The sequence below is a fragment of the Piliocolobus tephrosceles genome, chromosome 1 (genome assembly GCF_002776525.5).
Source record: "Piliocolobus tephrosceles isolate RC106 chromosome 1, ASM277652v3, whole genome shotgun sequence".
NCBI lineage: Eukaryota > Metazoa > Chordata > Mammalia > Primates > Cercopithecidae > Piliocolobus > Piliocolobus tephrosceles.
The window spans coordinates 199,484,545-199,749,199 of record NC_045434.1 but is presented as its reverse complement, the minus strand read 5'-3'; the positions used below and the strand labels follow the sequence as shown (position 1 = coordinate 199,749,199).

The 264,655-nt window shown below is 43.6% G+C and overlaps 4 protein-coding genes, 1 non-coding gene and 2 pseudogenes across 9 annotated transcripts; 4 read left to right on the top strand and 3 right to left on the bottom strand.

Annotated features, from left to right (window-relative positions):
* Positions 1 to 26,806: 26,806 nt before the first annotated feature.
* TEX46 (testis expressed 46) lies at positions 26,807 to 30,576 on the bottom strand. The gene is made up of 2 exons (XM_023219511.3): positions 29,859 to 30,576; positions 26,807 to 27,174 (listed from the first exon to the last, which is right to left on the bottom strand). Exons 1-2 carry the CDS (start codon positions 30,048 to 30,050, stop codon positions 26,872 to 26,874), a joined length of 495 nt encoding a protein of 164 aa, XP_023075279.1. The 5' UTR covers positions 30,051 to 30,576; the 3' UTR covers positions 26,807 to 26,871.
* Positions 30,577 to 35,991: 5,415 nt separating this feature from the next.
* KDM1A (lysine demethylase 1A) lies at positions 35,992 to 101,005 on the top strand. Of its 2 annotated transcripts, XM_023219706.1 has the most exons (20): positions 35,992 to 36,500; positions 47,361 to 47,526; positions 61,050 to 61,109; positions 66,989 to 67,122; positions 70,659 to 70,737; positions 72,249 to 72,341; positions 73,105 to 73,211; positions 74,670 to 74,751; positions 76,038 to 76,132; positions 85,588 to 85,730; positions 86,110 to 86,200; positions 88,276 to 88,410; positions 89,175 to 89,248; positions 90,345 to 90,456; positions 94,277 to 94,409; positions 96,028 to 96,215; positions 96,591 to 96,705; positions 98,790 to 98,917; positions 99,565 to 99,711; positions 100,493 to 101,005. In XM_023219706.1, exons 1-20 carry the CDS (start codon positions 36,150 to 36,152, stop codon positions 100,676 to 100,678), a joined length of 2,619 nt encoding a protein of 872 aa, XP_023075474.1. In that variant the 5' UTR covers positions 35,992 to 36,149; the 3' UTR covers positions 100,679 to 101,005. The 2 variants fall into 2 exon arrangements, with proteins under 2 accessions (XP_023075474.1, XP_023075476.1); XM_023219708.1 differs by lacking the exon at positions 61,050 to 61,109.
* Positions 101,006 to 102,521: 1,516 nt separating this feature from the next.
* Positions 102,522 to 200,521, bottom strand: LUZP1 (leucine zipper protein 1). 3 transcript variants are annotated; one of them, XM_023219703.1, is made up of 5 exons: positions 200,204 to 200,521; positions 191,552 to 191,811; positions 127,377 to 127,482; positions 108,736 to 111,926; positions 102,522 to 106,590 (listed from the first exon to the last, which is right to left on the bottom strand). In XM_023219703.1, the coding sequence occupies exons 4-5, from the start codon at positions 111,805 to 111,807 to the stop codon at positions 106,432 to 106,434; spliced, it is 3,231 nt and encodes a 1,076-aa protein (XP_023075471.1). In that variant the 5' UTR covers positions 111,808 to 111,926; positions 127,377 to 127,482; positions 191,552 to 191,811; positions 200,204 to 200,521; the 3' UTR covers positions 102,522 to 106,431. The 3 variants fall into 3 exon arrangements, with proteins under 3 accessions (XP_023075471.1, XP_023075472.1, XP_031790452.1); XM_023219704.1 differs by lacking the exon at positions 200,204 to 200,521 and adding an exon at positions 127,938 to 128,003 and having other exon boundaries at positions 191,552 to 191,634; XM_031934592.1 differs by lacking the exons at positions 191,552 to 191,811; positions 200,204 to 200,521 and adding an exon at positions 154,285 to 154,393.
* On the top strand, positions 122,583 to 123,079 carry LOC111547708 (annotated as a pseudogene). The gene has a single exon (XR_002733203.3). The product of XR_002733203.3 is annotated as a 40S ribosomal protein S12 pseudogene (transcript).
* On the top strand, positions 185,205 to 185,311 carry LOC111547799. Its single transcript, XR_002733226.1, has one exon. It is a non-coding gene; the product is annotated as a U6 spliceosomal RNA (small nuclear RNA).
* LOC111547805 lies at positions 186,779 to 186,875 on the top strand (annotated as a pseudogene).
* A 15,295-nt stretch (positions 200,522 to 215,816) lies between the features above and the next one.
* On the bottom strand, positions 215,817 to 217,529 carry HTR1D (5-hydroxytryptamine receptor 1D). The gene has a single exon (XM_023219284.1). It carries the CDS (start codon positions 217,030 to 217,032, stop codon positions 215,899 to 215,901), a length of 1,134 nt encoding a protein of 377 aa, XP_023075052.1. The 5' UTR covers positions 217,033 to 217,529; the 3' UTR covers positions 215,817 to 215,898.
* Positions 217,530 to 264,655: the final 47,126 nt, after the last annotated feature.

Genomic DNA, 264,655 nt, shown 5'->3' with positions numbered 1-264,655 from the left:
GAAGGAAGGAAGGAAGGAAGGAAGGAAGGAAGGAAGGAAGGAAGGAAGGAGCAAGCTGAAAAACTATCAAATTAAAGGGCAAATTAAACTTTAAAAAGGGTCAGGCATGGTGGCTCACGCCTGTAATCCCAGCACTTTGGGAGGCCAAGGTGGGTGGATCACGAGGTCAGGAGATGGAGACCATCCTGGCTAACACGGTGAAACCCCGTCTCTACTAAAAATATAAAAAATTAGCTGCGTGTGGTGGCACACGCCTGTAGTCCCAGCTACTCAGGAGGCTGAGGCAGGAGAATCTCTTGAACCCAGGAGGTGGAGGTTGCAGTGAGCCAAGATCACGCCACTGCACTCCAGCCTGGGTGACAGAGTGAGATTCCATCTCAAAAAAAACAAAAAGTCGGCCGGGCGCGGTGGCTCAAGCCTGTAATCCCAGCACTTTGGGAGGCCGAGATGGGTGGATCACGAGGTCAGGAGATCGAGACCATCCTGGCTAAAACGGTGAAGCCCCGTCTCTACTAAAATACAAAAAATTAGCCGGGCGAGGTGGCGGGCGCCTGTAGTCCCAGCTACTCGGGAGGCTGAGTCAGGAGAATGGCATAAACCCAGGAGGCGGAGCTTGCAGTGAGCTGAGATCCAGCCACTGCACTCCAGCCTGGGCGACAGAGCGAGACTCCGTCTCAAAAAAAAAAAAAAAAAAAAAAAAAAAAAAAAAAAAAAAAAAAAAAACTTTACAAAGGAGAATGTTCCTCCTAAAGGATATATGAAGATACTTAGCATTTTCAGCAATCAGGCTTTGATTGATTCATTGACTGACCCATTCATTCACTCGCTTACTCACTGAGTCACGAGTCATGCAACAAATGTTTACTGAAGATTTGCCATTGACTGGATCTTACTCTTGGGTGTGGGGCAAAGCAGATATAGTAACAGATATTCATTGTCAATGCATTTTTATTGAGCACCTACTCAGTGCTAGGCACTGTTCTAGGTGCTTCAGATATATCAGTGAGCAACACAAAGGTCCCTGACCTGGTAGAGCCCACCTTCTAGCAGAGGCAACAGGACAAATAAGTTAAATGCTGCATTACAAAGTGATACATGGCCAGGTACAGTGGCTCACGCCTGTAATCTCAGCACTTTGGGAGGCTGAAGCAGGTGGATCGCTTGAGGCCAGGAGCTCCAGACCAGCCTAGGCAACATAGGGGAGACTCTGTCTCTATACAACATTTTTTTTAAAAAACAAAATTAACCAGGCATGGTGGCGCATGCCTGTAGTCCCAGCTACTCAAGGAAGCTAATGAGCGAGTATCACTTCAGCCTGGGAGGTCGAGGCTGCAGTGAACCACGAGCGAGCCACTGCAATCCAGCCAGGGTGGCAGAAGAAACCCTGTTTCCAAAAATAAAAATAAATTAAAGGCCAGGCACGGTGGCTCAAGCCTGTAATCCCAGCACTTTGGGAGGCTGAGACGGGCGGATCACGAGGTCAGGAGATCGAGACCATCCTGGCTAACGCGGTGAAACCCCATCTCTACTAAAAAATACAAAAAACTAGCTGGGCGACGTCGCGGGCGCCTGTAGTCCCAGCTACTCGGGAGGCTGAGGCAGGAGAATGGCGTAAATCTGGGAGGCGGAGCCTGCAGTGAGCTGAGATCCCGCCACTACACTCCAGCCTGGGCGACAGAGCCAGACTCCGTCTCAAAAAAATTAATTAATTAATTGATTAATTAATTAAAAAATAAAAGAAAACAATACATGCCATGGTAAAATAAATAGAACTGGATAAGAGGGGTAGATTAGAGTATTACATTGGGTGGTCAGAATGGGCCTCATTGAGAAAGAAGCATTTAGCAAATCACCCAAGGGAAGTAGAAGAGTTAGCTATATGGACAACAGAGGAATAGTGTTCATGGTAGAGGGAACAGCCAGTGCTCAGGTCTTAGGGTGGAATGTGCCTGGTGTGTTAAAAGAATAGCAAGGAAGTCAGTGGCTGGAGCAGACTAAGCGACGGGCAAAGTAGTAGGTGAGGTAGGGAAGTCAGAAGTCAGGATGGTCATGTAGAACCTTCTAGGCCACAGGAAGAAATTTGGCTCCCCTCTGAGGGAGGTGGGAGCCTTTGCAGAGTTTGAAAGCAGAGGAGTAGCGTGATCTGATTCACATTTTTTTTAAGGCAGGGTCTCACTCTGTTGCCCAGGCTGGAGTGTAGTGGTATGATCATAGCTCACTGCAGCCTCAAACACCTGGGTTCAAGGGATCCTCCCACCTCAGCCTCCCAAAACGCTGAGATTACAGGCCATGACTCATATTTTTATTTATTTTGTTTCCTTTTTTTTTTTTTGAGACAGGATCTTGCATTGTCATCCAGGCTGGAATGCAGTGGCGCAATCACAGCTCACTGCAGCTTCAACCTCCTGGGCTCAAGTGATCCTCCCACCTCAGCCTTCTGGGTAGCTGAGACTACTGGTGTGCACCACTTTGCCTGGCTAATTTTTTGATTATTTGTAGAGATGGAGTCTTGCTATGTTGCCCAGTCTGGTCTCAAACTCCTGGACTCAAGCCATTGTCCCACCTTGGCCTCCCAAAGTGCTGGGATTACAGGCATGAGCCACCACGCCCAGTTGACTCTTTTTATTTTATCATTATTAGTATTCTTTTTTTTCTTTTTCTTTTCTTTTTTTTTTTTTTTTTTTTTTTTTGAGATGGAGTCTTGCTGTGTCACCCAGGCTGGAGTGCAGTGGCCCAATCTTGGCTCACTGCAACCTTCCCCTCCAGGTTCAAGCGATTCTCCTGCCTCAGCCTCCCAAGTAGATGGGATTACAGGCACACACCACCACAACTGGCTAATTTTTGTATTTTTAGTAGAGATGGAATTTCACCATGTTGGCCAGGCTGGTCTCGAGCTCCTGACCTCAGGTAATCCACCCGCTTCAACCTCCCAAAGTGCTGGGATTATAGGCATGAGCCACCATGCCTAGCCGACTTATTTTTAAAGGAGCACTCTGGTTCAAGGCCACCCTGGGCAGCATAGTGAGACCTCGTTCTCTGCAAAAAATACAAAAATTATCCAGGTGTGTTGGCACACACCTGTCTCAAAAAATTTTTTTAATTATTAAAATAAAATAAAGATGCACTCTGGCTTCAGTGCTGATAACTGACTAGAGGGCAGAAGTGGGAGTGGGGAGGCCAGTTGAGACTGCCAGTCTTGTTCAGGCAAGGTATGATGGTGGCGTGGACCTCAGCAGAGACAGTGGGAAAGTGTCAGATTCTGGATATACAGTTGTCCCTCTGTCTCCATGGGGACTGGTTTCAGGACCCCTCCACAGATGCTTAAGCCCTGATGTAAAATGACATAATATTTGCATATCACTGACACACATCCTCCTGTATACTTTAAATTATCTCTAGATTACTTATAACACCTAACACAATGTAAATGCTATATACTTAATGGTTGTACTGTATTATTCAGGGAATAACGATGAGAAAAAAAGTCTGGGCCAGGCGCACAGTGGTTCATACCTATAATCCCAGGACTTTGGGAGGCTGAGGCAAGTGGAGGTCAGGAGTTCAAGACCAGCCTGGCCAACATGGTGAAATCCCATCTCTACTGAAAATACAAAAATTAGCCAGGTGTGGTGGCAGGTGCTTGTAATCTCAGCTACTTGGGAGGCTGAGGCAGGAGAATCACTTGAACTCGGGAGGCAGAGGTTGCAGTGAGCCAAGATCAGGCCATGGCACTCTGGCCTGGGTGACAGAGCAAGACTCCGTCTCAAAAAAAAAAAAGGAAAGAAAGAAAATCATTGGCACTTAGATGATATGTAAAACCATCACCAAGGTAGTGAGATGGAGAAAAGAAGGGACCTGAGGACAGAGCTCTAAGGTGCAAGAGATCTGGGCATTGAGTGAAGGCAGATACCACAAGGTCATTGAGTGTGGGCTCAGAAAAGCCTTTACTGGAGAAACGCACATTCAGTGGAAGCCGAATGAGGCATTGAGTTGTTCAACCGCTCATCATCGTTCGGAGAGAGGGGCAGGGAACCAGGGCACAGCGGGAAACACCATGGAGTGTGCTCCAGAAGGGGAACCCCACCTTGCTACTCTAGTTTTTGTATAGGTAAATGTGAGGTTAGTCTTGTAAGTAAAGAAAAACAGGTCCGAACTTAGACTCCGGGGAAATTGCTTGCCGTGCTGAGGACACCTGGAGCCCCTGCGGGATGTAGAAGCCAGGTAGAGTCAATTCTGCTTTTGGGAAAGACGCCCTCTCTGGAATCCATTTGCTATCTGTTTACTAGGAGCCTGGAGTGAGCCCCCAGGGGCTTCCAATACAGAGCAACTTGGTTTTCCAAGGTTTATCCCCTTACCTACAGGCTCATCAAACATAAGCATGCCCAACAGGAGTAGAAATCAACTGGGCTTACAATGGGATTTACAATGGTTGTTGGCAATGCTGGAGGAGACACTGCAGAAGGAGGGAGACCTGGAGTCATAGTACAAAGCCCACCATGGAGGCCTGAGCCACCTGACATGGAGACCGTGTAAAGTCTGAGGAAAGAGCCCAAGGCTCAGACAGAGGAGGAGTCTGGAGCCATGAGGCATGTTCCCATGGTAGCTTTGGGCTTCTGGACTTGGCCAAAGGTATTCATCGAGAAACAGCAGAGGATATTGTCCAATGCAGCTAGCTACTCTCCTGGCTGGCCAAAAAGAGTGCAAAGCTGTGTGGTTATCCAGCATGACCTGAGTTTATGATAACTTCGCCAGTGAGAACCCTGGCTGTCCCTGTGGCAATTCCCTTCAGGATATCTGAGCCCATGTGGATTGTAGATTCTACCTATTATGGGAGGGAAATCTGCATAAAATGGTGAAATCTATGTACTGAATACCCAGGCATGTCTTGTCAAAAGCACCAGAGGCTGGGACTGGGAACATTGCTGTGCCCACGGGTCTTGGGTTATCATGAGGGCTCATATGCAGGTGGTATTCTTTCCAAAGAGAAAGCAAGGAAGGACATATATCCAGAGTACAAATCAAGTCCTGGGGGATACATAGGACTGCTCAATATTCTGCCAGTTCACCTCCACACCTTCCATGCAGGGGATGGGAATATGGTTGTGCCATTTACAGCTGTGGCCTGATTTCTCCCAACTGAATTCCCCCTGTGAACCAAAAATATCTGAGACAAGTCTCAATCACTTTAGAAAGTTTATTTTGCCATAGTTAAGGACGCACCCATGACACAGCCTCAGGAGGTCCTGAAAACATGTGCCCAAGGTGGTCGGGGCACAGCTTGGTTTTATACATTTTAGGGAGACACGAGATATTAATTGATTATGTAAGATGCATTAGTTCAGTCCAGAAAAACAGGACAACTCGAAGCAGGGAGGGGGCTTCCAGGTCATAGGTAGATAAGAGACAAACAATTTCATTCTTTTGAGTTTCTGATTAGACTTTCACTGAATATACAATTTACTCTGAGAGGAGCATAGAGATACAGTCACTTATGCCTTAGTCTGGCTTAGTTAAACAATAAGGCAAAGGAAGCAATCAGATATGCATTTGTCTAATGTGAGCAGAGGGATGACTTTGAGTTCTCTCTGTACTTTATTCACAAGGAATTTCCTTGTGGGCAAATTGTGAAGGGGGTATGCAGTTTTCTTTTTTTGCTGTTTGTTTGTTTGTTTTTTGAGATGGAGTCTCCCTCTGTTGCCCAGGCTGGAGTGCACTGGCACGACCTTGACTCACTGCAACCTTCACATACCAGGTTCAAGCAATTCTCCCTGCCTCAGCCTCCCAAGTAGCTGGGATTACAGGCGCCCGCCACCACGTCCAGCTAATTTTTGTATTTTTAATAGAGATGGGGTTTCACCATGTTGGCCAGGCTGATCGCTCACTCCTGACCTCAGGTGATCCGCCTGCCTCAGCCTCCCAAAGTGCTGGGATTACAGGTGTGAGCTACCATGCCTGGCCATGTGTAGCTTTTTAATCTTTGTAGGAATAGAATGGGAGGTGGGTTTGCCTAACAGTTCCCAGCTTGACTTTTTCCTTTGGCTTAGTGGTTTTCGGATCCCAAGATTTATTTTCCTTTCACACTCTAAAGCACAGCAGTTTGTAGCAATGGCCAGCTAGGAGCAATTCCCCTGCCATGGTCAGAGAGTGAGACACCAACAAGGTCTCCCATAGCTGGGTATGGAGGACGGGGTAGTGGTGGTATATTCAGTACTGTAGGTTTGTGGAATGGAGCCTGGCCTAGGCAGCTGCTAGAGGCTGTTGAAGCTTTTCCTGTCCGAACCTGAAAGAGCAGGTGAGAGGTTATTTACTCTTCAACGCTGATCTGTTTCCTGATATTGCTTGCGTATGTTCTTGCTACATCAGCTGAGGCCTGTCATGTCCCCAGAATCAGCCAAATGATCTGTACTTTTTCTTAGAGCACTGACCTCACGGGAACCCAGCAGTCGCTATTCTGCTCTCAAAGGCAATCCCTTGAGACTGAGGATGGTGGTTGCAGAGCAGAAGGAACCTGTTGCACAGGCATAGTGACCACAGCAATGTTCTCCATTTGCAGAGGAGATGGATGGTAGGAACACTGCCCTCCTCTAGGTAAAGACAGTGTCAGAGTTGCCTGCCCGCTGTGTATGTCCATCAAGTTCCCTTCAAAAAAGGAAAAAAAAAAAACAGACCCAAAGTCATGTCCACCAAGTTAGCCTCAGCTAGAGCAATGTGAACTTACCAACCAATGGGCAAAGCTAATGCTCAAAAAAGAAGGGGCAATTAGGGACAGAGGTTCTGGGGTCCTGGCACACTGAGTAGACTCTTCCCCCTCTCACGTGCCTGCAAGGAATGATGAAGCAGTGGCTGATATAGCTGCTCCATTAACCAGCCATACTAAAGCTTGATTTTACCCACCACCTGCAAGTGGAAAGGAGAATTCCATGTTGAAATGTAATTCAGGGCCACAGCTGTAAACAGCATTCTATTGTCAGATTGTGTCATACCAGGAAACTCTAACACATGACAAAGATAATCATCACAGTCTTAAGAGTTTGGATGCTATCTGCCGGGCGTGGTGGCTCATGCCTGTAATCCCAGCACTTTGGGAGGCCAAGGAAGCTGGATCACAGGGTCAGGAGTTCGAGACCAGCCTGGCCAACATGGTGAAACCTCGTCTGCACTAAAAATACAAAAATTAGCTGGGTGTGGTGGCACATGCCTGTAATCCCAGCTACTCAGGAGGCTGAGGCAGGAGAATCACTTGAAACCAGAAGATGGAGGTTGTGGTGAGCCAAGATTGTGCCATGGCACTCCAGCCTGGGCAACAAGAGTGACACTCTATCTCAAAAAAAAAAAAAGAGTTTGGATGCTATCTGCTTGTTGGAAAAGAACAGCCACCTATATATCTATAGCGACACCATGGTAATCAGAATCCGTTGTAACCAACTATCAATTTAGAATTGGTCAGATAACAAGTTATTATGCCTAGTTTACTTTGAGCCACAGACCAATGTTGCTGGCAAGTAATGCATTCTCCATGAGCACCAGCGTCTTCTTCGTAGGTCAAATGAACCCTCATTGGGCCACCTCAGACCTCCATGGGGATTTGGCTATTATAGCAGATCCAAGCATGGATCTAGTGCACCAAAGGGGATGTGATGCCCCATCATCTTGATGAGCGTTTTCATTCCAGATGCTGTCTTCGAGATGCAGTGCCTTATTGTGGTTTGTGTGTATGTCACCTGCAGATTGAGTTTGTGACTGAATTGCTGTATTTGTTTCCATGGCAGGGATTACCATATAAATAACTGGGGTCTGTCCTGTCCCCGGGGATCAGTCAATGATCTGTAAAGGAAACCTGAAAGAAGACAGTCATGTAGAGGGAGGCTCCCTGGGACCCAGCCAGCCCAAAACTTGCCTAAGGTGAACCCATAGGAGGAAGCTGGGAGAGTAACCACTTCAACCTCCTCCTTCCCTCCAGTCGTTTTCTAGAGATACCCTGTTGGCCAAACCCAACTGGAAGCCACAGTGCAAGGGAGCACAATGACGTAATTTATACAGATTGGCCCACTGGCAGGAGAAGCAGGGGAGGGATGGAGAGTGGACCTGGAACAGGAAGAAGGAGAAAAAAGACACACGAGAGAGGGGTATGACTCAAAATAGGAAGGTGAAGGGAGTCCTCACTAAGAAGAAGTTATTCGAGCAAAGATCTGAAGGAGTGCAGTAACCCGTCTGCTATGGCCCGAATGTGTCACCCAAAATTAGTGTGTGGGAAACTTAATCCTCAGTGCAAAAGTTATACAACACAGAAATACATAGCCTTCTGGGAGGTGGTTAGGTCATGAGGGCTCTGCCCTCAAGAATGGATTAATACCATCATGAAAGGGCTTGACAGAGGGAGTTGGTTCCCTTTTGCCCTTCCACCTTCTGCAATGTGAAGACATAGCATTCCTTCCTTCCAGAGGACACAGAGTTCAAGGCGCCATCTTGAAAGCAGACACTGGACCCTCACTAGACATGGAATCTGTGGTGCCTTGTTCTTGGACTTCCCAGCCTTCAGAACTGTGAGATATACATTTCTGTTCTTATAAATTACCCAGTCTGTCAAGGATTGCTTAAGTCCAGGAGTTTGAGGTCAGCCTGGGCAACATAGCAAGACCCCATCTCAAGAAAAAATATTACCCAATCTGTGGTATTTTGCTATAGCAGCATTAAATGGACTACAACAGAAACTGGTAGCAGAGGAGTGCAGTGTTGCTGTAATAAATACCTAAAAATATAGAAGTGGCTTTGGAACTGGGTCATGGGTAGAGGTTGAAACAGTTTTTTTGTTGCTGGTTTTTTTGTTTTTGTTTTTGTTTTTGTTTTAGTTTTGAGATGGAGTCTCACTTTGTCACCCAGGCTGGAGTGCAATGGCACAATCTCGGTTCACTGCAACCTCAGCCTCCTGGGTTCAAGGGATTCTCTCACCTCAGCCTCCCAAGTAGCTGGGATTACAGGCATACGCCCGGCTATTTTTTTTTTTTTTTTTTTTTTAGAGACAGAGTTTTGCCATGTTGCCCAAGCTGGTCTTGAACTCCTTGACTCAAGTGATACCCCTGCCTCAGCCTGACAAAGTGCTGGGATTACAGGCATGAGCCACCACACTTGGCCTTTATTTACAGTTGACTCCAGATCTTTTCTTTTTTTCTTTTTTTTTTTTAGATGGAGCCTTGCTCTGTTGCCTAGACTGGAGTGCAGTGGCATGATCTTGGCTCACTGCAACCTTCATCTCCTGGGTTCAAGCTATTCTCCTGCCTCAGCCTTCCAAGTAGCTGGGATTACAGGCGCCCATTACCACTCCTGGCTAATTTTTGTATTTTTGGTAGAGACGGAGTTTCGCCATGTTGGCCAGGCTGGTCTCAAACTCCTGACCTCAAGTGATCCTCCCGCCTTGGCCTCCCAAAGTGCTGGGATTACAGGCGTGAGCCACTGCACCCAGCCTGAAACAGTTTTGAAGTGAATGCTGGGAAAAGCTGTATTGCCATGGATGAAATATTGAGGGGATTCTGATGAGGAATCCGAAGAGCAGAGCCCCAGGGAAAGCCCCAGTCTTCTTAGAGATTGCCTAACTGGTACTGATCAGAATGCTGGTATACAGATGGACAGCAAAGGCCATTCTGATAAGATACCAGATGAAAATGGGAGCAAGGTATTTGAAACAGAAGGAAAGTCCATCCTTGTTATAAAGTGACCAGGAGTGTGGCTGAATTGTATTAATGTCCTAGAACTTTATGGAAGGCAGAAGTTAAGAGTGTGAAAGGAAAATAAGTCTCCGAACTCCAAAATCACTAAGCCAAAGGGAAAAGTCAAGCTGGAAACTGTGATGACAAACCTGCCTCCCATTCTATTCCTAAATAAGATAGCTACAAAGATTAAAAAGCTGCATACCTCGCTCACAATTTGCCCACAAGGAAATTCCTTGTGAATAAAGGACAGACAGAACTCAAAGTCATCCCTCTGCTCACATGAGACAGATGCATATCTAATTGCTTCCTTTGCCCTATTGTTTCATTAAGCCAGACTAAGGCATAAGTGACTATTCCTTTACCCTGCTCTCACAAGTAAATTGCAGAAACTCAAAACAATACAATCATTTGTCTCTTATCTACCTATAACCTGGAAACCCCCTACCCACTTGGAGTTGTCCTGCCTTTCCAGACTGAACCAACATACATGTTACCTATATTGATTGATGTCTCATGTCTCCCTAAACTGTACAAACCCAAGCTGTGCCCTGACCACCTTGGGCACATGTCATCAGGACCTCCTGAGGCTGTGTTACAGGCAAGTCCTTAACCTTGGTGAAATAAACTTTCTACATTGATTGAGACTTGTCTCAGATACTTTTTGGTTTACAAATTGGCAATCACGAAGGTATTCTGAATGGAGGTGGCCCTGACTTTTGACAAATCTCCTATTGGTGCTTCGTACCAGCTTAAGCTATCTTTATGGCTCAACACAATAGGACAATTTGCTGAGGCCTGGGAGCTCCCCTCCTTCCAGGAAATTCCTGATCTCCCAAAATTTGGTTGAGATCTAAAGTTTATTTTGCTGTACAACTCCTATTCTGAAGTTTTACTTGCTTGCAACAAGGACGGCAAGTTTTCTTGCTTCCATGACAATAGAAGGCAGGTAACTCTGGAGGTTAAGCTAGCTTCTAATAGGGAAGCTGAGTTTGAGTTTCTTCCTGCTTCTAGGATGGTAGAGAGCAGTCTTCAGCCTGAGACTCATTTCTAGGAAACTAGCTGAATTGGGTTTTTGTTTTTTGGGTTTTTTGGTTTTTGTTTTTTTTTCTTTTGGCTTGGAAATTCTCCTTAATGACTAAAGGTTGAAATTGACAGCTAGGTATGGTGGCTCACGTCTGCAGTGCCAGCACTGTGGGAGGCCAAGGCAGGTAGATAGCTCGAGCCTAGGAGTTCAAGACCAGCCTGGTTAACATGGCAAAACCCTACCTCTACAAAAAAAAAAAATACAAAAAATTAGTTAGGCATGGTGGCACACACCTGTAGTTCTAGCTACTTGGGAGGCTGAGGTGGGAGGATCACCTGAGCCTGGGAAGTCAAGGCTGCAATGAGCCATGATCACACCACTGTACTCCATCCTGGGTGATGGGAGAGAGACCCTGTCTCAAAAAGAAATAAAATAAAATTGACAACGGCTGGTCTTAATTTTTCCTTACCATTAGAACACTCAGTGATCATATTATTGAGTTTTTTTGTTGTTGTTCCAATCTTTGTCCCATCAGATTTTACCAATTCTCCTTAACTTGGCCAAATCCAAATGAGAATTCCAAATTATTGGGAGCAAAGCCTCTGAGTTGGCTAAAATTTCCTCACAGCCACAGAAAGAAAAAAACACCATATGTTTGGTTTCTATGTTTGTTTTTTGTCTTACTTTTCTTCCACTGTATTCCCCCTTTCCCTTCACCATTGTTGGTACCAAGAAAAAATCTAGAGAGAGAGGGCTTCTAAAGACTTGAATGCCTCAAATAATTCAAAACAAAAGCATCACTAATCGCTTTTTGGAGTGTTCTGTTTTCTTTGTGGAGTTTCAAGAGTCGTGGGCAGATTCTTCTTAGGTCTAAAGCTCTGCTTTCCTGCATTGCATTACCTGACCTCTTTGGCTTTGGGGGGAGTACCAGAGATTACCTTGCACTGTGAGAGGATTTGATCTTGGCATGTGTAATGATGGACCAGAGCTACCAAGTTAGGGGCGACTGAGGACAATTTACAGGAAGTGGTCTTAGCTGTTTCCCTCCCCCGCCCCCCACTCCTAGGGAGTTGTTGTTTAGGATTGTTTGTTTGTTTGTTTTTGAGGCGGAGTCTCGCTCTGTCGCCCGGACTGGAGTGCAGTGGCCGCATCTCAGCTCACTGCAAGCTCCGCCTCCCGGGTTTACGCCATTCTCCTGCCTCAGCCTCCCGAGTAGCTGGGACTACAGGCGCCCGCCACCTCGCCCGGCTAGTTTTTGTATTTTTTTTTTAGTAGAGACGGGGTTTCACCATGTTCGCCAGGATGGTCTCGATCTCCTGACCTCATGATCCGCCCGTCTCGGCCTCCCAAAGTGCTGGGATTACAGGCTTGAGCCACCGCGCCCAGCCCAGGATTCTAATTCTAGTTCAGCGGTGCATTCTAAAGAGTCTTCTCCATTGTCTTTCCTCTGGAAATTAATCTCAATTGGCTCGTGTGAGCATTTGCATGAAGAACTGAACTGTGGTGTTTATAAAAAAAAATGAGAGACTGAGTTTCTTCAGCTCCAAAGAGAAAGGGCATTTTGCTCTTCCCAGCCAAAATGCACCCTGGGTCACTGGGGGCTGAGTGGGAGTGTCTGGGAGATTGACTCCCAGCAATGTGCCATGGCCCTACCGGAAACTCCTAACAAAATTAGTTTTAAAAGGTTAATCCAGGCTGATCTCAGGGGCTCATGCCTGTAATCCCAACACTTTGGAAGGCCGAGGCAGGCAGATCACTTGAGGTCAGGAGTTCGAGACCAGCATGGCCAATATGGTGAAGCCCTATCTCTACTAAAAATACAAAAATTAGCAGGACATGGTGGCACATGCCTGTAGTCCCAGGTACTCAGGAGGCTGAGGCAAGAGAATCATTTGAACCCAGGAGGTGGAGGTTGCAGTGAGCCAAGATCACGCCACTGTACTACAGCCTGGGTGACAGAGCAAGACTCCATCTCAAAAAACAGAAAAACAAACAAAAAGGTTCATCCAGGAAGTAATGAGGAGCTGGTCACTCCACGTTTTGAGCCCTCCTGGAGGTGCTAGACCTCTGGACAGAGAAACAGACACATAAAAGGGCAGAAACGTCTCAGTGGTGACACACTGTGGAATCCCGCCCACAACCAGCACACTTTAGTGGAGGGACCCACTCCACTAAACCCTAGGCCACAGTTCAGTTCCTCCTTTTAAGAAAAAGATATGCAACCAGGCACAGTAGCTCATGCCTGTAATCTCAGCACTTTGGAAGGCCGAGGCAGGCAGATTACCTGAGCTCAGGAGTTTGAGACCAGCCTGGGCAACATGGTGAAACCCTATCTCTAATAAAATACAAAAAATTAGCCAGGTGTAGTGGTGTGCACCTGTAGTCCCAGCTACTCAGGAGGCTGAGGCAGGAGAATAGCTTGAACCCCGGGAGGTGGAGGTTGCAGTGAGCCGAGATTGCATCACTGCACTCCAGCCTGGTCGACACAGCGAGACTCCGCCTAAAAAAAAGAAAAAGAAAAAAAAGAAAGGAAAAAAAAAATGTGGGAGACAAATCATTTAAGAATGAGGATAGACAAGGACAGGCACTCCATTTGGTTTTATGATGCTTCTACTTGCAAGTGGTTGTGTAAATGGAAGGGCATGCCCCGTTTTCTCATACTCCAGCTGGTTACACATTAAGTCTGTTCCCGTGCACATTTTAAACTGAGAGGCAAATTACATCAAAGAAAATTTGGAGCCCGAAGGTCAGCCTACAACTATAAAGTTCCCAAGTTCGCTATCTCTCTTCTTTCTTTTCTGCTTGCCTTAAGTCTGCTGTAACTTTTCTACTGAGATAAAATCCACTGTTTGCATCCAACCAATTCTTTTTGTTACTGTTTGCAAACTGGTGAGTTTGTATTAATATCTCACGGCTAGAGCTCTGAAGTAAAAGCTATAGGATCTTTGTATGAGTGTGTATGTGTGTGTTTACATATATGTACCCATATTTTCTTATGTGGTTTTGGCCACAAGGTACCAAACTGCCTTAAAGTTAAAGGGTACTCAAGTTCAAGTCATATGAACTTGAAGAGCATTTGGGCTTACTATTTACTTATTTTACTTAAGTCTTATGACTTAAGTAAAATCTTTAATAAGCTAGCTTTAAAATTATTGATAAAGCAGGCTGCATATGGTGGCTCATGCCTGTAATCCCAGCACTTTGGGAGGCCAACTCTGGCAGATCATTTGAGGTCAGGAGTTCAAGACCAGCCTGGCCAACATGGTGAAACCCCGTCTCTACTAAAAATACAAAAATTAGCCAGGAGTGGTGGCGCGTGCCTGTAATCCCAGCTACTCAGGAGGCTGAGGCAGGAGAATAGCTTGAACCCGGGAAGCAGAGCTGGCAGTGAGCTGAGATCACGCCACTGCACTCCAGCCTGGGTGACAGAGCAAGACTCCATCTAAAATAAAATAAAATAAAATAAAATAAAATAAAATAAAATAAAATAAAATAAAACAAAATAAAATAAAATAAAATATTGGTGGTAAAGCAATATTAGAAATGCCTTAAGAATGTCAGCATACATTTTTGTTTTCATTAACTGATGAAGAGATTTCATATTTATTCCTGTCAATTACTATATGGTGTCAAAATTTGGCCTAAAGGTTATTAAACTATAAACCCAGCCCAAAAGAGAATGATCATTGCTTGAGTAATTTTTGATAAATCAGCCATTAATACTGATTCAGTGAAATCAACTAAAACTTGAATTGTTTAGTGAAATGACCATATATTTAATTTTATGTTTCTTACTTAGATAAACACTTGAAATTCACAAGATATAAAATGGTTGACAGGGAAATAAATTTAAATGCTGACCATCGCAGTTTTCATAAATAATCTAGGTAAACTATTAAAATAAAATACTGGGCCGGGCACGGTGGCTCAAGCCTGTAATCCCAGCACTTTGGGAGGCTGAGACGGGTGGATCATGAGGTCAGGAGATCGAGACCATCCTGGCTAACACAGTGAAACCCTGTCTCTACTAAAAAATACAAAAAACTAGCCAGGTGAGGTGGCGGGCGCCTGTAGTCCCAGCTACTCGGGAGGCTGAGGCAGGAGAATGGCGTAAACCCGGGAGGCGGAGCTTGCAGTGAGCTGAGATCCGGCCACTGCACTCCAGCCTGGGCGACAGAGCGAGACTCCGTCTCAAAAAATAAATAAATAAAATAAAATAAAATAAAATACTTAGTAAGGCTGAGCATGTTGGCTCACGCCTGTAATCCCAGCATTTTGGAAGCCTGAGGTGGGTAGATCACCTGAGGTCAGGAATTCAAGACCAGCCTGGCCAACATAGTGAAACTCCAGCTCTTCTAAAAATACAAAAATTAGCCAGACATGGTGGTGGGCACCTGTAATCCCAGTTACTCAGGAGGCTGAGGCAGGAGAATCACTTGAACCTGGGAGGCGGAGGTTGCAGTGAGTTGAGACTGTACCATTGCATTCTAGGTTGGATGACAAGTGTGAAACTCTGTCTCAAAATATAAAATAAAATAAAATAAAATAAAATAAAATAAAATAAAATAAAATAAAATAATTTGGTAAATGTAATGGGATAAATACTTCTAGACAAATATAATTTACAATCTAAAGTTATATTAAATTAAATCATAGATATTTCATTAAATGGGTATTTTCCAATTAAAAAATACATGTAGTAGGATAACATTCTTTCTGAAAAATGTGTGTACTTGTTAAAAGGTGAATACTTTTTGTCTAATTTGAAGCTTATTTAAAGATTATGCATAAAACAAGGTAAAAGGAACTAGAAAATAAGAGAGATGTAAAGAAAGTTATAGAAATAAAGAGGTATTTTTTGGTAAGAAAGCTTAAAGAAAAATAATTTTATATGAGAAAAAAATCTTGTATGCTAAATTTCTGTCTTAGAATAAAATGACTGGTTGTTTAAGAAAGAGGGATGTTCAGGTCAAACCAGAAAGTCTAAGCATGTCATGAATAGTCTGTGTAAGTCATAATAAGATTTATGGAAAAAACTTTTATATGATCAAATTGTCTATCATTGAAGGGAAATTATTTATAATAGTCTTTCTAGAGATTGGGTTTTGATTTTTTTTTTTTTTTTGAGATTGTGTCTCACTCTGTTGCCCAGGCTGGGGTGCAGTGGTGCAGTCTTGGCTCACTGCAACCTTTGCATTCTGGGTTCAAGTGACTCTCCTACCTCAGTCACCCAAGTAGCTGGGATTACAGGCACCCACCATCATGTCCGGCTAATTTTTGTGTGTTTAGTAGAGACAAGGTTTTGCCATGTTGTCCAGTCTGGTCTCTAACTCCTGGCCCACCTCGGCCTCCCAAAGTGCAGATTTTAATTTTTTTTTTTTTTTTTTTTTGAGACGGAGTCTCGCTCTGTCGCCCAGGCTGGAGTGCAGTGGCCGGATCTCAGCTCACTGCAAGCTCCGCCCCCCGGGTTCATGCCATTCTCCTGCCTCAGCCTCCCGAGTAGCTGGGACTACAGGCGCCCGCCACCTCGCCCGGCTAGTTTTTTGTATTTTCAGTAGAGACAGGGTTTCACCGTGTTTGCCAGGATGGTCTTGATCTCCTGACCTCATGATCCACCCGTCTCAGCCTCCCAAAGTGCTGGGATTACAGGCTTGAGCCACCGCGCCCGGCCAGATTTTAATATTTTTTAAAAAACACTGATACAGTAAAGAATTAGTTAGAGCAATAAAATGTTCTTAAGGTATTGCTTTATTATTAATAAAATTACAAGACATTATAATTTTATTACGCAAAGTTCAACTTTTATTTCTGTTTTCAGCTTTGTCCTCCTCTTTTAAAAGGCCTAAAATAATAGCTCTATCCTTCAACTCATTTTCAGCTCCTGTAAGTTTTTTTTTCCTTGGGTTCTAACGATGTGGCCCGATGCTAAAAATGTTTGTTTTTTGTTTTTTTTTTTTGAGACGGAATCTCGCTCTGTTGCCCAGGCTGGAGTGCAGTGGCCGGATCTCAGCTCACTGCAAGCTCCGCCTCCCGGGTTTACACCATTCTCCTGCCTCAGCCTCCCGAGTAGCTGGGACTACAGGTGCCTGCCACCTCGCCGGGCTAGTTTTTTGTATTTTTTAGTAGAGACGGGGTTTCACCGTATTAGCCAGGATGGTCTCGATCTCCTGACCTAGTGATCCGCCCATCTCGGCCTCCCAAAGTGCTGGGATTACAGGCTTGAGCCACCGCGCCTGGCCAAAATGTTTTATATTAAAGGTCTAAAGGAAATGTTTCCTTCCAACGTAATATTCTGTGCTCTCAGCTTTAAATTGTTCTATGGATCCAAAAATTTTCACTTATGATGCAGGAAACACTCTTCCTGTGTCTAACTAATTCAAGTACCCTTTACATAAGTTTTGACTTGCAGTTACCTAAATGGACTCTTAATCGGGAACAGCAGTCACACCACAGAAGGTCTGTTCCCTATGGGGAGTCTATTTAGATAACTACAAGTTTTGACTCCTTAATGGTGCTTACAAAAACTTGCAGTTATCTAAATGGACTCCCCAGAGGGAACAGCAGTCACACTGCAGTTGCCTTTGGGTAACTGGCCTAACAAACAGATTTTACGCTTTATTGAAATAATTCCTGTGTAATTATTATGAAGTTTTTGTTTGCTTAGAATACATGGAGATCTTTAAAAATTAATTAAGGTTATTACATCCATGTAACTTTCTGTATGTATTTTTTTTTTTTTTTTTTTTTGAGATGGAGTCTCCTTTTGTCACCAGACTGGAGTGCAGTGGTGTGATCTCGGCTCACTGCAACCTACGCCTCCCAGGTTCAAGTGACTACCCTGCCTCAGCCTCCAAGTAGCTGGGACTACAGGCAGGCGCCACCACACCCAGTTCATTTTTTGTATTTTAGTAGGGACGGGGTTTCACCGTGTTGGTCAGGATGGTCTCAAACTGCTGACCTCGTGATCTGCCTGCCTCAGCCTCCCAAAGTGCTGGGATTACAGGTGTAAGCCACCACTCCCAGCCTGTATTTTCAAAGTCCCTGTGTCATTAAGTTGCAGGGTTTTGACTCCTGCATCTAAAAAGGACACCAAGTCCTGCTAAATCTTAACTACTGGCAGCAATTAAAGCCTCATCTTCAGACCCTGTAGAAGATGCCAGTTAAAATAAACTGCATTCATGAGACACAGGGCCAGCAATTAAAACTATTCAACCCCTTAAGGCCCAGGGACTATTGTGGAAGAGGTAGGCATGTGAGATTGTAAGGGTCGATTTTGAGAGATAAAATAAGTTCAGTTTCTCTGTAAATTGACCATCAATATCAAACGCACACTGATGCAAGATGAGCATATGGACCCCTGCGTCAAATTAACAAGGTTTTCTTGGAGCATTAACTTACTCCTTAATAAAAGATTGTAAACATTATAAAAAGGCTAGTGGAAATTATATCTTAAGGTCAAGATGATTAAAATTGTATAGATTGTTTATAAAATTTTGAAAAACAAATTTAATTGGCCTCATTCTGTCATTATTAGGGTTTATTGTTTGGGAAATTAAGTCTCTCTCAAAGAATGAAGGTTTTTGCCCTTTTTTGAAATATTTATTACTTTCTCAAAATGAATAACTTATTTTATAATGACTTGTGACCCTATTTTGTGATATGAAGTGTTTTCATCTTTTTTATATTTGGCAAACTTTCCAAAATCAAATTCTAACTATGGTCCTCATTAATTTTTTTATATTAGTGCCCTGAAGTCCAACGAGACATATTCAGCTTATTCAACATAACAATATTATACAGGAAGTATTGTCAAATATGAAACAGTGTTTAACTTTCTTTGGATTATATTTATATAAATGTGTTGCTAGTATGTGTTCTAGAATTGTCTGAAATTCTTGTGATTGTTATGTCTTAACATACCTTACCAGTAATAATTAAGATTATTGTGTAAAAGTGTTGTATTCCTCAGAAATAGCCAAATTTACTTGTCAATTGTGTCTTTAACTATGACTGTTCTAAGACTTGTGTTTTATTTTTATCCTTTTCAAAAGGTGGTTTTATAATCAGCAGAGGACTCTGACAGGTGCTTCTGAATGCAGGTTTCTGATAACTTTGGAGATTGTGACTCTAGAATAGAGGAAACACTTCTAAGACTTCCATGAAGAGCTAAGTTATTCATGAATATCAAGCAGAACAGGAGTTAATTGCATAGACTGAACTAATAGGAGACTGAAATAACCCTTTTATGACTTATTGCTTAAAACATTTGATCCTTTGTTTTTCAGAGCCAAGAAAACTTCTCTTTGGAGCTATTAGAGCTGTTAATAATTCAGTAAAGTATACTTCTATAAACAACATTTGGAGCATATTTCTCTCTACCTGATTTCTCCATAATGTGGAAACTAGTTGTGAGTATTCTTATGACAATATAGTTATTTGCATAAGTGCAATAAGAATCTGTTTTCTTTTGTAACAGGATACAGTTGGAGACACTGGTTATTGCATCAAGGTTTTGACTGGAATAGCATGTTTTCAGATATAGGCCGCTTTAAAAAATCAAAGTTGGCTGGGCATGGTGGCTCATGCCTGTAATCCCAATACTTTGGGAAGCCGAGGCAGGCAGATTATGAGGTCAGGAATTTGAGACCAGCCTGATCAACATGGTGAAACCCCGTTTCTACTACAAATACAAAAATTAGCCAGGTGTAGTGGCATGCACATGTAATCCCAGCTACTCAGGAGGCTGAGGCAGGAGAATTGCTTGAACCCAGGAGGCGAAGGTAGCGGTGAGCCAAGATCACACCACTGAACTCCAGCCTGGGCGACAGAGCGAGACTTCATCTCAAAACAAACAAACAAATCCAAGTTGACTTACAGAGTAAATAAAAGCCCCTTGGGAAAGCTGGCCTTATACCTTGTTTACATAGTCCCTGTACAGGTTCCTGACCTGTGGTAAGTAAAGAATGTCACTTTTTGACATGCTCAGGAGTCCCAAGTTTTCATAGGACCTTGAGGTGAGGAAATCACCCAATTAATACAGGTATTTGCAGGGACAGGCTGAGTTTAAGGCATTAAAGTTGAACCTGAGATTCCTAATGGGATAAAGTCCAGCAAAGTCAATTTAAAAAAGGGGAGAAGCCTATATGGCAAATAATTATTATTGCTGACTTTATGCAAATACTCTGGCCAAATATAACAAGACTAAAACTTATTTTGAAAATGAATTTGTCCTATGAATTGTCTTTAGTGAAAATGGAACTGGAGAGAGAAAAATTATATTTCAAAATAAACTATAGTACACCTGTTGTTAGAGTCTAATCTTGCCTAATGTTTTTCCATTTTTATTATTTTCTACAGTTTGGACTGAACTCTAAAATTTTCCAGGCTAAGTCTCCAAAGTAATGTTTTCCTTTTTTTTTTCCTTCTTTACTTTCCTTTTCCCTCATATTTTTCCTGATTTGAAATCACTAAAAATTAAGCTGTGCTTTCTTAAAGCCCTGTAAACTAAAGCCAGACAATTTAAACTTCAGAAGAAAATAATAGCAATCTATTTGCATACATAAACCACTTTTATACCTGCCTACTGATGTATGGACTTAAGAGTTAATACGGCCTATACTGATTTTCCAGAATTGTTCTTCTTTTTTTGTTTGTTGTTGTTTTTCTCCCTTCTTTCCCCTATTTTCTCTTCATATGATGTGAGACTTCACAATCTGCTAAAAATGAGCTTTCCTAATTGTCACTCATGTCCATGTGAAGAGACCTCCAAACAGGCTTTGTGTGAGCAATAAAGGACTCAGAGCTTGGTTGAGACTGAAGGAACAGACAGGAGAGAAAGAAGAAAGATTTAGGATGAGTCACATTGGGAGCAGAGATTAGGGAGGGACTGATGTATAAAAGAATGCCTGGACGTCAGGCACCTCAGACCATTTGCCCATTTTTCTACAAAAATTATCTAGATCTGGTAGGATGGAGAAAACGAAAGTGCCATTTTCTGGCCATTTAGAGCCATTATCAAGTTTGTATTGTGGCCTAGCAGTATTGCAGAAGAAAATAAGGCATTTAGGTTTTAGGTCAGGTGTGAGTTGAAGGGGTGTTAAGTTTTTTACGGTTAAAGGTGGTTATCTCTTGCGGGCAGGGGTGGGGGGTCACAAGGTGCAGGGTGGGGAGATCATGAGATTCAGGTTTTGAACTCCTGACCTCAAGTGATTTCCCCACCTTGGCCTTTCAAAGCCAATGTACAACTTATACATATTGATTGATGTCTTCCTAATATGTATAAAACCAGGCTGTGCCCTGGCCATCTTGGGCATACATGTTGTCAGAACTTCCTGAGGCTGTGTCATGGGTGCATTCTTAAACTTGGCAAAATAAACTTTCTAAATTCTAAATTCATTGAGACTTGTCTCAGATACTTTTGGGTTTACAAGAGTTGATGAACTAGGATATTTAGTAGAAGAAATCCTTAAGCAGCAAAGTGTTCAGGATGCCGCATGGCTTCTATTAACTGCTTTCAGTAAAGCCCAAGAAGAGAGAAATGATTTAAAGGCAGAACTTATAATTAAACGGGAAGCAGGCCAGGCACCGTGGCTCACACCTGTAATCTCAGCATTTTGGGAGGCCCAGGCAGGCGGCCACCATGAGGCCAGGAGTTCAAGACCAGCCTGGCCAACATGGTGAAACTCCATCTCTACTAAAAATACAAAAATTAGCCAGGCATGGTGACGGGCACCTGTAGTTCCAGCTACTCAGGAGGCTGAGGCAGGAGAATCGCTTGAAACCGGGAGGCAGAGGTTGCAGTGAGCCGAGATTATGTCACTGCACTCCAGCCTGGACGGCAAAGCAAGACTCCAACTCTGTTTCAGAAAAAGGGAGGGGGTAGGGGGGAAGCAGAATATAAATATTTGGAAATTTCTCAGGCCTGGCCATGTAAAGAATTAAAAAGTGTTTTTAGGAGAGAACACTAAACCAAGCAAAGGGCCATTTGATAAGATCAGTATGGATAGAAGGAAGCCAGATGCTATTCATCAAGACAATGGGAGAATGACCCCAAAGGCATCTCGAAGATCTTTGGGCCCTGCCAAGCCCATCACAGGCTCCCAGTGCTAAGACTTTGGAGGCAGAACAGTTTTGGAGGAGTTGCCCAGGGGACCCTGCGGGACCTCAGGGCTTGCTGTCCAGGGCCAACTCCCTGTGTTCTGGTGCAGCACTGCTCAGCCTCTGCTGGTGTGGCTAAAGCAAGTCTAGGTGCAGCTGGGGCCACTGCTCCAGAAGGCATAATCAGTGAGTCTTGGCAGCATCCATGTGGTGCTGATTCTGCAGGTGTGCAGAGTGCAGGATCTGTGCCATAGCTTCCTCCACCCAGATTTTAACAGATGCCTCAGAGAGCCTGGGGACTTAGGCAGAGACCTAGACCACTGCAGAGAGCTGCCCCTCAAACCCAGAGCAATGCCCAGCAGAACTGTGGGGTTGGGACCTCTGCAGAGAGTCCCGCTTAGGGCAGTGCCTAGTGGAGCCATAGGAATGGGAAGACCTCAGAACTGTAGAGCATTAGTGTGCTACTCTAAGCACCCACCTTCAATGTGCGTGACAACTGCAGTTAGCAAAGCCATGGGGGTAGAGTTGCCCAAACCCTTGGAGGCCCAACCCACATACCAGTGTGTCTGGGAGGCAGAACACACAGTCAAAGATTATGCAAGCCTTAAGATTTAATGTTGTTTGCACAGTTAAGTTTTGTACTTAGAGGCCAGGTATAGAGGCTCATGCCTGTAATCTCAGCACTTTGGGAGGCCAAGGCAGGCGGATCGTGAGCTCATGAGTTTGAGACCACCCTGGGCAACATGGTGAAATCCTGTCTCTATGAAAGATACAAAAAATTAGCCAGATGTGGTGGTATGCACCTATAGTCCCAGCTACTCGGGAGGCTGATGTGGGAAGATGACTTGAGCCAGGGAGGACGAGGTTGCAGTGAGCTGAGATCATACCACTGTACTCCAGCCTGGATGATAAAGTCAGATCTTGTCTCAAAAAAAAAAAAAGTTTTGGACTTACTTGGGGCCTGATACTCCTGTCTTCTTTTCTATTTCTCCCTTATGGAATGGAAATACCTATCCTATGCCTGCTCCACTACCGTATTTTGGAAGCACATAATTTGTTCAGTTTCACAGGTTTACAGCTGGAGGGAAATTTGCCTCAGGGAAATTGTACCTTGAGTCTCACCCATATCTGATTTAGATGAGATTCCAGACTTTTGAGTTGATGTTAGAATGAGTGAAGACTTTGGGGGCTATCTGGATGGACTAAATATATTTTGCATGTGAGGACATAAATTTGGGGGACCAGGGAAAGAATGTTATGGTCTGAGTGTGTCTCCCAAAACACGTGTTGAAAATAATCTCCAATGGAATGGTATTCAGAAGTGTGGCCTTTGGGGAGGTATTTAAGTCATGAGGGCTCCGCCCTTATGAATGGGTCAATGCCACTATAAAATGCTTGATAGGGTTGGGCGTGGTGGCTCACGCCTGTAATCTCAGCACTTTGGGAGGCCAAGGCGGGTGGATCATGAGGTCAGGAGATTGAGACCATCCTGGCTAACACGGTGAAACACCGTCTCTACTAAAAATACAAAAAAAAAAAAAAAAAAGTTAGCTGGGCATGGTGGCAGGCACCTGTAGTCCCAGCTACTTGGGAGACTGAGACAGGAGAATGGCATGAACCCAGGAGGCGGAGCTTGCAGTGAGCCCAGATTGCATCAGTGCACTTCAGCCTGGGCAACAGAGCGAGACTCTGTCTCAAAAAAAAAAAAAAAAACCTTGATAGAAGGAGTTTGTTCCCTTTTGCCCTTCCACTTATGCCTTATGAGGGCACAGCATTCCTCCTCTCCAGAGATCTAGCTTTCAAGGTGCCATCTTGGAAGCAGAGAGCCAACCTCACCAGATGCCAGAGCCTTGATCTTGGACCTCCCAGCCTCCAGAACTGTGAGAAATAAATATCTGTGTTTTTTTAAAAAAATAAATTATCCTGTGTCAGGTATTTGTGTGTATGTGTGGAGACAGGGTGTCACCCTATCACCTAGGCTGGTGTGCAGTGGTGTGATCTTGGCTCATTGTGAATTCGGCCTCCCAGGCTCAAGTGATCCTTCCACCTCAGCCTCCCGAGTAGCTAGGACTACAGGTGCACACCACCAGTCCTGGCTAATTTTTTTGTTTTTGTTTTTTGAGATGGGATCTCACTGTGTCACCCAGGCTGGAGTGCAGTGGTACGATCATGGCTCATTGCATTCTTGACCTCCCAGGCTCAGGTGATTCTCCCACCTCAGCCTCTTGAGTAGCTGGGACCACAGGCGTGCACCACCATATCCAGCTAGTTCTTCTGTATTCTTTGTAGAGACAGGGTTTTACCACATTGTACATGCTGGTCTCAAACTCCTGGGCTCAGGTGATTCTCCTGCCTCTGCCTCCCAAAGTGCTGAGATCATAGGCGTGAGCCACCATGCCCAGCCAGGAATTTTTTTATAGAAGCACAAACAGACTAAGACACCATCTATAAATTCTATAAGATTCATAGTGTTAATCTGCCCATTTTACAGTTAAGGACACTGAGGTACAGAAGAATAAACGATCAAGAGTTATCCAAGATCACACAACAGAGAGTTGGTGAGTTAGGATTTAAGCCCAGGCAGTTTAGCCTCAGAGATTCTGCTTTCAAAACAAAATAGGATATAGGAGAATCATCATAAAATGAAAGGGCCGAGAAAATGTCTGGACACCTAAGACATTGATAAGCAATCACAGAATTCCTTTTTTTTTTTTTTTTTTTTGAGATGAAGTCTCACTCTGTTGCCCAGGCTGGCTGGAATGCAGTGGCACGATCTCGGCTCACTGCAACCTTCACCTCCCAGGTTCAAGCAATTCTCCTGCTTCAGCCTCCTGAGTAGCTGGGATTACAGGCATGTGCCATCACACCTGGCTAATTTTTATATTTTTAGTAGAGATGGAGTTTCACCATGTTGGCCAGGCTGTTCTCGAACTCCTGACCTCAGGTGATCTGCCCACCTCTGCCTCCCGAAGTGCTAGGATTACAGGCATGAGCCATCACGCCTGGCCTAGGTATTCTTTATAGAGCACTGTTTGTATACCAGCCACTGTGTTAGGTGCTACAGGTGGGGGAGGGATATACAGATGAACAATATTCTGTGCTTGTCTTCAAAGAGCTCATAATCTAGTTGAAGCATGGGGAGGGACTGTAGTAATGTGTACAAATCAAATCCCAGCAGATTGTGAAACATTCTTTTGTAGAACTGCAGATAAAATGTGGAAAGAATGCTAAGGAAAAGATTCATTATAGCTGGGTTGAGGGGAGCTTCCTAGAATTGATGGCTTTGGAAGAAGTGAAGAATTGTGAGAGCAGAAAGGAGGAAATTAGGGATCACAGGGGAAGAAACAATGTAAGCAAAGATGTGGATGCATTTGGGGGATGGCAAGTCCTCTGGTTTGGTTAGAATGCATGTGACTTGTGTGAGAGAGACGATTTTAGGTAGAACACCAACCTAACATTAAGTCACACTGAATCAAACAGTGAGATAATGATTTCCTTTCCAGTTTTCATTATGAAGAAAAGCCTTGGCTAGGTGCTGGCTTGTCTTTCAAATGCTAACACTTGCTGATCTCACTTTTTAACACAAAACCCACTGGCTCAGATCTGTCAGTGGGCAACCGAGCTCTGGTTGAAATGTAGTAACATGAGCCGGGCATGGTGGCTCACACCTGTAATCCCAGCACTTTGGGAGGCCGAGTTGGGCAGATCACCTGAGGTCAGGAGTTTGAGTCCAGCCTGACCAACATGGTGAAACCCTGTCTCCACTAAAAATACAAAAATTAGCCGGACGTGGTGGTGGGTGCCAGAAATCCCAGCTACTCCAGAGGCTGAGGTGTGAGAGTCGCTTGAACCTGGAGGTGGAGGTTGCAGTGAGCTGAGATTGCACCATTGCACTGTAGCTTGGATGACAAGAGCTAAACTCTGTCTCAAAAAAAAAAAAAAAAAAAAGAAACTCAGTAACATGGTTTTTGTCTTCATGTCTTTAATTTTACAGTTGTGTTCTACTTAAACCAAGAATTTTTTTAATATATGCAGAAATTCTTTTTTTTATTTACTTATTTTCCTTTACAGATACATTTAAATAAAAATAGTAAACTTAAAGGGATAACATTGAGTTAACATTCAGGTGGTTCCTGGTTATGGCAAATATCACAAAGGTAGCATACAAATATCTGATGTTTCTGATATTCTGATGCAGAGTTTAAGGCATATGAAGAGGAGTAATGGATGGGGAAAAGGCTGAGAAGGGGTCAGGTCATGGAGAGCCTGAACACCATGGGAAGGAAGGCAGGCTTTTATCTGTCAACATGAAGGCAAGACATTGGCTCAAGAATGGGCAATTAAGCCGGGCAAGGTGGCTCATGCCTGTAATCCCAGCACTTTGGGAGGCCAAAGCAGGTGGATCACCTGAGGTCAGGAGTTCGAGACCAGCCTGGCCAACATGGTGAAACCTTGTCTCTACTAAAAATACAAAAATTAGCCGGGCATGGTGGCGGGCGCCTGTAGTCCCAGCTACTTGGAAGGATAAGGCTGGAGAATCACTTGAACCCGGGAGGTGGAGGTTGCAGTGACCCGAGATCGTGCCACTGCACTCCAGCCTGGGTGACAAGAGCGAAACTCTGTCTCAAAAAAAAAAAACAAAAAAATGAACAATGAACAATGGACATAGTCAGAGCCAGGCTTGGCAGGGCTGGCTCCGGCCTCCAGGTTCAGGATGAGAGGGGAGACTAGGGGCTGGGGCAGGAGTGGGGAGACTCAGAGTGAACAAGCACAGGGCCAGGGAGGAACCTGGATAGACCCAACTGAAATAGAAGGCTCTAGAAAGGTACAATCGTAGAGCCCTGTCAGGCCATGTCACTACATGCTACCTGGTGCACCTGGTGTGTACAGATTTCTTTTCCAGAGGTGATCTTTCAGCCTCTGATCCTCTTCCTGGCTCATAGGCACCTTCCATTATGACTTACTACGAACATTCAATGGCTTTGACTGGGTTTTACTGAGGTAAAAGGTAACATCAGCAGAGGCCAGCCCGCCTCAGCCTCATTAGCTGGGGGAGCTGGAAGTACAGTCAGACAGGGTGGGGCAAATGGACTCATGCCTCCTCATTCTGTGTTTCTTCATGGGAAAATTCCCATGTCTGCTTGACCGCCTGTGGTGATTCATTTTATTCCATATGATGAACATCTGATTTTCTAGGACCTTCAGCTTCATTTCACTGAACAAAAGCCGTTGGAAGATCTTGTCCTGGAGGGCTAAGCAGGAATGCATTCTATTGACTTCTTTTGTGTTCGTGGCCTTGTCGTTCTTGGAGTCATTTTCGGAAGTCTTTGGTTTCTCTTCCTCCTTCTAAGCTCCCCACCACCAGGAAAAGGGGAAAGTTGGTTAAAAATGATAATCCCTTCCTTGCTTGAACACCTGCTCTGTGCCAGGTGATTTACAAACATTATCTTAACAGATTCTCACAACTGCCTGCAAGGGGAGCGTCATTGCCTCATTTTGTGGAGACATGGGACCCAGTAACAGGAAGTCACTTTCTTTTTTTTTTTTTTTTTTTTTTTTTTGAGACAGAATTTCACTCTTGTTGCCCAGGCTTGAGTGCATTGGTGTGATCTTAGCTCACTGCAACCTCCACCTCCCAGGTTCAAATGATTCTCCTGCCTTGGTCTCCGGAGTAACTGGGATTACAGGCACGTGCCACCACACCCAGCTAACTTTTTGTATTAGTATAAATTTTTGGTATTTGTGTTTGTAATTATTAGTAGAGACAGTCTTTCACCCTGTTGACCAGGCTGGTCTCGAACTCCCGACCTCAGGTGATCTGCCTGCCTCAGCCTCCCAAAGTGCTGGGATTAGAGGTGTGAGCCACCAGGCCCTGGCTGGGAGGTCACTTTCTCAGCATCATACAGCCTCAAACTCCTGAGTCCTCCACTTGCGTTTGGTTCATAGGAATGTATGAGATGGCTCGCTAATCTGCCAGTTGCAGTGGACATAAAGCCCTTAGCCTAAATAATATATCTCCAAAGCCTTTGTTTTTCCAGCATTTTGTCAGGCTCAGTACGATCTCAAACTGCGAAGTCTCAGTGGTCTCATGACATGCTTTTATCTCCATGATCCTCATCTCTCCCTCCCCTGGTTCATAACACATTTTTTTTTTCTTTTTGGATTCAGCTACAAACTAATGGTCTTTAAAAATATTTAAAAATTAAGCCAGGTGTGGTGGTTCATGGCTGCAATCGCAGCACCTTCGAAGGCCGAGGCAGGATGATTGCTTAAGCCCAGGAGTTTGAAACTAGCCTGGGAAACATGGTAAAATCCCATCTCCACAAAAACTAGAAAATATTAGCCCTGTGCACACATGTAGTCCCAGCTACTTGGGAGACTGAGGTGGAAGGATCACCTGAGCCCAGGGAGGTCAAGGCTGCAGTGAGCCATGGTTGCGCCACTGCATCCAGCCTGGGCCACAGAGCGAGACTCTGTCCCAAAAAACTAAATACATAAATAAAATAAAATGGTTAACTGAAAAAAATTCAACATATCAGACATGCAAAAAGGTAAATAATACAAAAAATACTCATATTCCCATATCAACTTAAGAAATAAAATATCATAAATATAAATAAAGTTCCCTGTGGACTCTCCCACTCACAGCGTCCTCCTCCCTCCCTGAATAGCATCACCTTAACTGTAATCCTGCATTTAAAATTTATTTTTCCATGCATTTCTTTATTAAGTAGTTCTCAATGGGAGGCATTCTGCCCTCCCCAGGGGACATTTGGCAATATCTGGAAATACTTTTGATTGTCATGAAATGGTGGGTGTGCTACTTGGCATCTCATGGGTAGGGGCCAGGGTTGCTGCTAAGCTAACAATGCACAGGTGACAGATGAGCCTCCCACAATGGAGAATTATCAGGCCCAAAATGTCAATAGTGCCAAGGTTGAGGCAGCCTGCCTGAAAATATTTTCACTGCCCATATGCCTCCATAAATAAGATAGGCTATTGTTTTGTTTTGTTTTGTTTGAGACAGAGTCTCACTACTCTGTCACCCAGGCTGTAGTACAGTGGCGTGCTCACTGCAGCCTCAACTTCTCAGGCTCGGGTGATTCTCCCACCTCAGTCTCCTGAGTAGCTGAGACTACAAGCGTGCACCACCATGCCTGGTTCATTTTTGTATTTTTTGTAGAGATGGGGTTTCTTCATGTTGCCCAGGCTATTCTTGAACTCCTGGCCTCAAGTGGTTGTTGACCTGCCTCGGCATCCTAAAGTGCAGGGATTATAGGTGTGAGCCACTGCACCAGGCTATTTTGCATGGTTTTTTGCTTTTGTTTTTGTTTTTGTATGGACTCTTGCTCTGTTGCCCATGCTAGAGTGCAGTAGAATGCTCTCAGCTCACTGCAACCTCCATCCCCTCGGTTCAAGTGATTCTCCTGCCTCAGCCTCCTGAGTAGCTTGTATTATAGGTGTGTGTCACCACACCCAGCTAATTTTTGTATTTTTAGTAGAGATGGGGTTTTACCATGTTAGCCAGGCTGGTCTTGAACTCCTGACTTCAAGTGATCCACCTGCCCCGGTCTCCCAAAGTGCTGGGATTACAAGCGTCAGCCACTGCGCCCAGCCTAGCATGTTTTTTTTTTAGCATTCAATGAAAGATGTCATAATCTATGTACATTTCTGCTGTCTTCATTACTCTATTTTAGAGATGTATCTATGTTCATCCATTTTAATTTTTTTGATTTTTTTCACATTAAAGTAGTTGTTACTCTTGCCAAAGCATGTTGACATCAAACATGAAATAGGAGAGTCTGGGGTGGTCCTGATTTAACAGCTTAGGTGAGGCAACTGACGCCTCGTGGAGGGAAGTGATTTACCCAGCACCACCTAAGAGGAAGCTGTAGAGTGGTGATTTAGACCAGAGTCTTGGATTCCTCAGTCTTGCCCCATTATTTTGACACCTACCCTGTTCCCTACCACCTAATCTAGCTGCAAATACCCCCTATTCCTGAGCTGAAGCCAAGCCCCCTCTTGCTCACCTGCTGAGGCTCTGGGAGGGTGAGCTTGTGTTCACACTTGACCAGCCAGTTGCTAAGCAACAGCAGAAGGAACAGGAACCCAAACAAGGCTGGCTTATAGCTCATCAGCCAAGCTGCCACTGCTCCTACGGTGCTCGCGGAGGCAAGTATCCCATAGAGACTCCTAAAGAGAAATATCAGTTCTGCCAGCATTATGGCATGGAGGCACACAGGCCCCAGGACCCTGCCTGAGGCCCCTCCATGACAAGAGTCATGGCCAGCCACTCCTCTGAGTCATAGCCAGCTCCCTCCCCCCACCCAGCTGCCGCATAACAATAATAATAACTCCTCCTATGTCTGAAGCAACCACTATGTGCCAGACTCTTTGACAGGCAGTTTGCAAGCATTATCTCATGATGTCCTCACAACAGCCAGGTGATGTAGGCCTCCTCATTCATTCACCAGTACTTCTGGGCCTCGCAACTAGCAAAAAAAATGGCCAATACAGAGCCCCTACCATCACAGGGGCAAAGAAAAGCTATCCAAACTTGGACGTAAAGGCTTTTACAGTTATACTAGCCCATCTATTGGTCACCTGATACTTTAGCGGAAGGTAACTTTGTTTAATATAATATGTAATATTGATAAGGTTTTGGACTCTGTACAGTTAGACATTAACTTTTTATTTATTATTATTTTATTTTATTTTTGAGACAAGGTCTCACTGTGTTGCCCAGGTTGGAGTGCAGTGGTGTGATCATGGCTCACTGAAGCCTCCAACTCCTGGGCTCAAGTGATCCTTCTGCCTCAGCCTCCCGAGCAGCTAAGACTTCAGGCATGTGCCACTATGCCCAGCTAATTAAAAAAAAAATTTTTTTTTTTTTTAGAGACAAGGTCTTGCTATATTGCCCAGGCTGGTCTCAAACTCCTAGCCTCAAGCAATTCTCCCACCTGGAGACATTAACTTTTATTATTTTATTTTATTTATTTATTTTCTTTTTTGAGACGGACTCTCACTTGGTTGCCCAGGCTGGAGTGCAATGGCGCCATCTTGGCTCCCTGCAACCTCCGCCTCCTGGGTTCAAGCGATTCTCCTGCCTCAGCCTCCCAAGTAGTTGGGATTACAGGCACGTACCACCATACCCACCTAATTTTTGTATTTTTAGTAGAGACAGGGTTTCGTCATGTTGGTCAGGCTGGTCTCGAACTCCTGACCTCAAATGATCCGCCCACCTCAGCCTCCCAAAGTGCTGGGGTTACAGGTGTGAGTCCCCGTGCCCAGTGGAGACATTAGCTTTTTAAAAATGCTAGCCGGGTGTGGTGCTCACACCTGTAGTCCCAGCACTTTGGGAGGCCGAGGCGGGTAGATCACCTGAGACCAGCCTGGCCAACATGGTGAAACCCCGTCTCTACCAAAAATACAAAAATTAGCCAGGTGTGGTTGTGGGCACCTGTCATCTCAGCTACTTGGGAGGCTGAGGCAGGAGAAATGCTGGAACCCGGGAGGTGGAGGTTGCAGTAAGCTGAGATCGCGCCATTGCACTCCAGCCTGGGCAACCACAGTAAGACTCCTTCTCAAAAAAAAAAAAAAAGAAAGAAAGAAAGCATACATTGCTACAGTAATTCCACTTTGGATATTCCCAAAGAATTGAAAGCAGAGTCTTGAAGAGATATTTGTATACCAACCTTCACAGCAGAATTATTCACAATAGCCAAAATGTGGAAGCAACAAAAGTATCCATCCATAGATGAATGGATAATAAAATGTTATATATGCACAATATTACCAGCCTTTAAAAGGAAGGAAATTCTAACATGTTACAACATAGATGAACCTTGAGGACATTAAGCTAAGTGAAATAGTCACAAAAAAAACCAAATACCATATGATTCTACTTATATGAGCTATCTACAGGAGTCAAATTCATAAAGGCAAAGAGTAGAATGGTGGCTGTCAGGGGCTGGAAGGAGGAGCAAATGTAGTCATTGTTTAATGTGCACAGAGTTTTGCAAGATGAAAAGAGTTTTGGAGATTGTTTATGCAACAATGTGAATGCATCTAACACTACTAAACAGTATACTCAAAATGGTTAGGATTGTAAATTTTATGTTATGTGTATTTTATCACAATAAAAACATCTGAAATGAATTAGTTATTTCTGGGAAAAAAACGGGTAAGTGCCACCACATCTGGCTAATTTTTGTATTTTTAGTAGAGACGGGGTTTTACCATGTTGGCCAGGCTGGTCTCAAATTCCTGAACTCAGGTGATCCACCCACCTCGGCCTCCCAAAGTGCTGGGATTACAGGCATGAGCCACTGCACTCGGCCAGGAATTCTTTTTTTTTTTTTGAGAAGGAGTCTTGCTCCGTCCGTCGCCCAGGCTGGAGTGCAGTGGTGCGATCTCCACTCACTGCAAGCTCCACCTCCCGGGTTCACACCATTCTCCTGCCTCAGCCTCCCAAGTAGTGGAGACTACAGGCGCCCGCCACCGCACCCGGCTAATTTTTGTATTTTTTTTTTTTTTTTTTGAGACGGAGTCTTGCTCTGTGGCCCGAGCTGGAGTGCAGTGGCCAGATCTCAGCTCACTGCAAGCTCCGCCCCCCGGGTTCACGCCATTCTCCTACCTCAGCCTCCCGAGTAGCTGGGACTACAGGCGCCCGCCACCTCACCCGGCTAGTTTTTTGTATTTTTTAATAGAGACGGGGTTTCACCCTATTAGCCAGGATGGTCTCGATCTCCTGACCTCGTGATCCGCCCGTCTCGGCCTCCCAAAGTGCTGGGATTACAGGCTTGAGCCACCGCGCCCGGCCTAATTTTTGTATTTTTAATAGAGCGGGGTTTCACCGTGTTAGCCAGGGTGGTCTCGATCTCCTGACCTCGTGATCCGCCCGTCTCAGCCTCCCAAAGTGCTGGGATTACAGGCATGAGCCACCGCACCCGGCTGGCCAGGAATTCTTTATGTAAAAATATCAGTTTTAGTGACTGTGATATTCCAATATAGAATCATGCCTTGTTAGAACCATGCCTTGCTGAACGATGGGATACATTCTGAGAAAAGCGCCATTAGGCAATTTCACTGTTGTGTGAACATCATAGAGCATACTTAACATAAACCTAAATGGTATAGTCTACTACATACCATATGGTACAGTCTATTGTTAACAGGCTACAAACCTGTATGGCATGTTACTGTACTGAAAACTGTAGGTAATTCTATCTGAACACAGAAAAGGTAGAAAAGGTATGGTAAAAATGTGTTATATAATTTTATGGGACCACTACTGTATATGCAGCCTGTTGTTGATGGAAACGTTATGTGGTGTTTGATTGTATTAAATTGGTTACCACTTGTTGGGGCCTTTGTTTTTTTTTTAGTTTTTATTGTTTTAGAGACAGGGTCTTGCTCTGTCCCAGCCCAGGCTGGAGTGCAGTGGCGTGACCATAGCTCACTGTAGCCTTAAACTCCCTGACTCAAGCAATGCTTTCACCTCTGCTTCCCAAAGTGCTGGGATTACAGATGCAAGCCACTGTGCCCAGCCTTTGTTGGGATTTTAGGTTAGTTCTCCTTTATTGTTATTACATATAAACTGAGATAAACAGTGTTGAAGTTAAATCTGTACACATACTGAAATGGTTCCCTAGAATGCTTTCCTGAAAGTGGAGTTACTTGGTCAAAGGGTATGCATGTTTTTAAAATCTAATTTTAAGTTTTATTAAACTATTAAATGTGCAAACAAGTCAGCTAGAATTACAGGATTTAAAACAAGCTCCAATCCACTGCCTCGCCCCTTGCCCACCATCAAGTTCCAAGCCTTAGAGACAACCAACTCCAACTTCTTTAGCTATTTCTTCGGTATTTACCTTGATATTTCTAAATAGTATGCTTATATTGTTATTTTTTGATTTCTCAATTTAACATTATGTATTATATATATATATATATCTATATATATATTTTTTTTTAGACGGAGTCTCGCTCTGTCACCCAGGCTGGAGTGCAGTGGCGCGATCTCGGCTCACTGCAAGCTCCGCCTCCCGGGTTCACGCCATTCTCCTGCCTCGGCCTCTGAGTAGCTGGGACTATAGGCGCCCGCCACCTCGCTCGGCTAATTTTTTTGTACTTTTAGTAGAGACGGGGTTTCACCGTGTTAGCCAAGATGGTCTCGATCTTCTGACCTCGTGATCTGCCCGCTTCGGTCTCCCAAAGTGCTGGGATTACAGGCATGAGCCACCGCGCCCGGCCAACATTATGTATTGTATTCTTACTGTGAAAGATAATTTAGCTCCCAAGCAGCACCACCCCCAACAACCTCCCTACTTCCCTAAATCCTTAAAACCTTCTCATCTTTCTCTCCACAAACTTTCTTTTTTCTCCATTCTCTTAATGTAATTCTATCACTTAGGTTAAAACAATATTCACTGCTCGGCCGGGGGCGGTGCCTCACACCTATAATCCCTGCACTTTGGGAGGCCCAGATGGGAGGATCACTTGAGGTCAGGAGTTGGAGACCTACCTAGCCAACATGGCGGAACCCCGTTTGTACTAAAAATACAAAAATTAGCCAGGCATGGTGGCACGCGCCTGTAATCCCAGCTACTGGGGAGGCTGAGGCAGGAAAATCGCTTGAACTGGGGAGGCAGAGGTTGCATTGAGCTAAGATTGCACCCCTGCACTCCAGCTTGGGCAACAGAGCAAGACTGTCGCAAAAAAAAAAAAAAAAGAAAGAAAAGAAAAGAAAGAAAGAAAGAAAAGAAAAGAAAGAAAAGAAAAAATAAATAAATGAAACAATATTCACTGCTTATGTTTTTATGGTCATATTAATACAGTTCACAGCTGAGCCATATGTTGTACTATGATTATATTTTCTTTCTTTTTCTTTTCTTTTTTTTTAGAGACGCAGTCTCACTATGTTGCTCAGGCTGGACTTGAACTCCTAGGCTCAAGTGATTCTCCCACCTCAGTCTCCCAAGCAGCTGGTACTACAAGTGCATGCCACCCCACTCGGATACATTTTCTTTCTTACATAGCTTTTACTTTTTTCCTTTCTACATTTGATTACCTTTTTGTCTGTTTGCCTAGTTTTTTAGAAAAACTACTTAAGTACAGTTACATAAAATATACCTATTTTACATGGATAGTTCATAGAGTTTTGACAAATAACATACACCTCTGTAACCATCATCCCATTCAGGATATAAAACATTTCCATCACCCCCAGCAAGCTCTTTCTTGTTCTTTTGCAGTCAAACCCCGACCCCCATCTCAGGCAAGGGCTGATTGGAATCTATTACTAGAGATTAATTTTACCAGTTCTTGAACTTCATGTAAACGGAATAACTTTTTGACAATTTCACTTTGAAGAGACAGACTACTAAAAAGACAATTGTTTGTGTAATAAGTACAAACATGATAAAAGTAGACAAAACCTGTTCCAGTTTTGGGTCAGCACGGGATTCCTCGAAAAATTCAAAGAATAAACCACTACTATCATTATTAGAAAGAATTAACCTGGAATAGAAAGAGGTGTTATGCCTATGGGGATGGGGGACATGGGGGATGAGGGACATGGGGGATGGGAGAAGCGCAAGACACGGGGTGCGAATGGGGTTGGGGTCCAGACAGAAGGAAAAGCATGAACAAAGGCTTGGAGACAAGAACAATTCTGTCTGGACTCAAACCTGGATTTCCTAACTTGTCTCCATTTTACTACCATCGAAACTGCTGTGCTCTCCAAGTTTTTTGCCCAGTCCAAGCAGAGCAATTATGAATAAGACGCTCTACCAACATATTTCAGTGTTTTTCCCCATTAGACTGTAAGTTCTTTGAAAGCTAGAACTTCATAATGTAACCCTTGTTACGTAGTAGGCAACATTAATAAATACTGGTAGAACTGACGAATAATTGGGTGAGTGAATGAACGAACGAACGCATGCAAACCGGCAAGTCCCTGGAGGAAATGGTCACCTTCGGAGGTTTAGTCTGGCCCAGAAGCCCTAAGACCACGGACAGTGCCAGGTCCCACTCCAAACGCCGGGGAGACGCTCTAGGCAAGCTACACGTTCTTTGCTGCGGTGCCGCTCTAGCCGCGAGAACGCCACTCTATGGCTGCGGGGGAGGGGCGGGGCTCGTGGGCGTCTCCGGCCCTTTTTGTCCCGGCGCTGCGGGAGCGCGCTTAGCGCGTGCGTACGCGACGGCGGTTGGCGGCGCGCGGGCAGCGTGAAGCGAGGCGAGGCTCGGCGAGGCGGTTCGGACCCACGGAGCGACAGACCGAGCGGCCCCTACGGCCGTCGGCGGCCCGGCGGCCCGAGATGTTGTCTGGGAAGAAGGCGGCAGCCGCGGCGGCGGCGGCTGCAGCGGCGGCAGCCGGGACGGAGGCTGGCCCCGGGACAGCGGGCGGCTCTGAGAATGGGTCTGAGGTGGCCGCGCAACCCGCGGGCCTGTCGGGCCCAGCCGAGGTCGGGCCGGGTGCGGCCGGGGAGCGCACACCCCGCAAGAAAGAGCCTCCGCGGGCCTCGCCCCCCGGGGGCCTGGCCGAACCGCCGGGGTCCGCAGGGCCTCAGGCCGGGCCTACTGTCGTGCCTGGGTCTGCGACCCCCATGGAAACTGGAATAGCAGAGACACCGGAGGGGCGTCGGACCAGCCGGCGCAAGCGGGCGAAGGTAAGGGTGGACCCCTCCCTTAAACGACACCGCCGGGTGCCGAGCTTCCCCGAGGCTGCTCTGCCCTCCCCCACCGCCGCCCGGTCTTGGGCCCTGCGACCACTCAGACCTCCCCTTGTATCGCTGCCCACGCCACGTTCCCTCTAGCTGGACGGGTGGGTTGAGAAAGGAAAAGTCTTTGCCGGTGTTGACTGCGGTCTTTGTGCTGGGTCCCGAGCGACGTGGGAAGGGTCATCGATGATTGCTGGGAGGGGTATTTTATTCCTTAGGTCTTTCTTGCACACCTTTTCATTTTCTTGACTGGAAGATGACTCCCTGATGTGGGGTTACGGTTGGCGTTCTTGGAGACATCACGAGTTCACTGTTTGTCCACAGATAGGTCTGGAAGCTGTTCGGCTATATTGATGGCGTTTCAGCTGGGTGCACTAGGAGGCTGTAGGTTGATGCTAAAGAAATCGCCTTAGCTGGGGAGATGGAAAAGAAAGGGTCGTTTTTGTTTCTGTTTTTGAGCAAAACCCTGCTGTGTGGTAGGAGTTCTAGTCTTTTTTGTTTGTTTTTCTTCTTTTTTTAAATCCTCTCAGCGATCTTTTGGCGTAGAATTTTGCAGACGAGGAAGCTGCTGGTTGAGAGAACAAATTAACAGTCAAAATGCAAATATATGGGAAGGAGAAGATTTGACTCCAAACAGTATATACAGAGACTGCCTCTAATCTCTGTGTCCTAGATGCCGTATTCAGCGTGTCACCAACATTACTTTTTTTTTTTTTTTTTTTTGCTGAATATCAACGGGCAGGTATTGCTAGCCCTATTTTAGAAATGAGTGAACTGAGGCACATAATTTAAGCAACTTGCCTAAAGTCACAAAGCTAAGTAAGTGATGGAACTGGAATATAATTCCCACATTCATGTTGTTACAGGGTATCATCAGCCCTTGAAACAAAGGACCACATGGGACACTGTGTGCAGGGCACTGGGGCAATATTAGGGCGCAGACCTTAAACTTGGGCCTTTTCTGGAGATTTAATGGTCTAGTTGGAAAAAACAACCTGGATATGTATGTGCGTATAATCAACATTTAAATAAAAGTTTGCAAATTATATAATTTATGCTTGAAAAAATTGTCGACATAATTTTTTTTTTTTTTTGAGACGGAGTCTGGCTCTGTCCCCCAGGCTGGAGTGCAGTGGCCGGATCTCAGCTCACTGCAAGCTCCGCCTCCCGGGTTCACGCCATTCTCCTGCCTCAGCCTCCCAAGTAGCTGGGACTACAGGCGCCCGCCACCTCGCCCGGCTAGTTTTTTGTATTTTTTAGTAGAGACGGGGTTTCACCGGGTTAGCCAGGATGGTCTCGATCTCCTGACCTCGTGATCCGCCCGTCTTGGCCTCCCAAAGTGCTGGGATTACAGGCTTGAGCCACCGCGCCCGGCCTGTCTACATAATTTTTAAGTGTGAATACCAAGTCAGTGTGTATGAGGAGCTTCCTGAGATGAATATTACCCAGTCTGAGAGCCCTCATATTTATGTCCCTACTTGAGCCAACTCTGAAGTATAACCAGTGCTGGGTAAAAGACCGTTCTGGAGGCAAGACTTTCTGGAGCTTTTAACCAAAGCATGGTTAAAAAAGCACAGAGGTTGGTGACACCAGCCTTCAGAAATGAAATAAAGGCCAGAAGTCAAGAGTGTTATTTTATGATTTCAATAGACAGGAGGTGGCCAGAAGCCATGTATAAGATGTTTTTAAAAACAGATTTAATGGCCGAGCACAGTGGCTCACTTCTGTAATCCCTGCACTTTGGGAGGCTGAGGTCGGTGGATCACCTGAGGTCAGGAGTTCAAGACCATCCTGTCCAACGTGATGAAATCCCCGACTCTACTAAAAATACAAAAAATTAGCCAGACGTGGTGGTGGGCGCCTGTAATCCCAGCTACTCAGGAGGCTGAGTTAGGAGAATTGCTTGAATCCAGGAGGTGGAGGTTGCAGTGAGCCTAGATCGTGCCACTGCACTTCAGCCTGGGCAACAAGAGCGAAACTGTCTGAAAACAAACAAAAAGCAGGCTTATTGGGATATTGCATGTATAATAATATTCACCATTTTAAAACGTATGATTCAGTGGTTTTTAGCATATTTACAAGATTGTACAGCCAACACCACAAGTGATTTTAGAACCTTTTCATCATCCCCAAAGACCCCTGTATCGTTAGCAGTCACTTCCCATTCCTCCCTACCCCCAGTCCCTGGCAACCACTAATCTACTCTTTGTCTATGGATTTGTCTATTCTGGACATTTTATATAAAATATTACAATGTGTGGCCTTTTGTATGTGGCTTTAGCATGTTTTCAGGGTTCATTCACGTTGTAGTGCTTCCATTCAGTACTTGATAACTCTTTATGGCTGAGTAATATTCCACTATATGCATATACCAAATTTTATCCATTCATCATTGGATGAACACTTGGGTTTGTTTCCATGTCTTGGCTATTTTGCCTAATGCTGCTATGAACATTAATATACAGTTTGTTGTATGAAGATGTTTTCAGTTCTCTTGCGTGTGGGACCAGGAGTAGAATTGCTGGGTTTTATGTTAATTCTAGGTTTAACTTTTGAGGTACAACCAAACAGTTTCCCATAGCAGCTGCACCATTTTACATTCCCGTTATTAAATATATGAGGGTTCCAGTTTCTCCAATGTTCTTTTTTTTTTTTTTTTTTTTTTTTTTTTAGTATTTTGAGATGGAGTTTCACTCTTGTTGCCCAGTCTGGAGTGCAGTGGCGCGACCTGGGCTCACTGCAACCTCCACCTCTGAGGTTCAAGCGATTCTCCTGCCTCAGCCTCCCAAGTAGCTGGGATTACAGGCATGTGCCACCATGCCCGGCTAACTTTGTATTGTATTTTTAGTAGAGACGGGGTTTCTCCATGTTGGTCAGGCTGGTCTCAAACTCCTGACCTCAGGTGATCTGCCCACCTCAGCCTCCCAAAGTGCTGGGATTACAGGCGTGAGCCACTGCGCACGGCCTTTTTTTTTTTTTTTTTTTTCTGAGACAGTCTCTCTCTGTCACCCACGCTGGAGTGCAGTGGTATGATCTCGGCTTACTACAGCCTCCTCCTGGGTTCAAGTGATTCTCCTGCCTTAGCCAGCCAAGTAACTGGGATTACAGGCGCCTGCCACCACCCCGGCCAATGTTTGTATTTTTAGTAGAGAAGGGATTTCACCATGTTGGCCAGGATGGTCTTGAACTCCTGACCTCAAGCAATCCACCCACCTCGGCCTCCCAAAGTGCTGGGATTACAGGCGGAGCCACCTCGCCCAGCCTCCATATTGTTCTTGACATTTAATATTGTTTGTCTTTTACTATAACCATCCTAGTGGGGGTAAAGTGGTATCTCATTGTGGTTTTGATATGCATTTCCCTAATGACTAATGATGTTGGGCATCTTTTCATGTGTTTATTGGCCATTTTAATATTTGTGTTGAAATGACTATTCAAATCCTTGGCTCATTTTAAAAATTGAGTTGTCTTCATCATTTTCTACTAAGAGTTCTTTACATATTCTGGTTAGAGAAATTTTTGATTTTGATGAGACCCAATTTATTTTTTCTTTTGTTCCCTTTACTTCTGGTGTTACATCTAATAAACCATTGCCTTATCCAATGTCGTGAGGATTTACTCCTGTGTTTTCTTCTAAGAGTTTTATAGTTTTAGCTCTTGCATTTATGTTGATGAAAATCTTATCTCAGTTAATTTTTGTATATGGTGTGAGGTAGAGGTTCAGCTTCATTATTTTGCAGCTTGTCTCAGCACAGTTTTTTGAAGACTGTTCTTTCCCTCAACATATAGTTAGCGCCCTCGCTGATTGATTATAAATGTAAGAGTTTATCTCTGGACTCTCAACTCTATTCCAATGATCTGTGACATATTTCCATCCATTCCAGTACCACACTATCCTGATTACTTTAGTTTCATAATAAATTTTGAAATTAGGAAGTGTTCCTCAACTTTGTTCTTCTTTTGCAAGATTATTTTGGCTGTTCTGGATCCTTTGCATTTCCATATGAATTTTAGGATGAGCTTGTCAGTTTCCGCAAAAAGGGCTGCTGGGATTCTGGTTGTGACTGTGTTGAATCTGCAGATTGATAAGTTTGGGGCACACTGTAAGATTTTACTGTTTTAAGCTATCTCCTTAAGAAAGATTTAGTTTCTTAGCTAACTGATTAATTTTTTGGAGACAGGGTCTCCCTCTATCACCCATGCTGGAGTACAGTCGGGCAATCCTAGCTCACTGCAGCCTCAACCTCCCAGGCTCAAGTGATCCTCTTACCTCAGCCTCCTGAGTAGCTGGGACTACAGTTGTGCACAACCACGCCTGGCTAATGTTTTACTTTTTGTAGAAATGGCTTCTCTCTATGTTGCCCCAGCTGGTCTCGAACTTCTGGGCTCAGTCATTCCTCCTGCCTCAGGCTCCCAAAGGGCTGAGATTACAGGCATGAGCCACCTCACCCAACCAAGATTTTTTTCTTTGTAATTCTCCTGTGTTTATTTTAACTCATCTTACTTATCCTATTTTGTATCCCCCATTGTAATTAGCTCTTAAACTTTCAGAAAAAAAAATTAGTTATGTGTTTGTTTGGGACAGCAACTAGGAAGCTTAGCAACTAGCTGGTCTTGGGATCCAGAGGAAACAGACTTTAGAGGATAGTATATCCATTTAAGGAATGAAAAGCAAGCTGAGGCTAGTATAGACAGGCCGTGCTTCAGTAGTTCTTCAGTGTATGCAAGGAAAAAAGTGTATCTATTTCATGACTTGGGAGCTTATCCAGTTTTGGGGACTGTGCTTTAACAGAATTATATCATTACATAATTAAAATTATGTTTAGGGTATTGGAAGGAGTTCATGTAATTGAGTGTCCCTGAAGCTCCAGTTTCATTAGTTTCAGAATAAATTCACTTTTGAGTATGTGTATGCTAAAATTATGGCAGAATATTTAAGGTTTGAAATTGATAAATTGGGCTGGAACTTCAGGAACGCCATACTCATTTAGGAATGGTGGCCTTGAGCTAGGCCATGAAATGGCAGAATTTAGAAAAGTGTTCTGGAAAAGGGTAGACTTTTTGGAGTTTAAGTATTTCATCTTCCTTTGATTCTTTTTCCTCATGTAAATAAGCCCTACCTTGTAAAGTTTAGATATAATATAAACAAAATGCTTATTGCGGTGTTTGGCATATAATTAGTAGGTGACCAGTAATTAAGGTACTACCAGTGGAGAAAAGGAAGTGGTTTGAGAAGCATCACGGAATCCAGAGTGGACAACTGAATGTTGAGAACAGTGGTCAAATGAATTTAATTAGAAACAGGAATTGTCTAGGAACAAGATAGATTGAAGGGACCAGTAGTGTTGGGGTTGTAGAGTTGTGTCCAGGTTGTAGTGAGCATTAGATTCATGCTATCCAGTATGGTAGCCCTTAGCCACATGTGGCTATTAAATTTAAATTGAAATTAAAAATAGTTTCTTCAGTCACACTAGCTACATTATAAGTGCTCAGTATAGCACATGTTGAAGCCACAGAATTGGAAGCACAGATAGAGAAGTTTCCATTATGACAAAAAAGTTCATCAGACAGCCCTGAACTAGATTACGAAGTGCAGACCATAAGTACTGTGAGACTTCAAAGAAGATAAAAGATTTTTTTTTTTTTTTTTTTTTTGAGATGAAGTCTCACTCTTTTCCCCCCCAGGCTGGAGTGCAATGGTGTGATCTCAGCTCACTGCAACCTCCGCCTCCTGGGTTCAAGCGATTCTCCTGCCTCGGCCCCCAGAGTAGCTGGGATTACAGGTGCCTGCCACCATAATTTTTGTATTTTCAGCAGAAACGGGGGTTTCACTTTGTTGGCCAGGCTGGTCTAGAACTCCTGACTTCAGGTGATACACCTGCCTTGGCTTCCCAAAGTGGTGGGATTACAGGCATGAGCCACTGCGCCTGGCAGATATAGTTTTAAAATTTAGAATAATTAAGAAATAATCTTCAGAGGAGGTGGACCTTGAGTATATGGGGTTGGATTAACAGAAAAAGATGGAAGTAGCTTTAGGAAGCTTAGAGGTTGGTAGAACAGCATTGAGGACTTTTTTACTAGTGTGTTAGTGATTAGAATTAAATTTGAATTCAGGCCAGTCATGGTGGTTCATGCCTGTAATCCCAGCACTTTAGGAGGGCAAGGTGGGCAGATTGATTGAGCCCAGGAGTTTGCTACCAGCCTTGGCAACATGGTGAAACTCTGTTTATACAAAATTACAAAAATTAGCCAGGTGTGGTGGCATGCGCCTGTAGTCCTAGCTACTCAGGAGGCTGAGGCAGGGGAATCACTTGAGCCTGGGAGGCAGAGATTGCAGTGAGCTGAGATCATGCCACTGCTTTCCAGCCTTGGTGACAGTGAGACCCTGTCTTAAAAAAATAAAAATAAAAATAAAAATAAAAATAAAAAAGGCAGTGTGAATAGTCAAGGCCAGAGAGTTTATATGCTGGTTTGAAAAATTTGATGTTCATCTGTTAAGCTATTAGAAAATATCACATAATGGGAAAATTAACCTGGCAGTTGTGCCCTAGATAAAAGGGAGAAAAGTTTTTTTTAAAGAATTTTTAATTATTGTGGTACGTAGTAGCTATATATATTTATGGGGTACATGAGATGTTTTGATATAGGAATGCAGTGTGAAAGGAGAAAATTTTGTGGTCTTTGTGGGTTTTTTTTTTTTTTTTTTTTTAAGACAGTGTCTCACTTTGTCACCCAGGCTGGAGTGCAGTGGCCCAATCATGGCTCACTGCAGCCTTGACCTTCCAGGTTCAAGTGGTCCTCCTGCCTCAGCCCCCACAAGTGGCTGGAACTACAGATGTACACCACCACCCACAGCTAATTTTTGTAGAGATGGAGTCTCGCTATGTTGCCCAGGCTGGTCTCGAATTCCTGAGATCAAGTGATGTGCTCACCTCGACCTCCCAAAGTGCTAGCATTACAGGTGTGAGCCACCATGCCCAGCCCAAGAAAGATTTCTTTATAAAGACTGATGCTTTAAGGAGATTGAGGAGTAAATGAATCATTGTAATAAGGGTGGGGAGGAGAAGGAAGAGACTGAAGATTTAAATTCGAGAGTCATCAGTGTGAAAGTAAGAATAATTACCCTACTCACTCATAGTCTTCCTGTTGGGACATCTTTATGTCTGTGGTTGTAAGTAGTTGTAGAGTCTCTGAAGTCTTTGGGGTTTTTACTTAGGGGTGAGAGATTCCCAATCCTTTAGGTTCAAAGTACCCATTCCTTTTCTCAGGGGAATAGTTTTTATTAAAGTTTGTATGATTCTTTCAGATGGTTTTAAAACTTTGCTTAAATGGTCACTTCTTGGCTCTGGGCAATTTAAAAATTATCTAAAAAAAAAATAAAAAGCTTTATTAAATGAGGAAAGCCTTTTTGACAAAATAAAATTTTAAGCAAAAATCCCAAAATAAAACACACTACTATTAAGTAGTATTAAGAAGTTAAAATTTATAACATTTATTTTAGTTGTCAGTCTATGAGAAAATGAGGCTACTGGTGAAGCCAAATTTGAGATTGGAAATTAAGCATGATAGTCTTGTTTTAGCCTTAGAATCCATTCTTTTCACCCAGCAACTAGACAACCAGGGAAGAATCCAATTTCGTTTCTGTATTTTGCTTTGTTTATGAAGTATTGTGGCAGTCTGGTACTGATTTGACAAGTTGTGCGAAAGGTAGGAGGTTGGTTTTGTTTGCTTTCTTTTTTTTTCTTTTTTTTTGAGACAGGGTCTCGACTCTGTCACACAGACTGGAGTGCCGTGTTTAGATCATAGCTCACTGTAGTAGCCTTGACCCCCTGGGTTCAAGTGATCCACCTCAGCCTCCTTAGTAGCTGGAACTGCAGGTGCATGCCACCACACCAGGCTAAGTTTTTTTAGTTTTTTGTAAACACAGGGTTTCCCTGTGTTGTCTAGGCTGGTCTAGAAGTGGGCTCAAATGATCCTCCTCCTTCTTCCTTCCAAAGTACTGGGGTTACAGGCTTGAGCCACTGCTCCCAGGTTTTTTTTTTTTTTAAGCTTGCTTTGTCATCTCAGGATGCTCTCAGTTGAACAGAGATGGCAGAAGAAACTTCATTCTTAAGTCTACCCCAAATTGAGTTACCTGAGCAGCACAAGTTAATGTGTTGGTGGTCTCTAAAGGATTAAGATTTGTTTTAACACATGAGTGTGTATTTATTTAATACATTTAAAAATTAAAATTCTAAATCTTGAAGAATCCTAGGGTTCTGTGAAACAGTTTTGGTTTTAATAATACCATCGGATATTATTGCTTCTACCTGTACGTATTTTTCTAATCTCTTTTGTTCTTAAAGACTAAGAACCCTTTCTAGACCAGCCTTTTCCAAGTGTTTTACTTGTTAATTATTTCTTTGTCAAGACATTGGATTAAACAATATTGAAAAGATTGTTTTTGATGCAAAACTTAGCAGTACCTTTATTTTCTATTTTTTTGAGACAGGGTCTGTGTCTGTCACTCAGGCTGGAGCACAGTGGTGCGATCATAGATTGCACCCCTTGGCCTCCTGGGCTTAAGCAGTCCTCCTGCCTTGGCATCTGCCCGCCCCCATCTCCCAAAGTGCTGGGATTACAGGCGTGAGCCACCACGCCCAGCCTTCTCAGTACCTTTAATGTGAATTGTGACTCTCCTAGAGGGGACCTGTAAAGATTGCAGTTTCCCAGACTTGATATTGGATCCTTTACTCCTTCAAAGGATATAGTATCTAGTGTAACATCCTTTGGGAAAAACTGAACTACAATAGAAAGGATTTTGTATTAGTCTTTGTTTTTGTCTCAAAATTTGCACATTGTCCAGTTCCATATTAGGTACTTGGTAAGTCATTATTGAGTAAATAGGATTGATGGGCAGAGGATCAAAGGACTGAATCTTTGGGGAAGGGAAGAGTCAAGCACTATTGAGGGGTAAAAGGAAAAGAAAACTGCATACTGTAAAAGTTTATGGCCTATTCTGACTTCTCTCCCTCTTTGAAACTTTTTTTTCTCCTTGCTGCTTTTTCATCCATTGTCCTGAGACCTATTTCCACAGTTTATCTCAGTCAGTTAGGATAAAGTTTAGTATAATATCATCTACATTTCTGGAGTCTTATTGCAGCGATCCTGTATGAGATGGTCATCTGATCAGGATCATTTACTTGGAACCAGATTTTCAGCTTTTTAGGGGCAGGGACACACTCAGTCATAATTGTTTTCCCCATTGTACCATGTGCTCAGTGTTCAGTATTTGAGTAGGTGAATACAATTATTCATATATTAAATAAGATTCTTAGAGCATGGGTCAGAACTAGTCAGTTCATTCTTCTTAATTTTTGTTTCCATTTTCTAACCCAATCCCTATTTTCGGTAAAACTCTTGTACTTCCAGCAACCATTCCCCCTCCCCCAAATCTTATGGTCCTATCATTTAAAAAACAGAGGAAAAAGATAGTATAAAAACAGCTGGCCATCCAAAGCTATATCAAAGATGTTTAGCAAGTTAAAATATATTACATTCACTGTAATCCACAGGACTATTCATCTTGGAAATGTAAAACATTAGATACGTGTGGAAACCACATTGTCTTTGCTTTTTTCCCACGTCTAATAAATTATCTTTTCATGGAATTAATAATAATTAGAATCTTTTAATTGATTCCATAATAATTATCTTTTAATTGATTCCATAATAATTAGCTGTAGTTTCTTTTATTAGGAAGTCACAGTGATGATTTGAGAATGTTGCAATGTTGAAAACTATTTGTAATACCATATTACACATTTTGGCTAACCAATCCATAATAATCTTGCCTGTCTTACACTCTATTACCCTCAGTGACACATTCACTAAGACTGCTTCCTCTTTTTGCTAATGACATACCTCCCTTTCCTTTATAGCCGGTGTGAATTAGTAGTAAGACCTGTATCCTCCATTTCCATGTCACTTGCTCCTTAATTTATTTTATTTTATTTTATTTTTTTGAGATAGAGTCTCACGCCCAGGCTGCAGTGCAGTGGTTTGATCTCGGCTCACTGTAACCTCCACCTCCTGGGTTCAAGCGATTCTCCTGCCTCAGCCTCCCGAGTAGCTGGGATTACAGGTGCCCGCCACCATACCCAGCTAATTTTTGTATTTTTAGTAGAGAAGGGTTTCACCATGTTGGCTAGGTTGGTCTCGAACTCCTGACCTTAGGTGATCCGCCTGCCGCAGCCCCCCAGAGTGCTGGGATTACAGGGGTGAGCCACTGCGCCTGGCCTCTCCTAAGTGAATTTTTTAAGCAAATGCACCTTTTCATAGTTTCAGTTTGACTGTTGTTATTTTCTACTCCATGCCCTCCATTTGGTTTTTGGAATTGTTTTGCTATTTTCCGTTGGAATAGGAGTTAGAAACACAGGCTTGGCATTAGACAGACTTGGTATTCTAGTTAACTATATTTTTGTTTGAGGGTTATTTTAATCTTTTGTTGGAAATTCCGTTATGTGAGCATGATACACACAATTAAAAAATTTTTTTGAGAAGTTGTTGAGTGCCTTAGAGTCAGTGATTTGAATGTCAGTGCTATGATGTAAAAGTTGCAGATTAGTGTGAACCTGAACTGACGCAAGATTGTTTCATGAAGGTTTTGTTTTTAATAACTACTTATTGTAAGTTGGCTTGTTCCTTGTTGTGTGCTTACTTCCCTTAAAATGTGAAGTTAACAATTCACATTGATTGATGGTTCCAAATAGAGTCCCTAATTTTAAATGTTCACTGCATTTAGCTTTCCCTGGTATGATCTCCATATAGGTAGAGTACAGAGAGATGGATGAAAGCTTGGCCAACCTCTCAGAAGATGAGTATTATTCAGAAGAAGAGAGAAATGCCAAAGCAGAGAAGGAAAAGAAACTTCCCCCACCACCCCCTCAAGCCCCACCTGAGGAAGAAAATGAAAGTGAGCCTGAAGAACCATCGGGTGAGTTGTAGTGTCCAACGACAGTTCTGTTTTATCTTAGAAATAAGAATTAATGGATTTATTTCCATTCTGCAATATTATTTATGTCTTTATCTTTGGTTTATAATAAACTCTGATATTGGGGCTCCTGCCATGTGTGTCTTTGTGTGTGTGTATACATATACAGGTATATGTGTGTATGTATACACATAGATACATACGTAGTGGTACTGATATTCTTTTTGTGTGCCTGTACATATACAGGAGGAAGGTAAAGGGTGGGAATGGAAGGACAGTGGCAATATAAGGTGGTTGGAAAATAGGAGAAAATAAATGATTAGAGAAGACATACAGAAAGCTACATCCAAAGCACCAGACCTGTCAATGACAGCTCTGATTCAGAAATTGTTCTGGCTAAATGATGGGTTTACCACGTAGTTAGATACATTATGATAAAACTTTCATGGTGTGGATTGGTTTTGAGAAGTGCCTTTTCCTGGTGAACAAATATAAAAATATATTCTAGGCCAGAAAATCTAGAAAGATTATGGGAGTCTATAGTTTTGGTTTCAGAGCTTCAAACAGCTTTAAAGAATTCTCACTAACACACCCTCAATGCTGAGTACTAGCTTTCTGAGGATGGCTAGACCAATCAGGGATACATGCCTTTCTGTTTTGGAGAGCCCAAGCAAAAGCAGTATTTCAATGAATTTTTGTAGCTCGTGCCCTTAATGACATTTTATTTACTCTGTTTGACTTTGAATTTTTACTAAGTTCCTCTTCTTGAAATAAGTTTTATATTTCGAATAGCTTCAGACCCACACATCTCTCTGGTTCTTTTAGTCCTGTACCTTTTAAAAACAAAATGGTGGTTTCAGACCCCATCTGCTGTATCTTGCATGACTTTCATAGGTACCCAGATTAAGACATACTTCATTTAAGATGTTTTATCTTTTGTTTTAGACTTTTTTTTTTTAAGGGTTTTCTCCCCTATGGTGTTACTGTGAATTACCAGAAGTACTGATGCTTCACTTGAGGGCATTACCAGTCAAGTGTTATTTAGGTTTGGAGCTTATCAAAGTCTGGCTAAAACTTAAAAATCAAATTTATAATTTGTAGGACTGTAATAAAGTATACTAAAGGAATACAGTTTGAGAACATTCAGAAAAAAGATAGATTAGATTTTGGTTTCAGTTCCTTCAAAAGTCAGGGGTTTTCTAAGAAGAGTAGTTTTCCTAAAACTTTCTTAAAATGATTTCTTGGGCAACTCCTTGTTTGAAGGTTTCTAGTTTCAGTAGTATATTACCTTTGGGGCTAATGTCCCCCGGGCAAGTGTAGCTGCCTTTTTACTTTACACTTTCTCTTGTTATTCGTTTTTCTTCTTCCTCTTTCTAGTCTTACACATTTATCTCTCTTCTTTCTGTTCTTACCTCCAACCTTTCCCTTCACCCTTTGCTCTTTTCTTCTGTGTTCTTTTTGGTTCTTACCTTTCTTCTACCTTTGCTGTAGACCTGCTAATGAGATACTTGGGGATAACCCTTTTAATGTCTGTGGTAGCTCAAGAGTGGACTGACTTTTTAGTTCAAGGGCTCTAAGTATTACGCATTGATGATCTGATATCTCAGATGCTGCCTTACCTTTTTTGTGTGGTTGTGTCTCCAGTAAATAATTGATTTACCATAGGTTCCAAGTTGATAAACGTTTCTTTGAAAATTTTAAACCATATCTTGGTGTTGCTGTTTGCTTTTTTCTGAAAGCATTTTTTTTGTTTGTTTGTTTGTTTTTAATTTCATAAATGTCAGGTATTGTTCCCACAAAAAGTAAATGTCTTAACAAAAGGATTTAGGATTTGGGAGCTGTCTTTATTGTGTTGTAGTTAATTATAATGCAGTGGTTTAGTTTAAGTTATCTTTGTTTTTGGGGGGAAGTTGAAATTTTAAGTTGAGGATGTCTTCAGTGCTTAGAGATGTGATAACAGCCAAAACTTGCTAATATATTGTTTGTGGTTATGAAAATAGTGATTGTTCCTTTAAAACAACTTAATTATTTTGAAAATTTCTGGGTTGAATTAGGGATGTACTTTCCCTAGAAAAAGTGTCAACTTATTAGCCTAAAGTACTTGTGCAGTTTAGCAATAGATTGGGTCCTGATGGTGAATCATAAAATATTATCAGGTAAGTTAAATATTTGGACACTGTCCAGGGTTTCTAAGTCTTTTGTCTTATCATCTTTCGCAAAAGTTTTTAGTCAAAAATTGAATGGAAGCATTGCTATCTGACTATATTAAAAGCTTGAGAGAAGATGTAGATTTGTTTCATTTTTATTTTTTTGGAGACAGAGTCTCGCTCTGTCACCTAGACTGGAGTGCAGTGGCATGATCTCGGCTCACTGCAACCTGCGCCTCCTGGGTTTAAGCGATTCTCCTGCCTCAGCCCCGAGTAGCTGGAATTACGGACGTGCGCCACCACGCCTGGCTAAGTTTTGTATTTTTAGTAGAGACAGGGTTTCACCATGTTGGCCTGCCTCAGTCTCCCAAAGTGCTGGGATTACCGACATGAGCCACCATGCCGGGCCTGTGGGTTTGTTTCTTTACCAAACCGTTTCTTGTTCTCAGTTTTTTTATAAGGCAATCACAAGGAATTAACTTATTCTGTCAAAAATTATAGGTAAGGGCCAGGCGCAGTGGCTCCCAGCACTTGGAGAGGCCGAGGCAAGTGGATCACCTGAGGTCAGGGGTTTGAGACCAGCCTGGCCAACATAGTGAAACTCTGTCTCCACTAAAAATATAAAAATTAGCCAAGCATGGTGGTGCGTGCCTGTAATCCCAGCTACTTGGAAGGCTAAGGCAGGAGAATTGCTTGAACCCACGAAGCAGAGGTTGCAGTGATCTGAGATCGTGCCACTGCACTCCAGTCTTTGTGAGAGCAAGACTCCGCCTCAAAAAAAAAAATCCAAAAAACAAAACAAAAAAGTAATATTTGCATACATTTCATTCTTACCATCTTTTAAATTTGTTTAGAAATTTTTGCTTTGCTTTCTGCAGTGTGTTAATCTTAACAGGAAGAAAATATTTTGTTAATTATGAAAGCACAAGATATCCTGAAGTCAGTGGGTCAAATTGACTGCATAAGGTTCCTCTGGGAGAGTACTGAGAGGAAGCCAGAAAGGTGGGAGCCATATTGTGAATAGCCTTGGTTGACTAAGCCAGGCTAAGGAATTTGAGCATTAGGAGTGTCAGCGGTAGCCCTGAGGTTTTTTGAGCAAGGGAGGTTACACTGAAATATGTTTTTGGAAAGACCAATCTCATGCTAAGGGTGAACTAAGGGAGTAAAGAAGCTGAGATTGGAGAGATAATTTAGACTGTTGGTCAGTGGAAAAATGTTCTTAATATCAAAGTTGAATTTTTATGGAAAGAAAAAGTTTGGGTGTTTTTGTTGGTCTGATTGAACTTACTTAATTGGAAGGAAGTTGTCTCTGTTGACCTAAATATTGTTTTTAGATTTGTCAATTTTTGACCGTAACTTAATGTGGCATTGTAGTCCTATGGTAGTCAAAATGGGTAAATAATGGATTTTTCATACCAAATATTACTGTTTATATTTAAAAACTACCTCATTTTGTTTTCCTAAACATTTCCATGCATGTTTATATTTACTATACTTTTGCATATATTTGTTTTAACACATGGTGGTTTTACTTGGTTTCCTAGTACCTTTTCTGTGAAGGTGGAAGTTTTTCTAGGTCATGCCAACTAAACTTGAACAGGTTGTCTTTGGAATTGAGTGTGTTTGGTTACTAGCAGTGTCACATAATAGTGGAGAGTTTATAAAATAGAATCAAATCTCCTTCAGTTGGACTTCATTGATTTAGGATAATAGTCCCCTGGTAAAGTGCCTTTCTATTTTTTGGAGAAATGCCTTTTTCCTCTCTTTGCTCAGATTGTTACCCTGTGTACATTACATTATTTTCCTCAATGAGTTTTGTATTCCTGTATTAACTGATTCTCCAACACTTGGCTTTTTTATTTTCATGTGGAAACATGATTCAATTCTTTTTTCCCTCCACTGCCTTTCAGCGGTTAAAATTTACCAGAAAAATCTTACTAGTTAGTTCCTGGATTTAAATTTTGTATTGGGTAACTTTTCACTAGAGAACTCAAGATACATTCTGAGTTAGAAGTAACTTAGTTGTACATAGCCTGAGACTTTCATGGAAACTTATTCTAAAATAAGTAAAAGGAAATTTGAAATGGGTTATTAAGATAAGCCTTTCTCAAGCCTTCTTCAAGTTAATGGATTTCTCAGTAGAGACATCAGAAGTGTGCTTGTGTCTGTGTGTATATGCATGTGAGTGTGTATATCATTTTTCTAGGCTCCGTGATGTCCTAATACTTAAGACTCTAATGAAGCTCAGAGGCTTCCATTAAGTTATTGGTTAACTCTTCAAATAGATTTTGTTAGATATGATTGGTTAACAAGTCTGTATTATAATTTATTTTATGGAATGACCGTGGGAAGAATCACTTTATCATCTTGTTTATATTCTTATTTGTACCAGAGGAAGCCCTCTTCTCTCTTATATGTGGTAATTTTTAAAGTTTGTAGGTATGTGTTTTTAAAGACATGTAGGCTGTTTTTGTTTGTTTGTTTGTTTGTTTTGAGACAGAATTTCCCTCTTGTTGCCTAGGCTGGAGAGCAGTGGCGCGATCTCAGCTCACCACAACCTCCACCTCCCTGGTTCAAGCAATTCTCCTGGCTTAGCCTTCCGAGTAGCTGGGGTTACAGGCATGCACCACCATGCCCAGCTAATTTTGTATTTTTAGTGGAGATGAGGTTTCTCCATGTTGGCCAGGCTGGTCTCGAACTCCTGACCTCAGGTCATCCACCTGCCTCAGCCTCCAAAGTGCTGGGGTTACAGGTGTGAGCCACCACGCCCAGTTTGGCTGTTAAATAAATTAACAAAAATCATTGATGTGAGATAAAGGTATGGTAAGCAATTTTGTGTGGTTTTAATAAATTTGGGGGCTTGTTCACATAATAATCATACTGTAGGTTGAAAGTATTTTTAAAATTTACCTAAAAGGTGATGTTAACCTGAATTAGTAAAAATACTAAATTACAGAAAATACACAATGTATGGGTAGAAGAATTTAAAGATTCAATGAAATTTGATCACAAATGGCTGTTATGAAAATTTCGTATAACAAAAGATTGAGGACCAAAAATTTGATGAATTATTTAGTAGAGCAAGTATTAAAAGGCGGTATCTTTTAGACTATTCTATAGAATTTGGCGTAATAGAATTTGACCAGAGAAGAGTTGAAGATTAATTTTCTTACTTTAAAAGAAAAAAAAAAAACGATACTAATATTTTCACCTTATATTAGTATAATTCTTTGTTTGTAAGGTACCCTGATCTCTTCCCTGTGAGACAGTCATACTGAGTGCAGTCAGTCCAGCCGTGGGTGGTGGTTGCCAAGCACTGGGTTTGGCAGCATGGATAGTAATGGCCAGAGTTCAGGTGAACCACTTTGTTTTTTTTTTTAAATCATGCTGTAACTATTCTCAAGTGGCTAATCCCAGGCTTTTCTCTCTGATTTCTCTCTCCATGCCTACAAATGGAACCAGAGAAAAGGACTAGCTTTCAGGTTTAGTGAGAATTAACTCAGATTACCACCACAGGGAAGATGATAGGATTCTATTACATCCCCAAGCCCAGCAGGAGACCCTGTTTTGTAGGTTTATCAGAAGTGACTAGGAAGTTCATTCCTGACAGAGTTGTCTGTGTTGTCATTTTGACATGCTAGTATAAAATAAATGCCTGAAATCATTTGAGTTCTCATTATATGAAGTATGATGCATACATTCAGAAAATAGGCATAGGGTTAGTTTTCTTGGCACCCTCCCCCTGCCTCCCTGCCTTTTTTGAATAACAACATCATTTCGGTGTTCCGATTTGGATCTATGCTCCAAAATTTACTGGAGGGCTAAGGAAAAAAAGTGACAGACTGAAAAAGTAATTCAACAGAATTCTTACGTTCTTATATTTTGAGGCACTATGAATAGATCAAGATAAATATGCTGTACAACACATGGTCCTCACTCTCAGATGATTTATAGCCTAGTATGAGACACAAATATAGACATAAATGCATAATGGAAAGCAAAATACTCAAGTGTGATATCAATATAAAAATTCTAGAGGCATATAGAGGTAGGAAGGGTGAAGAGCAGAGAATTGGTAGTATGAAGGGCAAATTTTTAAAAAAATAAATGAGGCATTTTCTACAAAAGTTAAGATTTTCCCCAAATGTGGTAGTTCCTCATTGACTTTATTCTACATATATTATTGTACAATGATAATTATTTTGTCGCAGTCACAGTGCTGGATTATAAGGGTTCAAAGAGAAAGATTACATCCTCCTGCAAATAATTTGTAGTCCAATGGCTGGGTGTTGTGGTGCATTCCTGTAATCCCAGCACTTAGGGAGGCCAAGACATGTGGATCACCTGAGGCCAGGAGTTAGAGACCAGCCCAGCCAACATGGTGAAACCCCGTCTCTACTTTAAAAAAAAATTAAAAAATACAAAAATTAGCTGGGAGTGGTGACACATGTCTGTAATCTCAGCTACTCGGGAGGCTGAGGCACTAGAATCGCTTAATCCTGAGAGGCAGAGGTTGCAGTGAGCCGGGATTGTACCACTGCACTCCAGCCTAGGTGATAGAGTGAGACCCTGTCTCAAAAAAAAAAAAAAGATTTTGCAGTTCAGTTTAGGGTTACAGATGTTAATAAGTAGCTACAATGAAGAAACTACAATAGAAATATATAGAAAGTATGGTGAGAACTCAGAAGTTATTTTTTAATTGATAAATAAGATTGTATTTATCATGTACAGCATGATGTTTTGAAGTATAAATACATTGCAGAATGACCAAATTTAGCTGATAAACATGCGTTACCTCACATGGTTATCATTTTTGTGATAAGAACACTTACCCACTTTCTTGACGTTTTTCAAGAATACAATGTATTGTGATTAATTATAGTCACCATGATCTCTCAGAAGCTGTTTTTAAATAATGTTTCTCCCTAAAATTGGGTTTTAAAATTTTGTGTTAAACATGAAAGGATGAAGCAGTTTTAGATCCTTGATTTTTAACTGTTTACTATTTTTGGCTGATAAAGAACCCTTGAATCAGATGCTACAAGTTTATGTTTGGTCTTTGAGAGATTGACCTGCTTTTCTTAATGATGTCATTTCATTGATTATTTTGTTGTACTTTTTATTAAGGCAAAATAGTAATTTGTTTAGCTGATCACCTTTATTTGTATAATTTATTTGAATTCTTTTTGTTGCCATCATTTATTGGGTCTGATCATGTTGTAATAGAAGAACAAGATACTTTTTGAGGATTTTCTCATCTACGAAATGAGACTTGTTATGAGAATCAAATGAGAAAATGTGAAATCCACCTTTATGTATAAACATCTTGTGTGTATTAAACAGAGTTGATTGAACTAAGAATAGGGTGGATTGGTGTTTAATTTAGAAAAAAATTCAGGGCAGCTTTAGACCAGACAGACACACATACTGTGTTACTTTGGGAAAGTGTTGGTGGTAGGCCATTTTCAGTAATGAGTCGCTTATGAAATAGATAACTTTTTAATCATCTGGAACTGTTCGCGCGTGTGTGTGTGTGTGTGTGTGTGTGTAAAACTTAAATCTTGATATTAATCTTTTATGTTAAATCATGAGAATGACAGATGACTTTGGGACTTTCTAACAGTTTTTTTTCTTTCCGCAAGAGAATAATATAATTGAAATTCTTGCATCGGCTGTCGAGTTACAAGAAATGTTTTGTAAGCTTTATTATTAACCAGACACACCTTAAGCTTGGTAGTTGGACAACGTAACATCTGAAGTGTAAGCTTTCTCTGGAACATTTTGAAAAGTGAACACAAACCAAGACTGCAGCAAAATAAGGATCAGGAAAATTTCTACTATGGAATGTGGAGGGAAATAATACGTGAAAAAGTAAATTCTTTTCATTGGCTTCTAAAGCTTTGCATTTCTCCCTAGCTTGTAGGGCCTTTTACTTTCTTTTGATGGGATCCTTGCTACTACTACCCAGTGGAAGTCTTCAAGCACAAATCTGTGGTGGTATTGTTCTTTCAGCAGTTCAGTGGAAGTTCCAGGCAAGCTCCTACTTCAAGCAAAACCATTTTTCTTTTTTTCTAAACCTTAAGAAGGCTGTTTTAGTTCAATATTTTAAATGATACTGTAACCCAGGGATTGCTATTCTAGTTGAAACTCATAATTTCATTTTGAATGCTGCTCAGGCTGATCTTGAACTCCTTGTCTCAAGTGATCCTCCTGACTTGGTCTCTCCCGAAGCACTGGGATTACAGGTGTGAGCCACTGTTAATTCCTCTTTGAAACTGTGGCTTTCCTTATCTTCATGAGATTAATCATGCATTTATGACTGCTTCAAATTCTCTGAGCCTGTTATTACCTCCATGCTATCTTAAAGTCTTTTAGCTGCATTCTTCTGAGTTCTATTCTTTAATTTCCAGCCATCTTTAGAACATTTCCATTTAATTGTATTAGCCGGTTTCCCAAATTTCCCATTTTGTTAGTAGCATTACTAGTCTTCTGAACTTAAAACCCTAGAGTCATCCTGAAAGTTCTTTATCCCTTTTACCAAGTCTGTTGTAAAGTCATACATCTTACTGTGCAGTCTTTTTCATTTGTTAGGCCTTACACATTTTTACTGTCCCCTTTTTCTAGTGAATTTCAACTTGTATGTAAATTATTTCAATAGCCTTTCAATTGGATCTCCTTTATCTAGGTTTTCCCTCTAATCCATCTCGTACAAGGTAACCAGATTAGTTTAACTAAAATAGCATTTGTTGTGCTGTCTTTGTGCCAAAGATCACACAGTTTTCCTCCATTACTACTAAAATCACATTCAGGTCTGGGTACTGGAAAGGGCTCATTTTACCAATCCACTTGATCTCCCACTGCTTTTTCAGACCATCTCCTTCTGTAAGGAGGTACTGTGCAGTCCTCTGCACATACCATGTCTGTGCTTTTCTCTTTATCTTTGTAAATGATCTGTACCATAGTGGTGGTTTCACTGCCTCGTAGTCTATCCATATCTGTTGGGAATTGTTCTGAAAGCTTCCCTGATTTTCCAAGACTGTGTCAGCTTCTTGTTTCTTAACAACAACAAAAGTTTCCTTGTAGGTATTTTTCATCTTTTCTCAACTAGGTTGTAAACTCTTTGAAAACAGAGTCTACCTATTTTACTTTTGTATTTGTGCTTTGCAGTTTTGGGGTAGATATAGTAAACATTGTTTATTAAATAAGAAACTCAATTAGTGTCTTAATACGGTAGAGACGTATATTCCAAGTTGGCTTTAACTTTTGAAATGTTTCTTTCAGCTGCTAATTTATTAAATTCAATTGAAATCAGTAGGTTGGCGTTCACTTTTATTCCATAAATTTGGTCATTTTGATAAATTTATCGTATATCGGAAAATCGTTGCTTCCTAGATTTAAAAGTTTCTTAAAATGTTTATACTTTGAATGTGATTCCAAGAAACTAGTCAAAATGTGAATCTGTGTTTCTGGAAACAACCAACCAGTAATTTTCACCTCTTTGTTTGCCAGATAAAAGCATTTGCAAGTCAACGTAGACTTCCTTTTAAGATGTTGGAAGAGTGATCTCTTATTTTAATTCAGATGAGAAAACATTCAGTAATGTGATTATAACTACAATACTTCACGGTTCAAGAAGGACTCTTAGATCTGAAGGTCTGAAGTCAACTGAAAGGCTGTTATGTAAGATAAACCAGAAAGATCTTCATTTTCAATTTGGAGTAGCTGTGTACAAATAAGCTGTATGAAGAGTCTCTACTTTAGGCCGATTGTGGCGGCTCACACTCATAGTCTGAGTGCTTTGAGAGGCTGAAGTGAGAGGCTAGGAGTTCAAAAACAGCCTGGGCAACATATCGAGAACCTGTCTCTACCAAAAAAAAAAAAAAAAAATTAGCCAGATATGGTGGCACATGCCTGTAGTCTTAGCTACTCAGGAGGCTGAGGCAAGAGGATCCCTTAAGCCCAGGAGTTGAAGGTTACAGCGAACTATGATGAACCACTGTACTCCACCCTGGGCGACAGAGCAAGACCTTGTCTCTAAAAAATAATTTAAAAATTAAAAGAGTCTCTACGTCAAGCTTGAGGACTATTTTGTAGGTTTGGTGGTTTGGGATAAAAACAAAAGGGAGTTTCTTGTGTAGAGGTGCCAAAATCGAGGTGATATTACAAAGTTGCTTTTGAGTATTTTCATTTTCTGTTTTGAATTTGCACTCATGGAAAGCTAACAGCGCTACTTGCCTACTGTTAATGTGTCCTGAGCCACTATCAGAAACAGAGTCCTAGGCTGGAAAGACTCAAAGAGCAGATGAATAAGGGATTTTATATATATCATAATCAGAGACTACCTGGATGAAAAGTTAGCTGCAAGCAGTATTGTATATGTGCTGTTTTTAAGAAAATGTTCAAGAATTGGTCCATAATAGACTGCTAGTAAAGATGATCTTTCAGTTGTCTTTGGAGAAGTAGGCACCTTCAAAGTACTCTTGAATATGACTGGAGTGAAAATAATAACTTCATTCTTTATTTCCAAACAAGTTAAACCATCATCAAGAGATAAATACCATGTATCTTAATTTAATTTTAAGCATTTTTTAATTTTGTTTTCCGTCATTTCTTACGTTATATGGAACCTTCTGCTTGGTTTTCTTCTACTCTTCTGCTTAAATACTACTTTGGAGTTTCCTTTTTTTTTTTTTTTTTTTTTTTTTGAGACGGAGTCTTGCTGTGTTGCCTAGCCTGGAGTACAGTGGTACAATCTCGGCTCACTGCAGCCTCCACCTCCCGGGCTCAAGCGATTCTCCTGCCTCAGCTTCCTGAGTAGCTGGGATTACAGGCACATGCCATAACGCCTGGCTAATTTTTGTATTTTTAGTAGAGACAAGGTTTCACCATGTTGGTCAGGCTGGTCTCAAACTCCTGACCTCATGATCCACCCACCTCGGCCTCCCAAAGTGCCGGGATTACAGGCGTGAGCCACCGTGCCCAGCCTGGAGTTTCATTTCTTTTTTTGACATTTTGTTGTTATGGGATCCCCTTTAAAAATCTTTGCAGGGTATTGAATATTTTCTATATTTCCCCTGTATTTTTTTAAATTAAAAAAAAAAGTATCTTTTTAAGAAGTTTTTTAATTCCTTTCTTCAGAACCAGAAGACAAAAAAGACTACTTCGTTGCCCTTTTGTTCTCGTTGACCTATTGAGTACGCAAGTCAGGGGTAAGAAATCTGTCTTTTTTTGTGAATCAGAGCACCATTGATTCACACACAAAAATCAGTCAAGAGCTACCTGTAGGTTAAATTAATGAGTTTATTGTATGACATGTGTTATAGTTGGAAAAGAAGGAAAACGATAGGATTAGGAAAGATAAAGTAATTCAGGCTTAGGCTCACTTCAAAGTGTGTGTTTTTTGTTTTTTTGGTTTTTTGCTGTTTTTATCTAAGTTTTTAGTGGTGAGATACCTTCATGACAAGAGACTGTTACTTTCATTTTTGCCAAGTCAGAAACATAATTTGAAAGATAACAGCTATGTTATTCCTAATCTTAAGTGTGATTCTTGGAAACTATTTGTTTCATTGTTCTGAATCCCTCGCTGCTCCCTTTCTTCCCCAAATACAATTCAGTTTTCTGATCCAGCTTGGTTTTATTTGCAACCAAACAAAACAATGGCAACATTTTTTTAAACCCTATGAAATTTATTATTATTATTATTATTATTATTATTTTGAGATGGAGTCTTGCTCTGTCACCCAGGCTGGAGTGCAATGGCGCGATCTTGACTTACTGCAGCCTCTGCCTCCCAGGTTCAAGTGATTCTCCTGCCTCAGCCTCCCGAGTAGCTGGGATTACAGGTGAGCGCCACCACACCTGGCTAACTTTTGTGTTTTTAGTAGAAACGAGGTTTCACCATGTTGACTAGGCTGGTCTTGAACTCCTGACCTCAAGTGATCCGCCCACCTCAGCCTCCCAAAGTGCTTGGATTACAGGCCTGAGCCACTGTACCCAGCTCTACAAAATATTTTTTATGAATAAAGTTCAGAATTTACTAAGAATGAATATATCTGATTTTAAGTTTATAGTAGAGTTTAAAATATAGGACCTGTATTTTCAAGATAAGTTTTCAGATTGGATTTAGTAACCTGATCATCTCTTCATGATTGTATGCCTTTTTCCAAGGGCTATAAACAAGTATGCCTTGGGCCTTGTTTGAGAAGCATAACGTTCTTGAACCTAAAGGACGCTTCAGACGAGAGCATAGTAAAATGAGTTTAGAATGAGATTCTATTCTATCTTCATAACAGGGCATATATCTTCTAGCAACACATTCTAATATCATTATCAGAAATAATGTCTTATATCTAAGTATCTTTTTCTTCTCTTTGTTGTTCCCTTCTAACTCAAATGGTGGAATAATCAATCCGCTTTCTTATTGGGGCATATATTTTAAAATAAACTGTTTAATGAAGCTTGTCTGAGTTATTTAGATCATTGGGAGGTGGTGTTTTATATCTTCCAAAGATCACACTCATTTTCCTGTATTGTACCAGGTGACTAGAAGCTTAAGAGCATCATGGCATCTGTCTTGACGATAGATTTTGGAAGAGTTCAGAAGACAGTCTATTCTTTTTCAGATTGAATTTTCAAGCTTTGTTTTTTTTCTTGAAGTTACTTCTACATATTAATCAGTGAGGAAAATTTCCTAACAAAGCTTATTATGTAGCATGAAGTAGAAGATTCAACATCTTGTCTGCCTTTCTCTGTGTTCCCACAAGTGTGTGTTTATCTACAGTACTTGGCACAAGCACACAGAGTGTCTTATTATGTATTCTTTAGTTTTATTTAGGAAGTACTGGCATATTTAACTGTAGTAGTGTCTACTGTATATAGTAAATGAAACTTCTTTGGAGACTGAGTCTTTTAATTATACTCCCTACTTTGAAGAGAAGGAGAGAATTTTTCATTAAAATTAGAAAGTTAAATGGGTATTAAGTTGATGCTGAATTGCAACGCCAGATTCTAGAGTCTATGTCGGCTCCATTTCCAGTCTAGCAGCTGTTAGTAAAAGACACTTGGAATCCATTTTCCCCCATCCAGATTATTAATATTAAATAAGACCAACAGCAAGGATTTAGTGATTAAAAATACTATGTACTTTGTTCCACTGCCTTTCAACGAGAATCAACATGTAAAGTTGAAACTTCCTGACCAGAATTTGGAAGACTATGATGTAATTCCCTGGGCCTTGATTCCAGAAGAAGGAGCTCTCTCTGAATATGGGTTTACTAGTTGGTGGCAAATTCATGAGTCACCAGCTATTAGGCCTTTATGTCCAGATATTATCCTAATTTATGGAGTAAGGTCCCTGAGTTCTCCTCTTTCCTTCCACAGGGCAAGCAGGAGGACTTCAAGACGACAGTTCTGGAGGGTATGGAGACGGCCAAGCATCAGGTGAGGGTGGCATTAGATGCTTGCCACTTAGTAGCAAGAGCCGCCAAGTAGGAATTGATGCTTGCAAGTGTTTTTGGCTGTGGTATCCACATTTTAGCCAGAAGCGCAGGTGAAATTTAACCCACAGGACATAGTAGTCTAGTAGTAGAGAGTGTAGCCAGAACAAAGGCAAGCAAAACCTTTTGAAGTCCTCAGGCCGATCTCAGCCCTCCACTCTTTGTGTTTTCGAGGAGATGGCGGGTACTTTTCTCCCCAGCAGGCTTTATGTTAATAGTAAACATGATATAAAACATAGACTTAGGAATCATGGGGCCCTTAAGAGAAATACAGCAGTACACACAGAGAGGAAAAGCTGCAGGCTCAAAAGTCTAAAAACACAAAGGACTGAGAGGCATTCTAGGACTAGTCAGAGGAACTACGTGGGCAAGTGACATCTTTTTAAAATGGTTTTTACATGGTATTGGGTACCTTTTTTCAGTTAACATTACATAGTTAATCATTCTTCAGTTTAAACATTTTGTTTCTCCTGTGAAAAATGTCTTTTGAAAAGTCTGTTTGAAATACTTTTTCTGTTCAGACCAAACAGTATGAGATTTTTACTTCTAGGAAAAAGTAAAGAATTTATAGGGGCCACCATCTGGAACAGTTAAAATTTATCCCAGCAATCCAAAATAACATATCTGGATTTCATCCTTTGTCTCTTGAAGGATGTTTTTGTTCCAGTTGCTCAAAACTGGTTCATAGATACATTTTGATAGAATTGGAATAGGCACTACTTCACTTCTGGAGGTTGTTACTTTTCAACTGTCTTAAGTCTACTTTAAAATTATTTGTCTTGCAGTTTGCATATAACAGGTCCTGGAATTATTTGTATTTTACTCTCTCGAATTAAAGGTAGTTCATTGTTAATACAGCAATTAGTAGTTAGGGGATCCAGAATGTTAGGCGAAGACTTTTAAAAATGTTGTCCCAAGGATTTCTGGTTGATAATCAGTACATGGTTATCTCAGCAGAATTAAACCCCGTTCAGAGTCTATATCTGTGGCATATAAACCTTCAAGAATGCTTTTCATCAAATGACGCACAATTAGATCTTCCATGGAACTGTTGAAGATCAGGGATGGCCTTTAGAGTCTTAATCTTGAAGAAAGAGATTGAGTTTTCTTCTTTTTTGTTTCTGTTTGTGTGTGTGTGTGTGTGTGTGTGTGTGACTGTTTGCTCTTTTGCATAAGTAAACAATATCATATATTGCTGAAAGTGAAAGCAGACTTTCATATAAAACAGTGGTGCTGCTGATTACTGTTAGTAGAACATGAATTTTGAGTGTTTCCAGGAATGATGATGACTGCTCTAAACCCTTCAATATCTCTCTTTGGGTATGTCATGTTCGGAAGTATGCATTTGTGAAATGATCAATCAGGGTTAGAAATGTACTTGTAAGAGATCAACATTCTTCTCTTAATGAAGCCAGATGACCCTCATGGGTATCTTGGTGCCAGGATCATATCTTGACTTCTTAAAATCCACCTCAAGTTGGTATACACATCCTAAATCTTAGAGCTAGAAGAGAACTTGAGGTCATCTTGTCTAACTTCCTGCCTTCAAACAGTATTGTATCTCCCTTATTTTATGGATTAGGATCTGAAACCCAAAGAAGTTAAATAGATTGACCAGCAATACACCAGCAGTTCTGGAGAAGGAGAACCCAGGGATCTTGCTTCTTAGTGCAAAGACTATTCCTTACACCCTTAAAATCCTTTAAAATAGTGTTTGCCCTAGAAATTAAAAAATCTGAAGTATAGGAGGTTGTATAATTCTCTTTTCATTTTCTCTCACCTCCCGCTATTCCTTATTCTTTTTATTTTAAAACTATTCTGGGACTTGATATGATACATCTCTAGTTTTCTCATTTTACGTAAAGTCTTTAATATGTAGATCCCATCAGGCTTTTGTTTTCACGCTAGAAATCTGATTATAGTTATCTACTTGATATAAAAAATCAAAGGCAAGTAACTCTCATGGAGGCCTTCTTTTCTTTGTTAATTTTTAATATCTCTATTACCTTATTGCAGTCAAGATGTTACCTATATCTTACCAGAATCAGGAGGAAATGATTTAATGGAATAGAGGACCTGTCGTCTCACCTGCCTCTCCCGCTTTTTCTCCTTCTAATTAACCTACTTCAAAAGGTCTAAATTATTCCTTCAAATATTTAACTACATTTACTATGTATTCAGAGAAAGTATAAACCAGTCAGACCGTTAGAAAGGGCAGTTCTTCTTTAGAGTGACTGCATTCTGGATGGTGATGCTGGAATTTCCTGTATAAACGTGGTGAGCAGGAAGGAACTGAACAGAAGGTAAGACTGGTATTTAGGCAACCTTGGCGCTTTATAATAATTTTTGAATGTTTCAAAGACAACGTTTTGGAAACATTCTAAATTTTCAGAATACCAGATTCCATTACTTAATGGAAAACACAAACACCGAAGTATAAAACTATCAGAGCCAAGTGTAAATTACTTGTGAATTATGTGTACTGTTTGTACTTTTAGGATGTTATTAAAATCATTTGTGTTCTAAAAGATTTTCCCTCTAAAAGAGATAGGTACTCATGAGTTAGATTATCCAAAGTGGTGTCTATTACTTCATTTCGGTACTGTCCTATAAGAAGGATGTTTTAGCTTCTCAACAGTTTAGGTTACAAATTAACATACTTTTTTTTTTTCTTTAAGAAAAAGTTAGCTTTTCATCTTGTAGGCTTTTCACCCTGGTTTTGATAATGGTCTTCATTCCTTAAAATAAGTATCCCTGAACACTAAAGGGAAGGAAATAATTATTGAGAGTTTTTAGAGATCGTTTTTCATTTTTAAAAATGATATCAGAGTATTGAGAATAGCTAGTTTTCTTAGATGCTGTTTAGAAGATAGAGATGGAGAAGAATATTATTCCAAGCATACATTAATGTCACCATGTTTAGTTTCTTTAAATTCCTTTGTTTAAACTTCTGATGTTTGATTTAAAAATACTTTGAAACTGCTGGATGACATATAAATAACATTTCTTAATCATTACATGTTCTCAAAAATTCCCCAAAGTAGCCAACTACATTAGAGTGATTTTTGATGAGAACATCTGAGGCCAGGCGCATTGGCTCATTCCTGTAATCCCAGCACTTTGGGAGGCCGAGATGGTGTATTGCTTGAGCTCAAGAGTTTGAGACCAGCCTGGGCAACATGGTGAAACACCATCTCCACAAAATATTAAAAAAATTAGACATAATGGCTTGCACCTGTAGTCCCAGCTACTTGGGAGGCCGAGGCAGCCCAGCTACTTGAGCTCAGGAGGCGGAGGTTGCAGTGTGAGATTGCGCCTCTGCACTCCAGGAGCCTGGACAACAGAGGGAGACCCTGTCCTTCCCCTTGCCAGAAAAAAAGAACATCTGTAGTGAGGAGGCCAATGTATTATAAAATTTGGTATTGTATCCTACATGATTTTTCTGTCATTGAAAAATAATATTTTGCAGTACGATGTTCAATGACTACTTATTAAATGTGTAGAAGATAATATATCTAAGAAAGAAAACTACCATTTTTGGCAGGGAGACATGGAATTTAATAGAGATCATTTTCATGTTAATAGTATATACTTATGAATTATACCAAGAAGTAGCCTGTTTAGAGATACTTGGTTTAGATACTCAGAATTAATGTAGATAAGTTCCTTATAATGTGAGATATTTTTAGTCTTGGTTTTTTGTTTTGTTTTCAATTTTTATTTATTTTGATTTGGGAATTGGGGCTGGGGACATCAAAGCCATGTAGTATAGAAAATTTCACATTACTGAAATAAACTGTATCCACAATAGTAAGCATTTCTTCTTTTCTTGCCTTAGTTTCATGCTCCACCTACAATATGGCTTTTACTGTTTTTTCTTTTTTTTGGCCCAAGGAATAAATTGTCCTGACAGTCTTTAATTTTAGCTATGGATTAATTAGATGTAAGGATTGTTGATTTGATTTAGTAATGTGAGACACAGTGTTTATGCCCTCATTATCTACAGTAAATGGATAGCTTTTCCTCCTTGTCTCTAAGAACAGTATTTCTTAATGTGTGGCCCATAATTAGCATTAGACATTTTTGCTTGACCACTTGTTAAACATGATTTTTTTCTAGGTAGTGTTTGCCACATGAATGTCTTGTGGAAACAGACTCCTTAATAGCGTAGCTATAATTTTCTAAGTTACATCTTTACCTGCCTTGTTTTTTTAATTCTCCTAATCTTACTAATACCTTAGCATTAGTTTTGCTTCCATTGTCAGTGCTTCCAACTTCTTGTTTTATGTGCTTTAAAATAATTATATATAGCTGAGCAGGGTGGCTCACTCCTGTAATCCCAGCACTTTGGGAGGCTGAGGTGGGTGGATCACTTGAGGCCAAGAGTTCCAGACTAGCCTAGCCAACATGGGGAAACCCTATCTCTACAAAGAATACAAAAAAAATTAGCCAGGGATGGTTGTGCATTCCTGTAGTCCCAGCTACTTGGGAGGCTGAGGCAAGAGAATTGCTTGACCCCAGAAGGCAGAGGTTACAGTGAGCTGAGATCACGCCATTGCGCGCCAGCCTGGGTGACAGAGTGAGACCCCCCCTAAAAAAAAAAAAAAAAAAAAAAAAAGATTATATATGGATATCTGGTGCCTATTTTGTTACTTATATATAATTACTTAAATGGTATGGAATTTTGAAACTCTTTAAATTTAGTCGATAGTTTTATAAACTGGTGTGATAAGTGCATCTATAAGGTGATCTTATAAATACATTTGCATTTGTTGTGCTTGTGTTTTTAAGATCACCTTATAAAGGTGTACTTATCCACCAATTTATAAAACTATCAAGACAATACCCAGTTAATTAAGAGTTTGAAAATAACATATTTTTTGGGAGGTTGAGGCGGGTGGATCACCTGAGGTCAGGAGTTCAAGTCAAGCCTGACCAACGATAGTGAAACCCTGTCTGTACTAAAAATACAAAAAATTAGCTGGGCATGGTGGCATGTGCCTGTAATCCCAGCTACTTGGGAGGCTGAGGCAGGAGAATCGCTTGAACCCAGGAGGCGGAGGTTGTAGTGAGCCAAGATCTCACCACTACACTCCAGCCTGGGCAATAAGAGCAAAACTTCGTTTCAAAAAGAATGAAAATAACATATTTTACTTGCAGTGTATAGTGTATGTATACACTATATGTATATGTGTTATAGAGTATACATAGTAATATTTGTAGTATATAGTAAAGCATTTCTAATGTTTCTGCCAGAAAAGGTAAATTGCTTGCTTTCTTCTGTCTTATTGTTGTCTGCTTAATTTCTCTCACTGCTTGCCAGCGTTGAATTATGATTACTAATGGATGATACTGTTGATGAGATTGTGATTTTCTGCTGTTGATTATTAAAGTCATCTTTCTGTTTCATACTGTAATCCTAAAAGAAGGCATGTGATTGTGTTTTTCACTCCATAGCTTCTTTTGCTTTCCTGTTAGTGCATTTTCCTTTATTCTGGTTCTTTAGTTTTAAAATTTACTGTACACCTGTCAGTAGTGCTAATTTTAATTAGATCATCTAATATAATGAAGTTATTTTATGGATGAAGAAACTATTTTAAATGCTTTGTCTCTTAAGGTAGTTGTTTCAGTCAGTAAAGTATAAACTTTGGAATGTTAAGCTCAAACAAGTGGCTAATATCTAAGGAAGTTTCAGCTTTTGAGACGGTTGAAAATTTTTTAAAAAGGTCAGTCTTTGAGTGAGGCAAAGGAATTTGAGCATCATCACTACCCATTTTGTATTCACTTGAACTTTTCCTAGATGTTCTTTGCTTTCTTCGTTAGGTGTGGAGGGTGCAGCTTTCCAGAGCCGACTTCCTCATGACCGGATGACTTCTCAAGAAGCAGCCTGTTTTCCAGATATTATCAGTGGACCACAACAGACCCAGAAGGTTTTTCTGTTCATTAGAAACCGCACAGTAAGTTTCCATGTCAGCTTTTTCACCTGGATTATAAAAAGTACGTATGGCTTTGATAGAGAGTATGGGAAAAATAAAAAGGGAAGGAAGAATTCTATGTTTTTTTGAGACGGAGTCTCACTCTGTCGCCCAGGCTGGAGTGCAGTGGTGCGATCTCGGCTCACTGCAAGCTCCGCCTCCTGGGTTCACGCCATTCTCCTGCCTCAGCCTCCCGAGTAGCCCACCACCTCGCCCGGCTAGTTTTTTTGTCTTTTTTAGTAGAGACGGGGTTTCACCGTGTCAGCCAGGATGGTCTCGATCTCCTGACCTCGTGATCTGCCCGTCTCGGCCTCCCAAAAGTGCTGGGATTACAGGCTTGAGTCACCGTGCCCGGCCGGGAAGGAAGAATTCTAAAATTATCTATAATACTATTACCCAGAGATAACCTTTGTTAATAGTTATTTTTCATTTGGGTATTTTAAAAATGTATATGTAATTTTTGTTTTCATCAAATTGAGATCCTTCTTGGATACATTCTTGTGGATCCCTTTTATACTTCACAACCTCATAAATACACATTAAGAATATTTATTTAGGCCAGGCGTGGAGGCTCACGCCTGTAATCCCAGCACTTAGGGAGGCCGAGGCATGCAGATCACCTGAGGTCAAGGGTTGGAGACCACCCTGACCAACATGGCGAAACCCTGTCTCTACTAAATACAAAAATCATCTGGGCATGGTGGCGGGCACATGTAGTCCCAGCTACTCGGGAGGCTGAGGCAGGAGAATCACTTGAATCCAGGAGGTGGAGGTTGCAGTGAGTCGAGATCATGCCACTGCACTCCAGCCTGGGCGACAGAGTGAGACTCTGTCTCAAAACAAATAAACAAACCCTTTAAAAAGGCATTAAAAAACATTTAAAAAATAATAATAATAATCACTTTGTCCTTCCCTCTCAAGATAAGAGAAATCTTTACTCTTTTCTGCTCATCTTGTTCAACCTCTTCCTCTGGTTGAATGATTTAACTTCAGTGTCTGCATAATATTTTGTCTGACAGTTGGGTTATAATATAACTACTGGACATTTGTTGCCAATTTTGCTTTATTATAATTAACTCTAGACAGTCTTATGCATTCTTGACTCTACCTATTATTTCCTTATTATAGAATTCTAGAAGGAAAACTACCTTGTCAGAGAGTTATGAACACTTTTTAAAAATTTTGTACATATTGCCAAATTTTTTCCCAGAAAGGCTGAACCAGTCAACCCCCCCATTGCCCTGCCCATTTTTATTAAAACAGTCTTAATCTGTGCTCCTATAACTGCCCAAAACCATCTCTTTTCTTTTTCATTTCTTGAATTACTGAGACTGACTGCTTTTCACATTAGTCATTTGTATTTCTTCTGTAAATTTTTCTTTCGTATCTTTTATTCATCAGGAATTCTTATTTAGCCATAGAGTAAGTAGATGAGGGAAAGGTGCTATTCAGAACATATTCATGTTACTCTAGGGTGATACAACGCAGAAGAAATTTACCTTGTGATTCAGCTACCTTGAATATGAATATAGCTTAGAGATGTCATTGATATGTCTGCTTTTTAGCCACCACCAGTTTCTTTATTTTAGCTATTAGATTGCAAAACCACTGCTTAATTTCGATTGTTAAATGTCATTTAGCTAGAGCAATTGATAGGTTATCCTGGGTTTTTGTAAAACAGAAAAGAACAGTGAAGATGGTGAGTTTTTAAAACAGTGAACAGAAAATTCTAAGGCTGATTTGTCTTATAATTGAATCAGTTTCTGTGTATAGCATATCAATATTTGCTCTAAGTGGATTTTTTTTTAGACAAAATTGTCGTTTGTTTGTTTGTTTTATCTGAAGAGAGTTTTCACTTTTTACTTAGATTTGAGCGATAGATTTACAGGGATCTCTGTCTTCTCTGATTCACCAAAAGTCCAGATTTGGGGAAGGGTTTCCAAACCATGTTAGATTTGTGGTCTCTGGCTGTGAAACAGAATGTAAATCAACCTCTACTGCAAGAATTTTGTCAGTTCTCTAGTCTTAAACTATAATACTTTAAAACTGAAACTTTAGGGTTATTGAACTAGACTGTGACCTAAGCGTTATTTTGTGGGAGGAGGAGGAAGAAGACCTGTGTTGGGCGTGAGGAGCTTGGGCCCAGTGTGCACCTGAGGAAGTCCATTTACCTTACAGTGGCCACAGAGTGGAGTATCTGTGTAGATTTGATCGTAATCCCTTAGTATCTGGTTTATTTACATACAGCCAAATTAATTTCTTCGTGGTTGAAAGTTGTCTTATGGAGCAGTCTTTTTAATTTTTAGCTAAGACTTAAATATAGTAGTATTTAGTTTGTCTTGCATTTTGCAAGTATATACTCACTTTGAAGAGAATTCATTTTAGAGCCCATTGATTGTACCATAATGTTGTGTCTCATCTGTTTTTTCAGCAGTATTTGAAATAATTGACTGCTCCTTTCTTCTTAAACTCAATACTTCCTTGGATTCGATAACTTAGTATCTGATTTTTCTCCAGCCTCCCTGGGTGTCTTCTCTGATTGCTTTGTAGGATGATCCTTAACAATTAGCCATTATGTGGACTATTTGGGAGTTCTTTCTCCTCCCACCCTATTTTTTCCTCTGGGAATCCCTTTTCAATGCATTTGACTTCAGTTATTACCCATAAGCAGATGACTCCAGACCTCCTCTCTCTTCTGAGCTCCAGACTCTATATCCATCTATTTTATATCTCTTCTTGTTGGCTTGGAGCTGAACTCATTATCTTATTTCTTCTTTTCAGTAATTCCATTCAGTGTCTGGCATACCAGCTAGCTTAGTTGTACCAAAATGGAGATGTCCTTGACACCTTTCTCCCCAGCCTCAGCATAACTAGTTGATCATTAGATTTTGTGGATTTTATCCACTTAGTATCTCTGGAGTCATATAACCCAGGTTTAATTGCCAGTTGCTCCCTGCTAGCTGTATGGACTTGGCAAGTTACTCGGTGGTTTTCTCTTTTAGGCTAAATAACCCCAGCTTCTTCAGTAATTTACTTATTTGATATGGTTTTGAGTTCATCAGTTTCTTTGTCACGAGTATAACCTCACTGTTTTAATTAAAGGAAAACCCATGTTTGGGGCCTTAAAGTTAAAAGGATGATTTTATTTATTTTTATTTTTTGAGACAAGCTCTTGCTCTGTTGCCCAGGCTGTAGTATAGTGGTATGATCACGGCTCACTGCAGCCTCGACGTCCCAGGCTCAAGTGATCCTTCTGCCTTAGCCACCTAAGTAGCTGGGACTACAGGCATGTGCTACCATACCCAGCCAGTTTTTATATTTTTGGCTGAGATGGGGTCTCACTGTATTGCCCAAGCTGGTCTCAAACTCCTGGGCTCAAGTGATCCTTCCGCCTCTGCCTCCCAAACTGGTGGGATTATAGGTGTGAGCTACTGCAGCCAGCTAAAAGATTATTTTAAAGATGGTTAAGTGACATATGTCTGTTTGTATGTAATACAATTTATGTCATTTAAATGCAGCTGCAGTTGTGGTTGGATAATCCAAAGATTCAGCTGACATTTGAGGCTACTCTCCAACAATTAGAAGCACCTTATAACAGTAAGTAGTGTGTTCAATAGGACTGATTTTGTACTGGATTGTGAAAATTGCTGTATTCTTCTAGGAGCCTCATGATTCCTTGATAATTAATTTTTTCATTCATATTTCCATGTTATTTCACCTTGTGCTGTGCAAAAATAAGTCTTTTAGAAAACCTGTTTTCTGTGTTTTTATTCATCTTCTGGTCTTTAAATTGTGTTAACACATGAGTTCAAGAGATTGCTAAATACTCTTCCTAGACCTGTTGTCCAGCTTTGATCCATGGAATACTTTGGCGCTTCATGGCTCACTATCTGGTTTTTTTATTTTTATTTTTTTGAGACGGAGTCTGGCTCTGTGGCCCAGACCAGAGTGCAGTGGTGCGATCTCGGCTCACTGCAAACTCCGCCTCCTGGGTTCACGCCAGTCTCATGCCTTAGCCTCCCGAGTAGCTGGGACTATAGGCACCCGCCACCACGCCCGGCTAATTTTTTGTATTTTTTAGTAGAGGTGAGGTTTCACCGTGTTAGCCAGAATGGTCTCAGTCGGCCTCCCAAAGTGCTGGGATTACAGGCGTGAGCCACCGCGCCTGGCCTATCTGGTTTTCTTATTTCCCGCTTGCCACCAACAATGTCATGTGATGTTTTTGCCAAAGTAAATTAGTGTTATAACTAGTTTGTGGAGGTTTGGTTTTATTCTCATTCTATTTGTGGTGGAATGAAATTCTTAAAAATTCTAAATTAGACAGACACAGTGATGTGCACCTATAATCTCAGCTACTCAGGAGACTGAGGTGGGAGGATTCCTTGAGCCCAGGAGTTTGAATTCAGCCTGGGCAACATAGTGAGATCCCTGTCTCTCAAAAAAATTAAAAATTAAATCAATACAATTCCAAAGTATGTGTTACACATTTTGGCCTGCTTCCCAGACTAATAGTTCTAAGAATCACATTGATTGATTGATTGATTGATTGATTGACAGGGTCTCCCTCTGTTGCCCAGGCTGGAGTGCAGTGGCACATTCACAGCTCATCGCAGCCTTGATCTGCCAGGCACCATCATGCATGGCTAATTTTTTGTTTTTTATAGAGACGGAGTCTCTACAGTGGTTTCTGAGATCTGATCTAGCCCGGGCTAGAGTGTATTGGTACAATCGTAGCTCCCTGTAGCCGGGAACTCCTGGGCTCAGGTGATCCTCCTTCCTCAGCCCCCCCGAGTAAGTAGGAGTATGGGCATGAACCATCATGCATGGCTTATTTTTTATAGGGATGGGGTCTTGCTGTGTTGCCCAGGCTGGTCTTGAACTCCTGGCCTCAAGTGATCCTATCACTTCAGTCTCCCAAAGCCACTAGGATTATATGCATGAGCCACCGCACCCAGCCTTAGAATTACTTTTTTAAAGGCGTCACATGACCTGAAGCTTAATGGAAAAGATGTTTGTAAGGACTTCGTGATGGAGAAATAGAAGAGTTAGAAGAATATTGTTTAAACTGCTGAAAATAAAACCATGTTTTTAATCCGCTTATTCTGTAGGTGATACTGTGCTTGTCCACCGAGTTCACAGTTATTTAGAGCGTCATGGTCTTATCAACTTCGGCATCTATAAGAGGATAAAACCCCTACCAAGTAAGGACCTCCTACCTGGCTGATAAATCTTACATTTTTAAGTTATGGTTTCAGGACTGTATATTATATATAGTCTATGATGTTAGGATTTTATTTTGATTCATAAGACTATATTTAAAAATATTTCCAAGTTTATCTTATAAGTCAAGTTTAATAAATAATAAAAAATAAAGTCTGAATAAATGTGCATTTCCCTTAATTTCTAGTTTGATAGCTACTTAGTAAAATATACTGGATTTCCAATTTTTAAAAAAGAATAAAACAGTAAATTTGTTAAAAATGAGAGGAATTCATTTTGAGGTTTTTCTCTCATTGACCCATTCTTTATGTTGTCAATAGTTGCTTTTTTTAATGCTTTAATCATTTTTTCAAAAAGAAATACTAACTTAAGACTACAAGGGTAGAGGTTAAGGGAAATAGCTTATATGCAGAATGTGTCCTAATATAATAGTGAAGCAGATTATTAACAAATTAACTAAGAATCACAGATACTGAAACACATGCCTGAGGTAATGAGAAAATAAATCTTAAGATAGTGGATTTGATTTATAAATGTTCGACACTGAATTTGAATTCATAAGTTTCAGCTGTTTGTTCATTTGTTTTCAGGTAGTTTCCATATTTTGAAAATAACTCTCTGAATTTTTTACTTTGTAAGCTATTATCATATGTTAAGAACCTAGAGGTTTTCATGAAATAAGACTGTAAGTACAAACTTTTATACCTACAACAAAATATTCTTTTTTTCATTTTTTGCTTTTAGCTAAAAAGACAGGAAAGGTAATTATTATAGGCTCTGGGGTCTCAGGCTTGGCAGCAGCTCGACAGTTACAAAGTTTTGGAATGGATGTCACACTGTTGGAAGCCAGGGTAAGAATTTCCTTTTGAGTTTAGAGGCTTGACCTATTGGAAACATGGTAAGCAAATTATCTGTTGCAAATTAAGGAATTACACAACTTGAACTAAGTCAAATTGATTTGTATAATAGAATATTTTGGATAGTGTTATTTATATTTTAAAAACACATTTTTTCATATGAAAGCTTTAAAAAGTACTCTGTACTTTTCAAAAAAAAGTACTCTGTGAGGAGGGTTTTAGAGTATTTCTTTTCCTGACATTTTCAGATCATTGTTTCTTGTAGTTAGCTCTTAAATTTGGGGCCTTCGTGGACATATCTTTTGTTAGGAGGCAGTTATTTTTGGTGGTGGAACAGAGTGAATTCCCTATTTTTGGTAAAGAAAAAAAGCTGCCTCTCAGGCAGGAACCATCTTTTGGAAGCCAAGATACTGGTTTTTTTCCTGTTAGTCCTAGAGAGAGAAATGGAAACAGGAGGAGCAATAAGGGATAATGACACACAGTAGGAAAAAGAGCATCATATTAGGATGCTACAGTTCAAGCTATTTTCATGAATAATTTTTGAAATCTAATTATCTTCTAATGGCTTTAAACTGCTAATTTTTTAAAAGAGTATGGGGAAATTGAAATTAAATATTTTCCTGATATACTGTTATTAAAAATTTTATATATTCAGAAAACATTTTTGTGCACTTTGTACATTTTGTATTGAAAAATACAATAAGGAATAATAGGACCATTATGATTCCTACCCATGAGGAGTTTATAATCTAGTGCATAGGTTTTTGTTTTGTTTTCCATTTTTGTTTGTTTGGAGTTCCAGAGTACTCTTACATTATTTATAATCATTAAATTATCACTAGAACTCAGCCATACTTGAAAATCCCTGGTCAGCAGTGATAAACCTGGGTCTATTTAGGGATGAAAGGTAATGTGAACAGGCTATGTTCAGTATGGACTCTCTGCCCCTGGGCATAGGGCTGCACTGGAGAACCATTTGTCAGAAAAATTATCCTTCAGATTTTTTCCCAGCTAACTTTGGGGATCAGGGTGTAAGAGTCAGATTACAGTGGTAGAAAGTTGGTATTTAAATAGTGTTGGGATTTCTGAACAAATATTTTCTATGTGGGTAGCCTCGTTCATCCTGTACATTAAAAGGTACTATAGACAGCTGGGTAGAGAGGTACCTGTGACTAAATATATCTTCCAACTGTCAAGTTGTTTTACATTTAATTCTGTGTCATTTAGTTATATGACATTTAATTGTATGTCATTTGTTGCCTGCTTCTCCTTCAAATAGTCTTCAAGTTAAACTTCATTTATTCTTTGTGCCCATAGCACTGTTGATTGCATCGCATGTAAACTCTACATCTTTATTTTTAAATTGTAGAAGACAGAGCCATGGTATATTACTATGCCAGGTTTGTGGTTAAAACACAATTGATGATTTTGGCTATTTAATTTCTGAAACAGGATCGTGTGGGTGGACGAGTTGCCACATTTCGCAAAGGAAACTATGTAGCTGATCTTGGAGCCATGGTGGTAACGGGTCTTGGTAAGTAGCTATTGGTTTGTCCTATAGTACATGGTCTGAGACTCATAAAATAAAAAAAAAATTTAAAGCCAGAGATGCAGTTTTAAAGTGTATTGGTTTAGAATAGTTATCTTCTGTTAGTGAGAGGTATAGCAGTATGTGGAAAATGTAAATTGTATGTATCTTTTGACCTAGAGTACCTTTTTCTAGTTCTAGGAAATTATCCTATGAAGATAAGTAGATAATGTGTTTGAAGCTTTGTGTGTGTGTGTGTGTGTGACAAAGTCTCGCTCTGTCACCCAGTCTGGAGTGCAGTGGCGTGATCTCCACTCACTGCAGTCCCCTCCTGGGTTCAAGCAGTTCCCCTGCCTCAGCCTCCCGAGTAGCTAAGACTACAGGCACATACCACCATGTCCACCATGCCCAGCTAATGTTTTGTATTTTAGTAGAGGCGAGGTTTCACGATGTTGGCCAGGATGGTCTTGATCTCCTGATCTCATGATTAATAACATGGCATTGTTTTTGTTTGTTTTGAGACATGATCTCGCTCTTTTGCCGAGGCTGGATTGCAGTGGCATGATCTCAGCTCACTGCAACCTTTGCCTTCCGTGCTCAAGGGATCCTCTCACCTCAGCCTCCCTAATAGCTTGGAGTACAGGCATATGCCACCATGCTTGGTTAATTTTTAATTCTTTGTAGAGGTGAGGTCTCACTATATTGCCAGGCTGATCTGAATTCCTGGGCTCAAGCGATCCTCCCAAAGTGCTGGGATTACAGCACTGGTCTCGAACTCCTGACCTCAGGTGATCCACCCACCTCACGGCCTCCCAAAGTGCTGGGATTACCACCATAATCCTATATGGGCATTAGCCAGCTTGCCCATCCTTGGCATTGTTTTTCATAGCAGAATATTAGAAACCACAGATTAGAATATTATACCATGAGCAATATACAGCCACTGAAAATCATGTAGCTCCGTATTAGCGTAAAACGATGTCCACAATATATTGCTAAGTTGAAAAGAGATTATAAAACAGTACTTACTATGATCCTTTTGTGTGTGTCTGTAATTTTATACACTTAAAATCTAGAAGGATCTGTAATAGAATGTTAATTAGTGGGATTATGGGTAATTTTTTTGCACTCTTCATGTTTATCGTACATATGTTTACTTGGAGTGCTTTTTTGAGAAATAATTTACATACTGTAAGCTTTTGAGCATTTTTTGAGTAAAAATATTTTTTACTGTGAGGTTTTTGTTCTCTCTTCGTAGGTCTATTGAGTTTAATTGCTTGAGTTTTTTCTAGGAGGGAATCCTATGGCTGTGGTCAGCAAACAAGTAAATATGGAACTGGCCAAGATCAAGCAAAAATGCCCACTTTATGAAGCCAACGGACAAGCTGTAAGTCAAGGACAAACAGAACTTTCAACATTTCTTTGGTTCAGTTGAAAACAATTTTAGGAGAATGGTATGGATGAGCATATACATATATACACATACAGAGGTGTATATATATAAACTGAGGGTAGAGATGATGTGACGTTATTCTGGTTGTTTCTTAACTCTGAGCTATGTAAGAAGGGATTATTGTATGTATACACACTTACCTGTCTGTTTAACATTTATCTTTAGATATTTAATGAAGGCTAGCTAGACAGTTAATCTTTTTATTTGGCTGTGGCCCCTTACTCCAAGGGACTTGTGGAATTGAAACCTGATTCTTCGTTTTTTTTGTATTGTGCCTTCCATCATGTGCTTTAGCTCCATGTGTTCTTTATGACTTCAGTTTTGTGTTTATAGGCTAATATTTTTGATGGGCTAATAGCCAAATGGTGGTACTTACCCACATGCTTAGATAGGCTAAAGTATATTTGTTGACCAGAGGCATAGGAGCTTCCTATACTTAGTATGACTGTAGCATGGAACTGATGAATTGTATGGGGAATTGCACAGTTTAACGACTTGAAGATAGGCTTAAATTACGTCAGTCAGTCCTAATTTTTAAAAGTGAGTGAAATTCAAGTTTGTATTTAGCAGAAATTTTAGTGATTCCCTTTATCAAGATGAGAGCCCACACTTCTCAGGATATAAGCACATACTATCTTTATATTTGGGGAAAAGGGCGATTTCCTGTGTATACAATGGGTTTAGCTACTGTTACTAAAAGTGGTAGGATCCCAACTCTTGAATTTTGTGTGATATGTCTCAAGGAACATCCTCACTTATTCCTATCTACCTTAAGGCTTTATGGGGTTCCTATCAAGAGAAGGGCAGACTCTCAGGGAATGCTTTGGTTTCCATCCCCACCATCATGGTCCAAATTTCCCACCAGTACTTGGGTGGGGTGGGTAACAGGAAGCTTCTTGCAGAATAAACTGAGCAGAATGAGAGAGAAAGGATGAAGTAGAGATTAACTCAACAATTGAGTAAACTTCTCTTATTCTACCAAGATCTGTAAAGGACATAGAGATGAATAAGGTAGTCCCTGCTGTAGTGGTACTTGTACAGAAATAATTCTTTTTTCCCAACTTTTTATTATGAAAATTTAAAAACATGGACAGAAGTAGAAAGAGTACTGTAGTGAACCTGTTTTCCCAATCTTGTTTTATCTGTCCCATTCCTGCACTTTTGAGTCCAGGGGAAGTCTGGAGTATTTTAAAGCAAATCACAAACATAACATCCGTAAATATATTAATACCAGTAACATAAAGTGAAAGCCAAGGATTAGATAGAAGAGCAAATTGCTGTGGAAGAACCAAGGTGGCAAGAGAATGTATGAAGGTGTGAGGGAAAGGGCACTAAGAGATCTGGAGGGAAGGAGAACATTTGTGAATGGCAAATCAGGATTTCAACATGGGTTTATGGAAGGGAAAAGCTTTGCAGGCAGAGGAGGCTTAAGTCTAAGCAAATAAGTCTGTAAAGGAGGATGGGATTATACCAGTGAGGATAGGAAGATAGAAAATTTAGGGTGGGGCCATGTTGTAGTGGATGTTACTTGCTAGGCTTGATTGTAGGTTGGAACTTGAGAGGTTTGAGAACAGGGGAAATGACATGATTAAGTCAGCATTGAAAGTATAATATTAATAGTAGGTAATAAGTACAGAATTGAGGTGAGGAGAAGCAAGGCTCCAGAGTGGCTATTACAGTCATCAAGAAGTGATAAGAGTCCACAGTAAAGATTAATCACTAATCATTGAGACACCATCTTTTTCTTTAGACTTTTCTGAATGTAGAGCAGGTTCATTAATTCTTTCTAACAGTAAAGAGAGAAGTTTTTTCTAGTAGAGATATCCAGAGAAATGGACTGCTTTCTTGGTATTAGATGAGCTTTAGCACATTTTTTAAAACACTTGTTTCTGTACCACTGCTGTCCTCAGGTGGGGCCTGCACTGGCTGCCAGTCTGTGAACTAACTGTTGTTGATTACCAGTGTGGGATGAAATAAAGAAATTACACTGTTAACCACACTGTTAATTCATTTGGTGATTTTTTTTTTTCCTGGTAGCAAAACTCTCAGTGAAGAAAGTGGTACATTGATTTATCCACATCTTACTAGGACCAGCCCTTTGAGTAGCACTGTAAACAGTTGTTAACCTTGTGTGTGGTTTTCAGCATTTTGAATGCAAGGATATTTTTCCCAATGAAATTGGTAGTTGTCATTCAACTCTGATATGTATAGGATTTTTCTAAGTTGATACATTTATATTTGGTGCAGTAGCCAAGTGATAAGGAATATTTTAAACCATTCTCAAATTTGGGAATGGATTCTTTGCAGCTTTGAGTTATGCTTGCCTTAGTTAATCAAACATAAGGCATGCTAATGTTTCTGTACTGCTGTCTCCAGTTGTCTGTCTCAGAGTAAGAATGGAAAACTGTTGACTAGTAAACTAGCTTTTTTAATTTTTATTTATTTATTTATTTTGAGATAGAGTCTTGCTCTATCACCCAGGCTGGAGTACAGTGGCCCAGTCTTGGCTCACCACAACCTCCGCCTTCCGGGCTCAAGTAATTCTCCTGCCTCAGCATCCTGGGTAGCTGGGATTACAGACGTGCCCCACCACGCCTGGCTAATTTTTTTGTATTTTTAGTAGAGATGGGGTTTCTCCATGTTGGCCAGACTGGTCTTGAACTCCTGACCTCAGGTGATCCACCCACCTTAGCCTTCCAAAGTGCTAGGATTACCAGCGTGAGCCACTGTGCCTGGCCTAAACTAGCTTTTGAACAAGCTTATAGGACAAGTACAAAGAGTTTATGCTTATAATTACAAATTACGCTTATAATTTATGCTTATAATTACAAATACGTTTCATGGCTTTAGAGATCTAAAGAGAGGTCAGTAGCTTTATTCTGTTATTGCGGGAGAAGAAACTAAAGCTTATAGGTCAGTAGCTTTATTCTCTTATTGCAGGAGAAGAAACTAAAGCTCATAGGTCAGTAGCTTTATTCTCTTATTGCAGGAGAAGAAACTAAAGCTCACACGTGTGTTTGCCTAAGGTTATCATAATCAGTAAGTTGAAGAACCAGAATCCATTGCCTGGTGTTCTGGTTCAGATTCCCATACTTGTTTGACTACAGCCTGCTGACATTTCAGGGAAGATGGGGTGAGGTGAGTGTATGCACCTCTTTCTGACTGCCGGTGTGACGACATCAGCTGAGTCTCCTTCTCTGAGAGCTTTGTTTCAGTAGTTACTCCAGGAGCCAGCAAGGCCTACCTAAAGTAGAAATTCATTCAGTCATTGATTTTTCTTTAGTAAACTGTTGGATGAAATGGGGTTGGTTCTGTTTCTCCATGCTTTGTGGACAGCTTCAGTCAAAAAAAGAGTGACTTGTTGGTTCTGTTGTTAGTATATAGAAATTAATGATGTCATCCTGTAGAAGGCCAGAAAGTTACTCAGAGTTATATCACTAGTAATAATGTCTTAAGGACATATCTCCATACCCAGACATTTTGCTGCTGTAGGAAAAGAAATCATATAGCAAGTGATTTTTATTTTATGTCATTGTTTTAATCACAATCACAAGAATCCCTAAAAAAGTTGACCTCTCTGTTCTCTCTCCTACGTTTGTAGCTAGTATATTGAGTTTCTGTGTTTGTTTTTGACAAGGGACATTTATTTTATGGCTTTGGATGACTAGAACAAGGACTTCCCTAGTAAATATATTAATATGAGGGATATAATATAGAGATATAAAATAATGTAGGGATACTGAGCATATCCCTCTAAATAGAAGGGATCTCCACTACCTTAAGCCTATAAAACAATCAGAGCTAGTATAGCAGCTGCCTTCAGTTGATTGGTGATGGAGTTATACTGTGACCTATGCTGTCATCAGTAACAGCTTTAACTGGACATGGAGAAGGTTGGGAAATAGGGTAATTCATATTTCAGGGAACATTTTGCTGGTCTCTGCTGAGGGGACTGAAAACATGATTGGTCGGGGAGACAGTGGAAATGGCTCTGAATGTTTTCTGCATCTCCTGTACACCAGCTAGTAACTCATGGGCTTTACTTTTTTTTTTTTTTTTTAGGGTATCTTAATCAAATTCCCACAGTACTGTAGCATTCTGTATCATAAGGTCTCTGGTCATTGTGTGTGTGTGTGTGTGGTTACCAGGTGAGATCCAGAGGGTCCAGTAACTACTTTGAAAAACTGAGCTTTGATTTTCTTCATGGGAATGGCTCAGCTGTTAAGAGAATGACAGACAACATGTGAAAAGTAATGGGTGTCAGGTCTCTTACAAAGACCATTAACTATAGGTATATTAGGTATCTATCATAACTTAGCCAGTTTTCATTTGTGTTCTTATACAGTGGTGCTTAGGTTAGTACACTTTTGACACAGACCTGTTGGCCTTTTTGGTTTTCTTCCTTTGAAGAAACATTTTCAATATCTTTATGACAGTCTTTCTCTGCCCTTTAAAATCATTACTGCCAATCCATGCTTGTTTATAAATGTGAAAATCTCATGCCTTCCTTTAATGGTCCTGAAGTTGCAAATAGTTTTTGCCCTCTTAATTATAGTTATAATACTGACTTTGCTTTTCCAAACTGTATTTATTCATTTAACAAGAATTTACTGGACTAAAAACTGCTAGAGAGAACTACTTAGACATGTTGTGTGTGCCTTTTCCATACACTCTAATCACTGCTTTAAGGAAGTCAAAAAGATTCCTTATGGGGTGGGAGTTGGGGGAGACAACAGTTTCTATAGAATCACATTGATTATTTTGTTTTGGAGACAGGAAGATCTTGCAGTGTCACCCAAGCTGGAGTGCAGTGGCACAAACATGGCTCACTGTGGCCTTGCCCTCCTGGGCTAAAGTGATCTCCCACCTCAGCCCCCTGAGTAGCTGGGACCACAGGCACACACCCTTACACCTGGCTACTTTAAAAGAATTTTTTGTAGAAACGGAGTCTCACTATATTGCCCAGGCTGGTCTCAAACTCCTGGACTCAAGTGATCCTCCTGCTTCAGCCTCCCAAGGTGCTGGGATTTATAGATAAGAGCCACTGCACCCAGCCTAGAGTCACATTGAATTTTATTTGCATTGAGGATATATTCCCCCTGTAGGGATAATAGCTATATCTCATTTCCCTTGGCTGTTGAGGAGAATGTGAATTAGAGACTCTTCAGAAGTAAATTTCTTCTTCCAGGTTTTACCAAATGAACTAATCTTAATCTTCTGCTTCACCATCATTCTGGAAGTGCTCGATGGCATGGGATGGGGAGGTGGAGATTGGCTGTGGCCTCCACTAGTCAGATTTGGCAATTACTGCTTTTTTCTGATTCTTTCTGGGGATTTCTCTGGCTAAATCTCAGACCTTTCATTACCTAGTGTACGTTGCTGCATTTAACTCCATTCTGCTCTGCTGCTGGAGAGTTTATGAAGACTGGAAGTAAGATAGGTGTACAGTGTTTTTGAAGACCTAAAGAGCTTGTTAGAATGAAACCAGAGGTAGAACTAAAGAGAGCTGTCCTTCTTCCTTTGAGATTACTTCTTGCAGGATCAGGGACCTTGTCCAGAAAGGTGTTTGGCTTTCCCATATTCTGCATGGGGTAGACACACAGGCTTCCCTTCCCTTGGACACATTTAGAGATAGTCCATATAATCTACAGGACCAAGACAATCAGGATTGAACCTATTTGGAACAATGAGATTCTTCAAATTCTCTTAGTCTTGAAGGAACTATTTACCTGGAGCCTTTCATAGAGAAATAAATGGTTTCAAAAAGTCAGTCAAAATCTGTTTAAAGTGATGTCCATTTTGTTTGCTTCTTAGATAGAAGGCTCTTACATTATTGGTCCTTTCCCCAAAAATGCTTTTTAGTTTGCTGTTACAAGTTCTCACTGTGTTGCCGTGTAGAAATCCACCTGCCTTCTAATGTGGTACTTAAAACCCATTGTAATCATTTGTTGAGTTTCTTTATCGAGATACAAGTTAAGGATCTAGATTAGAATAGTCAGGTAAGATTTAAATTATTGTGACCTATGTTTAGCGATTGCCAATATTTCAATTCCATTTTGTTGTTGTTGTTCCATAATAATTTGTAGAACTAATAGAATCCAAGGATTCTCATCAAGGGGAAATAAATGACTCGTTGGGGTTGTCAGGGTAGTCATTTGTTAGTTCCTTTTATTGTCTGGGTATGTTAAATAGAATATTTCTAACTAGCTTGTTTTTAGAAATGATTCTGATTTAAAGGTATTAAAAACACATTTTGGTTTTCTCCCAGTCAGTATTGATTTCCTAAGGGACAAGTATTTTATGTATTATTTTCCAAATATTCCTTTAATTTCCAAGTGAAATTTTAATGTTAGTGGGGGGAAAAGGCCAGGTTTCAGAGCTATCCCTGGCTGCACTTGCAATATTTCTGTAATTGCTTAGGTGGAAAATGGATGGGGCCTAGTGGCTGACAATCTCACATAATCTCATACAACCGAGCCTCGGGTTAGAATGGTGTACCGGAGATGCAGTCCTGTCATCTGGTGTCAGTCAAATGTGGCAGCAATCTTTTGGTTTGGTTTTTGTTTGTTTGATTTTGTTGTTGTTGTTGTTACTGTTCTGTGTTTTTCCTTTCCTCTTTTGAGTTTTGCTTTATTCCTCACTGCTTTTTGACACTTCCCCCTCACTCCCCCGCCTTTTTTTAACTGCCTTTCTTTTGGCCATTTCTATGCCTCGACTTTCCCATTTAGTCTCTGTACTATCTGTTCCTTATTTCTCTGGTGGTTGCAGCTTCTGAGCTAACAGAATGCTTCTGTCATGCTATGTGTTTAAAGCCTTGATTTTATTGCTGTCATACAAAACTAAACTTGACGTGGCTGTTGGGCTGTTATTTACAGTTTATTTCTCTCTCTGCTGCACTGGTTAAAAGGACACTGTCAAGGTATTTTTTTCATAATTTTTCAAATCATTTTCCTCACTGTTTACAATAACCCATTAAAAGCTTGAAACCTAAATCTTTTCCTTTCAAAGATCCTCTCCATCATACATTCACACTGGTTTGTTGTTGTAGAGTTGCGCCTATATGTTGGGCTGGTGCCATTTGAGTTTTTGTCATTGAAAGCGCGTGTAAAACATTAGGTTTTTTGTGGGTGGTGTGGGTGGACTAAGGGGGAAAGTGTAATGAATCCAGTGGGCTGCTCAGCAAACAGAGGGAGGAAACAGAGGTCAAATTTGGTCCCTCTAACCTTGACAGTGTCCCTTTAAATATTTCTCTACCACACACCCTGGACCCCAGTTACTGAGCCTGAGTGCTGTGTACTTTTTCAGTATGAACTTCCCTATGTGATTGTCATCCTAGTAGCAAAGATTAAAGCTTGTCTGAAGCAAACCATCCAGTTGACACTGGAAGAGCTTTAATCTGTACCATTTGCACACTTGTGTATTGACACATTCTGCCCTATTGTAGAGGCATATGTGATCTAGTAGTCCCTCTTGCTGCTGTAGCATCCTCTTGCTAGGCATTTTAGAAGCAACACATAGAAATACCACTTTTATACTCCAAGAAAATCAGTCATACGCATTGCATCTGTGATGAATTAAGGTCTCATAACTACCTGGATTTCACATTGAAATGTAATTGTTTCCTTTTTGAAAGAAGAACCAAATTTAGATTTCCAGAACCATCTTTTGTAGCATCATTGCAGGATTTGCACTAGAAGTAGCACGTTTCTGAGCAAAATTTCGGCATTGTTTGAGTCACTCTGTGTATGACCATCACATATCACATCAGTGAGGAAAAGTAGCTGAGAAAGTAAATGAAATTCCTGACCAAAGGGTCTATCTCTTCCATCAGCTCTCATAGCTGTGTAATAAGAGCAAGCTCTTTTTTGACCATTGAGTTGAATGAGTAATAGGTCAGAGGTTTTTGATCCACCAGTCCTAGGTACCTTCCTGATATAAATGGCACCAAGCATCCAAAGCTTGATTCTCTGCCTCATTTAACACGAACCAGAATATTTTTAGAGATTTAGATTTTCTTTAGGCTAAGGGTAATTCTTTAATTATAAAGACTCCCTGATCCCTCCCATGTATAGTCTTTTGGAACTTACTGCTTTGAATGTGATTTTGATTAAATCAGTTATGGTGTCTGTCATATTTACAGTTCAAAGGAGAGTTGCAGTCCTCTTTCTTTTTGGGAGCAGATTGCCCTTCTTGCCAGATTCTTTCTGCCACACATTGGCTTATCTCATAGAGTTACTTGTGTGATCAATGAAGGAGCAGAGGCCAGGGTTCAAAATCATCTGTTGAGTTGGGAAGTAGAAAAACTGTGGAGTTTCAAATGAGAGGTAGAATATTATTGGGATGGTCTTGTCAACAGTCAGTTATCTCTGATTGTAAAAGGTTGATCCTCCTGAGTCTTACTGTTTATTAGAATTTACTTCCATGTTTTATTTTTGTGTTACCAATTTTAGGTTGACTGTGTAGTGAAATTCTGTGTTTTGAATCACATTTCCCAGCTGATACCAGCCCAGCTTATAACAAGCAATGCTTGCCTTAAACATATTTTTTCTTTCTCTCACTTCTGCCATTAATTCAACAATAGGATTGCATATACAGTTTACTTTGGGGCTGAATTAAGCAGTAGCAGAGGGATGCTTGTGAACTAACTGATGTTATCGGTAGGCAGGCACACATCATGGCTTAGGATCATGGTCTTCCAGCTTGATGATCTGCTTTGCATTCTGTTTCCTTCATCCACATCAATGAGGAGCCAGACCTTCTGGTCCTTCATTTACTCATAGACTCTCTTAAGAGCTTTGTACATTCAATTCTGAACTTATTGGTGCCATAAAATATTATTACTGTGCAAAAGAACAAAAGTGCTAGTATGTTCTTATTAGTAGCCATGAATTTCATTTCTCTTTTCCCTCCTCCCACCTGAGATTCATCTTTGAGGGGAAGCAGATACCTTGGGCTTCTTATTTTCCCATCCTGCCCTTATTCTTGGAAGTTCCTCAGATTTGTTGACATAGTTTTTGTTCTCTGGGGCTTTTCTAGTGTGTTGTTTGCATGTTAGCCAGCTCAACTTAATGCATGTCAGCTCAGTGCCACTTGTGCTCCATGTGACTTCAGTTAGCACCAGTGTGAATCTTGTGGCTGTTAATAGAGGTGGAGTCCCAGCTCTGAGGGCAGAAGTGGGAGAAGAGGAAATTGTCAGCGCCCAAACATTTCATATCTCATTTAAATGGATTTGACCACTTCATAGAAAAGAAAATTTGAATCATTGTGCTCAAAGGTTTCCCCTTTGAGATACATATTTTGACTTTTATAAACTATAGAGCATTTGTGTTTTCATGGATGGATATGTTTAGTTTTATAAGGACCAACTCTGCTATACTTCGGATTTTCAGGTTCCTAAAGAGAAAGATGAAATGGTAGAGCAAGAGTTTAACCGGTTGCTAGAAGCTACATCTTACCTTAGTCATCAACTAGACTTCAATGTCCTCAATAATAAGCCTGTGTCCCTTGGCCAGGCATTGGAAGTTGTCATTCAGTAAGTACTTTGATAGTGCTTATTGTCTAGTGAGTTCCATGTGTAAAGATTTGCCATTTATGTTTTAAGTTTTTCTGCAAGTCTTATTTGAGCTAGTTTTTACTTAATTTCGTGTGAAACCATTGAATCCAAAATTAAAAATTATTTGAAATAATTATATGATCCCTTAAGGTCCCTTTCACTTCTAAAATTCATTGCTTTTATAGTATTATACTGTATTTAACATAGCCTAGGAAATAATTTCCCACTAGCCAACTTTCTTGTTCCTAAGTATTAGAAGTTTCAGTGGGCCTTGATGCCCTTAAAGGTTTTTGATGGGCACCTGTCTTATTTTGCAAAGTTGGCTTTGAGACCAGATTATACATATTGTCTCTCTTAGGTTACAAGAGAAGCATGTCAAAGATGAGCAGATCGAACATTGGAAGAAGATAGTGAAAACTCAGGAAGAATTGAAAGAACTTCTTAACAAGGTGAAATTCTGTATTTTCTTTATAGCTGAAGAAGCTTTATTAGGAGAAAATGTCTTTAGAAATTTTAAAAGCATTTCTGAGACTTTTTTCTCTATGGAAGAGAAAGTCTGCACAGCTGGAACTCATTCTTAAGAAAATAATGACTAACAAAAGAGACTGTTTTATCTGTCAGTGTTTCGGTGTGGCATTATTGATAAATGTTACCAGAGGAAATAGATGTTTCCTCCTTTTCTGGTTCCCTTTAGCTCAGGGTTGTCCAATCTTTTGGCCTCCCTCAGTCACATTGGAAGAAGAAGAATTGTCTTGGGCCACACATAAAATGCACTAACACTAATGACAGCTGATGAGCTTTAAAAAAAAAAAAAGAAAGAAAAGAAAAGAAAATTCAGTGTTTTGAGAAAGTTTATGAGTTTGTGTTGGGCTGCATTCAAAGCTGTCCTGGGCCACGAGTTGGACAAGCTTGGTTTAGCCATTCTAAAGCTATCCAGTGCCCTCGGCTGAATTCTAGGACTAGCAGGAGATTAGCTGTACTGGAGCCAAGTTTCCATTGGTGAAGACCGACAAATCAGCAGCCAGTTCATTGGCATAATTACTTCTCTTGAGTTGCCACCACCCCCACCTCTGTTCCCCAGGGCTGAACTGTTAGGACTCTTCTCTGCCACCACTTTCCAGCGCCCCGGGCTCCAGAGCATTAAAGTCCAACCATTTGTTTCTCCTCACCCTGCCAGCTGCAAAGGTCACATGAGCTTAGGGAGAAAATAGCCCCTGGAGGGGGCCTTTATAGTGCATACTCTGGGTGTGCCTGTGACTGGACTCTTGCCTCACTCTCACTGTGCCTCATTTCTTCATCCGGTCTGATGAAGAGGTCTCCAGCTCACAGTCTTCATGGATTGTGGTAAGGATGAAATGAGAAGAGTGACTTAAGAACTGCCAAGTGGCAGGATACCTATAGGGTGCCCAGTCTCAGGCTTTGTCACTCTTGGCCTGTGTAGTATCATCAGAAACCTGAAAAAAGCTAACATTAAGAATGGTTCCTTAAGATTCTTTGGCCAGGCACAGTGGCTCACGCCTATAATCCCAACACTTTGAGAGGCTGAGGCAGGTGGATCACTTGAGGTCAGGAGCTCGAGACCAGCCTGGCCAAATGGTGAAACCCATTCTCTACTAAAATACAAAAAATTAGCTGGGCATGGTAGCATACACCTGTAATTCCAGTTACTCAGGAGGCTGAGGCATGAGAATCATTTGATCCTGGGAGGCAGAGGTTGCAGTGAGCTGAGATTGTGCCATTACACTCTAGCCTGGGTGATAGAACAAGACTCCGTCTCTTAGAAAAAAAAAAAAGTTATTTGACCTTTTACATATTTAAAAAACACTATAGGACCAGGCGCGATGGCTCACGCCTGTAATCCCAGCACTTTGGAAGGCCGAGGCGGGCAGATCACAAGGTCAGGAGATTGAGACCATTCTGGCTAACATGGTGAAACCCCATCTCCACTAAAAATACAAAAAATTAGACGGGCGTGGTGGCGGACGCCTGTAGTCCCAGCTACTTGGGAGGCTGAGGCAGGAGAATGGCATGAACCCGGGAGGCGGAGCTTGCAGTGAGCCGAGATCGCGCCACTGCACTCCAGCCTGGGCAATAGAGTGAGACTCTGTCTCAAAAAAAAAAAAAAAAAAAATTATGACAATTTGTTTCCGAAAATAAGTTCAAGTCACAATAGCGATATTTTCTTTTCTGTGGGTATTACATTTATTTCAATACTGGGTTTTTTGTTTGTTTATTTAAATTAATGGGACACTCCTCATCCTTCTCATTCATTTTAAAAGGCAGCACTGATCTTACTTAGCAGATAGAGTTGTGGTACCTTTATGTCAAGCCCTATAAGATTTCTTTCCTGTTTCCCAGATGGAATGATGTAGGTTAGAACAAGTATTTAAGAATTCTAAGGACCTTGCACTGTAGCCCTGTTTTGTTGTGATAGCAGTTTTGAGGAGCCAAAAAAGGGTACATGTGATACAGACATAAACTACATTACTATCTGGAGTGATAAATTTGTGCTTTTCCTTCTTAGATGGTAAATTTGAAAGAGAAAATTAAAGAACTCCATCAGCAATACAAAGAAGCATCTGAAGTAAAGCCACCCAGAGATATTACTGCTGAGTTCTTAGTGAAAAGCAAACACAGGGATCTGACCGCCCTATGCAAGGTGTGGTATACATACAGGCCTAACTGGTTTTACTTGGAATCCTAAGAAATAGCACAGATCTGGGGAATTTTGGAAAAGAGAGCTACTAGCCAATCACAAGTGCCTTCAGTGCAATGAAGACGATTTGGTACATAATGAGCCATGGGGATTTAATGGGTTAGTTTGGTTTAAGACCTGCTTGTCCTGCAGAATTCTTATCCTGTCTTAATAATCTCATCATTTTATCTTAAATCTCAGTTTAGCCATAACAGTTTAGAGTAAGAGTATTAAACATGGACTTCAGAGTCATTTGGGGTCAAACTGTCTGATTCAAATCCCTAACTTGGAGTCTCGAGCCATGTAACCTTGGACTCCTTAATTGCCTCATCTGTAACATGGTCTTAACACCTACCTTGTAGGGTAATTGTGAAGCTTAAATACAATTATGTATAAAATGCTTACCCAGTGCCAGGGACATGGCATGCTTATGAAATGGTACTTGCTATGATTTTTCATCCCCACTTTGTAGCACACTAATATGTTTCTTCTATTATTTTCTCCTGTGTGCGCCCTGCCTCCCCCTAATATTCCAGGCCCCCAATTGTAACTTGTCTCCAAAAACAAAAATCTCTGAGCTCTATCTAACCCCAGCCTAAAATTGAGCCACACTTCCTATACGTGATCTGAAGAGGAAATATGATCCAGACCTTATGTTTTGTGGTATAAAGAAACTAGGTGGATATCTGACCCTTGAAGATAACTCAGATTCACTTAATTTTTATCAGGAATATGATGAATTAGCTGAAACACAAGGAAAGCTAGAAGAAAAACTTCAAGAATTGGAAGCAAATCCCCCAAGGTAAGGAAAACAAACACAAAAGTTCAGAGGGATAGCTTTTACTGTTCTTTCAGTTTGATTTAGAAGGAAAATTGCAAATCATAGTGAGCTTTTATTTATGTTCAGTGAGTGGTTTAAATTGTCAAATAAATTAATGTGTGACTACTTGTGAAGTTTCTAAATCCCCTGCTCCTATATTTTAATGTGTCCTAGATACCTAAACAGATTGTTTCTAAAGAGAGAGCCTTTCTCCATAAGATCTGATATTTGGATAAAGATGCAATAGATGGAAATTATCTTTTTTGAGGGGGTAGAAGGTGCTGTTGCTTTATACTTCCATAATTTGGGGAACTAGGGGGGTATTATACTTTATTTCCACTGGGTTTTTGACAGTGAATGCTGGTGAAATGTTTTCACTTGCATCCAGCCTCCACGTAAATCTGTTTTGTTCTGTATTCAAGGATGCTGCCCATCCTTTCTTTTTTTGAGATGGAGTCTCGCTCTTGTCGCCAGGCTGGAGTGCAGTGATGTGATCTCAGCTCACTGCAACCTCCACCTCCTGGGTTCAAGCGATTCTCTTGCCTCAGCCTCCTGAGTAGCTGGGATTACAGGTGCTGCCATCGTGCCCAGCTAATTTTTGTATTTTTAGATGGCATTTCACCTGTTGGCCAGGCTGGTCTCAAACTCCTGACCTTAGGTGATCCACCTGCCTCGACCTCCCAAAGTGCTGGGATTACAGGCATGCGCCACCACGTCCAGCCTGCCCATCCTTTCTATAGAATCTATGCTGTGTGTAAAATATAAGACTTTTTTTTTTTTTACAACTAATAAGCTTTTATGATATAAGGTAATTTCATATGAAGAATTCTTTTTTTTTTTTCCCCAGACAAATGAGGCCTACAGGTAATTTGCTTTACATAGTGAGCTTGGCACTGCTCTAGACATCAGAGATAAAGAGGGCAATAAGACAGATAAGATGCTACCTTTTGATTTGTAATTTCTTCATACAAGGCACAGCCCTGGCTTAGATTCCGCAACAGTTACTGAGATCACCTACATCACACTGAGAGAACTAGTGATACTTTTAATAATCCTGTACTCCTTTGTTCTTTTGCAGTGATGTATATCTCTCATCAAGAGACAGACAAATACTTGATTGGCATTTTGCAAATCTCGAATTTGCTAATGCCACACCTCTCTCAACTCTCTCCCTTAAGCACTGGGATCAGGTAAGTTTCCCTTATTGTTTTTTTTTTTGTTGCACATGTCTTTGAGAGAGATTGTAAGAGAAACAGTTAATTTTGTATCTGTGTTTTTAAACAGCTTTAGTAAGAGACATCATTTAAATACAGTGAAATTCACCTATTTTAAGTGAATAGTTTATTGATTTGCCAGATTTCAGTCATAAGCCCCCATACAATCAGGATATAGAACATTCCCATCATCCTGAAACGTTTTCTCCTGCTCCTTTGTAGTTAATCCCCCGTGCTCTGGCTCCTGGCCCTGGACAACCACGGATTTGCTTTATCACTGTAATTTTGTTTATTCTACAGTTTCATATAAAGTGAATCATACAGTACATAGCTTTTTGTGTGTGATGTATTTCACTTAGTATAGTTTTTGAGATGTGCATGAAGTTTTTGAGATTCATCTTTTTTGCCTCTATCAGTTGTTTGTTCCTTTTTATTATTTGGTAGAATTCCATTGTGTGGATGCACCCCAGGTCACTTATCCTTTCACTGGCGCCTGAGTGGGCTTTTTGGGTTGTTTCCCTTTTTTGACTTCTAATGAACGAAGCTGCTTAAGAATGTTCATGTCTTTCTCTTGAGTAAATATGAATGGAATCGCTGGGTACTATGGAAAGTGGATTTTTAACTTTATAAATCAACTTCCAAAATATTTTCCAAATTGCCTTCCTGCCAACAGTGTATGAAAATTCCATTTTCTCCAAATTCTCACCAATCTTGGTAATGCCAATTTTTAAAATGTCAGCCATTCTAATAGGTATGGTAGTCTTTGCATTTCTCTGATGACTAGTGATGTAGAGCATCTCTTCCTGAGCTTATGAGCCAGTCACGTGTCATCTTTGAGTAAATGTCTGCTCAGATCTTTTGCCTATTAAAAAAGTCTGATTGTCTGCTTGTTGATGAGTTTGAAGTTTATTATGTTCTTTAAATTCTAGGCAGAAGTCCTTTTTCAGATTTATGTTTTGCAAGTATTTATTTCCTTCTCATCTGTGGCTTGTCTTTAATTTTGTAAAACTGTCTCAGAGTTAAAAGTTTTACTTCAATTTTTTTCTTTTGAGACAAGGTCTTGCTTTGTTGCCCAGGCTGGAGTGGTGTGATCGTGGCTCCCTTGCAGCCTTGACCTCCTGGGCTAAAGTAATCTTCCAGTCTTGGACTCCCATTCCTATTTATAAACTTTTTCTTTTAAACTATGTTCTTTTTGTATCCTGAAAAAAATCTTTGTCTTACGTGAGATACAAAGATTTTATCCTGTGTTCTCTTGCAGAAATTGTATGGGTTTAGCTCTTATGTTTAGGTCTATACCCCATTTTGAGTTAATTTTTGTGTATAAGGAAAGGTTAGTGAAGGGTTCATGTTTTTCCGTATAGTTACGTAATTATTATTCCAGCACCATCCTTTTCTTCGTTTGTCTTGGCGCCTTTGTTGAAAATTAATTGGCATGTAAGCATGAGTATTTAAGGTTGTCTTTTCTGTTAATTTATATGTCTATCCGTATGCCACTATCATACTGTCTTGCAAGTTCTCCAACTTTGTTCATTTTTTATTGTTTTGGCTATTTTAAGGTACACATTTTCATAACAGTTCAACTTGTCAATTTCTATGAAAATCACTTTCTGGGATTTTGATGAGTGCATTAAATTTCTAGATCAATTTAGGGTGAATTGCCATCTTAACAATACTGAGTATTCTTATCCTTAAATACAGTGTACTTCTGCAAAAATGGTTTTCTTTCATTTATGTCAGTGATGTTTTATAGTTCTCAGTGGGCAGGGCTATACCATCTTTTCTTGAATTTCAGTGTGATTTACTCTTCAAGTGAGAAATCACAGGGCTTCTTGAACCAATCTCTAAATCTGAGACTTTAACCAGACTTAAGGCAGTATAGGCTGGGTACGGTGGCTCACACCTTTTTAAACCCAACACTTTGGGAGGCCAAGGCGGGCGGATCAGTTGAGGTCAGGAGTTCAAGACCAGCCTGGCCCTGTCTCTACTAAAAATACAAAAATTAGCCAGGCATGGTGGCAGTCACCTGTAATCCCAGCTACTTGGGAGGCTGAGGCATGAGAATTGCTTGAACCCAGGAGGTAGGGGCTGCAGTTAGCAGAGATCACGCCATTGCACTCCAGCCTGGGCAACAGAGCAAGACTCCATCTCAAAAAAAGGAAAAAAACCAGTATGGAAGTAAATTATTAAATTTTTACTTATATATTTTAATTTACATTTTACATTTTCCTAATAAAAATTATTTTGACAGGCCGGGCGTGGTGGCTTATGCCTGTAATCCCAGCACTTTGGGAGGCCAAGGCGGGCGGATCACCTGAGGTTAGGAGTTCGAGACCAGCCTGGTCAACATGGTGAAACCCCATCTCTACTAAAAATACAAAATTAGCCCGGTGTGGTGTAGTCCCAGCTACTTGGGAGACTGAGGCAGGAGAATTGCTTGAACCCGGAAGGCGGAGGTTGTAGTGAGCCAAGATCGTGCCATTGCACTCCAGTCTGAGCAACAAGACAAAAACTCCGTCTCAGAAAAAAAAAAAAAAATATTTTGACTTCTTAATCTTTATAAATAATCTGATATTTTTAGTATTTGAAGAGTTGAACTTGTTAGAGGTAAAGTCTTGCGGAACTACCAGTTCCTTTATGATTTTTCATGTAAATACTAAATTAGGCCCTTCTATTCATTGATTTATCATTTGATGTTTCAATATTGTGTCTATTTGTAATAGTATAAAATTTTAAATGAGTGATTTCAACTAGAGTGTTGCTGTCAGCCCAGCATTTTGATCTAATTTCCCCAAGAATTTCATGAAATTAGAAATCCTTACTAGCTTACCAAAAAAAAAAAAAATGTTATACAGAAAAATTTTCAGTAAATTCAGAGAAATAAGATCATTTTGGGGATCTCTAAATCAGGTCAAATCCTGACTTTTTTTTACTGTGTGGACTGTCTTGGGCCACTCTTTATGATCCTAGATTACCTACATCTAGTTTGACTGACTTAGTTTTGGAAATCTTCCTCAACTTAAAACCTGTAAATTTAAAGAATAAAAACGGATTTTGCTCTCAGGTAAAAGAAAATGTAATCAGGACTGTGACCCTGATATCCTTCAAGTCTGTAATGTATTCAAGAGCCAGATAAATACACTTGATGTTTAATCATCTGAATTTCCTAGATTATCATTCCCCCTACCACCTCCCTACCCTAACCACCATAGGAGATCCGGACTTAGTGGTATTGCACTGGGATGATAAAAACTATCCAGGGAAGGCCAAGCGTGGTGGCTTATGCCTGTAATCCCAGTACTTTAGGAGGCTGAGGTGGGTGGGTCAGGAGTTTGAGACCAGCCTAGCCAACGTGGTGAAACCCTGTCTTTACTAAAAATACAAAAACTAGCTGGGTGTGGTGGCGCATGCCTGTAATCCCAGCAACTACTTAGGAAGCTGCGGCAAGAGAATCACTTGAACCCAGGAGTCTGAGGTTGCAGTGAGCCGAGATCATGCCACTGCACTCCAGCCTGGATGACAAAGCAAGACTCTGTATCAGGGGGAAAAAAAAAAAAATCCAGGGAAGAAAGAAACTTCCCTAATCTCACTGCCCAAAGATTTAGGGACATTTTGGTGTTTTCTCTTCTTTCTTCAGTTTCCTTTGATAACTAACTAAATACTGAGTGGTTTGTTACTTAGTTTGCCTTAAAATATTGACTGTTTCCACAAGCTTGTGTTTTCATTGTTGTACAGAACTAGGTGCAAATGACACAGATTAAGAAAAGGTTGGAAACATGTTCTTTTCTCTCCTCTTTAGGATGATGACTTTGAGTTCACTGGCAGCCACCTGACAGTAAGGAATGGCTACTCATGTGTGCCTGTGGCTTTAGCAGAAGGCCTAGACATTAAACTGAATACAGCAGTGCGACAGGTTCGCTACACGGCTTCAGGTATGTCACTGCTTTACAAAAGGTAAGAGAGAACTCTCCTGAAACAGGACTGATCTTTTGTTAGGTATCAGGTACATTTCCTGATAGAGTGTTTAAACTATGACACCATACATTTACAGACAGTCGAGCCTATAGAGTCTTTGGTTCTAACTTTATCATTTTATAAACTGGGAAACTGAAGCAAGTTTTAGAGTTTCCAATTTGAGCTAGTTGGATATTACTGGTTGAGCATCCCTAATCTGAAAATCTGAAATCTGCAATGCCCCAGTGAGCATTTCCTTTGAGCACTATGTCAGTGCTCAAGAAGTTTTCCATTTTGGTGAGCCAGTGAGTTTGGATCTAATTTTGTTAAGTATATTCATAAATACCAGGATTTTGGCGCCTGGGCTCCAGTAGGACCCACCCCTTTTATTTCACCATCCGCATTTTGGTTGTTGGATTCATTTTGGCCTTTTCTATTCAGCTGGGCTAATTCGCTTACGTTTGGTTCCTAGTTCTGGAGCAGTCCTGCTAATAAGTTGACTTCTTCAGAGATAGTTTCCCTGTGCTTGCTATGGGGATAGGCTCAATACTCATTATTATTGCTGGTTTCAGACTACATTTAATGTAAAGTGCAGGCAACTGTTGCGTTTTGAACTCCTCAAGATAGCTAGTCATCTCCCTCTCTGAGAACCCATGTGTGACTGTGTAGGCATGAGAAATGGAGACATAGCCATCAATCTTACCCCGTGCTGCCCGTGTCCTTAGAGTTACTGAGATCACCACAGATGTTTTGGTTTTTTCTAACAATCAGTGAAACAGTTTTCCATTTAACTTTCCCATCAGAGGCAGCTTCTAGTTGACAGTGCTGAGAAGATCTGCAGCCTTGAGCCTTTTGCAGGCAGACGGAGAACAGTGAGAATAGATGTTGTGCCGTTTTCTCTAGTTCTGCAGCCACAGAAAATGAGCATGTACTAAGCTTTCATATTTATTTTGAGAGACAGAGATATATATATCTCTGTCTCTCAAAATAAATATGGTATATAAACAGACATTCATTAAAAAAGAAATGAGGAAAATGATGTTAACATAATTTCAGTACCCTCTCTGAGGTCAGCTTTGAGCTCATTCATACTCTGACAAGCTGAGGATGACTGTACATTCTCAAGCATAGCACGCTCCGCAGTTTTAGGCTGCATCCCCCAGATCTGCATCACAGCCTTCTTGTAGCATTCTTCTGTTGGTTGATAGTGAGCAACTAACCACAGTCAGAAGACATTGGTTCTGTTGGGATGAGCATTTTACTCTTTATTTTTGGTCTAAATGTACTTAACTTGAGTAAATGGTAAGGTCCTCTCATTAGTCTAGATCACCAGTGTATCGGGAGGGTAGTGTGGGGATGACAATCAAGGATTCTGAAGTTGACTACGAGGGTTTGAATCCTGGCACTTATTACCTGTGTGGCCTTAGATGTGTTATTTCACCTCTACCTCAGTTTTCTTATGTGAAACATGAAGGTAATGAAAATAGAAAAATGAGAATTGAGAGATGGATGTCCATCTGTTGTACACTAAATGTTCAATGTCCTTATCAGTGCCATATTCATCACCACTAGTCTTTTCCCACCCAACCTCTGCAGGATGTGAAGTGATAGCTGTGAATACCCGCTCCACGAGTCAAACCTTTATTTATAAATGCGATGCAGTTCTCTGTACCCTTCCCCTGGGTGTGCTGAAGCAGCAGCCACCAGCTGTTCAGTTTGTGCCACCTCTCCCTGAGTGGAAAACATCTGCAGTCCAAAGGATGGGATTTGGCAACCTTAACAAGGTAGCTTGCCTTAGACACTTCCGTCTACAGATCTAATGTACAAATAGCAGTCTTAGTCATTTACTTGGTGAGGAGGGGGCCTTACGTTTTTGGGCATTTGGCTATGCTCTCAATTGTGACATCAGGGCTGAGGCATGTCAGTTGATTCTCTTCAGTGTCTAAGTCTGTCATCAAGTGTCTGTTCATACGGACTTATTCTTATGGGGTCATTTCACAAACTCAAGCCTGTAAAAAGAGGATTGTAAATGTCATCCTAAATAATAAGAATTTCTGGGCTTATTTTGAACGCAGATTAGAAGAGACTTCAAGGAAGTCTCTTGAAGCCAGTATTATTTGGCTCCTGTCACTAGCTCCTGTGCTTCTTTCTTACGGTAGGTGGTGTTATGTTTTGACCGGGTGTTCTGGGATCCAAGTGTCAATTTGTTCGGGCATGTTGGCAGCACGACTGCCAGCAGGGGTGAGCTCTTCCTCTTCTGGAACCTCTATAAAGGTAAATGCCTTCTAATTTTAATCTTTTCCATATCCTCACAGGAATATAGAATTTGAAATATTTTGGGTTTTCTCAATATATATGCCTTAATTTCTCTCTTTATTAACTCAACAAACAATTCCTGAAATATCTTCTAGGTACTGGGGTGTAAAAATACCTGCCTTCAAGGAGCTCCCAACTTAGTGGGGATACAGTAAGCGGGGAAGCAGCCTTAGGACAGGGCAGTAGGTGGCATGACGGGCTGAACGCCCAGGTTACTGGAGGTCCACTCAGACTGGAGGGACAGGCCCAGGGAGGCTTCCTACCAGGGGAAGCTTGTGTTCCTCATTCTCAGACTGACTTGCCCCAATTCTTTGCTTGCTTTCCTTACAATGTATTTAAGAAATTCCTACCTCCTGTTCAGTTATTTTCTTCTGTAATTGGACTTAACTCTATGTAGACTTAAAGTATATTTGTACACCACCTCGTTCCCAGAAAAGGCTGTAAAAAGAAGACATTGGCCTTGTCACTGCAGACACATCAGCTAACCGGCTTCCCCCCCATCCCCAGTTCTTTCCATTACTCCTCATTACCCAGTGGTGAATGGTCTTTCACACCCCAGCGCCTCTAACTTCACAGAGGGGGAACTTGGCTCCCTGAGCACATTGCTTTCTGACAGCAGCAGCATGTCTTTTCCCCATCCAGGCTGTCAAGTCCTGTCAGTGCCAGCCTTATAATGTCTTGCAAACCTATTTACTTTTTTCTATTGCCTACCTCCCAGTCCAAGCCATTCTTACCTATTGCCTGGATGGTTACCAATAGCTACTACTGCTATTCCTGCTTCTTTTAGCGATTTTCTTTTTTTTTTGAGACGGAGTCTCACTCTGTCGCCCAGGCTGGAGTGCAGTGGCCGGATCTCAGCTCACTGCAAGCTCCGCCTCCCGGGTTTACACCATTCTCCTTCCTCAGCCTCCCGAGTAGCTGGGACTACAGGCGCCCGCCACCTCACCCGGCTAGTTTTTTGTATTTTTTAGTAGAGACGGGGTTTCACCGTGTTCACCAGGATGATCTCGATCTCCTGACCTCGTGATCCGCCCGTCTCGGTCTCCCAAAGTGCTGGGATTACAGGCTTGAGCCACCGCGCCAGGCCCTTTAGCGACTTTCTGCTGCTGAAAGAAAATGTTCAAACTCCTTATCTTGGCCCATGCTAAGGTTCTTCATTATCTAACTCATCTCTACTTCCTTGTCCATCCCCAGGTTCCAGGCACATTTCGCTGTTCTCACATCCTGGAAGACACCATGCTGTTCTCTGCTTCAGAGCCTCTACATGTACTGTGGTCTAGGCCTGGGGGGGCTGCTTCTCCCCCCACCCTCTCGACCCCACTTCCTTCACATTCTTCACATTCAGCGTTCAGGTCTTGACATAAATGTCAGTATTTCAGAGACTTCCAGGACACACACATCTCCACTGCACCAAATGTGAATTAAATTTACCCTGTATGCTTTTCCCTATAGCCTACTTTTTCTTCATAGCTTTTATCACAGTTAATAATTATCTGTGTAATTTTGCATCTGTTGCTCTATTGGAGTATATAGTTTATATCTTTTTTATCCCCCTCTTCTAGTAGTGTGCTTACCACCTATGTCTGTTGCATAACTACTCACCAGATGGGTGACTGAAGACAGTCCTGGGCTTGGAGGGGCCTGGGATGGCTGAAAGGGAGGTAGCCATTGTCATGAAGCTATCTAAGGTAGTCAAGGTTAAGAATTCTGTGCCATAGTAAAGGGATGCTTAATAATTCCCTTTTATTAGCAAGATCTGAAATTATATCTTCGGGACTGCTGTATTTTGTCAAGTTAGAAGCAGTGAGGTGCCTGTGAATCTTACTTCACTCTGTAGTCTGCCAGCTCCTAGTGGTTGGTTTCTGGCGACTACAGTTCCATAGGCTGTTTCAGAAACATAATTTGTCTCTTTGCATTTCATTGGTGCTGCGTGTGTCTTGTCATCAGATTTCAGAGCACCAGGAATAAGGTGGGGCCTGATAAGGACGTTTTTGAAGAAAGTCTGTAGGAAAACCCTAGAATTATCCTTTCTGTTTCCCCAGCTCCAATACTGCTGGCACTAGTGGCAGGAGAAGCTGCTGGTATCATGGAAAACATAAGTGACGACGTGATTGTTGGCCGATGCCTGGCCATTCTCAAAGGGATTTTTGGTAGCAGTGCAGTACCCCAGGTAAGTAGATAGGTGAGGTAAGCAGGGATCTAGGGTTCAAACTCAACCAAGGTTTAATGTATTTGCAGCATGTTCTTGGTCAGGACAGTTTAAGCTAGAATTGAGGTGTGTGCCTTTACATGAATATTAATGTTTGGAGTTCATGGCCTAAGCATGGGGTTCAGAAAAGCCTCCCAGAACAAAGAGCTGGGGAATCTGAAGGCTGTTAGCTACATTTCTCCTCTGGCTTTAGAGTCACACCATACCCCTGACATTTTAGACAAAATGGCCAAACTCCAGTGAGTATCTCTGGGAAGTTTTCAGAGAACCTCTTGGTACTTTTTCCTGTTCTTTGAAATACTTTAACCCCTTAGGATTCCTTTGAAGGGAAGCATATTGTGAATTTATAAAAGAGTGTAAAGGCCAAACCCTGTGTAGATCTCTGGATTCATAGACAGGAAGGCAACATGGAGGCATCCTTCCTGTCCGAAGTCCTTTTGTCTACATCTGTTTTAAAGCAGAGCATTCATCACTTGATCACTGGCTCTCACATCTGTTGCCCCTCTTTCTCTCACTTATATCTCCACCCACCACTGCTTTTCCACCTTTCAAGGATTGATTTGTCCTTGGTATATCGTAATGACTTTTGCTCCTGGTTTTTCTTTTAGCCCAAGGAAACTGTGGTGTCTCGTTGGCGTGCTGATCCCTGGGCCCGGGGCTCTTATTCCTATGTTGCTGCAGGATCATCTGGAAATGACTATGATTTAATGGCTCAGCCCATCACTCCGGGCCCCTCGATTCCAGGTGCCCCACAGGTGAGAACTGGCAAACTGTCTGGGCTTATTTGGGAAGAGGCCAGGATCTCATGATGTCCCTGATTTTTTTTTCAGATTTTAGTCATTCTATCTTCGGACCTTTCAGATAACCAAGCACAGAGTTAAAAGGATGGCACCATTTCTGATTTCTCATCATTTGGTTTTGTAAATCTAGGCAGTCTGCATTCAGAATGGAGGAGTCCAGAGTATAAGTCAAATAACATTTTTCCTTATTCAGGTTTTCCCCCTAAAAAACAAAACCATTTTTAATTGCACTTCCATTTTGTAATGGCTCACAGGATTGCTGCAAGGTCTCAATTACTAGGGGCTTCCAGGGCATTCCTGAGAAATAACCCTGGGTCCTTATCTAGACCCTTATGCCAGACCCCACTCCAAGAGCAGTAAGAATTCCTCAGTGTCATAGCCCAGACCTGCTCTGAGCTGCAAGGCTGAAGTGTCCCTGATCACCAAATGTCCTGTGCTTCAGGGTAGTGAGGCTCCCTCCCAGAAGGTACTGAGGGAAGGACGCTCTAGAATTGGGTATCTAAACTGATGAGAACACGTTAAGCATCACTTTAGGACTGAGGCTAGGTGGAGTTTCATTGTTTCATTTCTACTTGTCAATTCTGGGAAAATGTCTACTGATAAGCGAGATTCAGATAGAATGATGGATAGTAATTGGGGGGGTCAGCCTTTACAAGGTCAACAGGAATTTAGTAATTTAAGTACAAGAATAAAAGTGTATGTGCAGCCTGCCAATTTTCTTTTTCCCCTAAAACAGCCGATTCCACGACTCTTCTTTGCGGGAGAACATACAATCCGTAACTACCCAGCCACAGTGCATGGTGCTCTGCTGAGTGGGCTGCGAGAAGCAGGAAGAATTGCAGACCAGTTTTTGGGGGCCATGTATACGCTGCCTCGCCAGGCCACACCAGGTGTTCCTGCACAGCAGTCCCCAAGCATGTGAGACAGATACATTCTAAGAGAAGAGGCCCATGTGCCTGTTTCTGCCGTATAAGCAAGGCTCTTCTAGCAATACTAGATCCCACTGAGAAAGTCCACCCTGGCACCTGGGCTCCTGATCGGCTGCTGGAGCTCCTGATTTGACAAGGGAGGTTGCCTCCTTTGAATGACCTAGAGCACAGGGAGGAACTTTGTCTATTAGTTTGGAATTGTGTTCTTCATAAAGACTGAGGCAAGTGCTGTGAAGTAACATCTTAGTCTCTTGTGTTTTTTTTGTTTTTGTTTTTGTTTTTTAATATATTTTGAGAATAAAACTTCATATAAAATTGGCCCGTCTGTTCCTTTGGGTTGGAGTTACATACAAGGTGGGGGCGTTACTCCTTTGGAAATGCCAAGTTTATCCTATGACAATAGTAATATATGTTTTCTCCATGTTTAAATAAGGAAGATATTTATATAAAAGAGAAAAATGGTTTGATCAGGTCAGAAGATAAGGTAGGGGGCGGTCCTGTAGAAGCAGTGGATGTCCTAGTCAGTGGGACTAGACTTCCCCGCTGGGGAGGGGTGTGGTGGTGTGCCAAGAACATGGGTATTAGGAAACTTTGGATGAACTTTCAAGATAAAACACAAGAGCTGAAACAAAGTTTGAGCCTTTGGGAGACCAGTCTGCCTTTATTCCTGATTCCCTCCATGGGTATGTGCTAAAACTTCCCAATTCTACTAAAGGTGTTGGTGTACATTTTGGGAAGCACACTACATAAGAGCAAGGACTTAGGTAACAGCTGGTTTAACAAATTGCCACAAACTTAGTGGCTCTTAAAAAAAAAAAATCTAAAGTTCTGGATGCTTAAAGTCGAAAATGGGTCTACAGGGCTGCATTCATTATGGAGGCTCTCAGAGCGGGGAGGATCAGTTCATTTCCTTGCTCTTTTCAGCTTCTGGGGTGGGAACGCTTGTGGCTCCTACTTCCATCCGCAGAGCACCTAACGCCAATCTCTGCTTCCATCATCACATTGCCTTCTCCTGTAGTCAAATCTTTGTCTCCCTCTTAAAAGGATATACCTGTGATTACATTTAAGGCCCACCTGGATCATCTAGGCTGATCTCCCTCATCCCAGCATCCTTACCGGCAAAGTCCCTTTTGCCCATGTAAGATAAAAACATGTTACATGCTGGTTCCTCACCAGGGGCTCCTGACAGATAAACTCAGTTACTACAAATCCAAGTAATGCCCCCTTAAATGTGGTTTTATTCTTCTTAGTATGAGTTAAGGGACATAATTTATATTGTTGGTCTGACTGGAAGATGAAAATGGAGAAGGCTTTTTCCCCCTAGTCTCAAGAATTCGTGACAACATGGAAAGAATCTCCACACCAGGATCAGGGCAAGTGGCGGAACTGATGAAAAGGTGAGGGCTGTGCGCAGTGCACAGTGCATGGACCTCGGCATACACCTGCGTTTGAATCTGAGTTCTGCCATCAACATTGTTACTTCATGGGGATTAGCTAAGGTATCTAATCGGGGTAGGTCCCTTAAGAGTTTTTGTTTTTTAAACAGATGGCATAGGCAGCTTGAGAGAGAGATGACTCTATCTGGCAACAATGGGCAAGCCTGAAAATTAAATGTTGCAAAGAAATAGCTGCTGATTATAACTCCAGTTATGTGGGTCCTACGCATGTCCTTTTCTAAGCCTCAGTTAATGTTCCAGTCCTTGCAGTATCAGTAATTGGTTAGGTAAAATACCCAGTTCTAAGCATACAATGAAATATACTAGAGCTGCGTCAATGCATAGAAGACAGATACACAGGGATGACATTAACACTCGCATCACAGACTCGCACAGAGTATATATGGAAACGAGGGAGCTTTATTGGTTACATATTTTACTGCAGAGCCAACAGAGAGCATTCGCGCCAGAGGATACATGCAGACAGGCAGCTCCAACGATACACATGCACCCAAGGAGCCCTGAGCCACTGCTTTGCCCTGGTTTCCAGCGACAGGTTCCGGCCTCCTTGGTCCCATGCTTGGAGCAGGAATGTAGAAGCTGCTGCACCTAGACTCCAAGGGGCAGGGGTGAGACCAGAGCACCTGCCTGAGCAAGTAGGTGTGGACCAACAGACTGCCCCCAACAAAGGGGCCTATAACGCAATAACAGTTTATTTGAGGGCTACCTTCTTAGCCCTCTCAATCTTTAAAATACAAAAAAATAGACTTTATTCTCTTAAAAATACATTCCATTCAGTATGTTCTGAGCTGGGAAGCAGCAGGAAAATAGGGCCCCTTTCTTCTATGATCTTGGTTGTGAGGTTTTGAGGAGAACCCTGTTCCCCACTCGGGGTATTCAAAACATAATCCCTAAAAGCAGCTCTTTCCAAAGCAATCTTGTCAGAGAAGTAACAAAACCTCCTAACAAAGTAGCGAGGGACCCAGCCTCTGGGTCCCCATTCCTTTATTGGGAAGTGGTAGCACTTGGCACTGACCCACTAAATATAAAGAACTAAAACTGCCCCAGGACGACAAGTCCAAGAACACTATAGCGCCCCCCACATCCTGAACACTCCCATGAGAGGGGGTTATTTATGTGCAAGCTTGCCTGCAGCTGAGGGTGAGGTGGCATCCTTGGCCCCACTGCAGATCCCTTTAACCCACACTGACTTTTTCATTGCCACCCAAAAACAAACAAAAAAAAACAGCCACAGCTTATTTATCCACCTTCAGCTTTCTCTGGTTTAGTATCCGAGTGGCAAAAAACAGCAGCAGGTGGAAGGGATCAGCTGCTGGTACTAAGCCAGCTCCACTCCCTCCAACCAAGCAGCTCTATTGCCAGGTCCCCCAACTCACTAGGAACCCTCCAACAACCATACACCTGCCAGTAAAATGTAAGAGCCAAGCTATGGAAGAAACTTGTCATAAAAGTGGGTTTGCTGACTGGGGGCAGTGAGACTATATGGCTTGATTAAACAACTATTCAACTACAGGTCTCCCCTCTACTTGGAGGCTTCCTCCAGGACCCCTGATGATGAGGCCTGGGTCCAAACAGTCACACCTCAGTTGCTTTCCAGAAACATGTCTCCCAACTTTGGGATTTGAGAGCCAGCCTTGCCAGCCATTTGAAGCCCAGAGAAACTGAGCCTCCAGCCTTTACTTGCTATTACAATGTTATTTTCTGCAATGCTGAGGACATTTAAAAATAAAATCTATCTAGAAAGTGTGCAGATTGAAGAAACAAAATATCCTGAAATAACTGTTACAATCAAATCCTATTGCACTCAGATTTCAAGATGACAGCCCCAGCAAAAGGGCTTCACAGCTGTCCCTCTTCCACAGGACATTTTGAGTAGCAGCAGATGTTGGTGCTGCTGAAATGTGGAAAGATCCAGACTTTGGCACCAGGAGCTATATAGCACCAGAATCCAGGGCTCCAACACCCAAACACAAGAATTATTGGCGAGATCTTTTTAAGCATGGCTTGGCGCCCTTCTGTTTCCATCAGCAGAGAAGAGCCACAGACTTAGTTTCCTATACCTTCAGTTGACCACCATGGAGGTTGATTCCTTTGAACTCTCAAGGTTGCCAACCAGTGAAGGAGAATGGCAGGGAGGCCGCAAGTGAGGGACCGCAGCCTTCCTTGAGTGAGCTAGTTTCTGGCCAGTGAGCCAGGAGAAGCAGCAGAAAGAGATCCTGGAAATAGCATCTTGAGCATTAGAGGTGGGGATGTGGAGAGGAAAGGCAGGCCACATGACAATGCCTTTGGAAACAGAAGTATGAGCAATAGATTCCTGTCCCTGAAAGTAAGGTAGGTGCTCCCCAAGCCTCCTCACTGCCAAATCTGATGCAGACAAGGGCAGGATGAACACTGATTCCCATGCTGAGTGAAGGCAGGGAAGACAAATTCCTCTGGAGGAAGTCTTGAGTCTTCCTCTTGCCAGGAGATTCATAGGAGATGCACAGGAACAGGAGATACACAAACTTGGGTACTTTCCATAACATCTAGACTCCTAGAAAGCCAGGAGATACTGTGTGGCACTGGACAAGGCTGATGCCACAAAGAGCCTCAGAGACCATCCGATCTAATCCCTTCACTTTGCAGACTGGGAAACAGGCCCAGGGAGCTTCTCTGAGCTCATCCCCATGAGATTAAAACATGAGGAAACTAAAAAACAAGGCCCCGAAAAACAATTGAGGGCAGGGGGGAAGAACCCACATGGATGATACCTTCCAAAAGCAAAAATCATCCCATACTGTTACAGATGGTGAGAACAGGAGAACCTCAGAATACCAGATTTGGTGCCCTTAGAGATCATCTATTTCAAAGAACTCATTTTACAGACAGGGAAACTGAGGCTCCAAGAAGGCAGTAACTCACCCAAGGTCACACAGCAAGGAAGTAAAGCCATGGGGAAAAAAACACAGCTTACGAGACTGCTAGTTTAATGTTCTCTCATTCTGAGGGCAATAGTGTCTGCTTCATAAAGGTAGCCTTTGAAAGAGGATCCCTTCTTTGAATTGAAAGAATGCTACAGAAAAAGCAGTGCCAAGAATATACAATTCTTTTCAACTTCCCCATATGACTGGTGTAAGGAAACTAACCAATTTATTTACGTGGCTTTCTGAAAGGTTTGCTGCATTTTGAACTACATAAACCTGAGGCCCTCAATGGGTATGTATGTATCACCTCTCCTCCAACGAAGTCATCATGATGGTCGACTTGCAGAAATCCGGGGCCCACTTCTGTAGGAATGCATCAGCTTGGTAAAGTGCGATGCCTCCTCCATGGGGGACGGAGGAGGAGGAACAGGAGGGAGTAGTCTCATAGTCCATGCCTCTCATGGAGCTATTGCTTGTGGAGTGACTAAAAGGGAGTCACTTCGGGTCTGCTTTCCCCCGTGCTGGGCACTTCCTAGAAGGCAGAGGATGCTGGGTCAGGCCCAGCTTACCCTAGGGATTTTCCCAAGGTGGAAACAATGAAGAGAGAGCAGGCGATGCCAGCAGCATTACTGGTGCTCGGGAAAGGAGATGCATGAGGCCTGCACCTCCAGGTGCCTTTGAAAGGTGAGCAGAGAGAGCTGGGGTTGGGGAAGGATGATGTCATTCCAATGGGTATCCGCATGGGTATCTGCATGCTCTGCTTCCAGGAGACTGGTCAGCCGGGGCCAGGTCAAACTTCAACCTAAAGGGTAGTCTCAATCCTTTAGAGGCAGCACAGACCCCTTTCTGCTTTAAAAGGCTGCGGAAAAGAACTCCAAGGAGAAAGAAATGAAAGCCCCCTAGATGGCGCTAATGGCTGGTAAATCTTACGGGGTACTTGAGCCCACTGGGCAAATGAGGAGTGAAGTGGATATAGTGAGACTGAGAAATCAGAACATTAACCACACAGACAGGGGCTGTCTTAGGATCCAGAAACAACCCACCAAGGAGCCGAGAAGAACTTTTGACTCCTGTGGTGTGGTGGGGACTTTATCTTCCCCCATTTGGGGGCCAGAATGGTCCAACTACTTGGTTGACAGGGACAAGGAGAAAGAGAGGTCTCGTGCATTGGGGAAGGTTGGGCCTGGGTGACTGTCCAGCTTGTAGTCTCTGATTCCCTCTGGCCAAATGGCAAAAATTACCTGAGCCACAGCCCAGCTCTACCACAGTTTCCCAGCCAAGGCTTGTGTCTTGCCTGGTTAACTGGCCTTGGATCCTTCATGAGGCAGGACAGTGGAGAGAGCTAAGAAGCAGGAGCAGAGGGTAGACAGCAGACACCCAGCGGGTTCAGTTCTCCTCAGCACAGGGCCTGGTTGGCCGTAATTGTTCCTCGGCCCGTACTCGCCCAGGTTCTGGCAGCCCCTGTTTCCCAGGCAGTTCAGACGGATCCAGGGAGTTGTGCAGTTGCCTGTAGACACTGAGTGTACAGTCTTCCCCTTCTTCCTCCTGTGCCAATAGATAACAAAAGTGCGCTGTGGAGATCAGTAAAGTGAAGACAAGACACCCTCACCTGCTACCACAATGGGTCCCTTCTAACCTAGCAGAGGCAGATATAGACCAGACAGGCCATAAGTTAACCGCAAAGATACGCTTTTGCCTGAGTACGGGCCAATATGTAAGTTCCTTGGAAATCGAGTAGAGCGGGAACTCCAAGCTGCTAGGAACCATCAGGGTAGGCTAGGAGGAGGCTCACAACGGAACAGAAGCCATACAGAGGACAGAGCCTGGAATGGGGGCATGGGACTGGTACCCCTGAGGAGGGGCCAGCAGTCTGAGTTCTGCACATGCATGCAGGCTGCGTGATTCTGGGGATGAGACCCATCCACATCCTTGCAGGGGAGCTGAAGAGAGGTCCGGACAGCTCTCTTCCTCCTTCCCACATACAAACTACCAAAAAGCTCACATGCCCGTCTCTCATCCTTTATCTCTCCTCTTAAATGTCCAAAGCTTCTGGGGCCTAAACAGCTGTCTTTCTCCCTATTCCTAGAATTCTACCTTTTTTTTTTTGAGATGAAGTCTCGCACTGTCTCCCAGGCTGGAGTGCAATGGCACAGTCTCAGTTCACTGCAACCTCTGCCTCCCGGTTCAAGCAATTCTCCTGCTTCAGCCTCCCAAGTAGCTTGGATTACAAGCACGCACCACCACACCTGGTTTTTTTTTGTTTGTTTGTTTGTTTTTGAAACGTCACTTCGCTCTTGTTGCCCAGGCTGGAGTGCAATGGCGCGATCTCGGCTCACTGCAACCTCCACCTCCCGGGTTCAAGTGATTCTCCTGCCTCAGCCTCCTGAGTAGCTGGGATTACAGGCATGTGCCACCACACCCGGCTAATTTTGTATTTGTAGTAGAGATGGGGTATCACTATATTGGCCAGGCTAGCCTTGAACTCCTGAGCTTGTGATCTGCCCACCTCGGCCTCCCAAAGTGCTGAGATTACAGCTGTGAGCCACCATACCTGGCCAGAATTCTATCTTTTTAATGTTCTCTTTGGTTCTCCCAAGCAAATGCAGATCCAAGAATAACATAGGCATGAGTGAGAAAGGTTAGCAGAGGAGAAAGAGCATTGGATTTAGAGACAGGAATCTTGGATTCAAGTCAGCTCTTCCAGTAATTCAGCTGGGTAACCTTGGGTAAGATATTTTGTGTTTCTGACCCTTAGGTTCTATATCTGAAAAATGGGGATAGTATCTGCCCCCAGGCAGATATTCAAGGGACTGAATGACACAGTGGGTAGTGAAGTACTTTTGTCCAGTGTTAAGTACCCTGAAAAGAGTCACAGGCTTTTCAAGTTAATAGTCATCTGCTTTTTTTAAAAGAAGGGAGCACTGTGTCCAGGTCCAAAGAGTTTTTCATCATCACAGGTTTCTTACTGAAAAGACACTCCCAAGGGCTTCTCCAGATGCTGTTCTGACACACTGACCCTCACACTCACGTAAGACAGGTGGTTCTGGATTTATCAAAGCTGTAATGAGCCACACTGAACCAGCCCTGCCCTCAGACTGATGATATGAGGCAGACAGCTGTCTGGGAGGGGGCAAAAGAAAGTGTCATTTGGAATTGGGTATAAGCTTATCTAAAATAGGCCCAGGGTAAGCCCCGGTTCTCCTCATCCCTGAGAGGCCAGCAGCCTGTGAAGATCTGCTAACTGAGGCAGCCGTGAACTTGCTGACCTGGCCCCCCATCGCTGTGCCCTACAGACAGGGCACCAGGCCTCCTACTGTCGCCCAGAGCTCCCCAGCCGCTGTAGCTGCTGCTTGTGCTTTTCATGCTGCTCTGAGGTCCTACAGGGAGCTCCTTTAGCTGCTCTGGCAAACCAAGGGAAGAGAAGACATATTTCCTTTTTGTGTCGCCTTCATATGTGAGAGCAAAATGAAGACAACAAATTGGAAAAGGGATTTTGGAAAGTCATGCTGCCGAAAACCTTCTTTAGGAGAAAGGTCAAACCCACCTGATTTTTCAACAGTTCTTTAAGGAATCCAGTTCTACTCAGTTCTCAGGATCCTGGGTCACACAGGCCAGAGCAGAGGGGAAAAAGGAAAAGGCAAAGAAGGAAAAGGGAGAGAGAAAAGAGAGGGGAGAGAGGCCAGGACTCACCATGCCTGCTGAGTGGTTCCAGGCTGCAACAGTGATGGTGTCTCCTACCCGATTCCGACGGGTAAGCACCTCTGACACAGTGAGGCTACTTTGGGTCCTTCTGGAGGAGGGCTCAGGGGCATCCCCTGAACTTGGTCCTACCCTTCGAGTGCCCTGCTCAAAAAGGTAGGCCCTGGGCTGTTCAAGTTCTGAGAAGTCTGTGGAAGACCTCTGGGTGTAGGCATTGGTATTGGCAGATTCCATGTTTTTACCTATTCGAGTTGGGGGGTCTTCTAAAGATTTCAAGTCTCGCCTACTCTTCCAGGCATTCCGCACAGTAACATGTCTGGCATCTGAGGAGCCCACTTCTGAAGGGGCACTATGGCTTTTCCACCTGATTGTCTCCGCTGGAGGTGCATGGCTATTCCTCTCCACAGGATCCGATGGCTTGATTATAATGCTGCTCCGAGAGACCACTGTTTCTGGCCTGTTCTTCAGGGGCCCATCTGCCATTCTCTCCGCTTCTGCAAGCTGCAGGGTGATGTCATGTTTGTGAATGGAGAGCTCAAAAGGGGAGCTGACATGATTGCTAAATGATGTGAGCTCTGCCGGCCCCACCTGGATATTGCTGGTGGATGTGTGCCTCTCCCTCAGGGCCTCACCCAGAGCAGCTCTGGGGCTGCTGCTGTCAGAGGGATAGATAGTAATGCTACTTGTCACTTTGTTTGGCCCTGGTTTGGAGACAGGTTTCTGTTTCTCCAACGTAGTCTCTGTTCCAGATCCTCCCATGATTTTTTTCACATCCTTATCAACAATAACAGGTTTGATGATGGCTCTAGACCGCAACGCCTCTCTGGGGCTAAAGGGCCTTTGGCTTTTTACCCCAGTACCATTGGTATCTGGGAGCTCCATGGCATTGGTGGAGGCTCTGACAGATTTCACAGATTCATTCTCTATTCCAGCATCTTTATCATTCTCAAACAGGGAGGTTCTAGGTACCCCTCGGGCTTTGGCCTTTTCTCTAGAGTTAGGCTGTGGTTTGGGCTCTGGCTCTGGAGTGATGGTTGTATTTACCAACTTGGCAGTAACAAGAGATGCTATGTCCAAGTCATCATCTGAGTCTGGCTTCTCTCTGCCACTGGATTTGATGACTCGACACCTCAAGGCTTCATGCTGACTGCTGTCTTCCATCACAACTGCTGCAGGTTGATCAACCCCTTCTCTATGTGAGACTGAAAATCCCTGAAGGATGTTCTCTTGGCTTCTAGAACTGTAAGGATACTTGGATAAAACAGGAGCCTTGGAATTTGGGGAACTGGTATCGGCCTCAAGGCCACTGGCAGCCTTTTTGCCTTTAGAGAGCCCTTCTGAGGAGGATCTTCGAGATGAGGCCAGAGCTCCAATGGCCTTAGAACAGCCAGAGTTTGCAGCCTGAGTTACTTGACTTCCATTGCCAGGCACATGTCCCCTCTTGCCAAAGACAGACTCAGAGGAGGTGTCAGAAGCCTTGTCAGCTCTACCCAATGTGTCACTGGGAACAGATCCGTGGGTGGTGTCACTAAACGTTCGTGTTGTCTTCTCCACTTTTCCCTTCAGTCCGCTCTCGGTGCCCGGCTTGGGAGTCCCCTTCCACGCTTTACTGTGCTCCTGAGCAGCTGGGGGGTAGCGACTCAGCACTGAGGGCTGCTCCCTACACTTCTTCCCTTCGGTCTGGGAGGATCCGGGTGCAGATCGGTCTTCAGTTTTCTTTGTCTCCTGAGTCCCACTGTCTGTACTCGCCCCCATGTGAGAAGCTTTTGCTGCCCTCCTATTGGCGAAACTGGGAGAAGAGACCTGCCTGTTGCTCAGAGAACAGTTTTCATTGTTGAGAGCAAACTCCCTGTTCCGGAGTCGTTCCCGCTTATGCTGAGGAGACAGTTCCCGTGCTGTGTGCTTGGACACAGGAGCCTCACTTCCGTGGCCTCTAAACTTAGTCCTCTCATGTCTGCCTTTGCTGGACAGGAAAGCATCTTCCCCTTCTACCTCCCCATTTTCTAACTCTTTCTGTTTCTTGATTTGTAGCTTTATCTCCTCCAGTTGGCTGGCTAATAATTTGTTTTTATTTTGCTCACTTAGATAATTATCCTGAAGGTCGTTATTTTTGGCCTTCATTTTCTTAAGCTCTTCTTCCAATGATTCAAAGTGTTTGATTTGCGTCTTAAGTTTCTCAATCTCTTGGTTAAGGTCTTTGACTTTGTTGTCTTCCTGATTGCGGTTCTTTTCATTTTCTGATTTGTTTCTTGTTTCATTCTCTACCTGCTTTAGGTAGTCCAGACCACCCTTCCTTCTTGATTCTTTGGACGGCAGTGTAGAAGAGATGCCATCCTCAATCCGAAGGTCATTTCTTTCCAGATTAGAAGCATTCCTTGTATAATCTCGGTTCATTTTTTTGTTCTGCTCTAGTTTTTGAGTGAGTTCTTTTATCAATTTCTCATTTTCTTTCTCCTTTTCATTCAAGTATTTTCTCTCACTTACAAAGCTCAGAGTTAATGATTTCAGCTTTTCTAACTCTGACGCTAAACTCTGCTCAGTTTTATCCAAGCGGTCCTCAGAAGATTCTAGTTCTTTCACTTTGACTCTGAGCATTTCTAGCTCAGAGGAGATTTTCTTGGTCAGATTTCTCTCCTCGTTCAGGCTCAAACACAGCTGGGTACAGTCATTCTTACTCCTGCTGAAGGCCTCTTCTAGCTTCTCTAATTCAGCCATTCGTTTCTGAAGCCGCTCAATCTCAGATTTCAGCTCCCGGGTGAGGTTTTCTTCCTCTTCAAGTTTCTCCTTCATCAGACGACACAGATCCTCTGCTCTCTTAATTTCCTCGTCTTTGCCTTCAATTCTCAGCACCCGCTGGCGCAGCACTTCAATCTCCGCCAACATGCTGGAATTGCTACCTTCTGCCTGAATCACCTTGTCCTGGAGATCCAGGAGCTCATCCTCTGCTTTCTGGAGGTTTTTTGTGGCTTCCTCCAACTCATCAAGGCGGCGGCTTAGACTCTGTAGCTTAAATCGCAAGTGGCGGCTGGAGGCTGTTTCCTTGTAGCTTGTAAATTCGGCCATGTCTACTGCCAGCCAATGTGGACTCCTAGAGGCATCCAACTCCACTCAAGGGGATGAGAAATGGTTACCTTTCTCTTGGCAACCACAATCTTCTTTGACAGCTGGAGACCATCATCAATCTATAGAAGCAAAGTAGAAAGCACGTCAGTCAGCAAATGGAAAACCTGCACGTTAGCTTCCAGTTACAGAGAAGAGCTCCTATCTGTTCCCAGTGCCTGGATCATAGTGGGGGCTCAAACTCATTGAATGAATGACAAACCTGCAAGAAAACACTGGTTCTTTATGGCCGATATTGAGTTGATACCTCGTTTCGCCCTAATAAAGAATGTCACCAGTGGCAGCATGGCAAAAAGACGTATAAGAAGCCTCAATTCTCATGGCAGGGTATAATAACATCATTACCACCTGCAACCTGCATAATCTCAGGAGAATCATTAACCATGTAAACTGAGCCTCAGTTTTACTTAGTGGTAAAATGGGCATAATGATGTCTACCATATTTCTCCCCAGTGTTGTTCTGAGATAATATGTGGAAGATCTTGGTAACAAAGCAATAACCAATCCTAAGATTATTAAAAAAAAAAAAAAGATTATCTCTTATGAGCTATTGTGACTTAAAAGCGATACAAATTAACCCATCTGCCTTGCTATAAATGGTGAGCTTCACAATATACTAAAGCAATCTCTCCACACCCGTTTTCAACATCTCTTCCCCCAAAAGTGTATTTGTAAGTGGAATTCAGGTATAAGTTGGCCTGACCCAGCCAACAGGCAGCTTCTACAAAATGTATCCTTTGGCACTGTAAGACAAATGTCCCAGATGTTAAGGTTGATATGAAGACTGGTTTGTTTCTTTGAAAGCCATTTCACTAGGGATATATACCAAACATATAATAATACTCCAAGGAAAGAGAGAAAGGGGAAGGTTTACTTTTTTTATGTAACTTTCTCATTTTTAAAACAGGAGAATGGATTAATAAAGGTATTTTACACAGCCTTCATAAACAGTAAGTCCTACGAAATTAAAAGGCAGACAACAGACTTCCATTTCCACCACTACGGCAAACCAGATAAACTGGAAAACCTCTAATACTATAAAACAGCTAAAAATACTGAATAAAATGTAACAATCACTTAAAATGTATAGTTGATCATACAGAAAGCAAGTGACATTCCAGCTAAAACCAGAAGAAAAGAAGACTAAATGAAAAAGAACAGTAAGTTTAAACTACCACTGAGCTGTCCTTATTAGTGTCTTGCTGATCTCCAGAACCAAGGAGTTTGGGTTCTAACAATCATGTAGGTATAAGAGACAAGAGTTTGGGCCCAGTATAGGTGGTAAGTTGAAAATGAGACTTCAGTCCCCAATCTAAAGCAAGGACTATTGGAGAACTACAGCTTCAGGATAACTAGTGAAAAAAGTCACCTCCCTGATAAAGGGAGATAACAGGACCTGGGCTCCATTACGGGTTAAAGGAGGATTATCCCTAGAGAATTTATAATCTTAGCCCTGCTCTCACTTGAATTTAGAGTTCAAATTTATACCACCTGAGTGGTCCAGAACCTATCTGTTCTGAGAAACTAGCATAAAATGGCTATTAGCCTAGTAATATCCCTGGGAAACCTAGCTGAGCAAACAAAAGTACTCTGAAGGGAGCTACTCTCTACAGAGGTCACCAGGATTCCCACAGATTAAAGTCCAGCTGAACCCAAGCTTATAACTAAAAATTACAAAACACATAAAGATCCATCTTTTGCTGTAACTGGGCAGAGCAAGTTTATACCAAAAAGAACCAAAGTTACTAAGATTATTGGCTAGAAACCATACAGTAAGTACATTCCCATGTTTAAAGTCATAAAAGAAGGAATGAAGGAACAAGGTGCTATCAACAAAGATCAGAAGATCTGAAAATTAACCACATACAACAGCTACAAATAGAAAAGAGAAATGGCATATTAGAGGCAAAGGAAGATATGAAAAAATAGTGTTCAAGAGAGATATGATATTACAAAAAGCAGCAAAGAGTTAAAAAGATGGAAAAGGTAAAAGAGAGGTTAACAGACAGGGGAATATATATATTAAAAAGGTCCAAAACAAGGAATTTTAACAGGCAGCCCAAAAGGATAGAATACAGAATGGGGAACAGGCAATATTTGAAGAGCTAGCAGGTAAGAAGTTTCAAGAGTTGATTAAAGATATGGAACCTCACATTCAGGAAGCAATGTCCCAACAGGGGAAAACTAAATCTGCACCTAGACACATCATAAGGATACGGAAGAACATACCACAAACAGAAAATCTTTAAAAAGTGAAAAGGAAAAAAAAGACCATTGTCTCAGTCCATTTGTACTGCTGTAACAAAATACCTGAGGTAGTAATTTATAAGAACAGAAATTGGTCAGGTGCAGTGGCTCACGCCTGTAATCCCAGCACTTTAGGAGGCCAAGGCAGGAGGATCACTTGAGGTCAGGAGTTTGAGACCAGCCTGACCAACATGATGAAACCCCATCTCTACTAAAAATACAAAAATTAGCCGGGTGTGGAGGCGCACACCTATAATCCCAGCTACTCGGGAGGCTGAGGCAGGGTAATTGCTTGAACCCGCTGGATGGAGGTTGCAGTGAGTTGAGATCGTGCCACTGCACTCCAGCCTGGTCGACAGGGCAAGACTCCATCTCCAAAAAGAATAGAAATGTATTTCCTCACAGTTCTGGAGCCTGGGAATGTAAGATCAAGGCACCAGCAGGTTTAGTGTCTGCTGAGGGTTCAGTCTCTGCTTCCAAGATGACATCTAGAATGCTGTTTCCTCACAGGGTAGAAGGAATGGAACGAAAAGGGTTGAACTCGCTCCCTCAGGCCCTTTGTTAAAGATGCTGACCCCTAATATTACCTCCTTAAAGGTCCTACCTCTTAAAGTTGTTGCACTGGGGGTTAAGTTTCAACATGAATTTTGGAGGAAGCAAAAACATCCCAAACACAAAAACAATCTATAGTAACAACTGAATCACTTCTCAGCAGAAACTTTTAAGTAGGTGGCAAGTTGAATGGACTACAGGGGATATGGGTGGGAGCAGGAAGACCAAATAGGAGGCTATTGTAGTAATCCAACCAAAACACAGTTATGGCCTAGACCAGGATGGTGACAATACATGCGTTCCAAGAGCACATGACCAAGACAGTTGAGAAATGGTCAGAATTCTGACTGTACGAAGGTACGACCAAAGGATCTGCTCTTAGACTACATGTAAGCATGAAGCAAATAAAGGAATTAAGAAGCTGGGTGCAATGACTCATATGTATAATCCCAGCACTTTGAGAAGCTGAGGTGGAGTTCAAGACCAGCCTGGGCACAACACAGTAAGATCCCGTCTCTATAAAAAGGTAAAATGAAATAAAATTAGAAAGTGCAGTGGCATACACCTGTAGTCCCAGCTATCTGGTAGACTGAGGCAAGAAGACTGCTTGAGCCCAGGAGTTTAAGGTTTCAGTGAGCTATGACTGTGCCACTGTACTCCAGCCAGGGTGACAGAGCAAGACCCTATCTCTAAATAAATAAGCAGATAGGTAGGTAGGTAGGTAGGCAGGTAGGTAGGTAGGTAGGAATTAAGGTAGACTCTAAGGTGGCTGGGCTGAATTTGTAGAGGGACAGCATTATCAATTCAAATGGAGATGACCACAGATGGAGCAGTCTGAGAAGGAAGATGAGGAGTTTCATTTGGGACATGTGTATGAGATGTGTATGAGATGTGTAAGGGTCTACTTGAAATTCCTGGTAACGATTTAAAGTGAAACCAGTCAACAAAGTTCTATCTTTTTCTCCAGTCTTGTTCAGCTGGCTGAACAGACGAAATAATAGAGAAACCAGAGTTGGACAGAACCAGGTCGAAGCACTGCATACCAAAGCAAGAGAAGGACAGGAGAGCAGAGGATGTGTGTGAGGGACTTTAAATTCACTCAGTATAGAAGGAGGTGACGAATAGTGAAAATATAATAGAAACTAATGAATTGAAGGGGACTTGAAGGCTTGTTGGAGTAAGGGTACCAGGTACCAGAGGAAATTAAGCCTGAAATATAGAAGACAGAAATCAGAGAGAGACTTCAAGGAACTGAAATCACGGAGGGACTGTAGTTATTGATAATGTCAAAAACGAAGGTATAATCACAGGAATCCTGTGGGGGAGTAGAGAGAAGTAGAAAACAAGATCATTGGAAGAGAGAAATAATTGAGAGGTAAAGGTGTTACAAGGATCACCAGCATGTAAGCATCACAAATTAACAGGAATAACGCTGGAAAGAGTGACGTTAAGACAGAATCTGAAGGTGTCGAGAAGGTAGGGGCAATGACTCAGGGCGTCGATAGACGACAGCAACAATAGGGTATTAGGTGATGTTGTCCAATAAGATTGCATTTAAAACTCACAGAAAAGAGTGAAGAAACACAGTCTGAGACATAAGAGAAAAACAGCCACCACTGTAGAGAGAAGAAATGACTCCAACAATGATCCTATGAGAAAGCTCAGGGCAAAAGAAAAACAACTGAAATTGGGCCTGGAGGAGACGCCAAATGCCAATTCTCTCCAAGCCTGATTCTTCTAATGGCTGCACTATAAGCCTAGAGCCACCAGACGGAGCTCAAGCTCAGCGCCTCAAAAACACCAATGCTTGAAGCTGTTGAAAAGACCAAGCCTCCCCCTTCCATTCAGGTCTTGCCCACCCAATTACAGCTCCCTGTCCATCACCCGGCTTCTCTGGGTACATCTTTCTCTGTCCTCTCATCTTTGCCTCTTTTGGTCCCCCTTCTCCTTTCCCCAGCCTACCTGCTTTCTCATTCTCAAAACCATAGAGGGAAAAACCCTTCTATGTTTATGTTTTTAGAAAGAAACCTTTTCCCTTTTAAAAACTCTTGCCTTTGGCCTTCTGCCCAGTGGTACAATTAAAACCTTGTCAATTTATACACAGTGTTGGTTTGGGGGGAGTTAACTAAGTTTAGACCACATACCAATTTTAAATGAGTGTATGATACAAAGGATCTGTGTTCCCATCATAGTCATTGGAAGACAAATGATATATGATGCATCTATAAAGTGCTTTAAAACAGCATATCGTCATAAATACGCTTAAACCATTAAATTGTGTATTTTAAAGAGATAAACTTCATGATACATAAAGCATATCTCAATAAAGCTGTTAAAGAAAACCCAGCTTATCCTCAAACTGTAGCATTCTCTCAGCACATCTTATTTATACTAGCTTATACTATAGTTTTCACAATCTCTTTTTCAAAAGAAGGAAAAGTTAAACTTTAGTATAGCCCCATCTATAAATTATCATAATTCTGAATTAGGAGAGTCTGGGAATTATACCACTGTTTTATTTATTTGGCGTTTAGTGCCAATTTTGTATGTTCTATTCAAGACTCTGGATGATATCAACCAACCAGTACAGGCAATGAAAAAGCTAAACCCAGTAAATATGCAGCAAATACTTACTGGAAACACACAGAGAAAGCAGGTATTACACACCACTACTTAAAACCCTCTAAAGGTCCTGGCTACTGTTAGGATAAAGTCCAAATTCCCCATGATGGCACCCAAAGCCCTTCATGATCCGGCCCCGCCAGCCTCTTCATCTATATCCTCGCCCTCCCTCTTTCCTCTGGGCCCTCACTAGTTTGATTCCTTCTCATTTCTTCAGATCCCACCTTAGACAAGGCATCCTTCTGGAAAATTCTGGAGTGCCTTCTTCAAATCCCAGGCCAGAATCAGGGCCTCTCTTTTTCGCTTTCACAGTCTGTTGTATGGTTCCCACCACAGAACCTATCACACTCTATTGAAGCTTTATTTACTCAATTATTCTCTCCAATTTGTGTCACCACTATATTCTCAGTACCCAGCAGGGAGCCTAGAACACAGTGAATGCTGAAAATTCGATGAATTTGACTGATGAGTGAGCCTCCTAATTTTCAAATAGGATTACAAAGGAGAAAACAGATGGCAAGAGTGAACAGACAGCACAGAATCTCAGGCCCTGTCGTAATGCTCTGAAGGATCTCATCCCTAGCCCTGTGCCACTTGCACAATGTCTCAACCACAATATTCTCCCCTTGACCTGCTGGAAAGTCCTTTCTTGCAGGTCTATGCCACGCAAACAGGACACAGATACCAAAAAACCGCAACACTCACAGGATGTCCAGCTCCAGTTACTGGACCAAGTGTTGGAGAAGTAGTAGAAAACATTTCTGGATCTTCCTCCACTCCTCAGAATGAGATTTCAGAGCCAGAAGGTAGCTAAAGATCATTTAGTCAACTGGTTTTCAAACTAGACTCAGCAAATCCCCTTGGGGTCATTTAGGGGAAAGAGAGCAGGGGTGATATTTTGAGCAGGCTGAACTCCAGGCTCCTTTCCACTTACTCAACCAAAGCAACTGATTTTAGCTTCTTACCATACTGGGCTTCCCCTATATGACTTTATTAAATAAAGAGTTCTACATAGCTTTTATTTAAAATAAAATCACTTACTTCATCCAATCCCCTTAATTTAGAAACAAGGAAACGGACTCAGAAGTAAATTCTGTGCTTTCTCCAGCAGTTTAGCAAAGTCAAGGACTTCAGTCTCCTGACTATATTCAGGATTCTTCCCATTATGCAAAATCACCGCCTTATAAACTCTTAACCATTTTTACAAAATGAGGAGTTCTGAGCACTACTCTATAAACTAACAACGACAAAAGAGTATAAAGGAACAAATAAGCACAACCACAAATAGGGCACTACTATACTACAGGCAATACTAAGTACCTTATATACATGATTTCTGCAGGAATCCCAGATCTACCATTTACTTTACATGTTCTTACATTACTCCATGGAGGTTTTCCCTCAATGTCTACACAGAGACAACATGGTAATCCTTGGGCATGTAAAATGCTTAGCAGAACACCTTGCACATAAGTCACAACAAACAGTAGCTAGTATTCTTGTATTCAGCTTTCACAATAACCTTATGGGGCAGGGACTCTCAAATTTTCCCAAAATACATGGCTAGCAAGGACAGTAAGAGCAAATCTAGGTCCAATTCCACAGTTTATATTCTTTTAAGAATACTATACTGTTTAGCCAAGTCACTGATTTTCTCTGTTTTAGTTCCTCTGAAGAAATAAAACAATATCAACTCAATACCTTATAGCAACACTATGCAATAAAGTTAGCAAAAACACTTTGAAAAGTCCTATGCAGGCCGGGCGCGGTGGCTCAAGCCTATAATCCCAGCACTTTGGGAGGCCGAGATGGGCGGATCACAAGGTCGGGAGATGGAGACCATCCTGGCTAACAGGGTGAAACCCCGTCTCTACTAAAAAATACAAAAAACTAGCCGGGCGAGGTGGCGGGCGCCTGTAGTCCCAGCTACTCGGGAGGCTGAGGCAGGAGAATGGCGTAAACCGGGAGGCGGAGCTTGTAGTGAGCTGAGATCCGGCCACTGCACTCCAGCCTGGGAGACAGAGCAAGACTGCCTCTCAAAAAAAAAAAAAAAAAAAAAAGTCCTATGCATACCTAAAGTAAGTTTCATCAGGGAGAATCCTCCTAAAAATAGTGATTCACTAAGATCATCCCTTCTCCCCAGAGTAAACAAGGAACTAGACTGAAAACGGGGTTAGGAGGTTACTTATCTCTGACCTTTTGGCCCTAAGCATAGCCAGAGTAAGAAATGCTTTGCTACCTCCCAGATCATCCAAAAGCAAAGTAGACGCCTCTCTTCCTACTGTCTCCCTTACTCTCTCTTAAGTATGTTTATCCAGGCAAAATTCATTTATTTAGCAGACACTTATAGAACACCTGTGATGCACCCAACATTTTGCCAAGATAAGTGGAAAACCTTACCTTTGCCTGAAGTCTTCCCTGACCATCTTACATAAGATAGCACCCGCCCTTTTGTGTCTTGTCTTCTATCCTGCTTTTTTTTTTCCTTAGCATATTGTACTATCATACATATACATCAGAAGCTCAGAAGAAGTAATTAAATGTGCCTAAGGGAGGGGTCTGAGAAGGAAATTGTTTATATTACTTGGAAAATCATAGGAAGGTTTTTACAAAGGGAAGGACAGTCTCACTTTTTCATGCCAACTTCCCCTACATTAGTACCTGGCTCAGTTCTAATTCACGCTAGCAAGACACAGTGCCAACTGTCTCTCAGTCAGGGCTCTTTCTATCAAAGTTCCTGAACCCAGTTCCAAGTGGCCCCATCCAGCATTTTGGAGGGTGGCTCTTCTTCCTGTCCTGGCAGATCAGGAAGGTCTGAAATAGAACATAATCAGGCCTGCCCTGCCCCTTCTCCTAACACAGCTGCCATGATTCACTTCCCGTTCCCAACAGTCATTTAAAGAGGGGTCGGCAAACTTTTTTTTTAAAGTTTGATAGTATACATGTAAGTATGCAAACTTAGTTTGAGAGTAAATATTTTAGGCTTTATAGGATCTAAGGTTTCTATTCCAGCTACTGAACCCTGACAATGTAGTGATGAAGCAACCACATACATACTGTACAGAAGTGGATGAACATAACTATGTTTCAATTAAACTTGATTTACAAAAACAGGCAGTGGGCAGGGTATGGCAGCTCACGCCTGTAATCCCAGCACTTTGGGAGGATATGGGGGGAGGACTGCTTGAGGCCAGGCGTTCAAGGCCAGTCTTAGCAATACTGCAAGACCCTGTCTCTATTTAAATAAGTTATTAAAAATTTAAAAAGCAAAAAGACAGTGGGCCTGTCTGCCAGAATTTGCCAATCTCTGATCTAAAGGATAATGGGAGCAATTTTTTTTATTTTTTTTTTATTTTTGAGACAGGGTCTACCATGCTGTAATGCAGTGGAACAACCACAGCTCACTGCAGCTTCCACCTCCTAGCCTCAAGCAATCCTCCCACCTCAGCCTCCCAAGCAGCTGGGACTACCGGCACACACCAGCATGCCTGGTTAATTTTTCTCTTTTTTTTTTTTTTTTTTGTAGAGAGGGGGTCTCTGTGCTGACCAGGCTGGTCTCAAACTCCTGGACTCAAGCCATCCTCCCACTTTGCCTTTCAAGCCTCCTAAAGTACTGGGATTATAGACGCGAGCCACTGGCCCTGGCCAAGAGCTATTTTCAAGCAGCTTCCGCCTGACCACTTGTGGTTACCTGTTTTAAAATCTTAGGCTGTCTAAGTCTCACCATCAAATTCTTGAACATTTCTATTTAATTACAGGGCTTACATTATTTTTCCCAGAATCACAAATTCATGTAATTTGGATATGCAAACTCAGAGTTAGGAACCCAGCTAGCATACAGAGATTCTTCATGTTGGAAAGGATTTAGTGATCAAGTCCAACCTCCCACTCAATGTAGACGTTATCTAGCAAGTAGTCACTCAGCTTCCGTTCAGACACTTCTAATGACAGGAATGACAGTCACTTCCTCCCAAGACAACTCACTCCATCTTTGGACATCTCTAAGGTAAGATATCCTACTTATTTTTCTTCTTGGCACATTTAACCACCTGATTACTTGTAAATTTATTTACACTGATTCTTCTTACCAGAAGTAGGATGCATGAGGTCAGAAGCGTAGTTTTTTGTGTTTGTAATTTTTTACTGCTGTATCCCCTGCCCCTTGAACAGTGCCTAGTACATAAAGAGTATAAAATAGTTGTTTATTGGGAAGGAGGGAGGGAGGGAGAGACGGAGAGAGGGAATGAACAAGCTAACAAAACAATGCTGCATTTGGGGAATTTAATTCAGCGTGGCTGACACCAGAGACACAAGGGGAAGAGCAATTAACTGGTAAGGTTTGGGTGGTAGGTTTGAGGCCCCTGAAATGTTACAGCAAGTGCAGAGGCTGAGGTGTACTGTTTGAGGAACATTCCCTTATCTCCTTTCCTTCCAAGCCCCACCAACCCACAGCCATTCCAACAGTAAACATCTTTTTTTTTTTTTTTGAGACAGAATCTTCTTCCATCATCCAGGCTGGAGTGAAGTGGCACGATCTCAGCTCACTGCAACCTTCGCTTCCTGGGTTCAAGCAATTCTCGAGAACTGCCTCAGCCTCCCGAGTAGCTGGGATTACAGGTGTGCACCACCACACCCAGCTAATTTTTCTATTTTTACTAGAGACGGGGTTTCACTATGTTGCCAACACTGGTCTTGAACTCCTGACCTCAAGTGATCCGCCTGCCTTGGTCTTGTGCTGGGATTACAGGTGTGAGTCACCACGCCTGGCCCAATGGTAAACATCTTTTAATGCATCTGTTCTCTGAGGACTTCCTTTTCAGACCATCCTTCCCCACAAGAGAAATGCACCATCCTAAATTCTGCAGATGCTTCTATCACTATACCCATGATACTTAAAATATCTGTCATTCCTCTGCTGGGCTCTGAGAGCAGGGACTGTTATCTTCATTTTTCAGTCCAGGGCACTGAACACAGTGACAGGGGCAAGGTAGGAACCTTATAAATGTTTTGTAAATAAATTAATGTAATAGTTTTATTGCATTTCATACTGGCCAAATTTACATAAAGGGGACTATTTTCAGATCTAGGCACTACATTCTAGGAAAGATGATTAGCCTTTATGCCAAAGGCTGAAATGCAAGTGCCAAAGAGATCAGGCCAATGATTTAAATGAGGTCAAGGGCCTAGAAGGACTATAGCTAACAGGGGTTATGCCCTACTTTTATATATAATCTCTTAAATGTAGCCAATGAATTCAGATTTTAAAAAAGACAAAATAGCTCTTTCCCTGCCGCCGCGGAGTCGCGCGGAGGCGGAGGCTTCGGTGCGTTCAACATTCCGCTTCACCCGTAACCCACCGCCATGGCCGAGGAAGGCATTGCTGCTGGAGGTATAATGGACGTTAATACTGCTTTACAAGAGGTGCTGAAGACCGCCCTCATCCACGATGGCCTAGCACGTGGAATTCGCGAAGCTGCCAAAGCCTTAGACAAGCGCCAAGCCCATCTTTGTGTGCTTTGCATCCAACTGTGATGAGCCTATGTATGTCAAGTTGGTGGAGGCCCTTTGTGCTGAACACCAGATCAACCTAATTAAGGTTGATGACAAGAAACTAGGAGAATGGGTAGCCCTCTGTAAAACTGACAGAGAGGGGAAACCCCGTAAAGTGGTTGGTTGCAGTTGTGTAGTAGTTAAGGACTATGGAAAGGAGTCTCAGGCCAAGGATGTTATCGAAGAGTACTTCAAATGCAAGAAATGAAGAAATAAATCTTTGGCTCACAAAAAAAAAAAAAAAGACAAAATAAAAAGAATACCACTGTATAGTCCTCCAAAACACACATGCCTGCAAGTGGAAATGGGAAGCAAATTTGCAACCTGTATTGGATAAAGGGATTAAGTAAGGGAGTAACACAATCAGAACTGCAGTTTTTGAAAGACCGTTCTAGCAGGATAAACTAGGGTGCTATTGTAATAGTCAAGGCAAGAGATGGGATGAGGGCCTGAACCAGGACAGTTCAAATGGAGTAAAAGGGTGGGATGGATGAAAGATGACCTGGTCTGCCCAGTTCTCATAACAAAGTCCAAGACTGCATGAACTAATCTGGCAGCCACACTACCAGTGTGTAGATTCATACTTGTTTTGTTTCCAAATAAACTGTCAAATCTCATTTTTAATAACCGAAATATGGGGTTTAATTCTTTTGCAGGCAATGCGATACAATGATTAAAGTTGACGAACTCTGAAGCCAGGCAGCCTAAGTTCAAATTCTGACTTTACTAGCTACTAGCTGTGTGACCTTGGATAAGTCATTTGACTTCTCTATGCTTCAATACCTGTAAGGTTATGGTATGTGTAAATGAGTTAATGCAAGAATTGCTTAGACTAGTACCTGGTCCACAGTAAGTGTCATGTAAGTTTCAGCTTAAATTATTATTTATTATTTTTGGATTTCAACTTCTTAGTTTTAATCCCTTGACTAAATATTCTCTACACTGTCTAGCCTGCAAGCATTCACTATGTAAGTCTCATAGGCATGTCTTTTCTATATCTTCATCCAAATTGATGTTCAAAAACAAAATATAACCAAAAACAGCCCTGACAGCCCTGTAGAATGTCACTAAAAACACCTCCTATAGATTAACACCGATCTACTACAATTCCTGAGTACAATTATTCAACAAGCTCCAAAAGCCAGGTCAAACTTTTTTTTGTCTTGGGATCACATGAGAAAACATTAAATACCTAATTTTAGCACTTAAGAAACATTACCTTTGTAGCACATTCCAATCCTCCAGCAACCTAGGAATCTTTCCAAAAATGAAATGTGCTGATATACACCAAACTGCTATATGGTAATTATTTCTGGATAATGTGCTTTTTTTCTGTTTTTGCTTATGTCTGTTCTCTAATATTTTTATACTGAACTTGGACCGATCATTTAAAAAAAATCATGGCAAGGCTTAAAGAAAAAAAAGAATTGTTATCAGCTAGCATGATTTATTCTTAATGAATACAAGCTGGCTTCTAGGGGTCACTGTTGTTCTCATTCTTTGATCAATCAATTTTAGAATTTTAACCGAGATCACTGTCAAGTTTCCAAAGACATCCTTAAACCCATGTGACCCAGACGTTAACTCCAAATAAATCAAACATCTCAGATGGGCACAGTGGCTCATGCCCATAATCATAGCGCACTTTGGGAGTCTGAGGCAGGCAGACAGCTTGAGCCCAGGAGTTCGAGACCAGCCTCGGCAACACGACGAAACTCTTTCTCTACAAAAAATACAAAAATTAGCTGGGCGTGGTGGCATGTGCCTGTAGTCCCAACTTCTCAGGAGGCTGAGGCGGGAGGATCAATCGAGCCTGGGAGGTCAAAGCTACAGTGAGCTGAGATCACACCACTATACTCCAGCCTGTGTGACAGAGTGTAAGACCGTCTCAAAAAACAAAGACAAAAATTTAAAAAAAAAAGAAACAAAAATCAAACATGTCTATGGGGAGAATTAAAATTTGAGAGCCTTCAAAATATGTCTAGAATCCATTGCTTTCTGGTTAGCCACCACTACCACCCAGGTCCAACCTACCATCATCCCTGCCCTGGACTACTGATTACTGCAAAAGCTTCCTAACTTGTCTCCCTGCTCCCATCACTGTCCATCCTTCCCCACCCTCCACAGTCTGTTCTCCCACAACAACCAGAGCAGGCCTTTTAAAACATCAGTCAGATCAAGTCACTCCTCTGCTCTAAACTCTCTAGTGCACCTCACTTAGAATACAATGCACTCCAAAGGTGTCACATGGCTAAGGCCCTACAAGATCTAGGTCCCATCACTCATCTGCTGCTCCTTCCCTATGACTCCACTCCAGCCACATGGCCTCCTTATGGGTCCTTATACATGACCAGTTACACTCATCTCATCCCTCACAGATTTTATACCTGCTGCTCCCTCTGCCTAGGATGCTTTTCCTTCCCCCAGATATCTCCCTGGCTGGACTCCTCACTTCTTTTAGATCTTAGCTTAAAATATCACCTCATCAGAGGCCTTCCTTGCTTGCTATACATAAAGAAGCAATCCCTCAGCTCCCTACCACTATCACCTTACGCTGCTTTTTTGTCTTTTTAGCATGTACAATCTAGTGGATGTTATTTATCTATTTACCTGTTTATTTATTTATATCTAATTATTCATTTTTATCTGTTTCTACCCATTAGAATACAATCCTTGAGAGCAAGGACTTTTTCTGTTTTGTTTAATGCTGTATACTTGGTTCCAATAACTAAGGCATGTAGTAAGCGGTCAATTATTTTTTTGTCATCAGAATATTAGCCCTAGTATATAGCAAAATCTTTTATGCATAATAAGTATGTGTAGGCTGGGCGCAGTAGCTCACATTTGTAATCCCAGCACTTTGGGAGGCTGAGGTGGGCAAATCACCTGAGGTCAGGAGTTCAAGACCAGCCTGGCCAACACGGTGAAACCCTGTCTGTACGAAAACTACAAAAATTAACCAGGTGTGGCAGCATACACCTATAATCCCAGCTACTCGGGAGGCTGAGACAGGAGAATCGCTTGAGCCCAGGAGGCGGAGGTTTGCAGTGGCAGTGAGCCAAGTTTGCCAGTGCACTCCAGACAGGGCAACAGAGCAAGACTCCGTCTCAAAAAATAAAAAATAGGTATGTGTAATAAGTTTTATGAATAAAATGATTGTTCCCCCCAAAATTTCACCAAATATATGAAAACACCATTGGTTCTTCCATTAAAAGAGACCAAATACTGGCTGCCACTCGCCCAACAAGAAATTAATTTCATAACCCAGTTCTCTGAGGTAAGAGAAATGCTCCAGGGAAAGGAACAGAACAAGAATCCTGAACCAATTAACAGGGAAAGAGTTTGCCTTGAATTTCCCCACTCCTTGGAAGAGTTCTGTATTATCCCTAACTGCGCCTATTTCCTAAGAGGGGTTGACATGACAGCAAGAGGCTTTGTTAAGATTCCTTTCCTATGCCCAGTCACTGCTATGAGGAGAACCCATTTCCCACTCATTCTGAGTTATCCTATTGCTCTACTTTCCTAGGGAAGTTTTCTCTATCATCCAGCTATCAGTAGCAACCAAGACCACTGGGTCTCTTGGCCACTCACCACTCAAGTTCTCACTTCTCTCCCTTCTATTTCATTAGTGCTCTCCTCTGCCTTAGCCAACACCAACCAATAAAATATTGGCACATAAAATCCACATATGGCTAGGAAAAGAAGCTAGTTGTTGATCAAAAGGTTTTGTATTTTGCTTGGCTTTTCCAACGTTAAATCAGTCACGGCCTCAACCAAAAAGTAACTTTCTCAAAAGAGAAACATTACAGTGTAATGAAAATAACCCACTGTGGTGGTGGCTCATGCCTATAATGCCAGCACTTTGGGAGACCAAGGCAGGAGGACTGCGTTAGCCCAGCAGTTTAAGACCAGCCTGGACAATACAGAGACCCAGTCTCTACAAAAAATTAGCTGGGTATGGTGGTGCACACCTGTAGTCCCAATTACTCAGGAGGCTGAGGTGGGAGGCTCTCACCTGAGCCCAGGAGGTCAAGGCTGCAGTGAGCCATGATCATGCCACCACCCTCCAGCCTGGGCAATGGGAGTGAGACCCAGTCTCAGAAAAAAAGGAAAGAAAGTAACGCAGGTTTGAAACCTAGTTCTACTACTTGTGTGAACTTGGAAGAGTTATTTAACCTCTCTAAGCTTGTTTCCTTGTGGTGATGACAAAAGTACTTACTTCACAGGGTTGGTAGGGAGCTAACATGTCCAACAGGACTGCGCCTGACATAGAGTAAATATTCAATAAATGGTAGCTACTTCTTAAGGGTGGCCTACTTCTTTTGGTTGCTGACTTCATGCAAGGATTTTTTACCCTCATCAGGTTGATTGGTTGGTTAAAGGAGAAAACATGTAAAGTACTCAGCATAGTATTTGGTTCATAATAGGCCATCACAAATACTGACTTTCCTCCCCACTTCCAGTAGTGGCAAAATTATAGTGGCTTCAGAAACCACCCAATCCTATTGGTATGCCCAGGTTTCACTGTACAACATACTTACCATTTAGGCAATTCAAGCTTTCTGTCAATACTTCTGGTGGCTCTCCCTTTGCTTGCAGTTTTGGAAACAGTCACTCACTATCTTTCAAAGACAGTTGTCTCTTGACCTGGATAGATATAAACAGAATAGAAGCGATAGGTAATGCATGAATCATACCAAGACTGAGCTGACCCAGAGGGCTGTCCCAAAGACTTTTACATACAATTCACTGTCAGCAAGGGGCCAAGGTGAAACCTGCATCTAGATCCCGACACTAAAGGAACCTGGCTAAGCTGGCTATGTCTCTCTCAGGAAATCAAGAAAGAATTTGGCTGTAGGAGACTTCCTCTTCCCTATAAGATGATATGGTCCTAGGGTAGAACCCACTGTCTTTGCTTAAATTAAAACACCTAAACATTTCTCAATAGTCTAAAAATGTATATGACATCTTACAGCTAGGAAGCATCTCAGAAATCAACTACAGGTTGAGCATCCCTAATCTGAAAATCCCAGATTCAAAATGCTCCAAAATCTGAAACGTTTTGAGTGCCCACATGACTCCACAAGTGGAAAATTCCATACCTGATCTCATGTGATAGGTTGCAGCCAAAATACAGGCACACAATACTCAGGTTTATTCAATGTCCCCTGGAGAAAAATAAAATTACCTTCAGGCTATATAAGGTGTATAGGAAACATAAATGAATTTCATGTTTAGACTTCGGTCTTATCCCAAGACATGTCACTATATACATGCAAATATTTTTTTAAAAATCTGAAATCTAAAACACTTCTGGTCCCAGGGATTTCAGATAAGGGATACTCAACCTTCAGTTAAATGTCCTTGTTTTACGGAAGGAAACTAAAACTTGGTAGTGAGTCACGCAATTATTTAGCAGAAAAGAAAGGATTCTAGTAAAAATAAGATGTTTTAGAAGATAGGAAAAAAACATACGTGGAGTATTTACCAACCCCGAGCACTATGCTTTATGTTTTATATAAGACAATGAGAAGATAATGTTACCTTTACCTTACAGATAAAGAATCTAAGTTTCAAGAAGTGACTTGTCCAAGGTCTTACAGCTTGCTATTAAATGACAGAGTTTAAACTCAAGTCTTGCCGGGCACAGTGGCTCAAGCCTGTAATCCCAGCACTTTGGGAGGCCAAGACGGGCGGATCACGAGGTCAGAAGATCGAGACCATCCTGGCTAACAGGGTGAAACCCCGTCTCTACTAAAAAATACAAAAAACTAGCCGGGCGAGGTGGCGGGCACCTGTAGTCCCAGCTACTCGGGAGGCTGAGGCAGGAGAATGGCGGGAGGCGGAGCTTGCAGCGAGCTGAGATCCGGCCACTGCACTCCAGCCTGGGCGACAGAGCGAGACTCCGTCTCAAAAAAAAAAAAAAAACTCAAGTCTGTCTGACTTTGAAAGTCCTTTCACCATGCTGGCTCTCATTTTGTTGCCTTCTAGACTCGGTCCTCAAAAGAGCCCTGAACCTTCCCAATATCAATTAGAACTAAAAATAGAGCTTCTCTGTCTGCAAACTTACCCTCCAGTTTTGTAACAAGCAGCCTTCTACAGGAGAGTTGAAAAGCCTACCATCCCATTGAATCTTACCCCTAAAATCAGAGAAGAGATACTAGAGATGGAAAATCTGGATCAAACTTCTTGTGTTTCTCACTTACTCTTGAGGAAAATGGAAAGGTAGCTTCTACGCTAGTGGTAAACCTAAAGCTTTTGTACATGATCTTACATTGAAACTATCCTCCCTTCTTTCATCACAACTGCCTCCCATGCACACCCCTGCAAGCCACCTTGTGACTGCCTTCCAAGACTATTGGTCCCTTCAATCCAACTTCCACACCTCCAGCAAAACATGCATGCACGTACGCACACACACACACGCAGGCACCTGCACGTGCGCACACACACACGAATTCATCCCTGCCTCTTCCTAGAGAGCAAAAAGGCTAGAATGAAGATGGACAAATAATGAGGGTTTTTAAAAATAGTTTAAAAGATGGGGGGAACAGGAGTAACTCAAGCCTCAAGCCAATAAAATTTGGAAAAAAAATTTTTTTTGTAGTGATGGGGTCTCGCTATGTCGCCCAGGCTGGTCTGAAACTCATGACCTCAAGTAATCTTCCCACCTCAGCCTCCCAAAGAGAAGAGTTACTGATAATATTGGCCAGGCACAGTGGTTCACGCCTGTAATCCTAGCACTTTGGGAGGTCAAGGTGGGTGGATCACCTGAGGCTAGGAGTTCAAGACCAGCCTGGCCAATATGGTGAAACCCCGTCACTACTAAAAATACAAAAATGAGCTGGGCGTGGTGGCATGTGAATGTAATCCCAGCTACTCAGTAGGCTGAGGCAAGAGAATCGCTTCAAACCAAGAGGCAGAGTTTGTGGTGAGCCCAGATCGTACCACTGCACTCTAGCCTGGGCGACAGAGTGAGACATTGTCTGGAAAAAAAAAAAAAAGAGTTACTGATAATAAAAACAGCTAGAAAGTAAGTATCAAAAAGGACCTAGGCCAGGCACAGTGGCTCATGCCTATAATCCCAGCACTTTGGGAGGTCAAGGCAGGAGGATTGCTTGAGCCCAGGAGTTCAAGAACAGCCTCGACAACAACAAAGCGAGGCCCCCATCTCTACAAAAAAAATTTTTTTAATTAGCTGGGCATGGTGATGCTCACCTATAGTCCTAGCTACTTGGGAGAACTGAGACAGGAGGATCACCTGGAACCCAGGAGTTTGAGGCTGCAGTGAGCCACAATGGTCCTAGTGCACTCCAGCCTAGACGACAGAGTGACACTCTACCTTTAAAAGTAATTTTTAAAAGGATCTATACCAAGGCAGCACCCAAGAGATGGCTTAGGTGGATGTGGGGAAGCTTTAGCTCTCCACCCTCTGCTTTTAAAAAAGAATCAATGGAAGTTAAAGTAAGTGTGATTGGTATTCAAACAGTTTTAGGGCAGTTCCACAGACCTTCTGTCCTGCCCCATCACCACCTGTCTCATTCCCCCTCCCCACCCACCATAAACACACAACACCCACACACAAACACACACACACACACACACACCTTCTTCTGCATAGCCTAAAACCTCTCCTACATAAAAATTCTGAACCCTAAGAAATGGTCACATAAATCTAGTCTATCTCCCCTAAGGTCTCTGCAGCCCTAACAGTGATAGCAGCACCCCTGCTAAAATCTACTGTCCCAGCACCTACCACCTACTGCCAAATTTGCTGACATGTTACTAAGGCCCAGGGGCTTTTCTCTTCAAAATAAGACAGAATGCACTGCCAAAAGGAAAGAGGAACTCCAGCTAACCCTGATTTGTTTTCAACTGTCTACATTCTCTCCTGTTTCTAAGAGTAGAAGCAAGCAGCAACTGATTTCTTTCTTCTGAATGCCATTTACTTCTTGCATCCTCAGTGTACTTGCCCTCTGTCCCCAAAACAAGAGGATGACTGTAAACATCCTCAAATTCCTTAGTGATGCCACTTCAGAGAGCTTTCCACCATGACAGACCCATCCTCATCACTTCCCTCAAGCATCTGTTCTGGCACTTATTGTTTGTTGTTACTGTTGGTGGTGACAGTGGTGGTAGTATGTGTGTACGGGTCTGTCTGCCTACAAGCAGAGATTAAAGGATCCTTACAGATCAGAGTCCAACCACCTCATTTCCCAGAGGAGCAAGTGAGTCCCAGAGAAGAAACAAGACTTGCCCAAGGTTACAAAACCAGTTCAAGTGAACATTTTTGTCCCCCAAACACTTTAGTAATAGATAAAAATGTCAGTACGAAATTCTGCTTTCAGTATGACCCTCCCACAGACAACAACTATAGTCTGGATAAAACACAAAAACTATCTGAAGTGAACAAGGGCTGGCAGATTTTGAAAATAAGTTGAAAGTTGGAAGAAAGGGCTGACATGCAATGAACTCCCCATTTTTGGAGCTCTGGCCTGAGGCTGGTCCAGCTGAAGTTCCAACTAAAAAACAAACACTAGGCTTTCTGTCCTGAAGAAACAGCCCAGAGCAGCCAGAGATCACGGGAAGTAAGAAAAAACAGAGCCAGAGAAGGAAGGAGAGTCTCGGGTTCTGTGTGTAAATTCTGCCCAGTCTCTGGTTGAACCCTGAGCCATGCAAGGCAGGCTCAGGCAGGGCAGAATCCAAAGACCTCAGTTAAAGAGAAAAGAACTGAACTGAGATTTGAACTGCCACCCACTGCAGGTGTGAGAGAGTTTGCAGTTTTGAGTCTGAGTTATTGTCTACTAAACCAAAAACATCAACAGAAACCAAAGTCTCCACAATACAACATTCACAATGTGAAGAATACAATTCCAAATTACATAAAGAACAAGAAAAATCATCTGGGCACGGTGGCTCATGCCTGTAATCCTGGCATTTTGGGAGGCCAAGGCAGGAGGATCATCTGAGCCCAAAGTGTTTTTGAGACCAGCCTGGGCAACACAGTGAGACGCTGTCTCTACAAAAAATGAAAATAAATTTAAAAAAAACTAGCCAGGTATGGTGATGCATGCCTGTGGTCCCAGCTACCTGAGAGGCTGAGGCAGGAGGATAACTTCAGCCCAGTAGTCAAGGCTGCAGTGAGCCATGTTCACACCACTGCACTCCAGCCTGGGCAACAGAGAGAGACCCTGTCTCCAAAAAAAAAAAAAAAAAAACCTAGAAAAATTAAACCCATTTGCAAAGGAAAAGACAATCAGCAGAGGGCAACTCCAAGACAACCCGGATGCTGAAATTCTCGGACAAAGATATTAACACAGCTATTATAACTAAGCTCAATGAGGTAAAAGAAAATATGCTCAAGGCTGGACATGGTGGTTCAGGCCTATAATCCCAGCACTTTGGGAGGCCAAGGCAGGCGGATCACGAGATCAGGAGATCCAGACCATCTGGCCAACATGGTGAAACCCCGTCTCTACTAAAAATACAAAAGTTAGCCCGGTGTTGTGGTGCGCACCTGTAGTCCCAGATACTCAGGAGGCTGAGGCAGGAGAATCGCTTGAATCTGGGAGGCAGGGTTTGCAGTGAGCCGAGATCCAGCTACTGCACTCCAGCCTGGCGACAGAATGAGACACCATCTCAAAAAAAGGAAAAAAAAAAAGAAAGAAAATATGCTCAAAATGAAGGGGAAAAAACAGTAAGTCTCAGAAGAGAAACTGAAAAAAAAAATTTAAGTGGAAGTTTTTGAACAGAAACACAGTCTCTGAATTTTTTTAACTCACTGAATGGGCTTAAGGACAGAATGGAGATGACACAGGAAAGAGTCAGTGAAACATGCAAGTAGAACAATAGAAATGATTCAAACTAAAACAACTCCGGGTCATTCTCAGTCTCCAGAAAACCTACCCTCAGACCCCTTTACTAAAGTATATACAGGGATAATTTTCTGTTATCAGAAAAACTGGTATGAGAGATTAACAGAATAACTTGGGATCACAGAGTTTTCTAGTGGTCCTAAATTATATAGGAAGTAAGGGGAAAGTAATTTTATTTTTCCCCCTATAATTGCTGAAGTAGCATTCAGGATTGTTGAGGAAAAAAGTCAGGAGGGATTTTAATAGTTTATTTTAATAGTTTTTCTGCCCTGTGCAGTCTCTTCACCAAAAAGCCAACATGATAAACAGGCTGATGGCAGGATGGGGTGGGGACCAACCAGGGAGTATGGGGCTAAGGAAGTGCCAGCAGCTTGCTATGTATGAGCCAACCTAGATGGTTTTAAAAGCAGCTGCCCTGAATGCCATCACTGAGTCACTTCTCACATTCAAGTCACTTCATGTTGGAGTTCAGAACACTCTAGATAAAAGTGGAAGAAAAAACATAAGCTGCAGAAAACATGTCAATTTCTTTAAGGCCTGCCTTTTGCTCACTTCCCTCCTTCCTACCCCACTTGCCAACAAGGAAGGAAGAGAATCCCGAGCCAGTAATCTTTTCTGACTAAAGCGGGAAACTGAGAGCAAGACAATATGCCCTCTAAGTGCAGAGAAACTTGGATGGGGAGTGAGAATCACAGGTGCTGGCCTCTAGTTCTACCACAGACATTGCTGGACCTCAGATATGTCTTTTAGACTTTCTGGGTCTCAGTTTCATCAGTCAAACAAAAAGGCCAGACTGAATGATATTTAGCAATGATACACTATTGTCCTTTCCAATAACACTATGAATGACATCCCTAACCCTGCTACCTCCATTTACCCTTGAAGAAACTATAAACAGGTCTGAAAAGACAGAAGTAGAGGCATATCATTTGATTCACTGGAGTACCTCATGTTATATAAATTATTCAAACTTTTAAAATAATTTTCCTTAAGTCTTGCATTAATACTTAAATTACATCAATCATAGATATTTCGGTACCTATCTATGATAGAGGACTGCTGTAAAATAACGTCTTTCATCTGAAAGTGCTGCTAATTCTCCCACAACAATTTTTTAAATCTATGTAACCTTTAGGATGAGAAGGTAAAAATACTCTTATCTCATATGATGAGCAAACAAACTAAGGGACCTGTGAGACTTTTTTAGGAAGCTAGTAACAGACAAAACTAGAATCCAGCAATCCCATCTCTATGTGTCAGGTTCTTTTTCACCTTGCCAAAGAAACCTTACCAAAGAAGAGGATAAACAAGACCACAATTAGAAAGAACTTACATTTCTTTGTGCACTTTGGGTGTGCTTATTTAAAGCTAACTTGAGACTAATGTATCTATTTGAAAGCTGGTACTCAAAGAACCAGCCCTGCTACTTAATTTTTTTTTTTTTTTTTTTTTTTTTTTTTTGAGACAAAGTCTTGCTCTGTTGCCCAGGCTGGAGTGCAGGGGCATGATCTCAGCTCACTGCACTCTCCACCTCCTAGGTTCAAGCAATTCTCCTGTCTCAGCCTCCCGAGTAGCTGGGATTACCGGCGCATGCCACCACGCCCAACTAATGTTTGTATTTTTAGTAGAGATGGGGTTTCACCATGTTGGCCAGGCTGGTCTCAAACTCCTGACCTCAAGTAATCCACCCACCTCAGCCTCCCAAAGTGCTGGGATTACAGGCGTGAGCCACTGCGCCCAGCCCTGCTGTTTCCTTTTCTAACCAGTGGTCTATAATTGAGACTAGGCTTCCTTGCCCATGTTTGTGAAGTTTAGCAACAGAACCACATCTAAAATTGCTATTCACCTGCTGAGAGAAAGTTGGCCAAGGCTAAGCACAGTGCCTCAAGCCTGTAATTCCAACATTTTGGGAAGCTGAGGCAGGAGGATCACTTGAGCCCAGGAGTTTGAGACCAGTCTGGCCAACAGAGCAAGACCCCATCTCTCCAAAAATAAAATCAGGCCAGGTACAGTGGCTCATGCCTACAATCCTAGCACTTTGGGAGGCTGAGATGGTAGGATCACTTGAGCTCAGGAGATCGAGACCAGCCTGGGCAATATAGTGAGACCTCGTCTCTAAAAAAAAAATTTTAATTAGCCAGGTATGGTGGTGTACACCTGTAGTCCCAGCTACTCGGGTGGCTGAAGTGGGAGGATGACTTGATCTAGGAGACTGAGGCTGCAGTGAGCCATGACCAGGCCACTACACTCCAGTGTGGACAGAGTGACACTCTGTCTCATTGGCCAGGCATGGTGTATGCCTGTAGTCCTAGCTACTTAGTAAGCTGAGATGGGAGAATCGCTTGAGCCCAGGTGTTCAAAGTTACAGTAAACTATGGTTTCATCACTGCTGGGTGACAGAGCAAGACCCTGCCTCCAAATAAATAAATGAATGAATGAAAGTTGACCAAATCAGAAGCTGTAAAAAAGTAAAAGACCACTGCTTTAAAAAAAGAGAGAGAGAGAGAGACAGGCAAAGAGAAGAGAAAGAAAAGAGAAAAGAAGAGATGAGAAGAAAAGAAAAAAAGGAAAAGAAAAGAAAAGAAAGAAAAGTTTGCCTGTGTGGAAGTGATAAGGAAAATGTAGAGTTGAGGATGGGTTTTGCTGTTATTTCTGTTTAATGAGTGTACTATTCTAGCACTGTCTGTCACATGTATGAGCTGCAAGTCTTAGGAGGTGCAAGTCACCCAAAGGTTTCAAATCTTTTTACCTTCACACTCAACTCAGAGAATGTGACTTCCCTTGTACTGACTGTTAAGTGCCCAGCGTATCAATCTAGAAGTTTTTTGTTTTACATGCATCTAATCTCCCTTAGGAGAAACGTATTTCATCTCTCTTAAAATGGAAGATTAAAATGCCCTTCTATGTATTTGGTGGTATCAGGAGAAGAATACTAAGCTGTACATATTAGAGAGCCTGAGTAAAAAAGGTTTTCTGCTTTTATTTTAATTTGAAGGCATATTTTACAGGTCACTATTATTTCTAACCCCTGTTTCTTTCCATTTTATTACCTCTAGAGAACTTCCCTTTGTCTCTATTCCACACTCTCTCTCCATCCTGCCTGCTGCCCCGGCAACATGCTATAAGGGAAAACCACACATGGTATTGAAAGTCAGATGATCTGGGTTCTACTCTAATTCAGTCACATATTACTTTAAGTGATTAAACTTCACAACCTCAGTTTCCACAATTGTATATAGCGATTACACCTAAACTTCATGGGACTGTTGTAAGGATTATATAAAAAATATACATTAAATGCCTAAGCATATAATGCCTGAACTAAAATATATTCTACACTTATTAATTCGATTTTCTTTTCATCACTATTCTGATTATGCCTTACACATGCTTCCTCCCCTCCCCCTTGGCACATCAGGAAGCCCTGGGGGAAAAAAAACACCTTTAGAAAGTAACTTGCCCAGTTACAGCAGAAATAATTTTAAATAAGTACTGAGAGAGATGGATGGGTGGGGACAGAGGTATAGTAAGACAGCATCCAAAAGGGCAGGGAAGATGCCCAAATCAGAATAATCCGGCTCCCTGCCAGTTCTCTGCCTCCCACCCCTAAGCCCCAAGTTCCTTCTTATAGCTATAACTATGTCTATCTCCTTCTTTTACTAAGTCACACTTGCCAACACGTCTCAAGTCAATGTCTACATTATTAAAAACAAACAGGAGGCTGGGTGCGGTGGCTCACGGCTATAATCCCAGCACTTTGGGAGGCCAAAGTGGACAGATCATGAGGTCAGGAGTTCGAGACCAACCTGGCCAACATGGTGAAACCCCTTCTCTACCAAAAATACAAAAATTATCAAGGCATGGTGGTGCATGCCTGTAGTCCCAGCTAATCGGGATGCTGAGGCAGGAACTTGCTTGAACCCGGGAGGTGGAGGTTGCAGTGAGCTGAGATACTGCCACTGCACTCCAGCCTGTACGAAACAGCGAGACTCCATCTCAAATAATAATAATAATAATAAATAAATAAATTTTTTAAAAAAACAGACATGGTGGCTTGTGCCTGTAATCCCAGCACTGTGGGAGGTCAAAGTGGGTGGATCACTTGAGGTCAGGAGTTCGAGAATAGCCTGATCAACATGGAGAAATCCCATCTCTACTAAAAATACAAAAATTAGGTAGGCATGGTGGCACACATCTGTGGTCCCAGCTACTCGGGAGGCTGAGGCAATGAGAATTGCTTGAACCCGGGAGGCAGAGGTTGCAGTGAGCCGAGATCATGCTGCTGCACTCCAGCCTGGGCAAGAGAGCAAGACTCCACCTCTAAAAAATTAAAATTAAAATTAAAACTCACTCACATTCACACACCAGGTAGTACAGTGGACAGTAGAATCCTGAGTTCTACACACTTGTCTCTCCAACTTACTAGAATAGTTTCCTCGTTTGTAAAACAGAAATGACAATGTGTCTTGACTACAAGATTATAAGGACCAAACAGAAGAATGTATGTGAAAGTACTTTGTATACTATAAAACATGGTTACTGTTATAGGTACAGTGAGTCTACCTTTGGCCAGTTTAGGTGCTAAGTTTTACTTTAAAAAGGCCTCAGTTCTACAATACGCTATTTCTGTGATCCAAGGCTGCCTATTTCCAGCTCAAGTCCTCTTCTTCCTGGCAGCTGAACATTTTATGCTGTCATCCTAATTTCACTTGATTCCCTGATTTGTGCAAGGTTCCTCAAAATTCTCTAACCAAATGGGCTCCGTGTCTCCAAAATGGTAAATAAAGACCACTAGAACTGATCACCTCTAACTGTCCTTTTGGTTCTAATATTCTAAGATTCTTGGGCCTATATTCCCAATGCACTTTGTCTGTATCTCTACTCGAGCAATTTTCTTAGTCTACTTTGCATTACAGGTTTATCTGACACCATCTCCTAAAGAAAAAGCCACAGGTAGGTTGTCCTACGTTGTTTTATATTCCCCGTAGCAATTAACATGGAGCTTTATACACAAGGTACTAAAAAAGTATTAGTTGAACTGACTTGATGCTAATTTCTCATTTTTTAATATTCATCCCTACTACACCATAATTATAGACTACCTTATTCTTTTTTTTTTTTTTTTGAGACGGAGTCTCGCTCTGTCTACCCAGGCTGGAGTGTAGTGGCCGGATCCTGGCTCACTGCAAGCTCCGCCTCCCGGGTTCACGCCATTCTCCTGCCTCAGCCTCCCGAGTAGCTGGGACTACAGGCGCCCGCCACCTGGCCAGGCTAGTTTTTTGTATTTTTTAGTAGAGACAGGGTTTCACCATGTTAGCCAGGATGGTCTCGATCTCCTGACCTTGTGATCCGCCCGTCTCGGCCTCCCAAAGTGCTGGGATTACAGTACCTTATTCTTTTGTACTGCCATTGGCCTGGTACTGTGTGAAATACATAGTCAATATTTTTTAAGAACCTGACGTGACTAGTTCTTTTTTTGAGACAGGGTATCACTCTGTTGCCCAGGCTACAGTGATGTGGCACAATCGTAGCTCACTGTAACCTCAAACTCCTGGGCTCAAGCAATCCTCCTGCCTTGGCCTCCCGATTAGCTAGGACATAACTGAAAGTGAAAGCAAGTATGACAACTTCGATCTTAGTTTTCATTTTAAAAATAACACTATGGGTGTGACCTTAGGCAAACTGCTTCATTTCTCCAGGCCTCATTAAGATATCTCTTACAACTTTTAAACAAAGTCTGGAGAGGACGTTGAGAGGAATTAGGTACAAACCCTTCTGAAAAACCCTAAGTTTATCTCTAGTATAGCACTTATCATTCTGTATTATAACTGTCTACTCATTACTCTCCTATACCAAACTCTGAGCTCTTGAAAGGCCAGAATTATGTATTTCATCTCTGAATCCAAGCATGTGCACAGAACGTGGCACACAGTAACAGTTCAATGTTCAATGGCCAAACTGCTGGAAATTACAAGTGCCTATACTTACGAATACTTTTATGTATAAACGGACTTACATAAACTTGTAAGAAATAATTCATCTCCCACATGTATAACCCTTTCAAATAACATTAAATAATAGTATTTTTCTTATTATCACCAACTAAAGTCCACGTTTTTTTGTTGGTAGTTTTTTTTTGTTTTTGTTTTTTTTAAGACAGGGTCTTGCTCTGTCACCAAAGCTGGAATGCAGTAGTGCAATCATGGCTCACTGCAGTCTCAACCCCCTGGACTCAAACAATTTTCCCACCTCAGCTCCCAGAGTAGCTGGTACTACAGGGATGTGTCACTACAACAAGCTAAGTTTTGTATGTTTTGTAGAGATGGGGTTTCATCATGTTGCCCAGACTGGTCTCAAACTCCAGAGCTCAAGCAATTCACCCACCTCAGCCTCCCAAAATGCTGGAATTATAGGCATGAGACACAGCACCAGGCTTAGGAAGTCCAATTATTGAACGCCCAGAATAATCTGAAATTCAGGATCCCTAGAAGATACCCTGACAGGAGCCTCAAAAGGGCATGCCTCCTATGCTCTAAATAATATACCTCCTTATACATACATACATACATACACATACATATATATATATTTGGAGACAGGTCTCACTCTGTCACCCAGGCAGGAGTGCAATGGTGCAATCATGGCTTAACGCAGCCTTAACCTCCTGAGCTCAAGAGACCCTTCCACCTCAGCCTCCCAAGTATCTGGGACTGCAGGTGTGCACCAAAATGCCCAGCTAAATTTTTTTATTTTCATTTTTTCGTAGAGACAGGGTCTTGAACTCCTGGCTTCAAACGATCCTCTTCTCTCGACCTCCCTAAGTGCTAGGATTATAGGCGTGAGCCACTATGCCTGACAATAATACCTAATGGTTATACATTATTTCATAGTTCAAAGCACTTTCACTTCCATTCTCTCAATCCTTAATAATGACCCCACAAGGAGGTATTATCAAATTTATTTTATATGTTGAAGAAACTGAGGCTCATATTTTAAATAATTTGCTAGCCTAAGGCAAGCTGATATCAGCTAAAGGAGGGCTTTCATATCTAGCCTCTCGCTTCAGTGCCCAAAAGAGGCAGAAACAAGAACACCACCATCTCCACTCCCCTGGCCTCTACAAACGAGGTGGATCAGACCACTATCTGCTATTGCTTTACTGAGCTGACTACCTCTTACGTTTTTCTTGTCTCTATAAAAATTAGTTGCCCAGAGTATTTTTATTATGTCTTAAGCAAAAAATGAGACCGGCCCAGGGAGAAAAATCCCCAAGACTACAAACAACCACATTCATAAGCTGCTGGCTTATATTTTTATATACAAAGCTGAAGAAATAAGGGCAAAACCTGCTCCAATGGGGAGTTGTAAACCCTACTGACCAAACAGCCCCTCAGCACTTAGGCAGGTAGTTATACACAGCTAATTTAGTTTGTAATAGTTTTGTGTACTTTCTTCAATAATTTGTACTGCCTATTGTTTTCTCCATACCATTCTAAATGCCTCAAGAGCAAAGGTCACATCTTCTAGTTAATTTACATCTGTTCCTGAACAATGACCACATAGTACCCAAACCAAAATTGGTTTTTCTGGCCTGGATATTTATATAAAGTATTACCCAAATTTAAAAATTAAAATACATAGGCTGGGTACAGTGGTTCATGCCTGTAATCCCAGCACTTGGGAGGCCAAGACAGAAGGATCACTTGAGGCCAGGAGCTCAAGACTAGCCTGAGCAACACAGTAAGACCTTGTCTCTATAAAAAATAAAACAAAATTAGTCAGGCATGGTGGCACACACCTGTGGTCCCAGCTACTTGGGAGGCTGAAGAGGGAGGATAGCTTAAGCCTCAGAGGTCAAGCCTACAGGGAGCCGAGATCACGTCACTGCACTCCAGATGACAGAGCAGACCCTACCTCAAAAATTAAAAAATAGTCTGGGTGTCATGGCTCATGCCTGTAATCTCAGCAGTTTGGGAGGCCGAGGCGGGTGGATCACCTGAGGTCAGGAGTTTGAGACCAGTCTGGCCAACATGGCGAAACCCCTCTCTACTAAAAATATAAAAATTAGCTGGTTGTTGGTGATGCATGCCTATAATCCCAGTTGCTCAGAAGGCTGAGGCAGAAGAATTGCTTGAACCTGTGAAGCAGAGGTTGTGGTGAGCTGAGATCATACCACTGTACTGCAGTCTGGGTGACAAAGCAAGACTCTGTCTTAAAAATAAATAATAAATAAATAAATAACAAAAAAATTTTAAAAAGATTTTAAGTAATTGACATTCTTCAACAGAGTAACATTTATAAAATCTACAGTTTCTAATAAAGAAACACCAAAAGACACTTAACACCTACAATGGTGCCAGACATACATTTGAGTGGGCACTCGATAAAATTGTGCTGAATGAATGATAACTGAGAGCTTAAAATCCATTAAAAACCACTTAAGGCATAATAAAATATCCAGGACAAAAGTCAAAAGAAATGACTAGAAACTATCAAGTTAATTGGAAAAATACGATTCTAAGGTAGTTCACTCAAAGTCATACTTAGGGTACCACAAGTGAACACTCTGGATTTAAGCACCACATTATATCTACAGCCAGAATGAATGCATTAGGGCAGTGACTTAGCACGAGGGTTCTCTCTGCTCAGACCAGCAGCATACAACCAGCAGCAGCTTGCCCCTTCCCCCAGTTAGTCCCCATTACCAACGCCCTGAAGCACAGCCACAGAACTGCAGCAGTTAAGCCAGGCAGTACTAAAAGTTAGAAGGAAATGAGCATGCCACCTGACACTTTTCTGGCACAGGCTAAGCTGATTAGTTTAGGTTACAAACACAACTACAAGATTCCAGTACACTGATGAAATGACTCTTTTCCTACAAACTAAAAATAACCTATTAAAACAGGAGTGTTCCTCAAGTATTTCTGCCCTGCCAGCAACCCAAAGTTCCATTTCCTCAAATCCTTCATTAGTCTAGTCTTATTGGATCCAAGTCTCCACACCTCCCCCATCTTCCCCACTCTTCATCCTAATGCTATGAACACAGTGAAAGACCTAAACTCCTTTCCTAATCTCATGCTTTTAATGTTTCTTTTCCAATAAGCAAACGTGCAGAACTTCCATGGCTCCTGCCTTGTGTAGAGCCACAACTGGAAGACATGCTGAGCTGCAGCAAAGAATAATGAAAAACAAAGGAAAACTGAAGGACAAGCTGCAGCATGCTCAGGAAGTCCGCTAAATGCTTTTCATTCAGGCAGGAATAGGAGGAGCCTCACCTACCTAGAAGAATACAGCATAGGCCGGGCGCCGTGGCTCAAGCCTGTAATCCCAGCACTTTGGGAGGCCGAGACGGGTGGATCATGAGGTCAGGAGATCGAGACCATCCTGGCTAACCCGGTGAAACCCCGTCTCTACTAAAAAATACAAAAAACTAGCTGGGCGAGGTGGCGGCCGCCTGTAGTCCCAGCTATTCGGGAGGCTGAGGCAGGCGAATGACGTAAACCCGGGAGGCAGAGCTTGCAGTGAGCTGAGATCCGGCCACTGCACTCCAGCCCGGGCGACAGAGCGAGACTCCGTCTCAAAAAAAAAAAAAAAAAGAACACAGCATAAGGACAAATAGTGTCTAGTATAAAGCTAGACTATACTTTATCACTTTAGAACAAAGCCATCAAGCGTGTTCTAGAGACAGACTCATGTCCAAATAGCTTTAGTATCCTATAAGAATCACTAGGCTGGCAGGGCGAGGTGGCTTACCCCTGTAATCCCAGCACTTTGGGAGGCTGAGGCCGATGGATCCCGAGGTCAGGAGTTCAAGACCAGTCTGACCAACACAGTGAAACTCTATCTCTACTAAAAATACAAAAATTAGCCGGGCGTGGTGGTGCATGCCTGTAATCCCAGCTATTCAGGAGGCTGAGGCAGGAGAATCACTTGAACCCGGGAGGCGGAGGTTGCAGTGAGCCGAAATCGCACCACTGCACTCCAGCCTGGGCAACAGAGCGAGACTCCAATTCAAAAAAAAGCATCATTAGGCTATCTCAGGGTTGAAGTGACATTTTCAGGGTAAACAAACTCCCATCATTTAAGCCAAATAAATCACGATTGAATTGCAGACTTTCCAGTCATACAGAGCTGAGAGAAGGACTCAAATCCTACTACTAGGAAGTGGAAATTCCAAAGAAGCTAGAAAACCCTGTCCTCAGTAGCTCTCCCTGCTCTCAGGCCCTGAGGTAAGCCAGCACTTCCTTTCCAAGGTCAAAAATTAACCATACACTTTGAACATCCTTATGCTTTGCAACAGCACCAGGAAAATGCCACAATGCTATGCCACCCTATAGACCTAAGACATTTGTTATTCTTGATTATTCCCAAGTGTAGTCACTTGGGATACTCATTAATGTACTTCCTAAAGATCCAACTTTCAAAGTAGTCTTCTCATGCTTATTTTTAACCTTTTACCATCTCTCTTAAAAAAAATTCACATGTCTTGGAGCACTGAAGAAGAAATAAAAAAGAAAAAGAAAAAGAAAACAAAAGTTGGCTTATCTATACAATCTACACTCTCAGAAAAATTCCTCCTGAAAAAAAGAAAAAAAAAACCTTGCCCTAAGACCACCCAAGATACACCGTGGTGAAGTTCCAATGTAGAATCATGCTGTGAGCAAAAGCAAATGGAAAGCTGCAGCCTTTCATCAAACAGCATTAGAACCTTCCAAGATTTGTAAAATCAAAGAATATCAGAGATGGAAAGATACTTAGGGTGCAATTATCTAGCCTAGCCTTTCATTTTAAAGATGGGGAAAATAAAGCCCAAAGAGAGGAAATGGAGTCTTGAAGCAAAGCTGGACCTAGGACCTAAGTGGCCAGACTCCCAACTCTGGTATCTTCTGCCACATGATACCTCTTCACAAGATTGACTTTAAGGGAGTCAGGTGGCTAAAGAGAGGGTGGGCAAAAGAAAGTAAACATATGGTACCAAGCAAACAAACCAACTCTCCGTGAATTCTCCCCTGCTGCTTTGTGGTGTGACCCAGGGAGAATTATTCCTCCCCCATATGCCTTAATTTCAAGAGTTTTTATCTTAAATATTATATAATTTTACTAAGAAGCAAGATATAATTATCATTCATGGCTTAATGGTCTCCCAACCACTATACAGGTAAAGTCAAAAACAATCGACTACTAGAATGGAAAGACTACATGAACCCTTAAACAGAAAGATTAACATCGTTTTGGGGCAAGGGGGTACATTTTTAAAAAAGATTACTCAACTAGATGGCTCCACTGAAGGAATCCACATCATCTGACTTCATATTCTGGTATTTAGACTTCGAGGAAAATAAGTTCACTTTTCTGACTCTTGGTTTCTTTAACAATAAAATGAAAGGTACAGACTTTCATTCATTCTAATGTTCTTTCAAACTCTAAATGACCTAACCTTGACAGGAGCCCTGACAGCACAAAAAAGACAAGGTACGAAAGTGTTGAGCTTACCCAGGTTTGGAGGTTTGCCCCATCATTTAAGCCAAATAAATCAAGCTTGAATTGCAGATTTTCCAGTCATACAGAGCTGAGAGAGGGACTCAATTCCTACTACTAGGAAGTGGAAATTCCAAGGAAGCTAGAAAACCCTGTCCTCAGTAGCCCTCCCCGGGAGCTGGCAGATACGCTTGGGTATCTGCTGGCCTAGTCCTATGTATGAGTCCTAGCAGATACACTTACAACCTGACAATATCAGTGGTCCCATTAAAATTAAAATGGAGAAAACAGTGCACACTTTCTTCAAAAGTATGCCCACTAAAACGTTGGCTGTGACCCCTGTAAGGATCTAGCTGGACCATCTGCAGATGGTTTAAATTTGCCATTGCTGATTTTTTTCTATTCCCTACCTTGATATCAAGTATTTACTGTCTTATTACTAAGTAAATCATATACTTTCTCAATATCCTCATTCTCTTTGTTTTTCTCTTTCATTTTAAGTGCATGTCAGACATTTAAAGATCTATGAAAAATAAATTCTTAGTAACAGGTAAACAACCAGAATTTTCAATAAACAGGGAAAAAACAACATTTGAGTGTGAGCAAGCTTTTTACTAAAGCACATCAGTCAATACAGTCAATTCAGCATTCTCCATTCAGAGGCTGCCTCTTCCCAGGGATGTGGTTAATGGTGAAAACAAAATAATGTGAGGAAAGAGGACAAAGGTTTCATTTTCTGCTGTCTCATCGACACATCTTAATATGGAGGACACAATAAATCAGAGATTAATGCAAGAAGTTAAATCAATGCAAAAGGAAATGCAAGCTCCAATGTCAATTATGAAAAGTAACGACTCTTAAATAAGCAAGTACTTGCCTGCCTGTCTGCCTACTAAGACTGGGTTAAAGATTATTTCTATCAACAAGGTTACAAACAGTAATTTTCAACTTTTTGTATGGATATACAATTACCTGGGTACTTGTTTAAATTACAGATGCCTCGGTACCATTTTCAAATCTTCTGATTAAGTGGATCTGTTGCAGAGCCCACAGACTGCATTCTGATACAGATAGTCCACAGACTATACTTTTTAAAATACTGTGAAGTGTGTACGGGAGGGGGATCGTTAGGTCTCCTGGACACATAAATATATGTCTTCTGGAGTGGTATAACCCACAGTAAAATACATGTTCCAAGGATGGCATGCAGGCCAATTTTTAACTGTACCAGACCCACTCCCCTCCTAAAGCAACTTCTGAAGTCAGTGCTCTCTCTATTCATATAAAGGGCCCTTCTAAGTAGTGACTAAAATACACTATGTTGGCTCCTATTTTAGATCCTATTTTAAAACAAGCAAGGCCAGTGTGGAGGCTCATGCTTGTAATCCCAGTACATAGGGAGGATAAGGTAGGAGGATCAGCTGAGCCCAGGAGTTTGGGGCCAGCCTGAGCAACATAGTGAGACCCAACATACTTGCTTCTCCTATTTTACTTCTCTTCATGGTTCTCAGTATTTCCTGAGATTCATTATATTTTATACTCACTTACACTCTCTATTCCTAGAACCCAGAACAGTACCTGGCATATGACAGATGCTCAACAGAAGTTTAAACAGGAAGAAGGCACCATCTTAGAAAACAAAATAAGTTCTTAGTCTTACACCCTGTTCAGTTTACTGACCATACTGTCAGCTGTACCTTTCATCCTGGATGGCCATTCTTGCTTTTGATGTTTACAGAATTCAGGAAACTGAATATAGGTACCAGCCCAGAGAGGCTCTCTGCTACCTGAGAACTACTACGATTGTAATGTGCAATTTCTGCCCCAACTGAGCTACAACAGAAGTTTAAATATCTAGCCTACAGACAGATGTTCCCACATGCCTTAAACTCCACAGGAATGAGTTGTCTTTTACTATGTGAGAAGTAAAATGTAATGTTGGCAAATACCAGTGTGAGAGCTACAAGTTTCAACAAAAGCAGCACACAGTATACTGGCAGCCAAAATCACTTCATTCTATTCTGCATTAGGTCAGCCAAACACTTCCTGTCAAGACTCAGTAACTCTTAGGCCGGGCATGGTGGCTCACGCCTGTAATCCCAGCACTTTGGGAGGCCAAGGCGGGCGGATCACAAGGTCAGAAGATCAAGACCCTCCTGGCTAACGTGGTGAAAACCCGTCTCTACTAAAAATACAAAACATTAGCTAGGCGTGATGGCGGGCGCCTGTAGTCCCAGCTACTCAGGAGGCTGAGGCGTGAACCCGGGAGGCGGAGCTTACAGTGAGCCGAGATGGCACCACTGCACTCTAGCCTGGGTGACAGAGCGAGACTCCGTCTCAAAAAAAACAAAAAAGACTCAGTAACTCTCACCCTACATTTTTGTCTATTCATTCATCTATGGGCAGTCATGTCTTATAAAGCACACATTACTAAGTGCTTTATATATATCACCCTATTCCTCAAAATAATTCTGTAAGTGTTATTATTCTCATTTTAGAGATTACAAAATTGAAGCTCCAAGGCACTTAGCAATTTGCAACTAATAACTAATTAGCAGGGCTGGGATTTGCATTCAGGTCTACCTGACTTTAAATTCTTGGTTTTTTCACTGTAATAGTTTAATTCTTAAGGCTTCTCCCACCACCTCCCACCCTCTGCACTAAGTCTGGCACATAGAAGACATCTGTTATTTACTGAATCCATGAGAGTTAAAAAGGATAATTTAATTCAAACTCAAGTATCTGTCTAGGATCAAATTCTTCAGCTCCAATTTTAGTTTTGGGTTTTTATTTTTTATTATTATTATTATTTTTTTCTTTGAGACGGAGTCTCACCCTGTTGCCCAGGCTGGAGTGCAGTGGCACGATCTCGGTTCACTGCAAGCTCCGCCTCCCGGATTCAGGCCATTCTCCTGCCTCAACCTCTTGAGTAGCTGAGGCTACAGGTGCCCGCCTCCATGCTCAGCTAATTTTTTGTATTTTTAGTAGAGATGGAGTTTCTCCGTGTTAGCCAGGATGGTCTTGATCTCCTGACCTCATGATCTGTCCACCTCAGCCTCCCAAAATGCTGGGGTTACAGGCGTGAGCCACCGCACCTGGCCTCGTTTTAGTTTTAAAAAGAAAAACATTGGCCGCACGCAGTGGCTCATGCCTGTAATCCCAGCACTTTGGGAGGCCGAGGCAGGTGGATCACAAAGTCAGGAGTTCAAGACCAGCCTCACCAATATGGTGAAACCTTGTCTCTAGCAAAAATACAAAAATTAGCTGGGCATGGTGGCACATGCCTGTAATCCCAGCTACTTGGGAGGTTGAGGCAGGAGAATCGCTTGGAACCCAGGAGGCAGAGGTTGCAGTGGAGTGAAACTTTGTCTCAAAAAAAAAAAAGAAAGAAAAAGGAAAATAAAAATTAAGTTCATTCAAGTCGCTTTGAATTTTTAAAAAAGTGGAAAATACAGGTTTTTCAGTTAAAAAAAAAAAAAACTGGGTTTATTCCAAAATGGAATCCATCATAACATAATTCATTACTATGGGACTCTGGATATAAAGCAAGTGAAATCATAAAAAGCAGCATAACCTAGTATACTAAGACATGGATGTGAAGTAAAATCTGAATTTATGTGTTAAGTTTCGGCTAAAATAGAGATAAATGTACTTGCCTCCCCATCTAACAATCAAATGTGCTAATGCTTATAAAAACACTTCATAAATGTAAAGTGTTATACAAAATTAATTATTAGTGTTGAGCCTTGAAGACAGAATAAAAGCCTCTAAGGCCAGCATTATTAAAAGTCCCACCATACTTGGAGCATTACAAGGTAAATATCTTAAACTCAAATTAGTTTATCCTTAAGAAAGAAAGGATGTGGTTTGACCATTACTAATCTTTTTATAATATGTCTAAGTGCTATCTCTCCAATTGGCACTATTAAGCCTCCAATAGCAGAGAACTGGGATATATACCTCAATATATTGTTTCACTTTGAGAAGGATTATAACCCTGGCCTCATTGTGGGAGAGGGACACTGGGTTCTATAACTAGATAATAATTCCCTCCTTTCATGCTAAGGCACTTATCTATTCAGAACATTAGATGTCAGATCTGTAATACTGAGTGATAAAAAATATTCCAGATTATTTCTTCCAGCTATAAAAGCTGTGCTTCTTAGGTGGAGCCAATAAACATTAACAGCATAGGCCTATATACTGATTAGTCTTCCCTAAGCTAAAGAGAAAATAAACAGAAAATATTCAACAATCTTAAAAGGCTATAGCATCAGTCCTAACGAATGTCACAAAGTGCATTTATCAATGACATTGCTGAGACTGATATGAAATAAAATATTTTTAAAGCCAATGGAATTTGGGTAGATGAGAGTGTGTTTAGAAGCTACTGGGATTGTGTGTATATGTTGGGGCATATTTTAAATAATGATCGAAATAGAAAAATCTCATCATTAGACTCATCATTCTCTTATTTTCAGCCCTCAAGAATTAATGATCATTGCCTTGATAATCTGGGTTATCAAAACCCAGATTATAAAGATGATAATGAGGCCAGGCACGGTGGCTCACACCTGTAATCCCAGCACTTTGGGAGGCCAAGGCAGGCAAAGCGCCTGAGGTCAGGAGTTCAAGACCAGCCTGACCAACACACAGAAACCCCGTCTCTACTAAAAATACAAAAACTAGCCAGGCATGGAAGCGCATGCCTATAATCCCAGCTACTCAGTAGGCTGAGGCAGGAGAATCGCTTGAACCCGGGAGGCGGAGGATGCGGTGAGCCAAGATCATGCCATTGTACTCCAGCCTGAGCAACAAGAACAAAAACTCCATCTCAAAAATAAATAAATAATAAATAAATAAAAAAGACAATGAGCTTCAGAATCTTGCAACACATTTTAACATGAGTATAGCCTTATAATTCAACATTTCCTCCAACCCATCTCTCAACAAAATCCTCCAACTATTCCACTCCTACTAGAGAAACAAATTCCATCCCATCAAACTTTCCTAAGGAAGTAAGATCACTTAAAAGATTTTCCTCCCCGTTTCATTCATTTTCTGCATCTGTATCTATGTTTATATATGTACCATGTGCCAGAATCACAATTCCATTATATATCTGCAAGTGATCATAGCAGACAATATTATAAATACTATAAATAAATAAGCAGATTTAGAATACAGGTGACTAACACATAAGTAAGATGTATAAAGGGTTATCCACAATAACTACAGATTAGTCTAAATTCCTTAATGCATCACTCAAGGCCCTGGCAAGCTGGAGGTTATCTTTTTCCTTCTAGGGACACACTGATCTAACCATTTCCGGAAGACAAATTACTTCATGTTATAACTTTGCCCAGACATTTTTCCTGCCTGGAATGCCCTCTCCAGCTCATCAAATCTATTCAAGAAATTCAACGCTAACCTCTCTTCGGTGGAACCTTTCCATACTCACTATTCTTTAACTCTACCCTTGTTGAAAACCTACTGACACTTGCTATACAAGCATATATTACTATGATAAATGTAATGTTCTTTTATACAGGACATACATAAACATTTGTGTATGTGTTTATGTCATACTACTCCAAGTAAAACACAAAACTCACTGAAGGTGCAGAACTGTCATTTCTTTGTATTTTTACCTGTACAATATTATGAATATAACAGTTACCCAATAGAGACATATTTAAGAAAAAAATAAAAGAGGGAAAGAGAGGGGGGTATCCTTAGGATCAACCAAGTTAATAGTTTCCTTTTTTTTTTTTTTTTTTTTTTTTGTAGAGATGGGGTCTCTCACTATATAGCCCAGTATGGTCTTGAATTCCTAGACTCAAGCAATCCTCCTACCTCAGCCTGGCAAAGTGCTGGGATTTCAGGTGTGAGCCACCATGCCCAGTCCCCAAATTAAGAGTTTCTTGAAATTAAGCCCTTATCAATGGCCTGAATCCTTCCGTTGTTTTATGGAGTACCATTTGTATTCATCAGTGGTTTCCCATCACTTAAAATAAAACTCTACAGAATCTGGCTATTGCCACCCCTCCTACTTCATCTCCTATCATATTCTACCATTCTCTCTGAGACCTCTTACTCAATGTTTCATATACATACATTGGCCTCCTGGGTCCTCACTTCGGCCAGCTCATTTCCACCTTAAGATCCTTCTACCTGGGGGCCAGGCATAGTGGCTCACACCTGTAATCCCAGTACCTTGGGAGGCCAAGGTGGGCAGATCACCTGAAGTCAAGAGTTTGAGGCCAGCCTGGGCCAACATGGTGAAACTCCGTCTCTACTAAAAATACAAAAATTAGCCAGGCGTGGTGGTAGGCGCCTGTAATCCCAGCTACTAGGGAGGCTGAGGCAGGAGAATCACTTGAACCCAGGAAGTGGAGGTCATAGTGAGCTGAGATCACTCCCACTGCAACCCAGCCTGGGTGACAGAGTGAGACTCCGTCTCAAAAAAAAAAAAAAAAGATCTTTCTACTTGGAGCTACCTCTGCGTTCCCGTGGCAGCTACTGCCTCCTAATTCAAGTCACAGTTCAAATATCATTCCTCGGCCGGGCGCGGTGGCTCAAGCCTGTAATCCCAGCACTTTGGGAGGCCGAGACGGGCGGATCACGAGGTCAGAAGATCGAGACCATCCTGGCTAACACGGTGAAACCCCGTCTCTACTAAAAAATACAAAAAACTAGTCGGGCGAGGTGGCGGGCGCCTGTAGTCCCAGCTACTTGGGAGGCTGAGGCAGGAGAATGGCATAAACCCAGGAGGCAGAGCTTGCAGTGAGCTGAGATCCAGCCACTGCACTCCAGCCTGGGCGACAGAGCGAGACTCTGTCTCAAAGAAAAAAAAAAAAAAAAAAACAAATATCATTCCTCAGAAATGCCTTAGCTGACAATCCTAGCGAAAGCTGCACTCCTCTCACATTACTTCCTAGTATATGAAACTTCTCTTTTTCTCCATCTCTATCTGAAATGATTCTGTTGATGTTTACTACTTGTCTCTCCCAACCAGCATGTAAACTCCATGAAGAGAAGGATTTTGAGTTTTGTTCACCACTGTACCCCAGTGCCTAGCCTGGAATACTAGCTGGTATGCAGAAGGCAGTCAATAAATATTAATTTAAAAAAAAAAAAAAGAGTTTGTTTCCTCTCAGCTACTACTGTAGTTTTCCTCAGGAGCAAGAACACTGTTTCCTGCTCCTATTTATTTATTTATTTTATTTTTTGAGATGGAGTCTCACCCTGTCACCCAGGCTAGAGTACAGTAGTGTGATCTCGGCTCACAGCAACCTCTGCCTCCCGGGTTCAAGTGATCCTCTTGCCTCAGCCTCCCAAGTAGCTGGGTTTACAGGCGCATGCTATCACACCCAGCTAATTTTTGCATTTTTAGTAGAGACAAGGTTTTGCCATGTTGGCCAGGCTGGTCTCGAACTCCTGACCTCAGGTTATCTGCCCACCTCTGCCTCCCCAAATGCTGGGATTACAGGTGGAAGCCAGCACGTCTGGCCCTCCTGCTCCTTTTTAAAAGACAGAGTCTCGGCCAGGCACAGTGGCTCAGGCCTATAATCCCAGCACTTTGGGAGGCTGAGGTAGGCGGATCACCTGAGATCAGGAGTTCAAGACCAGCCTGACCAACATGGAGACACCTCGTCTCTACTAAAAATACAAAATTAGCCAGGCATGGTGGCGCATGCCTGTAATCCCAGCAACTCAGGAGGCTGACGCAGGAGAATCACTTGAACCCGGGAGGTTGAGGTTGTAGTGAGCCAAGACCACGCCATTGCATTCCAGCCTGGGCAACAAGAGCAAAACTCCATCTTTCTTTCTTTTTTTTTTTTTTTTTTTTTTTTTTTTTTTTTTTTTAAAAAGGGGGGGTTTCACTCTGTGGCCCAGGCTGGAGTGCAGTGGTGTGATCATAGCTCACTGCAGCTCTAACTTTTGGGTTCAAGCAATCCTCTCCCTTCAGCCTCCTGCGTAGCTAGTACAACAGACATTTGCTACCACGTTTGGCTTTTTCTTTTTTTTTCCGAGACAGAGTCTCACTCTTATCACCCAGGTTGGAGCACAATGGCACAATCTCGGCTCACTGCAACCTTCACCTCCCGAGTTCAAGCGATTCTCATGCCTCAGCCTTCCAAGTAGCTGGGGTTACAGGTGCCTGCCACCACATCTGGCTAATTTTTTGTATTTTTAGTAGAGACGGGGTTTCACCATGTTGGCCCAGGCTGGTCTCAAACTCCTGACCCTCTCAGGTTATCCACCTGCCTTGGCCTCCCAAAGTGCTGGGATTACAAGCACAAGCCACCGCGCCCAGGCCACACCTGGCTTATTTTTAATTTTATTTTTGTAGAGACAGAGTCTCACTATGTTGCCCAAGGTGCTGTTTCCCACCTTTAATCTCCCACAACCTCTAACAGACTAAATGCACTGAAATCACCAAATAACTGCTCAACAAAGGAGGACAGAAATATGGTTATTTCTTTTTCTGGCACACCCCCTCCAGTTACATCTTTAAGTCAACAAATATTCATTAAGTACCTACCATGAGTCAGGCAGTGAGCTAGGCATCATTCTAATTTCTTACTTTTTCAATGTCATACTCATCAATGATATTCTGAAAGGTCAAACACCTGGTCATAAGCTAAAGAAGCCTTGACACCACCACCCCCAGTCGATCTCACTTTATTGAACAAAGAAATGCGACTAATTACAGCTACCTGCAGGGCACCATATAAACGTACTAGTTACTCTTAATGTCAGGAGACCACACAGAAAACTTTACTGTCCAATTCTTAATATGCGTCAGTCTCTCGTCTACTATTGTTCTTCAAGAGAACATGTCTTTAAAAAAAAAAAAAACACTGTAAGAGACATTCCTGAGAAATCTGGAGACATCTGAATATGGGCTGATTAAAAACAAACAATTTTTGGCTGGGTGCGGTGGCTCAAGCCTGTAATCCCAGCACTTTGGGAGGCCGAGACGGGCGGATCACGAGGTCAGGAGATCGAGACCATCCTGGCTAACACGGTGAAACCCCGTCTCTACTAAAAATACAAAAAAAACTAGCCGGGCGAGGTGGCGGGCGCCTGTAGTCCCAGCTACTCGGGAGGCTGAGGCAGGAGAATGGCGTAAACCCAGGAGGCGGAGCTTGCAGTGAGCTGAGATCCGGCCACTGCACTCCAGTCCGGGCGACAGAGCGAGACTCCACCTCAAAAAAAAAAAAAATTTTTTTTTTTAGGTGTGAGAATGGTACGGTGGTTGTGTAGCAGATTATCCTTATTATTTAGGGTGACACATCTGCAGCTTGTCAAATTGTTCAGAAAAAAATTTATTGTGATATATATAGAGACACAGATACTAACAGCTACTTAAGTATAATAAGGCAAACAGTTGATAATTACTGAATTCCAATGAATATTCTAATAAATATTCTATCAACTCTTCTATGTTTGAAATTTTTCATAAGAAGTTGGTGAGAAGAAAATGTTTAAGAAGATTATTATGTGCAACTTTCTGGCTATAACTACTCGATGGTCTTTAATACAAGCCTTTACATATAATTAGACCAAAACTGATGCAGAAAATACTACAGGACTCAGAAACTGAACCACTAAAACACAAGAAATACTGACATAAGAAGTAAGGAACCCAAGGCAAAAACCTGGGCAAAAGCCTAGGCTAAGTCCCTTCTTAACCAGCCTTAGGTTCAGAAAAGAAAGACACTCTATTTTGAAAGCCCACTTCTAGAAAGCACAACACATGCAGACCCAATCTTTCAGCCTTATCCTCCAAGGAGATAAGTCTATGATGGGAAACTAAACTACAAAATCACAGTGACAATATATACGAACAGAGCTTTCTAAGTTCACAAGTATTTTAAAAATATAACTTATTATTGCTTTATTACTTAAGCAGATATTAAGAACTATAATCCCAACCACCAATGTAATAATGGATTCAAGCCAAGATTATCAGTGGATGCTAAAACCATTTGGTTGGAAAATAGTATATTCATACTCTCTCAAAGTCACCATAAAGATTTCTTACAAAGGGAAGTAGGGATCTTTACAATGGAGAGATAAAACTTACCATCAACAATAATGAGACAGGCTGGGCGCAGTGGCTCATGCCTGTAATCCCAGCACTCTGGAAGGCCAAGGCAAGTGGATGACTTGAGGTCAGGAGTTCAAGAACAGCCTGGCCAAAATGGTGAAACCCTGTTTCTACTAAAAATACAAAAATTAGCCAGGCATGGTGGTGCACACTTGTCATCCCAGCTACTTGGAAGACTGAGGCGGGAGGATCACTTGAACCTAAGAGGCGGAGGCTGCAGTGAGCCGAGATCATGCCACTGCACTTCAGCCTAAGCAACAGAGAGAGACCCCATCTCAAAAAAATATAAATAAATAAATGAAGAGACAGACTGACATTATATGACTCCCAATACGACACAAGGGGAAGTACACAGCAGCATCTATGTAATATTTCTTCCCAAAAATGATTACCCTGAACCTAAGTATAAGACAACAATCAGACAAATCCAATTTATGGGACATTATAACTGGCCTGTACTCTTCCAAAGGAGAATGTTATTAAAGATATACACACAAACAAGTTAGAATGGACTGTTCTAGATCAGGGGTCTGCAAACTAAAGTTTTATAGGAACACAACAATGCCCATTTGTTTATGTATAATTTATGGCTGTTTTTCCCTCACAAGAGACAAGATGGCCCACAAAGCTGAAAGTAGTATCTAGCTCTTGACAGAAAAAGTCTGCCGACTCCTACTCTAGATTAAAACAGACACGAGCCTAGGCACGGTGGCTCACACCTACAATCCTAACACTCTGGTAGCCCAAGTGAGGAGGATCACTTGAGTCCAAGAGTCTGAGACCAGCCTGGGCAACACAGCAATACCCCATTTCTATAAACAATTTTAAAAATTAGCTGGATGTGGTGGTGCACGTCTGCAGTCCCAGCTACTCATGAGGCTAAAACAGGAGGATCACTTCAGCCCAGGAGATGGAGGCTACAGTGAAGTATGAACACACCACTGCACTCCAGCCTCGGTGAAAGAGTGAGACCCAGTCTCTTAAAAAATAAACAAGGCCAGGTGTGGTGACTCACCCCCGCAATCCCAGCACTTTGGGAGATCAAGGCAGGAGGACTGCTTGAGCCCAGGGGTTCAAGACCAGCCTGGGCAACATGGTGAGACCCTGTCTCTACAAAAATTTTTTAAAAATTAGCTAGGCATGGTGGCACACACCTGTGGTCCCAGCTACTCGGGAGGCTGAGGTAAGAGAATTACTTGAGCCCAAGAAGTTAAGGCTGCAATGAGCCATGATCAGGCCACTATACTCCAGCCTGGGGGACAGCATGAGACCCTGTGGGAAACAAACAAAAATAGCAGTGGAAATTAATTGCCATGCTTTTCTTTTTTTCCCCAACTTTTAAGTTCAGAGGTACATATGCAGAACGTGCAGGTTTATAACACAGATCAATTGTGTGCCATGGTGGTTTGCTGCACAGATCATCCCATCACCCAGGTACTAAGCCCAGCATCCAGTAGCTGTTCTTCCTGATGCTCTCCCTCCTCCCAACCCCACCATGCTTTATTAAGCAATGAAAGCGCAATACAAAAACTCAATCCCCTGGAGTATGTTTCAAGAAAAATCCATGTAACAAGGAACTATCACCAACAAAACAAATACCAATTCGCAATTCTTTGGGGCTAAATGTGTTTTGAAATTCAAAATTTTTCAAACTTTGGAAACTTAAGGACTGGCGCAGCACCCAACAGGCAAACACATTAATATTTCTACAGTTAAATATGTGAACAATCCTAATAAAAGGTGAGATAAAGATTATAAATAGCCTGCTTCAATTCAGGTCAGGTTTTGCCAGGAAGCAAATTACTTTTTTCATTTTTAAATGCATTTTGGCTTTTAGAATTACATACAAAGAACTATGGACTCCTTGGGAATATTCTACACTTGTATTCAAATCATTTAATCAGCCTACACTAGTACCTACTTACGGGGTGGAGTTGGGTAGACTTCAGAGATTTTCCAAGGGAACTGTATTTGTGATTCCAACATAGTTGCATATTCCACTGAAGATTTGGAAAAACCACATTAATATGAACAAGTGGTTAGGAACAGGCACAGTACTGGAATAAATCATTTTAATCAGGATTCAAAGCAACCAGAGAGAACATGGGTTGGGACAGCATAAAAGCACTCATGCTGGACCAGAGTTGCTATACATATATCATAGGTAGCCAATTCAAGAGTTTAGAAATACATGTAACTGTTTAAGGCTGCGAATAGGTCCTCAAAGGAAGGGAAGATGATTAAAATTTTAAATGCATCAACTTATACCTAAAATATGTAACAAATATATGTTGGTTTTATTTGATGCTACAAATTATTAGGGATCAGAATCTGGAGACAAATTACTATAATCCTTAGTTGAGAAGGTGGTAAATTCTTGATATAACTCCTTAACCAGACTAACTTAGTAACCCATGACAAAGTAGTATACTGGAAATAGCAGTGAACTGAAAGTCCAGAAGACCTCAATTCTCATCTCAATTCTGCTAGTACCTAATTATATCACCTGACCCAGAAACACAGTAGACACCCAGCAAATGGGTTGCTAAATCAATGAACTTTTTTGTGCCTCTAATTCATCATTTGTGTCACAGAACACTGGATTAAAGAAATTCAGGCCGGGCACAGTGGCTCACGCCTGTAATCCCAGCACTTTGGGAGGCTGAGGAGGGAGGATCACCTGAGGTCAGGAGTTCGAGACCAGCCTGACCAACATGGAGAAACCCCGTCTCTACTAAAAATACAAAATTAGCCAGGCGTGGTGGTGCGTGCCTGTAATCCCAGCTACTCGGGAGGCTGAGGCAGGAGAATCGCTTAAACCGGGGAGGCGGAGGTTACAGTGAGCTGAGATCACGCCACTGCACTCCAGCCTGGGCAACAAGAGTGAAACTCCTCTCAAAAAAAAAAAAAAAAAAAAGAAATTTAAAGGTCTGGTTTAGCTATAAATTCTTAAATAAAAATGCAGGTTTATTCAAATGATGAGAGTTGGTCAGAATTAATTACGACTAATTTTAAAGAAACAGACATTACAGGTGGCTCACACCTGTAATCCCAGCACTTTGGAAGCCGAGGCGGGTGGATCACAAGGTCAGGAGATCAAGACCATCCTGGCCAATATGGTGAAACCCCATCTCTACTGGAAAAAAAACACAAAAAATTAGCCAAGCATGGTGGTGCACACCTGTAGTCCCAGCTACTCGGGAGGCTACGGCAGGGGAATTGCTCGAACCTGAGAGGCAGAGGTTGCAATGAGCCAAGATCATGCCACTGCACTCCAGCCTGACGACAGAGGAAGACTCCGTCTTAAAACACACACACACACACACACACACAAACACACACACACACAAACACACACACACACACACAGAGGGTCCTTCATTAAAGAGGAAAAAACAAAAATGAAATTTTCCAGCAAAGGTAAAACAGCATTACATAGGTTCTATGGTGAGAACAAATGAGAGGGAGTATAATATGATCTATAACATGTGTCCCCCAGGACCTTATCAACTCAAACTTTAGTACTGTGTGACCTAAAAGATTAGTCCAAATCATTCACTTTACAGATGAGAAAACTGACTCTGAAAAAATTACATTAATATGACCAAGGTCATACTCTCTGGCAGCGACAATGACAGGACTAAAACCCGAACTTCCCCAGCTCCTGGTTAAATGCTTACTTCCTTTCTTGTAATCAAAGACTTCTAGAACTGCGTAACAACAATGGTGCTATCTGTCATATGGCAATCACTTCAGTCAACATATGCTCTGTCAGAACCTCTAGTTCCACTATATCATCTTTATACATGGCATGGGCAATGAACTCTAGGCAATTAAATAAAAAAACCCACACAGAAAGTATTTCCAAATCCTATATCCAGTAAGAGACGAGTATCCAGAATACACAGAGAGATACAGAGAGCTTACGACTCAATAATAAAAATTAGCCAACTAAAAATCAGAAAAGGATTTGCACAGGCATTTCTCCAAAGAAGATATACGAATAGCCAATAAGCATATGAAAAGATGCTCAACATCATTAACCGTTAGGAAACTGCAAATCAAAACCAAAGTGAGGCTGGGCGTGGTGCTCACACCTGTAATCCCAACACTTTGGGAGGCTGAGGCGGGTGGATTACCTGAGGTCAGGAGTTCGAAACCAGCCTGGCGAACATGTCGAAACCCCACCTCCACTAAAAATACAAAAGTTAGCCGGGTGTGGTGGCGGGCACCTGTAATCCCTGCTACTCGGGAGGCTGAGGCAGGAGAATTGCTTGAACCCGGGAGACGGAGGCTGCAGTGAGCCAAGATGGTGCCACTGCACTCTAGCAGGGGCCACAAGAGCAAAACTCCATCTCAAAAAAAAAAAAAAAAAAAAAAAAAAAGATGACACTTCATCCCACTAGTATGGCTATAATAAAAAAAGACAATAACAACTGTTAGGAGAATGTAGAGAAACTGGAACCCTCATACACTACTATTGAGAATGTAACATGATACAGACACTGAGAAAAGGGTCTGGCAGTTTGTCAAAAAGTCAAACATAGAGGTACTATATGACCCAGCAATTCTACTCTAGGAATTATACCCCCAAAAATGAAAACTTATGTCCATACCAAAACTTGTAGAACAAGTATTATTTATGACAGCCAAAAAGTGAAAACAACCCAAATGTCCATCAACTAAGAAACAGATAACACAAAATGTATTATTATTATTATTATTTTGAGATGGAGTCTCGCTCTGTTGCCCAGGCTGGAGTGCAATGGCGTGATCTCAGCTCACTGCAACCTCTACGTCCTGGGTTCAAGCGATTCTCCTGTCTTAGCCTCCTGAGTAGCTGGGATTACAGGTGCATGCCATCATGACCAGCTAATTTTTTTTCTTTTTTTTTTTGTATTTTAGTAGAGACAGGGTTTCACTGTGTTGCCCAGGCTGGTCTCGAACTCCTGAGCTCAGGCAATCCACCCAGCTCAGCCTCCCAAAGAGCAAGGATTACAGGCGTGAGCCACCACACCCGGCCACAAAATATAGTATTATTATACAATGGGTTATTAGCCCTAAAAAAATAAAACGAAGTACTGATAGATACTACAAAATGTGGATGAACCTGGAAAACACTATAGCAAATGAAAGAAGTCAGACACAAAAGTCTACATATGGTATGATTCCATTTATAGAAAATGTCCAGAATAGACAAATCCATGGAGATAGAAAGTAGATTATGATTGCCAGGGGCTAGAATAGCAGAGAATGGAGAGTGACTGCTAATGAATATGGGTTTCTTTTGGGAGTGATAAAAATGTTCTGAAATTAAATAATGATGATGGTTGTACAACCCTGTGAATGTATTTTTTAAAAGCACTGAATTATACACATAAAATGATTTTTATGGTATGTGGATTATATATGTGTGTGCGTGTGTGTGCGTGTATGAAAATGAGGCCAGGCACAGTGAGTCACGCCTATAATCCCAGCACTTTGGGAGACTGAGCTCAGATTGCCTGAGCTCAGGAGTTTGACACTACCCTGGGCAACACAGCGAAATCTCGTCTCTGCTAAAAATACAAAAATTAGCAGGGGATGGTGGCATGAGCCTATAGTCCCAGCTACTCGGGAGGCTGAGGCAGGAGAATCGCTTGAACCCAGCAGGTGAAAGTTGCAGTGAGCTGAGATCACACCACTGTACTTCAGCCTGGGTGACAGAGCAAGACTCCATCTTAAAAAAAAAAAATATATATATATATATATACACACACACACACACACACACACACACACACACGCATCATATGTATATTTTGTATAAATAATATGTGTGTGTGTGTGTGTGTATATATATATATATATATTTTTTTTTTTAACACACACACACATAGACACCAAAGCGTACTTCCCACTCATTTCCCATTCATGTCCTCTCTGGTTGGAAAAAGTAAAATGCCAACACAAGATGAAAGCATCAAGATCTCAATTCAGTATCCATTGAGTAAGGCATGTACTATAAAGTGGGAATACAGAGATAGTCTGATCTTATGATATTCATAGTCTTATTATAAATAAAGTATGCAAACAATTACAACACAATGTGTTAAGTGCAACAACAGATGTACAAAGGGCAGAAGGAGGTATAGTTGACCCTTGAACAACACGGGTTTGAACTGCACAGGTCTACTTACAGATGGATTTTCTTCTGCCTCCACCACCCCAAGACAGCAAGACCAACCCTTCCTCTTCCTCCTCAGCCTACTCAATGTGAAGATGACAAGGAAGACCTTTATGATGATCCTCTTCCATTTAATGACGTAAATATATTTTCTCCTGCTTATGACTCCCGTAACATTTTCTTTAATTTATTATAAGAGTACAAGTATATAATACATACAACACAGAAAATATGTAGGTATAATGCAGTGGTTCACACCTGGAATCCCAACACTTTGTGAGGCTGAAGCAGGAAGATTGCTTGAGGCCAGGAATTCAAGACCAGCCCTGGCAACACAGCAAGACCTCATCTCTACAAGGAAATTTTAAAAATTAGCTGGGCTTGGTGGCACGTACCTATAGACCCAACTACTTAGGAGGCTGAGGTGGGAGGATCACTTGAGCCTAGGAGGCTGAGACTACTGTGAGCTGTGGTCACACCACTGTATACCAGACTGGAGGGCAGAGCAAAATTCTGTCTCAAAAAAAAAAAAAATGTGTTAACTGTTTATGTTATTGGTCAACAGGAGGCCATTACGTTTTGGGGAAGTCAAAATTACATTCAGGCCTTGGAGAGAATAAGGGCTGGGTGTATTTTCAAGCTGAGGGGCCATCCTACTACCACCCCCGCATCATGGTGTTTCCTCCAGGAGTCCAAGAGCCTTGCCATTCCTCTTGGTGCTTCCTTCAGGAGTTGAAGGGCCTGGCCATTCTTCTCACTCCTGTAGTGGCACCTATCCAGGCTCTCTGCTGTCTTCTGACTTAGGGCAACTACAATCATGGCTGACAAATGGTAGCCACTCACATGGGTGGGAGAAAGGGTACTACACATATTACACACATGTACTATACATATTACACTTACACCAAGCTTCTGGCCACCTCTTGTGGCTTCAAGCAGAACCCCAAGCAGTTCATGATCACCTGAATCTCGCAGATGCACAACTGGGGGACCACGCCCTGTCCTTGAACTCCTGGGAGCTGGTGGTACTACTGGGTAACTTGACTCACAATGCCATCTTCAACTACCACTGCAGTGCCTCGTGGGACAGTGGCATGGCACTGCTTGCCTGGCTTCTCAGAGCCTGGTGCCAGTGCTAAAAGTCCTTCCTACCCTTTGAGGCCACCAAGCTGCCTTTCTAGCCCTGGACCACCATGGAGGTGGGCATCCAGCTGGTGTGCAAGACAGGCATGCTCGACTGGATCTACTGTGAGCCCTTCTCGGCCTCCTTGACCCCTTGTCCCCTTCTCCCCCTCACATGAGCCGGTGGCACATGTGAGGCCCCCTGAGGGCCTACAGCAGTGTCTGCTGCTGGTAACACCTGCTGATGGCAGCACCCTCAGAGCCACATCTCTCCCTCGTCACTCTGCTAGTGGCCATGATGAAGCTCCAGACCATCTCTGACGTTGGCCTGCTCTGGCATCAGAGCCAGCCAGGCCACACCAGGCTCATGCTGGAGCCCAATCCAATGCTCAGGCACCTCACAGGCTGGCTCCTTAGCCACAGTGTGACTAGGGAGAAGGTGGATAAAGAGCTCACCAAGGTTCTCCTGGAGCTGTATGGCAAAGAGGCCAAGTACAACCACAGCTATCTGGTCTGTGGACTGGGAGAGGAGCAGTCCCTACCACCCCTCTACTCTGACCAGGCCAGCAGGTTGGAGCCACCCATGCATGACAACTAGCCTTCAGCCTGGCTCTTGGAGAACGGGACATGGCCTGGCCCCACATTCCTGGAAGGTGGGGAAAGGAGGAAGGCTAGATTTCAGGAAAGCTGCTTTCTGCTTTGAGTTCAGGGGAGCCAGGCAAGGGAGCCTGGGACCTTGTAGGGAGACAAAAAGCCTTGGGCAGTGCCCTCCCAGTGTATCCCTTGAGTCTCCTGTGGGAAAGCCACACCCTCATGCCATGTTCAAGAGACCCAAGAAGACAGGTGTGTTCTTGCCCTCAACCACTCACATGGGTATCACTGGTCAGAGCCAATGAGGGGAGCAAGCCACATCAGTGGCCACTTGGAATGAGTCTCTGGTGTCCCTGGAGGCAATGAGAGCAACCAAGTACATAGTATTCAGTGTGTTACATTTTGGCCTGGGCAGCAAAGTGGGTGGGCACAGCGGTGTAGCCATCCCTCTGCCACATGGGCCACCACAGCACTATAGGCCAAGCAGGGAGACCTCATGGCCCATAACATGAAATCATCTTGAAGTTTTTACTCTAATTTTTGTGTTTTTTTGGAAACAGGGTCTCACTGTCCCCCAGGCTGGAGTGCAGGGGGCAAGATCATAGCTCACTGGAGCCTTGACCTCCTGGGCTCAAGTGATCCTCTCACCTCAGCCTCCCAGGCAACTGGGACCACAGGCACACACCACCATGCCCAGCTAATGTTTTTTTTTGAGACGGAGTTTAGCTCTTGTTGCCCAGGCTGGAGTGCAATGGTGCCATCTCCGACTCACTGCAACCTCCGCCTCCCGGGTTCAAGCAATTCTCCTGCCTCTGCCTCCCATGTAGCTGGGATTACAGGCATGTGCCACCACACCCGGCTAATTTGCATTTTTTTTTTTAGTAGAGACGGGATTTCTGCATGTTGGTCAGAGTGGTCTTGAACTCCCAACCTCAGGTGATCCGCCCGCCTCGGCCTCTCAAAGTGCTAGGATTACAGGCAGGAGCCACCGCGCCCGGCACAAGCCCAGCTAATTTTTTAAAAAAATTTGTAGAAACAGGATCTTGCTATGTTGCCCAGGCTGGCCTCGAACTCCTGGACTCAAGTCATCCTCCTGCCTTAGCCTCCCAAAGTGCTGGGATTACAGGCATAAACCACCGCACCGAGCCTACTCTAAATTTTTAAAGGTCTTTTTAATGCAATATTTTTGCTTAATATTTTATTTCGTGGATACATGACATTTTAATTTTGGTGACAGTCATTTCTCTTTTTGCAATGGTTTTTCTCTTAAGGCAATTTTTTTCTTTTTGGCATTGCCTCCCACTCTGAAAGGGCATTTTTGCTGTTTGATCACTGAGGAAGGAGCTGCCAGTCCCTTCTGACCAATCTGGATTCTCTAGGTGCGTTATGTGGCCTCGGGATAATCTGAGTTCTGAATCTGGCTTTAGGGTATGACGGGGCCAGAATTACACATTACAGCTTGTGAGAACAGAGCCCTGGTGGTTCTGGCTTCACACCTGAGGTGCTGGGCATGCAGGCATCCAACAAATGGTGGGTGCATAAAATATATGTGTGTGTGTGAGAGTGTGTGTATGTGTATATATGTATGTGTATATATGTACACACAGATTTTTGACAGCACCAGAGGGTTGGCACCCCTAACCCCCACATTGTTCAAGAGTCAACTGCAACTTACTACGGATCAGGGAAGGTCTCACAGAAGAGAAGATATCTAAAAGTAGATTTTTTTTTTTTTTTTTTTTTTTTCTTTTGAGACGGAGTCTTGCTCTGTCGCCCGAGCTGGAGTGCAGTGGCCAGATCTCAGCTCACTGCAAGCTCCGCCTCCCGGGTTTACGCCATTCTCCTGCCTCAGCCTCCCGAGTAGCTGGGACTACAGGCGCCCGCCACCTCGCCCGGCTAGTTTTTTGTATTTTTTTAGTAGAGACGGGGTTTCACCGTGTTAGCCAGGATGGTCTCGATCTCCTGACCTCGTGATCCGCCCGTCTCGGCCTCCCAAAGTGCTGGGATTACAGGCTTGAGCCACCGCGCCCGGCCTAAAAGTAGATTTTAAAGAACAAATAGGCCAGGCACAGTGGCTCACACCTGTAATCCTAGCACTTTGGGAGGCTGAGGTGGGAGGATCACTTGAGGTCAGGAGTTTGAAACCAGCCTGGGCTACATGGTAAGACTTCATCTCTACTTCTTTTTTTCTTTTTTTTTTTTCAACAGTCTTACTCTGTTGCCCAGGCTGTAGTGCAGTGGCATGATCTCTACTCACTGTAACCTCCGTCTCCTGGGTTCGAGCAATTCCCCTGCCTCAGCCTCCTGGGTAGCTGGGATTTCAGGTACCCACCAACAAGCCCAGCTAATTTTTATATTTTTACTAGAGACAGGGGTTTCATCATGTTGGCCAGGCTGGTCTCGAACTCCTGACCTCAGGTGATTCACCTGCCTCAGCCTCTCAAAGTGCTGGGATTATAGGCATGAGCTACCCCACCGGCCTCTATTTTTCCTTTAAAAAAAAAAAGATAGAAGTGCTTTCCAAGCAGGTAATGGAAGTAAAGATGCTACATATCAGTCCATGGACTGATGCCATGCTAAATGTCATAATGGCATTTAGAAGCGGGGCAAATCGTTTCTCCAGAGTGATCTGAGAAAGCTTGATGGATAAATTTTTTGCTTTTGTTTGTTTGTTTGTTTGTTTTTTGAGATGGAGTCTCACTCCATCACTCGGGCTAGAATGCAATGGTGCAATCTCAGCTCACTGCAACCTCTGCCGCCCAGGTTCAAGCGATTCTACTGCCTCAGCCTACCGAGTAGCTGGGATTACAGGCACCCACCACTGTACCCAACTAATTTTTGTATTTTTAGTAGAGATGGGGTTTCACCATCTTAGTCAGGCTGGTCTTGAACTCCTGACCTCGTGATCCACCCGTCTAAGCCTCCCAAAGTGCTGGGATTACAGGCATGAGCCACCGCACCTGGTCTATGGTAAAATTTAAGCTGACTCTTTTAAAATGAGTAGAATCTATGTATAAAAAAGAAAAAGGACTAGTAGGAAATAATAAATAGTGGGCAAAATACAACTGGAAATGCACATATTTAGTTTGGCACAGCCAGAGTAACTCAGATTGCTGAAGCAGCACTGCCTAGTTACTGGTGATGGTATGACTTCAGTAGAAACACTGTCTATAGTGTTTTAGTTGCTTCAGTTGTTTCTTGCACATATTCTTACCATAAACATCCCTCTAGGATTGTTATGCTGGATAAAACTTTTGCGCCAGGTTGTTTACCATCCTTATTTAATTTTTACAAGAAATCTGAGATAAGTATTAATATCCCAATTTAACGAGAAACTCAACTTCAGAAAGGTTTGTAACAGTTCACGATAATACATCCCAGCATTCTGTTAGGTGTTGCAAAATTTATTATCTCATTTAACTCTTCAAACAATCCTAAGAACTAGGTATTATTGGTACTTCTATTTTACAGACGAGAAAATTGAGGTTCAGGGAGGTTATGCAATTTACTCAGGGTCACAGTGGTATTAACAGGCAGAACTGGGAATTAAAATTCAGGACTGCCTTATACTAAAGCTCTCTTCCATTACAGTATAATTATCTATCTTCAATAGTAACTCAGTCCAATCCAATATGCTTTGATTGTTATACTCTCTGCATTTCCAGTGACTAATATGGTAGCAGCCTCTTGCAAAGACAGGTATAATATACATTTGCCGAAGACAGTGTTTTTATGTATTAAATGTAAGGGAAGGCTACAGCCAGAGAAATGCTAGCCAAGAGAAGCCCCAACACAAAGTGACTTCTCAAAGACTCTTCTTCTCAGGTTTTTCCAAAGGATATGGAAGAGTCTCCAATGCTACAGTATATTAGCCTGAGAGAGAAATGCAAATAAATCTTTTCATCAAAGAGATGGAAAGAGTACATCTGACCAAGATCTGGTTACAGCAATGCAGAGATCTTGCAGTACATACTGCAGCAAAATCAGGTGCTGACAGCTGAGAGATATCAAGTTGCATAAGGCTGTAAGAAAGGAAAAAAGTCCTAGAAGTACTTAGATTCCAAAAATGTCTCTAAACGACTGCAGGAAACTGACACACAAGAGTGGGATTCCGTTAAATCCGTTTAAGAGTTAAATTGGTGAAACAACTCACATAACACCAAGAGATCATACTGGTAGCTCACGTCTCCCCTCATTTTACCTTTTTTTCACATAAAAAGGTAAGCTGTCTTCTCAATTCCCAGCAAATGTGATATCCTTCAAATATTGTTTCTCAGCTTCCCAGACGGCTAGGCTAGACTAGGACCTAAGAAAGATGCAGTGACATCCTCCCTATCTCCCATCTAACAGCAGGAAGAGAATCAAAAACCAAAAGAAGAAAGGAGTAGCCAGCAATGATCTCTTCTCTCATTCCAAATACCACAGGTTAGTCCTGCTTATATAAGAGAGGTTAACTATTAGAACACATCCCAAGTCTTTTTATTTTTCTCTTTCAAGTTGGGGTTAAGGAATGTTTTAAATTGTATTTCTTTTCATTTTTGTGGGGGTCTGGAGGGGATTTTTTTGGTTGTTGTTGTTTTTTTGAGACAGGGTCTTGCTCTGTCACCCAGGCTGCAGTGTAGCGACATGATCACAGCTCACTGCAGCCTCAACTTCCCAGACTCGAGTGATCCTCCCACCTCAGCCTCCCAAGTAGCTGGGACCATAGGCACATGTCACCATGCCCAGCTAATTTTTTGTATTTTGTGTGTATGCAAAGACAGGGTTTCACCATGTTGCCCAGGCTGGTCTCAAATTTCTGGGCTCAAGGGATCCTCCTGCCTCAGCCTCCCAAAGTACTGGGATTACAGGTGTGAGCCACTATGCCCAGCCTATTTCTTTTAATTTTGTTCTGGTGTCCTTAAATAAGTTTCTTCACGGATTTCTTTGTAAAACAAGACTTAATATAACAGACTCCAGACCCTACCTCTCTCACAGGAATGCTATTTGAAGGAAATGTTAAAGTACTTGAAAAACTTAAAAGCATAACACAATAATAGGTAATATTTACTGTGTTTGTTTTGTGTCATTTAAAGCCCTTTGCATGAAGTAATATATTGTCTCACAATAACCCTATGAGGCAGATACTATTAACCTCTTTTTTTTTAGACGGAGTTTTGCTCTTGTCGCCCAGGCTTAGGGTTTTTTGGTTTTTTTTTTTTTTTGAGATGGAGTCTCATGCTCTTGCTGCCCAGGTTGGAGTGCAATGGCACGATCTCGGCTCGCTGCAACCTCCACCTCCTGGGTTCAAGTGATTCTGGTGCCTCAGCCTCTAGAGTAGCTGGGACTACAGGCATGCGCCACCCCGCCCAGCTAATTTTTGTACTTTTAGTACAGACAGGGTTTCACTATGCTGGCCAGGATGGTCTCATCTCTTGACCTCATGATCTGCCTGTCTCAGCCTCCTGAGTAGCTGGGATTACAGGCGCATGCCACCACGCCTAATTTTTGTATTTTTAGTAGAGACAGGGTTTCATCATTATTGGTCAGGCTGGTCTCAAACTCCTGACCTCAGGTGATCTGCCTGCCTCAGCTTCCCAAAGTGCTGGGATTTCAGGTGTGAGCCACCGCACCCAGCCAACCTCATTTTTAAGATGAGTAAACTGAGGCCCAGAAAAACAGGGTTCCTTTCCCTAGTTTACACAAATATGATACAGTAGAGCTGGAATTCAAACTCAATCCATCTGAGTCAATAAATTTGATTAAACAGTACTCAAATATACTTATAATATGTAATGAAAATTATGTTAGAATATTACTACACATGGATTAAGGAAGCAAACACAATAACCTACTAAAATATTCAACAAATATTTGAATTATTTGTCCCCACCATCATAACACCACTATCTTTTTTTTCTTTTTGAGACAAAGTCTCCCTGTTGCCAGGCTGGAGTGCAGTGGTGTGATCTTGGTTCATTGCAACCTCCACCTCCTGGGTTCAAGCGATTCTGCTGCCTCAGCCCCTAGAGTAGCTGGGACTACAGGCATACGCCACCACGCCCAGCTAATTTTTGTATTTTTAGTACAGACGGGGTTTCACCATGTTGGCCAGAATAGTCTCAACTCTTGACCTCATGATCCGCCTGCCTCAACCTCCCAAAGTGCTGGGATTACAGGCGTGAGCCACCGTGTCCAGCCCGTACACCATTATCTTTACGCATTCTGAGATTAACATGTACAGGAATACAGGCTCTAGAGTCACACAAACCTAGTCACACAATGTCACTTAATAGCCGTATGGGCAAGTTACTTAACTGTGTCTCAGTGTCCTCATGTGTAAAATAGGGATAATACCTATCACATAGAATTTAAGAACTAAATGGGACCTCCATGTGGTGCCTCACACCTGTAATGCCAGCATTTTGGGAGGCCAAGGTGGGAGGATCACTTGAATCCAGGAGTTTGAGACTAGCCTGGGCAACATGGTAAAACCCCATTTCTACCAAAACAATACAAAAATTAGGTGTAGTGGTGTGTGCCTATAGTCCCAGCTACTTGGGCAGTAGAGGTGGCAGGATCACCTGAGCCCAGGGAAGATCAAGGCTGCAGTGAGCAGTGATCACACCACTGTACTCCAGCCTAGGTGACAGAATGAGACTCTGTCTCCAAAAAAGTAATAATAACGAAATGGGCTTTAAGAAATGCTTAATGCTGGCCTGGCACAGTGGCTCATGCTTGTAATCCCAGCACTCTGGGAGGCGGAGGCGGGTGGATTACCTTAGGTCAGGGGTTCCAGACCAGCCTAGCCAACATAGTGAAACCCAATCTCTACTAAAAATACAAAAATTAGCTAGGCGTGGTGGTGGGAGCCTGTAATCCCAGCTACTTGGGAGGCTGAGGTAAGAGAATCACTTGAACTCAGGAGGCAGAGGTTGCAGTGAGCCGAGATTGCACCACTGCACTCCAGCCTGGGGCAACAGAGCAAGATTCTGTCTCAGGGAAAAAAAAAAAAAAAATGCTTAATGCGTTAAGAAAGTTGGCCAAAGCCAGGTGCTCACACCTGTAAACCAAGCAAGCACTTTGGAAGGCTGAGGTGGGAAGATCACTTAAGGCCAAGAGTTTGAAACCAGCCTGGGCAACATAGTGAGACCCAGTCTCTATTTAAAAAAAAAAAAAAAAAAAAACCACTAAATGGATTATAAACTCATCTCAGAATAGTTGTTGGCACATAGTAAGTGCTAAGCAAACAGCATTAGCTACTATTGTTAGTATTTTTATTTCATTTTTCTTTGCCATTCTCCATGTAAACAAATATCTAAAAAATATTTGCCTCAAAACTATCAAGTAATCTTGAAATGGGCATATGTTTTACATTTCACATTTCAGTGTCTCCATACTTTGGTAATATTTTCCAGTAAATTTATAATCCATGTAACTAACATTGCTGCCTATGCCAGCATCTATTCTACCATTCTGAACTTAGGAAATACAAGAATACAATAGCTACACTGTGTTTCTTATGTGTAGTGATAATATTGCAAACCCTTATCTCTTAATACAAACTGCCACATTTCTGCCACATTACATTTGAGAGCCACTCTGTATGGCTTTTCATCAAACACCTCAAATTAAAATAGGTAGTATCTTCTTAAAATCACTTACTTTTTCATTTGACAAATCTCAAACCCACAAGGTAAAGTGACTTGTGACTTGCTCAAGTTCATACAGGGAGATAATGACAAAGACTGACCCAGAACCTTCAGACTGAGTTCAAAGCTCTTTTTCATCTCTCTGGGCTGAATAATTCCATTTCTTGTCAGGGGAGGTGATAAACATCTGAAAACAGTGAATGACTCAAATCTCCCAAGGTTAAAAAAAAATTTAAAGAAGCCAGTCTTCAAAGGTCATTTAATGTAGCACAACAAAACAACAACCAAAGTGGCATAACTCAGTACTGTTTCTTTCTCAAAAAATCAAGTCATCTTGAAAATTTGCTTTACTAAATTTGTATTAGCCTAACCCAAATCTCATGCTACTTCATCCCAGCTATCTCTGCAACTTTCTGAAACTGGGCAACTTCAGCTCAAAATTCTAATGACAAACTCCAGGGAACTGTCACAGTGCAATGTTATAGCAAATATTCCTGAAAATACGTGGTGCTTGGGAATTCTATTCTACTGAGATTCTCAGTGTAATTATTTTTCTGTGATAGAATCTGATTTGTTTCATGAAACCATATTAAAATGAAAGAGAACACAAAAATGTTCTCATTTAGGCTAATTCATATTAAAATTTCCCAAAATTTTTGGAGCAGTCCAAACCTAACAAGCATTTACCAAAGGACTTAATCCATATCATTCTTTCAAAAAGTCTGGCCTATAATCCCAATGCTTTGGGAGGCCATGGTAAGAAAACCACTTGATCCCAGGAGTTCAAGACCAGCCTAGGAAACACAGGGAGACCAATCTCTACCAAAAATGTTTAAAATTAGCCAGGTGTGGTGGCACACGTATATGGTCCTAGCTATGCTCAGGAGGCAGAGGCTGGAGGACCACTTGAGCCTGGGAGGTCAAGGCTGCAGTGAGCCATGGTGGCAACACTGTATTCCAGGCCAGATGACAGAGTTAGAACTTGCCTCAAAAAAAAAAAAAAAAATTAAATTTAAAAATTAAGAAAGTCCACTCTGAAAACAACATAAGACTTTTTACATGTTATAGATTTAACCAGAGTCAAGACCAGAAGTGATCAATCCATTTTACACACGAGCCACAGCAGGACTGGGGAGAGAGGAAAACAGGAAGACTAGCAAGTCAAATCAATTATTTACTTAAAAGTCCACAGAGTACAGAGCACTATAAGATGTACAGTGCCAACATTTCCTGCTAGTCAGTACAAGACACAAGATGAACACCAGAATCCAACAACCAGTTAAATGCCAGGCAAAATGGCCTTACCAGGCTAGATGGGGTCAAACACATATATTTTTAACTCATAGTCAAAAAGACTCAAGAAAGATGATCAACAACTTAAAATATTGCAGAGATATTAAGGAAAACAAAGGCTAGGAAAATATCTGAATACACAGACATTGGGTCTTTTTTTCTTTTTTTTGAGACAGAGTCTTCCCTTTGTTGCCCAGGCTGGAGTGCAGTGGCATGATCTCGGCTCACTGCAAGCTCCACCTCCTGGGTTCACACCATTCTCCTGCCTCAGCCTCCCGAGTAGCTGGGACTACAGGCGCCTGCCACCAGGCCCGGCTAATTTTTTGGTTTTCTTTGTATTTTCAGTAGAGACGGGGTTTCACCGTGTTAGCCAGGATGGTCTCAATCTCCTGACCTTGTGATCCGCTCGCCTTGGCCTCCCAAAGTGCTGGGATTACAGGCGTGAGCCACCGCGCCCTGTGACATTGGGTCTTTTGAATGTACATTTACAGTAGTGTTGGGGACAGAAACAAGACAGGAAAAGTCTTAAAAAGTGAGTGAGTGTAAAAGTAAAAGCTGCATACAGAATGTCATTTAAAAAATGTTTAGAAGTAAAAGAAGAAAAAGATGGCAATAATTCAAAAAGATAAAAAGGCAGAAATTTTTTTCTTTTTTTTTTTTTTGAGACGGAGTCTCGCTCTGTCTCCCAGGCTGGGGTGCAGTGGCCGGATCTCAGCTCACTGCAAGCTCCGCCTCCCGGGTTTACGCCATTCTCCTGCCTCAGCCTCCCGAGTAGCTGGGACTACAGATGCCCGCCACCTTGCCCTGCTAGTTTTTTGTATTTTTTAGTAGAGACGGGGTTTCACCACGTTAGCCAGGATGGTCTCGATCTCCTGACCTCGTGATCCGCCCGTCTCGGCCTCCCAAAGTGCTGGGATTACAGGCTTGAGCCACCACGCCCGGCCAAAAAAAGGCAGAAATTTTTATTTTAGGATAGACAAGACCTCTGTATTTGTAGTCTGAAAAGAAAGACTCACTAGCAAAGGTGAAGATGGAAGAGAGAAAGATAACTGATGACAGTGAGGTACTGGACAAACTGAATACTAGAGTATGCAATGGAGAAGAAAACTGATCCATGTGGATCCTGGAAGTCATCAGACAAAAAAGCAATAAAAATGGGGAGAGAACAGATGGTAAGGACTTTTCGAAAAATCAGAAGCTGTGCAAAAATCGCAGAACAATGGTCTAGAGGGACAGTGAATGACTAGAACTACAGTGATTGCTCCCCTCGTCCAAGGAGTTGCAGAGTATTCAACCAATGAAAACAGAAATAATAGCATTCATTACAGAAAAAGCCTTGTTTTCACTTATGGGTTAGGAGATGGAAGAAATATTGGAAGAAAAAAAATTAAGAACTTGGAGGACTTTGCTCACATTTGTGCACAGGTTCTACCAGACCCAGCAGAAATAGGTAGTAAAGGGACATCAAGAATGAGGTAGAAAAGAATGGGACTGAGCTTTTAAAATACTGAGGCAATAAGGCAGATGGAACTTTGAGATAACTTTTTATCAATAGTGAAGACGAAGAAGAGTAATCTAAAGAACTTTATGGCCACAGAGGATGAGGGGAATGAAGACAAACATATCAAAAAACTGCTGGATACCACAGACAACAAGTCTTCAGCACTAGCCCTAATTTTCAAGTGGAATCATCTCCAAAACCCACTTTCCCAGAAGCTGGACCTGAAACATCCTTTAATTTCATTTGCCAAGACTAGCAATTTGCTGAACTGTGTCAATAGTTTGTTTGTGTTTGTTTTTTGAATTGGACATTTGTTTTCAATAAAGATTTGTTGCGTTCTACAAAGGCATAGGAGGGACATTCCCCAAAAGATAAATGAATGCCACATGACTAGAACTGGGTCTTCTATTTTTATTTATTTATGCTTTAGAACTGGGTTTTTTTGTTTGTTTAGATGAAGTCTCACTCTGTCGCCCAGGCTGGAGTGCAATGGTGCGATCTTTGCTGCCTGCAATCCCCTGCCTCCCAGGTTCAAGCGATTCTCCCACCTCAGCCTCCTGAGTAGCTGGGATTACAGGCACCTGCCATCATGCCTGGTATTTTTGTAGAGATGGGGTTCCACCATGTTGGCCAGGCTGGTCTTGAACTCCTGATTTCACGTGATCTGCCCACCTCAGCTTCCCAAAGTGCTGGGATTACAGACATGAGCCACCGCACCCAGCCATAACTGGGTCTTTCAGGCCCCTCTGCACACTCAGACAGGATGGAAAAGGTTAGATAACACCAGTTAATACTTGGGTAGCACTTCACTGACTCAAATTACTATCTAATCAATTAGCTCAACTGACCCACTCTTTATTCCTATTCTTATGATATGTAATCCAAGGATAGAGTAGAAAGAACATAGACTTTGAAGTCACTGATCTAGAATTCTAACTCTCCCAGTTCCCCCAGGGATATTTCTTAAACCTCTATGAGCTTCCATTTCCTCATCTGTAAAGTAGGAATAATAGTACCTATTTCAAGAGGCAGTTGTAAAGATTAAAGTGTAAGTGAAGTACCTACTAGACAGTAGATACTTAAGAAATGGTAGATAATGGCCAGGTGCAGCGGCTCATGCCTGTGCACTTCAGAGGCCGAGGCGGGTGGATCACAAGGTCAGGAGTTCAAGACCAGCCTGGCCAATATGGTGAAACCCCATCTCTAATAAAAATACAAAAATTAGCTGGGCATGGTGGCACACACCTGTAGTCCTGGCTGCTCAGGAAGGTGAGGCAGGAGAATCGCTTGAACCCGGGAGGCGGAGGTTGCAGTGAGCCGAGATCGTACCACTGCACTCCAGCCTAGGCAAAAGAGCAAGACTCAGTCTCGCAAAAAAAAAAAAAAAAAAAGAAATGGTGGATAATATACTCCACATGTTGCAATGAAAGAAATGGAAGACTATTTTAACTAATGTCATTATAAACTAAACCATCCAAGCTGAACCACAATTTATTGGTTACTGTTGTTAATACACACAGGGCAAATTATGTTAAACAAATCATAAAATAACTAATGTTTTCCAAAAAGTCCTCTCTACCTAACAGTTAACCTAACTAAAGATGACAGTATTTATTAGGGTATGATTTTCATAACTAGGAATTTATACAATGTTTCATGGTTTGAAACATACTGTATTTTTATTTTTTTTTTATTTTTTTTGAGACGGAGTCTCGCTCTATCGCCCAGGCTGGAGTGCAGTGGCCGGATCTCAGCTCACTGCAAGCTCCGCCTCCCGGGTTTACGCCATTCTCCTGCCTCAGCCTCCCGAGTAGCTGGGACTACAGGCGCCCGCCACCTCGCCCGGCTAGTTTTTTGTATTTTTTAGTAGAGACGGGGTTTCATTGTGTTGGCCAGGATGGTCTCGATCTCCTGACCTTGTGATCCGCCCGTCTCGGCCTCCCAAAGTGCTGGGATTACAGGTTTGAGCCACCGCGCCCGGCCTTCAAAAAGTCCTCTCTACCTAACAGTTAACCTAACTAAAGATGACAGTATTTATTAGGGTATGATTTTCATAACTAGGAATTTATACAATGTTTCATGGTTTGAAACATACTGTATTTTTTTCCAAATGAGTACTTCCAAAATAAACTAACCTTTTAACTTCCAGCTTAATCCTGGGGCAATTTTAGACAATCTCAACATCTCGCAAATAAATGGAATTGAAAAAGCATATGGATATAATGCAGTCAGCAGAGAATTTGAGGGCAAAAGAGAGAGGCTATGTCCTGCCCCCTTTTCCAAATTCAGTTAACTAATATCAGAAATGTTCCTCAATTCTGCCATTTCTTTATTTTTTTGAGACGGAGTTTCGCTCCTGCCCAGGCTGGAGTGGAGTGACGCAATATTGGATCACAGCAACCTCTGCCCCCTGGGTTCAAGCGGATTGCCTGCTTTAGCCTCCCGAGTAGCTGGGATTACAGGCGCCCACCACCACGACCAGCTAATTTTTTGTATTTTTAGTAGTAGAGACAGGGTTTTGCCATGTTGGCCAGGCTGGTCTTGAACTCCTAGCCTCAGGTGATCCACCCGCCTCGACCTCCCAAAGTGCTAGGATTACAAGCGTGGGCCACCGTGCCTGGCCAATTCTACCGATTTCATAAGCTTAAGAGCTATCTTCACTTTCTTTTCTTCTTTCTCTACGTTATTAAGTCCCATCTCTTCCTTCTCCAAAATCTCTCCAATATATTCCTTTTTCTTCCCATTCCACTTGCTAAATTCATGCCTGTATAGTGTTCACAATTTTATTTCTTTAAAAAAAAAAAATCCTTAACTGGCTTCCTTTCGGATAATCTATTTAACACTTCTTGATTAATGTCATAATTCCAAGTTCATCAAGTCACTGCTCAACTTGTAAACCTTCGATGATTCCCACATGTTAGCAAGATTAGGTCCAAATTCCTCGGTATGACTGTTAAGACTGTTCATAATCTCAATGAGCATTACTTCACTAATCTTATCTCCTTCCTAGTCCATAATCTAAACTCTATTACTAGATCAGACAAGTATTTGCAGTTCCCATCAATAATATGTTTATTCTAATCTCTATCTTTGCCCTTAATTTGCTCTTGCCTAGAAAACCATCTCCTCATCCTTAATTTTCTCAAATACAAAAGAAAAAAATTTAAAAAGTAAAACAAAACCTTCTCTTTCCTTTCTGCCTCTTCAAGCTCTATCCATCCACCATTGAAAAACTCTAGTCTAACTGCCTGCATGAAGCCCTCACAGACCACTTCAGCCTAATCTAATCTCAGTAAACTGTAACCTGTCATTTCAACATACACTATTAGCATAACAACAGACCTCCTAGGGCAGTCATTTTAGTCAATGGTATTTTCACCCAAGAATAGTTAAATTTTTCATAAGGCTAAATTATTTAACATGAAAAAACCCTTTAATCTGAGATGATGCCCTTTCTCTTACCTGTTTTTGTTTTTGTTTTAAGACAGGGTCTCAGTCAGTCATGGGCACTTTGGGAGTTCGAGACCAACCTAAGTGACAGAGTGAGACCTCGACTCTACTAGAAATCAAAAAAATTACCCACGAATGGTGGCGCACACCTGTAGTCATCCCAGCTACTCAGGAGGCTGAGGTGGGAGAATCATTTGAGCCGGGGAGGTCGAGACTGCAGCCCCAGCCTGAGCAACAGAGTGAGACTCTATTACACACACACAACCCAAATGCTCCTCAACTGGTCAATAAACAAACTCTATACAATGGAATACTACTCAGCAATGTAATGAGCTACTGATACACGCAATAATGCGGATGAACCTCAAAAATATGATAAGTGAAATAAGCCAGACTAAAAGGCTACAGACTACAGACTACCACTTAGAGAACATTCTGGAAAAGGCAAAATGATAGGAATAGAAAACAACACAGTGGTTGCCTGAGGGTAAGAATTGGAGTAGACTACAAAAGAGCAGAAGGGACCTTGAGGAGGTGATGGAACTGTGCGAAATCTTGATTGTGGTGGTGGTTGGACAGTATACATCTGTCAAAATTCACAGAACTTTGGGAGGCCATGGTGGGAGGACCACTTGAGGCCAGGAGTTCAACACTGGCCTGGGCAACATAGCCAGACCCCCATCTCTACAAAAAAAAAAATTCTTTTTTGATTACCAGGCATGGTGGCTTGCGCCTGTAATCCCAGCTACTTGGGGAGGCTGAGGTGGAAGGACTGCTTGAGGCTGGGAGATCAAGGCTGCAGTGAGTCATGATCACATACTGCATTCCAGCCTAGGGGACAGAGCAAGACCCTGTCTTCTTTTTCTTTTCTTTGTTTTCCTTTACTCTCTCTCTAAGTTACCTTATTATTTCTGTATTATTTCTCCCTGCTCCATTAACTGTCCTCCCATCTATTTTTCCATCACATTTCTTTTTTTTTTTTTTTTTTGAGACAGAGTCTTGCTCTATGGCCCAGGCTGGAGTGCAGTGGCGCGATCTCGGCTCACTGCAAGCTCTGTCCCCCAGGTTCACGCCACTCTCCTGCCTCAGCCTCCCGAGTAACTGGGACTACAGGCACCCGCCACCACACCCGACTAATTTTTTGCATTTCTAGTAGAGACAGGGTTTCACCATGTTAGCCAGGATGGTCTCGATCTTCTGACCTTGTGATCCGCCCGCCTCAGCCTCCCAAAGTGCTGGGATTACAGGCGTGAGCCACCGCGCCCGACCTCCATCACATTTCTTTAAGATTCTGGTAGTCACTTCAAAACTGCCCTAGGATCTAGTCTCAAACAAAATTCTTAACATAATCATAAGTCCTCAAGTTCCTAAAGAAATTATTTTCGCATATGTTGTAAAATGTCTAATTTTTTCAAATTACACTAAGAATATATCATATTACACTCCATTACAGCTGTGGCAAGAAGCATAAAAACTGTTATTACTGATTTAAACCTACCAGGGCCCATTACTTTGCTTACACACCCTAACTACATTTTGTAAATATCTCCCTAAGAATCTTCTATATTTAACTAGCTTCTATATACTTCTGTAAAGTCTTCCATTTAATGAATCTTTAAGTCCATCTAAAAATGGCATTCTTTCGATCCCAGGAAACATAAGACAACGTTGATATCATTTACTTAGAGGGCAGCGCACACAGTTCATAAAATCATTATGCGTTAAAATAATGTAATGTTCAAGAGTAAACTCAAGGTCAAATCCTAGCTTGGCACTGACCTTGGGGCAAACTGATCTCACATCTTAGGGACTCAGTTTCTTTCTCTGCAAAATGGGGATAATAATAGTACTAATATGTACCCTAAAGACTTGCTGAAAGGAGATTAAATAAACACATATAAAGTACTTAAGAACCGTAGCTGTCATACAGAAGTCACAAACTGGTTTCATCGTTAGTCCTCAATGACTAAGAATTCTTCGAAAAATCTCAATTATAAACTTAAAGGGGTCAGGCGTGGTGGTGGGTGCCTGTAATCCCAGCTACTCAGAAGGCTGAGATGAGAAAATCACTTGAACCCGAGAGGAAGAGGTTGCAGTGAGCCAAGATCATGCCACTGCACTCCAGTCTGGGCAACAAGAGTGAAACTCCATCTAAAAAAAAAAAAAAAACTTAAATGAGCTGCTCATTCACTGGTGAATCACTAAAATGGCCTAAATCAGATAAATTAAATACCCCCAGATAACTGGGAAAACAGCACATTTTTGATATAGCTGTTCCAGGACTTAACCAAAAATTAACTTTATTTATCTCAATATTTAATGTTACCAGTTAACATGAAACTAGATAAAAACAGAGATTTATGTTCAGAAACAGAAAAATGCTGTCAGACCAAGGTAAATGATACCATTTTTCTATTTGAGTTCTTCAGCATCTGTAGAAACCCTATGCAAATAAAGCTGGCCGGGCATGGTAGCTCACATCTGTAATCCCAGCACTCTGGGAGCCCAGGCAGGCGAATCACTTGAGGTCGGAGCTCGAGACCAGCCTGGCCAATGTGGTGAAACCCTGTCTCTACTAAAACTACAAAAATTAGCCTGGCATGGTGGCATGAGCCTGTAATCCCAGCTACTCAGGAGGCTGAGGCAGGAGAATCGCTTGAACCCAGGAGGCAGAGGTTGCCGTGAGCCAAGATCATGCCACTGCACTCCAGCCTGGGCAACAGAGCAAGACTGTCTCAAAAATAAAAATAAAAAATAAAGTGTTGGAAAGTGGGCCAGGAAAATACATTTTCTCCCTTTAATTATATGTAAGTTCAAATCTGTTCCTATACAGATTTGCCTGTCAACAGACTAAAAATGTTCCTTTCTTACACAAAATTTAACAATATTAATTTATTAACGTTATAAATAAATTCACAGTGACATTAATACAAGCTAATGTTTTCATTAAGAGAATTCCAATTTAATTGTAATACGGGTTATATTCATACCATGATTTGTTTTATAGAGGTTTCAGCACTGAAAACAAGTGCTGTTATTCAATGGCGCCATCTTGGGAGGTAAGATCTTCCAAGAATTGGGATGACTGGGTGTATCTTCCAATCATGTGGCCAAGACTCAAAACTTTTTTGATGTGCCATTGACAGAATTCTCAAAGACAAACCTCACACACACACAAAATCCTAGTCTCCACCTTTTAGAATTACATTTCATTTGTGACCAAAAATAATGCTGACCACTCACTTCATTCACCAGACTTTCCTATCTCCAAAAGTTAAATACCAGCACCTGCAAAATGAAGACTTACCAGAATTAAGAACGCACAATATGCTCTAAAGACAAATTCAAAAGAAATACACCAAACATTTCAGAATTTGGAAATGTTACTAAAATAAATACAGAACTTTCCAAGGCAGGGAGCAGTGGCTCACACCTGTAATCCCAACACTTTGGAAGGCCGAGATATGAGGATCACTTGAGCCCAGGAGTTGCAGATCAGCCTGGCAACATGCCAAAATCCCATTTCTAACAAAAGATACAAGAATTAGTAGGTGTGGTGGTGCATGCCTATAGTCCTACCTACTAGGGAGGCTAAAGTGAGAGGACTGCTAGAGCCCAGGAGTTTAAGGTTGCAGTGAGCTGTGATCATGCCACTGGAGTCCAGCGTGGGTAACAGAGTGAGACCCTGCCTCAATAAAGGAATAATAATAATAACTTCCCATTTGGAAAGTTCTGATGTTTGTTTTTAAAAAGCAGTCCTGGGCCGGGCGCGGTGGCTCAAGCCTGTAATCCCAGCACTTTGGGAGGCCGAGACGGGCGGATCACGAGGTCAGGAGATCGAGACCATCCTGGCTAATACGATGAAACCCTGTCTCTACTTAAAAATACAAAAAATTAGCCGGGCGACGAGGCGGGCGCCTGTAGTCCCAGCTACTCGGGAGGCTGAGGCAGGAGAATGGCGTAAACCCGGGAGGTGGAGCTTGTAGTGAGCTGAGATCCGGCCACTGCACTCCAGCCTGGGTGGCAGAGCAAGACTCCGTCTCAAAAATAAATAAATAAATAAATAAATAAATAAATAAATAAATAAATAAATAAATAAATAAAATAAACAATAAAAATAAAAAGCAGTCCTAGGCCAGGTGCAGTGGTGCCCACCTATAATCCCAGCACTTTGGGAGGCTGAGGCAGAAGGATCATTTGAGGCCAGTAGTTCAAGATCAGCCTGGGTAACACGTCAAGACTTGTCTCGCCAGGCACGGTGGCTCATGCCTATAATCCCAGCACTTTGGGAAGCCAAGGCAGGCAGATCACCTGAGGTCAGGAGTTCAAGAACAGCCTAGACAACATAGTGAAAGCTCGTCTCTACTAAAAATACAAAAATTAGCCCAGAGTAGTGGTAGGTGCCTGTAATCCCAGATACTCAGGAGGCTGAGGCAGGAGAATCGATTGAACTCGGGAGGCAGAGGTTGCAGTGGGCCGAGATCGCACCACGGCACTCCAGCACGAGTGACAGAGCGAGACTCCATCTTTAAAAAAAAAAAACTTGACCTTACAAAAAAAAAAAATTTTTATTAGCCAGGCACGGTGGCATGCACTAGTAGCCCTAGCTACTCAGGAGGCTGAGGCAGGTGGATTGCTTGAGCCCAGGAGTTCAAAGTTGTAGTGAGCTATTATTGAGCCACCGCACTCCAACCTGGGCAATGAGAACCTGTCTTTTCTTTAAAAAAAGAGGCAGTCACATAATACCTTACAATTGCCCCAGAAATGACTATGAAACTACACACTAACGAAATTGGAAATGTGAAATATCATACCAGATCTGTGTAAAAGCAGTAAAATGATACCGAAAAGTAATGAAACACAACTGAAATTGTCTAATTTAAACATTTAAACTTATATTTGCTTACAGAGTGCCCCTGAAGGCACAGTATTTAATATGGTTAATTATATCCATTCATCTTTTTATACTTGGTTCACCTTGGTTTGAATAAACTGGGATTTTCCAAAATAAGAACTTTCCATAATGTTTGTTGTTTGTGAAATTTTTCTTGTAAAAGATGGGCTAGGCCAGGTGCAGTGGCTCACGCCTGTAATCCCAGCACTTTCGGAGGCTAAGGCAGGCAGATCACAAGGTCAGGAGTCTGAGACCAGCCTGGCCAACATGGCAAAACCCTGCCTACTAAAAATACAAAAATTAGCCGGCATGGTACCAGGCACCTGTAATCCCAGCCACTTGAGAGGCTGAGGCAGGAGGATCGCTTGAACCCGGGAGATGGAGGTTGCAGTGAGCCAAGATTGTGCCATTGCACTCCGGTCTGGGTGACAAGAGCAAGACTCTGTCTCAAAAAAGAAAAAAAAGATGGGTTAGCGACCGACCAGGCGTGGTGGCTCATGCCTGTAATCCCAGCATTTTGGGAGGCTGAGGTGGGCAGATTACTTGAGTTCAGGAGTTCAAGACTAGCCTGGCCAACATGGTGAATGCAACACCGTCTCTATTAAAAATACAAAAATGCACCAGGTGTGGTGGTGGGCACCTATAATCCCAGCTATTCAGGGAGCTGAGGCAGAGAAGCCCTTAAACTTGGGAGATAGAGGTTGTAGTCAGCTGAGATGACAGAGAAAGACTCCATCTCAAAAAAAAAAAAAAAAAAGAGATGGGTTGGGGGTAAGAAAAGAAGTAATCTCAGATAATCTCAGATTATCACATTCCGTTCCAATCATTTTGACTACAGTTTACCAGAGACTTCAAAATTTGATTACTGTTCCCCTACCAAAGATAAAACTCTAGCATAGAATTAATTCATGCCAAAGATGTCAGTAACTGGCATTCTTTTAAAAAATCTCAATCTGACCCTCAACAGCTTGTGACACTGGATATCTAGCTTCTGTGTGTACCAGTTCCTCATCTGTAATAAACTATATACTTACTTCACGGGTGTGGTGAAGAATACATGAGATTATGTGCTTGAAACATGATAGGTACTCAATAAATATTTGTTGAGTGAATGAGTAAATAAACCAATGTATGAAAAATGCTTAGGATAGTGTCTGTCACATAGCCAATGGCTAACAATATCAATACCATGCCAGGCGTGGTGGCTCATGCCTGTAATCCCAACACTTTGGGAGGCTGAGGCGGGAGGATTACTTGAGGTCAGGAGTTCGAGACCAGCCTGGCTAACATGGTGAAACCCCGTCTCTACTAAAAATACAAAAATTAGCCAGGCATGCTGGCATGTGCCTGTAGTTCCAGCTACTCGGGAGGCTGAGGCAGAAGAATCGCTTGAACCCAAGAGGTGGAGGCTGCAGTGAGCCAAGATCACGCCACTGCACTCCAGCATGGGCGGTAAGAGTGAAATTCCATCTCGAAAAACAAAAACAAACCAATTATTACATTACCCTATAATCTTCTGATACAGTTTCATCAGAAAAGCCAAAATAATCACTGATTTAAAATACACAGTAGGTACCTCCTAAAAAATAATTTACATTTACCACTTAATTCGAAATATGTACTGAGTTAAATCAACTCAGTTGCTACTAATTTAAATTTGCATTTCTGCTTTTAACACAAGAGGAAGAATAACTACTGAGAGAGCTAACCAACAGATCAGACAAAGCAGCTTCAAGCAGATTTAATTGGCTCAAGATTTTCACTGTTGACATCAAAATAAAATGTTAGTCAACAGAAAATTAAATAAAGTACTACCTAGTGTCTTGTTTCTGTTAGTAACTCCAATCTGAGAACATTAAACAAGCACTGATGAAGCATTTCTAAGGAACTCTGCATAGTTAATTCTATGCCAGTGACAAGTTCCAAAGGAGTATCTGCTTTGTGGCATTAGGACTGGACTCCTATACTTTCACACCCTAATATTCTCTATATCGCCTGAAGCAGTTGGTGTACTCTCGGCCTTTAGAGAAAACATTAAGCAGGATTCTAATAAAAAGAATCTATGTTAATAAGCTTAAGAAATTAAAATTGCTACCTATACATACATATCATTGGTCATCAAAAACTCTACTAAGGACCTACTATGCGCCAGTGAAAATAACTGAGGAGGGCATTAGCTAAAACAAATAGCTTCTAATCGAGAAGCTTCCAGTCAAATCAGGTAATTAAGATATTAATAGAAACTGGTCAAGTTAACAAAAAACATGAGGGGTACTGGCATTACAAGCTACAAGACTTTTGAGAAAATAAGAAACCTTTGATACAACTAGGTAAAATAAGATATGTGATAGTGTGATTCTCCATGAACATGAGGTGGTATTGGCAATAAATGCTATAAAATTTTAGAGAAGAGAGATTAACTGTTGCAAAGACATGATAGACTTCAAAGAGGGAGAACTGACCTGAGTCTTGAGGGGTGGAAAAGATTTAAATAGTTAAACAGCATAAGAGAAAAGGACAAAAGATAACGGGAACAAAGGTGCTGAATTGGGAATATGGCCATTAAATATTTATTAAATACCTATTCTACGTCAGTCATTGTGTTACGCACTAGATATACACTGGAGAACAAAACAGATGAGTTCTCTGCTTTCATGGAATCTAGCAGGGAAGACATAACAATCATGCACACAGATATATAATCATAAATTACAATAGGTGCTATGAAAGGAGGCAACAGAAGCCAGTAATGTGGAATAATGGGAAAGGACTAGCAAGACATGATGATGAGAAAAAGTATCCCTGATATTTATACATAAGCTCAGGCATGAAGGCAGCCATGCAAAGACCAGGGGAAAGAAGTGTTCAAGGAAGACAGAGCCATGCATACAAAGGCCCTGAGGTAGGCAACAGCTCATTGAGTTTAAAAATAAATACGGCCAGTGGCTTACGCCTGTAATCTCAGCTACTCTGGAGGCCAACGGACAGCTTGAGGCCAGGAGTTTGAGACCAGCCTGAGCAATGGTGAGACCCCATCTCTAAAAATTAAATAAATAAGAATAAAAATAAGAAGTTAGCGTAACAGAAGCATAACAGGCAATGAGACCAGCATAAGATGGCAATTGCCTACCCGAAAAGTAGGCAGGGGCCAGGCTATACAGGGCATCATAGGTCAAAATAAAGAGCTCATGGCCAGGTGCGGTGGCTCACGCCTGTAATCCCAGCACTTTGGGAGGCCGAGGTGAGTGGATCAAGAGGTCAGGAGTTCATGGCCAGCCTGGCCAACATAACATGGTGAAACCCCGTCTCTACTAAAAAAGACAAAAATTGTCTTTTTAGTGTGGTGGCAGGAGCCTGTAATCCCAGCTACTTAGGAGGCTGAGGCAGAGAACTGCTTGAACTCGGGAGGTAGAGGCTGCAGTGAGCCGAGATCGTGCCACTGCACTCCAACCCGGGCGACAGAGCAAGACTGTTTCAAAAAAAAAAAGAGCTGAAATTTGAATTTTATTCCAAATCTAAAAGAAAACCACTAAAAATTTTTGCACGCTCATGTTAGTGTTAAATAAAAGGAGCCAGACCACAAAGAATACATACTATATGATTCAATTTTTACAAAAGTACAAAAAAAGAGCAAAATAATCTATGCTGTCACAAGTTAGGATGGTGATCATCCTGGGAGGGAGAGGGGAGACAGGAACTGAAAGGGAACTGGATAGGGGCTTCTAGGTACTGGTAACACTGTTTCTTGATCTAGATCTAGTTGCTGCTTACATGGGTATATTCAGTTTGTAGGGGAAAAAAACATCAAATTCCACTTTTATGTGCATTTTTCTGTATATGTTATTATATACTTCAATAATGAAGTTTCTAATAATGTAATATACCTTTTTTTTTTTTTTTTTGAGACGGAGTCTCGCTCAGTCGCCCAGGCTGGAGTGCAATTATGGAGTACAGTGGCACGATCTCCACTCACTGCAGGCTCCACCTGCCGTGTTCACGCCATTCTCCTGCCTCAGCCTCCCGAGTAGCTGGGACTACAGGCGCCTGCCACCATGCCTGGCTAATTTTTTGTATTTTTAGTAGAGACGGGGTTTCATCATGTTAGCCAGGATGGTCTCAATCTCCTGACCTCGTGATTTGCCCACCTCAGCCTCCCAAAGTGCTGGGATTACAGGCATGAGCCACCGTGCCCAGCCCATAATATACATTTTTAAAATATTATTTTGTCCAGATAAAAACAGGAATACAGTGTTCACTTTCACAACACAAATACTAAAATTGGAATGGTACTGGGAAGATTAGTATGCGCCCTACACAAGAATGACATGCTAATTCACAAAGCATTCCGTATTTTTAATTTTTTTTGTAAAAATAAAGAAACAAACAGGTACAAAGGGGCACATGCAAATACGGCAGGTCTTGAATGAAAGATTACCCTGGTAGAAGCTTTCAGAGGGGTAATTCAAATAGCCAGTGACACAAAGTACCATGTTTATAAAGAATAAGGCCGGGTGTGGTGGCTCACACCTATAATCCCAGCACTTCTAGAGGCCACGAGGTCAGGATCACGAGGTCAGGAGTTCGAGACCAGCCTGGCCAATATGGTAAAACCCTGTCTCTACTAAAAATACAATAATCAGCTGGGTGTAGTGGTGGGCACCTGTAATCCCAGCTACTTGGGAGGCTGAAGTAGGAGAATCGTTTGAACCCAGGAGGCGGAAGTTGTAGTGAGCTGAGATCGTACCACTGCACTCCAGTCTGGGTGACAGGGTGAGACTGTCTCAAAAAAAAAAAAAAAAAGAATAAATGTTGGGGCCAGGTGTCACTGATGCTTGTAATCCCAACACTCTGGGAGGCCAAGGTGGGAGGACTGCTTGAGCCCAGAAGTTCAAGACCAGCCTGGAAACAAAGTAAAACCATGTCTCTACCGGAAAAAAAAAAAGTTTCTTAATTAGCTGGGCATGGTGGTGCACACTTGTAGTCCCAGGTAATCAGGAGGCTGAGGAAGGAGAACTGCTTAAGCCCAGGAGTTCAAGGCTGCAGTGAGCTACGACTGCTGCTATACTCCAGATCGGGAGAAAGAGTGAGATCCTGTCTCTTAAAAAAAAAGAAAAAAGAAAAAAAAAAAAAGAAATGCTGGGTCTGGGCAGGAAGTTGTGCAATACTAAAGGATTAACTATAAATTCCTTAGAACATAAGGAGGAATCTCCAGAAATTAAGAAAGTCATAGATGACAACAGCAATGCCTAAAAAAGGTTAGCAATGCTTGTTATGTTGCGGCTCATATTTTAATATGGTATTTTTTTTTTTTTTTTTTTTTGAGGCGGAGTCTCGCTCTGTCGCCCGGACTGGAGTGCAGTGGCCGGATCTCAGCTCACTGCAAGCTCTGCCTCCCGGGTTTATGCCATTCTCCTGCCTCAGCCTCCGGAGTAGCTGGGACTACAGGCGCCCGCCACCTCGCCCGGCTAGTTTTTGTATTTTTAGTAGAGACGGGGTTTCACCGTGTTAGCCAGGATGGTCTCGATCTCCTGACCTCGTGATCCGCCCGTCTCGGCCTCCCAAAGTGCTGGGATTACAGGCTTGAGCCACCGCGCCCGGCCTTAATATGGTATTTTCAAGCTCTTCTCTTGACCCTCCACTCCCATACAACGGAGAGTGTAATGACATAGATCCTAAACCTGAGCATCAATCACACCTGAGCTTGAATCAATGGTCTGCCCCTCATTTGCTCTGGTAGTTAACTGCTCTGAGCTCAATTCCCTCATTTATAAGGATAATGACCACCTCATAGAGTTATTATTTTCTCAAAGGTGAACAGAGTAGTACTTCTGCAGCACATATACTAAAACTGGAACGATACAGAAGAGATTAGCACGTCCTCTGATCAAGGAGGGAACATTATTATAGTCACCCCTTTGAGCAGATCTAAAGGGTTATTTTAATTATTATTTCCTAATGGCATATGGAGGACCAACAGTGGATGTAACAAGAATTCCTTTGCTTCAGGCAGAGCAAAAAAAAGTTTCCATTCTCAGACAAACTCATGGGTGAGAGAAGGGTTTATAAAACAGTCACCATACAGAAACAGAATGAATAAAGATAAAATCAAAAAATAAAGAGAAGGTAGGAATGGGGCTTCTTCTAGAAGCTCACTAGCAGAGTTTCCAGGCATTTTCTAAGACAGAGACTTGAGCTAAAGCATGCTGGGAGAAGTTCAGTGACTTGAGAAATTATGAAAAGGAAGAAACAATCTTCCCCACAAGCCACAATTGCTACCTAATGTATTCTTCCCTTTGTGGAATATTACTTAAAACAAGTTAGACATCAACACTAAGGATATTCTGTCATAGGTGGAAGGGCAAGGCCTTCAACCACTTTACACCATCCCCACCCTTAAGCATTATTTGAACAACCATAATTTGTTAAGCACTTCTTAAGCACAGCCAAAGATGTTAAGTTTTATATTTCAAAAGAAAAAAAATAAAAAGTTCAACTCCTTAAATCTTTTGGTAACTTTTTCCCAAAATGTATCCTCTGTCTTAAAAGTAACTGAAATCTACTTTCTCCTGAATTTATTTATCTTTCTCCTGATCCAATAAATGTCTCTCCCTCTTATTCTTCCCATTTACCTCACCATTAAATACCTAAGGTTTTCCTATTTCCTCCCAAGTTGGCACATTAACTCTAATATTGATTCTGACCTCACAGTATTGAATCTGAGCATAGAAACCTCAACATTTCCAGGGATAAATCTGCTACGCAATTCCTAAAAGACAACACACAGTTTAAAAAAACAAACGCAGTGGTGGTAATTATACAACTGTATACATTTGTCAAAGCTCGTCAAACTGTACACTTAAAATTGGTGAATTTTATGGTATGTACATCATACCTCAATAAAGTTTTTTTAAAAAAAAAAAAGAAGAAGAATGCATTCAGGGCAGGGCATAATGGCTCATACCTGTAATCCCAACACTTTGGGAGGCTGACACTGGAGGATCCCCTGAACCCAGGAGTTCCAGGAGACCAGCCTGGGAAACACAGGGAAACCTCATCTCTATAAATATATTTTTAAAAAGTTAGCTAGGCATGGTGGCACGCACCTGTGGTCCCAGCTTCTCAGAAGGCTAAGGTGGGAAAATCACTGGAGCCTAGGCAGTTGAGGTTGCAGTGAGACATCATCACACACTGCACTCCAAAAAAAAGGGAATACATTCATTACATTCATTCACTCATTCATCAAATATTTGTTGTGCATCTATTATATGCATCAAAGTTTATACCACATCTTTCAGCCTGGACTATCCGGGTCCTACCTGTAGTGTGCTTTACTCATAAGTTGATACTGTCCCTAAAAGCTGTATTACATGAAAAATGGTTCTGTTTCTGACAATGTTACCTTAATGATGGCCGCTTTACACTGGAAGGGCCATTAGCTATCCATCAGCTTCTATTACATAAATGAAATATATGATCATTTAGGTACTCTCCATTTTAACAGAAACGCTTCCATCATAAGAAATAAGCAAGCACCTAGTGGCATACAGCACATACCACTATTACAGCCTTATATGTTTGTCTTTTTACAAAAAAAAAAAAAAAAGCACACTTCAAGTGCATATTGACAACACTGCTGAAAGAAAAGGCAATATTACTGGAGAACAAACTTAACTGACTTATTCTAGGGCCCACAGTCACCCAGTGGCTGAGTCAAAGGCCAAAAAACTAGGTCTCATGATTCCCAAGGCCTTGTGCACAGTGGAGAGACAATCACAGACCTGAGAAAGAGACCTGGGTTTGAATTCCAGTGCCATTTCTTACTAGTTGTGTGTGTGAACTTGGGACAGTCACTTTACTTTCTGACCTTTGGCTTGTTCATCTATAAAACAGGGATGCTGACCGGGAGCAGTGGCTCATGCTTGTAATCCCAGCACTTTGGGCGGCCGAGGCAGGCAGATCACTTGAGGTCAGGAGTTCAAAACCAGCCTGGCCAACATGGTGAAACCCCATCTCCACTAAAAATACGAACATTAACCGGGCATGGTGGCACACACCTGTATTCCCAGCTACTCGGGAGGCTGAGGCAGGAGAATAGCTTGAACGTGAGAGGCAGAGGTTGCAGTGAGCCGAGATCGCACCATTGCACTACAGCCTGGGTGACAAAGCCCTCCGTCTCAAAAAAAAAAAAAAAAAAAAACAGCACTTTGGGAGGCCGAGACAGGCGGATCACGAGGTCAGGGGATCGAGACCATTCTGGCTAACACGGTGAAACCCCGTCTCTACTAAAAAAATACAAAAAACTAGCCGGGCGGGTTGGGGAGAGCCTATAGTCCCAGCTACTCGGTAAGCTAACGCAGGGGAATGGTGTAAACCCGGGAAGCGGAGCTTGCAGTGAGCTGAGATCGGGCCACTACACTCCAGCCTGGTCGACAGAGCAAGACTCCGTCTCAAAAAAAAAAAAAAAAAAAAAAAAAAAGGATGCTAACTACCACCTCACAAAATTATTGGGAAGACTGCCTAAGATCTATACCACCTAGCATAATTACCGGGCACAGAATAGGAACTAAACAACATTAGTTCCTTTTCTTGGTCTTAAATTATTTAAGATTAAGAAAACACCTCATAATCAAGGAAGGCTAATTAACAATTCGTATTATTAATCACTGGCCAACAGAGAACCAGTGTTTGCTGTCTTCTTCATACTCCAACCCATTCCCCTCCCAGCTCACTACTTCCAGCTTTTCAAACTTTAGTTACTACGTTTAGAAAAGTGAATTAATTTTAGAAACCTGGAAAATTCTTCTAGAAGTAAATTCTTCTAGGATTAAATTGAGCAAAACCTTAATCTGCCCCCAGGGGAATTCTGAGCAAAACAATTATTTCTGACAAGAGAAGAATTTTCTATGGGGGTAATTCAATTTAACCACACGCATACTACCAAAGTTGCAAACAAAGTGACAGAAGGCAATCTGGAACATACCGTCCAGATTCCCAAAAAAGAAATGTCCTCCTAAAAATCCAAACCCCTCCCTCCCTAATTTGAGGTAGTCAGATCTTACTAGGTGATCTGAATTCTCCCGGCTCTGACACCAGTCCAGCTCCTTAGGCCAGAACAGCAGCCGTTTGTAAAAGAAATACCCTGACCAAACCCCACCCCTCAAAACATCCCCAAAAGGCAGGGAGGTCCAGGGAATATCTTTCCCTCCAACGACAGATAAGGCACCATGGGCTCTGCAGCGCAATCCTTCCCCCAAGGTCATTCAAATCAGTGAAGGTGCGACGGCGGAGCTGTAGGCACTCTCTGGCCTTCTGGAAATCACACTGCAAGGCTTTTGGGGGTGCCTACTCTCTTCCCCTCTCCCACCGGCAAAGGTGAGCACTGGCCTCGGCATTTCCGAAACAAGCCACAACAAGCTCTGCAGTGTTAGGAAAGGGGTTGACGCGATGAAGAAACAGATGCTCCAAAGCAAGATAGTCTTTCTCGGATCGCAGAGGCTCCTCCAAGGTTATGCACAAAAACCGCAGCCACCTCCAAGAGCTCTAAACCGGGCTCCGAAGCCCCAGTGCGGCCGCTCCGGGACGCCGGCTTCCCTGCAGGCAGGCTCCGCAGTCAGAGGCCACCGGCCCCAGAAACCGCACTTCATTCCTGCGCTCCGGGAAGCCATGGCTCCTTCCCCGCCCGGGCAGCTGGGCGGGGGCCGGGGGTGCGTGGGGAGGCGGGGCCCGCGCTGCGGAAAGTTAACCGCGGCGGGCGGGGGGAGGCCCCGGCCCCGCTCGCCGGCGTCCCCCTGCAGATTCCACCATTAATTAGTCCTAAGGACTGTCTACTGGCAACTTAAACAAAGCGAATGCCTCGAATTCCTTCCCGGCCCAGCGGTCTGGCTGCAAGACCAGCAGAGAGCCTGGGACGTGGGCCGGCGCGGCCGACAGCTGCGGCTGCCGCAGGACCCCTCCCCGCCCGGCCTGCGCCCCGCGCCCCGCGCCCCGCGCCCCGCGCCCGCAGCTGGCCCCGCACGCCGGACCCACTGGCTCCCAAACCGCCCTCCCCCTCCTCCTGCTGGAGCTCCCGGGCCCTTCCTGTCAGATCACTTCCTTCCTCCGGTGCCCGCCGGGCCCCGCGCAGCCCCCTCCCGGCCGCCTCGCCGCCCCCCGCCCCAATCCGGACCGCGCCCCTCCCCCAACCCCAAACTCGACCCCCGAAACTCTTCGCCTCCCCCTCGAAAATGTCTCCTCCGCGTCTCTGCCCCAAACATTTCTCCTCGGAGTCTCGCTCCCACCAAGAAGTCTCCTCAGAACCTTCCCTCCCCCTCCCGAGGAAAAATCTCCTCAGAGTCTCTCCCTCCAACTCCACAAACATGTGCCGGATCTCGCCCCAAAAGGTCTCCTCCGGAGCCCTTTCTCCAAAATCCACTCCAACTCTCCTCCAACTACACACCCCCATCCCTCCCCGGCTGCGCCCGCGGTTTCTTCTTCCCCGTGGCCGCGGGTGCCCCGACCTCACCGGGGACCGGCCCCCCACCCCCGCCGCCCTCCCCTCCCCGCGCCCGTCCCAGTCCCCCGCGCCGCGCTCCCGCCGCCGCCTCACGGACCCTCACCTCGGCGGCCCCGGACGGCGCTCCCGCCAGCGGAGGGCTCCGGCGCTCAGCTCCCAGCCACCGGCGCCTCCTCTGGCTCCGCGGGACTGACAATGATGGGCGGGGCCAAGTGGTGACGTCAGCGGCCTGGAAGGCGGGGTCTTTGTGATGGGCGGGGTTGGTCTGCAGGCCCCGCCCCCTCCGTCCTTTTTTTCTCTTCCCAGGACTTAGGCTCCACCAAGTTTTTATTGCCTCCCTAGCTAGGTCCTGTGGTAGGCGCCCTGGGAAATCGAAATGGAAGACAAGACTTCCCGATTTCAGGAGGGGCACTTTCGGCCCGCGTGGTGGCTCACGTCCGTAATCCCAGAATTTTGGGAGGCTGAGGCGGACGGATCGCTTAAACTCAGAAGTTCGAGACCAGCCTGGGCAATATGGCGAAACCCCATCTCTATAAAAAAATACAAAAATTAGCCGGGCGTGGTGGCGCGCGCCTGTAGGCTAAAGTAGGAGGATCGCTTGAGCCCGGGGATGTAGAGGCTGCAGTGAGCCGTAATCGTGCCACTGCACTCCAGCGTGGGTGACAGAGTGAGACCCTGTCTCAAAAGAAAAAAAAAAGCTGAGCACTCTGAAGGGTTGTGAGGATTGAATGAGATAATCAATGGAAAGGTGCTTAGCCTAGAACCTGATATGGAATAATCACTCAACAAATGCTATTTCTATTACTCCGCAAATGCAGAGAAGGAACTCAGCTCGGACTCAGGAGGCATGGGTTCCAGTTCCCCGCTCTGCTATTCATTCGTTGGGTGACGCTAGACAAGTACTTTCCCATCTATGTTCCCGACTTTCATCTTCTTTAAAATGGGAGGGGGGAATAACCAGATGATCTCAAAATCCCCTCCGATACTTCTATGACATACCTCCTTTAAGTCTACTATCTAAAAAGCACCTAGGGCCCTGAGAAGTCGGGAGGAGGGCTTTGAAGACAACCCAAGACCCACACCCAGCAGAGTACAGGACACAGCCAGAGACGGCTCTCGCTGCCGATGCCCTCCCACACGCTGGCAAGCTGCAACATTCACAAGCCAGGACACAGATGGGCTGAGGGCTGCTTCCTCTCTGACTACAGCAGCATGGTTGGTCTCTTGAGATATCACTTGTGTAAGCTCTTTATTGCCTATGGAATAAAGGCCAAAGCCCTGGCCTGGTATGATCACTTCTTACCTTTACACACGCACGCGCACACACACACACACAGTTTATCCAGACTTCTCTTAGCACACCCACTGCTTTCCCACATTTGACTCTTTGCTCAAGCTCTTCCCCTGCTGTCTCACCTCCCAGCTTCTCCCAGCCAGAAGGCAATCCTCCCTGTTCTGAATACCCAATTAACATTGTGTTTAATCCTCACATGGGCATGAACACTACCACTTATAACGAACTGACCTTCCATTTGTTTCTTAGCACTCCCTGGAGGTCAGAACCCACACATGTTTGTGGAGCTGAAGCTTTGATGCCAGAAAACTCTGGGATCATATGTTCTGGGGTCATACTGGCTGTCTCTGAGCCTATCTTCTCATCTGTAAAATGGGGATAATAATGTAGTCTTGTGGAACATGTTTGTTTTAAAATTACCTAACATACTTTCTGGAAAGCATCAGGCACAGTGTTCCACAATCAATATGATTGTCATTCTTATTTTCTTTCTTTCTTTTTTTTTTTTTTTTTTGAGATGAATTTTCTCTCTTGTCATCCAGGCTGGAGTGCAGTGGCGCGATCTCAGTTCACTGCAACCTTCGCCTTCCAGGTTCAAGAGATTCTCCTTCCTCAGCCTCCCAAGTAGCTGGGATTACCGACACTCACCACCGCACCTGGCTAATTTTTGTATTTTTAGTAGAGATGGTGTTTCACCATGTTGGCCATGCTGGTCTCAAGCTCCTGACCTCAGGTGATCCACTCACCTTGGCCTCCTAAAGTGCTGGAATTACGGATGTGAGCCACCACGCCCAGCCCCTGTAGTTCTTATTTTCAATAGTATTATATTGACCAGGCACGGTGGCTCATGCCTGCAATCCCAGCACTTTGGGAGGATCACTTGGGGCCAGGTGGGTGGATCACTTGAGTCCAAGAGTTTGAGACCAGCCTGGACAACATGGCAAAACCCCGTCTTTACAAAAAATACAAAAATTAGCCGGGTCTGGTGGTGCCCATGCAGTCTCAGCTACTCAGGAGGCTGCGGTGGGAGGATCCCTTGAACCTGGGAGGTGGAGGTTGCAATGAGCCATGATAATGCCACCGCACTCCAGCCTGGGTGACAGATTGAGACCCTGTCTCAAAAATATATATAATTATTGTATGTTATATATATATTATATATATAATTACTATCATCGGTATTATTTCTAGTTCGTAACACCACACAGCACCTCATTACAATCCACTAAATCATTTCACGTGGAAGACTTTAGGGTTTTGAGAAAGGAAGAGGCTTGCTGAAAGTGGCCCTGCAAAGCATTCCCGTTGGAACAGAGACCAGCACTTCAGTCTGCAGACCCCAGATGGATGCTGCAGTCACATCTGATGCCCCAGGGCATCTCTGTCATTCAGCATGCCTCCAAGCTGGGGTCAGCGTGGGGTTCTCTCTCAGAGTTCTTTGCAGCACAGCTGACCCATTTCTGCTTCGCGCCTTTCTCCTCTCACCTTCTTTACAGAGACGTGGATCTGTGTTAAACTGCCCTTGGCATCTCTGCAGTCCTCTAGGAGAGCTGCAATGAGGCACTGGGCGTTTCCAGAGCACTGGCCTGTGGGAGGAGGGGAAGAACTTTGGGGTTCTGATTAATTTCCTATGATGCAGGCAGGCACATGGGTGTCCTGAAATGCCTGGCCTGGTCCTCAAAGGCCCCTAATAAATTATAGCTTATTTTTAGAAAAAATATTCAAAAACACCACTTCCTGTGAAAAGTAAGCATGGCCGTAAGATTGCTGGAGGCAAAGGAAGGGCCCTTACTGAGTTGTTCCTAAGGGCTAAAGCCGATTCCAAGTACTACAAACCCTTGGAAGGAAGAATCCAGGACATACCAGGGAGGTTCTGAAGAAAGAACTTTCTCCCCAGGACCCATGAAACCAGCAACCACTTATTCATTTATTCATAGCAAAACCTTTGGCACAGGAAAGATCAGGATTCAAAACCCAGCTCTGCCACTTACTAGTTATGTAATCTTGGGTTTTTAGGTCTCTGCACCTCAGCTTCTCATCTGCAAAATGGAAATAATAATACAACCTTTCTCACACAGTGCCTGTGAGGGTTAAACATCTGAAAGAGCTGCGTTCAGAGCCTGGCACCTAGTTCATGCCAGGATGTAGTGGTTGCTGTTACTATTTGAACATGTCCTCGTCCTCCCAGCAAGACCTCCCATATGCTGGACTCTGGACTGGAAGTAGGCCCTGCCCTCAAAAGGCTCCATATAGTAAAACGAAAGGAATAGATTTGTATGATTAGGCAATAAAAGGTCTCTATTGGGCATTGTTAAGTGAAAAGAGTGAGAGTAAGTTGCTGAATTACAAGTGTAGTAGGACCCTATAGTTATAATTTGTAATATATGCTTAGTATATGCATAGAAAAATATGGAGACTATAAAGAACTAAATAGGCCAGGCTCAGTGGCTCACACCTGTAATCCCAGTGCTTTGGGTGGCCAAGGTGGGAAGATTACTTGAGACCAGGAGTTTGAGACCAGTCTGGGCGACAGAGGGAGACCCCTGTCTCAACAGGGGTCTCCCTCTGTCGCTCAGGCTAGAGTGCAGTGGCACGATCTGGGCTCACTGCAACCTTCGCCTCCCAGGTTCACGCGATTCTCCTGCCTCAGCCTCCCGACTAGCTGGGATTACAGGCATGACGCACCACGCCCGGGTAATTTTTGTATTTTTAGTAGAGATGGGGTTTCACCATGTTGCCCAGGCTGGTCTCAAATGCCTGGGCTCAAGTGATCCTTTAGCTTTGTCCTCCCAAAGTGCTGGGATTGCAAACGTGAGCCACCACGCCCAGCCAAACTTTTATTTTATTTTTATTTTTATTTTTTTTGAGACAGTCTCACTCTGTTGCTCAGGCTAGAGTGCAGTGGTGAGATCTCAGCTCCGCCTCCCATATTCAAGCAATTCTGCCTCAGCCTCCTGAGTAGCTGGGATTACAGGCGTGCAACACCACACCCAGTTAATTTTTGTAATTTTAGTAGAGACGGGGTTTCACCATGTTGGTCAGGCTGGTCTCCAACTCCTGACCTCGTGATCCACCCACCTCAGCCTCCCAAAGTGCTAGGATTACAGGTGTGAGCCACCACCAGGCATGGTGGCTCACACCTGTAGTCCTAGTTACTCTGGAGGCTGAGGAGGGAAGATTGCTTGAGCCCAGGAGTTGGAGGCTGTAGTGAGCTATGATCTCTGCCCTGCACTCCAGCCTGAGTGACAGAGAAAGACCCAGTCTCTAAATAAATAAATAAATAAATAAATAAGAGCTAAATAGAGAAACTTCAGGGTTTTTCTTCTTTCGCTTTGCTGAGTTTTGTTTTGTTTCTGTTTTTGCTTTTTTTTTTTTTTTTTTTTGAGATAGAGTCTCACTTTGTCACCCAGACTAGAGTGCAATGTCATGATCTCGGCTCACTACAACTCCACTTCCCACACTCGAGTAATCCTCCTACCTCAGCATCCCACGTAGCTGGGATAACAGGTGCCCGCCAACACACACACCCAGCTAATTTTTTTTGTATTTTTGGTAGAGATGGAGTTTCGCCATGTTGCCCAGGCTGGTCTCTATCTCCTGAGCTCAAGTCATCCACCTGCCTTGGCCTCCCAAAGTACTGGGATTACAGGTGTGAGACACTGTGTCCAGCCTCCTTTGCTGTTCTGTCTGTGCATATAGTGAGAACTTTCAAAAAAGACTTTGCTATGGAGGGGAAAGGGGGTAAAAACACAGCTACAAGGTATACCAGCAGTGGGCATCTGAGCCACCTGTGCATACTGCAATAGCAAGTTCCACAGATCCTATCTCCTTCTTCATGGGGTTCCAGGAAAGCCCATGCCGAGACAATTTTCACTTCCTCCCCTGACCCAAGACCTTGGTTGCATTTGAACTTTCAATGCTACAAGCCAAAAGTAAGACACCTAATATAAGTCCCAGGAACCATGACAAGGCCAGGACAAAAAGACTTTTAAGCAGGCAGAATTTTTTTTCTCCCTGTCTGTATTAGTTAGAATTCTCCAGAGAAACAGAACCGATAGGAGTATATATATATCTATGTATATAAAATTTACTTATTATGAGAATTGGCTCACAAGATTATGGAAGCAGAGAAGTCCTACAGTCTGCCTTTTGTAAGCTGGAGAACAAGAAAAGATGGTGGTGCTAAGAATGGGGGTTTGTGGGCAGGGAAGTGCTGGTATAAGTCTTAGGGTCCAAGGGTCTGAGAACCAGGAGCTCCAATGTCCAAGGGCAGGAGAAGATGGATGTTCCAGCTCAATGAGAGAGAGCAAATTTTCCTTCCTCCTCTTTTTTGTTCTGTTGGACCCTCAGTGAATTGGATCATGCCCACCTACACTGGTGGAGGCAATTTTCTCTACTCAATCTACCAATTCAAATATTAATCTCTCCTAGAAATATTCAGAAATAATGTTTTACCAGCTATCTGGGCATCCCTTAGCTCAGTCAAATTGACACGTAAATTCACCATCACACTGTCCTATGCCCCTTCCACACCTTCCAAAGAATCACAATATGTCAGCACCTTGTGTCTACCATGTCTAAACTTGCGCTTTCATTTTCACTCATTATATCTTTCTGCAATTTAATTTTTTACAAGGAGTAGTATTACTGTGTCATCAGAAAAAAAGGCAGTAAAGATATACATAAAAAGAAAGCTAACCAAGCTGGAGTTGGCTCACTTTTGTTGGTTTGCAAACAATAAATGATTACCCAGTATGATTGAGGCCAGTGCAAAGTCTGCCAAGAATCATAGAAAGTGAGAATAGGAAGGAATAAAATCGCCCTCAATCCTCCTATCATCCCCCGAATGGCATGATTTTAAGTTCTCTCTATTCCTTTGCTCCCTCATGTTTCAGGACAACCATTACTACGTGTATTTCATTCACTCACTCATTCATTCATTCATTCATTCCACAAACATTTATAGATCCTTTATTCTGAACCCAGAATCATGCTGGGTACTTTACATATACTACCTCTTAAAGGTTATAGGGGTCATTATTGCTAGTATATTGCATACACTATCTCTTAAAGGTTATAGGGGGTCATTATTGCTACTATCTTGCAGACTGGGAAAACAAGGTTGAGACAGGTAAAGTCATTTACTGGTCACACATCTAGTAGAATCTAAACCAAGACATGTGCAACATCAAAGCCCAAGTCTGGGAGGAAATGGGTTGTATTCCAAAGCAAATAAGTGATGCACTCAGGCAGCCATTATTGGTCGGGTGGCTTTGGGCAAGTCATTGAACTCTTCTCAGCAGTAGTTTTGCCACCTCTGCAGAATAAGTGTATACCCCGCTATTGCATGTAAGTTAAGTGCTTTGTAAATCGTAACACATAATACAAAGGAAAGGCATCTCAGCTCTTCAGGGACTAGGTCTCACTCATCTTTGGATCTTTTGGTGCTTTCCCCGCTAGTATTTGCCTCCATTAGTGTTCATCCCCCATTACCGCACTTAGGACAGTTTTCCTCGTTTGCATCTTATTTCCCCCTCCAGCCTGGGACTTCCTCAACAGCAGGAATGATGCTCATTAATTTCTGATCCCTTTCTGCCCCTAGTACAGTGTCTGGCCTGCATCCCTCCATTCCTTTGCACTTTTATTTATTTCATAAGAAATGGCTGAGTGCCTAACATGTGCCAGGCACTACACAGACTGTAATACAGCAAAAGTCCCAAGTTTCCTGGACTGCAGGAGTGGAGAAACAGGACAACATTAAATACAATTACTTAATAACAATTCTATTAAGTGCTGCAAAGAATCAGGCGAGATGCCAGAAGGGATTGGGGGATGCAGGGTGGGGACCTAACTGAATTGAGGAGCCAGAGAAGGCTTCCTAGAAGAGGTGGCCTGGAGGCTCAGAAAGGGTAAGGAACATGCTCAAGGTCACACAGCTGGTAAGTGGGAAAATTGGGATTTTAACCCAGGAATGCCTGAGTCCAAAGCCCATACTCTACTAAAAAACACTGTCTTTTATTTCCTCCACCTTTTACTTCCTTGACTTTTTTTTTTTTTTTTTTTCAGATGTAGTCTTGCTCTGTCGCCCAGGCTGGAGTGTAGTGGTGTGATCTCGGCTCACTGCAACCTCCACCTCCTGGGTTCCAGTGATTTTCATACCTCAGCTTCCCAAGTAGCTGGGATTATAGGCGTGTGCCACTCCACCCAGTTAATTTTTATATTTTTAGTGGAGATGGGGTTTCACCATGTTGGCCAGGCTGGTCTCAAACTCCTGACCTCAAACGATCTGCCCATCTCAGCCTCCCCAAAAGTGCTGGAATTACAGGCATGAGCCACCACGGCCCGGCCCCCTACTTCCTTGACTTTTATTGATGAGAAAGTAGTAAGGCCTGTTCAAATGAATGCACTAAAGCAATATTTTTTTCCCAGCTTTTGGGGGATCACAGATTCTTTTGAGAATCTGGTGAAATCCGTGAAACCTCTCTCCAGAATTCCATGTATACAGACAGACCCACAAAATCTTGCATACAATTTCAGGGAGTTCATAGCTATCCTGAGGCCCAGGTTTAGAACTCATTCCATGGAGGACCATCGGACCCTATAGTGAAATTGTCAGAACCACAGAAAGAGACACCAGGACCCCATAAAGAGCTCAAATCCCCAGAGAGATCTCAAGATTCTATAGGAAGAGTCTCAAGATCCAGTAGAAAGATCTGGGATCCTGTAGAGGCCCCCAAGTTGCTACAGAGTAACAGCTGGGGCTTTGCAGAAATATTCTCAAGAAGTTATAGACATAGAGGAACCTCAACCTCTCATGAAGCTGGAGTCCTCATAGCGGGCTTGGAGAGCTATAATTTTGGGGATTTTTCGTTTTTTGAGATAACGTCTGACCTCTGTCGCCCAGGCTGCAATGCAATGACACAATCACCCCTCACCACAGCCTCAAACTCCTGGGCTCAAGCAATCCTCCTGTCTCAGTCTCCAAAGTGGCTGGGACCAGAAGCATGTGCCACCATGTCCAGTTAATTTTTAAATTTTCTGTAAGGATGAGGGGTCTCACTATGTTTCCCAGGCTGGTCTCGAACTCCTGGAATCAAGAGATCCTCCCACTTCGGCCTCCCAAAGTGGTGGGATTATAGGCGTGAGCCACCATGCCCTGCAGAGAGCTATAATTCTTAACCCTTGTTGGATCACTGACACCTTTGGAACTTCGAAGAAAAATGCAACACACACAACATGTTACACAATTTCAAGTAGTCCACAGACCTCTGAGAGGCCATTGGTAGCCCCTGGGTACAGAACTCCGGTTCTTGAGGTGCTGCAAGAATGTAACCCCCGCCCCCCAAACACCTCAAAAACCTGGAGCAGAACCACAGATGTGAGGCACAAACTTTAGGGTAAAACAGACCCCGAGTTGCATCCCGGCCCTGCCGTTTACTAGCCATGACCTTGAACACTCACCTAGAAACCCTCAGGCCTCAGCATCTCACCACCCAAAAGAGAGGGCTGGACGCCCTTCCCTCCCCAGCCCGGCCCCCGCGGCGTGCGCTCCGTACCCGGTGGGGCGCTGACGCTTGACAGGACTCAGCCTCTCTCCCCTCCTGCGCCAGTGAGCCATGAATCCGGCTGCAACACTTTGTGAAATACAAACGGGCCGACTGCACCAGGCGTGCGGGAGGCGGGGGAGGGGGCCGGCGCGTTCGCCGTTTGCCGCAGTGACAGCTCCGCGCAGCCAGCCAGCCGCGGGTCTGGGAAGCCGCCGGTGCCGGGCGCGCTCTCGCCTTTCCCACCCACCAGGCAGGGCGTTCCCGCCAGCCGGCTTCCTGCAGCCGAGGGCCGGGGAGGAGGGACGGCGCTGAGGGGCCGCAGGGCCTGGCAGGCCTGGTTCCTGGCTTTCTCTCCGCGTTTCCTGAGCAGGACCGGCCGGGGGATGGGACCCAGAGCAAACCTCCTTCCCCAGGAGCGCAGCCAGGAAATCGCGTCCTTATTAATCAGGTTCCTCCTCTGCGCGCTGAACAGGGCTGGTTTCCGTCCGCGATCGAGTGGGCATGGTGCGACCCACTTATCCCAGAAGGAAGCGGAGAGACGAAATGGCAGCTCCCGACCCCACGACACAGCAAGATTCCAACCCCGTGATGTCAGTGTTAACTCCATCCTACGGATGAGGAAGCTGAGGCTTTGAAAAATGAAGTGACTTATCCAAGGTCGTCATAAAAATATTACTACTAACAAAATAACGTGCTTACTACATACCAGGCACTGTGCTCCAGGTATATTTTGTCACTGGGTTCTTTAATCTATGAAGATAACTGTTGTTCCTAGTTCATAAATGAGGAAACAGAACCAGAGGCCAAGTGGCAGCTCCAGTGATGCACAGCTACAAAATAACAGAGCTAGGAATTAAACTCCAGCCTCCTGTTTCCAGAGCTCAGCCTTTCTCTATCCTGCTTCTGCATTTCAGTTGAGTAACCATGACCTTGTCTCATGTGTTTCTGGGTCCTCAGAGCCTTACCGAGGTGACTAGGGGAACCTTACATGGTGACTAGGGGAACCTTACATGGAAGTTCACACTTAGAAGGACTGATAGGAGGCATCTGTCCACATGACCCCTTCTAGCGCCTTCAGCCAAGTGAAAATTTAGCCTCTGCCTGAATACTCACTATCATGATAAACTCTCCCCCTCCGCACACCCCATCCCATTCCCTTGTTGGACAAATACATTTGGTTTAAATGTAAATGCTCCCTTTTTTTTTTTTTTTGAGATGGAGTTTCGCCTTATAGCCCAGGCTGGAGTGCCTGGGCTGGTGGCACAATCTTGGCTCACTGCAACCTCCACCTCCCGGGTTCAAGCGATTCTCCTGCCTCAGCCTCCCAAGTAACTGGGATTACAGGCATGTGCCACCACACCCAACTAATTTTGTATTTTTAGTAGAGACAGGATGTCATTGGTTGATAAGGCTGATCTCAAACTCCTGACCTCAGGTGATCCACCCACCTCAGCCTCCAAAAGTGCTGGGATTACAGGTGCGAGCTACTGTGCCTGGCCTTAAATGCTCCTTTTTTTTTTTTTTTTTTTTTTTTGTCCATGGTTTCTTGTAAACAAGGCCAGGCCATTTTCCTCCCTGTGGCCACATTACATATTGCATGGTATTCTTAGCCATTCTATAAGGTTAGACCGTTCAATAATTTTAAGTTCCTCATAAACTGGGACAAGGTCAGCTGTTCATCAAAGCTGTTCCCCTTCCAAATGTAGAGTTGTTTCTGAGAAAAGTAGCCAGACTACATTTTCCAGCACTCCTTGCTATTAGCAACATAACTAGTGTTCACCAGTGGGATATGGGCAGAGAACATGAATGCCACGTCCTAGCCAAAGTGGTGAAGAAGGATGTATGCTTTCTCAAAGCTCTTTTCTCTCATCTGCCAATCAGATGTCAACACCAGGGGCCCCTTTGGAAGCTACACGTTGAACAGGACAGAGCATTAGTCAACCTGGGTCTCACTCATCACTTGACTGAGGGGGCCACACACTGAACTAATTTCTATTGTATTTAGGCATTGTGTTTTCAGGATTTATCTATTATAGCAGTTGGCATAACTAGTATGGGACTACCCTGGGCTCACAGTTGTATCCTCCACATGACAGAGGGCAGTACTGGTTACATGAAAGATGCTCAAAAGACATCTTCAGCTGTGTCCAACTGGCTCAACTGGTCAGAAGCCATATCTGTTCATCTGATGTCTTACGTCATGTCTTTTCCAAAAAGGGTCTTGAGGTGGTTTCATTGCAGCCTCGAGACCATTTGACTGATAATTAAAGACCAAGAATTCGGGAGCGATAAAAGCCTGGATCAAAGGCCACTGGGGAAAAAGAACCGAAAGATGAAAAACTGACTAATTAGGGTAGAAATGGTGGTCTGAGTTTTCTAAGGACAGTAACTGTGAAGAACAAACAAATCATGGCTCTGAGTTTCCTGGCAGTCAAAGTCAAGAGGGAACCAGGATGAGTTACAAATCGTGTAGGAAGTACTAAACATGTGATTGAATACACAGACCCTGGAGGCAAATTACGTTGTTTTGAAACCCAACTCTACCACTTACTAGTCACATGACCTTAAGCAGTTATTTAATTTCTCTGTGCTTCTGTTGCTTCTTCTGAAAAACAGGGTAATATAATAATAAACCCCTTTCTTAGGGTCCCTGGAAGAATTAAATGACTTCAGGCATATTTAGTTCTTTTTTTTTGTTTCGTTTTGTGTTTTGAGATGGAGTCTCGCTCTGTCGCCCAGGCTGGAGTGCAGTGGTGCAATCTCAGCTCACTGCAACCTCTGCCTGCCGGGTTTAAGCAATTCTTCTGCCTCAGCCTCCTGAGTAGCTGGGATTACAGGCCCCTGCTGCCACGCCTGGCTAATTTTTGTGTTTTTAGTAGAGACAGGGTTTCACCATATTGGTCAGGCTGGTCTCGAACTCCTGACCTCAAGTGATTTACCTGCCTCAGCCTCCCACAGTGCTGGGATTACAGGCATGAGCCACCGCACCCAGCCGCATATTTAGTTCTCATAACAGGCCTGTCACATGGTAAATCCTATAGAAGAATTAGCTATTGCTGTGATATGGTTGGAAGAATCAGGCCAGTGAGTTGGGAGAGACAAATTTTTCCCCGCATTAAATTCTCAGGGAATGTATTACACATGTGACCCTAATAAAATGGATGGTTCCTTAATCAGAATTGTGCCCCGTGGCACATGGTTGTTTCTCTTTTTTTTTTTTCTTTTTTTTTTTTGAGACGGAGTCTTGCTCTGTAGCCCAGGCTGGAATGCAGTGGCATGATCTCGGCTCACTCCAACCTCCACCTCCCAGGTTCAAGCGATTCTCCTGCCTCAGCCTCCTGAGTAGCTGGGACTACAGGCACCTGCCACCACGCCCAGCTAATTTTTGTATTTTTAGTAGACACAGGGTTTCACCATTTTGGCCAGGATGGTCTTGAACTCCTGACCTCGTGATCCGCCCGCCTCAGCCTCCCAAAGGTTGTTTCTCTTATTTTTGGTCCAGACAAACCTTGGCATTCTATTCACTGGGTAATTCTGGGGCAGGATACTAGAGTAACTTAAGGCTCTAGGGACCTTTCTGTTGACAGGCCAGGTAAGTTTAGTAACGAAGGGCGAAGGGGTTAGTGCCAGACAGACCCAGGAACATTTGTTAACTTGTTCAAGCCTCAGTTTCTTCATCCACACAGTGAGGACAATAACACAAAAACTACATGAAAGGGTTGCTATAAAGATTACATGAAAGAATGTACATAAGGCCAGGCACGATGGCTCACGCCTGTGATCCCAGCACTTTGGGAGACCGAGGTGGGTGGATCACCTGAGGTTGGGAGTTCGAGACCAGCCTGACCAACATGGAGAAACCCTGTCTCTACTAAAAATACAAAATTAGCCAGGCATGGTGGCACATACCTGTAATCCTAGCTACTCAGGAGGCTGAGGAAGGAGAATTGTTTGAACCTGTGAGGTAGAGGTTGTGGTGAGCCTAGATCGCACCATTGCACTCCAGCCTGGGCAACAAAAGCAAAACTCCGTCTAAAAAAAGAAAAGAAAAAGAAAAAGAAAAACAAGGATGTACATAAAACGTTTATCACAATAACTAGTCTTATAGGAGGACTTCAGTATACAACCACCCACAAAATAAAAAGGAAACCAGCAAAATAAAACAGAGGATGTCACCTAGAACCCCTAGAAAAAGGAGAATAATTTTTAATGTTTCAAAAATTGGAACAGAGGCCAGGTGCAGTGGTTAATGCTTGCAATCCAACACTTCGGGCGGCCAAGGTGGGAGGATTGCTTGAGCTCAGGAGTTTGAGACCAGCCTGGACAACAAAGTGAGACCTTGTCTCCACAAAAAATTTAAAAATCAGCTGGACACAGGAGGCTGAGGTGAGAGGATCGCTTCAGCCTAGAAGGTCAAGGCTGCACTGAGCTACGATTGTACCACTGCACTCCAGCCTGGCGACAGCTAAATTCTGTCTCAAGAAAAAAAAAGAAAAAAAGGTGGAACAGAAATGGCACATTTCCCCCAGAGTGTGGTCCTGGGCTGTCCAAAGCATCATTTATTTGCTTCTGGCTGGAATTCTCTTCGCCTAACTTAGTGTGGTATCAGCTCAGACTGGCCAGTTTTTGAAGCCACCCTGGCCTGGAGATGTGCTGCAAAGCCAGAATGACCACCCTGCCCCAGCAACAGACTGTCTTTGATGGTCTGAGAACCTGGAGCTTCCCTTATCGAGTGTTTCCTAGGCTTCCAGTGCTGTGCTGAGTTTTACACACATTCCCTTGTCTAGCCCCCGCAATAGTCTCAAGGCATGAGCCCTATTCCTAATCACATTTTACAGATGAGGAAACTGAGGCTCAGAAAGACAAAGTGGGCCAGGCACAGTGGCTCATGCCTGTAATCCTAGCATTTTGGGAGGCCAAAGCAGGTGAATCACTTAAGGTCAGGAGTTTGAGACAAACCTGGCCAACATAGCAAAACCTCGTTTCTACTGAAGAAAAAGTACAAAAATTAGCTGGGAGTGGTGGCATGCACCTTTAGTCCCAGCTACTCAGGAGGCTGAGGCACAAGAATTGCTTGAACCCAGGAGGTGGGTGTTGCAGTGATCCAAGATCTCACCACTGCACTCCAGCCTGGGTGAAAGAGTGAGACTGTGTCTGAAAAAAAAAAAAAAGAAAGAAAAAAGAAAGCAAGCCAAAGTGACCTGGCCACAACCACACAGTCAAGAAGAGGCAGAGCTGGGACCTGAACAAAATGTGTCTGGTGCCATTATGTGTTCCTAACCATTACATCACACACTGCCTCTGCCCTCCAACCTGACTCAGAATCTCGCTTCTCTCATTAGCCAGCCTTTCTCTTCCTAGGTTGTCTGATTATATCGAAGATCTCCTTGGAAACACCTGCTGCTGGGACCAACCACTCTTCCTCTCTGGCTGGGCAGCCCCTTACCCTGGAGGAGCTGACTCCTGGGCAAGCCAGACAAATTTCACTGGAGTGCCCCTTGGCTGATGAAAAGCCCTGAGTGGATGAAAAATCAGCTATCAGTGTAATCACCCCATTCCAGCCTGCAGCTCTTCTGGTTGGACTGTCTGCCCCCACCTCCATTCCTTGTTTTCGTTTTTGTTTTTGTTTTTTTGAGATGAAGTCTCGCTCCATCACCCAGGCTGGAGTGTAGTGGCATGATCTTGGCTCACTGCAACCTCCGCCTCCCCGGTTCAAGCGATTCTCCTGCCTCAGCCTCCTGAGTAGCTGCCATTACAGGTGCATGCCACCATACCCAGCTAATTTTTATATTTTTAGTAGAGATGGGGTTTCGCCATGTTGGCCAGGCTGGTCTCAAACTCCTGACCTCAAGTGATCCGCCCGCCTCGGCTTCCCAAAGTGCTGGTATTACAGGCGTGAGCCACCACACCCAACCCATTCCTTCTTTTACACCCAGCTTGAGTGATTGCTTTCAACACTGGTCTAACTGTATCATTCCTTTGCTAAATAACCTTCAATAGCTCCCTGTTGCTCCCAGGATAATGTTCAATGTAGATAGCTTGGTCAAGTCCCCAAGGCCCAGCTTACTTCTCCAACTCTCTCTTTCTTCTCAGGCACTCTAGACTCTCAGCATCTCCAAACTCTAGACTCTCAGCACCCCTGAATCATTCATCATTTTCAGCCTCAGACCCTTTGCACATCTGTGTGTCATGAGATAAACAGAAGTATGGATGAGCTTCCACACGTATCCTGGGCTGTGGAGCTGCTGGATTCCATTGGCCTCACCTTCTCTGTGTGGTAGCAAAGACTTCCCGCCTTCTTGCAGAAACTTATCTGCTGGACTGGAGTTGACCATCAACTGTCTGGAAAAGGGACCTGTCAGGAAGAGGGCACCAGCAACTCTAACTCTGTATAGAGCCCTGGGAAATAAGGACCTTATCTTGTACCCAAATCTAAGTGTCAGAGGCTACCTGATGAGCTAGGTGCCAGGGAGTTCCCTGGCAGCAAAAGGAAGGTAGGTTTCCTACCTGGTCTGTGTGATGCCTGCAGCCAGGCTCTTAGCCACTACTCCATGCTGCCTCCTGGAATGAGGCAGAATTCACCTCTGTATATGTATAATGTACATGTATATGTATATATGGATAATGTATACAGTATAATGCTGTCCTAGCCTTGACCTCCCAGGCTTAAGGGATTCTCCCACCTCAGCCTCCTGAGTAGCTGGGACTACAGGCACCACCACACCCAGCTAGTTTTTGTGTTTTTTGTAGAGACGCAGTTTCACCGTGTTGCCCAGGCTGGTCTCAAGCTCCTTGACCTCAAGGGATCCACCCGCCTCAGCCTGCAAAGGCGCTGCAATTACAGGTGCGAGCCACCGCGCCAGGCTGGCTTTACTATTCCCCATTCACCATTCCCCCTTGCTAGGGAAAATTGATCTGAAGAGGAAGGAGCCCACCAACCTTTGATTTCTGCACTTTTTCCTGGTGCCCCTGCGCCACCTGGTGGTCATACCTAAAATAAATTAGGATTTCTGAAGAAAGCTCTGAGGAGGTGTCGGGTGGGTCCACTTAGCAAAATTCTCAACAGCAAACTTTTCATCCCAGTTCACATTTCTCTATAAGGCCCCAGGTCTGACCAGTGCTTGAGGTTATGAGAAAGGCAGAAGTGAATTCTGTCCCACCGAAGAATCTTGGGTCTGTCACTGCCCCTTTCTGGGCTCAGTTTCTTCACCTGTTAATAAAAAAGGCAGGAGGCCGGGTGCGGTGACTCACGCCTGTAATCCCAGCACTTTGGGAGGCTGAAGCGGGGGGATCACCTGAGGTCAGGAGCTTGAGACCAGCCTGGCCAACATGGTGAAACCCCATCTCTACTAAAAATACAAAAATTAGCCAGGGCTGATGGGGAGCGCCTGTAGTCCCAGCTACCCGGCAGGCTGAGGCAGGAGGATCACTTGAGCCCGGGAGGCAGAGGTTGTGGTGAGCTGAGATCACACTACTGCACTTCAGCCTGGGTGGCAAAGTGAGACTCCATCTCAAAAAAATAAAAAGGCAGGAAGGGACTGGGCCCTACTAGTTCTGACATTCTAGGATTCATATCTAAAGTGACTCTGCCTCCTCCCTTAGCTCAGTGAGCAAAATGTAAGCTCCAGGAGGGCAGGGAAGTTGCTGGCTGTTCATTCTCTATCTCAAGTGAATGGGGCGGTGCTTTGTACATAGGAGATACTTTATTGGGTTTGGGGCTATATTAATAGAAGCACTGTGTGTACAGTGAGGGAGGTGATAGTCCTTCTGTCCATGTCTAGAGAACTGTGTCCCATTTTGGGATCAGAACTTTGACTGGAACATGTAAAAGTATAACTTATCCATAGGAAAATGAACAAGATGATGGCTGGGGGGACCTCAAAATCACATTTTATGGAGAACAGTCGAAGGAGGCACTCTCTGACTCTGGTATAAAAAAGACTGAAGGGGTGTAATGTGTCCACCTTCGAACATCTGAAAAGAGCATGTGGACTTTGAGAACTAGGAACCAGGGGCTGCCACTTCTGGGAGACAGATTTTTCTTTCCCCAAAACCAAGGGAAGCTTTCAGTCATAGCTGGATAAATAACAAATACACATTTGATCTCAGTCTGTTCCTAATGTGCTTTTAAGCTTGGCATATTCCCTCACGACTTTGAACTTCAGTTTTCTCACATATAAAATGGGCATACTATGGAACATGCGGGCCTCCCAAAGTGCTGGGATTACAGGCATGAGCCACCACACCTGGCCTAAGTTCTAAGTTTATTTTCAATTTGACTTTTTTTTTTTTTAATGTTATGAGGGAATCATAGAAAGCATGTCTAAACTGCCAAGTGGGCCGGGCACGGTGCCTCATGCCTGTAATCCCAGCACTTTTGGGGAGGCTGTGGTTGGCCGATCATTTGAGGTTACGAGTTCAAGACCAGCCTGGCCAATATGGTGAAACCGCATCTCTGCTTCTCAGGAGAATCACTTGAACCCGGGAAGTGGAGGTTGCAGTGAGTCGAGATTGTGCCATTGCCCTCCACCCTGGCAACAAGAGTTGCCCTCCACCAGGGCAACAACACCCTGGCAACAACATCTCAAAAATAAATAAATAAATAATAATAAAAATAAATAAAGTGCCAAGTGCAAGGCCTAGCGCCTGACTAGTCTTGGGTTAGTGTAGCTATGGTTAAAAAAATACAGAAAGGGTCGGGAGCAGTGGCTCACGCCTGTAATCCCAGCACTTTGGGAGGCCAACGCGGTCAGATCACGAGATCAAGAGATCTAGACCATCCTGGCCAACATGGTGAAACCCTGTCTATACTAAAAATACAAAAAAAAAAAAAAAAAATACAGAAAGGTAATGAGCACCCTGTCAAACAACTGGTACAAGTGTTGCCAAGGAGTTGGTAGAGGCTGATGGCTAGCCATGCTGGCCCTGGGGTCATACTGGTAGATGTAAATGCTGGCTTTACTATTTATTTATTTTTGTTTTTATTTTTTGAGATAGGGTATTGGTCTGTCACCCAGGCTGTAGTGCAGTAGCATGAACATGGCTTATTGCAGCCTCAACCTCCCAGGTTCAAGGGATTCTCCCACCTCAACCTCCTGAGTAGCTGGGACTACAGGTTCGTGCCACCACACCTGGCTAGTTTTTGTGTTTTTTTTGTAGAGATGGGGTTTCGCCATGTTGCCCAGCTGCTATCAAACTCCTGAGCTCAAGGAATCCACCCACCTAAGTCTCCGAAAGTGCTAGGATTACAAACTTGAGCTATCATGCCCACTGTCTTTGCTATTTAGTTGCAGCAATACCTTGAGTGAATTACTTAACCATTCTGAGTCTCAGTTTACTCATCTGCAAAATGGGGATAATAGTAGTTCCCACTTCACCAATTATAATGCATGAGCTGCTGCTCTGATATTAGTGATCTGATTGGGGTTGTCCTGGATAACTTTGAAGGCCCTCTCCCATGTGATACCCTGTAGGTCTAGAATTCCTACTTCTCCCCTTGGGAGCAAAATACAGGGGGGGCCAGGGAAGCAGGTAAATGCACTATCTTAAGACCCTCAGATGCAGAGGACTACTCATATCTATCCTTGCCAGTGACCCTGTAAAAAGGTCGCTTCTGCCTTCCTCCCCCCAGTCCGCCTCTTCCTGTGACAGGTGGCTGGAATGCACCTGAGAGAGCTGAGGGCGTGGGGTGTGGCACAGGCTTGGTGGAAGACAGGCTGTCTGGCTTTGTAATCTGTTTCATGTACTTTGGCCCCCAGATGAACTGTGAGCTCCACGAGGGACCCAGCTGCTGTATGGAGAACAGAAATTAGTCAATAGCATGGGGAGGAATCAATGGGGAGGATCAGAGGTTGCCAACTGGTGGCCCAGAGGCCAAACCTTGTTCACAGGCCTGTTTGATGATCTGCATAGTTGCACCATGTTTTCTGTGTGTGTGTGTGTGTGTGTGTGTTTAGTTAATTCCTTGTAAATTAACTGTGGCCTAGTCTCATTCAATAACCTTCCCCAGTTTTGAATGCTCCAGAGTTGAGCACAGGCCCCAACCACCCTGAGGTTGACATTATTATTACCCACATTGTACAGAACAGACTGAGGCAGAGAGATGTGAAGCAAGACAGTGGAAAAACTGGGACAGGTTCATTGGTTCCCAGATCAGTGCTTTCTTCACTGGTTTATGCTGCTCCTCAAAGCCACATGCCATTTTGGCCCTGGCTATATCCCCTAGGGGTTAAGAGTAAGGATTCTGGGCTGCAACTGTGTCTTGAATTCTGGTCCCATCACTTCTCAGCAGTGTGAAAATGGGCGAAGTATTTAATTTCTTGGGGCTTCCAGTTCCTCATCTGGAGGATAGTAATAGGACCAACTTCATGTACGTTAAATGAGTTAACGCTCATAAAATGCTTAGGGCAGTACCTAGGTACACAGTAAGAGCTCAATAGACACTTGCTATTATCGTTAATTGAGCACAGGCTGTGTGCCAGGTACTAAGAGTACAAAGATCAATGAAATACGCCGCAGGGCTCCTAGACTGATGAGAGATCATGGGACAGTGACATGTACCCCAAGGAGACTGGCTGAGAAAGCAGAGGTGGGCCACGGTGCCCAAGTATTTAGTCAAACGTCAGGATTCACCTCCTACAGGCTGCAGCCCATTGCCATTTAAGCTGACCTGAGGCCTGGTGTGATGGTGCGTGCCTGTAGTCCCAGCTACGTGGGAGGCAGGAGCAGGAGGATCACCTGAGGCTGAGATCGCCTGAGTTCCAGGCTGTAGTATGCCACGATCATATCTGTGAATAGCCACTGTACTCCAGCCTAGGCAACATAGTGAGACCTCACCTCTAAAAAAAACAAAAACAAAAAAATGGACCTAGGGTCCTGTGACCAGGGAATAAGATTGGCTGCAGGGTGGGCACTCTGCAGTGTCCACCCACTTACATACACTATAAATTAGCAGAGTCCCAGGCCGAGCGCAGTGGCTCACGCCTGTAATCCCAGCACTTTGGGAGGCCTAGATGGGTGGATCACGAGGTCAGGAGATCGAGACCATCCTGGTTAACACGGTGAAACCCCATCTCTACTAAAATACAAAAAAAAAACAAAACAAAACAAATTAGCCAGGCGTGGTGGCAGGCGCCTGTAGTCCCAGCTACAGGCTGAGGCAGGGGAATGGCGTAAACCCGGGAGGCGGAGCTTGCAGTGAGCCGAGATCGCACCACTGCACTCCAGCCTGGGCAACAGAGCGAGACTCTGTCTCAAAAAAAAAAAAAAAAAAAAAGGCAGAGTCCTGTGCCAGACACGAACCTGCATCGTCACCATCATGCTGTGTGTGTGTCTGTGACTAAGCGTGAAGGAATTAGGGGCATGACAGGGATGGGTGGGGAGAAGAGGAGAAAGGCTCCAAACACAGGCTTCCCCTATGGTCATGAGAAACAAGTTTATCTTTCTTTCTTTCTTTCTTTCTTTCTTTTGAGACGGAGTTTCGCTCTTGTTGCCCAGGCTGGAGTGCAATGGCGCAATCTCGGTTCACCACAACCTCCACCTCCCGGTTCAGGCAATTCTGCCTCGGCCTCACGAGTAGCTGGGATTACAGGCGCATTCCGCCATGCCTGGCTAATTTTGTATTTTTAGTAGAGATGGGGTTTCTCCAGGTTGGTCAGACTGGTCTCAAACTCCCGACCTCAGGTGATTCACCCACCTCGGCCTCCCAAAGTGCTGGGATTACAGGCATGAGCCACTGCGCCTGGCCTAAGTTCTAAGTTTATCTTCAATTTGACTTTTTTTTTTTTTTTTTTTTTGAGACAGGGTCTTGCTCTGTCACCCAGGCTGAAGTGCAGTGACACCATTATAGCTTACTGCAGTCTCAACCTCCCCGGCTCAAGCAGTCCTCCCACATTAGCCTCCTCAGTAGCTGAGATTACAGGTGTGTACCACCACACCCACCTAATTTTTGTATTTGTAGTAGAGATGGGGTTTCATCATGTTGCCAAGGCTGGTCTCGAACTCCTGGGCTCAAGTGATCCTCCAGGTTTGTCCTCCCAAAGTGCTGGGATTACAGGAGTGCACCACTGTGCCCAGCCCTGCATGGGTGATTCTAATGCAGGTGGTCCAAGGCTGCGCTGGATGATGTTCAGCATAAGCTTCAAATCAGCACAAGACTCCTCTGGATAACCAATCATCCCCTCAGTCTTGGCCTCCCTCCTTTCTCTTTCCTTCCTAACACCCCATATTCCTGCCCCTCATTCTTCTTCCTGTGCCCAGAGACCCCACCGAATATTACACGTCTCTAAGGCTCTGTTACTGCTCTTTTCTCCACCTGGTGTGGCCTTCCCTACCTTCCTCTGCTCTGTCCCATCTCCCCCAAGAGGCCTTGTCATACTTCCCCTCTCTTGGGCTCCTATCTATTCCATATAGGCTCAGCTTTTGGCAGTCTGCTGAAGTGTTCTCTCTTTATGAAACTTTCCCTAACATAACCTTCTTTTTCTTTTTCTTTTTTCTTTTTTTTTGAGACAGGGTCTCATTCTGTCTCTTAGGCTGGAGTGCAGTGGCATGATCAGGGCTCACTGTAGCCACAGCCTCTCAAGTAGCTGGGACTACAGGTGCGCTCCACCATGTCTGGCTAATTTTTGTTGTTGTCGTTAGAGATGGGGTCTCCCTATGTTGCCCAGGCTGGTCTCAAACTCCTGCTTCAGCCTCCCAAAGTGCTGGGATCACAGGTATGAGCCACCATGCCCAGCCCATAAGCAGTTTCTTTACCTCATCTATAAAATCAAAATGACAAATAAATGAGAAAGTGTACACAAGGAGCATTATAGTCACTTAATAAATCATAGCTGTTATTTTTATATTGCTGTTCAACCTCGAGTAGGTCAGTTTAAGACTTCTGCCAAGCACTGTAGTAACTTACACAATAACATATCTATGATTATCCCTATTTTATAGTTGAAAATGAGACAAAGAGAGATAAAGAAACTTTTTCTAGGCCATGTGTGGTGGCTCATGCCTGTATTCCCAGCATTTTGGGAGGCCGAGGTGGGAGAAGTGCTTGAGCCCAGAAGTTTGAGACCAGCCTGGGCAACATAGTGGGATCCCCATCTCTAATGAAAATTTTAAAAATTAGCCAGTCATGGTGGTTCAAGCCTGTGGTCACAGCTACTCAGAAGGCTGAGCCTGGGAGGTCAAGCCTGCAGTGAGTCCTGACTGTGCCACTATACTCCAGCCTGGACAACAGAGTGAGAGCTTGTCTTAAAAAGAAAAGGGCCAGGCTTGGTGGGTCGCGCCTGTAATCCCAGCACTTTGGGAGGCCGAGGCGGGTGGATCACCTGAGGTCAGGAGTTCGAGACCAGCCTGGCCAACATGGTGAAAACCCGTCTCTACTAAAAATACAAAAATTAGCCAGGCGTGGTGGCGCATGCCTGTAATCCAAGCTACTTGGAAGGCTGATGCAAGAGAATCACTTGAACCCAGGAGGTGGAGATTGCAGTGAGCCAAAATCAGGCCACTGCACTCCAGCCTGGGCAACAAGAGTGAAACTCTGTCTCAAAAAAAAAAAAAAAAGAAAGACAGAAAAGAAAAGAAACTTGTCCAGGTTCACCCAGGAGAAATTGGCTGCACTTGGATTTGAGTTGAGGCATCAAGTCCTGAGCACTTTTTTTTTTTTTTCCTTTTTGAGATAGGATCTTGCTCTGTCACCCAGGACAGAGTGCAGTGACACGATCATGGGGCACACTGCAGCCTCAACCTCCCACGCTCAAGCAATCCTCCCACCTCAGCCTCCCAGGCAGCTGGGACTACAGATGCGCACCACTATGTCTGGATAATTTTTGTATTTTTTGTAGAGGCAGGGTTTTGTCAGGTTTCCCATGCTGGCCTTGAACTCCTGGGCTCAAGCAATTCTCCCAAAGTGCTGGGATTACAGGTATGAGCCACTGAGCGTGGCCTCTGAGCTCTTAATCATCACACTATCCTTAATTTCTCACATCCTGATAGGAGAGAACAAGTGCCAAGGCTGGAGCGTGGGACCTGGCATGTGGTAGGTGCTCAACAAATGCTAGAGACTGAATTGAGCTGAATGGTTTCTATATCCAGGGAGAGGGGGAAAAATCACCCAAATACGTTACTGGCCATGATGTCTCATGCTTTTTATTTGATAAGACTCAACATCTCTAATGAGTTTTCAGATCTCTAGTGAGAAAGATACATAAAAAAATAATTCAGAAAAAAATTCAAGGCTGGGCGCGGTGGCTCAAGTCTGTAATCCCAGCACTTTGAGAGGCCGAGACGGGCGGATCACGAGGTCAGGAGATCGAGACCATCCTGGCTAACACGGTGAAACCCCATCTCTACTAAAAAATACAGAAACTAGCTGGGCGAGGTGGCGGGCGCCTGTAGTCCCAGCTACTCGGGAGGCTGAGGCAGGAGAATGGCGTAAACCCGGGAGGCGGAGCTTGCAGTAAGCCGAGATCGCGCCACTGCACTCCAGCCTGGGTGACAGAGCGAGACTCCGTCTCAAAAAAAAAAAAAAAAGAAAAGAAAAAAAAAAAATTCAGAATGGGGTCCCTCTCAAAGCTTGGGGGAGAGGCGGGGGGGGGTGTCTAAAGCCGGTCAATCTACTTCAAAGGGGTGATCATGGGTTTTAACTTCAGAATGTGAAGATGGCGCAGGGATATTGGGGAAGAAAGAAGGGTACAGGGTAGTCAGTCTGGTCCCAAAACCTTCCTCCTCCCGCTACCCCTAACCTCTGAATCTCTCTCCAAGTCACTCTGTATCATTGGCACTACAAATACTGACTTTCTCTTCATGGAAACTGGGAGAGATTTAATCTAAGAAAGACTCAGTGGAAGAAACGCATGGATATTATTTTCCAATCAAGGTGCCACACAGAACGGAGATCCATCCTGGCTCCAAATTCTCTTTCAATTCAGGTCATTAATCTTATCCACCCTCCTTTAAGCTCCATATAGATCTCAGGTAGACCAGAGAGCCTTCCCTTTGAGCCCAGGGTCTTTTCTATAGTCAGATAGCTTCTCATCTCAACTGTATCAACTAGGGATCTCGTAGGTCACATTTCTTCCCACAAAGAGAAACTGTGAAAACATTACGTTGGCCAGGCACAGTGGCTCATGCCTGTAATCCCAGCACTTTGGGATGCCAAGGTGGGCGGATCACAAGGTCAAGAGAGACCATCCTGGCCAACATGATGAAACCCCATCTCTACTAAAAATACAAAAATTAGCTGGGCCTGGTGGCACGCATTTGTAGCACCAGCTACTCTGGAGGCTGAGGCAGGAGAATCTCTTGAATGCAGGAGGCGGAGATTGTGGTGAGCTGAGATTGTGCCACTGCACTCCAGCCTGGCAAGAGGGCAAGACTCCATCTCAAAAGAAAGAAAGAAAGAAAATACTATGCTAAGTAGTGAAATCTTCAGTCCTGCCCCCCTGCCCACAGCTCTTTCAGAAATTAAGAAATCAATAGGAAAAAGAACAATTCTGTTGATTGAACCAAGACTCAAGATATCATTAATTAATCCAGGTCTCAGAAAATAATAATAATTAAAAAATCCTGATTAGGTTACAGGACACAAAAGATAACAAGAGTCATCACCGAATAAGACTAAGAGGACTTCCGGAAAGGGACAATTTTCCGAAAGGCTTGCCGAAACTCTTCATTAAACACAGTGTAGATTATTGGATTGATGAGGGAGTTTAAATAGCCTAGCCAGGTGAAGAAGTCAAAGAGGGCCGGGTGGATCCAGCAGGAGTCCCGGCAGATGGGGAGGACCAGAGACACCACGAAGAAGGGCAACCAGCAGATGATAAAAGCCCCCAGAATGATGCCCAGAGTTTTAGTGGCTTTCCTTTCCCGAGCAGCAGAAATCCTCTTGCGTTCCAGGGCACTGTCAGCAAGCTTGATTTTCACGTGGCTGAAAAAGAGAGGGGAGCCAGCCGAGTGCGGGTGCCCCTCATGGAGGCTGGGGTTGAGCGAACAGAGCGAGGACCCTGCAGAGCCTGTGATGAGGTGGGCTGTGGTGAAGCGCTTCCCATAGAGAGAGGGTGGATTCAGGATGCGATTCCGGGCCGCCCGGTAGATCCGGCCATATAGGATGATGAGCAACACCGAGGGAATGTAGAAGGCCCCACACGTGGAGTAGATGGTGTAGGAGATCTGAGAGGTGTTCACCAGGCAGTCCGACATCTCCTCCTGGGCCTTGGCCTGTCGCCAGAAGAGAGGGGGAATGGAGATGCAGATGGAGATGGCCCAGACAATGGCAATCATGGTGGCCGCGTGGCCAGCCGTCCTGCGTTTACTGTACTCCAGGGCATCCGTGATCGCCCAGTACCTGTCCAGAGCAATGACACAGAGATGCAGGATGGAGGCCGTGCAGCACGTGATGTCAGAAGACAGCCAGATGTCACACAAGATTTGGCCAAAGTTCCAGGTGTGGGTGATGGTATAGGCAATGCTGATGGGCATGACCAAGATGGAAACCAAGAGGTCGGTGGTGGCCAGGGAGCCAATCAGGTAGTTGGCAGGGGTGTGGAGCTTCTTGGTGAGTAAGATGGTGGTGAGTACAAAGGCGTTGGAGAGGACTGTGGCCAGTGTGATGATGGAAAGGACCACGGCAAGGGAGATCTTGAGTGCCTGGAGGGTCCTGGGATCCCAAGCCTCTGGGGTTTCTGTGGCATTCAGGGATCTGTTGGAGGCCTCCTGGGGAAGGCCTTCTGTTGACTGGTTCAGTGGGGACATGCTAGGTGGCTCTCTCTTCCCACAGACCTCCACACATTTGGCTCCTTCCTTCAAGGCTGTCCTGACAACAGAGCAAAGTCATCCTTCTGCCTCGCACTGGTGGGAGCCGTACACTAGAACAGACCACAGTGAAAAGGCCTCAAGACTGGACTATTCTCCAAGTACAGCTGTAATAAAATAAAATTAAATAATAATGATAATAATAAACAAGACCAGATTATTTGAAGAACGATGAGACAACTACCACTGGTAGTTAAAGGTGTTTCCTAAACCACAGGAATTCCAGCATGTCTCAGTGTCCTGGAGCTTTGCCCAGCAGATGGTCATGCCCGGGGGACACATGCTGAATTCGTTAGACAGTTATCAGGGGATCACACCCAGGTGGGCAATGCCCTGGGATTCTTGCCTTTGGCATCTGGCTCTTTTCAAAGCTTGAGTCATTCGTGTGTTTAATGAGAACTTCAGAATTCCCCTCATAATAATTGAAACGATTCTGGATTTAGGATTGCTTCCGAGGAGCTTTTAAAACTAGACACAAAAACAAGTTCCAGCTGATTCAGAGAAGCAGTCCAAGTCAGCACAGTGGCTCGCGGTTTTCCCAGGTTCATCTTGATGCATCCTGAGCTACTTAACTTCGGTTCCTGTCCCACTGATCGTTTAGAGCCTGAACAGACAAAACATCCTGGTTACCAAGACTCGAAGAATGCATGAGCTGGGACCAGGCAAAACAAACAGATCACTGTGGGCTCACGGAATGGGGACATATTCAGAAGATCTGGGGTTTAAAAAAGAAAAAAAAAATAGTTAGGTTCTAGAAGGACGATGTGGAAGCCTGAGATGAACTACATGATTAAAAAGATACTACTTAAAGCTGGCCATGGTGCTGTGGAACTGGCATTCTAGAAAGTATCAGAATACAGGGGTGGGTGATGTGCTCTACCCATGCAATTCACAGAGGGGACAAAGTGTCATAGCTGTTGGAATCATCACAAGCTTGTTAGAAGTACATGAAATCAGCTCTGTAAGTTGTGAATCAGAAAGCCTCATTCTATTTATTTAGCAACAATGGAAACAAAATAAAACTGTACAAGGGGAAAGATAAAGACCAACAGGAAAGAAGTCAAATTGTTACAATGTATTTCTCTACAAAGTATGGGGTGTCGTGGCCTTTTTTCTACTCATTTGAATTTTTCAGATGTCCTATAGTGAGCATGAATAATTTTATTTTTTATTTATTTTTTATTATTTATTTATTTATTTTTGAGACAGAGTCTTGCTCAGTCGCCAGGCTACAGTGCAGTGGCGCGATCTCAGCTCACTGCAACCTCATCTCCTGGGTTCAAGCGATTCTCCTGCCTCAGCCTCCCGAGTAGCTGGGACTACAGGCACATGCCCTCACGCCCAGCTAATTTTTGTATTTTTAGTAGAGATGAGGTTTCACCATGTTGGCCAGTCTGGTCTTGAACTCCTGACCTTGTGATCCGCCCGCCTCAGCCTCACAAAGTGTTGGGATTACAGGCGTGAGCCACCATACCTGGCCGGAAGTCTATTTTTAAAAATGTTTTTATTATGTTTTCTTCCTTCCTTCCTTCCTTCCTTTCTTTTCTTTCTTCTTTCTCTCTCTCTCTTTCTCTCTTTCTTTTCTTTCTTTTTTCCCTCCCTCCCTTCCTTCCTTCCTTCCTTTCCCATTGTGGAAGTTTAATCCAGAAAATACATTCAACTTTCCAAATGGAAACTGGAAACCTAGCTGCAAAAAAATCTTGGGAACTCCTGGGTTGGCGAAAGTATCCAGGTGTCTGTCTAGAAGCTCCTGACCTCAGGTGATCCACCTGCCTCGGCCTCCCAAAGTGGGAGGGATTACAGGCATGAACTATCGTGGCTTGGCCCTTGAAGCTTTTTCAGACCTTGTCCTATATACCTTTCCTTCTGGTTGTTCATTTGAATTCTATATAATAAACCGGTAATTTTTAAATTATTTATTTGTTTATTTATTTATTTTGAGGTAGGATCTAGCTTTGTCCCCCAGGCTAGAGTGCAGTGGCATGACCACAGCTCACTGCAGCCTCATCCTCCTGGATCAAGTGACCCTCCAACCTTAGCCTCCCAAGTAGCTGGAACTACAGGTGCATACCACCATGCCCAGCTAATTGTTTTTTGTTTGTCTGTTTGTTTGTTTTCATAGAGGCAGGGTCTTGCTATGTTGCCAGGGCTGGTCTCAAACTCCTGGACTTAAGCAATCCTCCAGACTTGACCTCCCAAAGTGCTGGGATTACAGGCATGAGCAGCTTTAGCTCCTTAATGTTTTAAAAATCAACCACCAGCTGGGTGCGGTGGCTCTTGCCTGTAATCCCAGAACTGTGGGAGGCTGAGGTGGGTGGATCACCTTAGGTCGGGAGTTCAAGACCAGCCTGACCAACATGGAGAAACCCCGTCTCTACCAAAAATACAAAATTAGCCAGGCGTGGTGGTGCATGCCTGTAATCCCATCTACTTGGGAGGCTGAGGCAGGGGAATTTCTTGAACTCAGGAGGCGGAGGTTGTGGTGAGCCAAGATCGCGCCATTATACTCTAGCCTGGGCAACCAGAGTGAAACTCTACCTAAAAACAAAAAAAAAAGGCTGGGCAGGGTGGCTCACGCCTGTAATCCCAACATGTTGGGAGGCCGAGGTGGGTGGATCACGAGGTCAGGAGATCGAGACCATCCTGGCTAACATGGTGAAACCCCGTCTCTACTAAAAATACAAAAAAATTTAGCTGGGCATGGTTGCAGGCACCTGTAGTCCCAGCTACTCGGGAGGCTGAGGCAGGAGAATGGCCTGAACCCGGGAGGCGGAGCTTGCAGTAAGCCGAGATGGCGCCACTGCACTCCAGCCTGGGAGACAGAGCGAGAATCTGTCTCAAAAAAAAAAAAAAGAAGAAGGAGAAGAAGGAGGAGGAGGAGGAGAAGAAGAAAAAGAAGAAGAAGAAGAAGAAGAAGAAGCAGCTAAATCTGCAATGCAGTATTTTCCCTCTCACTCCCCAATTTGTGGGTGCTTCATTTAAAAAATAAAAATCTGCCTGGAGGAGAGGGGAAACTCTCAATTTAAGAAAACCAATCCTAAGCCACCAACTCCAAAACATATATTACAGTTTAAAGGATATTATAACAATATCTTTTGAAGAGCTCTTGCTATATTCCAGGCACTGAGCTAGCTTTGGGGCTAAGAGTCACCCAACCTGTAAAGTGGGCAACATGGCTCCCAACTTAGAATGACCCAACCAATGCTCAGAGAGGTGATGTCACCTGCCCAAGGCCACTTGGCTGGAAGTGGAAAAACCAGGTCCAGAGATCTCAAGAAATTTCTACCCTTGCCTACATTGCCTCAGTTGAGGATGAAAAGCCTTAAGGCATGCGTGCATAGCTGGTTTGATGACCCCCTCCTACTCCCACTCTCCCCAGGCTCCACCCCAAAAGCCTCTGGCTGAAGTTTTGCTCCCATTTTGGTTCACGGGGAAAATGTGAACTCCGGTTGGCTCTTTGAAACTTTCTCCCCTGCAGACAGTCTGGGTGACTGAGGTGTATCATTTCCCATGGAAGCCTGGTGTGCCTGCCCCACAAACTCATGCGGTCACTCCTTGAGTTCCAAGCATTCCAGTGACCTCATTTCAGTGAAAGGCGTGAGTTCAGAAAGTCTCAGGAGGCTGGTATGTGTGCAAGCCCTCCAGCCCTTGGTGACATCTTGGGAAGAAGGACAGGGACACAGGGACAGGAGCAGACAGACTTGGTTAGGAAGGCTAGGCTGTAGCTTTGAAAGAAGTAACACAGTTCAGAGACTGTCTTCTGTCCTGCCTGCTATCCCTCCCCATTGTGAATAAAGGTGGGAGAAGTTTTTATAATCTAGCTGCCTTTGGAGACATGGACTGTAGCTCTATAAGCAACTCTCTCTTTCCTGTCACACTTCAAATAATAAAATAAAAAATACAGGCCAGGCATGGTGGCTCACACCTGTAATCCCAGCACTTTGGGAGGCTGAGGCTGGTGGATCACCTGAGGTCAGGAGGTCGAGACCTGCCTGGCCAACATGGTGAAACCCCATCTCTACTAAAAATGCAAAAATTAGCCGGGCGTGGTGGTGGGCACCTGTAATCCCAGCTACTCAGGAGGCTGAGGCAGGAGAATCGCTTGAATCTGTGAGCCAGAGGTTGCAGTGAGCCAAGATCGTGCCATTGCACTCCAGCCTGGGCGACAGAGCGAGACTCCATCTCAAAAAAAAAAAAAAAAAAAAAATTAAAATGACAATGAAAGCCGGGTGTGGTGGCTTATGCCAGTAATCCCAACAATTTGGGAGGCTCATGTGGGAGGATCGCTTGGGCCCAGGAGTTCAAGACCAGCCTGGGCAACATAGCGAGACTATCTATTTTGGACAAAAGAAAAAAGAAAGAAAGAAAAATCAAAATGACAACAAGATGCCATTTTCACCTAGTAGAAAAGTACAGCATTTTAAATCTGATCATGTCATGTCAGTTAATAAGAGTAAGCAGCTTGGGAGGCTGAGGCAGGATGATTGCTTGAGCCCAGGAGTTCAAGACCAGCCTGGGCAACGCAGTGATTGGAGATTTCATAAAACTAAAGAAGCAAGCAATTTAGAATTATTTCATAAAACTAAAGATGTGATGACTACCTCATGATTCAGCAATTCCACTGCTGGGTATGCGTGGCAGAGAAACTCTTCTGTGTTCACTAGAAGACAGAAACAAGAATGGTCCTAGTAGCATGAAATAGCAAACAACTAAAAACAACCAAACGTCCATCAACAGCAGAATGGTAGCATATGGCATATTCCTACGATGGAGTGCTACAGAGAAGCAGAACAGAGTAAACCACAGCTACACACACCAAAATGGTGATTATCACAAACAAGGCAGAGTGCCAAAGTCAAAAACATGCAAGAAGAAACAAACTGTTAGGGAGATAAATATATGTGGCAAAACCATAAGGAAAAGCAAAGAAATTTAAAATATAAAATTCAGGGGCCGGGCGCGGTGGCTCATGCCTGTAATCCCAGCACTTTGGGAGGCCGAGGTGGGCGGATCATGAGGTCAGGAGATCGAGACCATCCTGGCAAACACAGTGAAACTCCGTCTCTACTAAAAATCCAAAAAAATTAGCCGAACGTGGTGGCGGGCGCCTGTAGTCCCAGCTGCTCGGGAGGCTGAGGCAGGAGAATGACGTGAGCCCAGGAGGCGGAGGCTGCAGTGAGCCGAGATCGCGCCACTGCACTCCAGCCTGGGCGACAGAGCGAGACTCTGTCTCAAAAAAAAAGAAAAATAAATAAATAAATAAAATAAGTAAATAAATAAAATTCAGGATAGTGGTTACTCCTGGAGAGAAAAGGACACAGGAATATAATCATAAAGGGTTTTAAAAGTTTCAATTATGTTCTTTTCACTATCTCAACTCACTGCAACCTCCGCCTCCCAGGTTTAAGTGATTCTCCTGCTTCAGCCTCCCAAGTAGCTGGGATTACAGGCATGTACTACCATGCCCGGCTAATTTTTGTATTTTTTTTTAGTAGAGACGGGGTTTTGCCACGTTGGCCAGCCTGCCTTGGCCTCCCAAAGTGCTGGGATTATAGGTGTGAGCCACCACGCCAGGCCTTTTTGAGAAAGAGTCTTGCTCTGTCACCCAGGCTGGAGTGCAGAGGCATGATCAGAGCTCACTGTAGCCTTGATCTCCTGGGCTCAAGTGATCCTCCCACCTCAGCCTCCTGAGTAGCTGCGACCACAGATACATACTACCACTCCCAACTGATATTTAACTTTTTTTGCAGAGATGGGGTCTCCCTATGTTGTCCAGGCTTGTCTTCAAACTCCTAGACTCAAGCAATTCTCCCACCTTGGCCTCCTAAAGTGCTGGGATTACAGGTGTGAGCCACCATGCCTGGTCTTTTTTTTTTTTTTTTAGAGGGAGGGTCTTGCTCTGTCACCCAGGTACAGTGGCACAGTCATAGCTCACTGCAACCTTGAACTTCTGGGCTCAAGTGATCCTCCCAACTTGGCCTCCCAAAGTGTTGGGATTATAGGCATCAACCACCATGCCCAGCCTGATGTTCTATTTTTTAAGTAAGTGGTGAGTGCATTAATATTGTTATTCGTGTGTGTGTGTGTGTGTGTGTGTGTGTGCGCGCGCACGCATGTGTGTACTGCCTTGTAGGGAATGATGCATGTGTAATTTTTCTTTCTTTCTTTCTTTTTCTTAATGGGGGGATGGAGTCTTCCTCTGTCACCCAGCTGGGAATGCAGTGATGCAATCTTCGCTCACGGCAACCTCTGCTTTCCGGGTTCAAGTGATCCTCCCACCTCAGCCTCCTGAGTAGCTGGAACTACAGGTGCGTACCACCCTGCCTGGCTAATCTTTGTATTTTTAGTAAAGACGGGGTTTCACCTTCTTGGCCAGGCTGGTCTTGAGTTCCTGACCTCAGGTGATCTGCCCTCCTCAGCCTCCCAAAGTGCTGGGATTACAGGCGTGAGCCATCGCACTCGGTAGTGTATGTAATTTTTCTCAATCTATTTTGTATATTATGAAAAAGAACTCTATCACCAGCAATAATATGTTGATACATTAATACCTATTGATAATTTTTAGTGCAGAACATCTGCATTCTGGTCCCAGCTCTGCCACTGACCAGCTGGGTAACCATGGGCAAAGCACAACCTCTTTGACCCTTAGTTACTTCCTTGGTGAAATGAGAACAAAAGCCTGGCTGTGCTGTCCTAAAGAAGTATTGAGTAGCTCCAGCAAGATCATGTATGTGATATGTTGTGAACAGCAGAGTCCTGAACAAATGTAATGATGCTAACAAAGAAGGAGTACAGTGGCTAAGAGCAGGCATTCTCAGGTCCCAATTCCTGTTGGTTCGCTTTCTTGCTGTGGCCACTGGGCGAATAACTTCACCTCTCTGAGCCTGCACAGCCTCAGTGATGGATGATAATCCAAATCTCACAGGAGTTTGGGGAGAACTGTCAATATCATGGATACAAAATGCTTAACATAGTAAATGGTTTCTTTTTGTTTATTTATTTATTTATTTATGGACAAAGTGTCCCTGTGTCACCCAGGCTGGTCTCAAATTCCTGGCCTCAAGTGATCCACTCACTTTGGCCTCCCAAAGTCTTGGGATTATAGGCCTGAGCCACCATGCCTGGCCTTGTAGTCAATGGTGACCACAAATGTGATTTATCTGGGTTCTCTATGGTGCATCCAACCAAATTCAGATATCCAGGCAACAAGATCACTTCCCTCACCAGAAACAACGTATCACTGCCCGTTTTGGTGAGAGATGTCTGCCATTGCCAGAAACCCAGACATACCGAAGAGCTTCCTCCCTGCCCACCCATTTTCCCAGGGGCCATGATAGCAGCAGCAGAAGCAAGGACCTTTCTCGGCCCTGCCTCCACCTCCAGGCCACAAGCATCTCCCCTGAAGTCCAGATCACGTGGACTCCAGGCACACCATGGATCTCCCAGCTCTGGCATCGCTGAAGAGGGGTGGAAAGAGAAAAGCAGACAGAGAGACTTATGTACCAATCTCGGCCTGTTCCAGAGACCACCTTTGATTACAGCTGATTGGACCAGGGTGGACATGTGACCCAAAATGAGCCAATCAGATTCTCTCTTGGGAATTTAGAATGGCGACCATGGGGAGCTGGGCTGGATAGAAGGTGGGGGAAGATAAATCTGCAGGCCAAGGGTCCTGAGGCTGGAGTCAGGCTGCAGCCTTTACCAAATCAAGGAAGGTTTGGGGGGAATAGAAAAGCCAAAGGTAAACAAAAAACAGGTCTGTAGAGAGAGGCAGGAGAATGGAGCAGAGAAAGAAGCTGAGGGAGAGGAACCACCTGTCCTGGGAGAGGAGAAGGAAGGAGGCTTCCAGGCCAGGGAATACTCCTTCCCATCCCTGTATGTCCATGAGCGACCCTCTATCCAGGAAACCTCATTTGTACCAACTCTTGTTTTCCCAGCTGAGCCAGTTCACATGGACACAGCAGCCTTTGAGAAATGGTAGTAAGACAGGGAACGTTCTTCTTCTTTTTAATTTTCAGAGACAGGGACTTCCTCTGTCGTCCAGGTTGGAGTGCAGTGGCACGATCATGGCTCTCACTGCAGCCTCGATTGCCCGGGTTCAAGTGATCCTCCCACCTCAGCCCTCCAAGTAGCTGGGACTACAGGCACAAGCCACCATGCCCAGTGAATTTTCAATATTTTTTTGTAGCAACAGGGTCTCGCTGTGTTGCCCAAGGTGGTATGGAACTCCGGGGCTCAAGCGATACTCCTGCCTCAGCCTCCCAAAGTGCTGGGATTAGAGGTTGAGCCGCTGTGCCCAGTCAAGACAGGGGACTTTTGGTTCCTTCCCACTAACCAATCCCTACTGTGGGGTCCAAGTCCTTTTACCTCCTGGGCCCTTCTTCCTCATCTGTAAATTGGGGTAATGACATCTTTCACCCAGAATTGTTATGTGGCTTCAATGAAGTAGGGAGAACATGCCTAGCACAAGTGGCTGGCACACAGCAGGTGTTTTTTTGAGACAGAGTCTCACTCTGTTGCCCAGGCTGGAGTATAGTGACCCAATCTCAGCTCACTGCAACCTCTGCCTCCCAGGTTCAACTGATTCTCCTGCTTCAGCCTCCCGTGTAGATTACAGGCATGCGCCATCACGCCTAACTAATTTTTGTATTTTTAGTAGGGGGTTTCACCATGTTGGCCAGGCTGGTTTCGTACTCCTGGCCTCAAGTGATCTGTGCATCTGGGCCTCCCAAAGTGCTGGGGGATCCACCCGCTTCGGCCTCCCAAAGTACTGGGATTACATGCATGAGCCACCGCACCCGACCAGCAAAAGCTGGCCTCTTACAAAAGCTTCCTACCCAGGGCTCATTCAGCCTGCAGGAAGATCTGTCGCCTCCACTTTCTGAGGGCTCTTTAACTAAGTGAGTCATAAAACCGTGCCAGAAACAAAAAGGATGTATGGGTTTAATGTGTCCTTAGAAGCCAGTCTCATCTCTTTGGAAGAAAAAAGTAAGGCTCTGTGATAAAAAGATTTGTTGCAGTAGAATACATCCCCCACAGAGTAATTTGTGGCTGTTCTTTCTGTAGATGCTGCGTAGTACAGATGAGTGAGCTCTGGGTGGATAAATCACTCTGCGCAAATCTGGACAGGGCTTTATATTTTACAAAATGCACCCACAGCTGTTATTTCATCTCATTCTCTCTCCTGCATGGGACCTCCTACAGCCTTAGTTTTCTCCTCTGCAAAAATCAGGGTATCGAGTCTACCTCCCAGAGATATAATGAGGGTTGGATAGAACACGTGTGGGGAAGAATCTGGAAAGTTTCTTTTTCTTTCTTTTTCTTTTCGTTTTTCTTTTCTTTTTTTTTTTAGACAGAGTCTCACTCTGTCGCCCAGGCTGGTGTGCAGTGGGGCAATCTCGGCTCAATGTTACCTCCGCCTCCCGGTTCAGGAGATTCTCCTGTCTCAGCCTCCAGAGTAGCTGGGATTACAGGCATGCACCACCACAACTGGCTAATTTTTTTATTTTTAGTAGAGATAGGGTTTCACGAGGTTGGCCAGGTTGGTCTTGAACTACTGATCTCAGGTGATCCACCCACCTTGGCCTCCCAAAGTGCTGGGATTACAGGCATGAGCCACCGCGCCCAGCCGAATCGGGAAAGTTTTAACATGGGTATGGGTGTGTGTGTAAGTGTATGCATCTCCCCCATTTCATGCTCTCTCTTTCTACCTATATCTGAATGCCAGTTTTAAAATCTAATCAGTATCTTGAGGTGTAAACAAATCAGTCTTGTACCTCAGTTTCTCTAATCATAAAATCTGGAAAAAGGGCAGGGCATGGTGGCTCATGCCTGTAATCCCAGTGCTTTGGGAGGATGAGGTGAGATCACTTGAGGTCAGGAGTTTGAAATCAGCATGAGCAACATAGCGAGACCTCATCTCTCCAAAATATTTAACAATTAGCCAGGCATGGTGGCATGCATCTGTAGTCTTAGCTACTTGGGGGGCTGAGGTGGGAGAACTGCTTGAGCCCAAGAGTTTGAGGTTACAGTGAGCTATGATGGTGCCACTGCACTCTAGCCTGGGCAACAGAGTGAGTCCCTATCTTTTTTTTTTTTTTTTTGAGACGGAGTCTCGCTCTGTCGCCTGGGCTGGAGTGCAGTGGCCAGATCTCAGCTCACTGCAAGCTCCGCCTCCCGGGTTTACGCCATTCTCCTGCCTCAGCCTCCCAGGTAGCTGGGACTACAGGCGCCCGCCACCTCGCCCGGCTAGTTTTTTTTGTGTTTTTTAGTAGAGACGGGGTTTCACCGTGTTAGCCAGGATGGTCTCGATCTCCTGACCTCGTGATCCGCCCGTTTCGGCCTCCCAAAGTGCTGGGATTACAGGCTTGAGCCACCGCGCCCGGCCGTGAGTCCCTACCTTAAAACAAACAAACACCTCTGTGAAACATAGAAAATAAAAGGTCACCAAATTTCCAGCCCAGTACTTCCATTCCTAGCTGTACACCCAAGAAAAACATGTATGTACATCCACCAAAAGATACATGCAAGAATTGTTCATAGCAGCACTATTCATAACAACCCCAAACTGCAAACTACCTAAACAAGCATCTACAGTAGAATGGGCCAGGCACAGTGGCTATAATCCCAGCACTTTGGGAGGCCGAGGCAGAAGGACTGCTTGAGGTTAGGAGTTTGAGACCAGCCTGGACAACACAGGGAGACCCAGTCTCTAGAAAAAAAAGGTAAAGAATATTAGTGCTTGCCTGCTGCCATGTAAGACATTACTTTGCTCCTCCTTCACCTTTTACCATGATTGTTAGGCCTCCCCAGCCATGTGGAACTGTGAGTCAATTCAGCCTCTTTCTTTATAAATTACCCAGTCTCACTGGGCATGTCTTTATTAACAGCTTGAGAACACACTAATACAGTCAGTATGGATTGGTTTGCATTTTACATAATTTTACATAAGTAAAATCAGAGATCTACTCATTTTTGCCTGGCTTTTTTCATTCGGCATAACTGTTTTGAGTTTCATCCATGTTATTGCATGTTCTCTTTTATTACTGAATAGTATTCCATTGTATGGATACACCAAAATGTGTTTATCCATTTACTTGATGGGCTATTACAAATAAAGTGGCTGTGAACATTCATGTACAAAAAAAAAAAAAAAAAAGCCAGATATGACAGCACCCCTACCTGTAGTCCCAGCTACTTGGGAGGCTGGGGCAAGAGGACCTTTTGAGCCCAAGAGTTTGAGGTTACAGTGAGCTCTAATAGTGCCACTGCACTCCCAGCCTGGGTGACAGAGCAAGACCCTGTTGCTAAAAAAAACTACTACAACAAACAGTAGAATGAATAAATAATTGTGACATAATCGTATAAGAGAGAGTGATTATAAGAATCACTCTTCATCAATGAGAATGGTTCCCAGCTACACACAAACAGGTGAATGAATCTAATAGACATAATGTTAAACAGAAGAAGCCAGGCGTCATGTGTGATTTAAACTTCATAAAGTTCAAAAACAGGCAAAACTGACTTACACTGTGGGAAGTCAGGCTATTGTGTTTCCTGTGAGAATATAAGGGGCTCTTCTGAGTGCAGGTCATGTTCTGTTTCTTGAGCTGGTGTGTTCACTTTGTGAAAATTCATCAGGCTGTATACTTGTGTTTGGGGTACTTTTGCTTTTCTGGAAGTTTTGCCCTCCCGCCCCCCAAAAAGTAGTGGTTAACTGCCTAAGAGCCTCAGGCACCAGCTCCACTGATTACAGGGAGAACTTGGAGTCATCACTGAACCTCTTTGCACCCAGTCCTTTTCCTTTCCTTCCCTTCCCTTCCGTTCTTCCTTCTTCTTTTTCTTCTTCCTTTCCTTTCCTTTCCTTTCCTTTTTTGAGACAGAGTCTCGCTCTGTTGCCCAGCCTGGAGTGCAACGGTGCGATCTCAGCTCACTGCAACCTCCACCTCCCGGGTTCAAGAGATTCTCCTGCCTCAGCCTCCCAAGTAGCTGGGACTACAGACACACACCATCACGCCTGGCTAATTTTTGTATTTTTAGTAGAGACAGGGTTTCACCATGTTGGTCAGGCTGGTCTCAAACTCCTGACCTCAAGTGATCCACCCACCTCGACCTCCCAAAGTGCTGGGATTACAGGTGTGAGCCACCGCATCTGGCCGCACTGGAAATGCGAATAACAGCACCAATGTCACGTGACTGTCACATGAGTGACAGAGAGGTAGGTGATTTGCTTAAGATCACATGGCAGTTTGGTGTCCCTCTCAGCTCAGCTCGATGCTTCTACTGCCCTGTGCCACCTCTCCCTGCCCCCATCAAAAGGAGTATTTTTTGTCCCTTGATTCTGGGTTCAGCATGGACTCGCTATGGTCAACAGAATGAGGCAGAAGTGACAGTAAGCCGGTGCCAAATGTAGTCCTCTAGAGGCTGTGCATGTGTCTGCCTGCACTCTGTCATTGCCATGAGAAGAACATCCCTGGGCTAGCACACTGGTCCCTGCAGGGAGAGACAAGGACATGGAGCAGAGCTGTTCCAGCCAAACCCAGCCTAGAACAGAGCCTCTCACACAACCAGCAGACACATGTGCGAGCCCAGCCAAGATCAGGAGACATACCCAGCCAAGGGTATCTATCCAGAGGAAAAGAAGTCATTATACAAAAAAGATACATGCACACGCATGTTTATAGCAGCACAATTCGCAATTGCAAAATCATAGAACCAACCCAAATGTCCATCAATCAGTAAGTGGATAAAGAAACTGATTTATACGACGGAATACTACTCAGTCATAAAAAGCATTGAAATAATGGCATTTCAACGACCTGGATGAAACTGGATACTATTATTCTAAGTGAAGTAACTCCGGAGTGGAAAACCAAATATATGTTCTCACTGATATGTGGGAGCTAAACTATGAGGACGCAAAGGCATAAGAATGATACAGTGGACTTCGGGGACTTGGGGGAAAGGGTGGGAGGGGGGCAAGGGATAAAAGACTACAAATAGGGTGCCGTGTATGCTTCTTGGGTGATGGGTGCACGAAAATCTCATGAATCACTGCTAAAGAACTTATTCATGTAACCAAATACAATCTGTACCCCAATAACCTATGGGGAAAAAAAAGAAATATCCAGCCAAGTTCAGATTAAATCAGCCAACCTCCAAATACATGATTCGTAGTAATAAATGCTGTTGTTTTAATTCACAAGTTTGAGGGTAGCTTGTTACATAGCAATAGCCAATTGACAAAGTCCCTTCATTCACTGAGTGTGTGTTTTTGTTTTGTTTTTGAGACAGTTTCACTCTTGTTGCCCAGGCTGGAGTGCTCAGCTCATTGCAACCTCCGCCTCCCGGGTTCAAGTATTCTCCTGCCTCAGCCTCCCAAGTAGCTGGGATTACAGGCATGCGCCACCAGGTTCGGCTAATTTTGTATTTTTAGTAGAGACAGGGTTTCATCGTTTGGTCAGGCTGGTCTCAAACTCCTGACCCTCAGGTGACCCAACATCCTCCGCCTCCCAAAGTACTGGGATTACAGGCGTGAGCTACCACACCTGGCCCCTTCATTCACTGAAAGACTGGATTCTGTCCACTCTACTGCCCACACCTAACTGTGCCTTGACTCTTCTCTCCCCTCTCCACTCCTACTGCCACTGTTCTGTTTCAGGAGAGTGAAACCATCCTTCCTGGCTTCAATGGTCTCCCAGCCTCCACTCTCGGCCCCTCTCCATTCTCTAACCATATCCCACCCCGAATCTTCCTTTCAACTAACAGTCTGACCAGGTCACTCCCTTAAAATTCTCCAGTAGCTCCCACTGCACCTGGGATTAAGCCCAGGCTTCACAGCTTGGTTTAAGAGACTCTTCATGAACTGGTGTTTCCTTCCATCTCCAACCCCATCTCTCAGCATAGCTGGCTGTGACCTTCACACTGCAGCAGCACAGACCTGCCTGTTCTTCTGCCAGTACCCTCCTGCCATACCCCAGGCTCCAGTGCTGTTTCCTGCTGATCCTTTTTCCCTGCTGTATCCTCTGCCTGGAAAATGTCCTTTCTTCAGTTCTCTGGCTGCCTAATTCCAAGTCACCCTTCAGAGTTAGGCTCTGGTGTCTCCCCAGGAAGCTTTCCCTAACCTCCCCCCAAGCCCAGCTTGGTTCAGGTACCCCTTTCCTGAGAGCCTGCCACCCTAGCTCTCACCATATTGGACTGCCTCTGACACAGTAACAGGAGCTCCTTGAGTGTAGGGACCATGTCTCATTCACCCCTGTAGCCCTGACACCTGGCCCAGAGCAAGGCATCAATACCTGTCTATGAAAGGCTCCAGGAACTGGTGGGGAATGGGCCCTGAGAACAGAGCACACGCCTGAGAGGCAGAGGCCCTGGGCTTTAGCTTGGCTTTGCTGCTAACTTTCTGTGTAACCCAGGATAAGTCAGTTCCTCCTCTGAGTCTCAGTTTCTCCAACCTGAAAATGAGGTAGTTGGACCAGATCAGAGGTTCTCTTGGTGAGCATCAGAATCACCTACCTGCAAGAGCTTTAAAAATACAAACCAGGCCAGGCACAGTGGCTCACACCTGCAATCTCAGGACACTGGGAGGCCGAGGCAGGCAGATCACTTGAGGTCAGGAATTCGAGACCAGCTGGCCAACATGGTGAAACCCCGTCTCTACCCCTCTCCCAAAAAAATACAAAAATTAGCTAGGTGTGATGTGTGGTAGCACATGCCTGTACTCCCTGCTAGTCAGGAGGCTGAGGCAGGAGAATCGCTTGAACCCAGGAGGCAGAGGCTGCAGTGGGCTGAGATTGTGCTACTGCACTCCAGCCTGGGTAACAGAGTGAGACTCCATCTCAAGAAAAAAAAAAAAGTCTGTTAAAAACAACAACAGATATCTAGGCCTCACCCTCCAGGGGACAGAGCCTAGGCATTGATTTTTGAAAACTTCTCAACTGCTTCTAAGGTGAAACCAAGATGAAAAACCACTGGCCTGGATGATACCTAGTTATCTTCATCACTGACAATTTGGCTACCTTAAAAAAGTCAAAGACAGATGAAACCTGTTTTCAAGGCCTTTGCAATGGTTAGGGAAATATGAGGCCCCAGTGCCTTCCTGCTTTTAGCCTTGCACTGGATCTCCACAAGCCTTCAACAGGCAAGAGACCACCTCAAACAACCAAATACACTGTTAAAAGGCAAGAGCCTCTTTTTTATTTTTTATTTTTTTTGAGGTGGAGTCTTGCTCTGTCGCTTAGGCTGGAGTATAGTGGTGCAATCTCGGCTCACAGCAACCTCCGCCCACCAGGGTCAAGCAATTCTCCTGCTTCAGCCTCCTGAGTAGCTGGGATTATACCACCCACCACCATGCCTAGCTAAATTTTGAATGGTTTTAGTAGAGACAGGGTTTCACCATGTTGGTCAGGCTGGTCTCGAACTCTTGACCTCAATTGATCCTCCCACCTCGGCCTCCCAAAGTGCTAGGATTATAGGCGTGAGCCACTGTGCCCAGCTGGCAAGAGCCTTTGACGTTAACAACTCACTATATTCACCCATGCTATGGGAAAGTGGGTAAAGAAGTTTTAAATTCTTACCATCTAGCCAGGCATGGTGGCTCATGCCTATAATCCCAGCACTTTCGGAGATGGAGGTGGACAGACTGCTTGAGCCCAGGAGTTCGAGACCAGCCTGGGCAACATGGCAAAAATCCATCTCTACAAAAAATACAAAAATTAGCCAGGTGGCCAGGCACGGTGGCTCATGCCTGTAATCCCAGCACTTTGGGAGGTTGAGGCGGGTGGAACACCTGAGATCAGGAGTTCGAGACCAGCCTGACCAATGTGGTGAAACCCTGTCTCTACTAAAAATACAAAAGTAGCTGGGCATGAAGGCACATGCCTGTAATCCCAGCTACCTGGGAGGCTGGGGCAGGAAAATCGCTTGAACACAGGAGGCAGAGGTTGCAGTGAGCCAAGATTGTGCCATTGTACTCCAGCCTGGGCAACAAGAGCAAAACTCCATCTCAAAAAAAAAAAAAAAAAGAAAGAAAGACAAATTAAAATTAAAAAAAAATTAGCCGGGTATGGTGTCTCAAAAAAAAAAAAAAATATATATATATAATATATATATCACCAACTGCTCCTATTATTACTAATTGGGGGTGTGGGGGCACCCATTTTACAGACGAAGAAACTGAGGTCTAGAGAGGTAAAATGACTGGCTCCCAGCCATACAGGTAATATATGGCATAGCTGGGATTGACAGCCAAAGTTCAGAAATAAAATAGCCACTATTGGCCATGTGTGGCCACTGGGCACTTCAAATGTAGCCCCTGAGATGTACCTGGTTCAAAAAAAGAATGTAAAAAAAAAGTGTAAAATAGCTCACTAATAAGTGTATCAGTTACATGTTGAAATGGTAATATTTTGGATGTGGTAGGTTAGTAGAATATATAAATAAAATTTTCACTTTTTGTTTTGTTTTGTTTTGTTTTTGAGACAGAGTCTTGCTCTGTCACCCAGGCTGGAGTGCAGTGGCAAGATCTCAGCTGACTGCAACCTCTTCCTCCCTGGTTTAAGCAATTCTCCTGCCTCTGCCTCCTGGATGGCTGAAATTACAGGCGTGCACCACCATCATGCCCAGCTAATTTTTGTATTTTTAGTAGAGACGGGGTTTCACCATGTTGGCTAGGCTGCCCGCCTCAGCCTTCCAAAATGCCTGGGATTACAGGCATGAGCTACCGCACCCAGCCTATTTTCACTTTTTAAAAATGTGGCTACTTTGAAATTTCCTAAACTGAAAAAGCACATGTGTCACTCACATTGTATTTCTGTTGGTCGGTCCTGCTCTAGCAGTGGCTCTTAGTAGGGGTGATAGTGCTCCCTAGGGCTCAGGTCAGGAGTCTGTCCTCAGGGAACTGCACTTCCAGGGAGGGGGTTGGGACAGTAGGGAGGGGACCAGGGGGGCCACTATGTGGGCATGGGGATGAGGAGGGGTCGGAATGGCCCCAGTAGTAAAGTAGTGGCCAACATTTATTGAGTTTACTATGTGCCAGGCACTGTTCTAAGCTTCTCATGTATTAACTCATTTAAGTCTGACCACAACCCTCTATAGTCCATACTATTATTATTACTAATGATTCCCACTTCCCAGGGGAGGAAAGTGAGGCTTACGGAAATGGCTTGCCTAAGACCCTGGAGATGGGGCACTGTGGATCTAGGATTGGAATCTGGGCTTGCCCAACTCCATGCTCCACTATCCATAAAAGGTGCCAGGTAAAGTCAGTTCCACTTCCTTCTTTCCATAAATACCTACCCCACACATTCAAGAAATCTGTACTGGGTAGCTGTGACGTGCCAGGCTCCATCACTATCTCCTGAACAGGACCTCTCTCTGACAGGCCTGGTGATGGGAGCTTGGCACAACTCAAAGGAAGGGGAAGGAAGTGGTGACTGCGGCGCTTCTCACACTTGAATGTGTACATGCATTACCTAGGGATCTTATTAAAAATTCGGACGCTGATTCTGTGCGTCTGCAGGGTTTTGTTTGCTTGTTTGTTTTGGGACAGGGTCTTGCTCTGTCACCCAGGCTGGAGTGCAGTGATGTGATCTTCGGCTCAATGCAACCTCCCAGGTTCAAGTGATTCGCCTGCCTCTGTTTCTTGAGTAGCTGGGTCTACAGGCACGTGCCACCATACCTGGCTAATTTTTGTATTTTTAGTAGAGACAGGGTTTCACCATGTTGGCCAGGCTGGTCTCAAACTCTTGGCCTCAAATGATTCACTCGCCTCGGCCTCTCAAAGTGCTGGGATTATAGGCGTGAGCCACCACGCCCGGCCGGGTCTGCAGTTCTGACAAGCTCTCAGGAGATGCTGCAGCTCTGCCACACGGTGGTGGTGTGAGGGGTAGCAGTACTGTCAGCCCCTGGATTTCAGAAGGGTATCAGAGTGTCAGACAGGAAGGACTCTTAGGAATCATTTAGTCCAACCCCTCATGATGCTGACAGGGAAATGGGCTCAGAGAGGGCAAGACACTTGCTCAAGGTAACACAGTGTGTTACAGGCTGAGACCAAGTCTTCAGACTCCCACCAGGGCTCCTTCTACTGGCTCCTGCTTGCAGCAGGAATTTGAGATGAAGGACAGAAGTATCCAGAGGCTCTCAGACCCATTTCATACTATATACTTCTGGCATTTTCAAGTCTTCCCCCAGCTCTCATCTGAGTTTCCACACTAGGTGAGTAATCCTGGGAGCCGACTGGCAGGGCTAATCATACTTTGCAAGAAGCCTTTAGAACTGCATCCCCCCTATACTGGAGCCCAACCTGTCTCTTCTCTTCTCCCACAGATGCTGCACACCTGGGTCCCCAGAGAACACCTGGAGCTGATGGAGTCAGTATTTCCAGGACAGAGGAGAATTTATCTTCTCTAGACTGGGTAAACAAGGCACTAACAACAGGCATTCATTTTCTTGAAACCAAACAGCAAATTTGTTAGTGTTTACAGGATACGAAGTTGCTATTCACCATCTGCTTTCTCTTCTGGGAGCCACAATACAGCTGTGATTCAGAGCACAAGCTTTGGAGCTAGGTACAGCTATGGAGTCAGGTAGACCGAATTCGCGTCTCACCTGAGCCGTTTTCTAGCTTTGTGACCTTGGGCAAGTTACTCAACCTCTCTGTTTCCTCATCTATTCAACTACAATATACTTAAAGCCTACCACATGTGGCATGAGCAATGCAGATGTGGACTCTGCTCTTAGGAGGACTTACAATGGCCCAGGGGAAACCATCCTGCAATGAGGACCACAGATATGATGAGGATAATGGTGGGGCATGCAGGGAGCTATGGGAAGGAAAATAGGGGGACAGGTAGCCTGCTGCAACCTTGAGGTTTCACTCTGAAAGTGGCTTTGCAGCTGAGCATGAGAGGGCAAATAGAATTAACAAGTGAAATCTCATACCGTGTCCTGAGTTAAAAACAAATAAGGAATTAGCAAGTGAAGAGAACCTGGGGCCAATGATACCTATTCCACAGGATTGAACCTTGGATAACTCTTCCCTGCCATACACTCCAAATCCTTTTCATGTGTGAATGTATGTATGTATGTATTTTTATTTATTTATTTTTAGGCAGGCTCTCTCTCTCTTTTGCCTAGGCTGGAGTACAGTGGCACGATTGTGGCTCACTGCAGCCTCAACCTCCTGAGTGCAAGCCTTCCTCCTGCCTCAGCCTCCCAAGTTGCTAGAACTACAGGTGCACCATCATATCTGGCTAATTTTTAAAAAATTTTTTATAGAGATGGGGTCTCCCTATGTTGCCCAGGCTGGTCTTGAACTCCTAGGTTCAAGTGATCTTCCTGCCTCAACCTCCCAAAGTACCAGATTACAGTTGTGAACCATCATGCCCAGCCCCAAATCCTTTTTCTACATTTCCTATTGTTTACCTATCCAGAGATCACATAGCCTGGTCATTTCCTCTCATCCTCCCATTCACCTGGACTGAACAAAAGACCCCACCTCCAGCCCACCTCGGGCCGAGACCTTTGGCTGCAAAAACACTGCAGTTCTATTACTTCCTTGAGTCTTTGTGCAGGCTATTCCTTCTACCTGGAATGCCTTTCTGCTCATGTCCCCCACCCTCTCGGGAAGTTTCCTGGTAACTAGGGAGGGACCTGATCACTTCCCTTCTCTACACCCCATTGGCCTTCTAATGTATACATCACACTGGACTCCCCTGGACTGGGCTCTCTTGCCCACCCCACCCCTGTCTCCTTGCTAGACTTGAGTTCCAGAAGGAAGGGGCAACTCATGCCATGAAGCCCAATGCCCTGTGTGTGGCATGCCCGTCCCTGTCACCCACCATCCAGCTCCACCTTCACTCTCAAGACCAAGTTTAACTCTCCCCTCTTTACTGAAATTTGTTCTCCTCCTGCCCAAGTGGAGCCAGCCTCTCTCTATGCCAACACAGTGCCTTGTGTTTAGGATTTGTAATACACATCTCATTATCCTGCAGTCCAGCGCCTGGGTCTGTCTCCCCACAAGATGGTGCATTCCCGAGGCAGGGATACGGCTTTGTTCATAGCTGTATATTTTAGGCTTAATACTTACAGATGCTGAGATTTACTCAAAGAATGAATAAAAAAAGAATACTGACAGTTTTACCTTTGTTTGACCCCTCTCTCTGTACCTCTGACCCCAAATATCCTTTGGTCATGCCTCCTTGATGTTCCACAAGGGCCCCAAACTCAAGCCACCTCACTCACAGCAGGCCCTCTTGAGCGCCTTTTTTTTTTTGTTTTCTTAAGACGGGAGTCTCACTCTGTTGCTCAGGCTGGAGTACAGCGGCTCAATCTCCACTCACTGCAACCTCCGCCTCCCGGGTTCAAGCGATTCTCCTGCCTCAGTGTCTCAAGCAGCTGGGATTACAGGTGCATGCCACCACATTCAGCTAATTTATGTATTTTTGTAGAGACAGGGTTTCATCATGTTGGCCAGGCTGGTCTCGAACTCCTGACTTCAAGTAATCCACCCCACTCAACTTCCCAAAGTGCTGGGATTACAGGAGTGAAACACCACACCTGGCCAGCGCCTCTTTTGTAGCAGACCTTATCCTGTTCTTCTACACCTAGCCCAAGCTTTAAATTCTTCCTCACTATCTTCCCCAGAGCTTAACCAGTTACTTCATAAAAATAATAAGCCTTGGGAGGCCGAGGCGGGCGGATCATGAGATCAGATCAAGACCGTCCTGGCCAACATGGTAAAACCCTGTCTCTACTAAAACCACAAAAATTAGCTGGGCATGGTGGCACGCGCCTAGAGTCCCAGCTACTTGGGAGGCTAAGGCAAGAGAATCGCTTGAACTGAGGAGGCAGAGGTTGCAGTGAGCTGAGATCGCACCATTGCACTCCTGCCTGGGCGACAGAGCGAGACTCCATCTAAAAACAAAACAAAACAAAAAAACAATAAGGAAACAGAGGCTCACATATCAATGGCAAGGTCTAAGGCCTTTCTCTTAACAGGCCAGACCTTTCACTCCCCTACACATTCTGTGTTCTCTCCCTTGTCTTCACTACATGTTTGGGGCATTCGTGCCTTAGTTCAGGCTGTTCTTTCTGCCTGGAAGAGCAATCTTTCCCGTTCCCTTTCATACATATCTGCTGTACTCCTGTCTGCTTTCTAAATTTTTCTTTTGTTTTTTAGAGATGGGGTCTCATCATGTTGCACAGGCTAATCTCGAACTCTTGGGCTCAAGCACTTTGCCCACCTGGGCTTCCTGAAGTGCTGGGATACAGGTGTAAGCCACTGTACCCAGCCCCTCTCTCTGCTTTCTGAGGTCCTTTTCAAAAGCTACCTCCTCCAGGAAGTCTTCCCTGGGCAACTGAGAGCAAAATCTCTCTCCTTTAAGCCCTCTCTCGACTCCAGGTTTGTTTGTGCCTCTCACTGCCTACTGCTGGAAGCTCCTTGAAGGTTTACCTATTTCCTTCCCCCTCCAGTGTTCAGAGCATGGTAGAATGGCAAATAACAGGAAATAACTTCTCTTGTAAGGCTCAAGTAGGCTCTGGAGAAGGATCCGTATTTCCTCCTCTCTGTTTAAAGTTTTCGGTTGGGTGCAATGGCTCACGTGAGCCTGTAATTCCAGAGGTAGGAGTTCAAGACCAGCCTGGGCAACATGGAGAAACCCCATCTCTACAAAAAATACAAAAATTAGCTGGGCATGATGGTGCACGCCTGTAGTCCCAGCTACTCTGGAGGCTGAGGTGGAAGGATTGCTTGAGCCCAAAAGGTGGAAGTTGCAGTGAGCCCAGAGTGCACCGCTGCACTCCAGCCTGGGCGACAAAGCCAGACTCTGTCATTCATTCATTCATAAATAAATAAATACATTTCTCCAACAGCTCCCACTTAACTCTGAATAAAATTCAAAACTCCTATGGCTTACAAGGCCCTACGTGATCTGCTGCCACCCCTGCCATCTCTCTGACCTCATCTCCTACCAGTTGTGCCTCTTAAATATCACCCCTTTGGCAACACCTTGACCAGCCAACATAAAGCAGCTCCCCTCCTCCACCACATCACCCTGGTTTATGCTCATTTTAGCACTTAACCCAATCTGATATTTTCTGCCTGTTTGTTTATTGCATGTCTTTCCCCACACACCCCCCACTTGCCTCATGCCCTGCTAACATACACCTCCTGTCTAGCTCATCCCTATATCCCCAGGGCCTAGAACAGTGCCTGGCTGAAAATAAATAGGTGGGTCAACAGCCTGAGGAGCGATCTGGGCTGGAGGCATACATGTATGAGTCATGTGCATAGAGGTGATAATTAAAGCCAATGGGGTGGGTGAGATCACCCAAGGAGAGTGTCTACTAGGAGAGGAGCAGAGGGCCTGGGGGAGCAGAGCATCTAAGGGCTGTAGAAAGGAGAATGAAGCCGCAAAAACAACAGAGAAGACGAGGACACAATGCAAGAGTGTCAAGTCACAGGGGCCCAGAGAAGAGTGTTTTGGGGAGAAGAAATGGTCAGCAGTGTCAACTACTGCTGAGAACAGTGAAAGACTGAGCAGGCCAGGCTCTGTGGCTCATACCTGTAGTCCCAGCATTTTGGGAGGCCGAGGAGGGTGGATTCTTTGAGCCCAGGAGTTCGAGGCCAGCCTGGGCAACATGGCGACACCCTGTCTCCACAAAAAATGCAAAATTTAGCTAGGCATGGTGTCGCATACCTGTAGTCCCAGCTACTGGAGAAGCTGAGGCAAGAGGATCACTTGAACTCGGGAAGTCGAGGCTGTAGTGAGCCATGATCACACCACTGCACTCTAGCCTGGGTGACAGAGCACCATCCTGTCTCAAAAACAAAAACAAATAAACAAAAAGACTGAGTGGTGTCTACTGAATTCAGCTTCCTGGAAGACATGGCTGACCCCTGCCCCTCTGTGGGCCTTAGATGGGAACCATCTGTGATGGTTCCCGTCTAAGAGACCTCTCAGGCTTGGGAACTCCACACTCTGAGAATCTGTATTTCTGCTCACATTCACATCACTCTCACCAAAAAGAATAGTCATCCATCTGTGGCCTAGGAGAGAAGGGATGACCCAGTGGACCTGCCCTCATTATTGATCCATCGGGTAACTCTGTCAGTTACCCGATAGATCCCTGAGGAAGCATCTCTGTATTTCTGGCCCTGTACTAGGTTCTGGGTGGTGGTGAGCCAGCAGGCAGGCCTGGGACCGGGAAGCCAGCACTAGGGCTCAGGGCTTCTGTGGCTGCAGAGACATGATCTCCATCCCCCACTTCCGGGCTGCACTGGGACTTACTTGTTCATGAGGTCAAAGCCTTGGTCTGAGGGCAGGGCCCTGAAGCGTTTGTGGAGGTTGTTGTAGGGGTAGAGGCCCTAGCCTCTGCCAGTCAAGTCCAGCTGGCCTGGTCCCTCCCTCCTAGCCACTCTCTAGGTCCTGGCTTCCTGGATGTCCCAATGACAAAGCTTGCCTATTTCTCCCCACCAGTGGAGCAGGACTAAAGACTGAAAAAGGCCAGCTACCAGTGGCCTCGCTTGCTGCTGATAAAGTGTCCCCAAATGTCCTTGTGAGGAGGACTGAGACCCCAGCCAGTGGCTGCGTGATCCAGAGGACAGCACAGACCCACACTAGGGGCTCAACTGGAAAACACTGGAAGCTGGTTGCAAGGAAGAGCAGAGGGGCTGCTGCTGCTGTTACTCAGAGAAATGATGGCCACGAGTGGCTGAGCTCTTGTTTGGAGCTAGGGGCTGTGCTGAGTGACATTCCCATTAGATTGTACTGTAAACCTGTGGGGTGAGCATTGTTGTCCCCACTTCATATGGGAGGAAACCACACCTCAGAGAAGGTAAGTGCTTTCCTGAGATCATACAGCTAGTAGGTGGCCAAGGCCAGTTTGCTAATGCAACCACCCTGACTGAGAGCCCTGCTCTTAATCCCGAATTTTCCCAGACCTGGGGACTTCAGTCTTAGATTCTTCTACTGGTAGTGTGACCTTGGGCAAGACGGATTCCCCACTCTCCTCATTTGTAATAAAGCAGATTTCTTACTGCCCTTCCAGTTCCGGCATTATGTGATTAGCTAGGATTTATACAGAACTTTACAGTTTCTAAAAAAGCATCTAGCGGGGATCTCACGTATTCCTACGGACCCTGCAAGGCAAGAGAATCTCCCTCTATTTGATAGACGTGCAAACTGAGGCTCGGAGAGATGGAGCGACCTGCCCAAGGTCACGGAGCCGGTCAGCCCCAGGCCGGAGCCAGCCGGAGCTCCACACCGGACGCCCCTTCAACTCCCTCCAGAGAGGGGCGGCCGCTCCACGGCGCCGCGCCCGAACCTGGCCAGCAGGGGGCAGCGCCCGGCCTCCCGCTGCGCCAGGGGCCCCTCCGGGGGCGTCGCAGTCCCCCGCCGGGGGGTGACTCCCGCCCCTCCAGATCTCGCCTGGGCGCTGGGCACCCCCAACGCGTGCGTGGGATCCCGCAGCCGCGGGCGCTGCCTCAGCCCTCCCTTTTCTCCCGGGAGTCTTGACGGCGACCCCTGGTCGCCTCCCTCCGGCCGGGCAGGTCCTCCAGGACCCTCTCCCTGGCGCGCGCCCGTCCGAGGGCACAGGGAGGCGGGACGCCCTGGGCCCCCGAGGCCCCGGGAGGGACGCCGCTCCTGGCCTCAGTTTCCCGCGGACCGCCGCTGGGGCCAGGCTGCAGACGCTTCCCCTCCCCGGAGAGCACGCGGCCCCGAGCGCTTACCCGCTGCCCGGCGCGCAGGTGCGCACACGCGGCGTACCCGCCCGATCCACTTCCTCGCGCTGCATCTCCCCGCCGCGGCCGCCTTGTCTCCGCCGCGACCCCCGCCGAGCTCCGGGGCAGCCCGCCCAGCCGCCCCGGGGCCCTTCCCGGCTCGCGCCCTCGCGATCCCGCACCTGCCTCCGCCCCTCCCAGCGCCCTGCGGCTCCTTCTCAGCGCTCCCCTTCCCGCGCCCGCCGCTCCTTCTCGCTCCCTCCTCCAGCTCCTCCCTCGCCGGGCTCCCTCCCTACTCGGCCCCCCGCCCGCCCGGAGGAAGGCTCGGCCCCTGGCCTCCCGACTGGGGCTGGTCAGGAGCTCCGAGCCCCCGCCTGCAACTCGTAGCAGCCCCCGCCCAGCCCCCGGGGTGGGTACGCGCAGCGGAAGGGAGGTGGGAAAAGCCCCGGGCCAGCGCTCTCCGGCACCCAACCTGTAGGAGGGCAGGTGGGCTGGCTCTGGGGTAGGAGTCTGCAGGGAGGTGGGCCATGCCCAGAGACACTTGGTGGAAGTCCAGTCTCCCCTATCCGTCCAGGTTCCCGGTGTTCATTCCTAGTTGGATTTTTTTTTATTCGTCTAACAAATATTTATTGATCTACTGTGTCAGGCATGTTCTAGGCACTGGGAATACAGCAGTGAACAAAACAGAGGTAGACCTAAGGGAGCTTCCGTTCTGTTGTGGGGAGACAATACATTTAATAAGCAAAACGCATAAAATATTTATAGAGGTAAAGGGGGAGGAAAAGAAAGCAGAGAAAAAAGGTAGGGAGTGGAAGTGAGGGCTCAGGGGCACCTCCCTGCAAAAGTAGCATTTGAGCAAAGTCAGGAGGTGAAGGAGTAGGTCTTGGGAAAGACCCTGAGCCGGATGGTGTCCAAGCTGGATGAATGGAAGCGGGGCGGAGGGGTGGGAGGGGTGGTCAGAGAGGTAGGGGAGGGGCAGCTCCCAGCGTCCTTCAAAGGACAGATTCCGAGTGCCAGCCTCCAGCACCCAGCAGGTGTTTGGGGTGCTGAGATAAACCAGCCTGGTTGCAGAGAACCAGGGGAGAGAGAAGACTTGAGCACAAAGACAGGACCAGCCAAGAGGCTTCCATCGAAGACACTGAAGAGGCACGAACACCGGCCATGGCTTGTGTCCAGGTTTCTTGCAGCTCATGCGGAACTGGCCTTGCCTTCTCTATCCTTATCGGTTTTTTGTTTGTTTGTCTGTTTTGAGAGGGAGTCTTGCTCTGTCGACCAGGCTGGAGCGCAGTGGCTCACTGCAACCTCCGCCTCCCAGGTTCAAGCAATTCTTCCGCCTCAGCCTCCTGAGTAGCTGGGACTACAGGCGCGTGCCACCCGCCCTGCTCTTTTTTTGTATTTTTAGTAGAGACGGGGTTTCACCATGTTAGCCAGGATGGTCTCGATCTTCTGACCTCGTGATCTGCCCGCCTCGGCCTCCCAAAGTGCTGGGATTACAGACATGAGCCACCACATCTGGCTTCTTACTGGGTTTTTATCTGCTTGTTCTTCATGTGTTTTGAAACCTGTTATTAGTTAGGGGCATTAAGAGTGTTGTTTTGTGTGTTTTTGTTTGTTTGTTTCTTTGTTTTTTACAGACAGAGTCTTGCTATGTTGTTCAGGCTGGTTTCAAACTCCTGGACTCAAGTGATCCTCCTGCCTTGGCCTCCCAAAGGGCTGAGATTACAGGCGTAAGCCTCCGTGGCCAACCCCGTTATTTCTTCTTGATGAATTGACCCTTTTATCATTACAAAATGACCCTCTGTCCCTGGTAACATTCTTTGTCTTGAAGTCTCCTTCACTGGGTGTAGGGAGTGGCCAGCAGCACCTACCAGCACTGGTTTATTTGCAGCCCACACAGCTGTTGGACATCTGGCACACCCAAAACTCAGCAGCTCATCTAGACTTTCTTCTGTCCTTCTGTGTCCTTCTGTCTCCGCATAATTCTCTACAAACCTAGCCCTCCCCTCCTTTCTTCACACCCCACCCTCTTGGTTTACCATTTGATGATTGGCCTGGAGCCTCCATCTCTCTCAATCTATTTTTTTTTGGAAGCCTGTGATCAATGATCATTAATAATGCAAACATTCTTTTCATCTTAGTGCAAATCCCAGGCAAATAAATCACTGGCAAATAGGAGTTATCGGCAACCACACCTCGGCCTCCACTCTACCCAGGCCCTAGGCTCTTTTCCCAAATAGGAAATAGGAAGGTTGAGCAATGACAAAGGTAGGCATTTCCCAAAATAGGCACTGCGGCTCCTGCCCTAGGTTGAAGTCAGGAGGGAGGAAAGGGTCCTGTCTACAGAGCCGAAGCACCTGCAGCTGCTGCTGGGGTCCTAGCCTAAGATCCTGCAATTGAAAATCCAAATGGCAGAGTAAATACAGACACATCTTGGGTGTGTATCCTCAGTGAAAAGACCCTGACAGCCCCAGAAGCCGCCCCATCAGGGCAAACCTTGGGTAAACCTTGTACGGCATCGCAGCGCCTTCTAACAAAACATCTGCTGACAATGTTGAACAATACAAGCAGCTGAAGATGGTAAATGACATTGGAAAGCTGGCTGAAGGAAAACGCTGGGTCTGCTGGAGAGGGTTCACTTCAGCTTCTGAGCCTTTACCCTGGGCCCGTGGATGTGTTAAGCACAGTCCCTGCCCTCAAGAAGCTCACAGTCCACAAAGGAAAACCCACACACTGTTAAGCACAGCACAGTGGGGAAGACCAGGAGAGAGGTAGCAGGGGGCCCACAGGGCTCAGAGTGGAGCACCTGGGAGGTAGGCAGGCAGAGTCAGGAAGCAGCTGGGAAGGATAGCCCTGTGCTGAGTCTTGAAGGATGAGTGGGAGGCATCTAAGCAAAGAAAGAGCAAGAGATGTGGAGAAGTTCCCTAGTAGAAGGAATACTTGTGCAAAGGCACAGAGGCTAAAGAGAATTCAGTTAGGGCCACTGCAAGTCTTTCAGTGTTACGAGAATTGTGGAGAGTGGTTGACATGAAGCTGGAGGAGTAGGAAGGGGCCAGAATATGAAGAGCCTTGAATGCCAGAAAAAGGAGCTGGATTTTATCCTTAGAGTGATGGGAGCCAAGGAAGGGCTTTGAGCAAGGGAATGACATGATTAGACAGGACAGATTGCTAATCCCTGACGCCCTGAAACTTAATACCCAATTTTTCCTATCCTTTGCCCAAGATCCCTCTTAAATTATACCCAATATATTTCTTTGAAAGCTTGGTTTTTCTCAGTTTCTTACCCTATATATGCATCTCAAAAATTTGTACTGCAGTACTCCAGCATCAGGGGAAAAGCACGAACCTCTAGGAACTTGTATGTGTGAAACAAAGTGGCTCACTAAAAGCTTAGAATTATTTTGAAATCTCATTTTTATTTTTAAAATCTATAAAAGTTTTTGTTTTACTCTATCAATGCTTAATAGAAATAAAATATTTCAAGTTGCTCGCCATTGAATAAACTTGACACTGTTGGGGAAAAACAAAAGTATAAGTCCAGTGATCAGACTGGGTCTGAATCTTAATTGAGCTCTTTAATAGCTGTGCAATCCTGGACAAGTTATCTAAATTCTGCGAGTCTCATTTTGGCCATCTGTAAAATGATCACAATTAAGCATACCTAGCTCATGGGGTTAGTTATGATGAGGGCCACACTGAAATCATGCATCTGAAGTACACCACACAGGACCTTGCACACAGGAAGCTCTTCAGGAGCGTTCCCTATGACTCTACTTATAGTTGGGATGCCACACTTTTCACAATGATTTTGTGTTTACCACCCCCAATATTATGAGTTTCTTTTTTTTTTTTTTTTTTTTTTTTTTTTTGAGACGGAGTCTCGCTCTGTGCCCAGGCTGGAGTGCGGTGGCCGGATCTCAGCTCACTGCAAGCTCCACCTCCTGGGTTCACGCCATTCTCCTGCCTCAGCCTCCTGAGTAGCTGGGACTACAGGCGCCCGCCACCTCGCCCAGCTAGTTTTTTGTATTTTTTAGTAGAGACGGGGTTTCACCGTGTTAGCCAGGATGGTCTCGAACTCCTGACCTCGTGATCCGCCCGTCTCAGCCTCCCAAAGCGCTGGGATTACAGGCTTGAGCCACCGCGCCCGGCCCTATTATGAGTTTCTAGAGGCCAGCTTGTGTCTTACTCACCTAGGTATCCCCAGTGTCTGGCACTGAATCTGGTACATTGTAAGCATTTAACCAAGGAAGGATGATGGATGGATGGATGGATGGATGGATGGATGGATGGATGGATGGATGGATACATGGATGGATACATTAATGAAAGAAGAAGACACCCAGCCACTTCTATGCCCATAGAGTCCCCCTCTGCTTCAGAGGTGGGAGTCAGGCTTGTTCTTTTTTAAAGAGGGTTAAATGAATCATGTATCAGGGGACTAGTGTCTGGGGCAAGCATTGTCATTAGACTGTCTGTGGTTTGCAGTTTCTTCAGGGGAGAGCTGTCTAGACAGAAGGGAGGAACAAGGACTGCATGGGAATCAGGATCCTGGGGAGGGCTTCTTGGGGAATAGGAAGCCCAGGCTTCTCACTCTTTTTTTCTTCCTCATCACTCAGGATCTGGCTGAGTAAATTTGCTACCTGCCCCTAGTAGTGGAAACAGGTTCATAGCTTTTACCTGAGGATGACAAAGAGGGGTACAGCAAACCCCTCACTAGCTAGCAACAGGGTAAGGTTTTTGTTTGTTTGTTTTTGTTTTTGTTTTGAGACACAGTCCCATTGTGTCACCCAGGCTGAAGTGCAGTGGTGCGATCTCGGCCCACTGCAACCTCTGCCTCCCAGGTTCAAGTGATTCTCATGCCTCAGCCTTCCGAATAGCTGGAATTACAGACACGTGCCATCAGGTCTGGATAATTTTTTGTATTTTAGTAGAGATGGAGTTTCACCATGTTGCTCAGGCTGGTCTCAAACTCCTGAGTTCATGTAATTCACCCACCTAGGCCTCCCAAAATCTTGGGATTACAGGTGTGAGCCACCATGCCTGACCTTTGTGTGTGTGTGCATGTGTGTGCGTGTGTGCCAAGCACTGCACTAAGGGCCTAACATGCATTCTCCTCTCCATTGCCCTGTGGGGAAAGGACTATTGTGTATTTCCACTCTATAGATGAAGGAACAGACTCAGCAGGTAAGTGACTTTCTCCTGCAAGGGTAGTGACAGGACAAGGTCCTCAGTTACATCTGACTCCCCATGAATCAGGTGTCTGTCTAGTCGACAAATAATTTGAGCATCTTCTCTTTACCCATTGCTGTGGTAAGTAGGGTGGGGCCAGCAAGGATAAGTAAATGCGATTTCTACTTTGAAAAAGTTTCTAACCTGAGGACAGAGATGAGGGCTTCCTCATCTTTGTATTCCCAGTTCAGGGCCTGTCAAAACAGTGACTGTCAAATAAAGCACAGGTTGTTAGAGCTAGAAGTGTCTTTGGAGTTTGAGTGTACTAATCCTGTTGATTTACAGTTGGGAAAACTAAGACCTAGAAGGAGGAATTACCTGGAAAACACAGTTAGGAGAGGAGCTTGGGCTCTGCAGCCAGCCTACTTAGTTTGAATCTCAGCTCTACCACTTATTAGCTGTGTGACTTTGAGTTGGTCACTTAACCTCTCTGATTCTCAGTTTTCTTATCCAAGAAAGAGGAATAAAGTTGTGAGAATTAAGTGAGATCATCCATGCATGGGGTTTAGTATCATCATCGTTATTATTATTATTATTTGAGATGGGGTCTTATTCTGTCACCCAGGCTGGGGTGCAATGGCGCGATCTCAGCTCATTGCAACCTCCGCTTCCTGGGATCAAGTGATTTTCCTGCCTCAACCTCCTGAGTAACTGGGACTACAGGTGCACGCCACCATGCCTGGCTAATTTTTTATATTTTTGGTAGAGATGGGGTTTTGCCATGTTGCCCAGGCTGGTCTCGAACTCCTGAGCTCAAGCGATCTACCCACCTTGGCCTCCCAAAGTGCTGGGATTACAGGCATGAACTATGCCTGGCCCATTATTATTATTATTATTATTATTATTATTATTGTTATTATTAAATTTATTTATTTATGAAGGAGTATTGGGGGAACCCACCCCCAATATTTCAACATAGGCTCTTTCTATTTTCCCTAAGTGTCAGCTGGTCTGATAAATAAAAAGAAAGAGTACAAAGAGAGGAATTTTACAGCTGGGCCACCGGGGATGACATCGCTTATTGGTAGGTCTGTGATGCCCACCTGAGCCACAAAACCAACAAGTTTTTATTAGAGATTTGAAAAGGGGAGGTGGTGTATGAACAGGGAGTAGGTCACAAAGATCACATGCTTCAAAGGGCAAAAAGAGAACAAAGATCACATGCTTCTGAGGAAATAGGGCAAGGACAAAAGCAAAGATCACAAGGCAAAGGGCAAAATTAGAATTACTGATGAGGGTCCATGTTCAGCTGTGCACATATTGTCTTGATAAACATTTTAAACAACAGAAAACAGGGTTTGAGAGCAGAGAACCAGTCTGACCTCAAATTCACCAGGGTGGGTTTTTCCCCACCCTAATAAGCCTGAGGGTACTGCAGGACACCAGGGCATATTTCAGTCCTTATCTCAACCACATAAGACAGGCACTCCCAGAGCAGCTGTTTATAGACCTCCCCAAAGGAATGCAATTATTTTCCCAGAGTATTATCAATATTCCTTGCTAGTAAAAAAAATTAGCGATAGCTCTCCTACTTGCAGATTGGTTTATAGGCTCTCTGCAAGAAGAAAAATATGGCTCTTTTCGCCCGACCCTGCAGGCAGTCAGACCTTATGATTGTCTTCCCTTGTTACCTGAAAATCACTGTTATTCTGTTCTTTTTCAAGGTGCACTGATTTCATATTGTTCAAACATACATGTTTTACAATTGATTTGTACAGTTAGATACAATTATCACAGTGGTCCTGAGGTGATGTACATCCTCAGCTTATGAAGATAACAGGATTAAGAGATTAAAATAAGACAGGCATAAGAAATTATAAGAGTATTATTTGGGAAGTGATAAATGTCCATATTAAAATGAAATCTTCACAATTTATGTTCAGAGATTGAAGTAAAGACAAGCCTAAGAAATTATAAAAGTATTATTTTTGAGAACTGATATATGTCCATATTAAAATGAAATCTTCACAATTTATGTTCCTTTGCCATGGCTCCAGCCGGTCCCTCCATTTGGGGTCCCTGAGTTCCTGCAACAAAGGGGTTTTCCTCTGTCATCTGGGCTGGAATGCAGTGGCTCAATCACAGCTCACTGCAGGCTCAAACTCCCAGGCTCAAGGAATCCTCCTGCCTTGGCCTCCCAAACAGTTGGGACTATAGGCAAATGCCACCACAACTGGCTAAATTTTAAATTTTATGTAGAAATAGGATCTCCCTATGCCCAAGCTGGTCTCAAACTCCTGGACTCAAGAGATCCTCCCACCTCAGCTTCCCAGTGTGGGATTATAGGCATGAGCCACCACACCCAGCATGTGTGGGGTTTAGCATAATGCTTAGCACACAATCCCACGATACATTTTGCTGTGATTACTATTAAACAATTGCATAGTGAGTTAGTAACTCAGGGTTTCCTGACTCCCAGTCCAGTGCTCTTTCCAGCTCCCCAAGGTTCCTGCATCTACTAGAGTATAATCAGGGGAGGTGTGGGGTTGGTATGTGTGTGATCACATGTCCACTGTCCTTGGGAACAAGTGCCTTGTATCCCTGAGCCCATATCTCAGTGCCTTTCGCCATGCCTCTTCCCTGTCTTTGAAGCCTCCCCCATTTTCCCCCATTGACCAGAGTCCAGAGACTCACCCCTAAATGAAACACGCAATGAAACGCCTGATAACATCCTTGCACCTCCCATTGCAATTTCCTCTGGGCCAGAAGAGGTGAGGCTGAGCCTGGGAAGGAGCCAACAGGAAATTCCTGGGGAGCAGCAAGGGATGGATGTCCAAGGGCAGTCAGTGATACCATCTCCAGTATTGAGTCTCCGAGCCAGGAAGAGACAAGTCTCACAGGAGAGGTTTTGCTATTTGTTTTCCTCAGGCTTGACTTATAATGAGAGAATTTAATTAAGACGTCAATTGCCTTGCCTGGGGAATAGAAATTCGAGGGGACTGCAGAGCTGAGACCGGTGGCCGAGGGGAAGGGAGGGAGGGGCCTATTTGGACTCACATTGAACTGTGATGGGCTTAAGCTGCAGCAGAGAAGTTCGGTTCACAGGGGTCTTTTGGTCTAATCCCAAGACAAGACTCTTCTACAGGAACTTGTAAGTTTTAGAGTCTGTGGTGCAAATTAAAAGATATTTAAACCAGTCAAGGAAACAGGCAAAGTTTGATATTCCCAATTGTTCCCACTCACACTGTTAAAGAAAAAATTATTCTTATTAATAATAAGGCAATGGTGGACTGGGCATGGTGGCTCACACCTGTAATTCCAGCATTTTGGGAGGCCGAGGCAAGTGAATCACTTGAGGTCAGGAGTTCGAGACCAGCCTGGCCAACATGGTTAAACTCTCACCTGGGCCTCCCAAAGTGCTGAGATTGCAGGCATGCACCACACCACACCCAGCTCTCCTGGACCTAGAAGGATGTCTGCACACATTAGACACACAGTAAGCATTTCCTGAATGAATAAAATAATATAAAGCAAGGTTATTAGTTTCCTCACAGGACTGTGTGAGGTTTCCAGTTTGTTCACATCCCAACTCCTCCCTTCCCTGCTCATCTCCGAAATGGGCATAGTAAAAGTATTTACCTGTGTTGGGAAGCCCATGTGAAACCACGCCAATAAAGTGTTTAGCATGGGGCCAGGTGCATAGTAAGTGCACCTGGAAAATCAGGGGGTTGAATAGACCGTAAAGGTTTACTCCACACTTGTGTGTGATGTGGAGAAAACTACAGAACTCGGGTATAGGATGCAGGAAGACAAGGGTCTGCAATGGGGCAGTCCAGGCAGGAGACTGTCGCGAGAGGTGTGGGGCCTGACTCCAGGCAGTGGTGTGCGGAAAAAGATGAGGAGGCAAAAATTAGGACTATTTCTGAGAAGTTCACTAGTTTTTTGCTTGTTTGTTTTGTTTTGTTTTTTGAGACAGAGTCTTGCTCTGTCACCCAGGCTAGAGTGGGTGCTCTCGGCTCACTGCAACCTCCACCTCCCGGATTCAAAGCAATTCTCCTGCCTCAGCCTCCCGAGTCGCTGGGACTACAGGTGTGCGCAACCATGCCCAGCTAATTTTTGTATTTTTAGTAGAGACGGGATTTCACCATGTTGGCCAGGCTGGTCTCAAACTCCTGACCTCAAGTGATCCTCCCACCTCGGCCTCCCAAAGTGCTGGGATTACAGGTTTGAGCCACCGTGCCTGGCTGAAGTCCACTAGGTTCTAACTGGACTGATCCCAGACTTAGGGAGAGACACAGAGAGCATCTTCAGTTAACCCCACCACCTTCCACAGTCTTGTAAGTCACCTCCTATGTATTGGGCTAACAGAGTATTCCAGGACAACACTCCTGTGAACATTTCAATCAATAAGAGAACGCGCTGAGGTCACTCAGGGAAACAGAGGGAGCTGGGAAGGTGACAAGCACTGCTTCTCTCTCTGCTATGTTCTTCCGCACTAGGCACAGCACTTAAGAAATTCGTTAATTAATTTTCACACAGCCTTTGGGGAGGGGATTATCATGCCTATTTTATGGATGAACAGTCGGAGGCTCAGAGGACTGAAATAATTCTCCCCAAGTTATCTTGGGGAGCTACAAAAAAAAAAAAAAAAAAAAGAGCCTCCTGTTAACAGGGGATTACTGGATACCAGGCACTGTCTTCAGAAGCACTTTGCAAATGAAGTCTCCTAGTCCATCTGTGAGGTCTGTGTACTTTGTTATCCACATTTTACAGGTGAGGAAACAGCACAAGAAGGGTGGTCACTTGCCCAAGGTCTCATGGCAAATGAATGACAATGCCAGGATTCCAGTGTAGGGAGCTGGCTCTGGGGCCCACATTGCTTGGTCTGAGTCTGTTTCTCCAACTATGAAATATGAATCGTAGGCGGGGTGTGGTGGCTCATGCCTGTAATTTCAGCACTTTGGGAGGCCAAGGCAGGTGGATCACTTGAGCCCAGGAGTTTGAAACCAGCCTGGGCAACATGGTAAAACCCCATCTCTACAAAAAAATATATCAAAATTATCCAGGTGTGGTGGTGCGCACTTGTGGTCCTAGCTATTTGGGATGCTGAGGTGGGAAGATTGAGCCCAGGAGGTCAAGGCTGCAGTGAGCCATGATTACCCCACCATACTCCAGCCTGGGCGACACAGCGAGACCTTGTCTCAAAAACAAGCAATAGTAACGTCTACCTTTACAAGACTGAGGTTAAAGGAGCTTAGGGAGAGTAACCAGCAGTATGCCTGGCGCCACTGACAGCTCTGAAAAGTTACTTCCCTGCCTTTCTCTTCATTGTACCCCTGAAGTACACAAGGTCCTTGTTCTTGAAGGGTTTTTCTGCTGAGATCTTGCGTGTTACATTCTCATTATCGAGAGGAATCTGGTAAGGAGTGGGTTCTTTCTCTACGTTGAGTTGAGCAGAGAGAAATAGGGTGATGTAAACCCACACACATACCAGTCTCATCACCTTATAGTCTCATCATACCACTCCCACAGGACCCAGCGAAGCTGAAAGGCAGGATTGAATTCTAAAAGGTGGCTAGGAAAAAAATAATAATAATACAGGAATGCTGCTTCTAAATTTAACCTTCAGATATTGTAGAAAAAGCAGCTCTCATCTCTCCAAACACAAGACGGTTTGACAGTCTCTGAAATTCAAGGGAACTTTCTGGTATGGATAATTAACAGACACATTTGAGATTCCTGAGCATCCTTTCAAAATCTCAGGTATTCTTTTCAAAACATAAAGAACCTCCAAATTCCATCTAGAAATAAACATTCAGGCCAGGTGTGGTGGCTCACACCTGTAATCCCAACACTTTGGGAGGCAGAGTGGCGAGGATTGCCTGAGGCCAGGAGTTCCAGACCAGCCTGGACAACATAGGGAGACTTCGTCTCTACAAAAAATAAAAACTTAGCTGGTTGTGGTGGCATGCACCTATATAGTTCTAACTACTCAGGAGGCAGAAGCAGGAGGATCGCTTGAGCCCAGGAGTTAGAGGCTGCAGTGAGCTGCAGTTCAAGACCGGCCTGTGTGACAGAGTGAGACCCTATGTCTTAAAAAAAAAAAAAAAAAAAATTCTTAAGATACAAAAACAAAAACAAAAATTCAAAAGATAATTTTGGTCCAGGTCCGGTGGCTCATGCCTGTAATCCCAGCACTTTGAGGCCGAGGCGGGTGGATCACCTGAGGTCAGAAGTTTGAGACCAGCCTGGTCAACATGGAGAAACCCCATCTCCACTAAAAATACAAAAATTAGCCGGGTGTGATACTCCTGTGTATACTCCTGTAGTCCCAGCTACTTGGGAGGCTGGGACAGGAGAATTGCTTGAACCCAAGAGGTGGAGGTTGAAGTGAGGTAAGATCAAGCCAATGCACTCCAGCCTGGGCGACAGAGTGAGACTCCATCTCAAAAACAAAAACAAACAAACAAAAAAGATAATTTTGAATTAGAGTTGATTTTCACCCATCAGACTGGAGAAATTAAGAAAGACTGATAACATTGAGTATTGGCTAGGGTGCAAGGAAATGCCTCAGTATTAACTATTGGGAGAAATGCATATTCAGGCAGTCTTTTTTGGAGAACAATTTGGCAGCATCTATCAAAATTGTAAGTAAGCATGCCTTTTGATAATTTTATTGCTGAGTATCATCTTACAAAAATATCCTCCTAAATATACACAGATGAATGTCTATCATAGTGAAAAAAACTGAAAATGCCCTAAATGCCTTTGAATTGCCTTTGGTTAAATAGATCATACTGTATCTACATTACGAACTACCATAAGGAAATTAAAAATAACTCCATAGATTTCTATATATTGATATGATAATTTTCTGTGCTAAGTATGGTAAGTTCTAGCAGTTAGCTAGAAAAGTAACCCTGAAAAGAATCACAGCAAACTACTGCCAGTGGACAGCTGCAGGGAGAAGGGGATGGGGCTCGTGCAAGGAACTTTCCCTTTTATTCTCCTATGTACAGTATTGTTGGCATTTTTTGACAGGTATGTAATTTGTGTGATTTAAATAAAATAAACATATTTGAGGGACTGAGGCAGGAGGATCAATGGAGCCTAGGAGTTTGAGACCAGTCTGGGCAACTTAAGGAGACTCTGTCTCTACAAAAAAATATATATATATATATATATTTTTTGAGATGGAGTTTCACTCTTGTTGCCCAGGCTGGAGTACAATGGCGCCATATTGGCTAACTGCAACCTCTGCCTCCCAAGTTCAAGCCATTCTCCTGCCTCAGCCTCTCGAGTAGCTGGGATTACATGCACTCGCCACCACGTCCAACTAATTTTTGTATTTTTAGTAGAGACCAGGGCTTCACCATGTTGACCAGGCAGGTCTTGAACTTCTGACCTCAGGTGATCCTCCCGCCTCAGCCTCCCAAAGTGTTGGGATTACAGGTGTGACTTACTGTGCCTGGCCCAAAAAATTTTAAAAAATCAGCCACGTACAATGGTGTACGCCTTTAGTCCCAGCTATTTGGGAAGCTGAGGTAAGAGGATGGGTTGGGTCCAGGAGTTGGAGGTTACAGTAAGGTATGCTTGTACCACTGCCCTCCAACCTGGGTGACAGAGCAAGACTCTGTCTCTAAAAAAAAAAATTAAAAAAATAAATAAAAGAGAAAAAAGTAATTCTGAATCTTGTGAGCAACCTGCTTTATTTCAGCAAGCTTCATGCTCTACCTTATGTAAGAAAAGTTACTAAAGTTATTTCTGGCTCTAAAATTCTACATTACTTCTTCTTTTTTTAAAAGTATTTTCTTTTTTTTGTTTCTTTTTCTTTTTGAGGCAGGGTCTTGCTCTGTCACCCAGACTGGAGTACAGCGGCACTATCTCAGCTCACTGCAGCCTGGACCTGCCAGGCTCAGGTGATCCTCCTACTTCAGCCTCCCAAGTAGCTGGGACCACAGGCCTATGCCACCACACCAGCATTTTCAGTGAAGCAAAAAAAAAAATTTTTTTTTTAGACAGAATCTCACTCAGTCACCCAGGCTGGAGTGCAGTGTCCTGATCTCCACTCGTTGTAACCTCTGCCTCGTGGGTTTGAGTGATTCTGGTGCCCCAGCCTCCTGAGTAGCTGGGACCACAGGTCTGCACCACCACGCCCAGCTAATTTTTATATTTTTAGTAGAGATGAGATTTTACCATGTTGGCCAAGCTGGTCTCGAACTCCTGGCCTTAAGTAATCCACGTGCCTTGGCCTCCCAAAGTGCTGGGATATATAGGCATGAGCCACCCCACACGGCCCAAATAATGCTTTTAAACTAAAGGTTTTCCAGCCTGGCTTGAGTCAGGATCACCTGTGAAGCTTGTTCAGCATCTTTGAGGATTCTGAATCTATAGGGCTGATCTCAAAACTATTGCTGAATTGTTTTATTTTCATGTATTATTATTTTTGTTTCAACAAATGTGATAACTGAGGCTCAAAATGGGGAAGACCTTCTCAAAATCACAAAGCAAGTCATCCCTTGAATTGGTGGCTCCTCCCATCCTGCCCCAGAACCTAAGCAAAAAAAAAAAAAAAAAAAAAAAAAGGCCACCGTGGTGGCTCACGCCTGTAATCCCAGCACTTTGGGAGGTTGAGGCAGGCGGATTACAAGGTCGGGAGATTCAGACTATCCTGGCTAACAAGATGAAACCCCGTCTCTCTACTAAAAATACAAAATATTAGTGGGGCATGGTGGTGGGTGCCTATAGTCCCAGCTACTTGGGAGGCTGAGGCAGGAGAATGGCGTGAACCCGGGAGCTGGAGGTTGCAGTGAGCCGAGATCACACTACTGCACTCCAGCCTGGGGGACAGAGTGTGAGACTCTGTCTCAAAAGAAAGAAGAAGCTTCCCCCTTTTTACCCCTCAGCCTCTTCCAGACCAGACCAGCTGTGAGCACCACAGAATTAAACTTCAAATATTCTAAAGCAGCTCCAAAACCATTTCCTCCCATGTGGAGGAAGATCATCGTTTGAGAAAGATGCTAAATTGCCTTAATTATATTTCTTTCGAAGGCAAGACGTGCCCATCTGCTTTCGTGGTAGGGGGTGTGGATGCATGCTGAGCACAAATATAAATCAACCCCAATATAAACACAATTAGCAGGTCTATGCCTGCCTCGTAATCTTGAAAAAACAGGAGCACAGTGCCCATGGGGTGGGTGGCAGGTCAGCTCCTGGGCTCCTCCTGAACCTGGGTTCTCACTGGAGCATGCTGGGGCCACGGTGGGCACTGACTGTTAACAATGGGGGCTGGGGAGTGGAGAGCACAGTGCTACACTGGGGAGAGGCTGCGAGAGTGGGGGCCCCAGCTGGGACAGTGCTGGCCCCATGCAACAGCAAGGCTGTAAAAGTCACAGCAGCACTGGAACCCAATGGAACCCGCTGGAACTTTCCAATGAAAGTTTTGGGTTTTCGTAGAGGAAAAAGTATACGTGCTAAATCAGACAGCTCTAGATTCAGACTCTGGCCCTGGCAAGCTATGTGACTTTGGGCAAGATATGTTACCCTCGCTGGAATTTCCTCTTCTGTAAGATGGGGATAGTCATACCTACTTCATTCAGGGGTGGAGAGGTGATATGTGTACAGCTCTTGAGGCCAGGCATAATTAAATGCTTAATATTTGGCTCTTGCTATTGTTATTTTTAAATTATTATTATTATTATTATTATTATTATTATTATTAGAGACAGAGTCTCACTCTTTTACCTAGGCTGGAGTGCAGTGACACGATCTTGGCTCACTGCAACCTCCACCCCCCAGGTTCAAGTGATTCTCCTGCCTCAGCCTCCCAAGTAGCTGGAACTACAGGCACCCGCCACCACACCCTTTTTGTAGTTTTAGTAGAGATGGAGTTTCACCATGTTGGCTGGGCTGGTCTCGAATGCCTGACCTCAGGTAATCCACCCGCCTCGGCCTCCCAAAGTGCTGGGATTGCAGGCATGAGCTGCTGCGCCCATCTTGCCTCTTGTTACTGTTTTGTGTTTGTATCCACCCACCCATTCCTGAAAAGCCTAGAGTTGACCCTGCATGGTCTTTCTGTCTCCTTTCTTGCTTCTGAGGCAGGAAGAATGCAGAGAAGAGATGACGCAATTTGTACAAAGGACAACAACTGTATCTGTGTCCCAGAAGGAAATCTACACAACCTTGAGTAAGCACCTTCACGCTCTTGGGACTCAGTTTCCCCATTTATAACACAAGGTCTAGAGGACATTTCAGCTCTGACCACCTGGTGGGCATTTTGGTTTGGTTTGGTTTTAAGAGACAGGTCTCTTTCTGTCACCCAGGCTGGAGTGCAGTGGCACAATCATGGCTCACTCCTGGACTCAAGAGATCCTCTTGCCTCAGCCTCCTAAGTAACTGCGATTGCAGGCATGAGCCACTGTGCCTGGCTCACTTGGTGTTTTACGCATAATGACAGCACCAAGTTTGTCCTGCTGGGCTGCCTCCAGAGCTCATGTTGAGGGAGTGATGAGGGGACAGCAGATCAGGGAGGAGAGACCCCTCAATACTTGCTTATCACCTAGAGGAGGGTGACTGGGACCATTCAGGGCTGGGCTGAGGATGAGGGTGATTCTCTCGCAAAGAAAAAGACTTGGTGTGTGCTAGGCAGTGTCCAGGAACCAATGTGACCATCGACGATGATGGCAGCTCCTATTTTTTGAAACCCACTCGGTGCCAGACTATGTAGGGCATTTCACATATTTAAGATCTTCATTCTTGTAACACTGCTAGAAAGAAATGCCCCCTTTTAAAAGATGAGGAAACAGATTTAGAGAGGTTAAGTCCCTCAGCTAAAATGGCAGGAATGGGATTCGAACCCAGGAAGATCTGGCGTCAAATTCCTGTGCTTTCCGAGACACTACTAGTTGGGAATTGCTGGAGATGGAGGAAGATAAGTCAACACGTACATATTTCCTCCCATATGTTAAGCAGGCAGACACTGTGCTTATTTCCTCTAAACATTACAGCAATCCCATGAGATAGGTATTGATGTTCCCATTTTATAGATGGGCAGGCTGAGGTTCACTGAGGCTAAGAATTAGAGTCATGGAATAGCAGCAGGGCTAGTTGGGGATTCTGAACCTGCTTTTATGCTGTGGACCCCTTTGGCAATCTGGTAAAACCTGTGGACTCCTCCCCACCACACCTAGCTGGGATTACAGGCATGCACCACCACACTTAGCTAGTTTTTGTGTTTTTCTGTAGAGATGGAGTTTCGCCATGTTGGCCAGGCTGGTCTCAAACTCCTGAGGTCAAGGGATCCTCCTGCCTCTGCCTCCAAAGGTGCTGGGATTACAGGCGTGAGCCGCCACGCCCAGACTTTATTTTATTTTTAAAATTTCAACTTTTATTTTAGATTCAAGGGGTAAAATGTGTAGGTTTGTTACACAGGTATATTGGGTGATGCTGAGATTTAGGATATGAGTGATTCCATCACCCAGGTACTGAGCATAGTACCTAGTAGGCAGTTTTTCAACCCTTGCCCCTCCTTTCCTTCCTGCTCTAGGAGTCCCCAGTCTCTATTGTTCCCATCTTTATGTCCATGTGTACTCAGTGCTTAGCTGCAATTTATAAGTGAGAACATTTCATATTTGGTTTTCTGCTTCTGTGTTAATCACTTAGGACAATGGCTTCCAGCTGCGTCCATGTTGCTGCAAAAGTAATGATTTTATCTTTTCTTTTTTTCTTTTTTTTTTGAGATGGAGTCTCCCTCTGTTGCCCAGGTTGAAATGAAATGCAGTGGTGCAATCTTGGCTCACTGCAACCTCTGCCTCCTGGGTTTAAGCTATTCTCCTGCCTCAGCATCCTCAAGTAGCTGGGACTACAGGCACGCATCACCACCCCAGCTAATTTTTTTTTGTATTTTTAGTAGAGACAAGGTTTCACCATGTTGGCCAGGCTGGTCTCGAACTCTTGACCTCAGGTGATCTGCCTGCCTCGGCCTCCCAAAGTGTTGGGATTACAGGCGTGCGCCACCATGCCCAGCCGTGTTTTCTTTATCCAATCCATTGAAGGGCATCTAGGTTGATTCCATGTCTTTGCTATTACGGGTTTTTTTTGTTTTGTTTTGTTTTTTTGAGACCGAATCTCACTCTGTCGCCCAGGCTGGAGTGCAGTGGCACAATCTTGGCTCACTGCAAGCTCCGCCTCTCAGGTTCATGCCATTCTCCTGCCTCAGCCTCCCAAGTAACTGGGACTACAGGCGCCCGCCACCATGCCCGGCTAATTTTTTGTATTTTTAGTAGAGAAGGGGTTTCACCATGTTAGCCAGGATGGTCTTGATCTGCTGACCTCGTGATCCGCCCGCCTTGGCCTCCCAAAGTACTGGGATTACAGGCGTGAGCCACCGCGCCCAACCATCTTTGCTATTATGAATAGTACTGTGATGAACACACAAGTGCATGTGTCTCTTTGGTAGAATAATTTATTTTCCTTTGAGTACATACCCAGTAATGGGATTGCTGTGTTGAATGGTAGTTATATATATGTAGTTTTTGAGATGGAGTCTCGCTCTGTTGCCCAGGCTGGAGTGCAGTGGTGTGATCTCAGCTCACTACAATCTCCACCTCTCGGGTTCAAGCAATTCTCCTGTCTCAGCCTCCTGAATAGCTGGGACTATAGGTGTGCACTACCATGCCTGGCTAATTTTTATATTTTTTGGTAGAGATGGAGTTTCACCATGTCAGCTAGGCTGGTCTGGAACTCCAGACCTCAAGTGATCCACCCTCCTTGGCCTCCCAAAGTGCTGGGATTACAGTCATGAGACACCATGCCCAGCGGCAGTGCTATTTTTAAGAACATGTTTTAAAATGCGTAAAATAAAATACGTAGAATTGCTAAGGAAACCAATTATAAGGAAATATAGTTGTCAAAATATGTATATATATTTAAACCCTGACAAATCCATGACTTAATAACAAAAGGGCTGCTTTATTAACACATTACCTAACAAGATCTAGCGGCTGGTCTAATAACCACTCTAATTTCAAAGTAGTGATGAGTATAAAATATGTTTTCTGTGATAACCATAAAGTGATACAAAAATATGTATGATTTTTCATGGGTATGAAAGCCACAGAAATTACTAATAATAAGTGGTTTATAACCTCCATTCATAATTGCAGTGACGCTAACTTTCAAATACATGATGATGAGAACACAGATGTAATTTTTTCCCTATCCAGGCTCCACCTGAATTCTGTCCATGGAACTATTGTGGGGGTTCATGGGCCCAGCTTAATACCCCTTCCTAGACTGTAACTGTGTTCACTAGATTGAACTATTTTATTTATTTAAATTATTTTTATTTTATTTTATTATTATTTTTTTAGACGAAGTCTCGCTCTCGTCCCCCCAGGCTGCAGTGTGATGGCACGATCTCGGCTCACTGCAACCTCCGCCTCCCGGGTTCAAGTGATTCTCCTTCCTCAGTCTCCCCGAGTAGCTGGGATTACAGGCGCCTGCCACCATGCCCGGCTAATTTTTGTATTTTTAGTAGAGACGGGGTTTCACCATGTTGGCCAGGCTGGTCTAGAACCCCTGACATCAGGTGATCCACCCGCTTCAGCCTCCCAAAGTGCTGGGATTACAGGCGTGAGCCACCGTGCCTGGCCTATTATTATTTTTTTTTTTTTAGTTTTTGAGACTGGGTTTGGCTCTGTTGCCCAGGCTGGAGTGCAGTGGCGCAAGTGCAATCTCAGCTCGGTGCAACCTCTGCCTCCTGAGTTCAAGCAAGCAATTCTCCCACCCCAGCCTCTGGAGTAGCTGGGACTACAGATGCGTACGCCCAGCTAATTTTTGTTTGTTTGTTTTTTTTAGACGGAGCCTCACACTGTCACCCAGGCTGGAGTGCAGTGGCGTGATCTCAGCTCACTGCAATGTCTGCCTCCCAGGTTCAAGGGATTCTCGTGCCTCAGCCTCCCAAGTGGCTGGGATTACAGGGGCCTGCCACCCTGCCTGGCTAATTTTTGTATTTTTAGTAGAGACAGGATTTCGCCATGTTGGTCAGGCTGGTCTCAAACACCTGACCTCAGGTGATCCACCCACTTCCGCCTCCCAAAGTGCTGGGATTACAAGCATGAGCCACTACGCCCAGCCAATTTTTGTATTTTTAGTAGAGACAGGGTTTCACCATGTTGGCCAAGCTGGTCTAGAACTCCTGGGCTCAGGCAATCCGCCCGCCTCGGCTTCCCAAAGTGCTGGGATTACAGGCGTGAGCCACTGCACCTGGCCTGAACTATATTAGAAATGAGACTTTGTTGAGCTTTGGTAACCTCCCAATGGCTTGTTTCATTGAAGACGGAATGACCAAATGTGTGATGCTCTCCAGCTCCACTGTACACACCTGGGGAAGGAAGCCTTGTGTTTGGATGACCCATACTGGGGGACAGGACCACCAAGAGACTGTGATACCGATACAGGGAGGGTCCGCTTGGGCAGACCAATTCTTTCTGGTTCTTAGTGGCTTCCTTGGGGATCTTGAGTACGTGATGATATGCTGCCCAAAGTTTTCTTTCTTTTTTTTTAATAGGCAAGGTCTCATTCTGTCACCCAGGCTGCGGTGCAGTAGCGCGAGCATAGCTCACTGCAGCCTTAAATTCCTGGGCTCAACCACACCCTCCTGAGGAGCTAGTACTACAGGTGTGCACCACTACACCTGGCTAATCATTTAATTTTAATTTTAATTTTTTTTTGAGATGGAATCTTTTTCTGTCACCTAGGCTGGAGTGCAGTGGCACAGTCTTGGCTCACTACAACCTCTGCCTCCTGGGTTCAAGCGATTCTCCTGCCTCAGCCTCCCAAGTAGCTGGAATTACAGGCATATGCCATCATGCCCAGCTAATTTTTGTATTTTTTATTTTTAGTAGAGATGGGGTTTCGCCATGTTGGCCAGGCTGGTCTCAAACTCTTGACCTTCAGTGATCTGCCCGCCTCTGCCTCCCAAAGTGCTGGGATTACAGGAATTTTTTTTTTTTTTTTTTTTTTTTTAGAGATAGGTATCTCTATATTGCCCCAACTGATCTCAAACTGCTGGCCTCAAATGATCCTCCTGCCTCAGCCTCCCAATGTGTTAGAATTATAGGTGTGAGCCACTGTGCCTAGCCCCAAGTTTTTTCACACTCTCTTAGATCAACTTTTTTCATACTATCTTAGACTTCTTATCTTAGACCTGGCTCTGTTTCCAACAGATAAGTTTTCTTCTCTCCTAAATGAAGGACTTCATTAGATTAAGCCCCACCATGTGCCAAGAAGCATAGCAGCAACTGGGAATGCATTTATTCATTCAATTTGCGTTCTTTGAGTGTATTGTTAGTCAAGACTCTTTTGCACTAAGATTCCAAAAAAGTGGGAGGGGAAGAGAATACTTATTGGCTCACGTAACTGAAAAAGTCTAGGAATAGCACCAACTCAAGTATAGCTGGATTCATTCTCTATTTTTTCTACCTGAACCACAAGGCCTGAGTGGGAGAAGGGGAGGGAGAGAGGGACTCCCTACGGGAAAATCAAGTTGCTGACCCCATGAGAAAAGGGAACAGATGCTGAGAAAGGGAAGCAGATGCCCTCTGATCTGGTTACCTCCTACGCACCCCACTGGTGACAGAAAGACCACCCTAAATAGCACAAGATGGCAGAACACATGACAGCTAACAATAAACAGAAGAAACCAACGAGCAGGCTGGGCATGGTGGCTCAGTCCTCTAATCCCAACAGTTTGGTAGGCCAAGGTGGGAGGATTGCTTGAGCCAGGAGTTCAAGGCTACAGTGAGCTATGATTGTACCACTGCACTCTAGCCTGGGTGACAGAGCAAGACCCTGTCTCAAAAAAAAAAAAAAAGAAAAGAAAAAGAAAAAAAGAAAAGAAAAAGAAAAAAAAAAAAAAAAAGAAAAAAGAAAAGAAAACAACACCAAAAAAGAAAACAAGTAGAAGTTGATTGCAGGGCCACAGAAGGGTTGCACCCAGGGACAGAACAAACAGGGGTCATCAGAGGTGGGCCTGGCAATAAACAAAAGGCTGTGGTGTCTCCCAGTTTCCAAGGGAGGATGTGATTGGCTTGTTTGAATGATTCCTTGGGCTGGCAGGAAGGTGAAACTGGGTATGTTGAGAATAGGTGGGTGAAGCTGGTCTGCCTGATAGGGGAACTAGCAGGGTGGGAACTGGCCTTTGGGGCCCCGTGAGGCTCAAAGATGCCAGAGCAGCAAATGAAATGTCAGATCTTACAACACACCACCTAAAGGGCCTACTATGTGCCAGGTGTGCTCTTAAACAAGGGGGTCGCTGAGCTGGGTGGTGCCGCACACATCTGGTGCTCCTGACTTTGAACTGGAGTCCCTGGCTCCAGTAGGTCTGTGCTGCTGAATCCAACTCTTTAAGACTGTCTCTACTGCCTGCCCTCAGCTTGACTACTTCCCATGGAATCCTGACCCACTTTCAGACATTTAGTAACTTAGAAATCACTTCCTCATATGGACTTGTTTTTGTTTTGTCCTAAATTCGATTAAAAACAAAAACAAAAACAAAAACCTTACCCGTTGAATGACCCATAAAGCCTAAACTATTTACTATCTGGCCTTTTACAGAAAAGTGTACTGGTTCCTGGTCTAGAACAATGAATCTCACTGAGAACGGTGCCACCCCCGGCCATGGGGCTTAGGCTCAAACCCAGACCTGGCTGTGGGGTCTTGGCCAGTTTACTTTGCCTCTCTGAGCCTCAGTTTCCTCATCTGTAAAATGGTGATGAAAACAGTACCTACCAAAGGATTTGTTTCTGGGGTGATGAACATGTTCTGGGTTTAAATAATGGTGATGATTGCACAACTCTGTGAATATACTAAAAAAATCACTGAATGGTACACTTTATTTTTTATTTTTTCTTTCTTTTTCTTTTTTCTTTCTTTCTTTCTTTTTTTTTTTTTTTTTGACAGAGTCTCACTCTGTTGCCCAGGCTGGAGTGCAATGGCATGATCGCAGCTCACTGCAACCCCCACCTCCCAGGTTCAAGAAATTCTCCTGCCTCAGCCTCCCAAATAGCTGGGATTACAGGTGCCCACCACCGCATCTGGCTTTTTTTTTTTTTTTTCTGAGATGAAGTTTCGCTCTTGTTGCCCAGGCTGGAGTGCAATGGCACCATCTCAGCTCACTGCAACCTCCACCTCCCAGGTTCAAATGATTCTCCTGCCTCAGCCTCCCGAGTAGCTGGGGTTGCAGGCATGTGCCACCATGCCTGGCTAATTTTGTATTTTTAGTAGGTTTCTCCATGTTGGTCAGGCTGGTCTTGAACACCTGACCTCAGGTGATCTGCCTGCCTCGGCCTCCCAAAGTGCTGGGATTACAGGTGCGAGCCACTGCGCCCGGCCTAACTTTTTGTCTGTTTGTTTGTTTGTTTTTGAGACAGAGTCTCGCCCTGTTGCCCAGGCTGGAGTGCAGTGGCGCGATCTCGGCTCACTGCAAGCTCTACCTGCCGTGTTCACGCCATTCTCCTACCTCAGCCTCCCGAGTAGCTGGGACTACAGGTGCTCACCACCACGCCTGGCTAATTTTTTGTATTTTTGGTAGAGATGGGGTTTCACCGTGTTAGCCAGGATGGTCTCGATCTCCTGACCTTGTGATCCGCCCACCTCGGCCTCCCAGAGTGCTGG

What these genes read in the sequence shown, in the direction of transcription:
- TEX46 (XM_023219511.3), bottom strand. Translation starts at nt 30,050, where the DNA reads ATGCTGGCAGAACTGATATTTCTCTTTAGGAGTCTCTATGGGATACTT. An exon ending in CCCTCCCAGAGCCTCAGCAG is followed by an intron (nt 27,175 to 29,858) that starts GTGAGCAAGAGG and finishes TGGGGAGCTTAG; the next exon opens with AAGGAGGAAGAGAAACCAAA.
- KDM1A (XM_023219706.1), top strand. Translation starts at nt 36,150, where the DNA reads ATGTTGTCTGGGAAGAAGGCGGCAGCCGCGGCGGCGGCGGCTGCAGCG. An exon ending in CATGGTGGTAACGGGTCTTG is followed by an intron (nt 74,752 to 76,037) that starts GTAAGTAGCTAT and finishes AGTTTTTTCTAG; the next exon opens with GAGGGAATCCTATGGCTGTG. An exon ending in TTGGAAGCAAATCCCCCAAG is followed by an intron (nt 89,249 to 90,344) that starts GTAAGGAAAACA and finishes GTTCTTTTGCAG; the next exon opens with TGATGTATATCTCTCATCAA.
- LUZP1 (XM_023219703.1), bottom strand. Translation starts at nt 111,807, where the DNA reads ATGGCCGAATTTACAAGCTACAAGGAAACAGCCTCCAGCCGCCACTTG. An exon ending in GGAACCACTCAGCAGGCATG is followed by an intron (nt 106,591 to 108,735) that starts GTGAGTCCTGGC and finishes CTATTGGCACAG; the next exon opens with GAGGAAGAAGGGGAAGACTG.
- HTR1D (XM_023219284.1), bottom strand. Translation starts at nt 217,032, where the DNA reads ATGTCCCCACTGAACCAGTCAACAGAAGGCCTTCCCCAGGAGGCCTCC.